Source organism: Xiphophorus couchianus, chromosome 6 (assembly GCF_001444195.1).
Source record: "Xiphophorus couchianus chromosome 6, X_couchianus-1.0, whole genome shotgun sequence".
NCBI classification, from domain to species: Eukaryota; Metazoa; Chordata; class Actinopteri; order Cyprinodontiformes; family Poeciliidae; genus Xiphophorus; species Xiphophorus couchianus.
The window spans coordinates 11,097,985-11,386,342 of record NC_040233.1 but is presented as its reverse complement, the minus strand read 5'-3'; the positions used below and the strand labels follow the sequence as shown (position 1 = coordinate 11,386,342).

General features: G+C 38.5%; 8 protein-coding genes and 2 long non-coding RNA genes across 15 annotated transcripts; 6 read left to right on the top strand and 4 right to left on the bottom strand.

Annotated features, from left to right (window-relative positions):
* Positions 1–28,695: 28,695 nt before the first annotated feature.
* On the top strand, positions 28,696–32,674 carry LOC114147031 (phospholipid hydroperoxide glutathione peroxidase-like). Its single transcript, XM_028021560.1, has 7 exons — positions 28,696–28,839; positions 29,572–29,666; positions 30,846–30,990; positions 31,072–31,223; positions 31,841–31,865; positions 31,960–32,019; positions 32,192–32,674. The coding sequence occupies exons 1-7, from the start codon at positions 28,711–28,713 to the stop codon at positions 32,222–32,224; spliced, it is 639 nt and encodes a 212-aa protein (XP_027877361.1). The 5' UTR covers positions 28,696–28,710; the 3' UTR covers positions 32,225–32,674.
* Positions 32,675–33,509: 835 nt separating this feature from the next.
* On the top strand, positions 33,510–50,957 carry LOC114147080 (phosphatidylinositol 4-phosphate 5-kinase type-1 gamma-like). Of its 3 annotated transcripts, none has more exons than XR_003596019.1 (18): positions 33,510–34,011; positions 37,966–37,994; positions 38,170–38,259; positions 38,354–38,484; positions 38,571–38,688; positions 40,739–40,891; positions 41,907–42,206; positions 42,361–42,569; positions 42,649–42,732; positions 44,022–44,070; positions 44,237–44,321; positions 44,425–44,598; positions 45,501–45,657; positions 45,765–45,833; positions 45,925–46,465; positions 46,642–46,676; positions 48,413–48,496; positions 48,615–50,957. XR_003596019.1 is itself a non-coding variant. In XM_028021621.1 (18 exons), the coding sequence occupies exons 1-18, from the start codon at positions 33,918–33,920 to the stop codon at positions 48,615–48,617; spliced, it is 2,025 nt and encodes a 674-aa protein (XP_027877422.1). In that variant the 5' UTR covers positions 33,526–33,917; the 3' UTR covers positions 48,618–50,957. The 3 variants fall into 3 exon arrangements, 2 of the variants coding, with proteins under 2 accessions (XP_027877419.1, XP_027877422.1); XM_028021621.1 differs by lacking the exon at positions 46,642–46,676 and having other exon boundaries at positions 33,526–34,011; positions 45,925–46,004; positions 46,350–46,465; XM_028021618.1 differs by lacking the exon at positions 46,642–46,676 and having other exon boundaries at positions 33,513–34,011.
* A 9,357-nt stretch (positions 50,958–60,314) lies between these two features.
* LOC114147016 (ephrin type-A receptor 4-A-like) lies at positions 60,315–91,444 on the bottom strand. The gene is made up of 19 exons (XM_028021528.1): positions 90,762–91,444; positions 89,133–89,200; positions 86,966–87,163; positions 86,292–86,402; positions 85,529–85,883; positions 73,140–73,295; positions 72,029–72,541; positions 69,361–69,485; positions 69,049–69,208; positions 68,849–68,960; positions 67,402–67,460; positions 66,437–66,550; positions 66,162–66,347; positions 66,016–66,077; positions 65,687–65,896; positions 64,241–64,417; positions 62,200–62,387; positions 61,863–62,048; positions 60,315–61,291 (listed from the first exon to the last, which is right to left on the bottom strand). Exons 1-19 carry the CDS (start codon positions 90,916–90,918, stop codon positions 61,174–61,176), a joined length of 3,255 nt encoding a protein of 1,084 aa, XP_027877329.1. The 5' UTR covers positions 90,919–91,444; the 3' UTR covers positions 60,315–61,173.
* A 10,282-nt stretch (positions 91,445–101,726) lies between these two features.
* LOC114145884 (C-C motif chemokine 20-like) lies at positions 101,727–103,503 on the top strand. The gene is made up of 4 exons (XM_028019537.1): positions 101,727–101,884; positions 101,998–102,115; positions 102,483–102,560; positions 102,702–103,503. The coding sequence occupies exons 1-4, from the start codon at positions 101,806–101,808 to the stop codon at positions 102,748–102,750; spliced, it is 324 nt and encodes a 107-aa protein (XP_027875338.1). The 5' UTR covers positions 101,727–101,805; the 3' UTR covers positions 102,751–103,503.
* A 10,919-nt stretch (positions 103,504–114,422) lies between these two features.
* LOC114146840 (C-C motif chemokine 2-like) lies at positions 114,423–115,976 on the top strand. Its single transcript, XM_028021233.1, has 3 exons — positions 114,423–115,152; positions 115,267–115,375; positions 115,541–115,976. The coding sequence occupies exons 1-3, from the start codon at positions 115,002–115,004 to the stop codon at positions 115,683–115,685; spliced, it is 405 nt and encodes a 134-aa protein (XP_027877034.1). The 5' UTR covers positions 114,423–115,001; the 3' UTR covers positions 115,686–115,976.
* Positions 115,977–119,196: 3,220 nt separating this feature from the next.
* Positions 119,197–120,665, top strand: LOC114146034 (C-C motif chemokine 4-like). The gene is made up of 3 exons (XM_028019769.1): positions 119,197–119,336; positions 119,422–119,533; positions 119,643–120,665. The coding sequence occupies exons 1-3, from the start codon at positions 119,273–119,275 to the stop codon at positions 119,773–119,775; spliced, it is 309 nt and encodes a 102-aa protein (XP_027875570.1). The 5' UTR covers positions 119,197–119,272; the 3' UTR covers positions 119,776–120,665.
* Positions 120,666–128,218: 7,553 nt separating this feature from the next.
* Positions 128,219–129,915, bottom strand: LOC114145878 (uncharacterized). The gene is made up of 3 exons (XR_003595784.1): positions 129,406–129,915; positions 129,197–129,314; positions 128,219–128,918 (listed from the first exon to the last, which is right to left on the bottom strand). It is a non-coding gene; the product is annotated as an uncharacterized LOC114145878 (long non-coding RNA).
* Positions 129,916–132,782: 2,867 nt separating this feature from the next.
* On the bottom strand, positions 132,783–134,790 carry LOC114145891 (putative protein TPRXL). 2 transcript variants are annotated; one of them, XM_028019546.1, is made up of 4 exons: positions 134,154–134,790; positions 133,965–134,067; positions 133,404–133,654; positions 132,783–133,346 (listed from the first exon to the last, which is right to left on the bottom strand). In XM_028019546.1, the coding sequence occupies exons 1-4, from the start codon at positions 134,218–134,220 to the stop codon at positions 132,796–132,798; spliced, it is 972 nt and encodes a 323-aa protein (XP_027875347.1). In that variant the 5' UTR covers positions 134,221–134,790; the 3' UTR covers positions 132,783–132,795. The 2 variants fall into 2 exon arrangements, with proteins under 2 accessions (XP_027875347.1, XP_027875346.1); XM_028019545.1 differs by having other exon boundaries at positions 132,783–133,654; positions 134,154–134,601.
* Positions 134,791–156,978: 22,188 nt separating this feature from the next.
* LOC114146535 (ephrin type-A receptor 3-like) lies at positions 156,979–259,730 on the top strand. Of its 3 annotated transcripts, none has more exons than XM_028020688.1 (20): positions 156,979–157,180; positions 166,677–166,751; positions 177,136–177,200; positions 185,646–185,846; positions 186,930–187,037; positions 188,747–189,098; positions 211,351–211,506; positions 214,110–214,445; positions 216,093–216,205; positions 218,105–218,267; positions 220,268–220,376; positions 237,975–238,042; positions 238,691–238,816; positions 239,421–239,606; positions 248,704–248,765; positions 251,429–251,635; positions 254,372–254,521; positions 254,640–254,833; positions 255,757–255,897; positions 256,195–259,730. In XM_028020688.1, exons 1-20 carry the CDS (start codon positions 157,063–157,065, stop codon positions 256,292–256,294), a joined length of 3,030 nt encoding a protein of 1,009 aa, XP_027876489.1. In that variant the 5' UTR covers positions 156,979–157,062; the 3' UTR covers positions 256,295–259,730. The 3 variants fall into 3 exon arrangements, with proteins under 3 accessions (XP_027876489.1, XP_027876488.1, XP_027876490.1); XM_028020687.1 differs by having other exon boundaries at positions 251,426–251,635; XM_028020689.1 differs by lacking the exon at positions 166,677–166,751 and having other exon boundaries at positions 251,426–251,635.
* Positions 257,305–260,332, bottom strand: LOC114146536 (uncharacterized). The gene is made up of 2 exons (XR_003595910.1): positions 259,886–260,332; positions 257,305–258,148 (listed from the first exon to the last, which is right to left on the bottom strand). It is a non-coding gene; the product is annotated as an uncharacterized LOC114146536 (long non-coding RNA).
* Between the last annotated feature and the right edge of the window lie 28,026 nt (positions 260,333–288,358).

Below are 288,358 nucleotides of genomic sequence, written 5' to 3'. Positions count from 1 at the left end.
GTAATTTACAGTCTCACACGGTTTAATAAAAGCACCTTTTGTAAATAGGATTTCTTTTCTTGTGACATGATTTAAAATAGCTTCCTTTTTTTTTTTCCTGTCCATCCAGAAAGAAGAATTGACAAAATAGTTGACAGTGCAAGGGCACAAACAAAGAAAACATAGCTTTAGGTGGTGAATTTTCATTGTCTTCAATCTTCAGGCCAGTTTCTGCTCGGAGCAAGCCGAAAATGCATTCAACCCACAGACTGTTTTGCCAGGTGTTAAACACGGAGGTGGATCTGTCATGGTAGGAGCAGCCATCCTGTAGGAGTAACTTGGACCAGTCACTATTCCACAAAACATTTTAAACATAGCCAAAAAATGTGAAGGCAACCTACAGAACAAGGATTTAATAATTTAGGTCTAAAATCCTCCTGTCCCAAAGGCTGCTGATATGGTTCATCCTTGCTGATTGGATCACAGGAGAAGTGTGTTGTCATTGCTGGTATTACAACGTGCTCCCATATGTGTTTTAAATATGGAGAGGTCATGTTTTGCACGGGGGTTCATTCAACTTAAACTTTTTGTTTTTTTATTTAAATTTGTCATTTTTTAAACTATAAACTTTAATGGATGGGATTGGATTCTATCAGAAAAAAACAACATACAATAGCTAATATCTAAAAGCGTACTCATTTCTTTGTAGAGCCACCTTTTACAACAGTTTAAGCTTCAAGCATTTTGGTATAGGTCTCAGATGGTAACTCGAGTTACAGGATTGGACTCCAGCACCGCTGGGGTGTCGAACTCCAGTCCTCAAGGGCCGATGTCCTGCAACTTTTAGATGTGCCTCTGCTGCACCACACCTGAATAGAATAATTAGGTCATTAAGGCTCTGGAGAACTGATCTACACAAGGAGGAGGTAATTAAGCAATTTCATTCCAGTGTTTTGTACTTGTGGCACATCTAAAAACTGCAGGACAGCGGCCCTCGAGGACTGGAGTTTGACACCTGTGATCTAGAGAAACAGAAACTTCAAACTTGACTCTGACTTGCGCTTTAAAGAGTCAAAACTTGACTCAAACGCGTCTTCTGAGATTCTGTTTTTAACACCATATTTATCTCAAGCAATAAAAGTGAAAGCAAGTCACTTGGCACCGACCACAGCAGACAGGAAAGGCACTGTATGCATGTATTTTCTTTTGAAAGGATGTGTTAGCTTATGAGTCTCGGACGTTCATGAATGAAAATGCATCAACTGATCATAAAAATCTGTTTATGGAATAATATTTACAACAATCACATGGGTATATATCAAGTTAAATATATTAAATTATTTTGGGTCATTTCAGAAAATAGAATTACCTCTGGCATCTTCTTTGCTTACTGTGAAGTTAGCTGCAACACTACACATGTTCTTCAAAATAAAACCATTTTTCCTGACTGTTCATTCAGAAACTTAACATTCCTCATGTCCTCACTACATCACACTTCACTCATTATGTTGTACTTCATAGCGTTCCTTGTGACATGTTGACAGCAGAGGTTTTAGGTGTAGGTTTAGAACATGCTTTCCAATTGGATTTTAAAAAAACTGCCATTCTTATTAAGGAGAAGAAAACCTGTTATAGGACAGCGCAGAAGTTTGCAGTAAAAGTGGCTTTATTAATGGACAGCACAGATTCACCACTGCTTTGTTCACTGATATTGGGGAATTAAAAAAAAATGAACAGGAGGATCTCAGCATTCAAACTTACAAATCTGTACTTTTGAGGAGTTTTTATCTCAAGACAGACAGAGCGAGAAGGCATACTTTCTGGAAATCCTTGTGCTCTTGTTGCACCAAAAAGTGAATTTCTGCATTAGATTTGCTGGCAGAATGCATCCCAAAAAATGTGCACAAGATGCAGTTTAACACGTTATTGCTGATTTTCAATTTCAGACCTATGTAAGACATTTTGCAGAGGAAGAAGATTAAAGTTTTTGTGTCAACAATGAAATTCCCAGAAACATTTAATTAAAATGTGATTCATACAAACAACTGTGGAGTTAAATAATATTTAAAAACTTAGAAATGTGCAATCTGTGCAAGATCTAAAACAATAAAAGGAGAGGACATTATAAAATGGTGTAAAAATGGTTAAAAATATTTAAACACAATATTGTGTGGGTGTGTGTGCGGGAAGCTGAGAGATTAAATCATGTTTATCAGTCTTATGGCCTGTGGGAAGAAAGTGTTGCACATTTTTTGTGTCTTTGCTCTAACGGAGCGATGTTTCTTGCCAGATGGCAGAAGATCAAACAATCCAGGATCTTGATGCAGTCCATGAGCAAAGGCAAGTTAATAATTTTATGCTTCGTTTGGTGCTGTTTAATTAGTTGTAGTTCAAAGTCATTGTTTATTTAGCAACTACAGGTCACATGTTTTTAAGCTCTGCTAAGTTCAGCTTCAAAGGTTTCTTCATAAAATGACATGAAAGTTGAAAGAGGTAATCATTTCCAAAGCAGGGCTACAAGTGAATGAGTAATGACAACTGGATGGATTGGACCTAAAGTCAATTGTCTTCTGGGTTTCCATTAAGATCTGTGCAATGTTGTTGTTGTTAAATCACCTGACCAGCAGCTTCACAGCTGTATGCATTTTACATATTTAATATATTCTTCTATTATCAAAGCACAACACAGAGAAAAAGTAGTGAGCTAAGCACACAGCCTTGGGAGGTACGTGTACCCCTGGGGGTACGTGGAGGTACTGCAGGGGGTATGTGAAGCTTTTCAAAATATCTTTAAAAAATCAGTAGGCTCCTCATAATAAGTCTTGGAGCAGCTGCTACCCTTTGCATCCACGTATTTATGTGAGGCCTCCTTCTCAGCAATGATGCTGATCAAAACAAAGCAAAGAAACAGACTGTGCCTGGAGAAGAGCTTGATCACTGCAGTTGCCTCCCTGCCACCAAGAATGACAAAGATCCTCAGAAAGATGCAAGCCCATATTTCTCACTAAAATGTACTGAGTAATTTTTTTCCTGTTCATAAATCACTGCCTGTTACATACTGTTCAAATCAAATCAAATGTTCAATGCAAAGTGATTAAAGTGCAATCTTCTATTTTTTGATCCTTAAAGAGGTAACGTCTATTTCTTTTGTGAGCAAAGCTTTATTTATTAAGTTAATTTATTTTGTAAACAAAATATAATTTATTTATAATTAAGTTATAGATTTATTTCTGTGAGCACATTTTAGTTATTTATGTATATATTTAATTTTGTACCATTACAGAGACCAATATAAATTAGCAGCGTTTTGCATATTTCAGTTTTGACTGGTTTTATACCTTCCTGGTGGTCACCGTCTTCTGTTTTTCTTTTTTGTTTAACCATGCAATGTTTGCAATATGGATGTATTTGTCAGGTTCACTGATATAAGTTGTTTGGCTTTAATAAATCAGACAGTGATTTTACAGCACTGTACCTCTTTTCTATTCCAAAAATGTTTTGCCCGTGTCAGGGGGTACTTGACTAAAAATATATTTTTAAGGGGGTACATCACTGAAAAAAGTTTGAGAGCCACTGCGATAGACGATAGAATTAATTATGTTTTTGCACCATTGTGTGAGATGAAGGTTTTCTGTTCAGTTCGATGGAAATTGTGTTTGCCATCAAATGTGTAATCTCTGGTGGCGGGAGAAATTTCAATTTTGGTTTTACGTTTGTAATTTATTTAGGAAGTGGTCAAAATATTATGTCTGCGAGTCGATGCTTTCACGATCTAATTGTTTATTTTCTCAGTTTAAGAAGATTTTCAAACAATAATATTTTACTTGAGGACATATTACAATTTCCGCTTGTGCAAATAAAAGTAACATAACAAAAGTAAATAAAAACACGATGTGATCGAAAGGTGATGAAATCATAAGAAATATGACACTAAATCTATGATTTGCCAAATTACTTTCAGTCACAGAAGAAATATAACCCACATTTAGTGTGGCAAAAGGATAAAAATGTGCCAAAAGAGAATTAAAAAGACATTTTGAAAATAAATACTTGGTGAAATAATAATTATCTAGACCTGGGAAATAAATATCGTGGGAAGATTTTCACAAGTAAAATTAAGGAATATCTATGCAAAACAGGCCAATTTAATCTGCCTTTCTAAAAGTAGAATGCAGTCAATTAGTTATATTAGTTACAAGCCATTAGCATTGTTTATTATGATGATTTGGCCACTTACAAGCCATTACACTTTCATCATTTATTCATAATTTTTCCCCCTCTCTTTCTCTCCACTCATCAATCTTAAGGTTTCTCATTAAGCTTACTGTGATAATGGAGAAAGAGTCGCCAGGATCAAATTATTAGTTACAAAAAATATATATATTTTCTCCTTACAAAAATGATTCCAACATATGATGGAATGCTTTCTTTTCCGATTCTAAAAAACATTAAAAAAATAGAAAAATATTCTCCACAGCTTATGCTGTAAACGTATGAATATGTGTTCATATGCTGGATGGTGTGGCTGCCAGCTTTAATTGGACCCCAAATAATGAGGCTGTGCACACTTATCTGATTCTTCTGGACCTCTCCACCACAGCCCTGTGGATGGAAGAAGCCATTTTCTTGCTCCAATTAGGTGCCTGCCGTAGGCACCAGTAACTAGCCACATTGACACAAAATGTGTCACATATCACTTTGACTCACAGTCGCCTGATCCATAATATCACCAATAATATCACCAGACATAAGGTGTTTAACAATGTAATGGAGCTTTCTCTTCTGTAGAAGTTGCCTCAGGGGTTCTTATAAGTTGTCTTTAGCCCCGTGACCAACTTAAATTGTCATTCTTTTAGCAGTAAAAGCTGATTTATATGGTGAATGTGTTCATAGTTCTAATTTGTAGACTTGTTGACATGCAAAACTGGTTTTGATGCATTGTCTTTTAACGTCCTTTTGATGTATTTAGGTTACTCTGGGCAAATCTGTCAGTTGTTCAAATGATCACAGTTGTGTTAGAACGTTTTAGTAGTGCTGGCATTATGTTTTGTTGACAGGAGCCAAGCAGTGAGTGTAAATGGCTACTAAATGGTAAAATTAAATTTCTTGTTCATTGGTCCAACAGTGACACCTAGTGGTTAATTTATGCCTTTATTTTGAAGAACGGTAGATTTCTTCTTCGTGTGTTTTGTGATTTGCGGCACTTCCTGTTCTTACCAAGCACGATGAGTCAGCGTTAGATCCTGAAGGAAACCAAAGAAAATCGTTAAAATAGCGCCCTTGGAAAGCAGAATGAGGTATGAATATGCGCAATTGTGATAAGAAATGTTATTTGTTTATTTAAGAAGCAGTAGAACGTCATTGGTTTATTGTTTAAAAACAAAACTGTGCATGTTGACGAGCTAAGGACACAACGTATTCTCTTTTTTGTATATGTGAACATTAATATGCTAATTTCATACAAGAGTTAAGCATGTCCAACAATTCTGTATCCTTTTATTTCATGCTACAGTTTTCACGGTGTCTACGACAAGAAAAGTCAAGATTAAACTGCACCCAGCGTCTGGCTGTTTATTCCAAGAGGCCGCTACAGTGAGAGCCAATGGAGGTTTGAAGTTTTTAGTTAAAAAAATTAAAAGAAATCCACAAGCCACGTGACAGGAAAAAATGCATTGGAACCAGTAGGAGATAACAGTGGAATTTGGCAGTAGGTGAAAGAAAATGAAGAGTTTAAATACTAAGGGGCTTGATTGCTGGATGGAGAACAGGTGGCTGATTGGAATGGGATGCAGCTGGGAGGGAAGACCAGGCAGGCACAGGAAGGGGAGAGAGTTAGCAGGAGAGCAGGGAAGAAAGTAAACAAGTAACCCAACAAAAGTATTTGTTAAATAAATGAAAGACTAAAAGCATGACTAACCAAAAGTAATTAAACAATATTTTGGGAAGACTGATCTAAAATAAAGTGAGAGTGACAGAAATAGAATAGCTAATAATTAGAGCAGGGCAGAAATAAATCAAAATGGAAATAAAAAACTCAAACTATCCAGAATCCTGACAAATAGTAGTAGTTTTTAACATTTAAAAACTACTGAGCATTCTAATGTGTTTTCTACATTATATTACAATTGCTGTTGACTATAAAGTTTTAGCTTCAGAATATGTCTTAATGAAATTCTGAACTAACTAGGAAGAAAAGGTAAAAGGAAAAAAAACAATCTGGGATTATATCCAGCATCGTTTTAAGGCAGAAATAAGTCATTTATAATACAATTTGGACAACCATTAGAGTTGTATGCAAAACAAGATGTTTTACTGCTGGAAATACAAAACAAACAACAATGTAATTGCAAAATATCAGTCGGCGCAGGTTGTACTAAGCATTAATCATTTCTACGGTTTCTTTCGAGGGTTGATTAATAAAGTTAACAAATTTGACAGTCGGTCTTCATTAAGTTATGTCTGGTTAAATTACAGCTTGTAGCTCAAATGCATAACCCACTCGGTAGTCTGACTTGTGTTTTTATGAGCTCTTAGCACAACAGGTGTTGTATGTAAGTGTAGGTCTGTATCGTGACAGCTTGCAGGATATAATGACTCCGTCCATCTGTCATTCTCATGCTACAACATGGATAGATATTAAGTTTAATCAATCAAACTTAATTGCATAGCACATTTAAGCAACAAGGCAGTTCAAAGTGCTTTACGTCATAAAAACACTAAAATAAAAAGTCATAAAAACAACATATAGTCACCAATTGAGACACCAGCAACAAACATTGTATACATGTTGTCAAGTGCCATCACTACAACGATGTAAAAGACCAATTTAACGAGTTGGTGGCAAGATAAACAGACAAACCAAACCTTTTTGAAGATTGCAAACATCCACACAGGATGGAATGAGAGCATGACTTCCGGACCAACATGCTGAAGTGTTATCAAATTGTCAGAGTTTTCTTTTCATAATATCTCTTTACCACATTGCTGAGTCAAAAGCCAGCTTTAAAGTCAGGTTGATTTAAGAAACTGATAATAAGACCTGGTTAGAGAAAACATTTGTAAAAATAAATAAATAAATAAATGATCTGATGTAGCGCACACAAAATATGAAACTTGTTTACAAAACTTTGAAACATGATGCCAATTATTGCTGCACAACAACTCTGTGGTGACTGAATGTCCATGTACAATAAACAATGACTCTGCTTTCAATAAACATTAGAACATTACTCTGCATGGCAAAGAGCTGATAACTGAGAATTTGTTGACATACTTAAAAAATATTGTATGCAACAATAAAAGAAAATCGACATTGCTTCAAATATATATGAACTAGACAAATAATTAATAATTACCATGGTCAGTCTATTGACAAGTCTTAAGTCATTTTCACTGGTTAAACATCTTGGGCAGCTTGTTAGCAGCTTATTAGCTGCATGAATTTTCATAACTTGTCACCTGTTGCATATCAAAAGGCAATAATTGTCCACATAGACTAGGCTCTGGATTTTATTATTGCAAGAGTTTCCAGTTGTTATTTGTTTTGGCATCAAAATGTATTTCCCATTTATCTTTTGAGATCATTCACTAACAAAATACAAAAACTAGATAGGAAAGAAAATTCTATATTCTATTTTATGCTATTGTAGAGCAAAGTCTGTTTAAAAGCAGGACACAGGGCACAGCAGCTGAAATTAAGAGTCCGCCTACGCTTTTCAGAAGCATCGCCTTCATCATGTTGTATTCACCGCTGGATGTTATTTGGCTGTCACTATTATTGGCCTGATAAGCAACAATTGGACCCACATCACAAAGAAAATAGCTGCGATTTTTTTTTTCTTTTTTGTGGGTGTGTGCGTGGGTGTATGTGAGTGTGTGCCAGAGAGAAAGAACCTATTGATTTCAGTTTTCATTACTTACATAGTCAGTGAAGGAAGTTGAAATCTCCTCCAGGAAACAGTACTGAAAACTTTAAATAAAAGTCAGAGTAAATGTCAAAAGACTGTCAGCCTCCACACTTCTGTTCTTCTGTAAGGATTTTTGGAGCACATTCATTCTTCTACTTTAGCAACGGAGTCACGTAACCCCAAACCAGTCGGGTTGAGTTGACTTAGACGGCGTAACATGACTCGAGTAAAATACATGAAAAAGAAAAAAAATAATAAAACACATTGCGCAATCATGAAGCATGAGGTAAACTGTTTACTCCTCCCGTAGGATGGGGGTTACAAAGGATTAAATCTGTAGTAATGATGCTCACTGTGATTATTTATACAGTATTTCATCAGATCAGACTGGTTCATTTCAAAAGATAAAGTTGTCTAAGACAATGGTACCAAAATCTTTTATTTCCGTCAAGGAAAACCTGCTTATAGTTCACATCCTTTAAGTGCAAATATGTGAAATTTATACCAACCAGAAAGAAAGAAACAAAGTAATTCTGTTCTTTAACACATTTTCCAATTTAACTGATTCTCTCATCCCCTGCTTGATAATTGGATGGATTAAGGTTGTCTGATTAGATTGGAAAATAAAATAAATTCCTTCCTCTTTTTATTCTCTAAAGAAATTCTGATTACTAGTGAAATAATTGGGCCCATGCCATGAATATATCAGCAGTGCTCTAACAGAACTAATAAGAATCGTGTTTCAATGCACCGATTGCTAACTGTTATTATAAATGAAATATATATTTATTATTATTATTATTATTATTTATTATTGCTGTTTAAAGAAAGCACAAAATACAATGATCCATAATAAAGACAAAAGCTTTCAGTGTGAGTCACGGCCATGCTGAGATGAGAGGATGGTAGTGAGTTGAGTCACGCGGTTAAGTTTGGATCCAATAGTCTTACTGTTGCAATTTTTAGCACATTTTTTGCACATCATCCCACCTCAGCATGCCATACCATCATTTAATAAAACCTTTTAAAATTAAGATTGTTGAATATTTACACATTCTATCAATGACATAATAAAGAAAAAAAATGGCAATGTGAAATCACAACATGCTGTTCATGTAGAAATTCTCACTTATACTCACAACTATTACTACTCTTGAAGTAAACTGAGAACAAACACTTGGAAAACAATGTGGGCTTTTGCAAGGCTGATTCCAATTCTGTACTGTTTTCTACATGCAGGCTAACCGTTAGATTGAATCAAATAGTCACATCAAGAGCAAAGAAAGGTTTGCAAAAGGGATGCCCCTGTCCCGCGTGCACAACCACCAGAAGCGTGTGAATTAAAAAGGGCATTCAGATAATGCAGCATTTTCTTACTTGAGTCACGCGCCATTCGCTTGAAATGAAGCTTGTCTCCATGTTCTCTTAAAATGCATTGCACAAGGCAGTTATGTGTGGCACCTCACACGATGTCCCACAATATCTTGCAGTTCAAATGAGCACCACATCTGTATCCTGCTGTGCACCTCCTCTTGTGCCTGTTTTCTGCCTCACTCGGCAGAGTGGAAAAATAGAATTGGAAAATACAGTATAAGGGAAGAATAAAGTACAGCTTGCAGCTGTGATTTGGTTCTCATTTATTAAAGAGACTCTTATAAGATTAAGATTATTTTTGATTTTCATGACTCCAAAGAAAACCGAACTTCAAAAATATTCTTGCATAAACGCCAAAACAAGCCTCTGGTATCCGACTCTTCTTCATTCCAATTCTTTTACTGACAGGCTCCAATAGGACAGTCCCTCTGCTGACCACTGGACTCACAAGATTGAGTATTCACGTGAGAGTACGCACTGGAAATCCCACCATAATAAATATGAGCCAGTCAAGCCAGGCTCGCAGTTTCACTTTTTAAATATTTTTTCTCACCTTCCGGGTTTCTACAACGGGTATTTACCCTACTTTTTTTTTTTTTTTTTACGAGTGAAAGATTTTAGTTTGTATTTTTGCGGACATGTTTTACTTTGCCACCGTATATCACTTCCTGTCTCAATCATGTCGTTCCCATCGAATTTCTGCGTAGCTCCAACCAATCACTAACTGTGTGTAAGGCTCTATTTATTTTAACTTGTTCTATTTTCTGCATATATAATCAGACCCAAAATGCCAAAACAGATCCAGTGTGTCTTTGTCTCATCTCTTCTATAATATCACTAGATGGTGTCATTACTGGTCTCAAACCTGGATAAAGAGGAACTGTGACATTAAGAACAACAATCATCAAAGCAAGGGCAAATCCTTAGTTTGCCAGAAGGTGGAGTGCCCTGGAGCCAAATGCAAATGAAGGAACAGGTGAGTTCACACTCGACTATAGCAGTAAATGGGTCTTGTTCTGCCTTTTTTTCCGGTTTGAAAGGTAAACACGAGTTCAGACAGTAGGTATACGTTGAGTGTTGCTGCAGGTCGGCAGGCAAACACATATGAAGTTCAGTTGGCAGTCAGAATCTGAGGTGCAGGATAACACGGCAAGACGGTTTCAAAGACACGAGGAGCAAAATCTTTCTTCAAGCACGGATTTGATTCGAGTGTGATTTGACAGGTGAAAACAACAACCTGTCAGAAATCTGATAAAAAAAAAGAAAAATATTACAAAAAAAACTGGTGACTCTGTGATAAATCTAATAAAGACCATGTGTCAGGTAGATTGCAGTAGATCTAGAAGCCACAGCAGCAGAAGCAAAGATGTGAGGAACAATGGACACAAACACACACACACAGGGAACGACATGAGTAGCAGCAGAGGAGGAAAAAAGGGGAAGACAACCCCATCAACCAGTCCTAATCATTACCCGCTGGTTTTATGTGTGCTTTGCATCCGATAACCATTATCATTCATGAATCCAAGGCGCCAGATTTCTGATAAAACACTCCAACTACAATCTTTAACTTGACAACAATATGCATATTTACAGAATCACAAAAACAACACGGCTGTTGTAAAGAATCAGCAAATTTTCAGACTGTATGAAATTATGCAGACATCAGAAGAAATTATTTTCCTTTAACTAATCTCCAAATGTGTGATTATAGCGCATACTAAGGATTTTCTCAGATACAGGTGGATAGATATATGAAGTCGCACAAAGTTGAATCAATTTCAAGGGCAGCAAAGACGCGCATGGTAATATTGGCATGCTGCAAATCTTTCAAAGGAAGGAAAAGATCTGAAGTAATTAGTTTTTTTAGGTTACATAGGTATTTGTTTGAGCAGAAACTTGACAAATAAAGATGCTGTTAAGGGAAACATAAAAAGAGCAGGTTTATTCTGAGAGAGATGGAGCAAAGAGGTGATTCTCACCTTTGTTTAGTTTGTCATTTGATAAAAGATTTGTTGAAACTGTAAACTGATTTCACTCGGTAAGCCACTAATCTGTGCTTCGTCACGCAGCCCCTGGGGCTTAGCCTGTATGTTAAACAAACAGCAAGCAAAGAAAGCGAAAGACAGACAGAGAGGGTTCTGGGGTGCTTAGTGGCAGTCTTCGATGGCGGTGATAAATTTGTTGTAGGATTAACTCATCTACAGTACAACAGACCACAAGCCATGTGTGTACATGGAACAAATAAACACAGCAGAGGAGACAGATGGAGAGGGGGTGAAGGCGGTACAAGAAGAAGCATGTAAAAAGTGAAGAGTGGACCAAGACCATCTGTAAAACAGTTGGGAGAAAGAGTCTAGAGAAGACAGAACATGAGCAACAACAAACACCAAAGTGCATAAGTCATTCAGCTTTATTTAGTCTGGTTTAAAGACCAAGAAAACGATAATGACACATAAAGCTGCCTAAGCAGTAATGAAGACAAACTAATCAGTTTAAAATCACAGAAATGATCTAATGTCTTAGAAAAAAAGTACAGTGAAAAGTATATGCCCCATCGTGCGTTTCTTCTATTTTTATTTTTTTTAGTGGAATCACAAAAAGACTGCAAAAGAGCCTGTCTGACAACACGAAGTAGACACAAAGACCGCAAAAACAACACACTAGTCCTTTGTTTAAACAAAAGATCACAAACAGGTGACAGATAAAGTCACTGATAATATTTAGTCTGGGTTATAATTGAGAAAGTATTGCACAGAGCTGTTTACTAATCATACGTGTTTTTGACCTATATTGAATATAATATATATCTACTGTATATACATATATACGTTTAGACAGTGGCGGCTGGTGGTGATATTTGAAGGGTGGGCTAGTATATACACTGTAGGCCTATATACATATGTATATGTAAAATTCCTGAGCGCTATCACGTTGTAACGAGATACGTATCTTATTTAAACGTGATAGTTATCTTGTTATCTCGTTTTAAGATCACTACCACGTTTAAACAAGATATGTATCACGTTATATTGTGATAGTGCTCGGAATTTTTTTTTTCTTGCGTGATAGCAATGTGCTTCCGTACAATCACACTGATAAAATGAAACAAGATGCAATATGTTTTTAATGAGGCCTACCTTGTTTAAAGAGAAGCTCACTCTGACGACTTTTCTGGGACGCGAAAACTCTAAATAATCCACCTCATTTATGCTGATATTGCTCGCCATCGCATCTACTCAGTCTACGGCAAACCACGCCCACACACACTCGAGCTCGAGGAAAGTCCATCCTGTAGCCCCAATGAGCCGCAAGCCGAGGGGGCGTGGCTAGACACCTGTCAATCATTCTGAGCCGTGACAGAACTAACTAACTAACGAAGTTAGTTAGTTAGTTAGTTAGCCCTTCGGAAAGACCCCGGGATTTTCCCAAGGCAGTTTGACACCAGGGTTGTTGAAAATTTAACAAAATGTGATACATTATTTCTAAAATGTATTTATTTTTAGGTATTTAATTTTATTTTAACAACTTTATTGTAAATGTCAGGGAGGGCTTAGCCCTACTAGCCCACTTATACCAGCCGTCCCTGCGTTTAGACTGAGTTGCTGAGTACAGTAAAAAATACTCAGCAAAACTAAGCACAGCTGCTTCAGCCTTACATTAAAATATGTTGAATCTCCTGCCTCTTAACATTAGAGAGGAAGCACTACCTTTTAACAAATATCTCCAGCAGAACCAGGTTGAGTATAAGCAGCCATCTGTTATGAATAGCAAAAATAGACAAACAGAGATGTCAAGAGGTCAAGACGGAGACTTGAAAGAAGACAGTGAATATGTAAGCTAATACACATGGATGCACTCCTTCTGACATGTTATTTACTAACCTTGACCTGGGAATCTAATATTACCATCTGGTTTAAAAAAGTAAAGAAATAGGGCCTATAAAAATAGTCTTTTGAATATTTTTATAGCCTGGAATCTTTCAGTCATTTTAGCATGATTAAATTATTTTTTTCGCTTCAAGAAATACCACCCGTGGCGCTGACACCACGGAAAGTACTACTTCATCAGCATATATGATCAAGACAGTGTCTTGATTATTTTTGATAATTCTGTTGGACAGAAGACACACAGGTTTTTAGTTGGACTATATTTAAAAACAAATTCCCAAAAAGTTGGTAACAAGGATTTAACTATCTTGAACTCAGCATGTTTTTACTTTGCCAAAAAAAAAAAAAAACTATACGTTTTAAGTGAATAACAGCTACCCCTCTGGGTCTCCACTGCTACTTTGCTGTTGTCTAGTACATTTAATAAATGTCAAAAAAGATTTCTACTTGATCGAAAGCATCTGTCCTTAAAGAAGTTGTGCTTAAATGACAGCATGAAATCTTCAGTAACTTGGCCACTTCAGATCTCCTCCCCCCACTTACACAGGGGTGTGCCTGCGTGTGTGCCAGTGTTCTCTCCATCCTTTGTGACAGCTTGGCATTTGACGAGTGTGTGACAGCTAAGTCTGTGACAACAACAGCATGATGAATCCTTACACAATATGCTGGAAACGAAAAGTGTCTCTCAAAACAGGAGGAGAGAAAAGAAGGAAGGACCAAATGGTACATGGCGATAAACACACGACAGCCTGGGTTTATCACCAATACAAATAAATCGATGAATGAATCATGACAGACGCTTATAGGCTCAGGGACAAGAGACTCTTGATTAGTTCCACGTTCAACAGATGTCAATAGCGTACATCTTGAAATTACAGCATGCCCGTTCTGATCTTTTCATTCTGGAGACATATTATCCGTTTGAAAAGCAAAATAGCTTACATAGGTTTAGCTGTTCAATCCACAAAACACAAAAGGTAAATTGTGAGGGTGTGAAACGACCAGGATGCAGATCAACTCCAATCACAAGGGAAATGCTGACTTCTCCCTGTGGATGAGGAGGATAAGGATCTACCATACAAGTTCAAATGTCTTGGTGTCTTGTTTACATGTTTTGGTAGCGTAGTAGTGGATGGACAGATTTGGGCTTTGCCTACAGCATGATGCTTCTTTGTGAAGAAAGACCTGCACCAAATGCAAATCTTAGCCTACTGATTCATTTATGCATTAACCCTCACCAATGGTCTTGAGATGTGGATAAAGACCCAAAAACACAAGATCCAGGACACAAAAGGCTGCCATAGCCATTCCCCACAGGGTGGTGGGAATCAGCATAAGAGATACTAGAAGAACTCTGTCATTAAGGTGTACAAAATGTCTGTGACTCTGCATCAAAATGACTAATTTGAGATGGCATTTGATCAGGATGGTTTCTGGATTCCTCCCTTTGGAGAAAAATCAGAACTCAGAACCCTTGTGGTGTGTAAATAGATTTGGATCTTCCAGAATGAGCAAGAGCTGATCGATGGAGAAATGGAAGTCTGGGTTTCCCTCCTAGACATGTAACCCCAACAAAGATAAAGAAAGTTTTTTTTTTGTATTTTTCAGTTTATTAGATGATGGTTCTGACAATGCATTGTCAAAGCCAATGACAATGCATTGGTTCTAACAAGGGGCCTAGGTGTTTTATCTTGTTTGGGTGTTTTTCCATGTGTATGTTTGGGCTTTATCCAGATACTAAGACTTAACTGAGTTCAAAACAGCCACTCTTGGCTATTTGGAGATTTTGAATTGACCTTTGAGCGTTTTTCACTGCCAGTCTTGTAATCAATTGAGAGTCCTTTCATGGAGAACTCAAGCTGCCATTCTAATTATGTCTAGTCCTCCTCCCTGCCCCCAGAACCCTGAGTCATATCCAGTAGGTATAGAAAAAAATATGAATGAAAGCTGCCTATTTTTAATTTACAGTCTGCTGCAGAAAAAAAGCCTCTCAATAACACCTTGACGACCAGAGGTGGAAAAAAGGAAGTGCTGGAGTGAAGTGCTATAGAAAAAAAACAAAAACAATTAAATGACTCACACATCCTTTATGATTCTTGTGACTGTATCGCATTTGATGGCTTAGGTGCTGTCTGAACAGTGCTTTTCATAGGTTTAGTAGAAGGATGATTCACTGCCCTTCTTCACAAGTTAAAGGTGAGTACTCTTGATCATGTGAAGAGTAATGGGCGACTGACCTTGGTCAGGAAACGGGGTACAACATGGACAGAGTGCTGATTCATTCTTGTTCATGAGATTCAAAAAATTGCAAACATCTTAGAGTTATTTGCATGTGTATCACCATATAACATTTTTTTATTGATTTTATTTTATAGGTCATTATTCCAATTTTCTATGAAAATTAAGATGCATAATGTAAGTGGTGATAATTTTGTTATCCCTTCAGTTTTTGTTGGATTCAAAGCCACTATTTCCATAAACAAACTTGTGTTGGATTACTTTCATTATATGGCAAAGGCTGTTGAAACAAATTTTAAACCAAGAAGTTTCTATAGACATTAGGAATAAAATTACAGTCAACCAAAACCAAGAAGAAGCAGGGCAAGCCACATGAAAAAGTATATAAATCAAAGTCAGCAGATCAGTAATTCATCATCAGCCTGATTGGTGCATCTTTAGTTTCAGCCATTCGATCCTCGTCTACATTGGCTTTGAGAACATGGACAGAACTTAAAAGAAAATCATGGCAGACTTTAGCAGACTCGGATACCCGTTGAACATCACATCCACTTTCATTTGATACAGACGAGCCGACATGCTAAAAAATCTTTTGGATCATCTTTATTGACAGGCCTTGTATAAACACGAAGAACTCATCTTGGCACAGTGTGTGTGATGTAACTATGAGAAATGTGACATATGCCATGCTTTATGAAACCCTTGAAGAAGTAAAAGACGAAAAGGGAATTAATAATAAGAAAAACATGCGCATGTCTCAATAAAACTGTCCATATTTGATTGTAAGATTATTTTCAACGCTCTGTCTTTTTCAACAAACTTGGTGCTGTGAAAAAAAATTATTGTCTTCCTGAAGTTGGACAATTAAAAGATCTCAACACACTATTTCTGGAGAAATTTTAAAATCAGATGAGAGCCAAAGTTAACAATATTATAATTCTGAAAATGCTTACAAAAAAACATTAGTGAGTGGATTAATCTACAAATAGGGAAAACATGAAATAGCGATTAACGTTCCATCTACTGAAATTGCGTGAAAACTGCCTTACTAAAATCACTCATGTGTACAGAAAATATTTCTTTGCAAGCTGTATATTATGTTGCATTCTGGGGTTAAATTAATTCAGCATTTTATACAAAGAGCACCATTCTGACAATGGCGAATCAACTTTCTTCTCCATCGAGAGCCAGGTTGATATCAATAGTCTTTTTCTTTAATAAATTAGACGGTCATGTGAAAAGTGGCATTTTATATTCACCGATTGCATCTTTATATTATATTAAAATTTGTTGAATGACCTAAAACACATAAATGTGACCAAAAAAGTGAGAAGGTTTTTTTTTCTCAACGCTGCAAAATATATTCAAGTCATGATGAAAATGGCCTTCTGTTACTATGTAAGCATTTTAACCTCCTCTCTGCATTTGTTTGTCATGAAGATGTTCACACTGGCAGCTGAGCGGTGAGGGTGTTTGAAATGGAGGAGGTCCCACTTTAAAGTGGTGAGACAATAACAGGCCACACTTAGCACAAAGCCTGGTCTATTTTTATTGGTCACACTCCTACGGAGTACAGTTGGAGACTTCTCAGTCTCAAGCAAAACGCATACAGGTGCCAAAGAACTTGGATGCCATCGTTATGACTGTTATGAATTGAAAGGACTATGTTTGAAGTGCTACTCTGCCAATGGGAAAACATACACATTGAGTACTTTTTTTCACATTTCTTAATGTGAAATGGTATGAAATTACACTGACTCTTTTTTGAAAGCTTGAAAGCACCCACTTTAATAAAGAAGCACAATTGGAGTGTTCAGATATGGCATTTCTTTGCACACATTGATTAACTAGCCATTAAAGGATGTTTATAATTGGTGACAGTCATCCACACAGCTCCCTCAATAGTTAAACAACACATATGTCGAAGCATAATTGCACTGCATATTGTTAAATTGGCTTTTCACACATCCGTTTAACTGGAGTGAAAGAGGGAGAATTTATCGGGATATGTATTCCTGAGAAGAAAGGTAGAAGACCCTTTCTTTCTGTTGCTAAAGCAACAGGGAAATGCCATGCCTATATACAGCCTACTGATGTGAAACAGAAGAAGGAAAAAAAAACCCTTCAAAGATAACATTTCCCACAACTGCAGCTGGCTTGCCTGCCCTGCCCAATCAGACAGCTCCACTTGTCAAAGACCATGCGATCCTTCGTTTAATGTGAGCTGCGGACGTTTACAGAGAAGGAAGAGCGGCGTAAAATCCCAGCGCATTCGATTAACAAGGCGCAGACTTTTCCAAGCCTGACAGTCCATCACAGAGCTTGTTTTATTGCCTTTGTTTATCTCAAAATAATTATTCCTTCAATCAAATTATATTTATAGCGAGGTAAATGTATGCCTCATCTGCTGGTTATGCTTCAAAACCACAGGAGAGTGTAATTACTAATGCCCGTGGTTATGTGGCTCTCACATCCTCTGCAGAACTCCTTCGTTTATTTCAACCCACCCAACACCAAACATGATTGTCTTCATACATGACCAGACAGAACAGAAGCAATAGGTGGTTAACAAAATCTTTTTTCTTGTGACTTTGTTTTAGGTGCTCATAAAGGAGAAGTGCCATAATTTTGATAAAGGTGACCATATGTGTTTTATTGGCAAAGTAGTCAAACATCTAGGTTTTTTTCACGCTTCATCATGTTACAAGCCAAATGTTGTAGGAATCCTATGTGACAGACCAGCAAATGGAATGAAAATTATGCCTCATGTTTATTTTTTTCAATAATAAAATATCTGATAAGAGTAGCCTGCATTTGCACATTTGCTTGTACCTCATCAAAACTATTTAATCATACCCCTGACTGTAAGTTGGATCAGTGTCCTACTGGAAAGTGAATCTCCACCCCAGTCTCGAGTCTTTTTCAGCCTCTAACAGGTTTTCTTCCAGGATTCCCTTGTTTCCAGGTCCGTCCATCAATTATGACATGCTATGAAATCACATGCAATATGGGTTTTTATACAGTGTACTTCTATGGTACATCTGATCTATGCACCTGGCAAAATGTTATCACAAAACCTGCTGTACTTCTTTAGGTCGGATAATTTCATTTTATTTAAATATTCTTAAAAGAAATGTAATGTTTTTAATCTGGGCACGTATTGAAAAAAAAAATTATTAATTTAAGCAAAACTGGTTTATTTGTTTGTAACTTCACTCTTTTTATACTCGCTTTTTCTGTGTTAATCACATTACATTCTGAAGAAAATTGTTGTGAACAAAGAGCATGACTCTAAACCACAGGAGGCTAAAATGTAGGCTGTAGGAGTCTTTTGTATTTATATTTACTAATTTAGTGCTTTTATATAAAACTGAAGAGGTTGGATTAAAGGTTGAGTTGAGGAGTGATTTACACATATTACTCTCCCCCAATACTTCACCACTTTCTTTCATCTGTTTTCAGTTTGTATGCAAATTAGGGCGAGCAGAAGAGTCTTGCTTGGTCGCAACGCTGTAATGCTGATGTGTTGTTTTATAATGCATGAGTGCAGCCTCATTTCAAACCTAAAACGGTGAGAATGTACTGATACTGTTTCAGAACCTGAAACATATTTTCATCACATTTATTCAGATTTAAAGCCGATGGAAAAACACAGCAGCCGAGTCTCTAAGCACGCATTCTGCACCTCCTATGCGCAGCTTCTGTGCAGCTGAGGAGACGCTATTACGCTGAAAACAATCAGCTACTTTGCTTGAGGGATCGTTTGGAAACACAGCAGGCTGGGAACGTGGAGCAGAAACTGTTGGAAGGCAGATGGAGTGACACAGGGAAAGGTGAATGCAAACAACAGTGTAGAAACGGGAATCAAACTGAAGGAGAAATTATAACAAATGGACATAAAAGAGCACTAACCTATTGAAAAACACCAGGTATGCCTTGCTGCGTGGCAGCAGGTGAACGCCGAGCTGTTGCTTATCATTTATTCCCTGTTAGAAAGTTCCTCCAGAGGTTTGGTGCCGTGATTGGTGGCAACACGTGGTTCTTTTTAGCAATCTAAAATAACATAAACTTAACAAGAAAACTCCAACTGTGGCAGTTTCATGTTATCTTAAATGACTCATTCTGTTTCTCCCTTTTAATTAGGTTTTTTTTATGCTTTTTTTCTTAATACAACACAGCAGACTACAAAACCTTCCCTGAGTAACTATATTCATCATTAACTTTCAGCAAACAGATGCAGCCACGGCTCCTCGAAGTCAATTTCCTTTAACAAGCTGCGGCGAAACATCTGTTCTGCTGCTGGTCGCTCCAGACGTGCTGGTGTCATTCTGTGAGCCCAAAGAGGCGGGGGTGGGGGGTAGAGCGGTAGCATAGGGATCTGTAAATCAGGTGGGATCCAAAATTAGTGTCAAGCCTGCTGTCAACTTTGCAGAAAGGTATTAGGAATCAAAGCCAGAATTTAGTTATTTTTTTCTTCACATGAAGGAGATTGAAGCTTTGAATTGCCAGCAATTGTGTCGAGGCAGTACAATTGTGAGGAGAAACCTATTATGTGGGGTAAAAAAGAGGAGCTCTTTGGTCAAATCTTTATACAGTTCATTTTAAGTAACCTGCTTTATACAGTGGCGGTTTTCTACATTTTGTCACATTACATCCAACAAAGTGTAATGAATAATGATTAGATTTTATGTGATATATGAACACAAAGGAAAGTGTGTGCTTGTCAAGTGGAAGAAAAACGGGGCTTTAATTAAGACTAACTTTCTAACATAATGTTTGCATTAAAATAACTATTACAATTAACTGCATTAAAAATTTGTGTGTGCTAAATCTATGCAATTAATAAATCAAAATTAATGCATTAGAGTCGCAGCAAAAAAAAATCCTTTGTTTTGAAAGTTTTTTTTCCGTCTTTCATGTTATTACTATAAGTATATTGATGCCAGATTGCTGCTTTGAAAATTTCACTTTAGCTTTGCATAAAAGTGTTCTTCTGGAAAAATTTATTTTCCAACCTAGTGAACTTGTTATTTCTTCATTGTTTTGTTGTTTGTTTGCATATGTGCATGGATGATCAGAAATTAGAAATTGCCTTTTTGTGTTTTATATTTTGTATCAGTATTTAGTTTTTGTCAGTTGGGAGCGGCATCACACAAAGACTTAATCTACATCCAAATATTTTAGGTCACAAATGCAGTGCCAAATGTTTAGGATTATTTATCTATCTAATTTAACATCAAATAGCAGAATAGTATTTCAACAGCAATGCAAAGTTTCATTTAATAAAGATCATAAGTTTACATACATAATTATTCACAAATGCCAATAGAATTAGGGACTTAGAGGGTTTTGGGATGAGCATATTACACAACGTAGAACTCCTCAGGAGTAATTTTTTAAATTTCTACTGGCAAGTTGCTCCTTTTATCACATCCTTTTTGCAGCTATCAATAGTTTTCTATTCAAAATTCTGGTTGGATAATTGACCACTACTTTTTTTTTTAATCAGAAATGGTAATAATTTCATTCTTATTAGGTATTGAGATCCATTTCAGAGATTTAATGTTGGTCTGTTTTATCCATTACTAAACTAATTTGATGTGTTTCATATTATTTTCATGTGCTTCTACCAGGCTGCATTCAACTTTAAGCAAACTAATTTGTTTTATTAGTTTTGAAGATGATTTAAAGAATTGTCCTATTTTATATTTTTTACATGTCTATATATGCATTTTATTTTCTGAACATAACCTTTGGATCAGACAAAAACCCTAAAATAAATTAATATTAAATGGAATATATATTTGTATGTATTTAAAAAAACACAGAAGTTTCATGCCATAATACTATTACTTCACCAGAAATGTAAAACAGCCCATACAAACTTCTGACCTGCGTCGTATGTCTTAGAATTGCATTGAGTATGGAGAATGCTTCTTAGCTTGTCTACAAATAAATATTTGAAAAGTGAGGTGTGAATTTGCACTCCACCAACTTGTTCTTCAGTTTATCTGTCCAATATTCTCTGAATGTGCAATGTTTAATGAGAAGAGACTTCTGACATCAATAAGTTGGACAAAGTTTTCTAACTAAGCCCCTAGTACTTGGCCAATTTCAAACTTAAATAATCACTTAAAGCTGATTCGGTTGCTGCTAAACCTGCAGATAAAGATCAGTGGCATGGATTTGAGAGCCATTGATGAAGGATAAAGTGAACTGGCAGCAAATTGCCTGTCAGAGTAACAACGAACCTTTTCAATACTTGCAACACCTGCCCGGTCTTACTCGTGTCCCCTCAAGGAAGATGGAGGGATAAGGAGGCTGATCTGGACTATTGAGATGCAGACATGGAAAACAGACCGTAGCATCTGTTGCCTTGCCAACCAACCCTTCAGAGTGTGAGGGTTAAATATAAAAGATGCTCTGCCAATGCAAATATAGGTTGCCATCTGTTTTCATTATGTTGCCTTTGTTACATATTCCAAAACGGTAAAACTTTGCCTCTGTAGGTGTTCAGATCAGTGGTTCCTTACGACATGATCCTAATTAGATTTTTTTTCTCTGTCACCCTAAAATGTATACTTGGATAGCAACTGCAAAATCATCCCATGCCTATGAAATCACAAGAAGCATATGTCAGTTCCTCCTGTTGCACATCTTTAAATGTCATCCATGCAGCTGTTGTGGCTAAAATGTGTAACAAATTCATAGACATGATCTTGCTTTTCTTTTTGTCTAGTAAATAGCTGAATATTTCATTTGAAATTATGGGCTCAGCATTTCTCACCACATGCTTTTACACTATCCAGCAGAAGATTGACTGATTAAATCATTTGTCCTGGTGTAGAAAAAGAGATGGTTTTACAACCAGTAATTCATTCTCTTCAGTTTCCTATTTTGCTGTTATAGTGATAGCAGGTCTTTTGTTGTCCTTCCTCCAACAAAAAGCAGACTTCTGAAAAATTGCTAAAGTTTTGTGGTTAGCTTAATTTCTGTCCCTGACTATTAAATCTCCAGCGGAGCCATCTGAGATATAGTGAAGGCTTAGAAAACGGCAAACTTGTTGCTTAGGAACAGCGAGAAATAACCCTAACTTTTCTTGAAGCATCTGATCTAGTCTCCTATGGTGCTCATAGCTCTAAATGTGTGTGTGCGTGTGTAGGCGCGTGTGCGTGGGGGAGTCTGTGTGTGTGTGTGTTGTGAGGTGGGGTGGAAGGTGGGGGACGTCGTAGTGAGGTTTAGCTGAGGTTGTTCCTAAGCAACTGCTTTTTTTTTTTCTTTTTAATTTGAAACTTGTTTGTTTTGCTGTGTTTTCTGTTGTTTTCTATTCATTATCTGAGTATATGAGTTCCCATCATTAGTGTTTGGTTGACTGGTTCTGTAGAGCAAGAGCCAACTTAATTTTGAGAAAAAGACACAAGAAAAAGTAACATTGACTGTTCTGCTCTACCTCAAAATGATTCCTCTGTGATGTTGTTGTCGATACCTTTTTTTTTGCTAATATATAGAGTGAAACACGGGTCGGTTTTCTTTTGCTTTAAAAATTTGTTTAAGCCGAGCACTAATTGCTTATCTTCAGTATAATTTTTGCTCAGATGTATGCCTCGAGCACAGATGCCAGCAGTGGGATTGAACTGAACATTTGACCTATAACAATTGCTGGCTGCCTGCCGATTCTGCCTCAGATGTGATCAGTTCATTATATTGCAGCCTGAGCTGTGGTAAAGTAAACAACCAAACAGATGAACCCTTTCTCCATCAGGCCCTTTAGAAATCAGAAGCCTGTTGGACAGCTGTTGGGATGCCTGTTTCATGTGCCACTTTGAAATGTCACCTTGTGACATTATTGTTCACGGTGCTTTAATTAAACCTGCATGCATACAGTTGATACCAGCGTATTTACATACACTCTACAAAAGGACTTTTTCTTTCAATAGGTGGCTTAAACTTTTTCACTAAGTTAAGATTGCCAACATTATTTGTCCTCATTAAAAACCAGAATAGTGAGGGAAATATTTTTCTAGCTAATATATTTTATCGAATAATTTAAGATTTCAACGCCTTTAGACAGTTTTAAAAGGTCTGTATGTTGATGTCAATGTTTTTTTGTTGGTTTTTTTTAAGCTTCTACAAAATCAACTGACAACTTTTGAGTTAAATGTAGGAACAGCATGTAAAAATGAATAGAAATTCAAAAAGGTATCAGGAAGAGAATTGTGAATTCCCATTTAATTCTTGGGTATGATTTTCAGATGTGGATAATCAGGAAAGTACTACATTATTTTGTTCAGTTTTGTTTATATTTGAACTAACATCCATGTATGATCAGAATAAGTATGTTATTAACATACCAGTCAGGGCTGGATAGCTCCGGTCTCCATTCCAGTGAGTCCCATATAGACATGGGCTGAAATGCCACTTGGAGAGGAAGAATCCATTTCTCCATAACCAACATAAAAAGCCAGGTGGATGTTTAACAGTGCACTCAGAAACATAGATCTTCTGTTTGTAGGCCTGTAAAAAAAAAAAATAAATACAGATTCTGTCATAATGATCATCATATCTGAGGAAAAAACTGGAAGCTAACAAGTTTGAGAACATCATCCCCACTGTGAGCCAAAATATTTGGAGTATTGTAGATGCGTTTTACTGCACTTCACAAAACAGATGACTTTGTAAAAATAGAACGTTATGTTGAACTATTGTTGCAACATCGCAACACAAAGAACAAATAAGATAAAGCAGTTATCATAAAGCACTGATCTTAGTCTCAAAACATCTGCTGGCAGATCAAGACCAATAGAAATTTATTATGCCAATTTTGTCAGGAGGAATGGGCCAAAGATTCCAGCAAACTAATTTCCTGTGCTTCAAATTGTAGAAGAATCTCCAAAATGTTTGGCTCACATCATACAATTTAAAGTGCATGCTATCAAATGTTAAGAAAATGTCTGAATAAAAAAAAAAAAATCATTATTCTTTAAAAATTGTATTGTTTAACGATAATAAGAAAAACAATCACTTATATTAATATACATATCAATTGTAAAACTAATATATATATATATATATATATATATATATATATATATATATATATATATATGTAAATTGTACAATTTATATATATATATATATATATATATAATTGAAAGAGCAGTGTCATTAAACACACGAGTTAATAATACCCCAATACTGTTAAGTGCATAAAGGTCTGCGCCAAAGAGAAAAAAACACCCCCAAAAAACTGTATTTTTGTTACAGTGCGGTCGGACCAGCAGCTAATTGAAGCGTCTGACCTCCACACCTCTGTTCATACTCACTCTGCAATGATTGTACTGATGTCTTTCTGCCGAGGAACCCCTTTGATCTGTGTTTTAATTGGCTGCGTGTGAAGCTTTTAATCATAGTCTTCAGACTAAATGTTCAGGTAGAAACCTGTGGTAGAGTCTGTGTTTGTTATACCCTAATTAAAATTTTCTTCCTAAGAAGTCATGATCACCCACATGCACTCTGCGTGCACGGTAATATGCATACCATGGGATTCTGCATGCACATTCCTTGTAACTATCTCATGTATTTCTTTATCAGTTTTGTCTGCCTATGCTACACGAAACTGGACTTTTTATGATTTTTGTTTCTACCTATAAAAGCAAATACAGTACATTCAAAACAAATTTAAATGACTCTGTTTCTGGTATATGAAGTAGGGATTATTGAAATGTCTATTAAAAGATCAGACAGTGCCTGACAAAAGCAGTCCTTAAACTTGTTCACATCTTATCATCATACAACAGCAATAATTAATATACTTTTGGGAGGTTCAATAAACATAAAGCAGCGCATAAATATGAGGTAAAAGCAAAGTGTTTGCAAATTGACTTTTTTTTTTTACAAAGCAAAATCTTAAATGTGTCAATTTGTATTCAGCCCCTTTTACTCTGATACCTCTAAATGTGTCTAGGTGTTTAGTGAAGGCCTCAAAGGTTTGCATTGTGAACGCTGAGTAACACAGAAGACTGGTCAGAGATAAATCAGATGATAATTTTAATCTTAAAGCACTGTTAAGATCAAAACAATATCCCACGAAGTTCACATCTCACAAATGAGAGTCACCAAGACATGAATGTCAACCTAAGCTGAGAGACTAGACAAAGATTAATTATTTGTGTACGCTACACAGTTTTGAAAAGAAGTCCCATTTATGATCACAGGCCATGTCAGGGACAGAGCAATTAAAATGGAACTTTCTGGACTGCATGCTAAAGTTTAAAAACTAAAACTTACACAATGTGAGACATGAAGGTGGCCGAATTATACTGTGGGCATTACAAAGGGAATGGGAAATGAAAGCTGGCCAAAGCTGATGGGTAGATGGAGCTAAATGAGCTGTCAATTGCAGCAGAATTTGGTTCTATAAAGTATTGACTCACTGGGGTTAAACACAAATCCACACCTCACTTTTCAAATATTTATTTGTAAACAAATTTTAAAAATATATATATTAATTATTTTTACTTCACATTACTTAGTGTTGGTTCATTATTTCAAAGGTTGTGAATACTTTTGAAAGGATCTATATTTCATCCAATAAATGTTTACATTTACAGCTGATTTCTTTGCGTGTATTTTACCCCTATTACATTATCCAGTCCCAGTTGGGAATAGATCTAATTAAACAAAGGCAAGTGCATGCTTTAATGCCAGGTTTAATTGCAGCACTTGGCTGATGTCAAACTAGTGTAGCCAGTATTTTTTAGCAAGGGAAAAAGAAACAAGTCACCGACTGGATCAATACAACAACAAAAGGAGAAAAGAGAAAAGAACTCTGTGTACAAATTTGGAATTCACTCAAACTGTAAGACTTCAAACTATTTTATTTATGCTGACACTTTACGAATAACGATTGGCTTTGTATCTACAAAATATCACTGCAGTCTTGAAATCTCATTGAATTTTCAAACTCTTTTTCTTCTAGCTTTACTTTAGCTATTAACATAGTTAATTTAATGCATTCGCCACCTTCTTTTTTTAAAGCAGTGCTATCATGCCCTCTTTTGGAAGAGGATGGTAACTGCACATTTTGATGATGACATAAAAAATATTTTTCAGCCGCAAAAAAAGTTTTAGCATGACGCTCTCAATTGAAAAATTAAAACTAATTACACCATTTCATATATTTGATGCGTACTTGTAATTACTAAAGAGTTGGACTCTCTTTAGTAATAAGATGACTTCTCAGCATAATGGGTTGCGTTGAATTTTATTTAGTATTGACAGGACAAAAGGGGTTGAATGAAATTTCAGTTGTTGGTTTAAAACAGATTTGAAACCCATGCATGGATCATTTCCTTCTGCTTCACAATGATGCAGGACTTTTTGTTGATCCCATGAAAAAGATTCCAATGGCTACATGAATAAATGTCAAAAAGTTCACAAGGTATGAATATGAAAATCAATCTGCAGGTTGTTCAATGGACTCACAACCTCCAGTGTTAGATGCTTAAACATAACAGAATTATGTTTATATACATGTATGGATTCTGCTGATATATTATCTTAAAGTCCAATGTAGATATTTGTATTTCATACAAATACTTGTCTATTTTTGTCATCATTGAATATTTCTTTTGTTTTCCATATTTCCCTTGATATCTAAATGTTTGTGATATGTTCATAAAAATACAATATGCTTAACTGAAGTAAGTATAACAAACATAATTTCCTCTGAGTATTATAGCTGAGCTGATTTTAATTCAGATTCTGCTTTTTAGTCATTCTGTTGTAGAGTTCATGATATGCTTGAGAGCATTGTTATCAAAACAAAAAAGCCAAGTCCAAACCATCACTCCTCCTCTGCCGCTATCTTTGACAGCTATTGTGCAGAGTTTGTGTTGATATGCTGTTTGGTTGTTAGAAAACATGAAGCTATTCTTTATGGCCAAATCTTAGCTGTTTTTCTTCATTTTTGTTATTCCAAATTTGAACTTGAGCTGAATCTGGTCTGTTTAGCCTGACATGTAAAGTAACAATGTTTATTTTTTGTTGGTGTGGGCTGATTGCAAAGTTTGACCTTAGCGTACTTCGTTGGCACATCCACTCCTGGGAGTTTTCCAATTTCAGGTTTTAGCTGAAGGTGTGTGGAGAACATGACTGCGCCTTCCTATTTACTCAGTTTTTCTGTGGAAGCTGTGAGGGTACAAATTCCCAAGCTCTTTCTTCATTTCAACATCCACTGTTTATGCAATGACTACTCACGTGTTGTTGAACAGTAGGAGTATTTATTTTGTCGTATTCCACATAATGCAGCATAGCTTGTTTACATGTTGAAACATGGAGTCCTCTATTTCTATATATTTATGTCTGTCATTTTTCTTTGGAACTAACAGAACAAACCCTACTTCATCAAACTTCAACGACAAGAGAGTTTGTGAAATGTTTTCACTATTATTTTTTGGTTTGTGGTTATACAACTTTCTTGTGTAGAAGTACTGTAGTTACTTGGTTGTGCAACAACCCATTATGTTCTCGGTTTTCAATCCTTAATTTATGAATTGGGTTTTTGGATTTGACCTTTAGCTCAGCTATTCTACGTTTAATTAGAATATAAAAGATTTTTTTTGCAGGACTTGAAATGCTTTTTTTCTTCCATTGTAAAGAGGACTGAGACTTTATGACTTATCCTATCTGTTCAACAGACAAAACATCCTCTCCTACACATTTGTAGTTCATCTCAATAAACGAGAAGTTATTCAAAAATGACTTTAAGTCAGTTTGAGGGCAGTTAAAATGGGAAGAAAAGAATACATGCACTCTATTTACAATTAATATTTGTTCAGTTCCCCTGTTGCTCAAAACAGTGGCATGGAGATTCTTAAATAGACATTCCTTCATAATCCTGGGCATTCTTGGTGTTAAGACTGTTTAGCTCAGGGGTCTCAAAATCCAGTCCTCGAGGGCCGCAGTCCTGCAACTTTTAGATGTGCCTCTGCTGCTCCACACCTGAATAGAATAATTAGGTCATTAGCAAGGCTCTGGAGAACTGATCTACACAAGGAGGAGGTGATGAAGCCATTTCATTCCAGCGTTTTGTACCTGTGGCACATCCAAAAGCTGCAGGACAGTGGCCCTCGAGGACTGGAGTTTGAGACACCTGGTTTAGAAAAACACTCACAAAGTACAAAAGAGAAGTAGAAAATAGAGAAAAAACAGAGTGGATCTGGTGGTTTATTTATTATTAAATGGCAACCTTATTTTTTATATTCCTCGAGGCTGAATTAAGCCATTTTACTTACAGAAAATATGTGGTTTGCTGTGATAACATGGGCGGAGCTAAGAGAATTATTAATGGGAGGAGACAAGGACGTCATGTGATAAGAGCGGCCTGGATGTGGCTGAGACCGACAGTTTTGCTAGGTGTAGTGGGGAGCAGGGGACTAGTCAGAGCTATGGTAAGTATATAATTCTATCTAAAATACTTATCCTGAATCTTTTAATTTCGGCAGGAAGTGACACTAAAACCTTTAGCCGCCTGAATGTTAGACCGCATGTAGGTCACATTCAGGGCTTTTCTGTTTTTTGGTCCGGTGCAGCACTCAAATGAGTCCGATGCTGTTACGTTTGTTATCTTTAGCTTGAAGCTGCAGCAAAGACAAAGCACTCTCTGTTATAAATTGGGCATATTTCAAGTTGTGAGTTAGAATATTTTGGACATTTCTTCTGTATGAAATACGTTTCCAGTGAGCCATTTAAGGTTTTCGTATTTCGGCATTGCGACTGTGTTTTGTTGCTTTGTAGAGATCTTAAATATTCCGTTGTACCTGCTTTTATCCGTGGTGTAAAACAGCAAAGCACTTCCGCTTATGCATAATCCTGTTATTTTCCTCTTTGTTGTTCAATGAGATTATGAGCCACTGGAGATTTTCGGTTTGCACCGAGGATCAAATCTTTGCGCTTTTTCACGCCCTTCTCGGTGATATCTTGCTCGGACGCATTGGAGGAGTGGAGAGACTGGATGATGACAAAAATGGGCCATAGTGCGCAGAAAATATGATTCATCTTCTTACTTACTGTTACTCATGCCCTTTAGTCCGTGCTAAAGGGCAGGAGTAAGATCCAACCCTTTTCTTCGGCTATTGCATAATCATGTTCTCTCACATGTGTAATATCTCTTCATATTTCAGTGTGCTCAGGTAGATAACTGGAAAACCGCCAAGTCTATCTACGAGTTCTCTGCCACAGACATCGACGGGAACGAGGTGTCTCTGGAGAATTACAAGTAAAATATATTTGCTGCACTTGGAAGTTCAGCTGTACCTTTAAGTTCCAATTTCTGATGTTATTTGGGCAGTATGTAGTGTATTTGTACATGTAAATTGATTTAAGACCAGGTTTTAAAGTACATGTGTCCGATCCACTTTTGGGGGGATTTTGGAGAACAAAAACAACTTGTCCTCAGGGAAACTAAACAAACATTTTTTTGACAAAACGTTTACCAATACGCCACGCTGATGACAGTAAAGGGGAATAAATTATTAACAAATTATAGTCTCTGTATGTATACTTTATCATACTTAAAATTTTTAAGCAATTTTATATTGCTTAAAAATGTTTCTCTTTATTTCAAAGTGAAACTTAGGAGTTGTATTTAGGTTACATTAAGCTTTAAATTTATATCAAAGTTTTAACATTTCATTTCATACTATCCTAACTTCTTATGACCTATTTTTAATAAAGGGCACAGAGCAGCATAACCCCGTTCCACAGTCTCACCTTGTTTAACTTCCAGTTATCTAGTTAAAAGATAACTGGAAGTTATCCTTTGATTTTCTTCATTTACACGGAAGACAAATCTGCCTGTCCTGACATAATTTGTTACTCAAATAAGACAGTCACTGCATGGAACCCACCCTCCACTGTTAGTGATAGTTGGAGCTAAAGATGCCAACCTGCAAGCAACATCGATTAAGTAACCAAATGCTCACCACACTTGCAGATATCGTAACTGATTAACCCTCTAATATAATGAGCATATTTATTTGAACATCTAATAAATTGAGCCAGTATTTATTCTTTAGTTTTGCTCATGTCCATGTATGATTAAAACGTACAAGCTAAAAATCAGAAGCAACATGAATAGTTGTTGTTTGCCTGTTCTTAAATAATAGCAGTTTATATTATGTTAGTTTAAGATGATTGTGGAGCTACATGATAACATGTATTTTTACCCAGGGTTATCATATCTTGATACTCCTACCAATAAATGTTTTAGTTTTAGTTGTGACGACCGTTTTCAAACTGCTTTCTTTCCCATGTAGTTAAGGAAAACAAATAACTCTTTACTTTCTTCAGGAACTGTGACTACTAATATTTGGGTTTAAGGCAGCCAGCAATGTCAAATTATACCTGCAGTGATGCATTTGTTCCAACACTTTTGCCTTTTCTTTTTTTCTGCCAGGGGTCATGTTTGCATCATTGTAAATGTGGCCTCTAAATGAGGAAAGACGAAGGTAAACTACACTCAGCTTGCGAAAATGCACGCTACGCACGCTGAGAAAGGTTTACGCATCCTGGGCTTCCCATGTAACCAGTTCGGAGGGCAGGTAACGCATCATAAAACTGATGCTGGCACCATTTTTCTAAATACTTTCATGCTTTATCATTTTGTTTTCTTTGTAACATAGGAACCGGGGACAGATGCCGAGATTAAGGAGTTTGCTAAAGGTTACAACGCAGAGTTCGATCTCTTTAGTAAGATTGAGGTAAACGGTGACAATGCTCACCCTCTGTGGAAGTGGATGAAGGCACAGCCCAAAGGAAAGGGATTGTTTGGAAAGTAAGTCAGTTTTCTACTTTTTTTTTCTTTGTGGTCATAGTCTAAAGCAGGTTCAAGCCGCTACTTGACCTTTGATTGTCACTTTTTCCCTTAACCTAATCCTCAAGACAATGCATCTCTGCTAAATCGCTCTTGTAACAGATGAGTGAATTACGCAAACCAGAGTTAAACAACCTCTGATGAGTTGTAGCCATTATAAATCATGTGTTCAAGCAAGAGAAGGCCTTAAATATGATGTTGTGAAACACAAAAGGGCTTTTAAATGTGCGCTGTATGAATGAATTCAGTTTTTGTCAGTATATGAGGTATTAAATGTTTCACATGGTCGTTTTGCGTAACCCCTTTTTATGATCTAATGAACCATTAAAACTACCACAGTATCTCTATCTGGTTGCCCCAGAATGACTTCTAAGAAAATGTGAAAGTTTTTCCAGGGCCCTCCTACTTCCACTTGTGCTTTTAAAAATACCCATTAAAAACTTTCTTTAAATTCAAAAGTAAACTGATATTTTAGCAGACATCCTAATGCTATATTTTAAAGTACTATTATTTAAAACACTCCTGTGCATAACTATAAAGGTTTGGTTGTAATTCATATTTATTTCTTCTACCAACAGTAACATCAAGTGGAACTTCACAAAGGTAAATTGGAAATGGCTTTTTTGATGACAAAAACTGTCTTCAACCAAGTGCGTTAACTTTGATTTTTTTATTAATGTTTTTTTTTCCTCTGCAGTTCCTGATAAACAAGGATGGGGAGGTGGTGAAGAGATACGGTCCAACTGACGATCCAGAGGTAATCCATTGCAGCTGTGTTTACATATTTCTGTGCATGGCATCATTCACATGACGCTAGAGCACATGGTTTTACATTTTATCAAATCTCAACCCTCAAAACCTTTTTCTTGATGAAATCTTAGAACCAATAAACACAATTCTTTGAAACTCAAACACGTTTCTCTGTGCAGGTGGTGGAAAAGGACCTGCCCCCATACATGTAACACTGTTTTGCGTTCCTCTATTGCCTGACCTCTCACGTGAACTTCAGGGTATTTGTGCGTGTGTATCTGGACCAGTGACGGACCTGTCTGTAAACCCAACCTTGGGGAGGGCAGGGCCTGATGACCCCCAGCGTGCAACTTATTTCCAGAAACCGCTCGCTTCAAACCTTGTAAAGACCACTTGAGAGGACAGTTGTTAGCCAACATAGAGGGTTTGTATCATGCATTTCACTATAAACAGCCATTCCTTTTTTCAGTCCAAATACCATCCTGATTTATTTGTTTGGTAATGAGTTTGCTTACATTTTGTTTTGTAAGAACAAATGCCACAAATAACTTGGCTCTCTGTATATCTAGTTTACCTTGCACTTGTCAAAACTCTTATTGTTGGAACGTACACTGGTAACTTATGGAATAAAATGAAAAAATAAAATGCTGTCTTAAACATTCTTTTGTCGTTATGGTAATTTATTTACCTATATCTGAATTTTGTCTTGCAGCAGAAATTAGACAATTGCATCTGACAGTTTTTTTTTCAATACCAATCCTTAAAATCAAAAATGTCTCAAATTACATTTGATAACATGACTTTTTTTTTTTTTTTTTTTTTGTCTGAAAGGATGTTTTTTAAACTTATATTATGAGGGGCTTCAAATCTAAGGGGGATAAATATAATTGTTATATGACATGTCATTAGCCAAATTCCCGTTTGATAGATATTGCAAATTTCTAAAGTCAGGTTTCAACTACTGAACAAGAAACTCATTCAAGCTGTAGTAAAAAGTTTTGAAAATAATGCAACTCTGCTTTCTGTTCAGTGTGGACTAAAATGAAGAGATTACTTTCATATAAACCAAAACATTTGTTTAAAGTAGTTTTAGAGGTGAAAAATGTTAACTGTTTAGAAAAAGTTCCAACTGAAGTGACAAACTATAGCTAACAAATTTCTCTTGAAATCAAATTAATTTTAAAACAAAGTTTTAAAATTTAGTTTTTGCATTTTAGTCATTTCTGATCAAGTTGAAATATTTTTACATTTATTGTAGGTAAAGGTCAGATTGAGTCACTGCCGTGAAATGTTTTTGTTTCTTTGGTGAGCTGGGAGAAATTTCCGTTGTCTGCTGACATCTCTTGGGAAGATTTATATTTGCTCCATCTCTCTATAATAACCCTGAACGTGGTTTGCTGGACTTCCAAATCAATGTCAGTTTGAAGATTTATGATCTGTTTTGAGGTATTCCTACTTGTCAGAGATAATTGTTCACTGACAAGTGGGCTATAAGTTAAGATGCCGTGGGCTACACTTGCAGTCAGAGGCTAAAAACATTTTAGGCCTCTATTAGCTTCGGAAGGAACCTTTATTTAAGACACTGTATTGCCTCCGAATGCATAATGAAAAACGTGCAGTCGACTGCACATTTAGTTCAGGCTGATGCAGCCGCTGCGTGAAGAGGATGACGCACAACAGCATCGGAGATGATCAGCACCGCTGACTCTGAGGATGACAGCGTCGCCGCAAAAACATCCAGCGACAAAAACACATTGAGCGGAGAGTGATGCCGTCGTCTGCAGCTGAACCGGGAAACGCAGAGTAAGATGAGATGCCCGGCCGTTTAGCGGCGAGTATCGCTGCACCTCATTCCGTTTTGAGGCAGACAAGGGTTGCGCATCGTCACAAGGAGCCGTGCGGGACATGGACCCAGCGGCTGCGGGAATCGGGAGTGATGGAAGCCCGACAGAGGCAGCGGCCGCCGGATCCAGTCTGCAACTTGACTTTGGGGACACCGGTAGGTATCGTAGCCTAAATGTGTTCAATCCAATGTCAAAATCTCATAGGAGCATTTTGGTAGAATTCTTTATTGTATTTTATTTTTAAATTATTTGTAGGTGTGAAATAAGCAGCTTAGAAAAGTACAACACTTTAAAAAGCATTATTTGTTCAAATAGATGGCTTGACTTGATAGCTGTGTAGAATTATCTGCAGCAGCAGCTGTCAGTAGCTCCATGCACGCCGTGTCCTGTGTATGTTTGGGAATGTGTGGCTGTTATGAGAGGAGGCAGAATATATCTATTTGAATATGGATCCATTCTACCTATGAAAACAGAAATAAACAAAATAAAAAATAGAAGCTATATCTTTCTATGACATGTTGTGCTGCTATCATTGCGATTCTTATCTCATGTCAATCTGAATGATGCCTTTATTGATTTAGGATTCTAACATAAATCATACTTCAGTTTCTTGCAGATATGGATGAATAGGCATACATTTGTTGTTTCGTCTATGCTGATGGTGCTCCGTGCTTGTTAATTTAATGAAACATTAAATTCACCTTCAGAGAGCAAGGGAATCAAAATCTACCTATGTTCAGAGTTACATTACTGTCATAGCTACAGACCCGCCATTTTCTCAGCTGATAAGAGGCAGATTTAATCCTCTTAACTATGACACACACACGCACTCACACGCCCACATAGGCCCTCAAGACACATTTGAGAGCTCCCAAAATATGTTATTACTCTGTCATCATTTTGAGATGTCTCTATTTCCTTTTTGTTTTAGTGCATAAACTTTGAAACTGAGAGTACAACTGGCGGGCCATTATGCTCAGCTGGAACATGACAGGGATGTTGTAGTGTTTGTTGCTTGCTGCTCACTGACACATTTATTCTGCTCTGACCCTAATCCCACCGAGAATGTTTGTGTTCATGTCCTACACTCACTGTTCCAGCATTAATCTGCAGGTTACAGGTGTGGGCACTCTGGTGGAAAAAAGAGGCGCTTTGTGGCACGGCCGCTGAAAGGAGGCTACAAAAACCACACAAATCAATCAAATGACTATGATTCACCTCATTGGATTTAAAATAACCACATTGATTTTAGATTCTCAAATAGTTTTATGCAACTTGTCCAGCTTTGATTTCTAATTGTGTACGCAAAGTCAATGTATTAGTTGGAGTTTTCCTTTGAAATTTGTATTATTTAGTCATTTTAATGATCTTTTTGTGTTTTGTCAACAAATCTGTTCATTTTAAAAGTTGCTGTAATCCTCTGCTATATCTTCTGTTGCCACAACAGGATACACAGAGTCTATGAGTTCATGGTAATATGCTAGGGCACGTTTGAGACGCTCCTGAAAAACTGAGTTTTGTTCAAGGAAAGACTGAAGACCAGTTTTCAGAGAATATCCATATCCTGGCACTAACCATGTACTCCCCTCTGTCTCTACACTACATTTCTTAAAGGTCACCTCTAATATCTCTGATAGAACCTGACTACTACCTTTTAATAGTCAGGTAATAGTCAGGTTAAGTTATTGTTAGCTTTGTTTTTGACTTTATTGTGAGTAAAGTCTTTGTTTTAAAGTGTCTGCCAAATGCATAAACACACATGGTGGATTACTGTGAGATTTAGTAGATACTTTCCTGGTCTGAACTGTTGGCTGTCTTATTCATTTTGTGAAAAGCACTAGAAACAGTGCATATAAGACAATGTTAATGAGAGTCTTTTTTTTCTCTCAAAATTTATGATATTTCCAAAGAATATCATAAAAATAGATTTAAGTAGGTTCATGCACCGCAAGCCTCTGGAGGATCCTCCACCTTGAGGTTCCAGAGGCACGGTAATGCTTCAGTTTTTGTTAAATATCTAATGTTTTCATACCTTGTCCTATGGCACTACACTATCTGATGATTTTCGTCAGCAGAGAAATCCTTTCTCTTTCCCATATTGCTTGAAACCTGTGGCCTGCTTAATAATGTGGAACATCCTTCTTAAGTAGACTTCTTATAATTGAGATCACGAGACAAACTAATCAACCCAGCTCTCTGAAATTAATTATAGTGATTCAAAGAGCCCTGACACACAATATCATTTATAAATTTAATAGCACAACAAAAAATGTAATCTTTATTACACTTAAATCCAATTTGCATAATAATTTGGAACACGGTGTATTCATCTGCATCCATCTTCTTATCTGCCCAGCTTACCTGCCTCTAGTGGGTGATGCCACACAAAGTTTTGCATGTAGGTCTCAGCTCACCAGTCCTCCACATGTTTGCTGTGTTCCTTACATGGCTTATAGCAATTTAAAATGGGATTTATTGTAACTATCTTTCAATGATCCTTGTTGCCACAGTTCCTTCAAGACCAGATTTGTGACTGTTTAGCCCTATAGTTGTCCTATTGACCGATTCCTTGATCTGAGCTGTTGATTTTTGCACCTCCTTAAAAGTTAACATGAGCATCATTGCTGCTTATGTGAGAAATGCTCACGTAAGCAGTTCTTACTAGGATGGTCTTGGTAGGACCATCATGTCTTGGTAGGATTGCATTTGTTCCATACTTTTTCCATTTTCAGATGATGAACAGTACTCCATGATCTTACTTTAAAACAAAACACTGTTTTTGGTTTTCTCTATAACTTTATCTCTTATAGATTACTGTGTTTCTTGGTCCTCATGCTGTTTGTTCCCTAATCACAGAACACCTGGATTTACAATGAGACTAAATTACACACTGGCAGATACTATTTATTAGTTAGCTGACTCTGATGGACATTAGTACACAGAACTGTATTTCTGTGTACAATCTGGTACCTGAATGGAGTGGCTGATACTCCACTCTGATGCACAAATGCACTGAACATTCTTCACATTTTCACTTATAAAACCATGTATCATGTGTCTTCCACTTCACAATCAGTATTTATTTATACAATTCAGCTATTGATTCCAAGAAGTCTTCAGACCATATAAATAAGTTGCATCTCAGTGAATTTATTTATTTTTTGCTAATATTTGATTTATATAATGATATAATAAATGTATTTGCATTCGCTAACTCAAGCAAAGAAGTTATTTTTTCATCGTATCATTTATTGCACATTGCCTCCAGTAGTGGCAGCACCATCTGCTACTACGGTCTCTTCTGTGTTCATTTCTCATGGTTTAAAGATTCATCAACTCAGCTCCATTAGCAACCTTAATCTCCTCCTTATAACCTCACACACCATAAAAAATAGCACATAAGACATAAAACATACAGTACTTTGATATACAATGTGCTGTCTTTCTGATTAACTTCCTCTTCCTGTCTAATGGTCCCACATACACACAGACAGCATCTAGATTGGTCTCTCTTCTCGGGTGGAAAGTCTTGTTTAATCCTTGACTGTGATTGGTCGCTGATGTGATCTGCAGCACCCAGCCAATGACTGCTCTCAGATTAGGCAGGAAGTCAATCCAATAGAGTTTTTACCTTGCCTGTACAAATCTACAAATCTTACTGATCCAGAAATAGAAAACAGAAGACGTCGAGGCTGAGAAGAGATTTTTCTTTCGGCTCAATTTCTCTCTAGTTTTTCTGTCTTTTTTTTGCCCGGATCTTCAAAAAACTTGCAACTTATAGGTGGTAAACTCTTCTTCTGGTGAGTTAAATCACCAATTTACTTGGAGCAAGGGTAACAAAAGATGTTAAGTTAGCGCTTTTGAAGTTAAGGTATTATTAAGAGCTTTAGTTGTATGCATCTTTCAGTAAATATCACTTGTGGTGTTAAATGTTTGTCCATCCTGGGAAGCCTCTTGTTCTGCTTTGTGCTTATTTAATTCGCTTGGATGATTTTCACCAACACCACAAGCTTGAATTTAGACCTGCTATACCTCGATAAATAACAAATAATATTTAATAATGCATTGATGTAGGCACATCTTGATCCTTCTTTCCTCTGTGTCTACAGATTCAACCGAGAAGGCTCAAATAACAGAGGTGAGAGGCTACTTCACATGATACACCTGACCGTCTCATCTGTCCTTAGGACTTATTCTAGCTTCTGTTTTACATTCTTTCATAATTCAACTCAACCTTTTTGGGGTATTAGAAGTCGTTTGTGCTATCTTTGTCACAATCACAATGGCTTTGTTTGCTTTGTGTCTGGTTTTAGATGCCTTCCCTGTTTGGAACAGAACAAAGTCGTGAGAAGAAGATCGGTCACAGGAGAGTAGATGCCCATGGAGAGACAACATATAAAAAAGTGAACTTTTATTTTGTTTGTTTAAAACTGTCTTGGCCCTCTTAATTCTCCTCTTAGCTACTTTTCACCTTCACTCTCCGCTCTCTGTCTTCAGACCACCTCTTCTGCCTTGAAAGGGGCAATCCAGTTGGGGATCGGATATACCGTTGGCAACCTCAGCTCCAAGCCTGAGAGAGATGTCCTCATGCAGGATTTCTACGTGGTGGAAAGCATCTTCTTCCCTAGGTGGGTGAAGATCGGGGTCATATTTATTGGTGCTTATTATAATTTTCATTTATATTAAATTTAGTGGTCCTAACCGTCCCTTACAGTGAAGGCAGTAACCTCACTCCAGCTCATCACTACCCAGACTTCAGGTTCAAAACCTACGCCCCCGTGGCCTTCCGCTACTTCAGAGAGCTGTTTGGGATCCGGCCAGATGACTACCTGGTGAGGCCTTTTCCTTCCATAAGCCATATTATACACTGGCTTACATGTATTTGCTACACAAAGTGATGTGAAGCAGTATTACAATCCATTCTGGAATTATTCATACTCCTTATTTCATTTTTTTAAATGGAACAATCTAAAAGTTCAACATAATTGATCAGGATTTTACGTGAAGGATTTTGACCATTTTTTTTATAAATAAAAATCTAAAAATTGTGCCATGCACTTTTATTCCAGCCTCTCTACTTAAAACAACATTCAACGCTTTGAACACCTTGCAATCAAATATCTACAGATTGAAATAGTATAGCATGTAGCTGTATACCTACCAAGGTTATGCTTTTAAACTGACAGGCTGAACAAAGAGAGCATGAACTAGAGAAGGAGCCATGATATCAATGACAGCTCTAGAGGAGCTGCTAAGATGCACAGCTCAGCTGGGAACATCTGTTGGGGAAAAAAAGTTCAGGCTGCAGAAATAAAAAGCTGAAGGGGACAAATGTCAAGACTTTGTAGTGACAGAATACTTGCACTGTATTTGTCATTCTGTTTGGTGGTTGAGATTAAACCAGGTAAATGGCCAAAAAAAACTCTGCTCTTTAGTAGCACAAAAATTCACATTTGCATGCAAACGTGCCATGAAAACCTTCAGAGCCATATTATTGCACAAGCCTATGAGGATCATGCATGTCACGGTGCACCTGTGGCCCCACAGTGACAGCAACACATTTAAGCAGCTGGTGTGTGCCAAATAGGGATTAGAAGAGAAAAGCTTTCCTTTTAAATTCCAAGTTGTGACAGCAGATGGTCCAGATACTGTTATTTGTTTGTCTTCTTGTTGTTACTGTGCCCATTGAGGAGGAGTATTATCTCATGTTTACTGATAAATACACACTGAATTAATTTGGCAAACTACATGTAAAGTTACCCTGAGTTCAAGTTGCATTTCTGTTACCAAACAATCCATGTATAATAAGAAATTCAGAGTAAATGCAGGTGGTTTTTCATCATATATATGTTTGCTAACGTGGTTTGATCATTCCAAAAGCCTAATGTTACCCTGCTTTATCCAGACCTGATGGGTGACTCTCATACTGGAACACTCAATAGTGTTGAATTTTAATCACCTGACCCAGGCTATCACCCTGAAATAAAAGAAAGTTGGTAAGCACAATCAGGAACTCTCCAGAAACCTCCAAGACTCTAATCTTGGAAGTTGAAGTTGCTGGAACTGTAGCGCTAATATCCACACTGAAGCAATCTTAACATCATCATGGTTTGAGACAGTGCCATCCAAGAAAGAAGACACTTCTTCAAAATGTGTGCTCTCACCGACAAACCAAATGCCTTCCGAAGCAAAATTCAGAAGTCAGAGTAGGCAAATATTGAGTTATGAAGACAAAACTGTATGTTTGGAGAAGTCAAGTTGATGTTTTCATCAAGCACAGTGTGAAAAAACAGTGTGCTCCAGATGACTTTTCTGTTTTTTAATCAAATATTAGTAATGATGTAATGTACCTATTTTGACCACCTATAAAGATTACTTATGCACCCAGTTCTTGTTTTTAAAATTGATTGAACACACGGCTTTCTTCAATATTCCACGCATTAAAAAGAAGAAAAAACACACCTAAAATGAATGAATGGCATGAGTGTATGTTCTCAGTACAACTGTAATACCTTAAAATGAGCGATACAGTGTTATTGGTACTTACATTTCTTTCAACAAAACTTCCTGTATGTCCTGATTATGTTACATAAATGACTTTGTTGCGTTTTACTGATTTACTGAATTATATTGAAATAGTACATTTATCATGTACTATTGATAAATGCACTATTCGTATGACAAGCCAGACAAATTAGTTGTCTGGCTTGTCATAAAATTCAAAAGGATAATCACTCATTAAAAGCAGGTGAGACAGTTACATATAAAAACACCCAATATTAATCTGTGGCATGTCTGTATTATTACTTTCAGACGATGAGTCTAAGCGGCAGGCTTGGCAGGTCGAATTTTAATCTGTTTGTCCTCCATCTCTCCGTCTAGTACTCGCTGTGTAATGAGCCACTGATTGAGTTGAGCAATCCGGGAGCAAGCGGCTCCATATTCTATGTGACCAGTGATGACGAGTTTATCATCAAAACCGTCCTGCACAAGGAGGCAGAGTTTCTGCAGAAATTGCTCCCTGGATATTACATGGTGAGAAAAAAGGATTTTTTAATACTTCCAATATTAGATTTTTATGATTCACATATCAAAGAAATGTTAATATTAGAAAGATATATCTGAGTAAATACAAAGATCAGTTTGTAGTGTAATTGACACTATTAATTAATTTATTAAGGGGAAAAATAACTATATAACCTCCCTTACCCAGTATATTTATAAATTAACTGATTAGCCACATTTTTGGCAGCTAATCATTTGGCAAAACATATTTTGATGATCCCCAAGAAAAAAACAAAATTCATTGAGAGACAAAAGGTGAATCTTTTGGAAGGTGTGCATCCCATTACATCCACAGTAAAACTAACAAAGCATTTCAGAAAAATAACATGATGGTACCAGTGGAGCATGGAACCATAATGTGGTAGTGTGACAGTCGGGCTGCGTTTCTGCCGCAGTACCTGGAAAACTTACCATGAAAATGGCACATTTGGTGGGCAGCTACCCTTTCATAAAGAACCAGAATGGTTTGCACACTTTGTCCTCTTAATAAATGAGTTCACCATTTGTAAACTGCATTTTGCTTTCACTCTGGTTATCTTTCTCTGATATTGATATTTGTCATTCAAGTGTGACAAGCAAGCAAAAACAGAAGAAATCTGTAAGAAGGGAGATAGTTTTTCAAAACACACAATTAAATCTATTAAATCTCTGAGAGCAATAGGGATAGTGAGCTGTTTGTGTACATGGCCTCTTACTTAAGAGGAGCCGTGCAACAGAATCTTCTAGTCATGTTTATCCTCTTTATCCACCGCTGATGCTGGCTCTCTGTCAGCTGTGACATCAGTAGGTGACTTTGGGATGGGTCAAAGCTCACAGACATGCTCAGTTCTCAGTGAGGAGTTAAGTGTGTGCACAGGCTTGCGCTGTGGCCCGATGAGGTCATGCTGTCTGGCAGGTGCAAACCCCAATGGAACATAAGCCCATTTACCACTAATATGCTTTGCTTCCTTTTTCCTCTGCCTTTGTCCTTCAACCCGTCGACCAGAACTTGAACCAGAACCCCCGCACTTTGCTGCCCAAGTTTTTTGGCCTTTACTGCGTCCAGAGTGGTGGCAAGAACATTCGAATAATTGTGATGAACAATATATTGCCACGCTCGGTTCGCATGCACCTCAAATTCGACCTCAAGGGCTCGACGTACAAGAGGCAAGCATCCAAGAAAGAAAGGGAGAAGTCCAAGCCCACGTTTAAAGACCTGGATTTTCTGACTGATGTTCCTGAGGGCCTCACTTTGGATCAGGAAATGTACAACGCTTTGGTCAAAACACTGCAACGGGACTGCCTGGTGAGAAAGATAGCAAAGAGGGGGAGTGCATTATGGATTGATAGACAAAGTAAAAAAACAGGTTTTGCAACAAAAACATTTTGTTTAAATTCCCTTGAAACATTTTCATTATGTTGTAAGAGAACATCTCAAAACTCACTTCGTTTCTTTGTAGGTCCTGGAAAGTTTTAAGATCATGGATTACAGTTTGCTGCTTGGCGTTCACAACCAAACCCTGGCAGAGAAAGAAAATCAGTCCCAGGGCTCACCAGCAGAAGGCGGCGATGAGAAGAAGCCTGCAGGACAGAGGGCTCTCTATTCCACCGCTATGGAGTCCATACAGGGCGGGTCCACATGCAGGGATGCAATGGAACATGATGACACGTATGTCCCTATTTCATAATATTAACCATCATCCTCCTACAGCATTTAAACCTAATGGCAAATTATTTTTCTTATCTAGTATGGGAGGTATCCCAGCAATGGGAAGTAAAGGAGAGCGCCTCCTGCTGTTCATTGGGATTATTGACATTCTGCAGTCCTACAGGTAGAAAATTAGCTTATTTGTTGCATTTTAATTACCATGACACTCAGGGAAGGAGACTAAAAATCTACCAACTTGAACCATACAAGTTTTTTGTGTTCTACAACACAGAAAATTATGTAGATTTAAAAAGCGCAAAATAATTATTTAGTTTATCTAAAATCAGTCCTCAAATGCTGCTGTCCTGAATTCAGCACAAATCCAGTAATTAATTCATTTGCAGAACTTGAATTTAAAATATGCATGATACCCCTGATGTAATGTTCAACCTTCTTCCTTTGGAAGAGTAACATTCAGTTTTAAGTGTGGGCTTGAAGACTTTTATCTCATCTGCATAAATGGTTCAACAGATGTCAAACAATTATGAAATAAATTTAAATATTGAAACAAATCTAAACATAAATTACAAAATTCACATTTGTGTATGAGTATTGATACTAACAGGAGCAGTACCTGAGGCATGACATATTTGAAAAATGGAAGAAAGTAAAAAAAGAAGCTATGATTAACTCTGATACCCTGAATAAAATTCAATGTAACCTTGGATGCTTTTAGAGAAAATGTATGAAAAGAAAGAGCATTATTAAGAGCTAGGAACACAGCAGACAGGTCAGAAATAAAGGTGTAAGAGGTGAAAGAACATGTTGACTGGACACCTAGTAGGTCTTTATGTGTGGCAGGACAAAATGCTTAAAAGATTATAGAAAGAAAACCATAAAAATTAATATTTGCAGTTTGCCACAAACCATGAGGTTTTTGCACCCATTTGTAACAAGGTGACCTGGTGAGATAGAGTTGAACATTTTAGCTGTAGACATTCAGCCAAAGCTACAATGGAATAACTTAGATCAAAGCATAGTCAAAGTCCAGATTTTCATCATGTTGAGAAATTGATGAAAGAGATTCTCTTTATCCAATCGGAGTGAGCTATTTTGCAAAGAAGAATGAGCAAAAGATTTGAGGCTCTAGATGTGCAAAGCTAATAGAAACAAACCCCAAAGACCTGCAGCTGTAACTGCAGCAGCAGGAGGTTCTGTAACATACAAATGCATGCCACATTTATAGGGCTTTATTTGCTAAAAAATCCCAACTAGCAGCTGTGTATCATTCCGGTTGATATGTGACAACATGATATGACCGGTATAGGTTTGCAATTCACTTTAAATAGCAATGCGATATTGTAAGAAGATGCCAGGGAACAAATGATAGACCATTCTTTTAAATATAATTTAAAATACACATCATTGCCCTTTTGGAAGTCTGTAATTAAATTTAATTGTCTTGTCTGACAGGCTGATTAAAAAACTGGAACACTCCTGGAAGTCTCTCATCCATGATGGAGTAAGTTGCTTTCATGTGGCTTTTAATTTTCTTTATTTAAGTGTACCAATCCACATTAAGCTGTCTATTTATGCAAGCTAGTTAACTATGCTAAGTCTTTCCATAGTCGTTGTTTTTGGAGAGCAAGACTTAATTATGAACACTGCTGTCTTCCGTTGAATCACAGGACACGGTGTCGGTCCACAGACCTAGTTTCTATGCAGAGAGGTTCTTCAAGTTCTGCAGCACAGTTGTCTTCAGGAAAAGCTGCTGTGAGTTGAACATTTCACCACATGTATTTTTCATTTTGATTACTGATATGAACATCTAACGTTCTGTAAGAGGTTTCAAGGTAAATCATGTTTTTCCTTCCAGCATTACGACCATCTCCATCTAAGAAAGGTCGAGGGGCCCTCTCAGGATCCAAGTACGGTGCTGGAGGCGGATTGGCCGTACAGCGCCCCTCACTGACTGATGAAAGACAGGAAAACCTGGAGAACTTGGAGAACCTCAGAGGAGCCCACAGCTTTTCTATTCTGGAAGAGAATGGTGCGCTATGCTGGAAACATTCATAGTAATAACACAAAAATGAAGTTAATGCCTTTTTCTTTTACTGCGATTTAACTACCTCTACATGTTATGTCTCTTAGCTTTGATGATTTTCATCCTCAGTGGCTTATTTTTTTTTTTTTGCTTAGCTGATATAAAGAGAGACTCTAAAGATATATGTAAGGAACAAAGGCAATGTAGAAATTGAAGCTGTAGAAACCAGGGAAACAGAAAATTAAGTTCCAGACAGAAGTGTCTCTGCAATTTATGTTGGGATCATTGTCCTGTCGGAACACCTGGTTGTGTACATCTTTTACCCATTTGAGTCAAGTTGATATATCCAGATGAAAGGAAATTGGATGTTTGGATGTCATTGTCCACTGTGAACCCATTTCAGTCAATCAATCAAATCTTATTTGTATAGCACATTTCAGCAGCAAGGCATTTCAAAGTGCTTTACATCATTACAAACACAACATCATTACAAACACAAGCATTTCAACATCAACATAGAATAAGAAGGTGCTGGTCAAGCATAAAAACCTTGTTCCTGAATTGACACCCTCAAGCTCAAGTTAAGCCAGATGATTTCTGCAGAAAACCTTTATGGTCAGATGAGACATAGATTGAGCTTTTTGGTCATAGTCACTAAAAGTAGGCGAGGCTGTCAAACTAACAGAATTCTGTAACACTGTGTTCTAACTAGCTGGTGAGAAGGCAGTTGGCCATCTTAAAACACGATTTTGATTGAATTAAGTAGACCGACAATACGCTTCCAATCAGAAATGTAAAGCTTCATGTGTAACTTCAGTGGTGGGAATCAAAAACAAAAAGAAATGTGAAGAAATAACCTCTCTTGTCTCGCTCATATGATATTAATATTGTACTTTTGCTTCATTCAGGTAAAGAGCCGCCCTGCACCCCTCCGTCATTTGAAGACGCAACGACAGCATCTATTGCAACCACGCTGTCATCTAACAACTCTTTACCAACCACCCCGTTTGATACTCCAGAACATCCACGCCCTAGAAGACAAATGCATTCACCAAACATAGTCAGGTCAGAAATATTGTCCGTGCTTGCCAGCAGTTGTATTATTATATGAGACCTACTGACTGTAAATGTTCACTCGTACTTTGTGTTTTTTTGTGTCCAAAAAAAAAAAGATCACAAAAAGAGCTGGTTGAGGTTCACGGCGAACGTCAGGAAACTATAACTGTGGAAGTGGAGCTGAGGTATGAACATCAGCAAAAGTGTTATCACAGAGTATCTCACTGAGTTATGTTTGTGGTATTTCATCTGTTTCGTTTGCATTTTCTCAAACAGCAAGATCCCGCAGAGTACGGAGCTGACGCAGAGGACAGAAATCACGTCTTCCAGCCAACAAACACTCAGTCATCAAATTTGTACAGTAGCTTCGTCCGCCCCCAGCTCTACATGTTCATCCTCTGCATATTCCTCCACTACTCTTCCTCCTTCCTTTGCGTCATCCTCCTCTGCTCAATGTGCTGCCCAGTCATCCTCTACGCTTTCTTCATCCATCCGTCCGTCCACCAAACCGCTCACCTCTCCGGGAGCCGCTCAGGCTTTAACTCTCTCCTCTCTGATCTCTGACTCAAATGCAAAATCTGTTCAGCTCACCGGTTTGTCTCCGAACGCCTCCACCCTCACTCCTGCCTCAGCGTTCACCCCCATTCACCCCGCATCCGCTAGCTCCTCTCAGCATTTTCCCTCCACTCCTCTCTCTTCAGCCCCTTCAAGCCCCCACTTGCCTCAGGAAGAACCGCGAACTTCACAAAAGCAGCTTTCGGTGTCCAGCAGCCACAGCTCCTTGGAAGCGGAGGTGCAGGTCTCTGACATTTACTTTGTAAGTTCCTACCCCAAATGTTTCTATATTTATGTCACATATAAACAGAGAACGGGTCAGGAAGTAAAATTAACCAAAATTAGTTGAAAGGTCACAATCATATAAGAGTAAGTTAAGACCAGGCTGTGAGGATAACTTGCTTTCTGTTTCTGTGTGATCTACTGAATCTTCTGCAGTGGTCCAGTCAGGATAGCGTGGTAGAGTTGTGATGGTGAGAAGGTCTCTGTGTGCACGCTATGGGAGCTGCTCTTCCTGCTTTATTTCTAAAGCCTGATGCCTGAAAAGGCGCGTGACATGCTTTTAACTGATATCACCAAAAAAACAACCTGCACAGCATGAAGTCTATCCATCGTTCTGCTTTTATTTGTTCTGTCCTTTTCACTACGTCTGGTTTTGATTTGTTTGGTTGCCACATTCATTTTGCATTTTCCTCTTTTTTTCTGTATAATCTTGTGTAACCCATTTTACATCCCTTGTGTGCTCATCTGTGTGTCCAATCATCAGTATGCAGATGGAAGATACTGGGTGTATTCTCCAATTCTTGGCCGTCGTAAACTTAACTCTAGTTCAAGTTACAATGTAAGTCGCTAGCTAGGAAGCTATAGTAGCCTGAAAGACTGGGAGATGTGGGATATGTGCTGCCAGATATGGTCAAAAATATGGTCAAAACAAAAAACAATTTTCATGGATTGTTTGTTGCTGACGGCTAAAGAAAAAAAATGCATGTGAAAACAGCTGCCTCTTCATTTCCTTCATCAGTAGTAAAAAGTGGTCCATGTAAATTTATGTAACAAATATCCAGTGAATGTGTAGTTAGTAAATTGTAGCTTGACTCAGATCTTAGTGATCCTTTGATGTGTTTGAGTCCCTTTCTTCTGGTTTTGAGAATTGTATAATTAATAAAGATGCACTTTGTATTTCTTCACAGTCCATGGAATTAGTGGTATCAAATATTTAGAAAAAATATGTTGAATTTAGTTCAGGAATTTTTGAGTCAGATTCTGTTGAAAGTGAGTTATTTCCAGTAAATACTGGTTTTGTTGTTTTCAATTTGTGTACATCTTGATTAGCCGGTTCAAGACCAAATCGGATCTTTACCTTCTTAAAACAAGTCCAGACTCAAAAACATCATACAAGTTTATGTTTATTACCGTATGAATCTTTAAACTATCTTTGTGTTTGCTGTCCTACACATAACTTGATCATTATTTAGATAGAAAATGAATGTAAGGAATACTTTGAATGGAAAAGCAATTATGATGACCAGTAAAGTAAACCAGTTTAAAAACAAAAAAATGCTCTTGATTTTTACATCGCCTCAGTTTTATATTAAGTATTTTGACCAGAAATCCCTTCCACTTTTTTTTTCTTAGCAGATTGTAAATATAGGAATATCATTGAGGTTGACTTCTACCTAAATAATCCCCCTAATGAAATTTGACAAATATTAGTAAGGTTTATAATACAGCAATTCCTTAATCCAATGTGAAGTTTTTGAGATTGGAGTTATTTCAGGACAACAGAAGGTCGCTTTGAATGTTGCCCCTGTCAGACTAGCCTCCAGCTTCAGCCTCTGGGGCCAACTAATTTGAATGTGTGTGTGTGAATGGGTCAATTACTGAATATAGTGTGAAGCACTTTGGGATCCTCTGAGCTTGATAAAGCAGTAGACAAGTACAGGCCATTTTATCAGAACCTGACTTCAAAAATCCTGAACTGTTCCTTTAGTACAACCTACTATTCGTAAAGTACCTGAAACTAATTTGAGATGACATATGAACTAAAGGAAGAAAAATCACCAATTTGACTACCTTACCGACATGCACGATGCAACTTTATTCCATTACATGTAGATAAAATGTGTCTTCAAATTCGTTCTTCCCAATAACCCACCTATTTGTTTTTCTTTTTCTGCTGCCCCCTGCTGGTTATTATGTATAACCACAGACTCAGGAGGACCAGAGCTGTGTTTTCTCTCCTTTCCACTGCAGCTCTGAGTCCAGAAGAGACTCAGATGTGGACAGTGAAACAGTAAGTCAACACTCCATCCGTGATTTATGGTAAACTCTAAAAATACCGAATGAATTGATTTATGAATTGACTTTCTCTCGCCCGTATCTGATATTAATCATCTCTAATTCTCCTCCAGTAATTTCAGTCGAAGACAGCGGCAGTGGGTGGAGCCAGAGGCTTTCTCCTTGCACAAAAGCTGGAAGGGTGTAATGATAAAGGCAGCAGGACACTGATGATTTACTGCTGGCTGCTGAAGCTGCATGTAAGAGTCTGCTTTGCTTATAGTAAATCTTATTACCTGGCATTCAGCTGAAAGAATGCAGCTTTGCATTATGCATTTGAACCACTGTACAGAGAGATTTACTGCTAATCTAGTGGGAGTCTGTTATGTACAATTTGTTCATACAGAAGTGGAGAAACGTATGAATCTTACAGTACAATCAGCTTAGTAGCACTGTGAACAATTTTGGTAATTGTGATTAAGCTCTTAATGCTTTTAACAGGATAATCATTGTCAAGATTCAAACGTCGATTTAAATCCCACGACATAAATATTGTGTCAATTAATTTAAATTTAATTTCAGTGCAAACCCCACTGTTATTATTATTCTTTTAAAAGCCAAAAGTCTGTGTATAAGTAACAGCTTGGTTGCAGAGGGAGCAGCCGAAGCGAAGTGAATCAAACATTCCTTTCCCCAGCTCTGCCTATGCAATATGTGTTATCGATTCCTCCTATTGACTCACTTGTAATTAGCCTGGACTTCATTGTGCATTTGTTTTAACTAGAGGGGAATCAGCTCTGTATAATTTGATTTTAGCACTTTAACTATGTCTATGATTGATCTTAGCACACACACTCAGACACAGTGAATACCCTTCGCATACAGTGGTCCTCCAGCGGTGTGTAGTGGCTCAGTCAAAGAAAAAAAAACAAACAAAAAAACGATCTGGAAGCAAGTGGTTTTGTTCAAAATGCCTTATCAACTAACTCAGAAGCTTATTTTTCTGATAAAATTATAAAAATATATGACTTAAGAATTCAAATATGGACAAAAAGAATTGGTAAGTAAATACCAAATATTAGTAGCAGGGTAAAAGTACTATAGGAGAAGAGATAAAACAATAAAATGATAAAATATCTTTTGTAAATCATCAGTTTTCATGTGCTTAAGCACATGCATGTAGGTGTGTACATGTTGTGTTGTGTGCATGTGTTTGCATGTCTACAGTGTTTGATTGAGAGACGCACATGTTGATATTTTTCCAGTGTTCTCTTTTTGTCAAAATGTCAAAAGGTGTTGTAACAAGTCATGAAATACAGGAGCATCTCAATAAATAAAAATAAAGAAATCTGCGTAAAGTCAACTTATTTCAGTAACTTGGCTTGAAAAGTGGAAATCATGAGTAGATTTAGTGCACTCAGAATCATTTATTTTAAACACTTATTCTTATTAACTTTATGAAAGCTAATGAAACCCAAAATATTATATATATATATACAGTATATACAGTATATATATATATTTTTTTTATATAGAAAAGCTGAATTCTACTTGAAAGATGGCTCACACAGTTGTTCATTATTGACCCCTGCTAGGAGGATACACCACAATGTGTCATTATTTAATAAAATGCCTGTATCCAAGTATGTTAACGGAAAGTTGAGTGGAAGGAAAAAGTGTGGAGGAACACAATTTTAGATTTTTATAATCATACCCACTTGTCCACACAAGGCTGCGGGCGTGCTAGTCGCAATCTCAGCTGGTCATTAGATGAGAGGTGTGGGGTGTTTCCTGCAGTCCTGATGGTCTGGTTATCCGTCACATGGATAGGTCGCCACTCCATCATAGAGCAACAGAAAAATAACCTGGCATTTGCATGGACATGCTAAATGGTAATTTAGAGAGAGCATTTATCCTAGGAACGATGAATCTGGTCTGTAAGAGGGAGGCTGGTCCTGACTAGTATGCTCCCAGTCAGGATTTTAGAGAGGCATTTTTCTTGCTGACCACAAGATTAGAAAAAGCTGGCTTTCATAATCATCAAATTCAAAGTAGAACTAGCCCATATTACTCTGTATGTTTGTACAGAAATATGAGTTTCCCTTTTTGAATGGAGTTACTGACATAAAGTATCTTTGCATTCCAATTTACTGAGTTTTACTTTTATTTAATCACCTGCTGTTCATGCTTTAGCTGTCTAAGAAAAATAAAATGCAGTTGACCAATTGTTTAATGAAGCATGATACTTCATAACATATGCAGAAATGAAAACTCTTCAGTTTTCCAGACAGTTTATTTGGCAATACATCTTCCTTGAACTGTGACCTGCTGAAACAACAGGGATCCAAATCCCTGTCTGAGTTTCTTTTTCTACTGTATCATTTGAGGCTGCCGATGTTGACTTGCCTGTTTGTGGGCAACAGTGTTCAACAGTGTTTGTAGATTATCACTGTGAAAAAATAAATAAAATAAAATTATGTTGTCTAAATATTGTTGTTTTTTTCTAATCCATTACCCGAGGCTGTGGCTTTGAAACTTTGAAAATTAAACCATCTGGTTCACTTTTTTCCCATTTGAGTTTAGAGAAATCAGTCCACCAGATGGCACTGCAGTGCCTGAAAAGGGCTCTGTGCTGCTGTATCTTGATTATTATACATCAGCACACTGCTGCTTGTTATCTAAAATTGACCTCTCTTTGTTGCATTTTAAAATTGAATTTCTCAATCTCATACGGTGAATTACAAGCCACCTGTAGGCCACATTTCTCTTTATTGTCTTCTTGATGGACCATAAAAACGAGGCTCATATTTAAAGCCACATTCATTAGCCCTCCGTATAACACTGACGTGTTAATGCACAAAAAATTATATGAAATCTTTATTGCTTTAGTGGGTATGGCTTTTATATTTTATAGCTGCAGGCTGTAGTGCCTACGGATGATGGATAGAAAAAAGATTCAATAATGCTTTCTCATAAGCGGACTCTTTGTGTCTTGTCATACTGTTCATACCAGTTACACTTTTTCACATTTGTTGTGATATATTAATGGAAAGTAGTGTACAATTGTGACATGGAAGAAAAATGACACAGTTTCAAATTAGTCTAAAAATAAGGTATGCATTTAGGACAAAGTGCCATCTGAGTGACTTCTTTGACATGCTTTCTGTGTACTCCTGTGTGGCTCACAGTAAACTGCAGAGAGTTGTTATTGTTGCTGTCTTTCAGCAATTTAACAGTCTAGCTTCTGTTAATGAACAAATTAGTAGTATGTATGAATATTAATTGTTCTGTCAACAGATTCCTTCACCTGAGTTTTTGGTCTCTGCCGCTCCCCCAGAATAACTGTGGATCGCTTGGCTGCTGCTCCAAATTTGAATCTCTTTACCTGACTTGTTTGAGTGAATGGTTGTCTCTTGAGAAGACTGCAGTCATTCCATTTTGGCTGCTGGACTGAATAAGACTCTCCAAAGTATTACTTTGCAATCTAATCAGTAAATCTCTTCACAACTTTTTTCTAGTCTGCTCTTCTCAGTGATCTTCATGATGCTGTTTCTTCACTACTGTTTTCTAACAAACCTCAGAAGCCTTCACACAACATCTGGACTCAGATTGAATTTTTCACAGATGGATCCATTTGCTAATTAATCAAATTTTATAGTCAGTCATTGAACACATTTTTTTATAGTTAGAGAGAAAAGAAGGGAGGGTGGATGATTACAAATGGACAACAAATACTGTTAGTCTTAGTATGGGAAGGTTTTTGTAAAGAATTTAGAAAACTGTAGTTTTTTTTTTTCTGTTTTCTGACATAACGTCCTGCCAAATTACATTGAGGTCTGTGGTTGTAATGCCAAAAGTAGTCCATGGTGTATACATAATTTTAAAGTTTCTGCACATTCAGTAATACAGTTTAAATTCATATTAAGTTACCTTTAAAAATGACTTTTATAAAATACATGCAAATGAGCACATGCTACGTTTAGAGTGCCAGATGTTTCCAGGTGCACATCTACTATGCTGAGGACAGGTGTGCTTTATGTAGAAGCTGGAGTTGTGAATGTCACTCATGGTGACAAGTCAGCCATGGCTGGCCATGATGGAATGTGTGATGGACAAGGATCAGCAGCCATCTGACCAACTGGCCTGGAATGAAATGTTTCTTGTACACACACACGCGCACACACACACACACACAAGTATCCTGAGAAACACATAATCCCTTTTCTCCTTCCTGTGTCTGTTCAATCACCTTTCTCGGGTATCTGTTTGCCAGGGCTTCCTGTTCCACAAGTACAACTGGATCCTGAGCATAGGTAATGTTGCAAAACTGTTCAGTCAGATGACACCACAAATAACCCTGGTTATTTACAATTTGATCTAAAAGAAAGGGTGTTATTCTCAATTTTTCAACAGTAATGTGTTTGGACAATCCAAAATGCTACTTCCTGATGATAAAACGACTGTTTTCAAGATGCCATAACAACACAAATTCATTGCCGCAAAGCCACATTCTCGCTAGATCACAGGAATAGGTGTATTTCTCAAGAGTTTATTCTGTAGAAGGACACTTCATGTTTTCTTGGAGTCTTCATTTAGTATACATTAGAGATAAACAGACGTAAAAGTACAATTCTACAACTTTTAAGCAGCACCAATCTTAGAAACGGCCCAGTAACCTCTTAACACTTTAACTCCCATAACTATCCCTTGAACAAATGCAATTTTCACTTTTTGTTGATGTTTGTGGAAATGTTTTATTACGTAAAACTTGTATCTTCTTCTTCACATAAAAAACCCATTCAGAAACAGCTGTTTACCGTTCATTCAGTACAAAGAGATCAAACCCACAGAGAGGGAGAAAAAAATAAGAATAAAAACAGGGTTGTGAAAAACGCGCGCAGCAAGAGTATCGGACCTTTATGTTGCCTTCACTTGAGGATACTCTGTTTATCTCCAAAACCCAATTTCATGCATGTCAGTTGAACTGCAGACAGGATGAATGCCTTTCTTTGTCAGCTGTCCTTTGCTCCTCCGCTCTGCTGCGTGCTCCCATCCACACATCAGACACCTGTGACTCTGAATGGGAATAATAGGTTTCTGATTATCATGATGTCTTCACCGAAACCTTAGTGGCAAAAAATCTAATAACAAACCTTCTAATTTTAAATAAATAGATAAATAAATAAATAGATAAATAAATAAATAAATTGGAGTGGCAGCACCTGTACCAAAGGTGAATGGGTCATCTCAAAGCTGGGCTTTCATCTCTAGGGAGCATAGACAAATGCCTTTGTTCTTTCAAAGAGGAGTGGGGCGAAAGCCACAACAAACAGGGTGTGTGTGCACCCTGTGTGTGTGTGTGTGTTTCTGCATGTGAAAAGGAAGGAAAGCGAAGTTGATGGAGAGAGAGAGAGAGAGAAAAATGCAGAGACAGATCAAAGCAGGGTTTATGTTTTTGAAACCCTGTGTGGGAGGTGAAGCCTCACCTACCCAGAATGCCTTGCCTCACTCCTTCCAGCCCACTCAGGTTTTTAGGAGCATCACTTTTCCTTTTCAGCCTTTGCAGTGCGTTGCGCCACCTCTTCATCAGTCATCTCAAGCTATTCTCAGAGAGTCTTGAACAGGCGATTTGATACGAACCGGCAATCAATCTCTGATCTGAGCTCTACAAACTGGATTGCACACAAACACTTTTGCAATGCACTTTTGCTTGCTTTAAATGCATTTTATCCATAATGCAGAAAATAAAGCCCACGGAACATCAATTCTTGGTGTCTTGGTGAAAGATCTCTGTCTAAACACCTTCTAGACTTGATCATAGCCCATCCCCCATTTTTTTCCCCCAGTATCATGGATGGATCGAAACATCTCTTTTTAAGTCAGCGTGAGAAGCACCAACCAGATGTGTATCTGTCCACATAGGGGATGTCATGCCCTCTCTGCAGCATGAAAAGCTGTAAAAGATTCTTTGTTGCGTTGTCAGTGTCTTAAGGCAGTGTTTATCTTTGGCAGACCGAAGAAAACAAAGTCATCGATTTCTAATCCTAATCCCCTTCCACTGCTTCTCCCCTATTGATCATCTATCCTTCTTTAATTAGATGGAGGATAGAAGGAAACTGAGATGTAGGGCTGATGAAGGACGAAACTTTCCTTGACAGAGTGGTGCTGTCTCTTTACCTTCCTCCATCGTTTTTACTCTGTCTCTCTCAATCAGGAAGCTATCACTAAGTTGATGGTGGACTGGAAGATAAATGCAGCCACTCGGGTACTTTTCAAATCAAAGGTCTGCAAAGATGTGCTGAAGATAGGAATTACACAGATCCTGAAATGCAACCACGTTGACAAACACACTCTGAAATGTGTACTTAAGCAGATTGAGGGTTGAATTTCAGGCTAAACACCACTAAGTGCATTTCTGCCTCCTTTGTGCCGTCCATAGACTATCTTAAAAATAGAGAAAGTGGGTGTAATGCTACCTTTTAGTTAATGAACGACTCCTCTAAAAGGTTAATGCCGCTGTTCGAAAAAGTTGAAACTCGTCCTCTGTTTGGTGAGAGGGAAGTCAAATCTGATGGAGCTGACAGGAAACCTAATGGAGACTAGTTGAGGTACATCCATTTGGTAACATCCTTGGTAATTAAAATAATTGTGTTCTTTGGAGTCAAGGAAAGTTTTTCAAACCTAAGAACTGTCGATTCTCTCAATTCTTCACTATAGATCCACAGCTAAACTTGGATACAAATGAGTAAAGTAATATTGACGTTGTCTGGATCAGAAAAATCCCGCTATAAAACACTTTCTGCACCCAATTCTTGTTAAGAAATATAAGCAAATTGTCTCTCTACCTTGAAAAATAACTGTTCAAATGCAACATTAAAACCCCAAAATTAGCATGACATTTTTGAAATTATTTGCACATTTAAACCTAACTGTGCATGTCGCTCTAATTGGACTTCTATAGGGCAGTAACTTGTCCAAACCCACAGCTGTATTCCACCTAGCAGTGTTTTATCAACCTGTCTGATGACTGCTTCTTTACCACTGAAGTCTTTAGAGACTTATTTGATTTTAGAACAAAACGTAGAAGGATCAGTAAGGCAGTGCCTGGCTGTCCTACATGGGCTTTTGACTCTTCATGGAAAACTTGTATCCAAGTTTTCCTAATGAATGAGGAAAATAATGAACATTATTGTTCATTATTGTTGGAACTATAATCATTATTGTACGAACAATAATGATTGTTGGAACAATAATCATTATTGTACCCGCTTACTACATTTAACAACACATGAAATAATTATGGATTGGCTCAAAGCAGAAGTGTATAGTACATTGAATTACAATGTCAGTGTACAACCACAAAGACATGCTTGAATGCAATATTTATAAGGCTTTTGGGTTTCAAATACATCTTCTCCATATCTATAAGACTTTCATTTAAATCGTTGAAATTTTGTTGCAAATTGTGAGATGTAAAGTGTTTGTGAATATTGTGCTGAATGATAAAAAACAGCCTTGTTGACCTTGAGCCATCATTTGTAAACACTTTGACTTTTCACTTTTTCTGCATCTTGGCCAGGGATACGCTTGTGAAAAGAGGTTTTTAATCTCAACGGGACCTTCCTTGATTAGTAAAATTTAAATAAAAAACAAAACAAAATTGAGTCACTGTTGAAGCAAAAACATACAGCCTGCTTGTAAAGCATTCAGCTTTTAAACCATTATAAATGAGTTGGGCAATGAAATGAAACGCAAAACTACTGGAAGAAACAGAATGAAAGAACTGGGACCCCTTAACTCTGAAGCAATGTTGGTAGTTTGAAAACAGTTTGTATGCTAAGACATCTCAGGTCAAATACCATTAAATGTCCTTATACAATCTGGAGCCGTTACAAAAAGAAAGTCTTGTCTACAAAATAAAATGACAATAATGTCGTACTTTTAATGTGAAACATGACATTTTCCATAGCTAAAGAATGTTTCCGTGTAAGTATTTGATAATGGTCTCCATAAAAGCCATGAATAGCAGCCTAATGTGAGTCAGATGCTACCTGTCCAGCAGAAGCAGCAGAGGCAGCAGGACAGGAAACAGAGCCAGGACACGAGTGAGTGACCAGCATAATGAGGGGAGCATGGCCTGCCAGGGAGGGCAGCTGCTTCTCTAGTGGCACTGGAGTGGTGTGGGTGTGTGCACGTGTGTGTGAAAGAGAGAGATTCTGAGTGTGTTTGAGGTCCAAATATTATCTGGTTGCAGGAACCCAAATCTGTTTAGGCAGCCACATTATTTGCATGTTTTGTTTTGGTTTTTGTGTGAAAAGACAAAAGTAAACTCTGAATTTTCAAATAAACAAAAAATAAATAAATGAAGGGAAATATTCTTCTGGAGCTATGACCAGTTAAATGTCTTCTCTGAAGAAAAGTATTGTAACTTAATGCATACATAACTATGGGCACATCTGTTTAAAAAAATGCAAACAGATTTGTCTCTTGTCACTGGCCTGAGCTTCTTTTCTACCTCCATGTCTCATCAGGAGCAGCTGAAAATACCTACACACACACACACACACACACACGCGCACACAAACTCAGCACTTATAGCTATCAAACAGACATCCTCATCATGCTTACCGTGGGAATGCCTGAAGCATTATATCAGTCATTGAGGTGATGCTTTTAATCCTGAAACAAACCTAGACTTTGTGCAGCGCGCCTCTGTCTGTGCGAGTGAACGTGCTCCGATATAAAGCCTAATCTCGCAGCCTTTAGATTACGGCTGGCCGCACAGTAAAGACACCCTGCTGCCACTCCCACATGGAAACGCTGGCAGGATTAACCGGTTCCATACCCGCCCTAATCTGGGAACAAAACCCCACAATCGCCTCCCACTGAGAGACGAAGACAGAAAGGTTCAATTTGATCTGGCCTTTCTCAATATGACGAGAGTTGCTTTTAGGGTTAAATGGACTACTGCTCACTCTACCATCAGTCAGTGTGGCTTTTCTGTCCTTTCATCTCAACAATTAATACTCTTTATGACAATGTGGAACTCCTTCAGATAAGCTTTTGGCAAAAATAACTGTATTTAGATACACTGAATTGGCAGCTACATCATTTGGCCTCTAAAGCAAATTACTTTAGTAGGAAATTTTCTTGTGTACACATTTATCATATACTGTTACTCTAAGGACTATGACTTAATGCTAATGAAAACCCAAATATTCTATTTTCTAAAATTTGAGGGTGATTTATGAATAATAGAAATAAGTTTTAACACAGAATTGTGACATTATGGCTTTCACAATTTGTGATATAGACTGCTGGCTTGAGAGTTGTTAAGCAGTTCACACACAAACATGTCTAAGACAACTTTTGCACCCCTTGCATTACATTTAACACCTCGGCAGCCTAAGATCACACTGGTTGTCTGTGCCACCTTACACTGATTCTGTAATTCATACAAAATCAGTCACAGCTAATTGTCTAGTGAACAGGTTTTACTGAAATGTGAATTTCCCTCTGGGATTAATAAAGTATATTCATCAATAGTATACGGACATTTGATTGGGCCTACATTTCTGCGTTAAAATCAAAGCAGTATATGTATTGTGGCAGCTTTCCATTTCTAGTTAACTTCTGCGGTTTGTTTTCAACATCCTTTTTGTGTTTTATTATAGGTGCCTGTTCAATTGGAGCTGAATTGCAACCCTAACCTGCTGCAGAAAGGACATTAGCTTGTAAAAGAGCACCAGTCATTAGCCTGATCACTGAACGCCTCAATTAGAAGTTCTAATTATTTTTCAAACTTGGAACTTGGAAAAGGCTAGGTTGGGTTTATGTCAACTTAACTTCCAACTTCAGCCATTAATGGAACTCCAGGAGTAGCTACCAGCATTTCCTCCATTCACTCTCATCCACTATGTCACATTCAGTTTGTTCCTATTAGTATTAACCAAGCAAGTATGAAAAGTAAGGCTTAAAGTAACTAAAATCTGACTGAACTGGTCTCATGAGTGAAAATGGCTTCAGCCTCCACTCGATGCATTTGTGTAGCTCGACTTTAGTTCATCTTCTTTACAATTTCCTCTTTTTAAAATGCTAGAAATAAAGGAGCTAATACCAGTGACCTAATAGCAGCAGCCATATCCTCGTGATGCTAGCTTGGACTTAAAAGAAGTTAGAAGCAGCCGATGGGGATAACTTGCTCTACACTTACAGCTACTTCCTGTCTGTAAAGGTGCCATTGTGCATATTTTCAACCATGGTTCAGTGTGTCGTATCACCACATTCAGCTACCTGCATAATGTGGTGTCAGTATCTCATTAAGTGACAGAAGCTTTCTGTTTCATTGCCTTGAGGCAAGGCTTCATCCTTCCATCTCTCTTCCTGTGTCTCTTACTCAGAGGCTTCTGCCTCATTAACCACCATCAGCATTTCGTTTGCAGCGTGTTATTTGGATGTAAGAGGGAGGCAGGGGTCTGAAAGTGTGTGAGGGTATGCGTGTGCATTCACTTGTGTGGAAGCTAGCAACTCTCATTAGGCTGAAAAAACATTGACAATGTTGCCAGAAACCAGATCATATCCTCTCGCTCTTTAAATATCAAAGGCTTCCTCCAATCAACTCCCTGGAGTCTCTCTCTCTGTGTGTGTGTGTGTAAGATACATTTATATGTATGCTGTGAATATATCTGTGTGTGGTTGGTGGTGGGAGACAGATGTTTGCTGATTCGACAGCTTTGCACTGCAGACTCAGCCCGATTTAGCTGACAAAAAATGTGATGCCACACACAGATGACATCTCACTCTCTCGTTTTTGTTTCTTACCCCCTTTCCGTTCAAGCCCGTCTTTTTTCTCGCTCTTTTGCCTCCTCTTTTTTACTTTCTCTCTCTTTTCTCTTTGTGTTTGTTCTCTCCTCCTCAAACACCAACCCAACTCTGTGTGTCATTACACCAGCAGCACTTCAGCAGGGTGTCCTTCCAGGGTTGTTTTCCTCGTTGCAGGAACCTCTTACTCAGTCTCGGCTTTCACAGAGGACACTTATATTGCCAAGACTAAAAACGGAAAGCACCTCAAATTACTACATAAACAATGCATAGCGCCTGCCACATTTGTTGGCACAAAGTGACAATGTGTAAAAAGACTTAAAATAAATGGATCTTTTATGGCCACAGCACACTCTCATACACACACATATATATAAATAGATTTATAAATACATCTTTTGTTTTGAGTTTATTTATGGAGTGGGGGGGGAAAAATCCCTCCTTTTACTCTGCAAAATCACTGGTGGCACAATCACTGATACTCCTAACAAAGATAAACAGCTCATATTGAAAATTGTGAAAAAGGGTCAACGCTTTTTAAATGTGTTAAATACAAAGTTCATACTTAAAGTCCACCTTATTCCCTTACAATCTCAGTTCCCAAGCCAGAACTATACCGAAAATATGCCTTATCTAAAGAAAAGATGGAATAAGTAAAGATCCACGATTCTGGATGATCCTGAGAGAATTTGTAAAGAGGAATGGTTAAAGATCCCTCATTCTGATTGCCACAGGAAAAGATCAAAGTGCAGTCCAATCGCCAAAAATGATTAAAGTCATTAAAAGCATCAACCTTGGAGTACCACCGATTGTTCCACCACGGTTTTTGGTAAACAGTTATTTCTCTATGTGGTATTTTTTTCCTCCACAAATTAAGTGTACTTAAGCCAATAAATCGAATCATTCTAAAACTTTTCAGGTTGAGGATCAGCTTTTGTGATAAAGGATTAATTTATGTGAAGGCTTTTTTGTTGTTGTTCTGCACTGCTGTTCAAAGACAATTGAGCATGACATACACCAATGAGTTTGGCATTTATTGCAACGCAATATGGCACTCATTACATCTCCTCAGCGTTTCTATTTTACAATGTACAAACTTGATAAAAAAAGGACCATAAATAGACAAAATGCTTCAAGTAGCTAATCCTCAGCATCAAAGAGTGTGTGTATATATAGACACAGATGAATGACATTCTAATCTAACTGTCTCTAAATCAACAAAAGCAATAGTTTGTTCAATCTGAAAAAAAAAAGATTAAGAAAAACAATCAAATCAGATTTTGATCAGAACAATCCACTGGTGTGAAATCAGTAAGAGCTCAAAGTGATACATTCTGTCTGAGTCCTCCTGCTATCTCTTAAACTTTGCATATTAAGATTACATGAAGACAGCCGACTCATCTTAACAAGGAGAGTTCATGTTGAATGGTTTCATGCTACACAGTGTATACACACACACACACACGCGCGCACACGTTCATCAGATAAAACAAACAAACAAAAAAAATACATTTAATTCAAGTGAAGCGCAACCCCCCCCAAAAAAACCCTGGAAGCCATTCTGCTTATGCACATGTCAGCCTTCACCAAACAGATAAGAAAAAAAAAGAAAAGAGGCGAAATCAGAGCTAGAAAAACAGGATGAGGCATCAGACTAAGCTCTCAGAAGCTAAGTGCTGTCTGTGCCCACGTCCAGATCAGGGTTTGTAGAAAGCTCCACATGATGGAAGTTCACAAAAGTGCTCCTCGTTATAGTTTTCTTTTTATTTGCCTTCACTTCTTGTACTTCCACTGGTGAACAGTTCCTCTAAAGTGCACAGATGAGGTAAATAAAATTCTTCTCAAAAAACAGGTTTGTAACTGCTCACCAGTTCAGACCGGGACCATAGAGTGTTGCATGTGTTGCATTTGGGACAACATTTCCTGCTGCACACTCGCAATTAGTATGTCCTGATGTGACGGTGTGATTATTCCAAGTCTGTCCATCTCCCTGTGGGGAAACAAACACACATATGGTTCAGATGTCTGGTATGTATTTTGCCTCGAAGCACGTGTAGCAAAATGTGCTCTAATTGAACAAATTGAACTTTCTGGCCAAAATGCAAAACACTGTGTGATGTAGCATGACGATGCCACCAGCATGACACATGTGGTGACAGCATCATGCTATGGTGATGCTTTTCTTCAGCAGAATCAGGAAATCTGATAGAATATCATGAGAAAGATAGGCAGAGCTTTCAGAAGTACGATGACACTAAACATACAGCCAAAATGCAAGAGCACGGCACACTTGTAATAATTAAAAATATATATATTTTTGCTTTTACTTGCAAATCAGCAATATTTTTTGTTGATCTTACTACATTAAGCCCAACACAACACATCAAAGTTATGCTTGTACCATGACACAATGTGCTCATAGGTGAAGTCATAGAAATGCTTTTGCAGTAGACTGTTCCTACAAGCTGCATCAGGTCATTTTGGTTATGTAGCAGAATCAGCATCAACGCTATATCTCTGTGTAATGCAGAAAAAGCACATTTAAAATAAGCTGCACTCACTGGTGTGTGAGAGCCAGGAGGCTTTCAAGGCTGGAGTATCCTGCAGCTGCAAGGACGTCTCTGTATCTCTCCAACCCAATGGACTGCAGCCATTCATACATCGACCACGGTGGCACACACACCTCTGGTACAACAGACACACACACCTCTGATCCCACCCTGGACTCCAGCATGGTCCCCGGAGGTCTGTAGGAAAATAGAGTTATTCTTATTTTGCGGGAGACCGTTACTTGCAATAGTGATAAATTGGATATGGGAGTTCATGCATAGATATGCAAGTATTTGCCTTGGCGCACATGTTTATTTTTATCTGTGTGCATTGACATGCACTATGTACCTGTCCCCTCCTGTGCGCCGCAGGGTGCCAGGGTTGCGTATAAGTTTATCCAACATGTTGAGGATCTGGCTGAAGGAGGGTCTGTCTCCTCGCTCTCTCTCCCAACAGTCCAGCATGAGTTGATGGAGCACCACAGGGCAGTCCATGGGAGCAGGCAGCCTGTATCCTTCTTCTATCGCTTTAATCACCTTTATAAAAGGGCAGGGATTAAGGATGATCTTTGAACTGTTACGTCTGTCCGATAATTTTTTTTAAACTTAAGCCATCTTTAAAATGATTGAACAAGCACAAGTACTTTTGGAAGAGATGCCAGCAGCAGTTTGACGCAGCTGCGCTTTGGGCTAAATGTTATGCAAAGACCTGCCAAATGGCAATCAAAACATGCAGACGTTCAGCATGTTCAATATGTTCATCTTTGCTTTGAATGATAAACTAATTGCACAAATTACCAGTTGCTTTGACCTTTAACTACCACCTGAATACTTGACAGAAATGTCACAAAATATAGGAGATTAAAGTGAGTAGCACAGGCTACACATTCTGGGATAAAAAGTATTACTATTAAAGCACAAACACATAATATTCTAAGATTCCCATGAATTTCAGTGCATTTCAAATTTAGTGATATTTATGTATCTTGTAACTATTGTTGACCTACCAGGTCATAATCCTGCAGCACATACAGTCATGATAATACAACACCCAGAAAACCTTTTACTAATGTTTGTTATAACATCAACCAACGAAAGTGATTCAAAAAATACTTTACAAAAAATAAAATACATAATTTAAATACTGAAAAGAAAGAAACGATCAAATAAAATATGAAAAAACAGAAACTAAGATAACATTTAAAAAGAGTAATATAAGTAAATTCAATAAGAATCCAAAATAAAACAAAATGCAAAGCTATTAAGACAAAAGCTAAATGAATTGCTTTACAATTAAATAAAATAAAAAAAATTAAAAAAGGTGATTTAGTTCCCTTTGCTAGTAAGAAAAATGTATACTCTGGTGCAAGCCTCAGGGCTTTTCCCCATAAAGGCACTCATCATTATATCTGCTTTAGTCGTGAACAATGAGCCAAACAAACTCCTCTGTGGCTTCCCAGGGTGTGATTTCAGACAGTGTGCTCAAGTTCTCAGATCGGAGACTGATGAGGCATGACAAGTCGATATAATGAGTACCTCTGCCGCAGACTCACTTAAGACAAGTGTGAAGGGAATAAAAAATAATCCCAAAAGACAACAGCAGACTAAAAGGTGTGAATATGATTTATATAAAACCACTTAAGATTTTTCTTCAACCAGATTGACTTTCTCTTTTCTAAGCTGAAAACGTGATGGTACACACTAAGAAGAATAAAAAAAATGCTAGATTATATCACATCTAAATTTAAATTTAGTTGCAGCTTGGCTGCAGAATGAAAATAAACTATATATAAAAAAACACTTTACAGCTTTAACAAATATCCTAAGAATAATTAGATTGGTGCACAAAAGCAATCTAAACTTGGCCTCAGCAGTGTTTGGAGACAATTTGAAAGTCATTTCTAAATAAGTGCGGTGTTCAAAGACAGCGGCTAGAATGCAGTGGATAGGGTGCAAGTTATTTGGCCCTCCAATATGCTAAAAAAGCAGCATCTGTTTAATTTATTTTGCTATTTAAATTGGCTCAGGCTAAATCCCTTTTGGTGAGCGAGGAGAGGTAAAAGTTTAATTGGACTGCCATACAAAGTTACAGGACTTAAATCATGTTTAGAAAATTGTTCATTTCAACATTAATCCTCAAGTGCCCAACGAAGGAGCAATTAACAGTTGCTGAAAAGCGGGAACTGATGGGCTGTTTTTCCCCCAAACCAGCACTATATTTGTACATTCCTCTAACCTCAAATATGGGTTAATTGTTTTTTGCACGAGGTCGAGTCCCCATGTGCTATCAAAACGCATCATATAAAACTTTATGTGAGGATAAAAGTGAAGTTGAGACATGGTAAACGTAAGGAAAGCCAGTTCATTATCCTGCCACTTCGTTTACTCACATCCTGGTTGTTCATGTCCCAGTATGGCCTCTCTCCATATGAAACCACCTCCCACATGACTATCCCATAACTCCACACGTCACTGGCCGTGGTGAACTTCCTGTAGCTGATAGCCTCTGGAGCTGTCCATCTGATGGGGATCTTCCCTCCGGGGGACAGATAGGACCCAGTTGCCTCCTAAAATAGCAGCATAATTGATTCACTGAATGATGGAATACCTTTGTTTTCTAATTTATTGTGTATGACTCACTCGTTCATTTCATCTCACTAGAGGAGAAGAAGGGCTTTTCAAATGAAATAATTTTATTCTTGCACAGATGTCCATGCGTTTGCCAAAGTAGGTGTTTCAGTTAGTCAGACAGCTTCGGCAGCATTCAAGTACGTGCGATTTTGCGAGTGAAAATGTGATAAAACAGCCAGTAAATATTTACTCAATAAACAATAGAGGATATAAAACTGGTTTATCATCAATTTCGAAAGAGCCTTTCAAAAGTACTCCTTCCCCTTAAAACCTTTTTACATTTTATCATTTAAACCAAAAACCACAAACTTGATTGTATTTTTTGCGATTTTATGTAACAGACCAGAGGTCTGCAACCTAAGTTGATCGTTGGACCTTTCACAATGACTCTTCCGAACTATGGTTGAGATGATAAAAAAAACAACTAATATTTAAAAGTAGATGTAACAATTACATGCACATTTTGCATTTGTTAAAATAAATAGAAAACCAAAATGCTTTGCCAAAGAATAATTTCACATTTGCAGAAAGTGATGTAAAAAAGAAAAATAATAAATAATACAAATAAATGTTGATTCTTTCAAAATTACTGTAGAAAATACAGTAGATATACACAAGAAATGAGAGGATGTCTTCCTTTCAAAAGGTTGTGTAACTTCTGTGGCTCTAAACAATTTTTTTTATCTCTACAAAGGATAAAAATGTCTCTTTGGACTGTAAAGGTTGCAGACCTAAGTGATAGACCAAGGAGTTAAGCATAATTGCAAAGATGAGGGGAAAGAATTTGTTGCCTCCATACTTTTAAATAAGAAATAGTCTTAATGCTAAAAAACCCCCCAAAAAACATCTAGTGCAACCATTTGTTTTATTTCACTTTTACATCACTCTGAATAGAGAAATCCTATGGTGAAAAAGGGTCGTGGCATCATAATGTGAATAAGTAAACCTGAATAAGGTCTTCCTTAGTCTTTACAGATGACACAGTTTCAGATTTGTAGGGGTGAAAATGTTTGAAAACCTTGTAATAATTTCTATGTGCACCACTTTGTGTTGGTTTATCACACTGAAATCACAAAAACGTTAATGTAGGACATCAGCTGTTTGTGGTTGTAACGTAGAAAAATGGAAAAGGGGCTGTGAATACTTTTGCAAGGCACTGTATGTTTTCTTCATACTCCATCAAGCTTTGCCTTAGCAAGTCTTACCCTCGTAGTGTAGGCGGCCTCGGGGTCATCCTCCAGAACTCGGCTCAGGCCGAAGTCGGACACCTTACACACCAGGTTGCTGTTGACCAGGATGTTTCGAGCCGCCAGGTCTCTGTGAACGTAGCTCATGTCTGACAGGTACTTCATACCCGAGGCAACGCCGCGCAGCATACCAACCAGCTGGATCACTGTGAACTGGCCGTCGTGTTTCTGAACCATTAATATCACAGGAAAAATGGGGTCTGATTAACTCAGCACATGAAGAGATTTCATCAACCACTTAAAACTATGTTTATATTCATTTTATAGAAGAAAACAGATCAACATACACGTAAAAAGGCATCCAGAGATCCATTTTCCATGTATTCTGTAATTATCATCAGAGGCTTGCCTAATGAGGGGAAAAAGTTTGCAATATTCCAGTTAAACCGTGCTTCACACTTTCAAACAAAACCAGAACAATAGCACCACTTACACCTCGTGACGACACCTTCCAGTCTGATGATGTTCGGGTGGTCAAATTGACCCATGATGGACGCCTCGGACAGGAAGTCCCTCCTCTGTTTGTCCGAGTATCCTGCCTTCAGGCTTTTGATGGCCACATAGATCTCCCTTTTCCCCTGCGAACGCAGCCGACCGCTGCACACCTCCCCAAACTCTCCTACATGTGCACAGCAAACAACAATGTCAGTGCCAAGCCAGCATGTGTGTGTGGGTTTGTGTGTGCTTGCGCGCCAAAGCGAGACTTACCTATGCCAATAACCCTCTCGATATGAATATTGCTAACATCTATTTCCTTTGCAAACTCGTGGATGGCCTGATCTGGGTCCTCGTACGTAAACGGGTCCACATAGATTTTGACTCCTACCACGGAAGGGAGGCGGAAGTGGACAAGAAACGAGGGAGGAGATGGATGAATGAAGAGGAAGGCGAGAAAAACGAGTTGTATAACTGCATGTTATGTAAGAGTGTTTAGGAAAGTGTGCACAACAAACAGACTCTGAGCGACAATAAAGAGAAGGAGGATTTCTAAAACTTTGTACAATTTTCTCCTCTTACAACCGCACACTTTAGTGCATTTTGTTCTGATTTTATGTGGTAGATAAAAAGAAAGTACTCCATAAATATGGAGAGCAGGTAAATGGATACAATGGTTTAGAATTGTTTTAGCAAAATTGAAAACTTGATAAAAGTTGTGAAACTCCTAAAAAAAATCAGAAATAGAACAATGTAGTCAAAAATTGCTATATGAAGAGAAAATAACCTCCATGTTGCCATGCCCACACTATCGCATCATGAAACTTGGAGCTAAAAACACATGGAAATAGATATAGGGAGATTGTAGGAACTGTTAGAGGCTCCAAATGATTTTAATCTTGAGTGGAGTTTTACAATCCAACAGGACAACAAACCAGTCATAGTTTACAGTCAGAACTACAATAGAAATTTTCAGGTTAAAGGAAATAATCTAGTCAAAGCCATGACCTAAATCCAATTTGGAATTGGTGTCAAGACTTGAAAATTGATGCTCCCAGATACTCTCCGTTGAATGTGAGCCGGTTTAAGAGAAAGAATGGAGGAAACATTCACTTTACAGAAATGCAAATGGAGAGCAAAAGGTATGTGGTTGTAAAGAGACTCATCAAGAAAACATTAAAGGAGCAGGAATATTTTCGCAAAGCACTGTATTGGCTTCTTGTGTGCATGTTCAGTACCTGGGTTCAGATGTTTCTCCTCTTCCGCATCCTGCTTGGTTTTGCTGTACTTGCTCCTCCTGAAGAGTCAAAAACAACGCATTCTTCACACAAAGACCAGCAACAAACACTAAAAGTTTGATTACTTCCCAAGAGTCTCGTGCGAGTTTTGCAGCGATGTCACCTGACAAAAGCAAACACGTCCTACATTTGTTCTTAATATTTTTGTCATTTCTCAGAGCTGCTCTTAAGTTGAGTTTTTCTTTTAAGGATTTGCAGCAAAGAGAATGCGACAACAATGAGAGGAGAGAGCGACGGCCTGCAGGGAAGCACCAGATGAAAGCATTACAGCCACAGAGGGAGGAGGGGCGACGCCTCAGGTAGCGGCAGATAAAAAGGTGTTTTCTATTAAACAAAGAAACTGTCAAAACCACCGCTTCTTCTGAACAGGTGTTTAGTGTGTGTGTGTCAGTGACTTTGGTTGTGGACGCCGGAGCGCGTTTGTGGGCGCGCACGTTGGCTAACACATAAACTGCGCAGCTGAACACATTAACAGCAAGCCTGGGACAAAGGGATAATCACTGTCTCCACTCTAATCCCCTTTAAAAAAACCTGCAGGTAACGCACGTTATTTAATCTCACTGTTGAAGGAGAACCCGGAGACTTGTGTGTGCGTTGCTGAGCATTGGTTGTAAAAAAAAAAAAAAAACACGTTGATGTCAGAGATGCTTCCAGAAATCAATACTAATTTATTTTTTATGTGATAGTCCTGTTTAAAGCAGAGCATTCTAAGTAAATTTAAGCTATTTTTGCCAACTTAAATTAAAACATTTCCAACCAGTGCGAACAGTTTCTACTGCTGCACCTCGTTGCCTTTGTGTCATCCCCTTGTTTACTTTCTCAGTGGAATATTGTCTGTGTTTCAGCATGTAATTGCGTGCATTGATCCTGTTGGGTGTATTCTCTTGGTAATCTGCAGTGATTAGCTGTTCCAACAGTCTAATCCTAAAAGAAGGTTACATTTATTGATTGTTAAAGAGTAGAAACATTGTTGTTTTTTTTTCCGGGGGAATAGGAGGAGGACAGCTTTATGAGCCAGAACATAAACAGAAAGAACAGTTGGAACAACAACGGGCAAATTTAGAAAGCGAAGAAGGAAGGAAGGAGGGGAGGAAAGGAAAGAGTTTTAGTTTAACAATATATCAATCAAATCCATGTTTTTTTCCAGACCTTTCCAGATGGTGCATTAAGCCCTGTTAACAATGATCTCTTGCAAAAGTAAAGTGCTTTTAGATAATGGAAATTTGCTTCGTAATTGGGACTCCTCTGTTACTCTTCTGGAATGTCCCCCTGAATAACACTTAGACTAACATAAAATAGTAAGACACTAATTGCAACTACTCTAAGTAACATAAAATGACAAAGACGACTGTTTTTGGCTAAAGCAGGACCTTGTGTGTTTCCATACCTGCGACTTATGATGAAGACAGCCGCCGATATGAACAGTAAGACTCCCACCCCACTGACAGACAGCAGCAGGAAGGCAGAGTTCACACCTTCTCCGATCAATGGAAAGGGATCTAACAGAAAGAGATAAACATTTCGTAAAAATTAACACTACCGATTAAGCATGTTGTCCTAAGCTACAGATCATTCCTGGATTAGCACCTGAATTGGTGGAGAACTCAAACGGAGCGCTGTACTCGCCGTATCCCGCAGCTGTGCGAGCGCGAACATGAAACACGTACACAGTGAGCGGGTTGAGGCCCGCCACATCCACACTCCGTAGGAAGGTCCTCATTATGCGGTACGACCTCTCCCTCTGATCCTGATTAGACGAGACAAAAAAACCAAAAACAAAACAGTCTCTTTCAAATGTCTGACAGCAACGTCCATCCACACCAGGAGTGAAACACAAACAGCGTCCCAACGTTTTGACATTCAGCTGTCCGGGCCGCGTTAACCTATGGGGCCGCTCACCTTTTCGTAGAACTTGACCTCGTACTCCAGGATGACCCCATTTGGTCGGTCGGGCTGTTGCCATGCCAACGACAAGCTGTGCCTTGTTACGTCGGTGAGTTGGATGGATGAAACTGGAGAGGGAGCTGAGAGGTAGCGAAAGATGAGTAGAGATTAAACATTGGCACAGCATTTTTTTTTTTTTTTTTTTTCTGAAGCGTGTCTACTGAAATTGTAAAAATGATACTTTCACTGTTCTGGATGCGGCTAATAGCGCATTCACTGAGCTTTTTAATCAAAGTCTCTTGGAGCCAGTGCACCTCATTACTTTCTATTCCCTCGACACCTGCCTCATTTTACTCTTACGACTCTCCATTTCTCCATCATTTTATCCGCATTCGTCCTTTTTATTTTGTGCCTGATCGCATGATATCGAACCATATGGCAGAGCAGGTTGGACTTGACACATCCCAGGCACACACTCGTGCTGTGCAGACACAGCAACTTATTTCCCCAAGGCACCTGGAACTAAGCAGGTGTGCTGGTATCTAAATGCCACCGTAAAGACTTGAAGCAACGACGCTTCAGATGTAGCAGCATGCAAAAACAAAGTGAATAAAAAAAAGGGGAAAGGCTTGCACTAAAAACTAATAAAGAACATGTGCAAGGGAGACGCCACACATGAGCTGACTCCTTCACAAGTAAAATGAAACACTTCATAAAATGCGGGTAATTTTTCTAAGGCTTCTTTGGATCCGTGCTGAGGGTAAGAAAAGCTTCAGCTCTGCTTGTACCAGCGCTGTTGTTCAGTTATTTCCTGACCGTCATGATTTGCTTTTTTCCCCCTGTCGTCAACTTTTTTTCATTTGTATTGAAGTCAGTGATTTCCTGAATACTTTTGACACCATCTCAAGAGCCCCCCCTGTAATTAATTCAGTTGTTTGGTGTGGGAGGACAAAGTAATAACTATGAACGATATAATGGTGATACTAGGAACAACAGTTTCCAGTGGAGGCAAAAGTGAAAATCCAAATCCACTGTGCAGTTGATATGAATGCTAAACGCATTCCGCTTTCAGCCACAACGCCATGCATGTTCATTTAACGAGCTAACTATGAGTAAGATTTACTTTTATACAGGTGTGATGAAAAATAAAGCACACCCCATTGAAATTTTACACTTTAATGTCGTTTGTCTACATCCCATGTGTTTGGATGTACTTACTTTTTCACACATGAGCAGAACCAGAGAAGGTAGAAAAACAGGCTTTAAGTCTTTTTCTTAAAGATGTTTGCAATTTTTAAGACTTTATAGTTGGTGTTCAGGTATTAATCTTCCAATATAATTACATAATTATCAAGTGATATTTTCAAATTTCCTGTCAACTTTAAACATTTTTTAACTCAAAAACACAACGGACCGCTGGATGAATGACTGCCCTATAGCGTTCAACCACCGGGCTTAGCAAGTTGGGGAAAACCTCGAAACTACTTGTTACTTCTTAAAAAAACCTAATTGAAATGTTTTGGTTTTTTTTACTATTAGTGCAAATATCATCATGGATAAATGGTCTGTGTTGAACAGGAGTAGAAATATATATATAAACTTAACTTTGTGCATGAACCAGGCTGTACTTTGTTAGATCTTAGTAAAGTTTGTCTGTTGTGGAGGAGTTTCATAATTTCTACCTCTGTTTTAGCTTTAAGGTTGACAACTTATAAAAAATAAAGACTCGTTTACATCCATGTTTCTTTTTTTTTATTAATGTAATGTTCTATTTTAGGGGGAAGTACACAATTTGATTTCAATTTTCATACAATTAACACTTTTAAAACAAGATTAGATGTAAGAGGACCTTTCAAAGCTATATGCGTTTATGATGTCGTTTACCCTTTTCAATGCAAATGTGTGACAGTTATAAACCACAAGCGTTTACCTGCTAATGGAAACAAAGGTCTAAATGCTTAATGTTGCCGGCACACCAATAATGCATTTATGTTTATTTCAGTTACATGGCTGAAGCTCTTCTTGGTGGAACTAAACAGGGCCTGCACCTGCAGATGCTCCATTAAAACAGTGAGCAACCTACGCCTACACTGGCGCTCTGATTTTCTCACCGGGTTACAAATGTTGGACACCCACCTATCTAGCAAATGTTTAGGTTTTAAAAAACAACAACAGGATCAGTAAGATAAAGTACTCAAAGTAAAGAAGGCTTCTGTGCCAGTATCTGTGGAGTTAATCAACACTATCATTCTATTTTAATTTTGGCCCCAAACAATCACAGAGGCAACAAAAATTACAAATACTACTACTAAAATCAGTTGAAATCCTGGAGTAGGCCTAGAGTCAGCAAAGTCATTTCAAGAAGACATAATCAAAAATAAACCTAAACCTTAAAATATACGTAATTATAGCATACAATTTTTTTTATGTTTCTCAAACATATTTACCACAACTAGATAAAAAGAAAAACACTGACACTGTTTTTTTGAAAGGTTTGCTCATTTCATGCTTCCACAATTTTGACCATTACTCCTGAGATCTTGCCTCCCTCTGGGCATGCAGCAAACAGCAGTTTGTGCTCAGCTGACCCACTTATGGAGCACATCTTTATAAGCAGATTTCTTGTTATTACTGGAGTCAACAATCTGACACATTTATCACACGCAGCACTTCTTCCCCTCACCTGCTTGGTTGGTGGTGAGGCTGACCGATGCACTCTGTGATGCCCCTGCACCGCTGACCAGGGAAACCCCGTTGCGGGCATAGACAATGAAGGTGTAGTGTGTGTGGGCCCGGAGCCTGCTCACCACCATCCTGGTGGTCTGAAGGCCAGTCTGGTCCGGAGAGAAGAGCACGTCTGAGCCACAGGGGAGACAAAGCTGGGTGCTGGAGGCAGACTCTGATCCGGGCCATGGGTATTCACCGGGCCTGCTCTGGAAAACCCCTCTGCCAAGCTGAACCTCAGGTCCTACAATCCCTTGGTCTGACTGCATTCCCATGCTGCTGCGCTGTACCTCAGGCTGGGAAACCGTGTGATTTCTTGGAGGCTGACCATGGCTTCCGGTTTGACATATGAGACACTCCAGACTATAGCTGATGTCGCTTCTGCCTCCCAGCCGCCGAGGGGGTGCCCACTCCAAGACCACAGATGTTTCATTCACTACAGAGATGAGCTGCTGTGGTGCTGAGGGAGGCTCTGGAGATAAACATAAAACCAAAACCAACTATATTTACATCTACATCACATAAGGAAGGAGGAACAATAAGAAAGCAGAGAGGTATTTCAGAGGGCAGTCCTTGGTTTAACATGAAGACATCTGGTATTACGCTGAAAACCATATGGTTCTGGGATGCTTTTGATGGTTTGGTTGTTTTCTTTTTTGGCATCTAATGTTATGTGTGTGTGTATGAGAAACTTGCGTACAAGTGTGTATTCATTTTTCCCAGGCGAAGGAAACCATGTGCTGTATATAGGCATAATTAGGTTTAAGACACACAGAGCAGCGTCTTCAAATCTCTCGCACAGACTCAGAGAAAGAGTAGGTGCATTTATTCAGTCCTCAATGTCTGGTAGTTATCATTACCAGACAGGATGTAGATGGTGCCTTAGTCATAAGCAATGGGATTATAAAACAGGGGTGGCATTCACATATGTTTGTTTAGCCTTCTGTTGGGAGGAGATAGAGAGTTTGGGAAACAATGCATGTTCTTCCCTTTTTATTTGGGAGAATGGCACGCACCCATCATTAGTGTTTTCACTTCCATTTTAACTGTTTGTGTGTCTGTGCTCTTACGGGTACAGGCCATGGAGGGTGGGTCGAAATCTGCACGGAAGAATCCTGTGTGGCAATCACAAACGTTAGCACCGTCCCGCAGTGAGCGGCTGTGAGGAGGGCACTTGGAGCAGCCAGGATCTGAAGACTTGGACTTGTAGAAACCAGCAGAACATGCTGCAGAGAGATGACAGAAAACACCAAATTACTTCTTTAAAATAATGTAGAAAAAAAGAACATCAAAGAGGTCCGTAAGCTGCAGTGGTAACAATTTACCTCCACAATAGCTCAGATTTAAATTTACATTGTTGCTTTTGAGCTTTTGCAACTGGTTCTATCTGAAAGAATATTTGTAGGAACCAACATAAAGAGAGTCTGTGGTTTCTTCTTTAAAGAGGCAGTATTATGTATTTTCCAGCTGTATAGTATCGTTTTATACCACAATCAAGTAGCTGTTAACTTCAGTTGTTATGAAAATTGTCTATATACCAAAACAAGAAATTTGACTTCACATCATAGCCCTATGCGTCGCTTTGAAAATAGCCTCTCTCTAAGAAGCTCCTATCCTTTCTGACACTTCAACACATCTCCACGCGTGGCAAGGAGAACATTGCTTCTCCGTGCCATTCATCGATCCCGTTTACAACCATTCTTAGGACTGTTTGTGTGATTAGCTCAGTAGATGCACAGTTTCACAAGATTTTTGCTGATTTCTGCTACTACCAAGCCAGATGGAGGTGTGGAGGGGAGGTGTGAGGGAGGGCCGCTCTGTGTTGCGGGAGCTCGGCAGGGGACTCCAAGCTGGATCTATGGGTAAATGGGCAGTGCGTTGTATGTGCAGGCTGCATTGGGAGATTTAAGGAATTTTCACACAAAAAATGCACGAATGATTCAAAGGAGCACTCCAGATGTGTTTGATGAGGGAATAACATTATAACATGACATAAATCTCAAAAACGTTGATCTTGTGAAAAATCCCCTCTTTAATTTACTTTTTTTCCCTCCGATTTACCTGTTTACATTTCTCCGATGACTGACCTCTAACTGCAAAGACAAGAATCCCACTTGGTACTGATAGAGTCCTGCTAGCATACTACTGCTGTACTACTTCCGAACAACTACTACGTATGAGGGGTGGGGTTTAAACATATCCAGTGTCGACTGATTCTTTTCTAATTATTCTAGATAAGATCTCGTTTAGGTTTAGATCTGGACTCCAGTTTGCCATGTGAAGGTTCTCTGGTGTAGATTCTTCAATTCTGTCCTTAATATTTAGAGCAACTTACTCTCTGACACGGACATCTTTGATCCACACTCACATTGTTACTGGGGTCTTTTTTTACATCGGTTTTTTGAGTCTGTTGGTACACACCATCCCGCAAAAGGTTTACCCACAGAAGGAATTTCCAACCAGGTGTTTAGCAAATTCAGAGAAAATTTTGAGAACATTTCCAAAAAGATTTTTTTTTTTTCCTTCGGACGAAAGAGGCTTTTAGATGCCAGCTACTGAAAGTTCTTACTCAACGAGTGTCAGTCAAATGTGGGACGGTAAAGTTACAATATGCCTCATGACAAAAGCAAAATGTTCCACAGAAAAGAAAACTTTGAAAATTATAATTGTTTTTTTGGGGGGGGGGGGTGAATTTTTGTTATCAGCTCTGATGCAGGCTATGTGCAGACAGTCATTCCTGACATGGGTTCAAATGCAAGTTAATCCTTGATCCTTATTTTTGACATCCTGGTCAATATGTTAACCAGCCACTGCAGTTTTAGGGCTCAAGGACAAACAACTGTAGAGGAAGATCTTAGCAAAGAAAAAGATACAGTGCGAGGGGGAGGGGCACTTTGACTTCCATTATCTTGACTTTTGATGAGTGAAGAAAGAAGCACCTAAAAGAACATTAACTGATCGGCTCCCACTCACACGTGGAGAACAGAAACAGTGGAAGTGAATACATCAAAACTGCACAGTCCCATCGGCCCACACAAACACAACTGACATTTAAATACATGAAAGAGGAGAAACAGAGAAGAAAGAGAGAGGGTGACAGAGAGATGAGGAGGGGTAGTGGAGGGAGGGAAATCTTCTTTCCATATACCAAGGAGTTCATGCATTGACAGAGCCACAATGCAATAAATGAGTGCATAATTATACTGCTTGACATCTACTGCTGAAGCAGAAGACATTGCAAAGCGTGGTGGGTTCAAGCAATTTTTATTTGCATGTTTAATTTCACAAGGAAAACCTTTGCTCGTTGCTGCTGAAATCCTTTTCAGCACCTCCTTTTTCATCATCAGTTCCTATTCATCCTTCTATCTGGGTCTCACCGGCTTCCCCAGTTCCATCCTTTGTTTTACAACCCTTTCACATTTCCAAGGCGCTCGAAGACATCCCAGTGGGAGTGGATAGGAATGCGGGAATGATGTGTGTGCTCAGATGTGTCAGTGTGCTTTATGACGCTCGCATCACTAAATGAGAGGGAGGAAGTCTTCCCTGTAATCTTCTCTGACCAACTATCCTGCCCCATCTGCGCTCGGCTCTACAGATTTGCTCTTTCACACAGTCTTCTGCCCACCCTTTTCACATTTCACATTCTCCCCCATTTTCTCCCTCTTCACTTCCTCTTCGACCTCCAACTCATTGGCGTTCTACTCTCTGATAACTCTCACTTGCTGGACGTGTCTTCGTCAAGCTCCATTTGAGGCATCTTTCACGTGCTCCACAGCGATACCAGTTGAAACAAGACCGCACGTAAACACACCCGAAACCTGTAAATTCATAAACAGGTTTACAGCTGATAACAGGGGCTTTCATCTTGTGAATGATTCATCCTGTCGCATCAGGTGATATAAACAACTGAGAGATAAAATGCAGCGTAGTCATAATTCGCCTGTTGCACACATCCCTTTGTTTGCAGCTGTCGATATATGTAAAAGTCCATTGTTGGGAATGAAAGGCGAATTAAATGGTAAAAAAAGACTTAGGGAAGCATTTAAACTGTTGAGGACCTCGAGGTTGATTACAGGACTCATCGGGAATGCCAGGAGAACACTCTGCTTTTGTCTCTGTCCTCTCCAGTTCTTACTGCCTGGATGAAAAGAAAGGGAGGTATTTGAAGTCATAAACTTCTGTCAGCACCCTCTCATGTCTCTATTCTTTCTGTTTTCTGTAGCTCTTTGTGTCTTCCTTAGCACTGGTTTTGACAGGAGGGGGTGAGTGCTGGTGACCTGGAATAAGAGCTCATGAGGGTGTCATTAACCCGACATTAACCCTGCGCTACCAAGGGCTGAGGAAGTGCCTGAGTTGGACGATAAAGTGGGAGCAATGGGGACAAATACACAGGTCCCGGTAATACAAGGTGAAAACTTGAGTGGAATTGTCTGACTGTGGACACATTATTATACCGCCTGTTAGAAAAGGACAATAATTACACTGAAATCAGCTGTTAGGAAATTGTAAGGGATGGGGAAAGAGTTGTGGAAAAGACAACACAAGGGGGAAAAATGACAGACGTGGCGCGAGAGATAAAGAGGTGAGAAGAAAAAGACAAAACGAGGAGGAGGAGAGAGGGACTCGGAGGGGAAGGTGCCCTTTGATTACTATCAGCATTGTCGGCATTTGCATACGCATTCTTCTGCTACCTAAAATGCAAATGCGGCTCATTGCGAATCCGAGCAAGAGCCTGGTCGGCACACTGTATGCTGCACATGTGTGGTGGTGTGTGTGGGGATTCTCCTTGACCCGTTGTTATCTGTCATCATCCCTTGTTCCTTCGTAGCAGAGGGGTGGAGATGGAGGAAGTACCCCTTACTGCTCTGGTCTGACACCTGTCTGTGTGATGGATGGAGGCAGGGATGGATTGATGGATGAAAGGGCCGATACACTGCCACAAAAGAAAGAAAAACACTTTGACTGCCAGGGGTCATGCCCCTTTTAATTAAAGCCTGTAGAAATGCAGATGATCATTTCCTTGTGTACAAACATGGCGAAGGAGCTGACAACTTTTTACTTGGTGAAATGGGGTCAGATTTAAGGAACTCTGGAGTTCAGATTAGTATAAACACATAACCTATGCAGTTAGCAACAAAAAGTGGCCAAATTCAACTGCTGACCAGGAAGTATCAACCTCTCTTTGTCATAGAACATGTTGGGTTTGGATATAATAGCAGTCTTTGGGATATTCTAGGATCCAGGTAAGGACCTAAATTCTCTAGGGGTGGAATCAGTACTGCGTTGAGGGTTTAAATGAACAAGGATGGGGGAACTGAGACCTCTTTTCAGAAGTCAAGCTAAACAAATTATTGACAGTGCACATTTTGCTATAAATGTCTGAAGGAATTGTTTTAAAGACATATAATAACATTTAGGCTCCAATGTTTATTTGACATCACAGGTCTATTTTACCTCTATGTTTTTGTAGGTTAAGAAGTTGAAATATTTGGGAACAACTGTTCTATGCATGACTGTACTATACAAAGGGCTTACCAGGGCAGTAGCCCAGGCCCCTAAGGCAATGGGAGCCCCATTTAAAAAAGAACTGTTGTTTTGCAAACACATTTTTTAAGTTTCTGAAGTTTCCATCCCTGCGAGATGCTTTAATTGGTTGTGTTTCCAAGTGGATATCCAATACATGAATAATGTCAACTCCCCAATCACTTTGCCTTCGTTCTAAAATGGTAAAACCCTGTTTTACAAGAAGTGCTCCCTCACACATATGGTGGGACATCGCCTCTACTCCAGTATAAATATTCAATGGAAATCCACAGAAGGAAAGCTAGAAATATTTTCTGGATGCTAATCTTACATCTTCACGCATTAGAGTTAAGAGAAAACCAGCATCTAAATTTCAAATCAGCCTCAACATTTTGGTCGGTACATCTGTGATTTCAGACCGTCTGTCTGAAACCTTTAGAGTTCCCACCATGAGGGTGGCTGCTTTCCAGCTCATTGAAATAAAAATAAAAATCACAAATCTGGCTTAAAATTTCTGAGGTTTAAAGAGAAATGTGTAAAGACTGGTGAGTGTGTGTATGCCTACCCAAATCCAAGGGTGAATACATTAGCATTTGAAAAGCGGTCTACAACAATATCCCCTCCTCCCTATCAGACACACATCTACCCCACCACCAGCGGCAGCAAACCCCCTACTCCTGACTGAAAATCTCAGAGAAGAGTTCAGGAAGAGAAAGGAGGGATAATGAGACCAAGACAGAGAGAAACTGAAAAAACGTTGGAGCCGATGCCAGAGAGCTATAGACAGCCTGGTGGAACTGGCAAAGCTCCTCTACATTAAGACCAACCTGGGAGATGGAGACAATAGCACACAAACACATGCATGCAGTCTGATTCTGGTTGGAGGATTGCAAACCACTCCCCCCAACCTGAGTTTGGCTCATTTCAGACAATTACTCGTGGCTCTCTAGCGTCTTTCCTCAGACTGTCACCTGCTGTGCACAAACACACCCCTGCACACACACACACACACTTTCTTCTCCGTTTGCCCCTCAGCACTGCTCTCCAGGCATTCCTGGGCATTCCTCCAAACAGCAAGTACATTTGAGGGAAGGCTTTGTTGGGCAGAAAATCAGAGATACGATGCACAGGCGCACACCCGATTATACGCACACACACTGTATATTAGCAATCCAACATGTCCTGAGTCCAGAAACGCCGTGCAATAATTAGAGGGGCTGAATGCAGCGATTACGCACTCATTCCATCATCTGCTTGGTTCTTCTTTCTATCATCTCTCTTTCACTGCGGCTGCCTTTCTGCTCAAATGCTTTCTGCTGTTTACAAGACAGTGCAGGTGCGTTGGAGGGAAGCACAAGCATGAAATCTCTCTGGATGGAAGTGAGCACACAGGCAAAAATGCTCAGACACACAGAAACATTCCAATCCTCCCGGGCTGCAAGTTGAGGAGAATCAGACGACAAAGACGAGAGGAGGACGGCAGAGAGGAGCAGAGACAAAAAGCAGAAGGCTCCTCTTTCATTCCGCCTCCCCAATCGTTCACATTTCAGATTCTCTCTGTGGTCTCTCCTTCCTCGTTTCCGATCATCCCAGACGGATCACAGCTGTCAAACTTTTGACGTCTTCATCTGCCTCGGTCATGACCCCGCACTCTGCAGCTAAGCTGCCAGTGTATATGTGTGCGTGTGAGCGGCTGTCACTCAGGGTTTTTGACGTCTTCATCGGGCTCAGTCATGACCTCGATCTTAACCAGGGCTATAGAAATGATGAGGGAGGTCCCTCTTTCTTGTGTTTTCTGTGTTCGTCCCCTTTGCTCCCAGTGATGGACCCCTCCACCACTGTGGGAGGAGCAGCCCATGTATTGATGCCTTCTGCTGTCGGTGGCCTTCTTTCACCCCCTTTTTTCCCCATTCAACATCTAATCCCTTCTTCCTCTCCAGAGCTTCTCTTCTCCATCCTCATTACCCTGCGTCAACACTCCAGATGAACTTTTCACATCACCACTTTGTCTGAATCTGCTCTGATTTCGGCTCATTTTAGCAGCAAGTTTTTGGATGTGCTAAGATTTCTTGCAGGAGTAACCGATTACACTTTGTCAATATAAACACTGACTTGCTAACTTTTCACTCCCCCTTGAACCTTTAGGCATTTTGTCATGCCACCTCCACATTCTTCAGTATGTGATCGATCAAGAAATATGATTGTTGGTTTCAAATATTCCTCGTAAGGTAAAATCTAAAAATGTAGTCTATTTGTATTTAGTCCACTTCACACACATGCCAATAACAACAGTTGCCTTTAGAAGTCGACATGCGTGAAAGCATCAGAGGTTTGGTAGAGAATCAGTAAGCAGCATCAGGAAGACCAAGAGGCACACCAGAAAGGTTAGTGACAAAGTTACGATAGCTTAGAGCAGAGTTTGGTGAGAAAAATAAAATCAGAAAGAAATGTTCACTCCATAATCTGAAATGGAAGAAGTTTGTTAAAACTGTATTGAGAGCAGTTGTCACTTAAGGGGAGCATTAATTAGTAAATCAGCCATTAGCCCCATGGTAACTTTGAAGGAGCTGCCGAGATCCACAGCTGCTGTCTAGGAATCTGTACACAGTTTGGTCAGCACTCCAATAATCTGATCTTTATGCAACACTATGAAAAGGAAACCATAAAAGTCATAAAATGTTATGCCTAAAGCTTGTCAGAAGCAGTTTAAGGTAGATGGCAAAAGAAGAAGGAGCTCTGGACAGATTAGATCAAATCAAAGCTGATTTTTTTGTTTTTTTTTGGCCAGAAAGCAAAACTATCTGCCAGAAACCAACACTGTACATCATCCTACACACCCCATCCCAAAACATAGCAATGGAAGTACAGGGTATCATGCATTGAGGATACTTTTCTTCAACAGGACCCAGGAATACAAAGCTGACAATGGAAACTGTGTCTATGAAGTATTTACTCAGGGAGGCTCAATACAAATGCATAACATTTCTTACCACTTATGAATTATTTATTGCTTTGTGCTAAACTTACAAATCAGCATTACTTGCATGACAGCACCTTTGATTTAACATCTTTAAAGTTTTACTGCAGAGTCTGTTCTGTTTTATTTTTTTTTAAGCATCCAAAATTAAATTAAATACAGAGGCTAACATTTCGTAAATATGTATATTCCGTTTCTAGGTGGGTATGCTGTTATGGCTTTCATACATGTCTTACAAATCCAACTGTAGCTAGACAAAGATTACTGTAGCTTAATAGGAAGAATGAAAACAGGAGGAAAGACCCACCCTGTGTCCATTCAAAGGTAACAGAATCTGCCTACCAGCATGTGAAACTCTTCCTCCCTGGAGGCTCTTGTGCTCGGCCTGGCTGTGTTTCATATAAAAACACAAGCATGGTGCATCCACTTAGGAGGCTGCTTATTGCTATGAGCTTAATGGATGCAGCGATTGTAATTTTTTAATTTTTTTATTTTCTTGTGGTAATAAATATTGCGGACCCACGGCAGAGATTTTTGGAACATGAGCAGCGCTGGCAGTCATCTACTTGCTGAACAAGACTTTTATTAACTCTGATTTACAGTTTTGATGAAGCTGAAGCAGTTTTTCACATCTTACCCTGGAAATAAGAACAGGGGCTCTTAAGTGAGCACATGTGTCTCTACTTTGGTCTTAGATGTGTGGAGCTATTGCTGACTGAATTTGGGGATATTTATCCAATTGAAGCCTTTTAAATGTTAAACCTGCATGCCTTCATCTTCCTAAGAACCTCTGCAGCAGAATGTCAAAATCTAAGTTGAAACAATTTTGTGTTCTCTATTACTGGGAGTTTTTATTTTAAGAAAGTGATTTCCTTGGTGCAGATAAATGTGGCTGACCAACACGGAGAGACCACATGGGCTAACATTTCCCACTGCTCAGTCTAGAACGTGGAATGGACAAGATCAGGTTACAACACAAGGAGAATGTGAAGCTGATAAAAACCAAATCACTCTCATATACAGTTCCTTCTAAAAGTCTTCATAACACTTAAATATTAAAACTGGAGAGAATACGATGGAACTTCAAACCAAGCAGGACATGACCGTCTAACTAAACGGACTGGCTGGGAGAGGAGAGCATTAACCAGAGAAGAAGCAGCCAAGATTCTGCTATGATTTACTGCCCAGTTGGAAGGATCTGTCAAGGACAACTTAGTTGTGTACTACAAAAATCTGGCTCTTATGGAAGCGTGACAAGAATCAAGCCATTGTTGAAAGGAAGCCTTAAGAAGTCTCTTTTCACTGAATACAGCAACCATGAAAAAAGGTGATTTGTTTAATTAACAAAAAATGTCCAGCTAAGAAACTAACACTGCACATTAATGTATATAAAAAAAACACCTAGAATGGTGGTGGTAGCATCATGCTGTAAGAAATCTTATCTTCAGCAGAGATAGCAAAGTTGGTCTTTGTAAGTTGGAAGACTAATGGAGCTAAATGAACCTAACCCTAACATACTGGAAGAAATCCAGGTTTATTGTAGTTGCAAAAGACTACAAGAGTTGGAGTTAACCCCCTCGCAGGACAATTACTCAGAATGTGGTTTAAGTATGTGGTTGGAAAGCAACTTAAAGGGTGCTCTTTCAGACACTCCCCTTGCAGATCTTCATCACGACAATGCTTCTCATTTACAACCGTTGGACTGACAAGTAGTTTGTACGATAAACTGGTGGGAGCAATGGGGACAAATACACTGATAATAGTAGTTCCACCTGGTGTTTGCCAATTGCTGCCACTAGTCTGGGGGAGCAGAGTGGCAGGAAGGGGAGAAGTTGGAGGATGAGTGCTGGGTAATTAGGTAATGAACCGAATCCCACAACATGACTGCCATGGGAGATTCAAGACTTTCATCCATAACAGAACAACAGCCATCCAGGTCTGTTTTTGATGAGGGAATAACATTATATATTGAATCTACATAACACCCCCTTTAAATACATAGTGATTTGAAATGGTCTTGCGTCAACCTTTAATTTATTTTTGCAGTTTGCATCTATTAAATCAGACTTTCTGACTGTCTATTAAACAGGTCTTAATAGATCTTCCAGTTCTCCTAGCGGTCTGTCTTTTTATTTTTGAATGTGAAATTTGCCTTCTCTGTCAGTAATTTTTAGTTTAGTTTTGTTTCTTTGACCACATTTACCGGTACTTATACCAGCCTATATATTAGATAGAAAGGTATGTAAGCTACAGTTTTTTTTAACCAGTCTGCCAAAAAGCTTTTGTTTTCTTTTTACTACAGTGAGGTGAAATATAAAATAACAACACGTTATCATTTAGTTTTTAGCAGCAAAACTGGGATATCTTGTTATGACGCAATGTTTCATTGAAAGGGGATAACAAAAGAGAAAGTGCCACACCTAAAGCAAGATGAATGAACATTATGAACATAATGCAGAAGGGAAATCCTTGATAAACAAAGAAGAAATCGAGAATAGACATCATGACAGAAAACTAGAGAGATGCATCATCATCATTTGATCAATTCATGTGTGCCAAGTTTTCAGCGAACAGGTTTTTGGCAATTCCCTTGGTTGTGCTAAAATAATATTTTCTGTCTGCTCAATTCTGTGATCTTTGATAGTTTTAATAGATTCCACTTACAATATTGGAATAAAATACTAGCAACATTTAGTAAAAGAGCCAAACGATCCAGAGGGAAAGCCTGGTTCAACTCTTGAGTTATCTTATGCTTGAGTGATTCATAAATTAGAGCTAAGTGGCTTAATATGTACAAATAATAAAAAAATAAATCTCTGAAAATTAAATATGTGTTTGCCTTGCTACTAGAACTTGTTTGTCTATGGGAAGAATATTCTCGAACTTTATAACCTCGGCAACATGAGAAGACTAAGAACGTTCTCTATCAATTATCCCTCCATCCCAATCTGCCTTCCCTTTCCCCTTTTTTCCACAGCTTTTTAACGGAAACAATTAGAAACGTTCGGGTCTCTATCTCCGGCTGCTGAGACAAGAGATTCTCCGGATCAGCGCTGCGAATTCATCCGGACTTTGATGGATTTCCCCTGACGCAGCTGCTCCAAGCCAACAACCTGACAGGCAGTGAGAGCAGGAGACGGGAGAAGAGAGCTGCAGATAGATAGATGACACTTCACATCTGCTGGACGTTCAGCGGAGTCAAGGGGGATCTCCTAAATCTCAGAACATATTTCAGACCTCAAGGACGACCCCGCAGCCCTCCTCCTCCTTTCAGGGGGAACAAACGGGGCAGGCAGGATGGAGGTTTCAGAGAGCGTTTGTCTCACATAGAGAGAGGTTTGGTGGAGTTGTTCCCACTGCATAGAATGAAATGTGAACTTTTTCCGCCTCTCTTTTTATTGCCAACTGGCACAGAGTTGCATCCCGCTCCAAGAGTCTCCTCTATTCTCTTTGAGTTATGGTTCTGTTTGTTATACAATTAGCTCGCCAGGATGGGCATCATAAATAAAGCCAAGGGTGTAGATCAGCAAGTTGTTCTCTCCCTCCTCCCGCCCCTTTCACTCTGTTGGTCCCGGTCCATCTGCGTATGTATGTGTCTGAGCTGACATGTTGTGTGTCTGTTTCATGTGCTGAATAGAGGGAGTCAAATCTTGTCGTAAAAAAGCGTCTCTGCTCTGTCCGTTGTCTCTGTGCTCCTCACATTGAGACAAAAAGCACACACGTTTTAACATCTGGACCATCAAAACGTTTCAGATGACCTGTTCCACAAGAACATGAACCAATGTCGCTGGCCAGATGGTCAAACGTGCAACTTAAGCTCACACTTACACGAAAGAGCTTCCAAAGTGAAAGCATGTAGCTTGCTTACTAACAGTAGAGAAGCTCTGAGAGGAACATGCTAACAAGTTCCAACTCATTTGATGAATTTGTTCTGCAACTGAACTGCGAGTCACACATTATTTCTTGACTGGGCACAATCCGACTGTGGAAGCATCTCGTCGCTGTGACTTTGCCAAGTAAGCACCAGTGCAAACTTATCAATGTGATGCATTAATTAGTTTAAAGCAAAGATGCCTCAAAGCAGATTTTATGGCTTTCAAACAGACGAAAAAAAATTTATTATGGCCGTTTAACAACTTTATACTTGGCAGAGCATCCTATATAATCACAGGTAATAGAGATGGGGGAATGGTCTTCACATTTTATCGCTGTATTTTGAGGTATTTTTGGGGGTGAGATTAAAGCAACCACAAAATTATTCTAAAGTTCAGCCCAATATTTTAAGCAATATACGTATCATTGCATACAGTTAGAGCTTTATAAAATCAAATGCTAGCTGGAGTGCAACTCTACTGAACAACTGTACACACTAATTTTAGTCAATAATTTGGAAATTCTAATTCAGCATTGTGCCTTTTGTTCATCTACTGTAACAGAAGTAGTATTTTGAACATTCAAGTCACAAAACATGCAAGTCATACACACTGCTTATTTTGTTTGTAAATGACAATTTTAACTCTTTCAAATGAGTAATGATTATTGTTCTTTTTTCCTTTTTTTTTAAAGAATGAGAAAATTTTTCCTTACAATTTTTGAGTTAAGAAAATACCCAAGAATCACAGCAACATTTGGATTTAGATTAGTGTTTAAGTGTGAGTTTACACAGCACCATTACTGTGTTAACAAGACCTATAATGGTCACAATTGATTCTAAATGTAATTTTAAATTTATTTGAAATGTACAGTGATTATGTAAAATCAACAGACTTCATTTGATAAATCCCAATGTTTTCCATCACTCCTCTGTAGACTAATGGACTGAGTGCTAAAAATTGTCATTAATGCTGTTGTGGGAATTCCAAATGCTGGCATAAAATAATCTAATGTCTATAGTTGACAGGCATTCAGTCAAAAGAAGCTGCCTAGAAGGAATCGCTGCACCCAGCAGCAGTTACCTACCTTTACATGCGCCACCCTGCTCTTCATATCCCGGTTTGCAGAAACATCCGCCGATAGGAACCAACCACTCTCCATCTGCTCCACAATACATTTTCGGCTCCTCTCGCTCCTCTGATTGGTTGACGCACGACCCCCTGACCTCAACCAGGGAAGACGTGTCAGCACCGGTGACCGTGTCGGGAAAGGTCGCCAAGTTCCGGACAGTGAGAGGGCAGGTTTTGTAGAAAACCCGGACAGAAACCAAAGCGATGCAGGCGCCCACGTCCTGAAAGGCCAGGTAGAAGCCTTTCCTTGTCGTGACCTTCACATCTCGAATTTCTGTGTTCAGCTTCATGATGCGGTCCCCAACATCCACCTGGAAGCGAAGGGGATGGAATAATCTTAATGAACGCGCCGTAAAGCATCTCAGTCCGGTTCACTTGTTCAACCTGAATGTGAGAGTTTCAGCTGAACTATTGCTGATGTTTCCATTTTTAGCACTTGGCTCTCATTCAGGTGAACTTTTATCGATTTCACAGGTAAAGTAACCTTTAATGCTCGCAACACTTAAATCAGCAGACATTTTAGGAGCGGCTAAGCAAAAGCACACTGCCAATTTTTAGAGGACAGAAAAACAGACATCCAAGATCGAAGTGCTTGTAAACCAAGTCAGAAAATTACAGCTAAGTGCCAGAAGGTTTTATTTTCCACATGGCAGCAAATTAAAGTGAGATGAGGTGGGTGGATAAACAACTGAAAGCCTGACTCAGTTGCTTGGTGCTACCTGGGTGAAACTCTCGTCTGCTGCCACCGTGTCCACCTTAATGAAGCTGCTCTCTTTGATGTAGCTCTCTCTGTCTTCATTTGACTCGTGGTAGTATAGATTGAACGTCTCCTGCAAGATACGAAATGGGTTTAAGAAAAGCAGTGGCTGGGAATAACATCAATATAATTCTATTTTGGCTCAAAGATAATAGGTCAAATTCAGGTTTGGGCTAAGCTAATTAGCAAATAACGCAATGCCTTGCCTTCTGTTACATGCATTTTAAAACCTGCAACATTGTGACCAAAAGGTTCTTTGATTGGGCCATTTTAGCACATTAGGACTTGTTAATCTTAACCAGTCTATTGTAGCCCTGCTGGAAAGCGAACCCCCACCAAGTCTCAAATCTTTTGCAGCCTTCTAAAACCATATATCTTTTTCTTTCCATGCGCTCACAACTATGGATTGCCTTTTGTTGGTCTAGCACATAAAAATATATACAAAAGGCATTAAAGCTTGTGGTTTTAGTTAAAACAAATATAAAACAATTAAGGGTTTTGTATAAGAAAGTTATCTTAGGAAAAGTCTGTGGTCATGGTGAAAGTTAGCCTGAGAAATAGAGTTAAATCTTAATTAAAAATGCCTATTGTCCTGTAGTTCCCCTCTGCTTTCACATCATGCAGAATGTTCTCTACCTTGCAGGTGCCGGTGACTCCTGGCAGGCTGTTGCAGTCTCTCAAAGTAAACTTGACTTCGACGTAAACCCGCTGAGCACCGGACCGTGGGATCCAGTCTGTTCTCAGCCAGTTGTTCTGACTGGGCTCCAGAACATTACACACCTGGTACGTCCTGATGGGGATGTTCTTCTCATCCATAATGCTCACTTCCTCCCACTTCAAACACACGCACGCCCACGCACACACACACAATTCTGTTACTCCACAGGAGAAATTTAAGTTTTACATTTTTTAGGAATAAAGGAAATTGTGTATAATTACAGCTCACTGAGTTAGTGAAGATGCCATCTTTTAACTGCTTCCTTGCTTTGCAGGAAACTGCTAGACTTTACCCATACAAACACTAACACACTGGCTAACAAGACAAACTTTTAATAAGCAGATGCTTGTTCAGTGTGATCATTCTCAGTGGCTATACTGTATGGAGCAACAGAGAGGGATCCCTGCTGCCAGCTGCAGCTAATTTTGTAATTTTGTCAGGAAGCCATCTAGACAGGCATTGTTTTTCAGAAAATGACTCAGTGTTTGGTGGGTTTTTGCATAATCTGCCCTCATAAACTGAAAGCGGTCACTTCATTGGGACCTCTTTGTCCCAATGGAGGCTATAGACTAGGTCCAAAACCATTTCCAATGCTGCGTCCTCTAGTTCACAGCAGTGATTTAAAGCTTCGCCATCCAACATTCACTCCGGCATCAATATTCTGCAGCGGCCAGCGGTTCCGATCTGTTGAGAGTCCAAGGCTTTCTGCAGGCGCATTTCCATACAAGCGAGGCGGGCTCAACCTTCGCCGCACCATCCATCTCAATAGGGCCGATTATTTGCCTTGTACTGTGACCCTTCAAATGACCGCTGAGCCTCCCAGCTCCAAATTGGCTTTTTATTGCTACTGAATAATAATCTTGCTCTCTCCATACCACTGAGGGCTGTATACACGCTAAATTTACCGTGTCCGGTGAAAGAAAAAGAGAGGGCGAACTGGAGAGTGATGGGGTGTGTGCATGTGTTGGCGTGTGCGTATTAGGGTGAGTGTGTAAAGAGTTTTCTTAAACTGATCAATATGTCATCAGTGGCGCGTGCAGGGTTACAGCAGAAACGCTGATAAATTACTGGTGATGTAAATTTTAGTAGATGTGCAAAAAGAACCCGCAGTGCAGCAAACATGTGACACACTCTCACCTTCAGTTTGCAATAAAACTTAATTCTTTCATCATTTTTCATTTCCGGGGCAATTAAAATACTGAAAACACAGTGGGTAAGCGTCATATCTGACAGCTAAGTTTTATGGTGATTCAATGACTCATACACCTTATCTGAGTTTTATTGTCCTGAAATACTAGTCTGCTTTTGTTTTAACTGTATGCTGCTTCCTGCTCTGTGTAAAAGTAGACACAGAAACCCTTTTGGTGTGACCTCTTTTAAGGCAGACAGAGATCACAGCTGTCAGAGGAAAGAGTGTCTTTGTCCCAACCAAAAAGAAGCTGAGTTTTTCTATCTGTGTGTGTGTGTAGGGGTGAGTGTGTGTGTGTGTGTGTGTGTGTGGGTGTGTGTGTGTGTGTGTGTGTGTGTGTGTGTGTGTTTCTGAAAGATGGGGATGATGGGGGGTGCCTCTAATCTAAAGCTCAGTACGTGAAGAGCAGGACCCTGTCAATCAAGCCGCATGCGATAGAATAAGAGCACGGTAACCCCGAAGAAATAGAAGTCAAGTTCGCCAATAACTTTTATGTTACGATTTTACATCACAGTGACAACAAAAAGTACCAAAAAACAAATAAAAAAAAAACTGATAAGTTAAAATATAAAACAGATATTTCCAGGATTTATTCTGGCAATTGCTTGGTAGTACAAATCCCTAAAAAAAAATGACACCCACCATCAAGCTGGTTTGTGCCTTTGCCTGTGCCAAATTAAACGCCAGCAATCTCATATTAGCACTTAGTCTTGGTGAACAACAGCACATTGCAAAATCTGTGGGAAGATTATTTACAGCTTTCCAGACCAAGTGTGCACAAGTGTGTGTGAATGTGCATGTGCTTAAGATAGAGATTGTGTTTTCAGAGGAGAGAGCAGGTTGTAAACAGTGTATCTGTAAAGAGAGAGAGAGAGAGAGAAAAGTCTCCCACTCACCCCTCCCTCTGCAGGATTGGCTGCCCATTTCAGTTCTCCTGGCACTGTCCTGGTATCCAGAAGGGTCACTGGAATCGCAGATACACACACACATGTAAATAGTTTAAGAACAAACAGTGTACAGTGCACAACAACGTTATTAAGCCATGAAACTTAAGCTGGATAAGTTAGAAAACCCTGTTCTGGCTACAATATGTGTTGGCTGAGTTTGTGACAACTGTAGAATAAGCAAAGGCCTAACCTTTCATCAACTTTACCACATTTTTATACAATAACCCTGCTGAAAAATGTAAAATATTTGGAATAATACCACATATACAAATGGTGTATTAGTGTGTATTTGTTTCCACATTAATAAGTTCCAAACACTGGGCATCTGTGGATATTCTCTTTTCTTTTTTGACCAATTTATATCTTTTTTTAACCTAGAACACATACTATCCTGTTTAAATTTAGCTTAAACTAAAAGTCAGGCTTCGCTAGTCCATTTCATCAACACTCTTGGCTTTTATTAGACTTTTTTTTTCCGAATAACCAGATTACGTCTTCCTTCCAATTGAGGGAAAAGCACAGAGGCCTCCTTTCAGCCAGCTGACAGGCAGTGCCCATAAACAGGCATAGGGTTTGCACTGCAGTATGCTAAACTGTAGAATTCTCTAAATGTATTTTTATTTTAAGTTTCTGGCATTTCATAAAAAGTGAGCAGAAACGGCATGATATCCAATATCCTTGATATACATTGTTGCTGATACTGGTCCTTCCTAAATGACAAAATACAGGGTCATGTCCAGAAGGTTTTATAAGATGGAGACAACTTTTAATCCGCTAGAGTACCATTTCCCATGTTGCTGCAGCACAACAGCCTAGTAGTGCGCAAATTCATGTTTTCAAGCATGTTAAAACATGCTTTATTTTAGCCACTACACCAGCCACGATTTGAAAACTACTGTAATTCTCACAAGATTTTGCAATGAATATGTAAAAATTGTATAATTTGAAGGCGGAGCTATAACTGAGTGGCATGCATTTAAAAAGAGGCACTATGAAGGACAAAAAGGAAAGCATATTAATGAAAATCAATAAGTCAATCACTCGTTCAATTAATCAGTCATTCAATGAATAGACATTAGAGCTGGCCATTGCTCATTTACCGCTTGAAAACAAAAAATAAATAGCGAGGTTTGTGTCACTTTATTTTAGTTTGTAAGTTGCAATAGCAGCATTCCTTTCGTGTTGCACTGGGTTACGATAAGATTTCAATCAATTGCTTCACAAGTGTTAACGCTCTATCTTAATCAAAAGAGATTATCGAAGCGTGAAAGCTATGAATTTAAGTTCAAAGGTTTTACATGCAGTAAAAGCTATAATGGCCATTTTTTTGTCACCCCAATCCATAACAAAAGGGTTTTTGTTTTTCTTTTACAGAGCACACTCGCTAAATTATGCAGCTAAGCTCAAATGGGGAAATCAACCATAAATCATTACAGGAATTATAAGGTGACAAACATTTAACTTTTTCTCTAATAGTTCATGATCCGCGCAGCTCAGCTCTCCTCTCTCCAGTCCTCGGATGCGCCCTGAGCGCACGCAGCGCCTCTTCCAGCGGTTAACCCCGGTGCGCACACTCACCTTCATTGGGGAGATAGATCCTCGTCCTAGCGCAAGAAACCAGCGTTATTATCCAGACGGATGATAAAAATGTTCGCAACAGATTCCCAGCCATGTGTGCCGTGCGGAAGCCTGCGAGCTCTCCGTGGGCTGTGCGCGCTGGCTGAAGCGGCTCCATCCCGGTGGGAAAACTCCGTGTGAATGAAACCAAGTGTGAAAGCGAGTTGGGATGGATGCAGCAGCAGGAGCGGCGGCGGATTCAGGGGCGGTCTCCCACTCAGAAGCTTCCCTTGATGGTAAATGACATGAAGTTAATGCAAAACAGCGCTGAGGCTCTTATTAGCGTCAGTCACTCAAATAATATTTGTTAGTGCCTTTTAGCACATCTTAGGGAGAAAGTTGCTGATAAAATAAATTAGACTTATTAGGAAACTGGGTGACAGAAGATGATCGTTAGCTTTCAAAATGAAATGACATAGAATAAAGGAAACTTTAAATTTGAGAAAACCCCCACCAAGCTTCACCTGCTTCATCTGTAATATCCTCTTATCTAAAGGGACATGAAGCAACCAAGCGTCTGCCTAAATAAATAGAGGTAATCTAAAGGAGGCCGGAGGTAAACGTTACAAGAGCTACACTTTAAAAAAGAAAAACCGCACTGTGCTGCATAATTTCAAAAACATGAACGTTTCACAAGTTCCCCACAACTGGTTGGGCTGTATGAATGTGGCTGGAATTATCGGAGGCTCTTTGTCCGCATGAGCAGACAACACAATGCTGCAGAGTGTGACTACAGCGCCACCTGTTGATAGATGGGAACATCAGTGAGTGATCGGGGGCTTTTAGGTAGTGTGCTAATGACATGAGGATAAGGAGACATCTGTCAGCTGCTAATATATTAAATTCCATATGTAATAAAGGAAATAAAATAAGCTGACTCATTTCATTAAAGCTCTTACGCTAGCTTTTCTGTAAAAATAGTCAAAGTCACTTTACCACTTGAGCTATTTTTTAAAAAATCCGACTGTCACTGGTCTTCAAAAAAGAGGTATAGGGAAAAACTAATTTTTTTTCTGATGCGTATTTTTATTTATAGTCATGGGTTTTCCTCTCTAGGACAATATCTCATTCTTAGGTTTTCTATTTGCTTTGTAACATTGTGATTTGTTATTTGATTAAAATAAATACCGTCTTCCCAAAAACAACCCCTGCCGTGAGCACATGCAGGGTGATGAGGCTTAACACAGCTGATTTGTCATTTTGAGTGTTTAGTTTGTTCATTTACATTTTTTTTTACAATTATAGATATACCCTTAAAAGTATTTGTTGTGAACAGCATGCAGTAAAGTGACTCAAGTACACCCGAGAGAAATGCATGTGAACTGGGGCAGGAAAAACTGGAAAGGTCAAATTTCATTGTTACTTTACCCTTCAGTCTAAACATCTTATTGAGATCAAAATACATTTTTCTATGTGACTAACAAAGTAGTAGGAACACAACAAGTTAAAAGAAGAAAAATTCTAAAAATAAATAAATAAATAATAAAAACCACAAAGTAACCACAACTAATACTGCAAGTAACTAGGTTTCAATTAGGGTTGGAGGTAAGCACATTTTTACAGTGTAAAAGCATTTTGGCATTTTATATATTATTGTACATAATACAGAGAGGGAGGAGCAGGAGCGAGATGGATACTGTGATTATCAATTGTGCCCACAAATCTTATAAAAATGTCTATGGTTTGGTGATGATGACGTCTCAGTGATGTTTCCTGCAAAACTGATGCATCACAACAGCTGCTACTTCTGCCAAATATGATCACCAGATAGACTAATAATCCTATCAGTTAGCCCCAGCATGCATGCATCTCCAGTACATCCTATGGCATTACTATTCCAGTCAACACCAAGTGGAGGAGATAAGAAAGAAATACCTTCTCTCTGCAGTCTTCAAGTTGTTGGGGTAAGCTAAAGTGCATGCATTGCCTTTGCGCTGGCAAATCATGTAACTATTTAGTGTGACACCAGCTGAAAATGAAACTGACCGTTTTTGAGTGGTGAATATGCATTTCGAAGTAATGGAAAAATACAAACAGGAACATTACCTATTAAAGTTCTGCATACAACCATTATACTCCTTACTGTTTGCTTAAGCTTAAACATCTACAGCACACATAACAACTCAAAGGAGATTTGGAAAGCTTTAGAAATTTTGTTGATGTCAATCAGAAGTGAAAAAAATCCCTTCACCATTGAGTATACTAATGTCAGTTGATTAGCGTGAATATTGTCTCATGTAATTTTGATTACAATAGCAAACATAGTACTCATAAAATGCATCATTTTATGTGGTGTGCCTTTCAAAAATGTTTTAATTTACAAGACACACACAGAAAAATATTTATTTATTTATTGGGGAAAAAAATTGCCACTTGACAACATCTTTAATATAGCGTCAGTGATAAGCAAATGTACGCTGAGCAATAGTTGTGTGTAAAAGCATGAGGGGACAAACAAAGACAAGGCACATGACGCGTCCTCCTACACTCTCCTTTGAAACAGAGACTTGCTGAACATCTATAAATGTTAGTTTTTTATAACCTCTGTTGAAAATCACCAGCGTATAGCACTACATAGTTGCCCGATTTTGTGGGGAGTTGTGTGAGCAAGCAAGTGTATTTGTGAGAGCAAGTGTGTACACGCCGGGAGTTTCTGTGTGTCGATCCCTGTTGGTTTCCATCTTGTGTTTTGTCTTCACAGTTGCTACGCTGAAACCATCTCAGTCCCCTGTAAGGCACCATAATGGACCCAGGAAGAGCATCTGGCACTTTGAAACGGCAAAAAAAAAAACATCTCCCTGCTTCGATCTGCCAATCTTTCCCCCAACCACTATAATACCATTTTCACGTTTCATTCTCCTTCCACGCCACGATAGACTGCGCAATCACAAAAGCCCAATTAGCCAAGAGAGGAACGCCGACTTTGCTTGGGGACCGAACAGCCAATGGCATCAGGCGGCATCCGACGAGGACCTATGGGGCCGCAGGCGCAGGTGGGTGGGACATGGTGACACGGTGACATGGATGGAGAACGCGCCATTTGTTTCTGGTCATTTATGTCAACCAAAGTTTTGATTGATGATACTCGGGGATGTTTTTCCCACTCTCCCTTGAGATTCCCACCTCTCAGGAGGGGGGTGGTTCCTTGGACCCTTAAGTTTGGCCCTTCGCCCTGTGCCACACAAACACATATCTTGCACAGACTTTTTGTTTCATTTTAGGGTCCCCAGATGGCTGCTACCCACACATCTGTATTGAAAGAAAAATCTCTAAATATAGGCTGCGTTTGTTACCCCTGCCCATGCATTACGATACCATTTGCACCAATTCTCTTTGTGCTTGATGAAGGTAAGGTGAGTGGAAAAGGACAACGGAAAATTCCCCAAAAGTAAAAACAAAGTAGACAAATGAAAATTTGTGCATGTGAGTGAGAGTGTAAAGAGAAAAGCCCGAGGGACGGTAGGTGTGTGGGCGTCTGAGAGAGGAGAACAATAGAAGCAAGGAAGGAGAGATGAGGAGCAGCACGTTGCCAGTGAGGATTTGATTGGGTGGGAGGATGGTTAGTGGTGGCGTGGAGTGGGGTGTTGGAAAAAAAAGGATGATCCCTCAAAGGCTCTATGAGATATTCCTGGAGCGAGCAAGGGTTTCATTTGGCTTGCAGTCCTAAACAGAGAGCTTAAACTGTTTAATATTCATACAGCCAGACTGGTATTCTCCTGGATATATTGCAGATAATAGAGTTTCTAAATGTGCGCTGTGGAAGTTTGTGCGGTCGAACTCGTCGGGTCGACAAAGCGTCATTAGCATGTCAGAGGCGTTCTGTTGGGTACCCAGTTCCCTCCGTAGCAGCTGCTAGCCTGGCAAATTACTCAGTTCATGTGTGCATCGGATTGAACGTGCATCCGTGTTGAGAATGCACAAAGGATGAGGCAGAGGGAAGGTTACATCAAAAACACCCCTCCTCACACGGTGTGTGTGCCTGTATGTGTCTAAGCTTTGATGACTGGAGAAATCTCCATCAGCACCTTGCTTTGGGAGCGTACAGTATTTGTGTGTGCACATGTTGGGAGTGTTTGTGTGCGATTGCATAAACATGGTGTCAGAGTGATGAGATGTTCTCTCTATCCATCTGTTCTGCTGGCATTTACATCTTAGGGAGCACTACAATGGAGGAGAGACAGACCGAGAAGGATAAACAGAGCTGTGGAGAAATTCAACAACGTTGTCAGGTTTGTCTGTCAGTCCCTGAAGTCAAGGTATGTCTGGGTTCCCTTTGGAGCTCTAAGGCTTTGCTGGCCATTGCTCCCCTTTGCCATTTTATTTCTTTTGTAGTTTCAGTCATTGTACTTAAGTCCCTTGTAGGGCACAAAACTGAACTGATGAGGAGCATCTGGCAGTTTGTGAAGGCAAAAAAGAAACATCTCTCAGCTTCAATCTGCCACTCCTTACCACCTCCTCCACACCATTACAGTTTTCACATTTCATTCTCCCCCCCTATAGATCACAAAAGCCCAATTAGTCAAGAGAGCAACATCAACTTCGCTGAGGGACCAACTAACTACCTGCATCAGACAGCACCTGGTGAGGGCCTGTCGGGCAGCATCGCAGCTGGGTGGGACGTGGTTGTGGGTTCGAGGTGACATGGTTTCAAGAAGGGAGAATTGTCCTTTTTTTGGCTGTTTGTGTCACCGTAGTTAGTTCTGCTGAAGCGTTCAAGAGAATTGGGTACTTTGCAGGAGCAGAACAAAATCTCCCCAATCGCTTCTCATCCGTTAATAATGCATTTATTACATTGGTTGTTTTGCACGTAATTTTTTTGAGTATGGAGTGGCGCCGTCTATCACAGATTGCGTTTAAATAAGCTTGCATAATTTTTGTTTTACGTTCAAGGAAATATAGGAACTTGCTTTGACTATTGAGAATTTTTACTCAGTATTTTGTAAAGGAATGTGGTTATGGCACCAATAGTAATACTGAGTGTCATCTATGTTATTAAATTAAATAAAAATAAAAATATATAAAAATATCTAAACGTGCCCTCTTAAATATAAAAAAATCCTATTATGCTTAATTGAGATTAATTTATTTACCCTCAATATACCCATAAAAAATTCTTAAATCATATATGTAGTCTAATTTGTATTGTTTTTTTAAAAACAGCTTTTTTTTTTACATTCTATTTCAAGTAAATTTCTATTGGATCCCCCATTTGAGCCAATTTACTATAATGAGTTTTATGAGATTATAACTCTTGAACAAATTAAAATAACTCTAAGTGACCTACTGTTGGCATATTCTACTTGTTCTTACAGTAGATAGAAAAAAATATGCATCTTAAACTGTTGGTTGTATGAAACAACCAAATTTACAAGTGTACAAAATGATTTTTGATGACTGGTTGCATACGTTTTGCTTGTTTAACTCATGCAAAAGCACTGTCATGTACAAAAGGTGCCCTGTCACTACATTTTGATCGACTAATAATTCATGGAAATGCTTAGCTAGAAAAAAAAAAATCGATCTGAAATGAAGTGGAAAATAATGAAATGAAATCAAGTGCGTAGACAATGCTTTGTTTGGGTAAGAAACAGAAGGAGAACTTTCCAAAATAGCAATGCACAAGTAGAGATCAGCTATAGGTGATTTGATCTGACTTTGACTCTTCTCTCATGTAAACCTTTACATCAGATCAGGACTTTTAAGTGTCTTCGGGAGGATTTGAGAGCGAAGCTGCAATGCGTTTGTCTTTGGATGCGGAGTATATTTTGTTGTGTGTGCCTGTGCCGTTGTGGACACATATGAGTGTACGTATGAGAAACTCAGAGAGAAAAATTATTGTTCTGTTCCTTCTTATCTGCTGTCTCGGCGGAGTTCCTGTGCTGTTTCCCCCCTCAGCGATGTGACCCGACTGTGATACGGCGCAGCCTCCTCTCCGCAGATAACATAGCACCCTAAAAATACTCCTCTTTCTACCACTCCAGTCCCCTCTGTTCTCCTCACCTCCTCTGGCTCAACGTATCTTCTGAGATCTCCCTCTCTGCTGTGAGTTAGCGCTGCCAGACTGAAACACCTCTGGGCGCCTCCTGGTGTCACAGGGGTCTTTTAACTCGGTATCTTCTCCTCTATTCGTCATCTGATGCTCACTCTGTCAAAGGCCGTGGATGTTGCAGTGTTGCTTTGAACAACAAGCGTGTTAGTAAGGCTGTTACATCACAAGTTTGCTTATAATCTTCCACAATAACTCCTTCAGCTACTTCAGTCACCCACAGTCTGGACACACAGGGCAGATGGCATGTAGGAGGAAACAGTGAGGACGAATCTGCTGGGCTCACATAATTATATATCAAGTAGTTTACCATGATTCCTCAATAAAGCACAGATGAGGCCATTACTTTTGGTGCCACGCTGCTCTGGAAGTGGGGAACAATGCTTATTATGATAAACAAAGGGATCTTTTAGAAAGATCATGCCACAGCAAACTGCTTTTAGATATTTTTTTTATCACTCTGTTGCCTGAACTCTCTTCTGTTGTAAAAGTGCTTTTAAGAAAACAGACAAAAACCCCTTTATGTGGGCTCGAGGAAGTTTGCTAATTAAAAATGCTTTTATTCTACGCTGCTCTGCCACGTTTGACATTTAGGGTTAGGAAGCTGCCGGTTTTGTTGCTGTGGTTTGTGCCTATGTGCACCAGCATACGTGTGCATCCTCGCCTTTTCTCTTGGCCTACACCCACGCAGGTGACCAGAGTGGGGCATTGTGTGGGTGGACAACTCAATGGTGACCCCCCCCCTCTCTTCTTACTCTTACTCACCCTCTTTCGTTCCCCTCCCCACATCTCTTTTCTTGTCCTGCATCCAGCAGTGTGAGCTTGCAAATGAGAATAGGGACCGAAGCGAAGTCTTCCTCACCCTCTTCCTCAAGTAAATGATTCCTAAAAGAACCAAAGTATAATTGTATTAGTACTAAGTTGTATGCATGTATTTTAATTTCAGCGGAAGCGATTTTAAGGAAGACACCTGAAGTCAATTTATTTATTTTTTTTATGAGAAAAAAACTGAAGTAACCCAAATCAGTGTCCTTTATATTAAGAAAGAAAAGAAAAGATGTGTAATGAAAGCTGTTACTCTTAGCGATAAACTCACAACTGATTCCCCTCGACCGTGCCAAGCTTTTTAAGTGTCTTTTTGGCGTCATGGTGGTTTTACCGCCTGTAGCACTACTATTTCGGTGCACTCTCACGGCTCACGGCAGTGTTGTTTCCACTTAAAGAAATCAAATTCTTTTAATTTTTTCTTTATCAAGGGAATTTTTCACAGACATGCTCTGCAATACTTTTGATGGGGCAGCAACATTTGATAAAAATAAATAAATAAATAAGAATAAAAATAATCATCAGGTAAGATTGAAATGTAAGGAAGGAAAAAACTCCAAAAAGCATGAGGACAGGGCCTACAGATATAGGTGACACTAAGTAAATGGATAATGTATATTTTTTATAGAATGTGTCATTTTAAATAATAGTTTTGGTTAAAATGATAAATCACCGTTTTTAAATGGAAATAATACCAAATTGAGTTTTTTTTTTTGGTTTTCTTTTTAATGCCAACAAATCTTCATGACACAAAATGACACTAATATACATAAATTTATCGTTATTATCTTTACTTAATAGTGGAAACAATGTGCTTTCTTTAGATTACTTACCACAAATATCAGCATCCCATAAATGAAAATGTCTTCATATCTATTTTGCAAAAGGGTTTGTTTTTCTTAATTTCAAAAAACCCAAACAGAAAAATAAAATGGTGATTACTCAAAACTGAAAGCAGGTGTTTATTAAAAATTACAAATTGTCTTTTTCCAAACTGGCCATGTAAAAGTGGCGACAAGTTTTATTTAGCTGGGCGGAGAGCACAATGGCTCTTTGGACCTTTGAATGGACAGGTTGGGTCACTGTCCTCTGTCCCACTCAAACACAAACTTAGACATTTACAAATTGCTTTACACAGTTTTATGTTAAGATAAACAGTGCTTGTTTTATTACTTTAAAGTGAAAAGGGAGAAATACTTGAAGCAGAGTAACAAGATATATGCTCTTAAATAACTGTTCCCAAAACCCATCTGGAATATGTAAAAGTGCCTTCTGGTGGAGAGAAATGTCATTTTAAGTAGTGCTCAATTTATGTGACATTTGGGATAAAAATAATGGAATGAGCCAATTTTACTCACTGTGTAAAGTGCTAGGGTGAAGCACATACAGCTGGTAAGACTAACTGGGCGTTCATTGTGAAGATTATCTGACTCCTGTTTCCGCTCTGCTGTTTGAAATATTGTTTTTGGTGAAGCACTGACAGAAGATTAGAGCTTTCTTCTTTAACAAGTTAATGCATGTTGGGGCAGCAGATGAGGGAAGAACTGAAGAAATTCCTGCAAGTGCAAAATGTCTGTGGCTGTGCAACAAAAATGAATAGATTACAGCCTCTTAAATATTATTGGAGTTGTAATACTGATGAAATGTTGTGTTATTTTACTGCATCTTATAGCAACCGAGTTGACAAGCATGTACATTGCATTGGTCTTGTGATGTCTGATGTATTGAATTGGGTTTCAGCAGCAAAAAATATTTCATTCTTAGGTTTTTAAGAAAATCCATCTCTATTTTTTGTGATTAACTTGATATAAAATGATCTAAAACATAAAACTGACAGTTAACAAACCTGAAGTAAGCAATAGTAAAACTGAAACTGTCACCTCCCAGAAAATGGGTGTTGGTTTGTCTTTCTGTGAAAGACGGTAAGATAAGAGGTTGTGTTTCATAAGGGATTAACAAGGATTAGTCTCTCAAACAAGACAATTATCCCTTTTATCACATCACATTTGTCTTTATCCTTGTGTGCAGCAGGCCACACAGATACACACAGGTTTACACAGGAGTGAAACAAAAAGCAAGATTTTAAAACCAGGTTGTAGTCTTGTAATGTTAACACGTTCTGCACATTGCTGATATCAGCTATTTAACTTGATATTTAGGTGTTTCTTATTTCTTTGATTTTGTGACAGTCAGTGAAACTGTTTATAAAGCATTCAGATTCACATTTTTTAAAATCACTACTGTATTTTTTTTTTTTGGCCTTTAGCAATACTGCCCCCATATGGGAAAAGGGAGTAAAAAAATAACCTGCATTACACTGTCTACAGCCTATGTTTGCATATTATTTCCCTTTTGATGTAATTTCTCTACATCTCAGTGGGTTAAACGATGTAAAAAATAAAAAAACAAACATATAAGAGATATATAAATTATGCCCAGCACCACAACTACTTAGGCCAAACTATTATGTTCCAAATAACTTCAAATGCATGTTACTGAACTTAAGAGGAAACTGAAGTATATCCCCCACATATATCTACAAACTCTATACAGAACCCAACCTTCCTTTTGTGAGGCAGCAGCACAAACGAAACAGACTGAGTTCACACAGTCTGTTGCAAAAATGTGTATGAGCCTGAACCGAGATGACATGATTTGAAGTGTTTTAAATAACAGACTTAAAAGTTTGTTGCTTACGTGTTTTTATGATGGAACAACTTCTGACTGCCTGAACTAAAGGTGGCCTATTAATCCAGAGAAGACTATATCTGATGGTTATCATCAAATTAATCTTTACAGTCGGCTCCAGACACAAATATTTGCAGTGTTAAACCCCTGTTTGAAACACTCTCAGTGGTGAGACTTAAACAAATGATGGCAGTTTTACTCTCCAGCTGGTCCCTCAATGCAAACATCTGTGTTTGCAAAGGAAAGGGCAAACAGCAGCAGAGCAAAAATTATTTAGCAACAGGGAGTAATGTGCAATTACATCTCCGTTTTTGCCCTCTGTGATGTTTTGGAACATAAAGTCGTACGTCACACAGCTTATTAGCTTTTTAAAAAAAGGAAAGCAGCAACTGGCTAGTCCATCTCTAAATGGTTGAAAAGGGTTGATATCTTTTGACTGGTCTAGTCACAGACTGGAATTGAACTGCGTCAGAAAGCTGTGGTAGCTGCAAGTACCTTCTTCATACTCAGAATCTCCCCTGATCCCCCTCACTTTCCTTGAAAGTGCGGCTGAACTGAATGTAATTCTGCCCACCCTGAAGGGTTCTTTTACGTCACAAACTCTTGATAATCCTCACTAGATTTAGGGTTGGCTTTTTGTATGTACTTAGGTTAACTTTCCCTGACATTAAAATCAGTTTGACCACCTGAAACATTAAGAGTGACAAAAATGAAAAAAACCAAGAAAGCTGAAAGGAAACAAAACACTTTTCACATTGCTGTGCACAATTTCTGATGAGAACAGGATGTGCTTGCATCGTAAGAAAGTTTTGTCTTTCTAGGTCAGAGACGGTAGTGGGAGATTCATCAGCCTTTTGAAGATCAAATAGGTCAACTTAACTAGCGAAGAGATTTTCACGCAACATAGTCTGCTTGCTCAACACAATGCAATCTTAAGATTACAGATGCTGCAAACAACGAAATATTTCTCTTTCTACTGAAGCTTTTAGGTCAGGTTGTGGTAGTGGCTAGCAAATTAGCACATTTCTTAGAATCAGATTTGGCTAAAAGAAAAACTCGCCACATGTAATAATTTAAAGGGCTAAGGAAACACAAGTGTAACCCTATTAAATGACAACCAAAAGAACAGAGAATGTTGAATGAATTGTACAAATTTAGAAGGAACAAAATTAACCAGGAAGTTAGTTTTAGAGAAAGGAACCCAAGAATGTTCTGTGTATTATTGTGCAATGAGAAACGGTGAAAGAACAGGATGCATGATCAAATGCCACGTCTTGATGTTGTGGTATTCAGATAAAATGTGCTATCGAAAAGATCTTGAGCTTTGGCTTCCGTGATGCATTGCTGGGTTTCCTGTCCTCAATGTGGGACCTATAAAGGTAGACGTCTGACCAAACTTATACAAATACAGTAAGCGGTTGGTTGTTATCTGCTGGATCCCTCATCATGACTCCCAGAAGCATCATCATGATCGCCATTCCCCTCTTCATCATAGTGGGAATATTGATCCCAGCTCCAGCTGCCGGTGAGTTTATTCTATTACTTATTCAATTCGATCAAGAACATCAAATATATTGAAGTTTGAATATTTTATTCAAGCGGTGAGTCAGCCTTTGTGTGTGACTTTTCCGTCTGAAGGTTTCCGAACCAGCAAACCCTGCTGTACAAGGTACAGTAAGAAGCCAGTTCCCTTCCAAAATATCAGAGGCTACAGAGAGCAATTACCTACAGAACACTGCCGCATCAGTTCAATCATGTAAGACTCCCCCTACCACAAATCTTTACACTTTATGCATCCTTTCAATTGCTTTCAAGGAAGAGTGCTAATTTGCCATTGTTGCAAGAATTTGATAAGATTTTAACATATTTGTGATGGAAAAAGCATCACAAATATGTTAAAAAAGTTCACAATGTCCCAATCATCTTCCAAATGGTTCTCTAAAAATGTATTTTTTTTATTCTCCAGAATGAGTTGCTACAGCGGTATTTTCTCAGAATAAATGATCAAAAAACATCCATGTTTTCTTTAGAAAATAGTTTTATTTTGTTACTCCAACAAGTGACTCATGTGTAATAAATTCAGATGCTGTTTATGTGTCTTATTATATTTCTTTTTATCACAGTTTTTACACCATCAATAGCCAGGAAATCTGTGCAAGTCCAAATGATGACTGGGTGAAGGAAGCTCTCAACTTACTGAGGTAGACTCACTAAGTCAGACTTAGTTGACTTAGTTTTTACAGTAGTATCTGATTTGAGTTTAGATCCAGACTTTCTCATTATGAAGCAGAAACACGCTATTACATAAAGGGTTTGATTTAAACCTTCTTTTTTTTCTTCAGCTCAAAACTGAAGACGATGTCCCAGAACACCGACGGTAAAAAAATGTGAAGCCTGCAAACTCCTCCGTTCATGGTGCAAGTGGATTTCCCAACAGTTTATAATTCTTCACAAGTTATAAATCACTTACTGATTTAAAACAAGAAAAAAGGGTTTTATGTAATCATCTAGACCAATAAAGTTTAGAGATGTTATTCTTCTGCAATCAAGCCTTTATGAGAATATAACCTCTTTTAGTATTGATTTTAATGCGTTCATGTTCAATAAGTTAGAATATTAGGAAATAACACTTATTTATTCTGGGAACTCAATTTACTTTTATAAAAATTAATTACACACTCTGAGGCTTTCAAGCCTTCATTTCTGATAATTATAATAAGCTTTGACTAACAGCTCATGAAAACACATTTAAGATAAAAATATTACATCAGAGCAAATATATATATGTTTATTGGAAAAATAGGGGCTTAATGAACTTATGTTTAATAACTGCTTAAGGGTTTTTATTTTCAAAACAAACAAATGAGTGTTGTTGTAACCCATATTCTATTTTATTGGATGTGAGTATACTTGCTTTTTACTGGTGCTGGCTTAATAATGTTCATTTATTTCAGAGGTAAACTGATAAAGCAAAAAAAAAAAAAAAACAGCTAATAGATCAATTATTTACATTTCTCTCATAATTTTGAAAATATTATTATATATCTGTCTTTTTCTTAATGCTTTTTGATTCTCGTAATAAACAATTGCTTAAGTAAACATGCTAATAATGAAACAGAAATAAAAGATTTATAAAAGCTTTAATGCTGTTGTGTTTTTTTGAACCAGGGTTCAAATTCTAAAAATGTAATTTCTACTTATATCAAACTACGGTAATTTAATTTAGCAACTTTTATTGATTTGTTGAGTTTTGCGTTTTCAGCAATTAGCCTTTATAACAAGTTAAATATATTTTTTCATGTTCAGCTGATCCTCTCTAACTTTAACTTTGAAAAAAAGTTAATTTCTAGATTAATTTCACTTTAACAAGTTAATGTATGTTGTCGGGCTTCATGCAAACAACGGATGACAAATGATTGCACCAAGGAAATTGGGTAATAAAGAAGTCAAGATTTTCCTCAGTAAATGTTTCCTTAGTAAATAGTTTTTTAAAAAAATAACTACACTACCACAAAATCCACAAAAAATGTCAGTAACCACCCAAGAAATCCAAATATACAAAGAAATTTAAACACATTTTCCATAAGTTATGTTATGGAGCCTTGGCGAAAATTCAAACTGGGAGACTCGACCAGCTTCACCACATCATCTAATCACTACGCCCGACCGCAGCCAATCCGGACCGGAGCTTCACGCCGCTCCAGCCAATCGTCGTCCAAAGACACCTTCAAAAGTCCAAGCTACCCTGGGGTCTTCCTGCTCGTCAGCTGTGCTTCGACCCACCTCCTCCCCTTCTCCACCTTCACCATGAGGGTCGTCCTCCAGGATCCCTTGTGCTCTTCCTCTCCAAGCTCCGCTCCACCACCAGTTTCGGTCCCGGGGGGGAAGACTATCCCGAGCTCGCCGAGCAGACCGCCTGCTCACGGCGATCCTCGGCTCACGGTCTTCTGCCGGGTCCGAGCGCCAAAGAAATTGTACCATTAAATCTTTTTAACTGCTATTTTCTTCTCTGTGTGAGTCTCTCCAGATTGAAATATGGTAACACACTGAAGAGTCAGACAATAATTATTTCAATAGCCTTAATGAAATGTGTATATTATTCAGTAAAACGTTTCATGGTGACAAAGTCAACATGTCTCATGAATGAAGAAATTAGTAACCTGCATTACTGTGAATTCAGCCCATTCTGTCTCAAAACTCTGTTTTCAGTTTCAAAGTTCTGAAATCCTCTTCTATGCCGTTTGAACATTTTTCAGACACTGATTTGAAACTGATTAGATTCACATTTGGGAGCTGACTGGGCTATTCTAGCAGCTTTATTTCCCTTCTCTTTGACCAATAGAGAGTGTCCATGGCTGTTTTTCGGTTCAATGTTTTGCTGAAACATCTTGAGAAACTGAGAAATTTTTGAAATCTTCCAGTTCCTAACAGGCTGAAAAACAAACCCTCACCATGATATTCCCACCACTAATCTCCCATTTTTGTGTTTTTGAGGAGATATCCAGTAGCATTCCTCCTTCAGACATGATGCTTGCAGTGATAGCCAACTATTTCGAATTTCATCTCATCTCACTGCACTGTATTCTGTCACTATTTCATTGACTTGTTCAAGAAGTCTTCAGCCAAATTCAAGCAAAGTTTCAACATGTTTAGTTTTTTCTTCTGAAGTGGAGTCTTGTGCAGTGTCCTTGCCATTGTGGTTAAGTAGATTACTTAATCTTGGAAATACCCTATATACTTTTTATTCCAGGTATTTCGTACACTTTTTACAAATTCCTATTGGCTCTTGGACATTTCTTCTGGTAACGCTTTTGCCTGCTTTGACTGAAATCTTGGGTGTCTGTAACTCTTGGTCGTGGATGGATTACGATAAATTAATGACCTTTACACTGCCAGACTATGGTTAACGCTGTGGTTTACACTGTAACATCTAAGTTTAGAAATGTGTCAGTATCTGTAGTATGACAGTTCTTTTGCAACGCTCTGATTGCTCTGAAATGATCATTTCTACTGATAAGGTAACAGGTTGCTGTTGAAACACAGACAGATTTCCAGAGCAGCGAGACAGTGTCATGGTGGGTTCACGTTTTTTGACCCACATACAGAACACAAACAGGAGACTATGAAATCAGATAAATGAAGTTTATTTTGAAACAAAGACGAATTGTGAAATGTGTTGTTCTTGTCCTGTGGGTGGGAAGCCGGGGTCGACGTTATGGTACTCGCAGGCAAACACTCCGGCGTTGAAGTACTGGCAGCCAGCTCCTCATGTACTACAAGCTGACAAAGTAGGTTGATCACAGGTGTGCTGAATCCAGACAGCCGGAAAGCCCTCCAGCTAAGAGCAGCCTCTTGGCTCCATCTAATGGAGGATGAAGGAAGCAGCAGACAACGGAGACTTCCCACAAAGACCCAAAATCCCCAGTTCCCAACAGACAGGGGGACAGGTAAGGAGAGCAGGGTTGCCTTTTTATATCGTTTTTCTTTTTTTGCCTCATCCTCTTTATCCTCATCCTCTGTGTTACTATTTAATTATTTCCTGTGTCATTTCAATTTATTACTCATACTAGAGTTCATAGAGTTATTAGTTTTGATTTTTTACTTTGGTTTTAATTGACATGAAGGGGAATTTATTTTTAATAGCCCCATTATATTTATAGAAAATTACCTGAATGTGAAGCTAAAATAACATTAAAAAATCTTTTAAACAATAATATTAATGCAGTAGTTTGTGTACAAGGCCTTTCTTCTGTTTTTCAAAAGAATTAACAGCATTAGTGAAAGGTTTCTGTGTCATCTGAAATACAGAACCTGCTGCTGCTCCAGGTGGTTAATATTTTAAAGGCATCATGACTGTCTGGGTTACCTAAAAGAGAAAGCTGCCAGCATGTCTGCTGAAGGTGTCTGTAAACTTCTCAGTGACGCGTTCTGACCTCTGAGCTGCTGCAAATGCATGACAGGACTGAGAAGAAGGTAGTTTCTATTTCAGCTCAACACCCAAAGGGGTTGGAGTCCCAGACTGACAAGGTGACACTGCAAAGATGTTCTGGTAGTCTGTGTTGAGTAGCCACTAGATGGCAGACGAATTCTTTAACACAATATGCTGCCAATTCATCAGTCACAAGATTATTATTATAATTTTTTTTGACTGCCTTCATAGTTATAATCATTTGGAAATTAGGAATGAAAAAGAAATCCATGCTTAAGGGCAAATTTACTTTGATAGATGGTTCAGTTGGTCAGAATTTGGTAATTAAAGTATTTTAAATGATGAAACACATCACACACGAAACCATGACACATGGACAAATATAGTGAAAATTTGAGTAACAGAAAATAATGAAGACTGGATGTTTGAACTGTTCTCATTCAGTTTACCATGCAAAAAAGGCACGGGAACTACGTTATAAGCTACAACATCTCAAATGACACAGGGATGCTATAACCCAATAACTGCTAATCAGTCTAACCAGGAAACACTAAGTGTGTGAATAAAGCTTACTGAGAGTCTGATTACTTTTACTAAAGCAAGCAAAGTAAAACACACAAACTCTAAAGTTCTACGCAAGTTATTAAACCTATCTTGATTACTGTGGTAGTCAGAGAGAAAATGACTGTGAACTAAACGAATCTTGGCCCAGATAATATAATAAGATCAGAGACGCAATCTGTACGATTGCTGTCATCCGTGATAACAGGAATCTAAAAAGGGTCTAAAAATGTCTTTGATTAAATTTCTCTTTTTATTCTTTGTATGAGACTTTAAACAGAAACAAGCTCACAGCTGACTTAATTGTGGATATGACATATCTTTCCACTTATTTACCCATTGTTTTGAGCCAAACGGAGATGGAACTTCTTCTTAGTCCCATTTGACTGAAACAAAGAGTCTTAGTATCCCATTCTTGTACAGAATTTATAAATTTTTTTCTGTCATCCCTCTCAAACAGCTGGTTGGTATGTCGATAGCATCTCTTGAATTTTATGGAGACTTTGTGACCTCTAGATGGAGCTCTTTGCTGCAGTTCTTTTAACTGTGAACAATCAATTTTTTTTTCAAAATCTCCCTTATGTTCATCTTTTCAGTGCATGATGGCAAGACAAGCTTGGTTCAGTATCAGCATTGTTTGTCACACTTTCAGTTGTTTTAAATGATTAACTTATTGATCTGACTGTAAATATGGGGAGGCTTAGTATCTTGCAGCAGTCTCTTGACTTTTAAAGTTCAACACATATCCATCTTGCTCCAATGACGCACTCTCTTGTCCTTGCTACTTTTAGGTGGAGCTTGAAAATGTTGGTACCGTTGTCAAATTTTACTAATGACTCAGATCAGCTTGAGAAAAATGCAGGAAAACAACAGAACTTGACAGAGTCAAGATACTGTCTCCTACATGAATATGCAAAATATTTGAAATGTTATCTACAAAAGATGACAAGCTTGGATGGATGACAAGTGTTTCTTTTATTTCTTCTTGTAAACTAAACAGCACCACATTGTGTTTTACTCTGTACTGCACATAACAGGTGGATTTAGTGAATACAGGCAGCAGAGATAAAACTGAAGAATAAATACAGCTGGTAATAAATATTAAATATTAAAAAATACACCCTGGAATTTTTAATTATCTTAAATTAATGAAGTTAGACTACAGGCTTCTAGGACTTAGTGGTGCTCATGGTGCTGCTGGTGGTGGTAGTGGCAGGAGTTGTCTTTTTTGCTCTGCGAATCTGCCTGAGAAACACACAATCAACAGACGATTGTTAAAATACCAGACTGTGCAGCATACCGTAAAGTCATTTGCAAAAGGTGTAAATGGAAAAAGTGACAGAGAAAATGAGGGTCTACTCACTCTAGCTCCTTGATCTTCTCAAACACCCAGTCCTGTTTCCAGTGGCTGCAGACTTCTCCTTCTGATGTCTCAAATCTATTAGGAAAATGTAATTCAATTAAAATACAAAAAAAAACTCTCCTGTACAACACCTTGAATAAAATACAGATTTTGACCATAGTTCCCCTAGAGCCTATGAAATTCCTATTTTTAAAAGTAAACTGAAATCGTCTGCATTGTTTTATAACTGGAATCGAATTGGAAAGTTTCTATTAGTCTTTCAACCTGTCTATGTGATTAGATTGAATGTGACCTTCTATTTATGTGTATTGATTGGATGGTTATTTTATGTCAGTAGTTTTGATCTTGGAGATTTTCCACAGTATGAAAAAAACTAACTAAAATTAATTGAACAGAAACGATTTCTTACATGACTGCACGAACACAGGGCAAGTTCTTCCTCTGCATCCTGTAGCCAATGATGGGAGCAGTGATGCTCTTCTCACTCATCTCAGTACAGCACGTTGTAACCTTGATTTCTGTTTCACATAACAAAATGAGACAAAATACTTCATAAATTACCATTTACATATATTTTTCAAAGTGCGTGGCATTTATATTATGCATATTGTTTACACATAGAAGGGAAATTTTTTGATGGAAATCTTACCTGAAGCAGATCCTACCAGTATCACTCCGGCCAGAAAGGCCAGACAAGTCAGTCCTCTGATGCACATCTGCATGGTCGCTGTGTGAGGGGCTCCGGAGATTCTTTGCAGTCACTGAAATTTGGACTTGAGGTTTGTTGTTGAATCCTAACGACCAGTCTCTGGGTTTTATTGCACAAAAAGGGGAAATGGAACCAAACTGAACGGATGAAGAGTAAGAGCATCACAAGGGCGCGTCCGGGTGGAGGAAGTGATGCGCCAGATTCTCCTGAAGACATCCATTTCCCTTTTTTATGGTTTGGTAATGAAGTTGACCCAGTTTGACTCTATCATGTGTTTTATCTTGTTGAACTTCTAAACTATTCAAAATACAGGTATTGATACAGATAGATAACTCCAACATTACACATCCCCCTGACAGATTTTGCATTCAATTTCGTTCTCTAGGTATAGATATGACATAGATAGATAGATAGATAGATAGATAGATAGATAGATAGATAGATAGATAGATAGATAGATAGATAGATAGATAGATAGACATCCTTATATATAAAATAATCATTTGTTTTTAGATTCAATGCTATTGTGGTGGAAAAGTTATTATAAGTTAACATCTGCTGATCATGTTATATTAAATTCTTGTGAATACTCACCAAAAGAACTTGTTTATGCTGCACTAACAAGGTTGGAAGTTTTTCTCCTGCACCTGCATGGGAACCAGACTGTTTCCCATGTTTTGGATCCCTTATCCTTGGTATAAAACTAATGGTAGAGCTTTTCATTCGGAACTTCTTCATTATTGTTTGTCTTACAAGCTGTCTGTATTGTGCACAATATACAAATAAACCTGATTGAGTGATTTCATCTAACAGTGCTTGGAAATATATATTTTTTTTCCACAACACTATATTAATGACTCTATTCATGTCTTTGTTTTCAACAATCTCATCAGGACGGCAGCCAGGTCTGTACCCAGGTGGTCTTTTCCATCAGCTATATCATGCCATACAAAATGTTAATTATTTCTGATTTCATCAATACTTTATGGGAAACACCACATGTTGGTCACTGTATTACTTCTCTATTCTGTCACTGAAAGTCGTGGTCATCACAAGAGGAAAATAAGGGGGAAGGAAGACCTCTGACCACAAACCACAGCTTTCCGAGCATCATTCGTCCATATTTGGTCATTTGTTCCTGCATAATTCAACAGTCAGCTTTTTCGGCTCTCTGGAATTGAACAAATCAAGACCTTGGTTTCTAATGCAACCATCCATGCATCTTTCTTCTTTTTAACCTTAAATGTTTTTAGAAATCTTTGTTTTAAAAAGATCTGTTTTAACAGAGGAATACACAATGTACAATAAAAACTTAATCTGAGCAAACTTGCTTATGTCTGGTCTGGCCTTCCATCCTTTTGATCATTGAGAAATATATTTATGGGTTTTGTGGAGTGAATTCTAGGAAACTACTTACCACAGAAGTTTCATCTTAACTTTATACGATACTCACTCTAAATTTTGGTGAACTAATGAAACTATAGGATGTACCTTTACAAATGAATAGATTCCATTTTAGCTATTCAGTAGTAATTTACCTACAGATTTTTGTTTACTTTTTATAATGTGGAGATTCTTTGTAATAAAAGGAAATTCATTAAAATTTTTGCTTAAAAAAGATGTGACAACAGAAAATTTCCCACTTTCACTTCCAGTCACTCAACCTTATTTTATCTTGTCTGTCGATTTCTTGGAAGCCGCTGGTATGGTTCCGGAATGTTTTCACAGAAAAAGCAAAAGTTTATTTTTAGCATATTACAATTTCTGTTTTTTTTCAGTTTCTGAATGGAGAGGTGGCTAATTGATGTGCTTCACAATATTCCCCTAGCCCAGACATAGCCCATGCTCCAAATCCAAAGCTGACATATGGATTGACCAGCGGATGGATTTTATTTAATATAAGATTCTAGTGTCAGAAATTTAGATCTAGAATACTGTATTAATGTTGTAGTTGTGATTGCAGAAATAACTCAAACATTTTATTGAGCTGTTTTCTCTTTTTATTATTTAACAAAACACCAGCTTTTCCACCAAAGTTACAGGCTATGGGAAAAACGTTCTCAGGGAGTAACAAAATGTTATAACTTTATTTAAAACCAACCAACCAAACATCCATCCATCCATCCATCCATCCATCCATCCATCATCTTTACATGGTTATTGCTTTGGAGGTCACCAGGGGTGCTGGTGCCTATCTCCATTGGTCAACAGCCGAGAGGTGGAGTCACCCTGGACAGGTCGGCAGTACATCGCAGGGAAATTATAGGCTTTCAGTGGTACACCAACAATGTCCAGATCTACCTTCCCAATCACAGCATGGTTTATTTGACTGATTGAATAGGATCACTAAGACTGAAATAATTGTATTTGCGCATAAAAAGCTGGGGTGTCTTTCTCTTCTTCTGGGCCCTCGTTGAACTTTCTCTACTTATCTATGAAAAACTTAGATCTGACCTTAAAAGGACTGAAAATATGTTTGTTTTTAAATGTTGTACTGTGCTGGCACGACTTTGTCTTACTGAAAAGTTACCCTTTAACATCCCAGAATGGACGCTTCTGGCTAACCAGATTCTTCTGTTGCTTCTGTAAGTTCTCCATAAATTTATTTTGACTTATGGCAAAATGCATTTGGAGAAGATTACCCATATTACTAAACCATATATATTAGTATAAACATTTTTAACAAAACTGCATTATGAACAGAAACTAATGTTAAAAAAGGGAAGTGAGGAAAGAGTACATGACACCAGCTTACGCGAATGCAATGCTCAGCAGTTACTGTATGAAAGCGGAATCACTGACTAACAGTGTATTTTAGCGGATATGAAGTTCTTGAAGGAGGAAAGGAGAAAATGACTTAATGAAATGACTTAAATGAAGTGATAAGTTCAAAATAAAAGTACCAAAATAAAAATAAATTTAGAAAAAATATATACTGCTCCCTCATATTTACTATGGATATGAAATACAGTTGTTTTTAAAACTCCTAGACCAAGACAAACAAAGGGCATTTCATGATGGGTTGCCAAATTTACAAATTCAGACAGATTGCTGTCGACTAATGACTTCTTTCTTATCATTATCTTTATCCGATCCAACTTTCTGCCAAATGGGATAAAAATTTACTCCAGTATGAGGCAATCTTAAAGTGAATAATTGCACTGCAGTCCTCAGCACTTTGTGGCAAGAAAAAAGAGCGTCTGTTGTTATTACTAAGTCATGCATTAATAACAAACTGTCATTGAGGAGGGAAAGGACAAAATCAATTAAATGTAATGGACCCAGACAAAGATTCCCACTTGCAATGTTATTTAAAAGCCAGGAAATGACAGCAGCAGACATTTTCACGGACGAAGAGATAACTCCAACAGAAGCTTTGCAGACTTAATGTCATCTTAGACTTTAAGCAGAACTATTTTTTTTATTTCTGCCTATGCAGGAGGGAAAGATAAAATTGTCTCATATATTCCCTGTGGCGATGTGTCATGTGCACTGCAGCCAGCAATTATCTATGCATCGAGCAATCTGAAACAAAAAAATTACAGATTCTTTTTGTCTAAGTAATGTCTAAGTAATTTGTTTATATGATTAGCTCTGTAATTGGTTAGATTTACTTTCGCTTTCTGGTCTGGGATTTTGGTCCTTGACTACATCCTGATTCTTGAGGATTAAAATAAAGTGGATTATAATTGCTGAAAGAATCCTTACGTTGACCCAGTGATCACAAACTGAAGGCACTTTTATGTCATGATCCCAGGATAATTCAAAAATCATTAACTACTTACATGGAGCATTTTGTGATTCACATCATACAAAACAATCCAGCATAACTGCAGAGCTGCTTGAATCAAAGTGGTGTTTTGTTTAACTCAGTAGCATGAATTTGAGTTCACATGTAAACAATGTACATGGGACATTTCAACAATAATGTCAAATATCATTTGGCTGAGCACCTGCATTTCCAAATCCCTTCCTGGTTGTTCAAATACATTCAGCGCGACACTGGATTCTGTTGATCAACATAATTCTCAGATTAGACACAAGAGGACAAATTATCTTCTTGCGACACCAGACTCAAGGGCAGTTCCTGTCTTTTCTTGAGATTATAGTACGGGGTCACAGTGTAAAATGTTCAGCAATTGTGGATTACTGTTTCATGCCATGTTTTGATGCGACTGTGAGGTGAACAGAAACAAACCAGCTGACTCTTAAAAACATAAATATGCATACTATATTGAGGTGTGCTGAACATGTAGGTTTATAGTATGATTAAAAAAGCTACATAGCTAACTGTTTAAGAGTAGGTAGGGAGTGCGTTGGTGTTTTCTACTAAATCTGTCACAGTGCTAAATGCTGGTGAGAGCACTCCCAAACGACTGCCACGCAAGACTAAATGATTCCTCAGAATAAAAGCAACACTCCAGGTATGTTTTTGATGAGCGAATCACATCATAATATTATATAAGGCCAAAACACTTTACATAATAACCTCCCTTTAAAAATGTTGTACTGATAATCTTGAACCAAGCTGTTTTCTGTGGGTGATTGTCTATATCTGTCAGGGGGTAATTAAATTTTTATAATGTTCAAGAAATAGGCAGATCAGCTTTATAACTATTAGCAACACATGATTACCTACAAATGAATTGAAACACATTACAAATCAAATTATCATTTACTCGCAACTGAAGTGGGCAGGATGGATTCATGATTTTATGTTGCTTACAACATGGAATTGTGAACAAACTATTTAAATTTAGCAGATGTAACCAAGACACATGAAACCACAAAAGGTTTTGTCAATCTGTCATTCAACATTGGTAAGCCTTTGTGAACTGTAGCCTCAATTTCCTGTACTTAGCTGACAGAAGTATGTGGTATGTTTTCTGCTGCTTTATCCCAAGTTCAAACCAGTATGACCATTCTCCTTTGGCTTCAACAAGACATTTTTGTCCACCACTCCTTTTCAGACTATTCTCCTTAAACCCAAAGTTTACAGATAGTTGAGTGTGAAAATTTCAGCAAGTTTAGATGTTTTTATAAGTACTTATAAATACTAAGATCAGTCTGTATGGAACCAGCAATCATTCGCATTCAAGGTCATCTAAATGCCCTTTCTTCTGAGCAGATGCTCAGTTTGAACTTTAGCAAGCCGTCTTCACTACATCTTAATACCAACATCCATTAATTAAATTGTTGCCATGAGATTGATTGATTTTCTATGTATTTTCACCAGCGATAGGTGTATTGAACAAAGTGGTCAAATCCTTCTTGTTCGTAAGTTCAAAGGTTCATGATTGTCATGATTGCACACACAAAAGGAATGATGACCAAAACCACGTGGGTTTCAGTGGAACAGAGTAGCTGTTTGAGCATAGTTTTTGAACGCCCCATGTGCCTGTAAATGCCATGAGATCAAAAGGGAAAGGCAAGTTTGTTCTGCCTGCATGTGTGTGGTTGCAGAAGTGAGTAGAGCAGCAGCAGCAGTAGCACAAGAGAACAGTTACCTCAAAACCGAACAGGAAGCTTCCATGTTAGAAAGTGAAAAACTCAGTAGAGTAGTATAAGTCAATGAACCTTTTCATTTCTATTTGATTTTGAATGTCTACCTATAAGCTATAAGCTACAAGCTTTTTCAGACTCTAGTTTTAAAACAGATTTCCAGAGTGCTTTCTTTGAGATCAGCTAAAATCAACTTACAGTCACAATAACAACAGAGACAATGCTAAAACGAAAAACAAGCTGTTACTGTAAAATGTCACCTTACATGCTTAGTAAAGTAAATCCTGTAAATATTTGGTAACTGCTGTAAGATGTTAGTTTAAATATATAAATAGCATCATTTATATACATTTCTAGTATAGGTGTACTTTTCATAAAATAACCTGACTTAAAAATAGAGTAAGCAAAGTTGTCCAACGGTGGAAAACGTCTCCACACCTTCAGACCATCGGTGAGGAGAGTAGAGGGGCGAGGACGGCGCTGGTGAGCTTTTGTGGGAGGAAGCGTTACTTGTACTTTCCATCTGTGTGTGTGTGTCTGTGGGTGCGGAAACCTTGCACTGCAAGAGGTTTGAATGAATGCAAATGAAGTGGTGGTCTTTAAAATGGCTCCAGGCACAGGCTTCATATCACATCACACCAATCTGTCCTGGAGAGAACACCATGACGAGTATCCCCCTCATCTCGCTTGTATTGGTAGCCGTGATGGTGCCGACAGCCTCAGCACAAGGTAAGCAAAATACAGACTTCAAGCAAATTTCATTGCTTTCAATCTGTATTTTGTGTATTTTTAATGATTTATGGCAATCGTCGTTTACTCTTGTCTGTTTTTGCCTTTCTTAAGGTGGCATCTCAACCTGCTGTACGAAATTAAATGGCACAAAAGTTCATCGAGAAATGCTGAGGAGCTACTACCAAGAAGATAAATCATCATGCAGTCTACGAGCAGTTGTGTAAGTCAGAAAAATCTACTCTTGGGTTGGATTATTTTACATATGTTTTGTTTTTTGCTTTTTTTCAGTGATATTCATTATTATTTCTACTACACATATCTTTATGGATGGAGGGTTTATGTCTTCTGATTCTTATATGGTCTCTGTTTTTTTCTCCCCCAACAGATTCACAACAGTCATGGGTAAAAGAATCTGTGCCAGCCCCTTCAATATGTGGACAAAAACTAGCATGGCCTTTCTGGACGGCAAGAACTTTGCACAAAGACAGTCGGGCTTAAACAAGCAGCCCAACAGAAAGGGACGTCACTGACACTGATGATCCTATTGAGACACAAGCACTCGATCTATCATCTTAAGCTGTTTAAGTTTAATCAAATTTAAACTTTAGAACATACCTCAGTCTTATAAAATTACAACTCTGTTGCATGTGACTTTTGTTTGAGTTTATTTAATATTTTTAAAGCTAATGTAAAAATGTAAATAAATATTATTTTTCTAACTGACTCAAGCTTGTTATAATATCAAAAAGTATAACTTTGTGATCTTAAGATTCAAATCTGAATAAAACTGGTGCCTACTCTTTCTCAGCACCCACTCTTCATCTTTTCTTGTCTTCATTGTTACTCAACTATCTCATACCTCAACGTGTTAAGTAATTACACTGACATGAGATAAGAGCAGCAGCAGTAGCTCAGATTTTTGAGTCAGGGAAGAGATTTTCTGATAGCTATCAGATCTTAATGGTGGTGGATGACCTGCTTTCACTAAAGTAGAAAGTAAAGTGCTTGAAGTCAGAACTTCAGAAGGCATTTGAGATAATGGCACTGAGGTAAGGTGAGCAAGTTTGAAAAACAACTGTTCATCAAAGTAAAAGTTTGGCTTATATTGCAAAAATCATTTTATGTTGTTGAATTTCTTAGATAATTTTGCCTGTATGAGGAAGGGAACACTTGAAAATATGGAGTTAATTTAGGAAGTATATTTCATCCATTTAAGCTTTTAATATGAAGTCCAACATGTCGTCAATAAATTAAAAAAATTACTGTTACTAAAGTGGCATTTAGGTCATAGTCACTGAATTATGTTACTGAAACTGTCATCTATTTAACATCTATTTGTGTGGAGGAGGTGGGTTTAATAGACCTATTTCTCTAGAAAACAAGCTGGAAAGGAAATAAGCCATGCATACACACACACACACACACACTCCTAAGGAGTATTTAGAGGGCAATTGAGGTGTTTTTGGACCTCTAGTCCAAAAATGTAATGTTTTTCAACCAATGCCCATTCTTTGTAAAATAGTCTGGATTCTGTCAGGCTGGATGGAGATCCTCAGTGACCCTCAGATTCCAAGTATTGAATCAAATTCCAATTTAATTTAGAGGTCAACTTTAAATATGCTTCTATTTAAAAAAAAAATCCACTATAGACCACATATTTTTTATTTCCCTTAAGCCATCTTTCCTTCAACTTTGACCAGCTCCCCTGTCCTTGCTGAAGAAAGGACCCTCACAGTAAAATACTGCCCCCAAGAGGCAGGTGCTGTGTTTGTGGTGATGAGCAGTGTTTTCCACCACACTCAGGGAACCTTCCTGTACATCTTGCTGTGTTCCCTACATGGCTTGTGGCAAACAGCAGATGGGACTTATTGCGGTTTCTTCTTGCCACTCGTCCATAAAATTATATTTTCTTTCTTTGTGACATTGAAAGCAAATTTCTTGCACTGGATTTTATTCCAAGAGACAGAATCAAAGTGTGTGTAAAATAGCCACGCATATTTATTTATTTATTTATTTTTATTTAAAAGACAGAACCTTCATCAAAGCAAATTCCTCTACATAATTAAAGTTTGTGGTTGTCATGTAACAAAACTGCAGTTGACCAGGCAATGCTATTTTGAGATGTGTTGCTATGACAGTTTGTATTTTATTGTAATTTTTTTTATTGGAAAATGATTGATCTAAGAAATAGCTTAGGAAATTAAAATAACAAGTTATTTTAATTTACTTATGTTTTCATTGTTGCTCAAAGTAATATATAAGTAAGTCATTGCATCAGAAAACTGTGAACACTGAGAATAATTCTGAAACTTTTTCACTTACACAAACGTATGCAACCACAAACCATGTGACAGAACAACAACTGTGGTGTGTACTCACTTAGCCATTCTATTTAAAAACTTAAGTAAACAATATTTTTGAAGGCCATTGGACTTAGCATTATGACTGCAAAGTCCAGTCATAATGCTGTGGACCAACTTAATAGGGTTAGGGCTTTGGAAAATTAGGGGTTCGATTTAGGATTAGCCTTACAAAATCCTAATGTGGGTAGCAATACACACTTTTATATGTGTGTATTTTTATAAAAAGTCTGTCTGCTTGTGACAATTATGTAAGTAACAGGGACTTTTTATTCAATAGCATCTCTTGTAAACCAAACACTTAAAAAAAACTAAAAACCTTTCAAGTAAAACTAGTATACTGTCTCAGTATACTCTTTAATATTTGCACAAACTGTATGTTTGCACCTTATTCTACCACCAACTCCAAAAAGGAAAATGGAAATGTAATCTTGAACATCCACCCTTCTATAAACAAATTCCGGTGGCATGAAAACAAGCACCAATCATTCTTTCTCTATTAAAAACAACTTTTTTTTCTTTCTGCATATGCCGGGATTCAACAATAAGTTGTTGCTAGAGGACAAGATCAATGTTGAACCTTATTTGGAGGATCAAGGTCTTTCGCTTATGGAAGGAACTGAAAGAAAAACTGCGTAGGCGACGACCAAATGGCCATGAGAATGTTTACGATAACTGGTACGTCAGGAGATGGACTGGAATAAATCTCATTTTCTTGTTTTGGTATAAACTGATAGGAGTCATGTAAAACTGTAAGACACTGCTAAGTCATGTTAATATCACTTTGTTTATGTAGCAGTGAAATAAAAATGCATCAATGTTTGATTGCAAATCTATGTTTAGTTAGTGTATTATCACTATTTTGGTCCCATTATTAGATTTTTGGACTCAATCTTGTATAAATGTCAAGAACAATTATTCGGCTATAATCTACAATAATGTTGCAAACTGTTTTCTCCACATCATACATGTACCTCATACCAAAGTCTCATGAGAATATTTGAAAAACATGTTTACTAGAGAAAAGATTTATAGTTTTAAGGTTTTGTTGTTTTTTTTACTAATAACAACCTCAAGCGTTTATTATTTGCCCATTCTTTTTGCAAAAGAGATCAATCTGACAGATGGACAGTTTGTCTAACCACAGATTCCCCATTGGAGTGTCGTCTGGATTTTGACTGGACCATTCTAATTTTCCTGTGATCTAAATCGTTATATTTTATCCCTTGCTTTATTTATAGAAGGGCTGTCCTGCTTGAAGGTGAACCTCTACCCTACTTTGGCAGCTTTTAATGGGGTTTATTCCTGTTGTAACCTCAATATGTCTCCATCAGTCTTCCCATTCACTGGAATAATAAGTGTGTTGGATAATGGATGGATGGATATGTGCTGTTCTCTAACAAAGTTTTGAGGCCTTAATCTCAGAGGTTTGAACATGTATATCTACACTGACAATACATTAAAGTCTCTAGTTAAAGCGTGAAATTTTTTTTTACAAAAGTGTAAGGTATACCTCTCAAATAGTATTTTAAATATCTCAACAGTATTTGTCATTAGGCTTAAATTATTTTGGGGGAAACGGAAAGTGGTGGGAGGAGGACCTGGCTGTAAAGCTTTGACAAGAGGTGGCTTCACGCTTCCTCTTTCCAACAATATATTTGTGGTGCAAAAACTTTCAATTGCATACTATATGGATACAATTAAGCTGAGTTGGTCAACTTAAACAGTGCTCAAGTCCTTGGACATCTTTACTCTCCATGATGAGTCTCACCATCCTGTTCTTACTGGTAACTTTGATGTTACCAACTTTTTCAGCTCAAGGTAAGATCAACATTTCCATCTTAAATAAAAATAACTCAGATTTTAATTTTGTTTAATATAAAATTCCTCTATTTCAATTTTCCAGGAGGCACCTCTAAATGCTGTCTGAAAATCGACAAAGCTAAGGTTCATCGAACATTCCTGAGGAGTTACTACGAGAAAAATGATCCAAAATTATGTTCTGTACCTTCAGTGGTGTAAGTTAAAAAATTACTGATCTTAGTTTGTCATACTTTTAACATTGCACTTTATTTAAACAAGTAAATAATACAACGTGCTGAATATTTTGTCTTTTACTTTTAAAAGATTTACCACAATGACAGGGAAAAAACTCTGTGCTGACCCCAGCAAGATATGGACAAAGACCAGCATGGCCTATCTGGATGGAAAGAACTGGCGGAAAAGACAAACTACTTTCAAAAAGAATCTGAAAAATTGATCAAACTAATCCCACTATTGAAACAATAATGGTATCCCATTTAATTCCCTGCTGTTTTAGTTTAACTACCCATCAGCTTTGCAGTGTTCCACATTTTGGTAAAATTGTATAATCTATTGCAGTGCATTTGACTTTTGACAAGTTTTGTTGCCGATGAAAATTGATACTTTAACTGCAAAATGATCAACCTAAGGACAGTCACAGTGTAATGGTTGCAGTTCCCTAATCATGAGTTTTAAATCAGGGTAAATTATAGATTCACAAAGCTACAATCGCTTTTGCGTCACCTAATGTTGATGCTGTTACGTGTTTAATTTATGTAATATCACAAGCTCTCACACTCGTGGGACATAAGAGTGAGAAAACCTCAACTAATTGAAAACTAAAGAGTATACCCTAATAGCACCATTTTTTAAATGTAAAACATTGTGCTATTTTTTGTATTAAAAAAATAGCACCCAATTTATCTCAAATTCCAAACCCAACTCATCAGCGGTCTGGCAATATGATGAATTTTTGCCCACAACAATGACCATTGCTTTCCACTTCCCCTCACAGGACGGTTTGACACGTTAGACTAAGGGCTAACCAGATGGAGGCTTGCAGTCAGTGTATTTCCATTGGTGTTCTAACACTATGATGTGTGAAGTTCTAAAGAAAGAAAAAAAAAGGTTTGCTCTCAGTAGGCTGAGAGAGAAAGTACAGCTGTGTGTCAGTGTGGTGCAGTTGGGGGATGTTTAAGGGGCTGAGAATGGAGAGCATTTGAGGTTGTTGCAATGTTTGCTAAAACCAAACTCTAATGGGTTTTTCCCACCCCCTGTATAAATTATAAGCCCACCCTTTTTATTATGTGTATGATGGAGAATCTGAATGCAAAAGGTGAATTACCTCATGAGTTATAAATAAATATCATTTTAATTAAGTTGTGTTTGCTATTTATTTGCAATAAAATCTATTGCTATAGTACTCAACAAAGCTTGCTGTATACAGAAATGATCCGTGTTCTTGTATGATTAGCAATTGAAAGATCTTACCAAGATTTTAAGTTGTTTTTTACTTTAGTGGTGGCTATGTACTGTGGTAGAAAGATAATGACAAAGAACCCATTTTTAAATCAAAATTCACTTAGGTAATTTAAATGGCTTGTAACACTCCTTATACTGTCCATATATTTAGAACTTGTTTTTTGGAGTAGTCCTATCTCTCCTTCCCCAGGACACTTGTAGGAAAATCAGCTGAGAAAATGTTCCAGAAAACACCACAAAACGTCTGACCATCAGCTGGATTCAAACCCATCAAAGGTAATGACTGGTGGTTGGAAGGGGAGCGGGCTAAAGTGGGCAGTTATGAGTAGGTTTTTCACTGAAGAGATGTGATATGTTATCTTTCTCAGAAATTGTTTTGCCATCTGCTTACTTACTTTAATGTTATTTTCAATGGTTGTTTGCAACAACATGTCTGCTAACTTCCTGTGTGCCATTGTGGAAAACCCATGGACAAGGGTGTTAAACCAGATAACCTATCTGTGGGAACCAGAGTTAAAGAGATGAGATGAAAAGACATCGGTCATTTAACAGTCTCAATCGTTGATTGATAAATTCTAGAAAATTCTAAAGAATATTTTTAATATTCCAAAGGATACTAAAAAAGTACAGATAAAATAACAAATTCAGACATAAAGACACATTTCCAATATGTTTTTTTCACAAGATAAAGCTTGTGAAATTCATCCTTACAGTCGATAATGTATATATGTTCCACCATAAAATAACTTAGATCTAATTTGCCTTGAGAGGTCCGTATGTGTACAGGGAAGTACACATGCGGACCTATGTTTACATTTACTTTGCTGTATCTTATTCATCCTACAAAGAGGTTCTATCAAAGAGAGTTCTACAAATATCTTTTGTACTGGTAGATGCTGCTTGTATTCTTAATGTTGACATCCTTATGATTCTCTCAACACTGGCATCCATTATTGTTTAGTTGAAATGCTTGAGCAAGGACAAACAACAAGAACATTAGAACAGATTACATAGCACAGTTTTCATTTATTATTCCACCTCAATACTCTATTATATGTTATAATAATTCTTTCATCAAACACAGGTTAGTCTTGCAGAGCATTTGTTGGAAAAAATGAGAAAATGATGCAAAGGATGTGGTACGCATCTCTTTGCAAGACCAGGGCAACTTAGATTCAGTGGCAGCTTGAATAGATAAGAAGCCATGTAAAGATTAAACTGGCTGAGATGACACTCTGGTACGCTTAGCTCTGTAGGTTATTCTAGTTTTACACACTGTGGTTTGACGTTAAAATGGTAAACTGTGGCTTCTTCCCTGAGAAGCAGAAGTAAAAGTTATGTCTCATAAAGAGTCTTTACAGCGATGACCTCAGTGCTCAATAGACTTACAATACCAGAGATGATTTTTAAACAATATATAAAGTCCTGATGAAAAAAACCAAACAATATTTAGCATAAATATTGGGTTAACATTAAATTGCACTGAATTTGTAGTTACATGAGACTGACCTACTAATAAAGAGGAACATCCTGCACTTAATATTAGATGTTCTGCTGACATAGTTGTTGCTTCTTTTGCAGTTGTCACTCTTGGCTTTATTAGCTATTGGTTTCCTTTTGTGCATCTTTATTTCCATCCACATATAGACACAGAGTACTACTGATTCAAATAAAAATGTTGTTTGCTTCCAACAGAAAGGTGCTTTATGGTGTCACAGGGGGATCTAATATGCCTCAAACTATTAGGAAAGTTCAACCTTTTCCATCTCTGTTCAAATATATATTTTAAGGGATTATGGATCTATAGCGGTTTTACCCTTGGAAATCTTCCATACAATCCAACTTTGTCCAATATCTGTAATGTTTAGACTATGAACACTAACCTTAGCAGAGTCTAAACCAGCAGTGCATTAAGTCCTTTTCTGCAGTCTTTTGTGACTTTCTGGATTAGTCACCAATTGGAGCACCTTGAAAAAATTTGGTAGACCACTCTCATCCTCACCTTTAGTATGTCATCTCCATTTACATATAACGGCTCTTAGAATGGTTAACCAGAGTACGGTACTTTGAAATCAGTTTGTAACCCTTTGTGGATGGACAGGCGTCAATGATTTTGATTCCTATAAGTTATTATAGGAGATGTTTAACATTGGGTTTGATGTTTTACTATTCAATAATTAGCCTGTTGTGAGACAAGTTATATTGAATTGATCTGTTGAATGTACTTCAGGTTATCTATCTAAAAAGTGTGATCAATTAACGTTAATTAATGATTTTAAAAAGAGGCAGTCATACACAGGACCAGGTGGGTTTGAATAGTTTTTTCCCCTTAGTAAATCTAATCATGGATTTTGTTGTCATAACTTCCCTGTTTCCTGCATCTACTGCTCATAGCTTTTTCCATACCTGCTGATTAGCTCATTGATCTCACCTGTGCCTCTGCTCTTCCTGCTCCTGCTGGCTGCTGATTGATGATGGCTCTCAACTGTGCTACTGCCACCAACATAAGCCCATGCTCTGCACTCAGTCAGTCCTGAGATCATCAGGTCCTCCTGAAGCAGAAAAAGCAGTTGCAGAAGAATAAGTGGAGAGAAAGTGAGCTCTTTTGACTCCTTAAAATGTTTTATTGTTTAACTTAATGTATTACTACAAATAATGTAGGATAAGTTTTACTAATACAAAACATATATACAATTAATGGTACAAGTGTTAAATTTTAAAGTACAGAAACTGTTTATTTGTACGGGTTGTTTGTTGAACTTGTTTAATGGGAGATTTTAACATCGGACATTTTGCTTTCCGCCTTTAAATTAACTGAAATGCATAGTATTTTTGTTCTGGTTTTTTTCTTTTTCGCCGTCACCTCACATGTACAGCAAAATGACTCTTCTCTTGTTTTTTTCCCTCTCTCTTTCTCACCCCTTACTCTCAGCTGCTCTGGTATTTCTTGCCTCCCCTCCCCTTCCTGCTCCTTGCAGACACACTACCACAGCTCAAATGCAGCTTCACCAAATAAAATAGTGGGGAAAATAAACATTTTTCCTCATAACCAACACATCACTGCAGACCACCACACTATAATCATCATGTTTATCAGTATGCTGTTCCTTTTCTGAAATATTGCTAGCTTTACACAGGATATAGTAGGATACACACATCCAACAAAGAATATTTGTCCAAAAATAAACTAAAGCAGGGGTCTCAAACTCCAGTCCTCGAGGACCGCTGTCCTGCAGTATTTAGATGTGCCACAAGTACAAAACACTGGAATGAAATGGCTTCATCACCTCCTTGTGTAGATAAGTTCTCCGAGCCCTGCTAATGACCTAATTATTCTATTCAGGTGTGGTGCAGCAAAGGCACATCTAAAAGTTGCAGGACAGCGGCCCTTGAGGATTGGAGTTTGAGACCCCTGAACTAAAGAGAGGCAAGCGTGACTTGTGATCTTCTGGATTGGTTACCACAGGGGAATTTTGGTAGGACGCCCTCTCCTGGGAAGGTTGAGTACTGTTCCATGTCTTCTCCATTTATGGATAATGGCTCTCATGGTGCTTAACAGGAGTTCCAAAGTATTTCTGGAGGGATAGTTGTTACTGACCTGATCTGTTCTTAACCATTTTTATAAACATTGGGATGATGTGCTGCTATTTGAGATCCTTTAGCCAACGTAAGGTTGTCAGGTATGTGAAATTCAAGTAATGTTTTGAAACTATAAGCCTGGCAGTTGCTAATACAACAGAGATTAGCATTCTAAAATATGTCCCAATTTGATTAAATTAACTTCTGATATAAAAAAGGGCAACAATATCTTCAATATCTTCACGGAGGGCCAAGTTGGTTTGAATACCTTTTCTTCCTGAAATATAGTGGGTTATATTTGTTTGATATAAAAATGAATTTGATGATCTGATAGATTTACTTGGGGGGAAAAAAAAGTAAAAACAAGACATCTAGAAGGTGGCAAACACTTTTTCACAAATGAGAAAATTGTTTTGGAAGATGGAATCTAAATGCAGATTTTATGAAAGTGGAATGCCTGCTATGAAAGAGGCTATGCTATGATTAGCCTGTCAACTAAAGCATGAAAATATGTGAAAAATGAGCTACACTTGAAATTGGGTCAAATCAAAATAAGCAAGTGAGAATTAAACAGACATAACTTAGGAAAGCCAAGTCCGCATAAACTGCATAACATAATATAAACTCTAACTAGCAAATGTTGTGGCCTGTATAGGTTCTTTTTTAACTATGCAGTGAATGTAGTGAAATATGGATAGAATTTCATTTAGTTCTAACTCATGTGAACTGAACTGAGCATGTTTGAGTGAACTTGCACAACATTGATTTCTCCTGAATGAATATCTTTCTACTTCACATCATGTTCAGTCGAAGTGCAGCGTTTGAATGACCTATTTGCCCAGCTGCTGTATGAGTCAGAGATATTTCTTTCCACAAGTTGTCTGAAACCAAATGTTGAATGTAAGATAGCAAATGGCATTTTGATTCAGCTGGAACATTGCTTTGTACCGTAATGTAGTGATAGGCAGAAATGTATTTAGACATTGAAATGATTTTATTTTCCCTTTAAAATTCTGAATATAGAATTAAACTATGTTTTTCATTTTCTTTTGTCTAGATATTTAGACCATTTTTACTGTTGCAGAATTTTGTCTGAGCTGGTTTCCTTCATACACATGCAAACACAACGAGATACAATCCAAAACACAGGAACCAGTGATTAAGCTTCCAGGTAAATAATGTTGAGAACATTGAATTAGTTTCCAGAAAGACTATTCATTATCAGTAATATTACGTTTAACATTTTGTCAAAAAGGGATTTAATTTTAAGATAGATTTCTAAGAAGACCTACATTTGTGTTTGACACAAGCATTTATTAAATGAAATCGAAGAGTTCTTAATTCTTGAATGTTTTAAAGCTATATTGTGTGCCTTCACAATTTCTTATTTTGTAGCATTGAAGCAGAGATCTATACTCAGCTAGAAATGGGAGAATAAGTTCATTATATGGCTACATGTTGAATTTGTACAAAAGCGAGAGTTGTGTCTGTATTCTCAGCACAATGTTGGGCCTGTTCTGCAGGGCGTGTTGGACTCTGCCAGGGATTTCCTTTGTCACCAATCTTGTTTGTGGACAGGATCTCAGGACCTTGGACCGCTGTGTGTAGTCTGTTTCTCTCTCTCCCTGTGGTTCTAATTCTTTGATTGTGTGGACAGTCCTGCTGCTGTCCTCTCCAAGCTCATCAGCACATCGAGTCTTCTGCATAAAAGGAACTGGAAGAGTTCGGCTCATGTTTCTAGTGAAAAACCATAGCTCATTTTCGGTTCTTGTTGAGTAATGCCCAGAGCTTTGTTTCTGTTCCTTGTTTCAATAACCAAGGCTCAATATGCTCTCCTGCCTCCACTGGCACAGTTATTACCCCTTTCTCCTTAGAGCAATACTACCACCAGTTGTGGTTTTTCAAATGGGTGACATGGTTTTCTGCCCAGGAGTCAGACCACAATACAAATGAAAAGTCATATATTTGCCCCTCCCCAAAACAAAAAAATAACATAGGCACTTCTGTCTGGTGTGCCCAATATTATTGTATTGCAATACATTTTAAAAAGGGGAAAAAAACAGGGGAAAAAGACAATTTTCTACCTATATTAATACAACATGTTCCTCTAAAACTTGCTTGCATATTGTCAGGTTGTACTTACAACAGCTCCAAAACAAGTTTTTAAAAGCGCCACCTCTGCTCTACATGTTGAGTGTTGCCTATTAGCTAAGCAGGTTTTCTGAAATGTTTTGTATAATTCTTAGAAGAGAGGAAACAGCCACTCTTATACTATTCTTCTAAATCAGACCCCCAGAAGCACATGCAGGTTTGTACACATTTGGTCAACTCAGCATGCAGGATGTGGTAATTGGTGTGGTAGCATAAGTCCACCATCTCAAAAATAAACTCCCCTGAAAGACAAAATATAATAATTCAAAATATAGAGTATATTGATGATACAATCTTAAAACAGCCAAGCTACACATATTTTTAATGGTAGAATTTGAGCCAACTATCTGTCTTAATGCATGCTTTTATACTTTAATCAGCAACCACAAGGTTTGATTTTGTGGTATTTTGTTTGCGTCACAGTAAACAGGAAAACAGACGTTGCGATGCAACTGGTAGGATGGTAATAAGCATCCTATCAGTTAGCAAGATAAAGCGCTGCCAAAAAACAACAGCGTTGCCCTACTTACATCTATGTGTAGTACATTAAATCAGCAACCTGCACCCAGAAAAGATAAAAAAAAAAACATGACAATGCATTTGAGTTCTTACTCTAAGTGCAGAAGACCACTATATGCCAAATTAGACATAAAACAGCCATAGTTTGTGTGTCCATAAAATATATAGATGGCTGTCCTATTCGTGACATGAATGTTTGTTGATGTGTTGTATGCAGAGTTTTTGTGCAATACTGAATTTTTCAAGAAAGATCTTGGGTTTGTGGGTTAAGCAAGTTTCCTGAGTACATCACGCAAGCTGACAATACCTGTTGTTTTCTGACTGATCCCAGCTGCTGATAGTAGCTGGTGACCCTAAAAAGTCTGCTCTGACTTAAATGTTGTGTCTTGAGCCAAGTCATGATGATGAATTGTCTATTGCCGTTTGCATAGCAAAAGGCTTGCAGGACAAAATAAATGTTACTTTCTAAGACTAACGTTTGACCAAATCTAAAATAACAAGCTACCGTTGGATCCCTGGTGGAACTAGAGGCACGGGATCTCATAATATTGAATTTTCGCAATATCTCATGATTTTATTATTTTTCTAGGCAGCATGATAATCACTGTCATTCTTGTCTTAAAGTAGGAACCATTTCATAGTACATGAGTGACACAGTGAGCTGAGCATCAGGACGTGATCCATTCACGTCCTGATTTTCACAACACGAGTCGCAAGATTAATGGGGGTCTGTCGGCCGATGTTGGAACTTGGCCCTTTAATTGTCCTAAATTCCCCCCCCCCATACAGTGTTCCTGGCTGTAAGTCACCAAGATCCAATTAGGCATGTATGAGTCCTGTTCATGTCATCCAAGGTTTAGTTTCTGCTGTGTGTTAAATCTTGGGAAATCCTCTGTATTTTCCTAAGCTTTGGCCTCATAGCTCACTACGTATGAACATCACTGTCTATCTAATAGGGTGACTTGTTTGGATTAAAATTTGGTTGTACAGTGGTTTGTTGACTACTTTTTAATTGTGTTGGTTTTTAAAACGATGTTGTGTTTTTAATATAACAGTCAAACTGTTCTAATCCCGAAAGGCTCTGTGTTGTTACCTTTTTTCCGTTATTATATCCAGATGGATTTCACTTTGCAGTGATGTCTTGTACTGACAGAATAAACACACATTTCTTCAATAAATTATTTATTTGCACACCAAATTAATAGCTAACAGTAATACATTATCAGCACTACCAAGCTTTATTAGATATATTGCAGATTTACCATATATGGTTTTGATTATTGTGCTTCTTTCATCATTGAAGGAATGACTTGCAACCCAATCACTTGGACGCCAAGTGGGAATTGAATAAGAGGTTTTATAACATATCAAATACTGAAGAGACAAATGTTTTGTGCTCAACATTATTTGTTTATTTTCGAATTTAATTTGAAGTGGCATTGTTTTCAGTGTCTTCTGATTATCAAAGAATTACTATATGCATCTGAGTAGCAAGAGCCTGGACCAATCATCCAATTATTCAGTTAGGCTCATGATTTGAACAGGCTGAAAAGCACTGCATTAAAATATTAAATATCCAAATAAATAGAATAGAATAGACTGGTAAAAGACACTTTGATTACATCATGGTTTTACTCCTTGATTACTCTTCTAGCCTTGCTTTATTTGCTATCGTTTTCAGGTTTGTGTGCTGTTGTGATGGTTCTCCACAACTTCATGGATGCCGATGGTGTAGTCCCACTGTTTTGGACATTTTGTTATTGGCTGAAGTGTTGAATTGTTGTCTTTGCCTCCAACCTCCGGATAATATACTTTGCCCACTTGCTGTTGGGGTCGGCACAAATTATCCTTCCACCCACTGTCCGAAACCTGCAAATGTTTGTAAGCATAAATGACACTGGAATTCAGTTTAACCTTATTTGATCATATATACATATCGAAATCTTCTAACTTTTGGGATGACCGGGAGATCACATAAAACATTCTGTATTCACTAAAATGTGTAAAAGGTTAAAAACAAACCATTTCACAAACACTATAAATACATATCTGAACAATGATTAATTTGGACACATGAAGAGAGATGTTACTATGACATCAGATGTACCTGATATGTTCAAGAGAGTGAAAAAGCATAGATTACTTACACAACTAGATTAAAGGGACAGACAGGTTCCTTCTGAATGGTGTATTCCTTAATCTTAGTACGAGGGATATTTCTACTGGACACCGAAACACATGGACAGTCATTTATAGATTCACTGTCTACAAAGATAACACACAGAGGCAAATTATTTAAGTATTAACACACTCAGACCACTCAATCAATGACATTTTGATATTTCCTTGTACTTACTTGCTTGGACCAAGTTCATCCATGCAACGAAAAAAAAAAGAGCACTTAAAATCAATCTGAATTGCATCTTCAGAGTCAAACCTCGCCTTCAGTTGGCAAGTATCAAGCGTATCGATCACTCTGAGATCGTAGGATCACATTAATTTCATTTTTGAGCCCTTCTTCTGTGTTATTATAAGCCCCTCTCTCCTCCCTCAACCTTATCCGGTCCCCATAGAAGTCTGTCACCGTGGTTACAGAGCGGGGAGAGGAAATAGTGAGGGTTTTTTTTTTACCTCTCAAAAGTCAAAGATGATAATCAGTCCATTAACCATACAACCAGTGAGAGTGAAACAAACACAAGACTAAACATTCCTACTCCTGAATACAGAGAGAGTCATCATTTTCCACCACACTTACCGAGAAGACCCCCGTCCACTTTAATAAATCATATGCAAAATGTCAGGTTTAAACACCTATTGAGACAGATTAAACAAACACAAGAAAGACAAGAGAGTTAGATTCTTTTGTACTCACGAGGAGAACAGCCAGAGATGTTTTCAGTCACACATCTCTTCCGTTCTGAAAACATATGTGTCCGTTCTCCCTTTTTATTGCTGTTAGGATCCCTGTTACAGAGAGAGTCTCAAAGGGGTGGGGAAAACACTTCAATCACATAATTGCAACGCAAATGCTAGTCACTAACAAAACACATGGTATCTACACACTAGATTATTCTGTTCCAGACACAGGATACCACAGAGCAAGTTGTACGTCTTTATGTCAACAGTTTTATAACTATCTAACAGGTCAAGGATGCAGAGGTTTCTGCTGAACGATAACCCTGTTGAAAACAGTTTCTCTGCTCTTCTTCAGAGGCCTTCTGAGAAAGGAATCAAAGTAATTCAACAACACAGAAACTTTCTTTATGCTAAGATGAAACAAATAAAGGCATATAAGACAAGAACATTATAAAGGCGCATGAAACAACAAATATATGATAATAATATATACAATTTACCTAACACAAACCATGCAGTCCATGCAGTCATCTTCTTCAATCAAGACAAAAATGTAAAACCCAATAAATAAATACATACATTTGGCCATTTCCTCCTGTCAAGACTATGGAAAGTTTCTGGGGTGTTGAGTAATTTTACTCAGAAAATCTAAAAGGTTTTCTACCCATTATCACAACTGATCTATTTACAAAGCTATGGTAGATTTGTTAATTTCAAAATTGATTGGTTATGTAGGATGCAGTTCCATATTGATAACATGTAATCATCACTTTAGACAGTCATCTTCTTGTTTTTTTACACTCATCAGGAAAGTAACCTTATGAATCAGCATTTTATTCCACATTGATGTGCTACTGATTAACTTTTTTAATCTCTGAAAAATTTAGCTACTATGCACCACTTTAAAGAATCTGTTTTTCATTTTCAAATAGTTGGCATTTATCTGGCAGTTGTGGGTGGCTTAGTTGATTACACGTTAGGTGCTTTTGAAAAACCATTTGGGATCAGTTATCTGAGGAATTACACAGACTCCTTATCTCCATTTAATAAAGTTTGCGTAGTCAGAAAGTTTTAAATCGTCATTACCTGCAGTGCTAATTTCTGCAATTAAAGTGCTTGTGAAAATACTTTATGGTGCAATGCAAGAAAATCCCAGAAAGAGACTAAAGACGTCTTAAGGAACTCCTTGTGGAAACAGAAACCACCTCATCTCTGACATGAGGATTAGAGTAAAATGTGTTTACATAGTTTTTTGTTTGTTTGTTTGTAAATGAGTGCTGATAAGTTTTTTATTCCTCAGATTTGTCATTATAAAACCTGATCTCTTTAAAAAAGAATAATTCATCTGTTTTAATCAAAGGCACAGCTGCTAAGATATAAAAACCTCCAGAAAGAAATGGAAATATGTTGAATTACTTACAATTACTAATTATTTACAATGCAAAAGTGAAAACAGGATGACAATGTGTGGAAAATAGCAACATTTTATCTTATTAAAGATAAATCATAGTAACATCAGAGTTAAAAAGCTTAGGGACAGGGATCACTGCAGATTGTCTCAGAGGCTTGATTTAGCACATATGGGCTTTCCAGGCCCTATTGTCAATAGTAGAATTTAACATTAATACTTTACTTTTGTAAAGTAATAAAAGTACTACTTTACTTTTGCTTAGCTGTTTTGTAATTACTCTATATTTGCAAGAAATTTGTTGAATTTTTATGTTTGTCTGAATGGCTGGCTGACCCATTGAGGAAATTTTGTCATGTGTAGCAACCTCACCGTCCAGGTCTACCATACATTTATTCCTTTTCATTTCCTCTCACCATCACTTCCTCTTTTTCATCAGCCCTTTCTATACAACTGATCTGCTTTGTTTCTTTTCACACTACATTTCAGTTCCATTCATCCCTTCTTATTCTCCTGTATAACCCACATTGCATTAAACTTTTTCAACATGCCTCTTTATGAGGTAAATGCATAATCAGTTGATCTTGGTTTGTCTACCACTTAAACTATGGTCCTAATCCATGCACTAGCTCATGCTCTCTCCTTTAATCAAACCAGTGAACTCACATTGTTGTCATGGTCTCTGTGAACATGACAATATAAAACAACTAACTAGACAAACGCAGTTACCAAAAAAAATAATGATTGTGAGGATAAACTGTTTTAGCTTCATTATGTTTTAGTATATAATATTTCTTTTTTTTCTGACCAGTGCTGTTTGAAGTTTGTTTCCGTCTTATTTCTTAACTGCTCACGCAATCTGCATTTTCGACGTTGGCATTTAACTACACCGGTACTGCTGTCTGTCTTATCAGCTGTATGTCTGAGCTGGTTTCCTGCCTGCTTATGCAAGGGCACTGACACAGAATCTGATGCACAAAAATCAGAAATTAAACTCATTGTGTTCATAAGCAATTCTAACAAATAATGAGGAACTGAGGTCCTATTAAGATTTCAAATGTATTCACAGCAAAAACACATTTGTTGAATTATGATTTTAATTTTAAGTAAGAATACTTACAGTTTATTTGCATTACATACAAATTATAAATAGTCATTCATCTTCACATGCACACAGTAGAGAAATCAAGCATAACTTTAAAATTATTAAAGCTTTGATCCACAGGAGGTGTTACAAGACAATCTTTTGGCGTTGAATAAATGAGGAATAAAAATTACAAACAAGAAACATAGAAATATCAAACACACATATATTGCAACCCTTCATTCTGAATTTATTTTATGTGTTCATGAGGTGCAATGCGTTGAAAGCCACTGTATTTAAATATTGCATGCCACACGTCTTTGAAGTAACTTTGCTGACAGCGGCCACTTAGATTTCTATGTACATCTTCTCTGCCAGTTCTTCATTTCCTTGTTTTGTCATTTCCTTAGTGTTAAATGTCTTTGAGTTGATGCTCTTCTTGTTGTCAAGGACGTTGCTAGAATATGGTGGAGTGCTGACCTGGAACCAGAAGTGGTGTTTGGTGCTGATGTTGGATTTGGAGTGGATTTTGCAGATATTGGGTTTAAAGTTGTTGATGATGGTGCTTTTGAAGAGGTTGATGTTTTGGTTGATGATGCTGATGTTAGTTCTGATGTTGGTTCTGATCCTGATAATGTTGCTGGGCCTGATGGTGTTGCTGATCGTGTTGATGGTGGTTCTGATCCTAGTTCTGTTGATGGTGCTGATGGCACTGTTGCTGGTTCTGATGCTGGTGAAGTTGCTGGTGTTGATGGTGGTTCTGATTCTGGTGAAGCTAATGGTGTTGATGGTGATTCTGATTCCAGTGCTGATGCTGGTGCTGATGTTGGATTTGATGCTGGTGACATTGATGACATTGATGGTACTAATGCTGATATTGGTACTGTTGTTTGTTCTGATCCTGGTGATATTGCTGGTGTTGATGGTGGTTCTGATTCTGGTGCTATTGATGGTGTTGATGGTGGCTCTGATTCCAGTACTAATGCTGGTGCTGATGCTGGTGCTGTTTGTTCTGATCTTGGTGACATTGATGGTACTAATGCTGGTGCAGATGGTAGCTCTGATCCTGGTGCTAATGCTGGTGTTTCTGTTTGTTCTGATCCTTGTGCTGATGATGGGGCTGATGGTGATTCTGATCCTGATGATGAGTCTGTTGTTATTTTTTGATTCTGTCTTTTCTTCAGCTGCAGAATAACACGGTTTGCCCAGTCATCTTTGGGGTTGGAGCAAATGGTCTTTCTGCTCACTGTCTGAAACCTGAAAATGATTTTTAGTTAAAATCATTATTATTCAGTTGTATCATTGTTTCTCATTATTAATGCAAGGTTACTCTGATAATAATAGATCTTTTAGCCTGATTTGCAAAATTTTTGTTACTGCAATGAATGTGAGATTAAATAAAAAGTACTGTAGTGCATCAAGAACCAAAGAAAGGTAAAAATAAATCTCCTGCACACCAGAAATAAAAATTTGAGAAAGGAGTGATTTGCACAAATGAACAGAGCTGTTGCAATGAGATCAGATGTAACTGACAGTGAAGAACAGTGAAAAAATATAGACTACTCACACAATTGCACTAAAGAGACAGTTGCCGTCCTCCTGAATGGTGTATTCCTTAATTTTAGAAAGATGGACTCTCATGTTGGAGACCGTGGTACAAGGACAGTCGACTAAAAATGTAAACCACAGAGACGTATTGTAAGTATCAATATTCAAACCACTTAATCAATGACTTTTAGATATCTTTTGTACTCACTTGCTGGGACCATGCTCATCCGTGTTGTGAAACATAAAAGAGAGGTTAAAATCAAGCTGAACTGCATCCTCAGGATAAATCTTTGCCCTTAAATGTGTAGCTGTCGAGTCTTTCGACTCAGTTTATCAATAAACAATCTCCCCGCCGAAATGTATACAAGGGCAGATGATCCAATAAGTCTTGTTCAAACGACAGACACGTGGTGTTCGTCTTTCAAGCAGCAGCGTGCTTTCACTCTTCTGAAACATTGAGTTTTGATGTCGGCTCTTCTTATACGACAAGCCCCTCTCCCTCCTACGTAAATGTTTTGTTTCCCCCACGATCAGAAAGAATTGCTACAGCAGCCGCACGGCGGGGGAGAGGAAACAGCGAGTTCACCTTGATGTGAATCATTCCATTTACCACCGTCCTGCCCACACTGCACTAAATTTGAGCCTAAACATTTCTATATATACACACATTATATACACAAATTATCATAATTTTCCACCACACTCACTCTGAAAATTTTGATTTGCTTCATATTTTTAATTCACACACTTTTTGAATCATCCTGTTTCCCTTATGCACAAAACCATCTAGCCTTTATTTACTCCATGTCACATTTTTTTTAGGTCTTTTTCTTTTACATTCTTTTACTAAAAATGTACATTCTATCTTCTCACCAGGCAAAGAGAGCTCACCTGAACTCATACAGTAAACTTTCTCAGTTAATAAAGTACATGTGTTCATGTAATTTAAGTCTGTCAGTCAAAATACAATTGACCCAGATATGGGTTGTTCGATCAGTTCTTTGTCAGGGTTTTTGCAAACTATACTACATCAAAATAGAAGGTTCTCTTACACTGTGTTTTATGATGTAAGCAGTTTACAAAATTATATCCAAATGTTATGAAATATTATTCCAACAAAAAGTTTTTTATGTTTGTTTTCCCTTTATAAAAAGTGAGAATCTCTGGAGTTTTTTTTGTTTTTCTGTTGTCACCCATCATTTTGGCCCCTTCCACTCATCCTCCTTGACCCTGCTGTGTAGTCATTTAGCTAAATTGTTTGACTTGAACAATTTTTGGTATACTTATTGTCAACTGGAGTACACTCTACATAAAACCATGACCTACAAAACTCCCTTTCTGAAGCTAAGTCAACATGGAGATGAAAGCGCAAAATTTGCGAAACGATAAGAAAAATTGTGTGTCCTGAAACACAGGATGCAGCATCGCATTTGTCGTCTCATATGTAAACACCGAAACATAAAGCTGCCGTTTTAACATTTTTCCAGGGCCCATTAAAATTTTTTTAACATCTTTGTCACAGTCTGTTCATTTGCATGTACCTTACAAAAAATATGGTTCTAATTGATACATTAGGTCATCTTCTCTTTTTTATGATTAAACAAGTGAGCTCACATTGTTGTTGTCATGGTCCTTTTGTGAACAAAACAGGAGAGATGACATTGATGGCATGGATCACAAAATGGATGACGGTGGGCATTCACTTATTTAAACTGCTGTTATAATTTTGTATACTACAGACATTTTTCTAACCAAAGTTATTCAAGGTTGTGCTCCATCTTTCTTCTTTAGTCTTCACAAAATCTGCATTTCTTACATTGGCATTTATTTACAACCTTACTGCTGTCTTTCTTATCAGCTGTATATCTGACCTGCTTTTGTTTCTGCACATGCAAACACACCAAGACACAATCTGGAAAATCAAAACTACTATTTAAACTGATTGTGTTCATAAGAAAATAATAAAGAAATCTTATTAAATTAATTATTATTAGGATCATGTATTCACAGCAACAATGTGCTTGTTCAATTATCTATTTATAAATTAGAACAATTAAAATATATATTTTATTTTTGCTTTACATATAAAATTACATAAAAAAATAATCATCTTTACCTGCATGTAGTACAGATATAATTGTACAATATAATCACAATTATTTTGTTGTGCTACATTAACGATTTGATATTCAAGCTGGTCAGGACACTGGAGGAGTTGAAAGACAATCTTTAGATGTTAGATAGTTGTGAAGGAAAAAAATGCTAACAAAATATGCACATAGGAAATATTAAATATGCAAATATAGCCACTGTTCATCCTCAGTTTGTTGTACGCGTTCATGAGTTGCAAAGCACTGAAAGCCACAATATTTAAGTATTGCATGTTATATTTCTTAAAAGAATCTTTGCTGACAGCAGTCACTTTGATTTCCTTGTATATTTTCTCTGCCATTTCTTCATATTTCTCCGTTTTGGTTGTTTCTTGGTTCTTTGATGTCTTCGTCTGGATGCTTTTCTTGTTTTCACGGATGTTGATGGTATACGATCGTTTGCTGAGGTGGTACCAGAGGTACCAGCAATGGTGTTTGATAATGATGTTGATGCTGATCTTGGATTTGGAGTTGACTGGGTAGATACTGAAGTTAAAGTTGTTGATGATGGTATTGAGGTTGGTGCTGTTGAGGAGGTTGATGTTTTGGTTGATGGTGCTAATGTTAGCTCTGATGTTGGTTCGGATCCTAATAATGATGCGGGGCTTGATGTTGACGTTGGTCCTGACAATGGTGGGGATGTGGAGGTTGATCCCCACCTCCCCACAGTCGACATCCTTGTCGACTGTGGTGGTTTTCCTCGTGTTGATATTTTTTCATTCCGTCTTTTCTCCAGCTGCCGGATGACATGTTTTGCCCATTCATCATTGGGATTGGAGCAAATTGTCTTTCCTTTCACCATACGAAACCTGAAATGTATTGTCAGTTGTTTAAGTTATTATTATTCTGCTTTATTATTGTTTTTCTTTTTCAGTGCAGGGCTACATATGACTATTTTATAATATTTTTGTTACAATTGTTACTGCTAGGTTTTTTTAATAATTGGGAGATCTAATGAAATGCTGTAGTGCATTAAAACAAATTGCAAAGATAAAAAACTACATTCTCTGAAAAACCTTATGTAATAATAATAAATTGCAATGATATCAGATGTAATTGATCAAGATGCAGTAAGAATATAGACTACTTACGCAACTGCACTATAGAGACAGGTGCCTGCCGTCTGATTGGCGTAATTCTCAATATTAGAATGATGGATTCTTATTTTGGAGACCGCAGTACATGGACAATCATTAGGAGATCCATTGACTAAAAACATACAAAAAAAGAAAGAAAGAGAGAGACAGATAATTTAACTATTACTATATTCAAACCACTTAATCAATATCTGTTTTGATATTTTTTGTACTTACTTGCTTGAACCAAGTTTATCCATGTTGTGAAACAGAAAAAAGAGGTTAAGATCAAGCTGGACTGCATCTTCAGGATAACTCTTTGCCCTTAAATGAGTCGATCTCAAGCCTTTCAGTGAGCACCGTTTCTAATAAACAATCTCCCCATATACCGAAATGTATACAAGAGCGAAGAATCTGGCAAGTCTTGGTCAGGCAGCAGACAAGAAGCAGCGTGCTTTCACTCTTCTGAAACTTTGAGTTTTGATCTCAGCCCTTTATGTACTGTACTACAAGCCCCTCTCCCTCCCACCTAAACTGTTCCCCCGCTACTAAAGAGGATTGTCACAGCAGCCACATGGTGGGTAGAGGAAACAACGAGTTGACCTTTCACACGTCAAAGATGTGAATCAGTCCATTTACCACCGTACTGCCCACACTACACCAAACACAACCCACACTTTGAAATATTTTGTTGCTCTTTTGCCTAATAAATAATCTAGTTTTTATTTGCTTAACTTCAATATTAGCCTGTTATTTTTAAAATACCTTACTATCAGTAAGATCCTGTTTTATCTTTTCACTAGACAAAGAGATGGCCTCATCTGAACTCACACAGTGGACTTCCTCACCTAGACAAAATAGATGTGTACATATTTTATTCTGTCAGAAAAGTAAAATTGGCCCAGCTATGTTTAGTTCTAGTAGTCATTTTAGCTCATCTTTTTTTTTTTTTTATAGTTCTGCATATTGTACTGAAGAGCAAAGTTTTCTGAGACTGATGATTTCAGTTGTTGACAGAATTATATCGAAATATTCTGAAGTTTTATTTCAACATAAAAAGTTTTCAGTTCCTTTCAGCTCAATTCAATTTATTTACATCATCTCAAGGGACTTTACAAAAAAGAAAGAAGTTAATTCACTCCAAGCACAAATATATTCACACCTATCCTAGTTATCACCCAACGCAATCAAATTTAGTTTACTTGCGAAATTGCTTCAAAAAGTTTGAAAAGTCCAAGAAAACCAAATAGATTGTTTCAAGTGCCTGACTTGCAGAATTCACTCCTCCCAGTATGCACTGACGGTGGACAATCACTTGCATTGTGACGTTTTATGGTTCACTTTCATAAAAAGTGAAATCATTGGATTTGTGCATGGCCTTTCAGAAATTGAAGATGTATTTTTAGGAGAGCACAAGGACAAGACAGAAAGTTGTTAAAAAGCATTTGCAGACACAGTAGAGAGAATATGTATGTAGTATTGAAAGTGAATGTGCATGCAAGCCGGAAACGACAGACTGCAGATGTTTAGATAAAAATAAGCCAAAACACTTTAACCAAATGGTCAATGGGTATTCGTAAAAACTGAAGTTGGACATTATTATTTTACCCATCACAAATGGGAACAATTCTCAAAAAGGAAATTATGGGGGGTCATGGAGGAGGGTCTTTAAAGACCTTCAGTTGCTCTGTTAAAACCCACCGCAAACCTACTTTCTGTGAATCAGAAAGGAAAACTTGAGTCAACCTGAAACTATGGTTGGTCATGAATTACCTCAAAGTTCCCCCATAATAAAAACTATTCACAACGAAACCGGTTTGTATAGTGAGGTTTATCATTACAAGTTCGCTTTGCAATGTTTTTCTTCTAAGATTGCACATTTATGCAGTTAATGTGTTAATTTAGGCTCCGGAGAAAGACTATTGACATTAATCATTTGGCAAACTTACTTATAACTGATACAAACTTAATTTAACTATTTTATTTTCGGACACGTCTTGAGCAATACTCTATATGCAATACTACATTTGACATCTCATTAAGTTAAGTTTGTAAATTGGACCAATATGCTTTTTCCTGTTTTACTTTAGATTATATTGTTTGCTCTAACCTGCTTCATGTTTCAGGCTGATGACGTGCAGGTATGTATTGTTTAAAACCAGTAAGATTTTGGACATCTTGTCATCTCAGCCATTAACCTCATCAATCTTTTTGAACCCTGTTTATCCATCTTTGCTGATTTTTACAACCACTTTCATCCCACTCATCCGCCTCATTTTTCTTTGTGGCCTGCTCTTTAATCCATCCTCTCCTTGGCAGAGCACATAATTCTTTGTAACAACTGTATATCTTGGGACCCCACTTGGGAATGGAGCATAATTTCTAGTTAGCATCTATCATACACTGAGGGATGCTAAATATGGGAAAATATGTATATGCTGTCTGGACGTACTCTGAAAAGAGGTTGTGTTCAAAGATCAGGAGGGATTCTTCTACATTTGACTTGGGATTGCACCAGATCAGTGCACAGGTCTGCACTTTTTGATTTTGGCCAAGTCAAGTCCATGTCAACATCGTCTTTTCCTGGCAATTTCTCACCCAAAATGCACACATAAAGATACATCCAAAGATGCAAGTCAAAAGATATTTGAACAGGTATCTACATTAAAACATGAAGAGCATCTAAAGCATGCACAGGAACTGCAATCCACCAAATGTCAGCATCCCTCCGGCAACCTATTTGTTGCAGGAGGAATGCCAGGTCGAGTATTCCTTCTTCTTTTATTCATTAGCTGTTGTCAAGGATTGAAGCCAAGGCCGCTGGTTGGCTGACAGCATAGGAGATAGGAATTAGTCTCCTTAAAAACCAAGAGAGTGGAACGCAGCATTGCAGGAAATTACAATCAATGCACACTCTCATACCCTCATGCTACATCAACCACAAATGGAAATGAGACGCACATTGTCAAGCCCAGCAAACACGCAAGGGCAGACTCAACAGCATGATTCGCACACTGACTTTCACAGAAAACCATTATGTGTTAGTTTTGACACAGAACACCTCCTTATCACCTTTCATAGAGTCTCGCTTTTCGCTTCAAACCACAACACCATGACGCTTTACACATTTCTACTTGAACATGAGTCACTAAGTCAAATTTAGGCTTGGTCTTCAGTGTGGCTATGTGGTTGAGCCAGTTCATTAGAATAGGTTTCTAATTAGTTTCTAATGTCAAACTGTAGCAGAGAGGTGGCACCATATTGTAAAACGGTTTCTACTGTACTGAACAAATAACACAAACCATACAGTGGAGATGCATTGTGAGAGGCATGTTGTAAAAGTCAGAAGTAATTAAAGTACTACTGATCAGTTGAACATATTTGGCTGACTATTTCTGCACACTCTGCTCGTTAAAGAATCATGTCCACCCAAATCAATGTTTAATTTTATCCTGTGTCCAACATTCTGGAAAATGATTGATTCATCCTTACTTGAAATTATTTGGATCAGACATCTGTCTTCACAAAATCTTTCCAAGAGGCCAGATGTGAGCAAGGTATATGTCAGGGTTTAGGTTCGGATGACGATGGCGTCTCAGTGTGACAAGGAGAATGTCTGGTTTTGCAAAGAGCAGAACAAAGCGGTTCAGTGTCAGAGCTGGAGAAGTGTTGGGGGGGGTGCAGTGCAGCCATGCACACCAATCAATACACCGACCTTTCCCAAAGTTATTGCATGATGTTCTTCTCTGCTCTCAGCACCAACACATAAGACACTGTTGTTGTTCTCCAGTACAAATGTGTGTATGACCATGTCTCATTCTGACTTTTACAATGCCGTGAAAAGTTCTCGCACCCATAAAACATTTTCACCACAGATTTTGATGTTTTACCAAGATTTTAAGTGAAAGTTGACACAATGTACGTGGTATGTTGAAGGAAAAGAATAAATAACATAGCCTTTTGTTTACCAAAGTGTGGAATGACATGTGTTAAGCCCCTTTAATTCTAATGTTACCAAACAAAACTCATTGCCACCGACTGACTTCAGAACTCATGCAGAGTTGTTTTGCAAAGGCTTGAGTGAAGACCACAGCAGACAGATCAGGGATCAAGATAGGAAGAATGTGAAACCAGGATTAGGTTCTGGCAGTTTCCAACCTTTACACGTATCAGAGCAATTTTCATCTGTCATCTGAAATGGAAAGATTGTTGAACAAATGTATATCAGCCACCTAAACCGGCATATCTAGCAAGAGACAAATAATCTGGGTTGCAGCTTTGAGGTCCAAACTGACTTTGGAGGACCTGCAAAGATGCTCAACTGGGAGTTGACAGGACATGTATCAATCATATACTCCAGAAATCTGGTCTTTAAGGAAGAGTGGCAAGAAGAGTCATGAGAAATGTAATTTGCTTTCTGCCACAAGCTGTGTGGGTGGGGTAAAAATGTCCTGGTCATATGTTAGAATGGCATATTCAAAGTAAGAACGCAAATCCAATTCAAAATTAGAGGCAAGATATGAAATTTTATGCTGACAGATGCACTCTATCTAATTTGAAAAGAAAAAATTGCAGCCCCTTCATATTACAGTTAGAGTTTGTTGTTGAACAAACATGGACTATTACACACTACTTTGTGTTGGTCTGGCACAAAAAAATCCCTGTGAAAACATTTAAGTCTGTCTGTGTAAAGCGTAAAGATACTGTCAGGTTCAAAGCAGTGTATCTTTGTGTGGAATTTACCATAAATACTGTTCTTTTAGACTATACGTCACACACATACACACCAGCTGTTAAAATGTTGAGTGGATGGTTCTCAACAGATAAAGGCCTTTGACCTTTTCTCCCAGGCCCCTCATGTGTGGCTTTTGTCTGTTCTTGTGCAATATCAATGGATAAACTCAAATCCCACATGGAGTTGAGAATTATCATTTACTTTCCAATTAATATTTCAATTAGGTAAGTAATGCCCAATTCATTACCTGAAACTGGTGGAGTTCAAATGAAGCTGACCTCATGCCCCAGTATCAATCTCATATTGACACTTTTCTATGAAGCTTGAATTGTGGATCAACCGTCCATTTAGGGAAGGCGTCAATAATCGACTTAAACTGGGGACAGGAGGGAAACATTACCATACGCATTAGCATAGACATTGCTCTCTCGGCTCTGAGGTGATTTGAATGTCTGTGAGAGTGACCGACTCACGGTTCAGGGGACGCAGGAGCGCACAAAGTTTAATCAATAAGCACTTTAATTATAGCGGCCCACGGCATGCGGCTCTTCACGGTTGGGAGACGCACGGTAGCACAGCTGATCCAGCATGATCATTTCAGATGGAGTGACTTTTTCATCGCTTCAGTAACCTGTCTCTGGCCAACACCATTATAGACAGCAAATTGTCCACTCCTCTCTATGGATTTGGTAAAATGGGCCCATTAGTAGTAAGGTGGCAGTTGTTTTTGTGTGTGAATGTATGTGTGTGTGTGTGTGTGTGTGTGTGTGAGGGTGTGTGTGTGTGTGCGTGTGTGTGTGGGTGTGTGGGTGGGTGGGTGGGTGTGTGTGTGTTGCTGTTGTTGCCTGCGAAATGAAATTCATACTTTCTTCTTATGGCCTCTCCTTATCATAAGAATCAGATTGGAGTTGTCAAAACTGTGACAAAATATCTGCTGAGTCACAGTTTTTGTCCTAATGGTGAATTGTTAGTACTCACTGTAGCATATTAAAACTATGTTTGAAAATATGGTTTAGTATTTTCAAATATGGGTTTCATAGATTGTTTTTATTGTTCCAGCTTATAGTTTGTTGTTCTCCAGTAACAACTGTTATCAGAGAGCATCTCACATGTCTAATGTTTTAGGAGTTTTGTCAGTACACTGAATTTAATATTATGCATAGGCAAATAATCAAACACTACTGTGCATGCACACTATCAATAGATACGTCTCCATTATTTATTTGAAATTTTGAGGATGTTTAAATTTTTGTAGCTTACTGAGAAAGAATAGGTTTTTCCAACTTGGCAACAAGTCCATTCTCTTCCTGAAAATGAAGTTAAATATTACGATCTGACATGTATTGCAAAGTTTTGCCTTAAAGCTATTACAGATATGAAAAAATATCATCTGCTGCCACACATTTTTCAGTGCAGTTCTTTATGCGTTATGCATTTCTTCTAAACGTTCTACTGTAGCTCATATTTCCATGTTTTTCTTTTCTGTTTTGGGAAATCTGATTATCATGTGATCATGAAGCATCTGCAATTTGTTTCTTAGAAAAGACCTCCTTTTGATACAGACTGAACTAAAGCATGTCCTCATCATGCTTTAATTCTTTCATTGTGAGGCACACAGTGAGTGGCACCTCATTCCTTCATGGAGTTTAATGTAGGAGCACTAGATGGCGCACTTCTCCTACAGTGAGTAAAGGAGGGCTGGCACTGTGACAGAGAGAAAGTCAACCAGATTTAACCCAACAGCTAAAAGGAGATAAAATGCAACGACTGGAACCCTGAGGTTACAGCTGACATTATTCTGTGCTTCATAGCAATAAAATATCAATTGGTCTTCCATTTTAGAAAGACTCTCCTAAATTGTTGACTTCTAGTTTGAAGCTGTGCTTCAAAATTTGTTGAAACGTTGATGACTTGACTGATTTGTCTGCTTGTCGGCCATTTGTCTCCTTTTGGCAGAGATGCATCAAATGAGGCTGTGCTTTAAAAACCTTATTAAAGGGAGATCAAACAGCCTCCTTAGACCACAAAAGCCCATTCATATTTTAATGCAGGTCCTCCTGTTGCTTCATGGCGTTCCTTTTTGTCTGGCTTAAATATTGCGTCCACTCAGTTCATATTTGACATAGTTTTTATCTTTTTAACAAAAAGAGCTATGCAGTACATGTGGTAAGTCTATGTAGCCTCGATGTTGAGCTAGATCTACATATTTCATCTAATTTTAAATGCATGTTGCATTTGAGCAAAACTGCCTGGTCTAAAAGTGGTCTCGATAAATTAGATCTGTATATCATGCTAACAGAAAAGTGAATAACTTTCACCTTTTTTTCATCGTTTAAAATGGATAATAGCATAATAAAATAATGCATATGTCTTCACTTATCAGCTAAAAATGAGGATAATTGCAAATATGAAAAGATATTTACACACAGACCCATTTAATAAATCAGAATATTACTAAATAGTTCATTCCTGTAACTCAGTTCACAAAGTGAAACACAGTTATATAGATTAAATACACATAAAGGAATGTTTCTAGGCTTTCTTTCTGTTGACTATGTTGATTTTCAACCTAGTTAATGAAAACATGACATTTAAGATTAGAATACTACATCAGATCAATAAAAACAATGTAAAAGAGGAACATAGGCCTAATGAAAAGTGTGCTTAACACCTGGTTAAAGGTTATTTTCAAAAGGTACTCCTGCTCCAACAAATGAGTCTCGTGGAAATTCTAACTTTACTAACGTTTACTGAATGTGGCTGTTTGTAAGGAAGTAGAGGACAGAAACAACATGCATTATAAGTTTTGTTGAATCTTCTAAGCTGTACAGGTTGTGTTTTTTCCTAAGAAAATTATATCAAAAATTATTATTCTCACTCAAAATTAATAATTGATACATTTCTTTCTCCCTCAGTGTGTATCACTCGACCAACCATTCACACATTGGTTTAAATGTATTTTCTACTAAAAACTGATCACCAGACTGTTTTTCATCCTCGTCCCTCCAACCACCGTCACTTTGTTGTCTTTTTGCCCACAATGACCCCGTTAGCCGTTAAAAAAAAAAAATTCTTTCAACCTTCGCTTCCCTCTGTGAGATTTTGCCATTGGCTCCTGGGTTAAGCAGGTCATATAATCCCTAAATGTGTGTCCGTGTGTGTTTGTGTGCATGAGAAAGAGTTGTCCCTCCTGCTTTGGCGAGATTATTCCAAGTTCCTGACCTCCGGGAAGTAAGAGGGGCCCATGTTTGGAAACACAGTCGACTGTCTTTGTCTTGTGAATCCGAATGGGGGGGACCTCGGCCATTGGGCCTCCGTCTCTCTGAGAGCCCACAGACACACTCGACCTGGCCCAGAGCTGCCGTGTGTCGACTAATTCTTGCCACCTCCATTGTAATGTGAATATGCCTTGATTAAGCAACCAGCTGGAGAAGCAGCCTGAACACTCCCTCGACACACACTTTAGCACACAAGAAAACAACAGGATGAGTTTGGCTTGCAAGCAAAAACATTGATCCACAGTCCCCTCACTGTGAGTCAATCTGGCCCCAATAGCCATTCAAGTGTATCTGCTTGATCTGATGTTTCCCGATAAGAGAAATTCCTCCTGGGGTCTGTGTGTGAATAAGAGATATTGATTGCCAAGTGTCATGGCGGTATAGATCTCGAGCAGCTGTAAAGGGGTTTAAATGAGGCCCGTGGCATATAATTAAAATGGTGTGATAATGTCAAAGTAGATGCAAGAGAAGAATTAGGGCTTTTTCTAGGTTTGACTACAAAAATACTAATACGCTGTTCAGGGCTGCACTCGTCCTCACCTTGCTTTCATAATGTGAATATCTCAGATCAAGTAAAACAGCCCTGCTGATTGCTGTCAGAATACTCTGGCAATATATTATGTCATTTCATGCTCTTAAAGATTTTCATGCACACTCACAAAGAAAAAAGCTTCATTCTGCATCTCTGAACTTATGAATTTATGTTGATTCATAGTATCTTGTCTAGGTTGATCAACATATGTTTCCTAATTTTTTCCAGGACAGAAAGGACTGAAGGCTTTTTTATTGCCCAAATAGTCTGTCAGCAGGATTACACCATAAGTCCAATTTGAATTTCATGTACCTTGGTAGTGAGATGGAACTTGGCCAAAAGAAAAATCTATTATCGTACATTTCGCTGCAGATACAGATCACTGTATCTTCAAAAGAGGGAGATAACGCAGTGGCCTTGGCAAAGGATGCACGCTGAGTGCAATTTTTTTGTGTTTTTGTCTGTCACCAAGATTACATGAAAAAACTACTACTCATCAACGTCAGATGTGGACAATTCTTTTATGAAGAGAGCACTGGCCTTGGTTTAAAAAAAAAAAACTTTAACAGAGCTTCTAGATCATCTTGTGTCTTTATTTATTAACCATTTTTTTAACACTTCTCCAACAGGTAAAAACACCATTCTACTCATTGCAGTGGCTGCTTTTCAAAGTAAACGAGTGATGTTTTTAACAGGAAATTTAATCAAATTAAAGTGTATAAGTATATAAAACATTCATCAGTGCAGCCCCAAATTCTTAAAATTTCATAAAAATATATCCTTTGTCATCTGCTTTGCAGTATATATTCAGAGTTCTCACTATCACATGAGAAGTTGTGTTGAGCTGTATTATGTAGTGCTTTGTAAATATGCAAATATATCAAGTCACACACTTTTCTATGCTTTCATACTAATGTCAAAACACAAACTAATACATATTTATGGAATCTTTAGCAGTTTTGCATTGCCTTACTGGATGTTCAACCTCTTTGACAGCCTCTAACAAGTTTCCTTCCCTTATTATCCTGATTTTATCTCCAACCATTCTCAGCTCGAACCAAAATCCACATCCAATCCCAATAAAACCACCTCTACACCATGATGCTACCAGACCAGACATGTGGAGTAAACAACTGCTAGTTGTCAGTTTCTTCAACCTTTAAGAATCTGTGGATCCTCCAGAGTTGTCATGGGACTTCTGACTGTTTTCTTTAATCACATGATGCTGTTTTTTTCATTAATGTTCTCCAGCAAATCTATTAGGCCCCTGCAGAACAGCTGGAGTTTCAGATCAATACATTATTGATGATCTTATTTTATGGATCATATATTGAATCTGTGCTGACCTTTTCGCTCCTCTGCTGGTTTTGCAACCTCAACATCAGGTTAAAAAAAAATGCACTACGCAGAGTAATACATGTACGTAATAGGATTCTGGGAGTTGAACAATGCACACTTGCAGAACTGTTCAATAGAAAGGTAATCAGTAAAACTAGTGCCATTCTTGCTGACAGTTCTCATCCATTACACACAGAGTTCCAGTTTCTGCCCGCCGGCCTCCAACTCAGGCTTCTCTGTATGAAACGTAAGACATACAATCACTCTTTCATCCCTACAGCAATTTCCCTTTTTAATACAGGACAAGACAAGAGGAGTTAAATTTGATTGGTTGATTGATTAGCTGATATCTATTTTATTTGCTTCACATATGTTACTGATGTTGGTCGTAATTATTGGCTGATGACAATATACACTGTTGGTAATCTCCCTGTCATATGGACTGCTATTGATGTTGTTTTTGTACACTGTATTGCCCCTCGGTTTTAGAACTTTGATAGTATGTCTTGTTTTGTATTGCTTGAATAAGCCTGACCCTGAGCCCTATATTGAATATCTAATGAAAGCTATTGGTTGTGTGGGATTTCATTTAGAAGTATTGGAGTTAAGGGTCTGAACATAAGAGCACACACTGCTCCAATTTTTGTTTGTCCAAATTTTGTATGACCTGCATGGTTATTTTTTTTCCTCTTTTCCACACTAACAACAAGACAACCAAAATTATGCAGCAAAATACATTAAAATTGGTGGGTGTGATCTGACAAAATGTGGAAAAAGTTCATAAGGTATGAACACTTTTGAAATACGCTGTACATCATAACAGGAGAATTTTCAGCATTCATAGCAATTCATACTATATATTGTTTCTTAACTTTATTGGACAACTGTGGACATGTTGGTCTGAATCAGTATTCTAGTCTTGTGGATGAGCCCAAATGAAAATAAATGACAAAAGTCACACTAGAATATGTTAATGTCTTGATTCCACTGGTTGGCATTTTCTCACACACATAAATTATTTTTATGCCAAGAAAGAAAATCCCTATTTATCTGTGTTAATATTAGCCTCTGATGGCAAAATTTAAAACCAATCAAGACTAAATGGGAACAGTTTGCACTGCGGGGTTTAATTGCTATGTGGTCTGAGCTACATCTCTGCAGTTATCCAGCATGTTGTCAACAAAAAGCATCAACCTTCACCTTCACACAACTCCATGTGACTGTAGTAATCTCTTAGAAAGCAGTCAAGGCCACTACAGCGTGTATCCACGCACTTTAACCATTCAGAACACATTTTTATTTACAACCTTGCGTGTCTGAATGGAGGAGCTTACGCAAACTCACTTTCCAGATGGCAGAGGTGTAAGTCGTGTTAGCACAGGTAATGCGATCAGAATAATGTGTTTACATCATCAAGGGTGAAAGAGGATGAGCAGAAGGATGGGGCAAGCAGCAGAGTAGAAGTATTTAAAGCAGTGAATGTGCAGAGGTGAGAGGTTGTGAAGGAAGGGCTTGGGAGGAAGAAGGGATAATAAGAAAAGGATGCAATGGATGATAAACGATGAGAAAAAGGGGAAAAGACAGAGACGAGGAGGGAGTCTCCTTGTCAATCAGATTATGAACCAATCATTTGACAGAGAATTGCTTTGACCTGAAACCGTGCAGATCACATTCGCTCCCACACGTACGTACACATCAACAGATGCACTCACAGTCATTTCCACACAGCTGTATGGAGATAAATGTGTCTCACTCGCATCCAGTCTGGTGTTAAGTGCACGTATTAGGCCGTATCAGCATTCATGTATGGTCTTCGTTTGGGTGTGTGTGAGTCTGGCTGTAAGTAAGTGAATCAGTAATGAGTGAGTGATGGATGGACGATAATGCACATTTGGCCCCTCTCACAAGCGCTGGGAGAGCTTGAATGTCTGGCCAGGCTCACACATTACTCTCGAAGAATTGTGTCAGATAAGACGGCTTTCTAACTTCTTCACCGAAAAACTGTAAGGAACACGTCTCTCTTCCCTGCTCCTCTGTCTTTCCACGTTTACCTTTCACTACATTTATCTGCTTCTCTAGCTCTTCTCAAAGTCCCCCTTCTGTTTCTGACTCCATCTCACTCTAGCTGTCTGCTTCTTAGTAATGGAGCTAATTTGTTTAGCTGGCAAAGAGTGTCTGTCCATTAGGACAGAGGCTGTTCGTGCCAAGGGAAATGGTGACAAATCAAGCCAACGTGAGTATCTGATCTGTGCACATTATTGTGAATTTTTTTGTATAAAGTAAGAGAAAATAGGCGTTGAAAGGAAAAGTGTCTGCTATTAGAAAATCATTTATTTCTAACTCTCAATCAGCATACCTATAGCTTACATCTACCTAGAGATCAGCTTTAATGTTTCAAAGAGTTGAAGTGATTTTTGCAGGTTGGAACTCTCTTGTCTGTTACTCCACTTTATTGAGTTAAGTTAAAACAGCAGGAAAATTGATGGCTTGGATAATAATATTATGTAGCCCTGTACTTTTGGAGAAGGGTAGCTGAAAGGAGCTCAGAAGCTGAAAGACGCCATGCAGTTCAACCTTCACTGTTAAAATTTATTTCCAAAGAGCCAGTGCCAATACATTTTAAAACCAGAAACCTTAAAAGCGAGAAACATGCTTCACTCACAATGAGCCTTTTTTTCTTTTTTTTCCCAAAGCAGAGATGATTTCAAAATACATATTTTGACTCAAAAAGAGTCTTTCATGCCACAACTCATTAAAATGGAAAATCTGCTACTGTATAAGAATTGTCAGTTGCAAACAGCAACAGACTGTTTTAAGAAAAACTGAAGTTAAACACAAAATTTAAAATAAGCATTATTTTACTTAAAAAAGTTTGTTTTATTTACTTTTTGGCAAAAATGTATTTTTGAAGTTACATATACCATTACCATTAATGCAACAATCATTATTGACTTTGCAGACATCAAACTCTTTGTCAAACTTTGCATGTTTTCACTGGTATTTTGATGTTTACAGTATCAGTGACAGTATCATGCTTTAGGAACTACAGTAGTGCTCCACAAAACATACATGTCATCCTGAAAAACATATTCTGAATATTGAAGCAACATCTCACTGTAGGTCAAAACTTGGGCCAAAATTCTAGTAAACTATTTTGGATGCTTGATGAAATTATTTGATCCAGTGCATACAGCTAAGGAGGAAAATTGATCAAATTATAAGAAAATATATGTAGAGAGAAAAAAGAAAGTTAAAGACGTAAAACAGAAAATGCTGACTTGAAAAATCTCAATGAGGAAAAAAAGGTAATTCCTTCTATATACAGTTTGTGTAAATATCTTTTTTACAATTGCATATTTAAAAGTAAGTCTGACCCCTGCTTTATCTTCTACTTGATCTCAGCCACTGCCTCGACACAAAGGACTCACAGAGTGATAGATTTCCAAGCCGGGCATCTCTCCTAACTCTCTCTGCCAACAGACTGACAGGGCTTGGGCATGCTCCAACTCATCCTGATGACTACATTCTTTTTTTTGTAATCCACCCTTTTCTGTCTCCTCTAACACCTTTTAAATGATGTGACACTGGCTGAAGAACGTGAGAAGATAAGAGCAGTGCCCCTACTTGCTTCTATGTCATTACTGTTGTGTTCAGAAAATATTCTTTGTGTGGAACATACAGAACAGGTAGATTCAGCAGGAAGAATGTTTTCCTCTTGACCTCATTCTACTTAGCACAAACATTTTTTGCCTCTTCCCAGCTGGTAAATCTACATGTTTTCTAGTTTTCTCATCATTGGATAATAGGTCAAGTCCAGAGGGAATGTGATACAAGAAGGCAAGGTTGGCTTTCATTGATTGCTAAATCATTTTTTCTCTTTGAGAAGGGAAGACACTGGCTGCTCCTCCACAATAGACTTACGATAAATATGCTTCCATTGCTGTATATGACGGACAATATCCACTGTGCTCTCAAGTCAGCATTTTCTGAATCTATACCCGGTGCTGGTGGGTTTGCACTTAAGTATACAACCCCAACGATTTAGCAGGTCAATGAGCAGCACTAAAAGAGAGGATGCTTGGAATGGTGTAAATGTCTTCCTCTCTCACCCTTTGTCAGTTTGTCTGTCTGCCCTGTTTGTTTGCCTCCCTGTCTACAAAGCTGGCTTCAGTCTCAAGGAGAGGCTCCTTCTCTTTCCAGTGCCCCGTATTTATGCGGGCAGAGCTGGCAGATACCAGCAGATTTTCCTCCCTGAATGGCCTTTTTTTTTTATCTCTTTTTCACTCCCTCTACCCAACATTCTCCTCCTCTCTTCCTGTGTGAAAGACAGTCTCTATTGAGGTTTAGGCATCTTTTTGTTTTGAGTGCTGAAAAGCTCTGATGTTAATATATTGCCACTCTCAGAATTTCTTTAAAGAATTTGGAAGTAAAACAACCACTCCATCCCGGAGTGTAAATATAGAAATATATCTAGGTTTGGGAAGATTGATTGTGTTTTTGCAGACAGGGGCCACGTCTGGCCCTGGTTGGGGGATGCTGAACGGGTTCCTGACTCGCGTATGCAATCGAGACGATGAGACAGATGGGGGCAGGCAGGGCTTTGTGCACCCGCCCTTTCCCACACTCCTTTTCACCTTTTGTTGTGAGGAAAGACCAGGGCTCTCTGACATGACGAATCGCTCTGCCTGCTTAACTGAGTCAACAGCAACTGGAAAATAAGTGGAATTTAAAGATGAATATTAGGGTGTCTTGCAAAAAAAAAAAAGCTGAACATCCATTTTGTCTCTTACAAACACAAACTCCAGTGTATTCTGTTGAGAGTAATAGGCCAACATAAAGTTGTGAATAATTGTGAAGTGGAAGGAAAGTGTTATGTGCAGTTTTTGTTTTTTACAAATAAATACCGTATATAAAAGTATGAAATGCATTTCCATTAACTCCCTTTACAATGATGCCCATAAATAAAATCCAGCAAAAAGAAGAAACAGACAAGACCACTGACCACCCACTCAATCAGTAAATAGATTCCACCTGTAATAGACATTAATGAAGTCCAAAGAACACAGCAAACCTGTCAGACAGTTAGCTAATAATAAAATTCAGTGATGGTGTCGGGCTTCACTGCACCTCTACTTGAAAACCCCATCGCCTCTTCAAAACATGGTGGTGGTAGCATCATACTGTGGGGAGACACTTCTACAAATGCTAGAAGTGATAACAGACTTGAGACTAGGACAGACTTTCAACTTCCACCAGGACAAGGATCATTAATATGCAATCAAATCTATAGATCAAAGCTTAGCCATGGGTTGGAATAGCCCAGTCAAAGTTCAGACCACATGAGAATTTGTGGCAAGACAAACGATTTATTGAAGTTGCTACCCAAACAATCCAACTCAGCTCAAACTATTCTGCAACTAATGAGCCACACAAATATGTGTCAGGAAAAAAAGGAAGAGACAAACTGCATATTCTTTTGTAAAAAAAAAATAAATAACCAGACCATTTTTCCCACTGTACAGTCATACACTACATTTAGTGCTGTTTTAACTCGTGAAAATGAAGAAAAAAAACACTTTTAAGTGAAAAGGTTAATGGTGTATGAATACTTTTTCAAGATCTGCCACTTATTTGAAACTGCAACTTTTCACATTTGTCTCTGCTACAAGTCTTGGTAGCACCCTGGAGCAGTAAACTAATGGTCTCAACAAGTCAAGCTCTAAATGTGCAGATTTCACAGTGGGAGAGTCAGTCGCAGGCTCAAAAACTAACACACATGCTCATATGCACACCTAGGCCTCTGCCTAAATGCCAGCACCAAGCTGTTGCCCATAAAGTGTTTGAGTTGTCACAATAGAGACATTACCACATGAGTGAGTGGCTCTGAATGGGGCTCGGGGTGTGTGTGTATACAGAGTGTTGTGGCTATGGGGGAGCTCATGGCAAGGCAGACGACCCTGTCATCACCTCTGCCCCATGTCAAACTACCGATCGGCATCAATGGTGCATGCATCGGGCGCACACATTTACACAAACTCCTGCCGCACGGCCTGTTGCACCTAAACAAGTTTGTAACCGTCTTTCTTTTCCCCCGCCAGAGTGAGGCTCTCTACATTTACACAGTAGCATGTGATCAACTTACAAAAGATAAACTGGTTAGATGGTTAGTGAATGGTTGACCCAACCAGGCCAAGCAGGGTGAGGGGTTAGACTGAGAGGTCAATAGAAAAGAAACTGTGCATTTTCAAAATAATTGAAAGGCTGGGGACACTTCAGCAACAACTGGATATGAATTCCTTCTTGTTAGAGAACGCTGATGGCGCAAAATAAGCATACATGCATGAGGAAACACCCACGTCTGAAATGTTTATCAGGGAGCTATCGCTCAATTCTGTCAGCACTCTGTCACTGTAGATGCATGCGTGTGTATGTCGCCTAAAAAAAGTCATTATGCACAATCAGACTCTTGAACAAGCCATGCAGAAGGGGTGTGTGAGCGTGTGCGATAGAGGGAACGACATGGGTTTTAGGGGCCGTGTCACACACGTCTCTGGAGGAATGCATGACAGCAGTGTTTTGTCACTGCATGGACGAGCGCAGCATCACGGTAGGAGAGGAAGATGAAGAAAAAGAAGGAGAAAGGCATGAGCTTAAGGGGAGGGGAAAAAAGAAAAATATGTTGGTTTTTTTTCTTCAACATGTGCTTGGTGAGGAAATTAGGTCATCCTAAGTGAAGCAATTGCTGGGAACAAATCATCATCATAATTGGATCCTTAAAAGTGTGTAAAGGTGGCCGTTTCACACGCACAAACACCCCGACCAAAACACACTTCAGCAGCAAAAACACAAGAGGCTGGGAGGGGTTAAGATAGGATTTTGGCATAAATCAGAAAATGTTTGACAGGTTTATTGCTCTTTCAGGAGCCCCATTTGGGACAGAAGCGTGATAGAAGAACGTTACTCGTGGCAAATATAATTGTGGTCACGATCTTACTATAAATCATGGCGTGGATGCATCACATTTGCCTGGTGGCAGCATGAGGGGAAAAGATTCCAATGCATCAGCTGACCTGTGGGATGTCAGTCCACATTCTTTCATCCCACCATCTCACCACCCCCAGGATATTCACAAGCAAGAAACATGCCAAATTGAATATGAAAGTGTATTTTAAATGCATCTGTTTTTTTTTGTTGTTTTTTTTTATTTTACCTTAATCATGTCGGTAAATCTCACTGAGACATGAAGTCTCATTTTCAGGAGACACCTGTTTTACATATCCACACTCAAAAAAGAGCATAATAAAACATGCAAAGTCATTCAGATCCTTCTAATTATCTTGACCAGCTAGAACTAGAATGAAAAATATGCAATCAATAAAACATTAAGAGTTTCTTTCACTGACCTTAAGATATGTTTAATATCCTTTACTTAAATTAATCTGCATGGTTTCAAGTAATTTATTTCAATTATGGGGAGCATTATAAGAAAATACCACTTTTCCAAATTCTGTGCAAACTGAAGGAACAGCTAAAGTAATACAATATTGTGATCAGTAGCTGTTTTATTAATGAACATATCCTATTTTTCAAAAAAAGAAAAATATTATCAATATGACTTGAAAGATTGAAAATGCCTAGATATTTGCTACCAGATGCAAATTGCATGTGTGTACCTTTTTTTTTTTTTACCTATCTGTAATACCTATCAGTAATAAGTAGTAATAGTTTGGTCTGCACAGCCAATATCACAAAGTCTGTGACATAACAGGTTATGATCCACAGTGTCAAATACTTTGGACAAATCTACAAAAAGCGTACCTTGGTTTTGGCATCCAAAACTTCTACTAAATCATTTAAAACTTAATTTAAAGTATTCCATAAGTAATTGTTGTAAAGTTGCATCAAAAATGAAACATACCATTATGTTTATTTTGCTACTAAACCTAAGATTTAACCATAGCTGTGGTAAAGATTGCACACCCAACCTCAGTTTTTCCTCCAACATTTCCCAAGACAACTTCCACCCATTATTTTTTTCCCTTTTTAAAAGACAGCTACATTCACTAAAGCATTGCACATGCAGACATGCAGGCTCTCCCATACATATAACATGGGTTGAATAAATTTCCATAAAGCATCTGCATTCTCTGATACTGCTGGTATCCAGTGGAACAGCATCAACAGCTGGGCAAAGGCCCGGAGAAGAACGAGGCAGGCCAAGCAGTAATTGCCATGAGCCGTGTCACTTATCAAAATAATTGACAGCGTTTTCAAAAAATGTGAGAAGGGACTGTTTATCCAGGTGATCCCAACCCAGAGGATTGGTAATGAGAGGTCTGGTTTTGTCACGGTTTGTTCTGGCAAGCGATGTTCTGGTTCTGTGAGTGCGATTTTATTTTTAGTGAACCGAACATTTTTTATAAAACAACAACAAATGCTGTAATTTTTGAAGCTCTTTTGCTAAATTATTCATTCAATAATTTCATGTAATTTGTCAAAAACGTTGCCTTTGAAAAGAAATCATACCCCTTGAGCTTTTTCACATTCCGTCACATTGCATAATCTTCAATTAATAGTTTTTCTTTATTTGTTTGCTTGTTATGGGACAGACCAACAGAGCAGGAAAAAAGATGAATGGTTTTAAAAAAAAAACAGTTTGTTGTATCGATTTGTACTCACGACCCTTAGCTCTGATACTAAACAATAGCTATTGCACCAGCTGATGCATAAGAATTTGGTGATTGGATAACTGTCAGTCATACATTCCTTTATTAAGAGTGATAAGACAAAACACACTATTGAAGGAAAGAAAGACAAAGTCCTATTTGCTGTGAGCCATGCACAGCAAACATGTGGAAATGTGCTCTGGTCAGGTGATGCCAAAATGTGGCTCTCTAGCAACATGCAAAACATTATAGTTCTTGGAAAACGATATGCTACACATCCCACTGAACACACAGCACCTATTGTAGACATGGTGGTAGCCACATATGGTGGCCGTATGTAGGTCTGATCTGCTCAGGGAGCCAATTACACTTGATGGGAAAATGGATATGTCTAAATACAGGACGATTTTGGATGAAAATGCTACTAAAGACAGTAGATTGGAGCAGATATTCACCTTCAAGCAAAGCAATCCTAAACATACAATAGGGGCAACAATGGATCAAAGCATGCTTTTTGTTGCAATGACCCAGTCAAATCACATGGCTAACTGCAATACAGAGTCTCACCAACTCTTAAAAACTGGTGTTACAGATACTGTCCATCCAGTCTGACTGAGGCTGCGAAGAATGGGCAGATATTTATGTTGATGTAGAAAACTAAGAGATATTACTAAAAAAGACCTGCTGCTGTAACTGCAGCAGATGTTGGTCCCACGGAAATTTAATTGAATGCGAATGTGTCCCCCATAGTTTCCAGATAATTATTTGTAGACAATTTTTCAAACCATTATTTTCCATCCTATTCACAACCAGACACCACTCCATGTTGGTCTACCACATAAAGTCGACTCTCCCGCCTCCCGGTGTTAGCAGTGCCAACTCAAATGTGAGCCAAAAGGGTAACAAAATGTTTTCAAGGGACTATCTTTTGGTGAAATAATAACTCCTTGGGAGATATGCTGACGTTTGCCTTTTAAATGTCTCTTTTATAACAGTTCTTATTCCCTTTTTTTATCGTTTAATGTTCTTTTTTTTAACTTGTTCTGCTAAGAAATTGTGAAGCTTATCCCTAATTGTTGTTATTTTCATCAACTATAAAATATAACTTTATAACTTACATGATAATCAAATATCATTAGTTAGAGTGTAAAACTGTCAAGTCCCCACAGGCCTCTGGATCACACCACAGTCAGACTGATTGACAGGACTTTGCTGATTGTGGACCCTCCTTCCCAGCTTCTCCTCCTCTCTCTCCTCTCCTTTTCCTACTCAATCGCGAGGCTGCGCTCAACGACTCGACACCGCCAACAGGGATGCAGCGAGGGCGCAGCGCAGCCTGAAAATGGCACCACCACGCGTCCCGTGGATCTATCCATCCCTTCCCCTGCTGTCCTCCCTTCTCCTCGTTTTCCACGCGTCTCCGCCGAGCACGGCCTTACGGAATTACCCGGAGAATGAAGGTGGGTGTGCGAGCCTTCAGGAAGGAGTTGAGTGGGATGACTTGGGTGTTCGCGCGCCGTGTCGGCGGCGGATGGGAAGCCCCATAATCCCGGCGGTCCCTCTTTCCGGGGAAGGAGCGGAGCGCTGCGCTGCGCGGCGGCACAAACTCCCGTTAAGTGCTCGTCTCGGTTATAAATCATGCATTGAGAGAAGCGGGGAGTGTTCGTCACGTTTCTCATTCCCGAGCATGCTGGCATTAAATTTGTATTGTATGTACACTGAGAGACAGCTAGAGATGACTGGAGACATTTCACTTTCTGACACCGAGAAAGGTTTTTTTTTCTCTTTTTTTAACGTTACAAATCTTCCCCTGACTTAACTTAATCATGATTATTCCAAACAACATTGACATATCTGCCAAAACATTTCTTGATTATTGATATCTTCATTTTTAAATACAGATAAATGATGATTTTCTTTTTTCTTTTTCTTTTTTTTTGCTTCTCTTGCCTCAGTCTGCAAATGAGGAGCAGCAATTACATTAAATTTGTCACACGCTGCTGCCGAGCCTCTCCGGGTTATTGTATTAACATCGATGCTCAGCTTGAAATTAGCCAATACATTAGCCAATACTCTAACTACTCTTGACTGCTTGTTGGAATGAAACATGGGAGCTGGGCTGCCTTCACGGGAACCCGAACTAAATCCAGAAGTTATTTTCCTCCCCCCAAAAACGTGACCCAAGTCTGTCAGTGAAGCTGCTTTCTTTCTTTTTTTTCTGGGTGACTTGATGGAAACTGGAAGAGACAGTCTGACTGAAGATGATACAGCTGTGAGTTGTCACTCTGTGAATCTTTTCATTTGATATTCTCTGAAATCTCCAGTTACTCTTGATCTGATTGCTCAACAAAGCGCTCCATCCCTGTGATACTTTCTTTTCTCAACCACACAGAAAACATAAACTCCAGGCTCACTCGCTGATAGATGTCACAGTCAAGTGACTCACATGGCACAGCGGAAGGTGTAATGGGACCTCCTGTCTCTGCCTGAGTTAACTGTATAAGATGTTTGTACATAAGTTGTGCTGAACATATGTCACAGCCCGGAGCTGTGCACACAGAACAAAGACTCAGGAGGATGTGTAGGTACGGAGGAGGAGGAGTGGTTGAGGAGGATGATACACGTGAAGGAGACTCTAAAACACTGCTGAAATATTAATTGAGACCAGCATGTATGATGAAACCAACTGGAAGCCAAAGGAAACTCCTGTTGATTTAGATAACAGGATTTAGCCATGTGTTTTGGTCTATGTAGGCGAGCGCTTATTATAGGTGACAGTGTTTGAAAATTCAGTTTCAGAATTGCCCATTTTTTTTTCCTGTCCAAATGTTTAAATGGTTATAGTTTTCTCAGGTTTAATGGAGTGTAGGGTAATGGAGCATGGGTCCTTGTGGCGAAACACGGTGGTGGCAGCGTCATGCAGTGGAGGAGGCTTTTCCTTTAGCAAAACTAAAAATGATACAGAAAAGTTCATTCTTCTGGCTAGATATATCAACGATATACGGAGCATATATCGTTGATAGCATCGATATATAGCATCTTAACAAAAACTGCATACAAACATTATGTGATCATGCCTTGCGATTGAGATAATTTGCACACCCTGATATTTCAGTGATGACTGGAATTCAATATATTGTGCAGGTCTAGTTGTCAAGTTATGAGAATCAAGAGACAGTTAGGCAGTGGACAGTTGGCTGGCTACTAGAACAGGAAGCCCTACTAATTAACAATCTAATATAGGTTCATAGCATTTGGTGTTGCTCTGTGAAGACCAGAATGGCCAAAAGATATAAGTTTCTGCACTTCAACTAGGGGTAAAATTAGTGGATTTTTATTTAAGGGGCAGTATTATGTATTTTCCAATCACGTACGCTGCGTATATCAAATACAACTTAGAAATTTGACGCGTTAAAAGTGGCCTCTGCCTCTTTAAGAAATTTCTATTTCTTCCGACATTATGGCTTCAGCACGTCTTCACAACAGTGCTTCTCATTATGCCATTTACACCCATTATTAAGAGCGTTGGACTGAGAAGTAGTTCTATGCTGAGTTCAGCAGATGCGCAGTTCAAACCTGGTGTTTGCTAATTGCTGCTGCCACTTGTCTGGAGGAGGAGAGTGGGGGAGGTGCGGGTGAGGGGTGATCTGTGAGGCAGAGGCTCCAAGGAGGAGCTGCGTGGAAATAGGCGGCGCTTTGGGTGAGCAGAAGTTTAGGCACTCCTGACTGGTTGCCACAGGAGATTCAATGATTTCTCAAACATCCCTGAATTAATCAAAGCAACATTCCAGGTCTGCTTTTGATGAGAGAATAACATAATATGATATGAAGCTAAAAAAGATGATTTTCCATAATACCACACTTTGAATTATTTGTGTTTAAAGGCTACGTATCAGTATCAAAATAACGTTAAATGAATATTATACATAATAATAAATATGTTATATCAGTATAAGTCTGCACTTCAGCTTTTCTGGTTTAAATGAAAACGGTTAGTGCCAGACATTTTCTGCTAAAGGTTTTATGTTGATGCAATTTAACATTAGTGTTTTTTTACCCAGGAGTATCATACAGTGTGAAACCCAGCCCCTGATTTGGTCTGTGCGCGGTTCATGTTCAGAATGATACATTTTCAGGTCACTTACAGGTTAAAGTTGCTTCACATTTTTTAAACATTTATCAAATGATGCAAGCTGGAGTATATATATCAGTGTTTATCTGTTTCTGGTGTATTTGGTCAGCTCACGAGCTAAATTGCACCTTAAATCCCATAGCTCTTCTTGTGTTTGCAGAAGTGCTAGTGAAGCGAGCATTCATTTGGTCCAGCGGGAGAATAATTCAATAAAGCACATTTTGGCTTCACCGTCTGGCCTCCCAGTTATTGCTGTGGCCACACCTTTATACCTTCTACATCTCTCTGTGTGTGTGTGTTTCACACTCATTCCTCTCAGTGTTCGTTGTATTCCAGCGAATCCTCCTTTTGAGTTCCAGTACTGGCAAAATGGGGTTGTAAGAAATGAGAAAGAAAGACATACCCCCTTTGACTGAGCTGATAGCAGGAACACTATTAGAAAACTGTAGGGGTTTTAAAAGCTTCCTTTAGTACCAGACATTGATCTGGTCCAAAACTGTTGACATTTACAAGGAAGTTTAAAGCTGAAGGTGGATTTGTTGCGACAGAATTGTTCCCGTGTAGGTACCATGGCACACGGGAATGGATTTCTTCAGACATTAAGAGAGGGAGTGATTTACAGACGGTCTTAGTTATGAATGTTAAAAAGAAGAGGACATGATGACCTGTGGCGCACCAGCAGAGGGAGCCCTAAACACCCTCCATCTGGACCCTGAGGGCTTACTGATGTAATTGGAGGGAGGATGCTCACAGGTTTTCCTTTTTTCTAGGAGTGTCCTCATCTCTGGGTCCTCTTTACCTCAGCCTATAGCGCATTATCTGGCAATATTTTTGCTTTTGTGCAGAATCATGTTCTTTTTGCTTAATTTAACTGCTAAGCCCTAGACTCTAAGAAGGAGTTTGATTTCCTCTCGTGCAACTGAGCAGTGATGACTGTACACTAATTAAAAGCAAATGAATAATTTAATTGCTTATTTTGGATGTGCAAACATGAAACTGAATTAAAGAAAAGGAGGCTGGAGAAAAACAGCACAACACTAAAAAAAATGTTACTCAGTCGCAGTTTGGAAAATACAGCTTTTCATTGAACTGGCCTCAGGGTGTGCAGGGAAATTGCTTTATTGCCTCACAGGGTCAACATGAGGGTGAGCAGTTTTAGTGCAAAGGCAAGCATGTTTTATGTTAAGCCTCCCCTCGATTTTAGTCACACACACGTACACACACTTGCTGCGATTCACACAAGTTCCTGACTTAGGTATAATGTTGGGTCAAAGGTCTCATCTGCTTTAATTGCTTCAATCTATAATGGTTGCTTGTAGTTATCGGCAGAGCCATACCTCAGTGCGCGTGTGTGCGACTGTGTGAGTGAGGCAGAGAGATTGCTCTGCTCCCATGTAACAGCCGTGACCTTGGACCAAACAGGATATAGATCTCCCCTCTCATCAGAGAGCAGCAGACTGGAGCAGCAAGCATGAGCATCCTCTCCTTTTTTTTATAACTTCTGCTCCAATTTCTCTCTAATCCCCTTTTTTTATAACTGCTCTTCTCTGTTTTCTGTTTTCAGCCCTCCCTCGTGCCCTCCATTTCTTACCTTCTAGTTGCTTTTATTCTCTTTGGTTGTCTTGCTACATTTATTGTGACTTTGCATGAGCAGTTGGGCAGAGCCGACACATAGCTTCTGTAATGAGACTGATTGGTGAACTTAGAGATACACCATTCAATATTATAGCCAGATTCTGATTGCTCTTTTTTGTACCTGTGTGTTCTGGATAATGTAGATAAAGTTATCTTAACTCTTAGAATCTTTCTGTACCATTAGTAAGGAAAATAGCTATTGGCTATCTTTAAAGTGTCTAGAAGTTGCAAAATAATATTGCCGCTTATTTGTATAATTGGTCATTGGTCATTTCACACTAACGGGAAGGTGTATAAGAGTGCACAGTCCTGTTGTTGCTAACACTGTTGCCTTCAATCAACAACATCTTTGGAAAAATTCCAGCCTGAAACATTTTTGCATGAAGTTTGCATGTTCTTCCCTTGCACACATATTCTCTCTCTGGATACTCCTACATTCTCTTCAAGTTAATTAGTCTCTCTAAGCTTTCCCAAGAATAAGTGTATGCTTTCTCTCTTTGTTGCCTCGTGATGGTCCTTGTGATGGAAAAGTTCTACATTTGTGGAAGTTGCTTTCTTGAAAAATAGTTGTTGGAAGTTTAAATGCTTCCTCAAAGTTTTCCAATATGATTCTCAATCTTTCTTGCTTTTTCTGAACCTAAACGAGCTGCAGATGCTTTGACCTGCAGTTTCCTTTTAAATAGCTGCTTGCATCTTGGTGCATTTTTCATCTCTTAATTTATTTTTAAGCATCCCACTCAAACTGAAATCTACCAGCTCCAAGTGTTCGCTACTTAGCAATAGCATCCATACTAAAGAGTGTTGTTTTGGATGACCTGGCAATAGTTTGGAATAGTGCTTTAGCTGATGAGCTATTGATGTTACTCTTGAGTTTCTCATTGTTCAACTGATCCTAGGCAACTATTGAAACCATTTTGCTTGTCTGCACAAACACATCTAAAAACACATCCAAATGGATGCCTGTTCATAGGACACACATAATGTCAGCATGGTGCGTTTGAGACCCAAGCACCACCTTGTATTCATGAGAATGGAGGATGTGCAACAAATACATTTTATTACCTGAGATAAAACAGGATGCACCGACGTGTGTAGGTTAAGACGAGTCCAAAGCAGAACAACGCAAAAACAAAAGTGAGTCTGACATTTAAAGGACCAACACACAGACTGACAAGAATCTAAAGGACAAAGTAACCATGGGAAGCTTGCCAATACGTAAATTCAATCCTGGTGTGCAGGAAGCAGCGAGCTAGACCAACTGGAAAACACAGACTCTGGAAGTCAAGCAAGGACACAAACAAAGAACCGTAAAACCAAAACTAATGAAAAACAAAACACAGACAAGACAAGTAAATGAAAACAAGACACGAAGAAGATAAAAATCAAAAACAAACCCCCACAAACCACAGAATCAAGGCACACATCCATAACTCCACCCACTCATCCTGTTTTAATGTATGGTTGGGGGGCAGTTAGGTGGTCAGAGAATAGTGTCACATAGTCCGGGGGCTGACTGATAGATAGGGTTATAAATATGAGCCAGTGACAGAAAATGATTCTACCGCGAGGGCTTCGCCTCATCATGGATTCATTGTGCGTTTGGGAGTGTGTGTGTGTGTGTGTGCTTCTGGGCGGTACAGTGTGGAGCTGAGGGGACACAAATCAAACGAGAGAAGGACATGAAGAACAAAGACTGACAGGTAGCAAAAGATAAAATAAACAGCTCAGCTTCTATCCTGAGCCTTTGTGTTGTCTTGCTGGGCACAAGTTTTGTCACTGCAGCGGTTTGAATGTGAAGATGTGCAAGCATTCGTAGTGGCATTCTTGGTAAACATTGCCTGGTAATGCTTTATATGACATCACCGTCAAATATTAATCCAGACAGCAAAGCACAAAACATAATCAACTCATTGAATTAACACATCAAATAGCTCCTTGTGGTTTTATGTGCAGTTTATGGTGTTCAAGCTCATTGTTGCTGTGAAATAACAGCACTGAATTTGGTTCGGCAGATAAAACAGTCCCCATAAAATTTATATTGTGAAGATGCAACAAGTCATGCTCATTAGGACCAAATGAAGTGGCAGAGTAGCAGTTGAACTTTCTTTTAATGTTAATGAAGGGGGTAGTACCAGATTTCCTTTCAGGTACCGGTATATAGCAACCAACTTTACTGGTTCATGTTTCCGTTAAAACAACAAACAAGCTGTTAAATGTCTTCTCCATGTTTGTTCAGGCATTAGCTACTATTCAGAGCCTTTTGGGTCGTTCAAAATGGAGATCAAAAGGTGAATGGCTCAGAATTTTTATTTGTCTGGTCATTTACCATATATGAGCTGTTTTTTGCTTTGCCACTTTTCTGAGATAGATGAATTTTTCCAGATTAAGATGAAATGTGTACTAAACCTTTGTTCCTAACCTGAATAGTAAATCTCTCTTGGGTTCCTTGTTAAGTAAAATAAAAAGCATGAAATGTGACGTAGTGAATAAGTGAACATTTAGAATTTAGCAACTATCTTACAAACATAGGAATAGAAAGTTTCCATTACTGTGACTACAGTCATAAGAAAAGTGCACCCAGTCACTCAGTAGTCAGTAACCGCCTTCATCTTGATGTTGTTATTTTCCGTATAACTTCATCAGTTTCTTACAGTGTTGTGATGGGCATTTTACCCACATTTCATTACAGAATTGCTTTACTTCCTTGAGGTTTGTGGGTATTTGTTTATGCATAGCTATCATAAGGTCCCAACCACACCATTTTAATAGGCTGAGGTCTGGCCCGACCCAGTTGGCTTTTTTTCTTTTGCTTTTCATTTCATTGTAGATTTACATTTGTGTTTTTGTTCTTTTCCATGACTCACAATCTAGGTGCTGTAAAATAAGCAAACATCATCACTCCTTCCTCACCATGCTTCACAGTTGGTATGAGGTGTTTGTACTGATATACCATACATGCTTGGTTTTGGCTATGTGTGGAGAGGTGCATTATGGCGAAGCATCTCCACTTTAGTAATATGCCTAAAGGACCCTGTTCCAAAAACCTTTGGTTCATTTTGCATCAAAATGAACCATTAAAATGATGCACCTAAATGATGCCGTCATTATCTTTGTAGAGAGAAGACAAGAGAATCTCATATTTCTCCTGTCATGACCTTTGACATTTGGACCTTTACATGAATTTGCTGGGATTTCAAAAATGAACAACTATCCTCAGTATTTTCAACTTGTATATTATTTTTCTTTGTGACAAAAAATAATTATTGTTTATTTACTAATTTAAATTGTTTACAAGTAACTTAAATCCTCTCCCAGATTGATGGGGATAAACTATTGCTTCTGTAAGGTAATTGCAGTATCTTTCCTCCCTGGCACTGTGGTGATATATAACTTTGTTCTCCAGGCCAACAAAATGTATAGTTAATTTATTTATGGAAGAGATCATGCCTACTGGTGATCAAACACCATATGTGGCAGATATGTTTATCGTTAGATCCCAGCTCAGTCCTTCCTTTTAAATCCAAAGCAGCAATGGCATATCTATTTTTTATAGTAATATCCCTTTCCCATAGCTATACCTGCAGCACAACTCTTTGATTCGCCATAGTTTTGAGTTTTCATTAGCAAATTAAGAGGTAGTGACCACAGTGCCATTTGTAATGTGTTTTTCTGCCATTTTTATGTCACCAATGTTTCAGAGACTGTCTTTACTTCAAATCTGTGTTCTTAATCATTTTCTGTGTGAAATGTGTGCTGCTGGAACACACCTGGTCAGAATAACCTTTTCATGTAAAAAAAAAAGAAAAAGCAATTTCATTGAACTAAACGGTGAATCGTTTTAGCTTTGACTTAAAGTACCACTTGAGTTCTCACAGTAAGGGGGCTCGTGTAATTCTTGACAGCTCGTAAGGTTGAATGATTCCTGTAGGATGCAGAGTTCATTAATGTCAGAGAAACCCTTCTGTCATTTTCTGGTATCTGATGGCTGTGCTGAGGTTTGGGTGTAAGTGGGCTCCCACCTCTTCACCATCAGCACGTTTACTGACCCCTCCCCCCTCTCTGAACAAGCCCTTAACTGCTACTCCAATCACTGATCAGTGGGCCTTGACCACTGTCAAGCTTGTCCTCTTCTCTTTCTTTTTCCCTTGCTCCCTCTCCACCTAGTCCTGAACATTTTTGCTTGAATCAAATGTTGTTTACTTCCTTCTTTCCATCCTTCTGTTATTCTCATGTTTGTTCTACAGGCTTGTTTTGTGCTGCGCCTGTGAATGATAGAGTAGCGTTCAGCTTCGTTTTTAGGTTATGGGTATAGTCTGTCTGCTGGCAAATCTAGTCTTTTCTCAAGCAGTGAGAAAAGACTAGATTTCATCACTTAATTCCAAATGAAAATGGTTTGTGATCTTAAAACGTCATTTATTTGCATTTAATTTATTAATAGTTTTAGCAAACACCATATAATCACTCATGTTTATTATCTTGTTTCTATTTAAGTTGGTCACAATTTTAGCAATATTATATTACATATATTTAGTATTTTATTTCTATTCATTGTGTTACACATGCATGTTCTGCATGAGAAAATATCTCCACAAAACATTTTGATTGATGGAACAATTGACTGATTCAAAATGCACATCCACAATTAATGTATTGAGTAAACGGAGTTTCAAAATAAAACCTCTCACATGTCCTGCCTGTTAATATTATGGAGATATTTATTGTATGCTAATCTTTACTATAAAGAGCAACACAGTTTAAATGTAAAAGTCCAAATCATTTTGTCCCTTGTATTTCCATGACTGCTCTTTCACACACAGGCAGTGAGAAGTCGCTTCTGCTTGTAATATGTATAATATCACATTCATTAACTATTCAGAAAGAGTAGAAAACATTATTTTGTATGTTGTTTAATAAAGTTCTTTAAGCGAAATCGTAATCTGCTGAAATTATTTTCGGAAGGTCTTCCTATTTATCCACAAACCTTTGATCGGTACCTCTTAAAATTATAAATGTTACGTGTTATATTTGCATGTGCAAAACCAATACTTTTCTATAATTTCTGCTTTTGAGATGCAGGTGCAGGTCACAAAGTCTCATCATTCTGAACTGATGTGAGCATCCACAACAGAAGCCGGCCTGAGCACACTTTTATGTGTCATGTGATTTCTTCTTTGCCTCTAACACTACAGCCAACTCCAGAGACTCCAGGCCAATTTACCGTCCTGTGACCAACCACTGTGTGACAGCTCTCTGTGCCGGTGTGGGTGAGTGTGAGTGTGTATGCTCTTTCTGTCAGATGGAATGTCTCAAGACAGAGAACAAAAAAGGTCAAGAAGAGCAGAAAAGAAATGCACATTTGAAGTAAACGACATTAGAGACATTCCTAAACCATTGGCCCTGAATTACCTACCTTACCTCTTATTCTCTGCTCTCGACTCTCAATAGCTGTTTAATTCAGCTGAGCAGAGCGTGCCACAATATCTGCATGCGTCTCTGGTTTGTACAGCAACTTATTTCTGAATTCTCAAGGTTTCTTTGTGCGTTCTCGTGGGCTTTGTTTTGTGTGTTTGTTACTCTGCTCCCTTGATGAGTCGTGGACATACCGAGAGAAGAAGCTTATTAAAGAAAAAACAAGTGTCTGAATCTGACTGGGTGTCAGAGTTCAACATTGTAAGCATTCAACAAGCATGCACAGGCGTACCGAAGACCCAATCCCCCCCCCTCCACATACTCCGGAGCCTCTTCAAGCGACAAACTAGTGCAGTGCTCCTGTCATTGTCTGTAAGAATATCCTCCTTTCAGTCCCTGCTAGCGCTGTCAGCAGCACAGGCTAATATGCCTTCTGCTGCAGTGGAGCTCCAATGGTGCAAGCTTTTCATGTGAGAAATATTCAGAGTTTTTACTTTTGCAGATCTAAAATGAATAAATTGAAGGTTGGCAAAAATGTAGACAGCCACATCCCTGTTAATTTTACTGTACCCTTACCTCTTTCAAGCCAGCTGTCTAAAGTACTTTTACATCATTTCATGATGTTAAAACAAATGTGATTTGGGCAAAGACAGGAGCATATAAACAGGGTGGGTGGATGAGGGAGTTCTTTGTGGATGTGGTTTGGCCCAGGGCCTCCCACAGATGTTTAGTCAGATTAGGATCTGTAATGTTTAGAACTGAGTTAATGCCTGAAGATCTATTTCGTGTTCCCAAGAAGTTTGTTTTTTTGTTTGTTTTCTTTTTGGGTGGCGGTACATTTTCCTGGTGATGTTCTTTTGCAATTTGATGAGAGGTGTCTGTCAGAGTAGCATTCTTTGAAAGTAAGGATATTTAATGTGCTCCAGATAATAACATTTTTAAAAGATTGCTATCAGTCAGTCGCGTCCTTGACTAAACCTGCTTGTGATCTCTGTTGGTTTACTGTCTATCATTTAAAGTCAGTCACACTACAAAAAAGACATGTGTCTAGACTTAGCAATTTTCAAAAATCAGGGTGTATTGTTTGAAAAACTGTTGCCATAGACGCATTACAATGCTGTAAATGCGTTTTTGGTGACCTGCCTGATTAACCCTGTGCTGAGGCACTATACTAAATCTATCTTTCAGAATCTTTTGTTTATTAAATGGATATTGGAACACAATCATAATACTTATGTTCGTTATGTTATACCGATGGAGTGTATACTGTCACTGTACTGTCCACTTAATTATTGAGTTCATGGGCATATACATTGTGCTGATTGTATTTACTTTGAAGCGGTATTGGTTTGGTGGTTTCCATGACCTTATGACTCAGAATATTAGGGAACCTAAACTCTTGAGTGAGTAAAGCCTTGTTGAAAGTGCTGAATGCTTCTCTGTACAATATTGCAAATGGCACAGCTTGACTAGTGCTATTTTTACCTGCTAGCTGGCTCGCACTGTTTTAAGGCATATAACATGTCCCATTCATTTAACTTTATATGTAGTTGAAATATTCTCAAAGCTAATGTCTCTCTGTTTGCATCCATTTGTTTTTTTTACCCCATTAATAACAGTCAATAAGCAGTTGTCAGAGACATGAATGCATTTTTTTTTAAATTTTATTTACCTGGAAGAAATTTTTTTTATTCAGTCTAATGATGTAATCTACCATCTGGTGTGTAGTAATTTATCTCAAAAAAGGAGCCAATTGTTGAACCAGATGTTTGCAAGTGTAATTTTGCTATTTCAGGGAAAAATTAAAGGTGATATTCTGTCTAAACAGCTTTTATCTTCTGCTCTGATGCTGTAAGTCAGCCAACTATGATTCAGAAACCATCATTTATGCATGCAAGGTAAAACCTAATTGGATTTTCCTCAGCAGAATCCGCTGCTATGTTATGCAAATAGACGTAAAATCCAGTGATATTTCCCTACATGATTCTTATTATAATTGATTTTAATTTTCCTAATTTAGTCCAGGCCAAACTGAAATGAATTTAACTTTTTTCTTTATAAAGATTTACAAAATCATAGAGAATAGATAGTGGGGTAGCTATGAAAAATGTGGTGAATCAAAGCAGGAGCAGGATTAGACTTTAATTTTTGCCAATTAAATTATTCATATATAGAATTAGTTTGCAAAAGGCAATAAGGCTCAAATAATGTTTTTTTTCTCTGAAATCAATCTGGATTCTGTTTTCTTCCAAAAGAAACAGTTTGGAAATTAAATGAGTATCATTACTGCAAAAAAGAAAACTTCCCACACAGTTAAAAAGCCAATTAGAATTTCAATGAAAAATATTGGATATATAAAAATTCACTTAGTGAAATATGAAGAAAATAAATGTCTTGAAAACATCTTTTTTTTAAAATGGAAACTAAAATGCTTGATGAAGACTGAAATGGTAAGGATTTTGCTGGCAAATATCTATTTGCAGCTGCTTTCTCTGCATTTTATTTTACTGTAACACATTTCCAACATGCTGGGATTTTATAAAACTTACTCAAAAATGTTCATTTCTTTGTCAAAGGGTGGAAAAAGTGGTTTATGTTGACAAAAACATCACATATAGTAAAAGTCATCTTGGAGGGATATGCTGCGGTAGCCGGCTTCAATAAGACTAGATGAAGAAAAGATCAGAGTGTGCACAGTGAAAGAGCTCAAGGACTGATTGAGAGCCTCTGGTGGTTTGTGGATGAGTGGAGAGCAGTCTGATGAAAAGACAGCAAGTGTAGCTGTCTTGGTAGGATGCCCATTTATTCTTAAAGTTCAGAGCTCAAGTCCTCCCACTCCTTCATCCTGCTCTCCATCCGCTCATTTGTTGCCCTGACAACACTAGCGCCTGTTGAACTGCACTCTCACTGGAGAGGAGGAAGGGGGAAAGGTTTGCGTGTGTGTCGTGGGAATATTCAGAGATATTAAAAGTGTATGTGTCCGTCTACTGGTGCTGTTACTCAGCAGAGTTTAGGTGCTGAAGAGGTTTGGTATCGTGTTTTAAGGTGGCAGAAATGGTGCAAATAAGATTAAAAAAAATAATTCTGGGATTCAGAAAAAACCCCAAAAACTTTAAAGTGGCTAAAGTCTATGAAAGCAGACAAAGACAAAGTGATTTTGAAGTGTTTTATTACCTGATATCAAATCAGGATTTCAAATCATTGAGCAACAGTTGCATAAGAGATTTGTCCGTCGATAAAGACTTCCTGGAGATTGCTCCACAGGTTGACATTAATTGGTGTTATTATTGCCAATCATGGTGTTAGTTCCAGTGACTGGCTAATTATTAGATTTTCAACGTGTGTGCGTGTGTGTCTGTGGATATATATACACCACAAACAATACCAGTCCATCTGGCATGTTTCAAGCTTTTAATATCACTAGCTTCCCCAATTTGACAACAAAACAATCTACTGGTTTTGTTAAGTTTAGGACATAAAGTATTATATATGGGAATCAGTGTTTGTCAGAAGAAATCTAGATTCTTTAATAATATGAAAATAGCAACAGATTCTATGACTAACTAATATTATAGAAGAAGCAAAACGTGGCAAAAATATTTTATGTTAATAGCTTTGTTGTCTTGGATTGTGTTCATTTGCAGTGAACTTTAAACTTTATATATAAATTGAACAGCTGCATGTCAAATTATTACCAAAGCACAACTTTTGTGTTTCTAACATACAAATGTGAGACTCTGTGAAAGTGAAATTTTTTTTGTTATTTTTTATTTGGAAAAAAACCCAGCATAAATATGAATATCAGGCTCCATACTAATGGAAATAATTACACTCATAGTATTTGCAAAACACCCACTACTGTGTTGCAGTTTATCTCAAAATGAATGATCAGCAACTCGTTTACATTTCCTTTTAAATTTTTCTGTTTGCAGAAGATTTTCACTGCTGGACCTTGATTACTCAGAGCTCTGATTAGCATTTTCTTGAAGAAAAAAACAAGTTTTATTAAAGAAGGAGAAACTCAATCAAAGAAAAAAAAACTTTGCATAATGAAGATAGTGGAACTGATTTAAACTCTTGCACTTCTACATTTTTTCTTTCTGGTGTAAATGTCTTTGTTGCACCCCTTATTAATTAGTAGCTGGACAGAAAGAAGGGCAGAGAGAGAAGGGGAAGAAATGCAGTAAATGGTCCAGAGATGGGAATCGAACCGAAGTTAACTCTACCACTGAGCCACCTGGTGGCCCACATCTACCTGCTTTACGTTAACTGTCATGGATTTAAGCTGAAAAGATCTAATGAACTCATTATGTAGTCACTTATTGTCCTCACTGCCGAGGCTGTGTGGTGGTCTTATTGAGCGGTCTTTGTCTTTGTGGCCCTGGCATCGTCTTAAGGTGTGTGTTTGTCTTGTTTTGTGGGTGTGCGTTTGTGTGTGCGTGTGGCTGATTGTGTGTAAGCGTCCTGGCTCTTATGTGTGCCAGTCTGGCTGTTGGCAGCTTTGTTTGATTTCTGGCGTGTGGATTGCAGCTTCTCGCCGCCCAGCTGAAGCCATGGATGGCGTCCAACGAGAGAGAGGCGGAGAGACATTGAGCGGAGAGAAAGAGGGAACAAGAAAAATAAAACACGGGAAACACAGACACCCCAGAGAGAGGAAACGGCATTGAGGAAAAAAAAGAAATAGACGCATAGGGAGATGAGGAGACAAAAAAAATGACACTTGCATGTTGAGGTTTCAGAATTTTAGAGTGTCGTTTGTAGAGGAATTTGTGATTTAAAGGTTCACACCGTCCACCCCCACTTTCTCCTCATCTTTCACTTCCAGAATGTAAACCTCACAGTTTGATGCTGAAAATCGATGAGACAGCTTGTCTCTCTGTAACCAAACAGCCTTCGCAGTAATCAGGTCACATGTGTATATCCACGGAGCTGAGCATTTAGTTCCACTGGTAAGAGCCTGGGAAAGAGAAGGTAATGTTTGTCCATGACTCACATTTTTACTCTTAAGCCATCTCAGAGAAGCAGCGTTTGAAAGAAGCTGCAGCGTGGGCGTAATAAGTCATATTTGGCTGTTAATCAAGCTGGGGATTTGATTTCATAAAACATGTCTTAGAGTGAGTGATTATGTTTTAGATTATTAAAAGAGAACCATGAATTAGTTTTGTTGCAGATTTATGAGGTATATGCTGCTAAATCTTTAGCTCGCTAAGCTAACTAGACATTTAGGCTCATTGTCCGCCAAAGTCTCGCCTCTCACAGCATGCAAACATTTGCCCATTTTTTTCATAAGTAGCTTCTTACATCACCGTTCTTCCTCTGATTTCATTTCTTCACACCTCCCTGTCAGAGATGACAACGCAGCTTTGTAGTACTTGCTTAATATTTTTAAAAAGGAGAAAAAAATAGATTTTTGAGTGTCTAATTGCTGAAAATTGTTTGATTCCGATATCTGTCTTATCTCTAGTGATTTTCAATGTAGTCTTCCACTTCTGCCCAGGTTTATAGTTCCTATTAAACCAATTCCCTATAGAACACAGGGAGCAAAGGTGAAGTAATCTGATCACATGGCAACAGACAACGAGATTTATGATTGTCAGACTTAAACACAATACAGGCTTTACATTTTTCTCTCATCTTTTGAACACACACATGCATGCAGGACACACAGGCTATTTGCGTACTGGCTGTGTCAGCAGACTGGAAACCATAGGTTATACATTATTGATGAGTCCAGTCATTGATTGCAACTAATAAGTGCTATTGACAATAAGTGTGAAGAGTGGAGAAAAAGTGTTTATGTGTAGCTTTATGTCGGCTACAGTTTCGCAAAGGCTGCAAAATGGCTTTTGAATATGTAACGACATTAGTAGCACTTTAGATTAACTAGTGGCTCTAAGCTCTTTTTGGAAGCTTTGCATTTTGGTCGAAGGTGCAGATCATCTGGATTTTATTTCCAAAAGGTTTGTTTATTATGTCCACAAACCAGTATGGTGAGTAGGGGTCGCATGTCTTCATATTCTAAGTCAAGGTCAACAGGTCAAGTTGACTTCAGCTAGTCACTGTGACATCATTGAAGTGCAGGAGAGACGGCTCCAAAGCAACTTACAGGTTTTATTGTCTATTTACAGCAAACATTAAAGAATGACATCTTACACTCGAGTCCATTATGAAGTATAAAAAGAGCAAAAACCAGAACATTATCTTCTGCCACCATGGAACGAAAAGTTGCACAGTCAAGTCTGACTTTTTTTTCTCAAACATCGACTGGTAGTGGTCGAGTATGTGGTTGTTTTGAACAACTGCTCCAAGGATTAAAACTAGTCACATGTGATTAGTTAAATTGAGTGCATCCATCTGCTGCTGTTTGCAAATCTTGTCAGTGTTTTTATAAGAGTGTAAAGCTGCCACTTTATCGTGCGGCACAATATTTCGATAGCATTTGCCAGGGTTTGCAGTTCCTGTCTTGTAATTTACACCACCTAGTTCCTCATTTTTCATCTTGGAAAAATCTGTTTTGTCACGTGATTGCAACTCGTCTACATGAACTGTAAAAAGTTGGTGCAGAGCAAAATATCAACTAGCCTAAAAATTGAGAAGGTGATGCTACCCCTGTTGGTGTATTATAACAAATCTGTAATATGTTAAAGTTATACATTAACAACATGCTTTGGAAAGAGGTGAGTGTTTCTAGTATGATCACAACACGCTGCTATTCAGAAGATTTAAGCTAAAAACTAAATGGTTGTTGTAGCAAGTGTTAAACTACACGGTATATATAAAATCACTTTGTGGATTTAAACCAACTCAACAACCAGTCAGGTTTTTTTAAAATCCTGCTTTAGCTTGCAGAAGTCATGTTGCCAAAGACTCATCAGATTTGTGACAGCAAGTTAGTACCAGTGAGTGGTTGTCTTTTGAAATTTTCTCATTTTGAATAATTAAATGGGTCTGTAAGTGTGAATGCATAGTTCTTTTCTAAGTGTCCATCTGTGCTGCATAATTTAGCTGGAGCACCATCTTCTAAGACAAAAAAGTTTGATTCACGGGATAGTAAAGCAGGCCAGTTCGGTTCTCTAAAGTCCAGGTAGCTGCCTTCCAGTAGTTTTTGTAAATAACTTTGTTGCCTATTAAGCATGTAAAGTATTTCATCTGATTTGCACCGTTTAACCCGACACATTGAATGGAGACATGAGAAAATAATGCATTTGTTTATTTTAACCAGCCCAAATATCGAAAAGAACAACATATTTACCAGCAGAGCCAGACAACTGCAGAGAGTTGATGAATGAAAGATTTAAACAGTCTCCATTGCTTATCAAAACAGTTGTCAAAACAATGACTCTAGTTCAGGGGTGGGCAATCCTGGTCCTCGAGGGCCGGTGTCCTGCAACTCTTGACTGTCTCCCTGGTCCAACACACTTGAATCCAATAGTTGAATCACCTCCTAAGTGCAGTCAAGTTCTCCAGAGTCCTGCTAATGACCTCATTATTTGACTCAGGTGTGTTGAAGTAGAGATACATCTAAAAGTTGCAGGAGACCGGCCCTCGAGGACCAGGATTGCCCACCCCTGCTCTAGTTCATGTAAGTAGACTCGACACATTTAGTCTACAACAATTTTTTTAATGTAATGTGATACATCAGATCCTGTTTTACATCAGAACAACAAGATGCACTTTGGCTGCAATGAGGAAAACTAGAATATATTATAAATCAGTTGAAGTAAATGTAAATAAAAAAAAGTTAGTGTTAAACTACCTAGTGTTAACATTCTTTGTTTCAAGAATGTTGTAATCTGTGAAAGCATTAAAACAGCATTATCACACCACACTGACAAGCCTGTATCTCTTTTCTGTCAATCCCTGATAGATGATTATACTGGGGAGTATGTAGCTCACCACTCGCTTAAAATCATATATGATTACACTATTATGTCCTGTTTCAGCATGGGACTCAAAAGCCCCGAAACCCTAGGAAAACACTCTAAAGAGTCTTTAGCTGCTCTAAATACACGCGCAGGCTGGAGGTCTACTCTGACCTTTCGCCGCACAGCACCTCTCCTCTGCTCTGTCGGTCTCATCCCTCTCATTTAATCTATCAGCTCAGCTCCGCTGGGCAACGTCTCTGTCTGCTTCATTATACAATGCGTAAGATTATATTGCTTGCCTGCGATTTGCGAGCGCACACAGACACAAGCAGAAAGACCAGGTGAACTATCGCACGCACAAAATTCACATACGCCAACATCTCCACTGCATGGCAGCCCACCCTGCTGTCATGGGGTGTTGGGTTGGAAAAAAAAGCTGTCTGATGAACAGCATGAAAACCAGAAGCAGAGAGAGACAGAAAGTAGTAAAAAAAAAAAAAAAGCAAGTTAGTTACATACATCAGCAGTACAAGCCCTTTTAATTCTCCAAGAGCACTTAGTCACATTTGCAAAAGTGTAATGCATTTAGATTATTGCTTCTCATAAAAAAACATTTTACTTTTAAATGTTTACTACTTTAAACTGTGCTAAATCTTTGCTCACGAATTTGATCAGTGTTCTGGGGACTGAAGGTATTAACCTTAAGATTTTTAATAGAGAACATATAAGCTGGCAGAAAACACGTTGTGTTTGACAGAGAAAAACTGAAGGTAGAGACGCGGCGGTCTCTGCAGATGGATGCTGATTAAATATTGATGGTCAGAGGTGCTGATTAAGACCTGAGTGAGTTAGTCCTGAATAAATCCCCTCACTTAAACAGGTAATAACTAGTTGCATGTACTGGCCTTGAACTTTCCTCGACAATTTGTCTATATTTTTATTGCGCCTCCTGCGGGTCTTTGTGGTGCTTTGTTGACTCATTTTTTTCACCTAATACACTGTGCATTCATTACTCTATTGAGCCTAGTTGCAGAGGATTTAACTGTGTTCAAAATAAATTTTAGATGAAAAAAGTTTCTACGTGAGTTAAATGATTTACTTTGCCTTGAAAAACAATTTTGTTAATATGAGTTAATAAAAAATGCAGAGTTCACAGGAATAAATCTTTATTTTAAAACTTTATTTGTGCTTGGTCTTGCTGCTTATGAGTTTCATTTTTTCTATGTCTAAAGTGAGAAATATGGAATAAAAGGAGTACAAGGTAGCTTAGGGCTTTATCAATACATAACGCAATGGAAACTTGTGGTAGGACTCCAGCTCCTTAAGAAACCTTGCTGCAAGGGTGAATAGATGCAGCAGAAAATCTCACTTTCATACACAAAATCATGTCAGATTTTACATGTGAAGGTTTCACTTCTCACTGAAATGTTATTCCAAAGCCACCATATGTAATAATAGCTAAACTACTGTAGTTAAGCTGTAACAAGATCTACTTTCGCCCCAAAAGTCACATCATATTAATGTTACACTTGTAGAAGTTAAGAGTGAAGCCAATAGACTGATGATCAAAAAGCAGTCATCTGCTCTCTCCTTCATTTGACTTGCTGAAAAATGAAAACAGTCACAGCTGCTCCTAATTATCTTACCTGCAAGAAGAAGGAACTTTTGGAGTCAGTGTATATTGATTTGATAGGATACTTGGCAGACATTATGTGCTGACAAAGGGAAAATAAAAAGTAATGTCTGTGGCAATTAGTGCAGTTTTTTTTTTTTTTACGTACTAAACTTTATGCTCACAAACGACTGCTGGACTAATTTGGATGCTAGCTCTGGTGGAGTTGGCCTTCATAGGGTTTCTCACCCTCTTGGAGCTACTAATTTGAGTATTTTCATATCCATAGGGATCATCAATACATGGTAGTAATTTTGTAGAAATCCAAAGACTCTCAGAAAATGCATTTTAAAATAATTAATATGCTTTGAAAATTAATTGAAAGTCAATTTGTGATTTATGTTTTACACTTTGAAGATTTGCATCTTTTCTGGCTCTAAGATATAACATTACCTTTTTAAGTGAAAAACTGTGTTTTGTTTTTGTGATGCTTTGTCCTAGACTATATTTGTTTCCCATTACATCTTTATTTTGAAGTTAAAATTACAAACCAAACCTGGTAGTGATTCCAGTGTTAAAACACTCAAAAGCAACACATGACACATTGCATGACTCATGAAAACATTTTGAGAGCATTTAGGTGGTTGTTTTTAGTTGAACATAATGTTTGAAAGAAACTCAAAATATCTACGGTACTTGTTTTTTTCTTGAACATTAACGGCTAATGTTTTTGCTTCTTTTCCCCCTCTTCTGTTGTTGCAGTTACTTTATTAGACTCCATGTCGGCACTGGCTGACCTCGGCTGGGAGGCTTACCCTAATGAAGGGGTGAGTATCTGCTCTACACACACACACCGCTGCAAGCCCACATGCACGCACACAGACAAACTATTTTTATGCTGGAGCTGCCACCAAAAGTATGAGTGATTAAATCAAGCAGGTTGTGCTCTCCTTCTTGGGAAACAGGCATGACATTAACAGTTCAACTGGGGAGTATTTCAAAAAGCAAAGGGATCTTAGGCACCTGATGCTAAATTTGAGTGGTGGGGGGAATTTACGGATTATTTCTGCTGTGCTGAAAACACGTTCGCATTGAAGCATCAATTACTGGTGGTGCTGTAACTTTTGGGGTGAGTTGAAGGGACCACTGTAAGGGTGTAAGTATTCTTACGTAAGAAAAGATGGTGTGTACAGATTTCTGGTGCTCAAGTGCAACATGCAGGGGGAAGAGTGGTGGGGATTGTTGCATAACTGGCCTTTTTCAGGTACAGGAACCAGGGGAGCCTACAGCGCAGTCACCGTGATTCAGAAAATGACAAGAAGAGGAGAGGGAAAAGAGTAAGAACGCAGCGGGGAAAGCATAAGGGCACATTCAATAGCCTGAGATCTGTTTGTCACTGTAGCTTGCTGATTGGCTCAGAATTAATTCTATTTCCTCTCATCCTTCGCTTCCCCATTCAGCATTGGTGTGTTAAATTGCAGGATGCCACATGCGGTTTCATGGTTTTGTGCAGCTGAGAAACAACTAAAGTGAGCAAAGCCAAGCAATGTTGTTTTCCCAAGCAATCAAGTGTGTAAAGTTCTCCTAAGTGGAATGCTCCATTTGTTGGGTCATATTGTGGATGTTGGTGTGTGCATTCGTTCAGAGTCTCTATTGAAGCTGATTGGGACTCTGCTTCGATAGGGATAAGCGGTTCAGTTCAGTTTAGAATATGTATTGGATTCAGGTGAGTGTGGACTGACAGTTTCCAAACAACTCTGAAAAATGAACTAACCGACTTAATTCTGAGTATGTTTTCAACATTAGGGTCAATTTCTTCTTTAGAAACGCAATTTTCAGTGAGGAAATGTTTTCCCTAAAACAAATTCTGAAAAGTAAAATTTATGTTTAAATTTACCACTAACAAAAATACTTCAACACAAACAATTGAAGTGGTCGAGGCTTTTTCAGTGCCCTTTTGTCCAAGTTATCTTAAACAGTTTGACAAGCCGTTTTTCGTGCACTCTAGGCACAAACAAGGACAACATTTCTTCCCTCAGATTCTGGGTTACAGTTTTTAGTACTCACTTTCTGAAGCTGATTCACAACAGCTGATTTGTACAGTCAAATTCACATGCTGACAGCATCTACATAGCTACTTACATGACAAGCTTCACTTTGATTAGAACTGCTGTGGTGTTTGACTTTATTAAAATACCTTTGTCAAAGTATCTTCTTATTTTACCTTCTGTTTAAACATTTTTACATGATGGATTCTGATAAACTTAGTTTTTAAAGCTTACACCTGATTTCCCAAAAATAAAGCTGCCATGAAAAGCAGGACCCAACTGAAGAGAGGACACATGTTTGAAAAAAAAAAAAAGCAACACTTTAAAAGAATCAAGTCAAGAGAAACACACACAAAGGCCACAGGGATCAGAAACCACGATGGAGGCAACAAGATGAGCTGACCAGCTGAGGGATATTTAAACTGGAGAGTTGATTACTGGACAAGGAGCAGGTAGTTGATTAGAATCTGGGTGCAGCTGTGAGGGAAAGCGAGTAACTGAAGTTGAACCAAAGAAACCAGCCGAATCTAAATACCAAAATAAAGCAAAAGGCAACATTAGATTTCCAAATATAATGACAAAACTGACAGATAACTTATTAAAGCTATGTTCAGACGACTGGGAAACCTAGGATATCTTTCATTTATCCAAGACTATTATTTTCTCCCAAACATCCCCCTGAAGAATCCATCTGAGGTGTTGCATCTCTGTGCCAAACACTGCAATTGAGCCATTTAGACATCAGAATACTTTGTAGAACAGACCTCAAGTGTGTCAGGGACCATTTATGAAGATTTTAATAGTTAACCAGGTTATGGGAACATCTGCACACATTCCTGCTGTCTTGCAGTCTGGTCTGCTGTGCTAAAAGGATTCCTGTGTCTGTTATCGTTTGCTGTTTTGTGCCTTTATGGGTGCATGCACGCCTTTGTCCACTTTAATCCCATAGAGATTAGCCATTAACATCTTCCCCGAGTGGGAAAAAAAACAGCGAAACAAAACGGATATGTATTGGCTACAGGGTTTGTAAGTTATGAGTCTAGTTGCAGAAATCCATCTTGTATCCTCAACATTCACCCTAAAACAATCATTTTGGCACAAATAAGGCAACTCTTTGAAGCCAAGAAGATGATGAGAGGGAACTGCAGTACTTGTAGGTCTTGTAAATTTACTTTACTCCTAAATTGACAGGCCTTGGCAAAGAGAAAACCATATTTCTTGCTTAAAGTATTCTTCAAGCTATGTAGGGGATACGACAAGCATGTGGAAAAAGATTTTCTTTTTAGATTGATTTTTACTGAATGTGTTTTTATTATGATAATGTATATTAGTACTGTCTGTAAACAGTGTGAGTTGCAGTTCATTTTTTTTATGTACAGACTTGCAAGACTTGCTAAGCCCAGCACACATTATGCAGCTTAAAAAATTGTACATTACTTGACTCACATCAACCTGTACGAGGTCAACTTTATAGTTACTCTGCATAATAGAAGAAAGACTGCATGACCTGTTGCTCACAACCAGAGAGGTTTCACAACCAGACAATTTCATGGCAGACGATTTCGAACACAGCTTTAGAGACCAGAGTAGAGGCCATAGCTACAGTGGAATTGATTCAAATGGTAATTTGTTAGAATGGCCCAGTCAAAGTACATACTTAAATTCAATTTATATTCAATTTAAAACAGCTACATTTGGGAAAGTTGCTGTTCTCAAAAGATACCAGTCCAGTTTGACAAAGGTTGGGCTTGCACTGTTTTCAGACTTTTCTTAGTATAACTTAAAAGCCATATACTGTAGCTTTTTCACTTTATTTTTATGCACTACTTTCCTATGGTCTATCACATGGAGTCCCCAACAAAAAATACACACTGAAATTAGTTGTTGTAGCGTGACTTAATGTGAAATAGTTCAAAAAGTTTGAAAACTTCCGCAAGGTACCGTAAGTGCAAATAAATGGCTTCCAGGTTTGCTTACGGAGAGAGCGATTCAAAATGATAGAAGAGATGCCAGGTTTGTGAGAAGCTTCTGTGTTTCATATCAGAGGATTATCTAGTTGACCTTTGAACCATAATCCTGAGGATTATTCCCAGTGAGAGCCAATTCCCACTAATATGTGACCAGTGTCTACCTGAATTAGCCCAAAAGGACACTTGACCCTCACAGGTCATCGTTAATCCAGGTCGCGTAGGGCCGGATATGGCCGAGACTAAGCAGAGCGACCCACTTCTGTCACCGTTTGGCGGGGGTTGTTCCTCTCGAGAGACATAAAACAGAGACGTCCTAATGATGTTTGAAAAGAGGAGCCCCCACAGCCTCTCAACTCCCCAAGAGCCTTTTTTTTTTCCTTCCCAGGCTCTATGTCTGTTTTTCCCAAACTCCTCATTCTGTTAAGCCAAGGCTTGTAGGCCAATTATGTCCTCGTAGGTGTAGCCATCAGATGGTTGAAGAAGAACAGATATTAGTTTAAGCTGGTGAATGGTTGAACTTCAACCCCAATCTGACATCTTTGCTTCACTTCAAAGCAATCAGATGAGCTTCAGGCGGATGGACCAAGCAGACGTTTTTTAAAAAAATCATTCTCAACTTTAATTGACTTTTGAACAAAATGAACACTGAATGATCTGAAGATTGCATGTACGGTATACGTTTGTGGACATGGGACGTGAAGAACAAAAGGAGAGTTAACTCCCCACACTTTTCCCAGTTGTACTTTCAGCTTTTAGGCCAGGGGTGGGGAACTCCAGGCCTCCAGGGCCGGTCTCCTGCAACTTTTAGATGTATCTCCACTTCAACACTCCTGAGTCAAATAATGAGGTTCTTAACAGGACTCTGGAAAACTTGACTGCACTTTTGAGGTGATTCAGCTGTTGGATTCAAGTGTGTTGGACCAGGGAGATATGTAAGAGTTGCAGGACACCGGCTCTCGAGGACCAGGATTGCACACCCCTGTTTTAGGCTTTTGTATCAGTGGCCGATATTGGTGGCAACAAAGCTGCTCCACACACACCTGTCCTTCACACCAGAAAAAAAGTGATGATGAACAGACTCTCCAACTAGGGAAATAAGTCGCTCACCAGGAAATGGAAGTAATCCAGCCACTCCAAACTCTGCTTACAAAGAAATAAACAAAGACATTATTATAAAGCCCTCTTTATCCCTCAATGACTATTCCCATAAATGCTTTAATCACCAATCCCTTGGGGCTCAGCTCTTTGCGTTTGTGTGGGTGGATGTGTGTGACCGTCCTGTGATGTCCGACTGCTCTCAGCTCCGCACAGATGGGTCTATTTAGCTGCCAGGCGCCTGTAATTTACCAACACTTATTTCCCCCTCCCCTCCGTCAATCCCTTTTTCTTCCTATTTTTTGTGTTGCATTCTTTTAATTGAATGGAGTGTTGCGTGTCACAATGGCTATCAAAGTTGTTCGTGCAGAGTGGTTCAGGCTTTATAATTTGTGTTTTCTTTAAATATTTAAGTTGCTGCTTGACTTTGGTGTCTGTCTTTTACTTCTTCTTCTTTAGACTGTTGGGTTTCTGGTGGGAAGCAGTTGGATCAAGAAGGAGCCGGTTTTGTTTGAGCTCCAACTCATACGCAGTGGATTAAAAGCATCTGAATGTTTTGAGCTCGAAATGTGTGTGTGGTTGTGTTTTAGTGCTAAGGACTCAGAAGGAAAATGCATCAAATTTTTGATGTGATGGTGAGCACTCACATCAGATTAACTTCAGACATTTAATCTCAGCTCAGACTCTGGTCGTCGGATGGTTGCTTTGAAGCAGCCTTGCTGTTTTATTCACTTTAGACTGAGATTGTCTTTATTATAAGAATTTTTGATTTGTTTTATCTAACATTGAACTTGTCCAGTCTGACCCTCGTCTCCCATTTCCTGTTGTTACAACGAACTCCGAATTTTGATTGCACCCGTTTTTTTTATTGGAAGAAATAGCAGAGGTTTTCTAACAGGTTGAAAGCAGCCAATATCCTACCTGTCAGAGATTAACTTTCATATCATTTCCATTCTCTATAAGTCCATATTAATTGTACCCAGAGGTTAAAGCTCCCTTCTTTGTCAGGTTCATCTGAAAAGGGTGAAGAACAATGTGGACTTATGCTGCCTTAAAACAAATGAGTTTTCAAATGTTTTAGAAACTTTGAAACCAACACAGCATTTCCTTATGCTTCCTTTCGCTTAAAAATATATATTTTCATGGATTTCATATACTATGCGATTAGTTAGTTAACTTGCAGCAAGTATTAGTGTGCATTTTTAAAGGCAATAACTAAATAATCCAAAACATATAAAAATTAGACAATATAACAGCTGTTGAGAAATTAAAATTTTGAACAAAGAAATTACTTTTATTCCTAAGTTTATTAGCATGGATGCTAGCCTTTTGTACAAACAAGTAGGTGTTTGTAGGTGTGAGTGGAAGACCTCAAACACCTACTTGCACAATCACAAAGTTCACCCCATTCATCCTCCTGCTACATTATTAAAAAAACGGTTGTAAACTCCAAAATGTTCAATTTGACTGACCTAAAAACTATTTGTATTGTTACCGTGTTAGCTTTTTGTTTTTATCTCTTTAGAGTTAGTCATCAAAAGTACATTGTAGTTTTTTCATATTTTGGCTTTGTAAGTAGCCAGTTCCTCTTCTCCTTCCTCCGCCTTCGTCTCCTGATTGTGGGGACTTTTATTCGGATCCATTGGAGTACACATAGTATAAAAAAGACACAGAACAAAGGCAATAATCTAATGTCTTGGGATTCTGCTCAATTTTCTATTGGTTGGGAGAGAGATTGATTTGTGTATACTTAAGCTCCTGCAGGTGCATGCATATGTGCATGCGCATAATAGATTTAAGAGATTTGCCAGCTGTAGGTGGAAGTGTGCCCATCGCTTTGGAGGTCAAAGCCTCAGTCTTATGACAATGACAGGAGCTCAGAACAAAGATGGTGGTCCTCTCTCTTTTCTCCACCGCAGACCAGAACTCGTCCAGATGGTGTCCGAGAGGTTCTGTGTGTGCAGAAGAAAATTCATTTATCCTGCACTTGTATGGATCGTATAGCTAAAGTCACTGAAACCACATTGGTTTATTTTCTCTTTTCTCTTCTTTATGGAGCAGAAATGTTCTCTTTGTGTGTGTGCGGATAGAAATGTTTTTCTGTTCATGCAAGAAGTGTTCTCAATTACAGCCTTAGTCAGAAGTGGAAACAGATGGTAGCAGATGACAGGAGACAAAGTAGCTCTGTCCTACCTACCTCTTCGCCTCTCTCTCCCTTCTTCTCCAGGTTTCTCTCATTGTGTCTCAGTCGTTCAACTGCTTCTGCTTCTAAAGTTCTTAATCAGCGTTCTAGAAAGACGCGCCTTCTAGAAAAACTCGCTAGGTCTGAGCGAATGTGGAGCATGGTCATAACATTCCTTCAGCTATCCTGACTCAGATAATCGCACATATTCAGGCAGACATGAAAACAGAACATACGGCCTGAGTGTTGGTTTACTCTAAACCACAGTTCAAGGAGCTTGGGCCAAGTTTTCCCTGCAGCAGCGACTGAATTACATTGTCTCTGTGTATTGAGCAATGATAAACAAGATTACAGCTGAGTAGTGCTGTTGTCAGGCGAGTTGTGAGTGGCTGAATGTACGTCTGCTGGGCTTCAGCTGCATCGACTTTGATTAGAGATTTATATTTTAGTTAAAGAGATTTCACTTCAGCACATATTTTTCTCTGCATCGCTCCCATTTGTGCTCTTCCTCTCTCCGTCCCCTCATCACTTGCACATTTGCTGAGTCTTCCAAACCACCTTTCATCATACTTTTCCTTCTTATTTTCAATCCTCACTTTTTTGTCCCTCATTTTTAATATTTTAATTCCCCTCTCAGGAAACTGGGATGTCATCAAAAAGTAAATTTATTGATTTTAATTAAAGTGAAACTTATGTAATTACTTATTGTATGTCGTGATACTTTTAAGCATTTGTTTCTTTATTTATTTTTTTTTATCAAAATAGCATACAGCTGATTAAAGCTCAAAATCCAATCTCTCTGAAAGGTTGTAAATTAAATGAAAATTTTTATATAGTTTTATTATAGAAATGTTAACCTGCTCTGCACTGTTTGTTCTATTTTAGTTCAGTTAATACAGTGCTAAGTCATGTTAGAAGAAGAAATTATCATCTTTATAAACCTTAAAAAATGTACAGGTTTATATTTGTTTCAATTTTAAACCAACGTGGCTAAATGGATTTTGCTTCACAAGGCTATACTTACTCCTGTTGCTAGTTTACCTTTTTTCCCCAATTTTTTTTTCACTCAACTTTCTATTCAGGTGCTTGCAGGTTTTCTGTGAGTAGTCCGATTTTTTCGCAGCCACTTGACTTGATACCAGCAAATAATATGCCAAACAATATCATCATCAACCCTGGAAACATCACTCCTCAAACATCTGGGACTCTGTGCCTCTCCTGTTCCTCCGGACTCTGGAACCAAATCAAACGTTCAAGCAAGACATTTCAGACATTGTAATATTTTCACTAGTAGATGACTTCAAACATTGCAACAGTTGTAGCCCAGTCTGTATGGCGACTTTCAAGCACTGAGGCCAGCTGCAGTTTGGACCTGGTGAATCACCAAAACTTTTAAATGCGTTTGGCTTCACAACCCTTTCAAGGCTCTGATTACCCCTACTGCATGTTTGTTTCTCACTTTTTCCTTCCACTTAACCTTTCATTAATATGCACTCTGTGAATAACCAGCTTTTTCAGCAATAACTTTTTATGTCTTGTGCTCCTTGTGGAAGGTGTGATTGACTGTCTGTTGGACAACTGTCAAGTCGGCAGTGTTTTTCATGATAGTCTAAGCCAAAACTAGGACATAAAATAACATTTCTGTATTAAATAAATGTTTTCATTTGTTCTTAGGTTACTTGCAAGAAACCCAGATTTCCCAAAAAACTGAATTTTGGGTTTTAATTAACTGTAAGCCTCGGTCATCAAAATTAACAACGTATCACTCAGAGAGTAATGTATCAATTGTACATATAATGTAAGTTTCACCTATTGAATATAGTTGTTAAAAGAAAATGTTTTTAATGGATATTGTGGTGTATTTAGAAACACCTGTACATACAAAGCAATAATCTCATAGTGTCCTAAAACCTTAAGCCAGCTTTGAAATGTAATTGAAAGAGTAAGATAACACATCCCTCTCTTTATCATTCTCAGTGGGAGGAGATCAGTGTGATGGATGAGAGGAACACCCCGATGAGGACTTACCAGGTGTGCAGTGTAATGGAGGCCAATCAAAACAACTGGCTGCGGACGCGGCACATCAGCCGGGAGGGAGCGCAGCGAGTCTACATCGAAATCAAATTCACCCTGAGAGACTGCAACAGCCTGCCTGGGGTTTCTGGCACCTGTAAAGAGGTCTGGATCATTTTGCAGACAGGCAATAAAAGGGATACTATTCGAGCTTGAGATATAAGAAACGTCTGTGTCCTGATCTTCTCTTTTTGTTGCTTTTTGTTCCCCCTGAACACATGGAAATTGTCCAGCAATGCTGCTGCTGTTTTGTGACTGCTCGCTGTGAAGACCGTTTGAACAAACACAGCTTTTTTTGTCTTTTATAAAGGCAGAATCAATATCACAGTCAGATTTGAAACAAAGTTATATAACATTTGTAAATCTGCCTCTTTGGGCTACTTGAATCAGAGGGGGTTTTTTGGGGGGGGAGGGGTTTCATAGTAATCTGACTTACTTTTGACATTTTAAATATGGGGAAACATTCTATATTTATGATTGAAACATTTATAAATTGGGAATAAATAATCCCTAAGCACATGCAGTGGAAGTTTCAGAGACAAAAGATTAGTGTTTTTATGATGGGAACTGAATGGAGTCCCTCAACGGTAAATAAACATTTAATTAATTATGCTGGATAATTTTACAACATTTTGCATTCTTAATTTGTTCGTAGGCAGCACATTAACATATTTATTCATGTCAGGCTTATGGAGAGTTGACTTGAAATGTTTATAATTTAATTATCACTTGGATGAAATTAGTGCTTCTCTTGAGCGTAACACATTATGCTGCAGAGCAGCAAAAGAGCATTGTTTCATTTTGTCTGCCTTTTATCTTGAATAAGCACTAAAAACAAACACATACAAGCTGAAGTGCACTTTGACAGATATTGAATAGATGAAGAATTATGAGACAAGAAAAAAAATAAAGGATGAAACAAGATATTCCTAAAATTCTACATGTATTTGAATGTTTTTCTACAACTTTTTTTTTTCTTTTGTCCATGTGGTTACTGAGGTGAGAATTTGAAGTAACACACCCACACAGCTACATGTGCATTGCAGTGAAAACACTCCCAAACATTCAGACAACTGGCAGGAATTTTAACGAATGAACAAATACTAGTTTATCACTGGTTAAAGTTTAAAAGTCTGCCTGCTTGACATTTATCCAGCCTGAATATTGACAGAGGTTTTTGTTTTGCAGACTTTCAACATGTACTACTATGAGTCCAACAATGCCAACCTGTGGTTCATCAAGGAAAGCCAATATGTCAAGATTGACACTATCGCTGCAGATGAGAGCTTTACACAGGTATGGGCACACAATGACCTACCTGGAATGAAATAGCTCATGTCCTGCATTTATGAATCAGTTCTAGTGTTATGGTCAACAAACTATAATTTTAACACTTCTGTTACAAAAGTTGGTCATCTTATTACTGATATCCCAGATAATACTTCTCATATTCAATGTAATGCAAACAAATATACGAGAGCCGTTATGCCCAGCAACATAAACATCTACAACGATTCTTACTTTTAAACTGAACAGATTTTTTAAAATTATATTTGCAAATTTGACGATATATTTCATAAAAGGGAATGGTTGCATAATGAAACTTGATAAGATAGGCTTTTGAACAATAAACATTTCTTGAGTAATAAATAAAATTGAACTTTAAACTTGGGTATCCTGCTCTATTTAGCTGGGAAATTATTAGTACTCGGTAGAGATGAGCTGTTTTTTGTTGAGGTGTCATCTGACAACTCCTGTTTTGGCAACTGAAGTTAGTATGATTTCATCAATTAATTGAAAATTCACAGATCAAGACATTTTGTAGACAGTTTCAAGGTACTAACTTTGTTGACTTCCAACTTCCTTATACTCATCCTTAAAAACTACATATCTTACATAACTTGAAACATTTCCATTTTACAAAATGTTTCAAGTAAAATAAAAGACTGCTTGCTGCTTTATTACATTATCCTCAAATTATTTGACAGAGCAATTCATCAAAATAAGAACCCAGCTAAAATGAATTACATTATATTACTCCTTTACAAGACAATGCGAAGCTCTTTTTTGCACCTCAATATCTAGAAGGGTGCAAAACTACAATTTGTTACATTTTTTGATGACAAACCACTTCAACAAAAATCTGTCTCCTTCTTAACATTTGTGTGAAAAAAAAATTACTCTTTTTGCTTTCATGGGTTAGTTTATTATTAATCTTTTGTCATGACTGATTACTTATTTATTTGGGACTGAAGGTAACAGTTCACTGAATATATGCAGGAAAGAATTAAATATTACATATTTCAGAATTAAAACAAAAATGATTTAAAGTTTGATATTTTAATATATATTTTGTTTCTTACTTTAGTATTTAAAATGATTAATAGGATTAGTGGCATCAGCGTTGCTCCCTGCAAGCAGCAGCCTCACCTTAATTGTGAAATTTCCAAGACTGCCAACATTTCCGTATCGAGCATCACCCATGGTAGAATTTGTCTCAAAAGGATAAGACGGTGCATATTTGCTGCAATATTTTCAGCTTCATTTTATTTGCTGGAGATCATTCTTGTTTAAAGTAGCTGCCTGAATGAACTGGAAATACACTTTCCCTTTAAATTCTTATATGTTTCGATTTTTAAACACCTCAATAATACAGAAAAAAGCTGAACACAACTTTTCTCAGGTAAAACGCCTACACCTAGGAGTGTGGATTTTACATAGCCTGTTAGAGTCATAACTGATGGTAAAAAAAAAATTAATAAGATTTTTTAGCTTGCAAACCTCCAGTCACTGATCGCAGCCAGGAAAGTCACCAATTTTCAGTCACCAGTTGATTTTGTGGTGCATCAGTGAAGGTAAATGTTGCAAATGCTGATCATAAATGGAAAAACAGTCAACTTTGTTAAGTAGCCAGTTGATTGTTGCTTGTTTATCTAGGTGTGGCTATGCACTAACCTCAGATGTCTTTCAAAGAAACTAACAGAAAATGCATTGTTCATTCACAGGTGGACGTTGGTGACCGTGTCTTGAAGCTGAACACAGAAGTGCGAGACATCAGCAACTTGAGTAAAAAGGGTTTCTACCTGGCCTTCCAAGACCTGGGTGCTTGTATCGCTTTGGTCTCAGTCAGGGTCTTCTACAAGAAGTGTCCTCTGACTGTGCGCAACTTGGCCCAGTTCCCCGACACAATAACAGGAGGAGAAACGGCGCTGGTGGAGGTCCATGGAGTTTGTGTAAATGCCTCTGAGGAGTTTGAGCCGCCCAAGATGTACTGCAGCGCAGACGGAGGCTGGCTGGTCCCCATAGGGAGATGCGTGTGCAAACCAGGCTTTGAGGAGAACAAGGACATCTGCCAACGTGAGTCGGGTGGGGACGACAAGGCTTGAGCGGAATGGAAATAGATGACATATATTTGTGTCTCAGAAAAAAAGTGACATAAATTAAACAATGCAGACACAACAGATATGTTTCATTGCTGGAAAGTCACATCTTTTGTCAAAGTAAGTTTGCCGTTTATGCTCTCTGTGGTGGTTTAAGCAAAGGAATCCTTATAAACATGTCAAGGTGTCACCAAGTCAGTCAAAGTTAAGGAAATATTTAAGAGTAGATCCACCAATTAGATTTGTGGGCGAATTCTGATCTCAAGAGTTTTGAAGAGCAAATAAAGTTTTTAGCTTATTGCAGTTTTTCCTTAAGAACTATAATACACAAACATATAACAACAGTATTGAACTCTTCCTATCATCCTTTACAGGAGCATTTTATGCCTTTTAAAGGAAGATAAAATGGTAACTGATTAGCGTGGCTAGCAAATCAATGATTACATGTATCAAGGATTAATAGTGTGTGTTGCATGGAGAGAATGTAGATTCTTTTCAAAAGGTTGCCAACATTTATAAATCCAACATGTTTCATAACAGACAAAAGTTAAAGTCCGAAAGGGGGAGAAAAAAAACCCTCTGCCTTCTAAGTTAAACAATTAACCCAGAATGAAGAGGATGATACTTTGTGTGTCATCACTCCTAACAAAGCACAGACAGCAAATAGAGAGGAACAGGTAGGAATTTCTTTAAAGCATAAAGTATTTTTTGTGTGTTGTTTATCAAAGGGGAATATCTAATGTTCATGGAGAAAAGTCGTGTGTCTGCTTGTGTGTTTTGGCATTTCTCACCCTGTAAGGCCCAGTTTTTGCAATAGTTGCTTATGTTGTGACAACCCAGTGCTCGTTGGGGGGCGCACAGCCTGGGCTCCATAAGATGAAGTGCTGCTTTAGGGTTAGGGGTTGGGTTTAGGACTACAGTGTGAACTGAGTTTAGGGTTCGACATGTTCTGTTGATGGTTAGGTTTAGAGTAAGGGTCAGGGTTAGGTTACAGACATGAATGAAAAGTGAATGGAAATCAATGCCGAGTCCTTGTAAATATAAAAAGACACATGTGTGCATGTGTGTGTGTGTGAGAGAGAGAGAGAGAATAAGGCAGTGTTCATTGATGTGTGCTGTGGAGGGAAAAGTGGAGGAAGATTATTGAGTTGTAAAACTCTCTCAAATGGTGTGTGTGGTGCATGAGTGCGAGCTAGCATGTGTGTGTGTGCATGCAAGCATACTGTGCATGCATGCATTTTGAATTATGCTCATGCTGTCACCTATCCCCAAGGACTCACTTCCTTGGGAAAATTGGAGCACAGATATTCATCTCAACAAAGTAGAAATGGGTGCACACGATGCAATTTCACTTGTTTTGGAGAAACAGCCGCCAAGACACTCAGAAACTTGGCAGTTGGTCCTTAGAGACAAGTGAATAAGAACAAAATGTGCTCTGCAGTTTGCAGACTGGTAATGCGCACAGATCGTGGCAGAATGCTGGCTGCATCTCAATCATGAGGCACAGACTGCTGAGTTGTCTTGCCTGTCCTGCCTGTCTGTCTGCTGTGGTTATATCAGGTGATCTCCCTGACAGCTTTTCAAATGATTTCACTCTCCTCACTGTGAGGGTCTATGTCACTTTCTACATTTTGGGACCAAGATACAACTTTATGGTGTGAAACAGTTGACCTTCATGAATTCATCACTTGGGCCCTTTAGCGTTATCACTCCAAAGAGAATAGACCAGGATTTAACAAGCTTGCTTTTTAACCCAGTGGCAAATGACTAGTTTATATTTCTGTGCTTGATTGATTTGAAATGATATAGTCTTATTGACATTGAGGTCAGAGGTCAGAAAATATATGTGGCCCTTGTCTACTGAGTTACGGAAAGACTGACACATGGGCGTGAAGGTCCTTCGAGACAAGCAAAGTGCTCTTGTCCATCGTTATGAGTAAAGAGCTAAGCTAAAAAACAAAGCTCTCAATTTACTAGAAATATTATTTTCAAACTGTCACCAATGGTTGTAAAACGTGGAAAATCTGGATACAAGCAGCTGAAAAAGGGGGCCGAGCTAAGACTTGGAGATAAGATGAGAAATTCTGCCATCATTCTGTTGCTCTATTTCATCTGAAAATAGTAATTGATCCTATTTAGATGCCTCCTGGGCAAGTATTGAAATATATATCACTTATGGCCTGCAACACTCTGGGAAACCCTGCAATGAGTTGGATAATGTTGCTTGGGAATTCCAAATTCCTTACTTTGATGACCAAATGCCTTATCCCAGTGGTTCCCAAAGATTTTCTGGGCCCCCCTATGGATTACAACAAAATCCCCCCAACAAAAAGAAAACAAAATCTACTGGGCACACACATCGTTCAACCAGACATAAACCTATACACATATTTTGTTTTCAAACTCCGCTGAAGTTTATTTCACACTTCAGGTTGCAACAAAACAAACTATAAACCATCTTTACAGTGAAACCCTTTTGTGTAACTTTTTTTTTTCATCCATACTGCTTTCCGTGCCCCTCCTCCTGCAACGGCAATGCGCCCCTAATAGGGAACCACTGCCTTATCCTAAACTTAACACCTTACTTTGAGATCTTTGCATATAGATTATATATTGTTTGTTATTCTGTGAACCATCCTGAACTGGAAGAGTGGGCTTACCTTTCCACATGCACCCACCAAACATAATGTTGGGTGTGAACCAGAAGGGGTTTTGTATCGTGCCACCTTAGAGTGGATTTAGGCCTGAGAAAGGTGTTGGGATTTGGCTGCTGTGCACTGTTGAAGTATTTGTTTTTTATTTATTGGAGAACATTTCCATAGAACTGCAGTTTCACCACCACAAAGCAAAAGAATTTCGTACCCCGCATATGTCAGCAAATCAAATCCCATGGGTTTTTGCTGCTCATAAAATAATGCGACACAATTTCTTTTATCCTGAATAACAATGGTGCTTGTGCTGGGGTTTTTTTCAAACCATACAAATGTTTCTATTTTTGTGTTTTTTCCCCCCCTCTTTTTCTTGTCAAAACTCACTTAGCCAGCTAATGTAACTGCATCCATAATCAGCCGTCTTTTTACAAGAGGATTCATAAAAGACATAAGAGGGTGCAGAGCAGTAAGGCAGCTTGGTGCGTTGCGCTTTAATGTGTCCCTGTGAGAACGAAGCCTGCACTTCTAAAGAGCTCCTCTCAGCGCTCTGCACCGGCTCTGAACAAAAGGTTCCTGCCCCGACACAATCTGGAGGTCTACCATGGGGACGACACGCGCCACTAATGCATTCAAATGATCCTCTCTAGTTTGCTTTCACACAAAGGGGTGAGTGTGGGAGAGAGAAACACAGAAAGGCCTGGAGTTTCATTTGTATAATCAACGTGGAGGTGAGCAAGCCACTTAATGGAGGGCCCGAGTTTTCTCCCTCTTGTTCTTTTTTGTGGGTCCAGGTTTCCTTCCTCTATCACTTCCCTACTCCAATACTCAACATTGTCTTCAAATGTTCTTAGTGAATCTTGATCTCTTAGCATGCCTCTCATTCACACCCCGTCCCTTCCACTCTTTCCGTCTCTCCTTCTGTTTCTCTGTCTTGGTCTGAAGCACTAATGGAATCATTACTGGCCTTACTGTGTTAGACAAACACCAGACACCTCCTATTACGGCCCTTTTCCCCCCCAAATCTCCTGCTCTTTCCCCTTTCTGTCTGTTGCTTTCTGGCTATGCTCTGATGTCTGCTTCTATAATTAGACCATTTTCCACTTCTTGCTCTCTACCAGCCACCCATTTTGCTTCTCACTCATCTTCTCTGGCACTGTCTTCCTTTTTCACCTCACCATTCCTCTCTCTGTCCCTGTTCTCCTTCTTCAAGCATGCCTTATCTTCACCGCCTGCTCTCGTTAAACATTTATATATCATGGGTTCATCTTTCTCCTTTTGTCTTTTCCAACCCAATGTTTCATAATCCCTTTAAGGGAAGTGTGCATAAATGAGTGTGTGTTGATGGGATGAATGGTTGCATGGACAAAGATGAAAACCCCACAAACTGGCTCTTTCTTTGTCGTGTAAACAGATGAAGAATCATCAGACTGTGAAACGGGCTGCAGCAGAGTTTGTTGAAAGTGCTGTCCTAATTAAAGACTGCAGTAAAAATTGTCATTTTTATCATCATATAATAAAAAAAAATCACTGTTTAGGGCAATAATGGTTGTAAAGTGGTGTTTTTGTCACACTTGCATGGTTTTTATCAAAATGTTATCACTGGAAAGCAATAAATTATAAAGTAACTAGTCTGAACAGCTACAACATGCAATTTAAAAATGATGATTTCAAAATTGAGGAGAAAAAGCTATCCAAATAATCTGGAACTATATGCTACAAAGTAATTTCCCCTTACTCCTAATAATACTTGTGCCAACCATGTTGGCAACAATAGCTGTCAAGCATTTGCAAAAACTGTAAATGAATCTTTTACATCACTGTTGATTAATTTAGGTCCACTCCTCTTTGCAGAATTGTTTTAGTTCAGTCACACTGATGGGTTTTTCAAGCATCAATGTCCTGCCACAATATCACAATTGGATTAAATCCTATTGTCTTGTTAATGTTAGCCATTCAAAGATGGGCCTGTCAGTGACCTTTGAATCATTGTCTTGGTGCCTTACCCAAGTACGCTGGAGCGTAAGGTCACAAATAAATGACTTGATCTTATCTTTCAGGATTTCTGGTGGAGAGCAGTAGTCATGGTTCCACTCCAGATTGTCTATTTCCTTAAATAGAAAGGCACCCCGATGCAATCACAATGCCATCACCATGTTTGACTGTTAGCACGGTGTACTATTTCTAAAAACGCTGTCTTAGTTTGGCACCAAATATAACGTGTCTCACAAACCTCCTAGAAAGTTTCACTTTTCTCTCTGCAATGCAGATAATGTTTTCTAGAAAAACATGTTTTTTGGCTTACATTGGATGTTTTTTATGTTCTTTTATTTTAGATTCCGGAATAGATTTGCCGTTGAACTCTCCCGCGTATACAATTTTTTATCTTGTCTGTGTATTTTTGCTGAATCATCAACAATGATTCTATCTGAAGCAGTCTTCACTGCTTGATGGTGAGCCGTCATGGCCTTCAGGCCATTCAGAAAAGACTTTAACTTGTTACAGAAGCAAAAACTAATAACACACAAATACTAATAAATTTAATAATCTTTTGAAACAACTTGTTTAAAATAAATCAAAATGAATAATTCTCTATAAAATAAAATGACCTCGATTACAAGTTTTCTATCTGAGATCTGCAGCTTGAAGTACTTTTGTCAAATTGTCTGGTGTTTTCTGAGGTATTTCAGAGAGGATCCATTAGTAGGCTGGCTATGTGTTTGGGTTCAGCTCAATTAAATACAAACTAAATGGTTAACTAATGAAATCTAATTACCTCAGTTGGAGCTTAACAAGTCCTATGTTAAGCTGTGTTCACCTATGGTGATATTGGAACCTCCCCATGGTTGGGGTTATGAGATTTAATGTATCGGCAGGGTATAGAACGCTTGACTATGTGAAGTACAGTTCAACACTCCAGGATGACTAATCAATGTTTTTTAAAGGGGAGGTGGTATGTAAAAGTGACTTTTTAAATCTTTATATCATGCTATAAGACCTGATGGAACTGAGTGTTTGCAGAGCTTTTCATATGAACTGCTTCTCAGTCCAATGATCCTACCAACTGTTGTTAACGGCGTCATGAAAATCATTGTTACAATGACATGCTGAAGGCTGTGCCAGAAAAGCGTCATATCACGCAGTCATTTTTCTTTTAAGTCATGTTTGATATATGCAGCATTTTTATAGCAACTGAAGATGACATAGCTACTTGATTTTTCTATAAAATGGCACAATGTGTCTGGGAAATACATATTACTGCCCCTTGAAGGCCTTATTGATAGATATGGATTTACTTACAATTGCCATTTTCAGTTTCCAGGTTTTTCTGAGGCTGCTGTTTCTCGAGCAAAAAGGGGATTCTGAAAATGTTAACGTGCAGACAGTGCAAGGAGGGAACAAGGCTGCTGGAAATAAGCAGCCAGTTGGCAGGCTTAAAGCAGTGGTTGACATTTGCTGAGCCAGTGTAGCGGCATTCACACAAAAGGACATTTTGTAAAGACTAATTTAACAAGAAATGATGACATAATCGGTGCTTTAAAAAAACAAAAAAAGCAACAATTTTTAAATGAGTTTCATTCCGAATGCACTGTTACTCAGAGGTCATAGCTTCTCTGCTCTGTTGAAATCACACTGCTCTGCTTTGTTTGCTGCCTCTGGAGCTGTTTAATTTATTTCTTCCTCTCACTCTAAATCAAAGACATCCCTTTCCTCTTCACATTCACACACTTGTCACTTCTCCTCCATCTCTCCCCGCCCCCTGTGCTGGAGTAGCCCTCTGCCTCTTTCTCTCTCTTGCTTTCTTTTCCCTCCGTGTGTGTCTCTTGTGCATTCTGTTCCTGTTTGCCCTCTCGGTGTCTGTCTGCCACTCTTTCCTCCAGCACCTCCGTTTCCACTTGGTACTCCCCTGCCCTCTCCTGCTGTCTCTGTCTCTTACAGCTGGTAGGGAATGTAGTGAATGCTTCTGTAGAACCTCTCTGTCTTTAAACCTCTAGGGACTCATGCTGAAGGGTTGGAGTGTGTGTGTCAAATATACGCCTTTATCCAGGTGTATGTTTGTGTGTTTGGTGTGCCTGACAGCCCCAATTACTTCATCAGATGCCAGAGAGATGGAGGAGAGCACTTAAAGGACAGGCACTCGTCACCTTAACACAAGTTTTCCTTCTTTCATCTCCTCTTTTTCCAAAGCAGGCAAATGCAATGTGGGTCAGCATGACACGTCTATCTGTACTTGTTCCTGCTAGCTACAGCTGTCTAATGGGTTCCCTTCTCTCGTTTTGTTCTTACTCGTTTGTCTGTTTGATGCTGTCAGCATGAAGCAAGAGCTTAGTTTACCTGAGGACCCTTTCAGAGTTTTCTGTCATTGATTCCACTTAGCGCTCCCACTGTTCTTTTCACTGTACAAAGTTCAAACCACTCAGGAATGAGTCCAGTGTGCATTTTGGTTTTGTGTGAATCACCTGTTCAGCCATGGACTTAATTTGAATGAAGTCAGGCAGATTCAGGGAGTTGGAACTCTTTATTTTTTAGCTTTTGGGAAAATAATATTCTTGCAGTTTGGTGACAGAACCTCTAGGTTTGGTGTTTGTGACCATTTTACAATAGATTTGATCTGATTTGGAGAGGATTACTATCAACAATGAGAACTAAGGAATACATCAGAATTGATACCAATGCTATACAAGGACAACATGAAAGCAACAACATATTAAGACCGAGGATTGTTTCTGGATTTACACCTATAAAAGTTTGTCTCTTGGTTTTTCTCTACCAAATCTTGGGTGACCTTACCGAATAAAATCATTTTATAGTAGACAGTCATTTTCTTTATCTAATCATGAAATTAAATATTTGTTGTTGAGTCTTGGCATCTGAAATTCTCTGACTCTGATCTTTTCTTTTAACTCCCTAAACATTTTCTCCACTGTGATCAAAATATAAAATTGGGTTCTCATCTGGTGTCAGAGTTTAGTGCTCTAAATGTAGATATGAACAAGTTTAGTGTCCATTTTTATGGTATCACGACAGTAAGCACACATTTGACTTTCTTGAAGGGTGTGTTCTCTTATTTTTCCAGTTTTGAAGAATGGCTTAAAGAAACGTGCTCACATTTAGGCAACCACATATTAAATCTTCTTAAGCATTGTGATCAACTTAAAATGTAACACAATTCAGTTGCCACCTAGCTTGACTTTATTTGAATTGTAGGGAGGGACATTGATTGTGGCATCGACGATTTTGTAATAAATGTTCTTACAATAAACATTTAAAAGAAAATTCACTGTTTTTCATGGAGTGAAATAAGTTTTTATCCTGAGACTTTTTTCCTTATTTCTGCCTTTCAATAATGTCAGAAGGCACTGTACTTTTTCAAAGCTCTCCTAAACCAGTCAGTACTTCATGTGGTTCTGCTTAACAAACCAAGGGAGTTAAATTACCTATTAACTTCAGGTTTGCGCTATATCCTTGAACTTGTGTATAAACTGTATGGTAACACATGCTATTGCATTTCAAGTGGTTATGTGTGCATTTTTTTTATTTTCTTGGACGGTAGCAGAAATCAAAACCAAATGATGTGCTCAGTGGCTCCATTTGGAAAACTCCAGTCAAAGCTGCACAGGAGTTCTTGCATGAGGAAACAGTTGTGAGTCATAATAAAAAGCCCAGTGTTAAAATTGTGCTTTAAGGGATGGAGATGAAAAAAAAAAAAAGAAAAACTGTCAAGAAGTACATAACATGAAGCAATCAAAGGCCCACTGCTCAGCTGCTCAGTCAATCAGACCAAGGTCTGACGGCAGCCCAGCAGGGAAGAAGTTAGAGTTAAAACTTTTGTTGTCTGGGAGAAAAGTTTCACTTTGTGCAGAGAAAACTCAAAGTTTTATGAGGAATACTATGGACATAAAGGAGGGTATTATGTAAAATTGACTTTTTTTTAGCTTTATATTATGATTTTATTTCATCATCAAAATATATATCTGGAGTGTTGCTTTGGTTCTTTCATGCATGCAGACTACTTCTCAGTCCCACACTCCTCAGAACAGCTATAAACGGCAAATGGAAAGGCCTTGTTGTGATGACATGAAACATCTGAGTGTTGCTGCTGAAATCCAGACTCATTGGACCAGGTAAAAGTTTCACAATCTGTAAATGTTTGAAATTTGGTGAGGATGTATGAAGATAACCTCAGTTTCCTGACAGGAATCGTGACTGTTTTGGTTGTCTGTTGCTGTAGCTCACCTTCTTCGAGGTTCTGCAGGTTGTTCATTTAGATAGAATTTCGCTTCCGTTGGCTGAAGGAAGTGGTTAATTTATCTACTCCTCCTCCAAATAACCATGACAAAAGCAGTTTGGTCTACTTTTCTCTTTTCCACCAGTCGCTCTAACCCTGAGAGATGGCTGTTCTGGAAAATCCTCACAGTTCCTAAAGTATTCGAATTAACATTAACAGATTTGAACAAGTATGCCATGTTCAAATCTGTATAAATTGCCTCTCTTTTGCATTTTAATTCTTTGTATCAACTTCAGCAATTCATCTTTACCTCGTCTAGCCACAGAATGAAAGCTGAATGCAAGCAGACCTAATAAAGTGGCCGATGAGTGTATTTCATTCTCTACTTTTGCAAACAACAAATGTATTTGTAGCTGTGGCTGCATTGATCCGCCTGTGTGCCCCTCAGTATGTAGATCAGATGCAAAAAGCTGCCCTCCAGTAGCCTCTTCTCATGCACAAAGACAGACACGCTTTTTTCTCTTTTCGACAGCTTGGAAACTTGAGAACTCAGAGGTTTGTGTAGGAAGGTGGTGGGCAGCTAACAGAAGGATTTAAAAAGCTTGCTAGGGGATTTTTTATTTTATTTTATTTATTTTTTTGCTGTATACAATCTGTGGAGTGTGTGAATGTGTGTGTATGCGTGTACACCCTGCAGGCTTTGGGGCATTAAGCTGTTGAGGTGTCAGGCAGCAGGGTGTTATTACAAGCCAGATGTACTTAAAGGACAAACAGATATATGGTCCATGTAAAGGCCAGTCATCTGTCCTCCACCTGCCTGTGTGAGCCTTGCTGCTGCTCTGCTTGTCCAGGTTCATTTATTTGGTTAATCACAACCACCTTTTTCTTCCTAATTTCTCTTTTATTCCCTGTTATCTCCTCTCTTTCACATGTCCCTCCTCAACTCCATCCCTTTCCCCATTTTTCGGTCTCATCTTCTCTCTTTTGTGTTTGAATAAATGACAAAAAAAAAAGCCACAAAAAGGCTTAGGCTCTCACTGTATCCTCCCTACGCTTGTAGTCCCAGTCTACGTACCCACATTGCACTGACCCAGATAATGTCAATTCACACCGACTCTCCACAAGCACAAGTCCCTCTTACTCCATGGCCGATTGCTCGCCGCGCATACGGTGAGCTGAGGTTGCCCCCTTAGCACCATGGTGGGGGGAGAGGGGGTGTCTGCTTCATTGAGATGTTAGCCTAAGCCAAACCTGAGGACAAAAAGGTTGGCTTTGGAGGAAAGTGGATACTGTGAAGCTGGGCTGGGTCTGGCGCAGTGGTTTGAGCTGTGCAAGCAACCCCCAGGAGAGAAGCAGAAAAAGCAGGCCAAGGACTGGAGAACTGTTCATGCATGTTTCAGCTCTGCACATCCTTATATAGCTCTACTCCCTATAGGGAGACACGGTACAAAAGGAGAGAGGTGTAGAGGGGAGAGCGTGTTGCCTTTGGGTACACTTCTCATTAATTGGTTGTCTTCCATATGCTACTGAGCTCCAGTTAGGGATAAATATCTACGTACTCATGGGGAAGTTAACAATTTTCACATTTCCATAGTGTTAAATCCGTGTTAATTCAGATAGCAGAGGAGACGTTCAGGCTGCCAGTGGGTTTGCTGGGCAGGAAATAGAGGGACAGGAAGGCAGCTATTGACCCTTCCCCCCGACTCCCCTCCCTCACTCTTTCTCTAGTTCATGGATGGCTTCCAGATGTACGATTGGATCGGCGCTAAACAGGCTGGGGGTTTTTTTGTTGTTTTTTTTTTTTATATACAAACAGATGTGACTGTGTTTGAAATCCAATTTGTTTCTGTGTTTGAGTATGTTACAGCTGCTCCTTTGTTCTGCATCCAAAAGAAACCACTAATTAATTGAAACAAAGAAATTGTTGAAACAAACGTAACACAAAGACTGCTGAAAGATGGAACAATTTCATTGTCACTATTAATAACAGTCTGTTGAGTCCAGTGGCCTCTAAAATGCAAATATTTAGAGGTACATTTAACTTGGGTTTGAGTTTTGCTTTGTGTGTTTACTGCTTAGTTTTTGTCAGTGTGAAGTGTGTAAAGTGTAAAGAAAGCTACCAGGTGTCTGGGATGGCCAGCTTATTTGTTTTTTTGTAATTTCTTACTAAAATACTCATACTTTTTTGCATGAAAACCAAACTTCAATGTATGGTTTTGAGATTTTATGTGATTGACCAGCCCAAACTAGTCCATACTAAAAATCAAAGTGATGTATGATTTTTTAAAAATGCTTTTACATGCAAATCTAAACAATGTGGCTTAAATTTCTGCTATGCCCAATTAACTATAATACCACAAAATAAAGTGCAGCTCAATTAGTTTCCTTCATTTGTCACTTTTGCCGTAAGAAATCCTGTTTGCAAGTTGATAAAAACCATGAATAGGACACAGCAGACACATACAGATCAGATGAGAACATTTAATGTTTTTCCCTTCATCCAAAATGTTACATATATTGACAACTAGCAGTGCACACAACTAAGCATAACTTTAGTTACAGGATTTTACTTGTAAAATATAATTTCTTTACAATTCATAAATATGCACCATTTTTGTTTTGTTACGTAAAACACTTTTAAAATGTTTTAAAGTTTGCTAGATTGTTGGTAACATCCCTCAGTAAATTTAAATTAACAGCTGTGAAAACAACTAGAATTTAACGGTATAACATTTTAGTCATATTCCGGAGTAATCAGTAAGCATGCAAAAAATATATTTCTTGAACATCTCAGAATTACATGTGTCTAAGTACATTGTTGTTTATACTTAACAGTTCATGAATAAAAGGTGGTGTGAAATACTACAGTAGATTCTCAAAACCAAGAACCAAGAAAGAAACATTTTTAGACAGGAATGGGATTTACACTTTGTTGAATTCATCTTATACATACATAGATTAGCTTGATGATTCTAAATGAAACAGGAGCATTATTCATGAGAGTAATGTCTACCACCACCATAGTCTCTTTTTATGACTTGCTTTCACGCCGGTGCCTTGCTGTGTGAAAGGAGCTGCATCAAGCTCGATGGGTTCTTGTACCTTTCAAGGTGGCATTATCGACAGAATTATCTTGATAAGACTTACTCAGATGGAAAGCCTTTGCTGGACTTTGTTTAGCACAAAAAACTACCTGCAGTGGCAATTTTCCTCTTTTGTATGCGACACCCTTGACTTGGAGCAGGCTGAATGGATTCACAGGGGCATGCATCTCAAATATGCGTGTAGAAAGTTTTTTTATGGGATGCTTTATTCGTTGACAGACAGCTCTGCACTAGGAGGGTTATGATAATATTTGAAGCCTATAGAGTCATTCATATTGATCTAGAGTAATATCCAGGTGGATAATTTCCCTTGATCTGTCACTAATGTAGCTGTCTGACAGAGTGACTTTCTTCTGCAGCCTCAGTGTTAGTTACCTCTGCCAGGGAGGTCATGTTTTCATTATCTATTTGTTTGCACTCTGTGCTGTCAGATTTTCCAATATTGGATTTTCAGCCCCACTGGATTTCATGAAAAAAAAAAAAATTCTTCTCCAGGCCTCGTTCTTTATTTTTCTTTAATCTTCACCAACATTGGCTCAAAACTTTACACCAAGCCTCCCAAGAGCAGCCACACGAAACCTTGCTTTTCAAAAGCCTTTGTCCACCACCACTAAATTAAGCCCTGTTACTATACAGGAAGTGAGATCATTCCTAAGCGCTGCTTTGATCACAAGGTTTGGTGAGCATATGTTGGACTGCATTTTAGAGGGAGCGCAAACAAATTTACAGCACGTCATCACTTGGGAGTGCAGCAAGAAGCACGCTTTGACTAATGATGGCTGAAGTCTTTCTGCTCCGATTTACTCAGGAGGTCTCAAGGCCAAGACCTCAACATTTTAAGGTCAAGAGCTAGCATTTTTTCTTTTTTTTTTACCAAATGTCTGGTTATTACTCATTATAGACTCAATCAAATTTAGTCACTGTCAATCCTGATTAGAAAGTGCCTTGGTAAAATAAGTTTTCCACCTTTTCTCTCCTCAAATTTAACTAGCAGAAACTTTTACTTGCCATTTAGTCATTAGACCAGGGGTGGAAATTAGCAACCATCACTGGCCAAATGCGGGTAAAAGTATGAAGTGACGTGTAAATTGGAGCAACGCACCCGCCACTGTGGCGGGTTGACAATTTGAACAGAAAAAAAAAAAAAAAGCGTCCAGGGGAGGACTGACCATCTGGAGTCCAGACTGATGTACATAATGTCCAGATCTGGCGGCCCTACACTGTCATGATTTAACAAAAAGAAAATATTAAATCAAATTTTCATCGACCGCGACAGCCCATTGGTTGATTTTATTGACAGACATTGGGCTTATCCAATAAAATTCCTGAGTCCTCCTTGGACCGCCCCTCCCCTCTAAGTTTATAAATACATCCATTCCAGCTAACCGGAGTCCAAGAAAATGAGCGGATACATAATTCTGAGATTAAAGTCAGAATTCTGACTCTAAAGTCAGAATGTCAGAATTCTGACTTTAATCTCAGAATTGTCAGAATTCTGACTTTGATCTCAGAATTCTGTCTGACTTTGATTTCAGAATTCTGACTTTCTGACTTTAATCTCAGAATTCTGACTTTAAAGTCAGAATTGTCAGAATTCTGCGATTAAAGTCAGAATTCTGACAATTCTGACTTTATAGTCAGAATTCTGAGATTAAAGTCAGAAAGTCAGAATTCTGAAATCAAAGTCAGAATTCTGACAATTCTGAGATTAAAGTCAGAATTCTGACTCTAAAATCAGAATGTCAGAATTCTGACTTTAATCTCAGAATTCTTTTTTTTTTTTTTTTTGGTGGCCCTAATCCTCTTCCTTAGATACAAGACGGGGCAGGTCAGGAAAAATTACAACAAAAGCTAAAAAGTGCATAAACCCATTCAGAAAAATGTGTCAAACTAACCGATATGTTAATTAAAACACTGACTTTGACCGTTGGAGGAGATTCACTAGAAGAAGAGGGAATTAGCAATTCAGGGGCTTCAATATTGATGGAGGAGGATGGTGAGAAAGACGTGACCAGGGACAAGATGGAAGAAGAGTTCAGGTTAGCAGCTGCTGCCTGGTAAGAAAGAGTGAAAATGTTCATAAAGAAAAAGTTTCATGTAGGCAGGAAGGCATTTGTGTGTGAGGGGGAAGCTAACACTAAGCTCCAGGTAACCAGAAAAACTCTGGAGTAATACAAGAATGATGATGATGATGGCCCGTGGAATTAATAATGATCACGTTCTGAGATATTTTAGTAATAATTGTTGATTTCAATAGAAAACGTAATAAGTAAGGGAAAACAAATAAAACAGTTAGAAAACAGCTATTGATACAATTTTAAAATATTTTTAAAAATTCTAGACACATCTTTAATAAATGCTATTAGGGAGAGTCGTTGCCAAAATTTGGAAATGTTCAACATATGATTGCAAGAATGTTAGGGTTGTGTAGTTAAAATTTGCCGTTAGTAATTACTTCAAATTAACTTATTGCATTACAACCCTGGTAAAGTGTACATGCTTTATGTTAAATTATTCGGTATGTGTACATCTGTACGGTAAACTTATTGTCAGTAAATTGGTTTTCATAGAGTTAAGAATAAATCATACATTTTCTATAATTTGCTTGTACTTGCAGGATTTGTAATAAAAAAAATTAAAAAAAACAGTAGCTGGTGAAATGTCTGAGTGGCCGGTAAAAGATTTTCAAAAATTTTTAATTTCCACTCCTGCACTGACCAACAAAAAGTTGCACCTAATTGTGGAATGTCAGAGAAAATTGAAAGAATATAGTAATATCCTTTCAAAACTTAGCAAACAAGGTGCTCTGGTCAGATGAGACTATAATTGAACCTTATGACCAAAAAATGTCAAAAATTATGTCCAATTTCTTCCCTCCTCACAGCTACACATTACTAAGTGTCGGCCTATCACATAAAATCACAATAACATCATTAAAAGATTTCAGATGGAGTGTAAAAAAAGTCTGAAAAGTTCAAGGAGCTGGAAAGCTTCTTCCAGGAACTGTAACTCTATGAAGCATTTATTGAATAAGAGGAAACAAATCATGGACTGTATTTTGCTTCAATCGGCTACAATTTTAGCTTGAGGACACAGAGAATATGGCTTTGTAGCTACCTCTGACACTGTGTGTGGGCATGCGCGTGTGTGAGAGAGAAAGTGACAGAGAAAAGAACCATGGAGCTCTCCGTTCCCTCTCTACCCGAGAGGATGAATTATTGAGAGTGATGAACTGAAAATAACGTGGGTGAGGAAAAGAGGTGCACCGCTCCTCGTGCACTCCAGTGGTCACGGGGCTGGCTGATGTCGGCACGTTTACTGCAACGGTTTGCGTGAGGGAACGGTGTGACCATAGCATACATGTGCATTTGACTGGATTTGGAGATCTTGAAGCAATGAAAGTTCCTTAAAGAGACAAGTTATCCTTTCATTCTGCTGGCCTTTTAACCTGATAGCCTCACAAACAGAAGAATAAGTTATTCAGACTGTGGAGCTAACTCCCAGCAGACCACTATAGGCCTGTCATGTTTTCTCCCTCCTTTTCTTCGTCTCTCCTTCACCATCCACCTCTCGTCCATGACCCTTTTCACGCAGACTCTCACAAACACATGCACCTGGTATCAATTTAATCTGTTTTTAGACTGCAAGATAATCACCCGGGCTCAAAATTAGTGTGCCATCAGCTTGGGTTACTGCTAAAAAAGTGTTTGTCTGTGTGGATGTGTGCGACACGTAATTGCAATGAAATTGAGCTTTCTCTATTTTCCTGTAATTTTTTTTTTTTCCTCAGAGGGGTTTATGTATGTGTGTGTGTCTGTCAGCAAGAGAGTAAATATTTGTGCAGGAGCTCTAGAGAAGGTCAGGGTCAAAGTATGACAGACAGCCCAGTGGGAAATAAAGACACACATTCAAAGGCAGACTCACAGACACATGACTCAACTAAAGATGCAGAGAAAGTATGTAACACAGGGAAGGCACAGACAAAGACCAAACATGAATTGACAAACATTGAGGAAAGTGGAGTGATAAGGAAAAAACAGAGGCAGACAAAAGATGGAGAACAGACAGATACGCAGAGAGTTCGTAGGCAGGAATCCTCTAAGTTCCTCTTGGTCGCTCTCAGTAATTGGCTGGTATCCAGAAGACAGAGTGGATCAGAAAGCAGCCGGCGTGTACTCATGTGGTTCATGTAGTGGTCATCATAAAGCATTTCATATCTGGTCTGACCCTGTGTGCACGCATGCGTGTGCATCAGTGTGTTTGTGAAGCGAAGTGGGACTCAAAAGATTCCATAGGAAACGTTACAATCAGTTCTGAAATGTCAATCATGGAGCACTGTAGTGTCCATCTGGTCATTGCCCGTGTCCAATTTTCACACGTGGAGCTAACCTGTCTTTCTCTAGTAGTGGCCTCTTGAAGGCAGACGTAATTTCTGTGGTACATCTTGTGCCCGTAAGCTGCTGTCACAATGTTTTCCAATCTGCATGATATGTGCATGACATGAGGGTGCAAACGTGCGGAAAGGAAGGGGATTTCGTAAGACATCAAGTCCGCATACACACACACACATATATATATATATGTATATATATATATGTATATATATATATGTATATATATATATATATATATATAGGAAGGTGGATCATGGGTTGAGCTGCAGTTTACAGCTAGTTTCAAGCGTCCAGCATGCTGATGTACAGGTGAATTTAGCAAATGCTTTTTGCAGCTCTAGGTCAGTGTTGCTGCTGCATCATTGTCAGCAGTACAATATTTGTGTTGTAGTTATATATTCTTTTGCTACGTTAAGCCAAAATTATTCATAACCCATTCCTAAGTAATCCTTAATTTCTTTTATCACAATGCTTCTTCTGACAGTGAGTAATGTTAATACTTTGGAGTGGTTCCATAGAGAATCTGTGGAGGGAGCTAAAGATTGGGGTGATGGCAAGGAGGCCTTTTAAACCCAAAGAACTGAACCTCATTGCTAACAAAAAACTGTCAAAATAACAGAAAAATCATCCAAAATAGCAGCAAATTTAACAGGATATTTGACTGATTTTTTTCCAGTTGATTCAGGACAATTGTATATCAATTTTCCTATCAGAAACTAAATTACATATACATGACGCAAAATCTAAAAATCCCACTTTGCTGAGCAAACACCAGCTTAGGGAGTTTGTTTATGCTGTTAATGACAAGTTGAATGGTTCACCTGCATGTTTATTTTTACCCATAAGGTGCAGTACAACTTTCATTAGCATCTGTGCAAAGTTCATTCAGTGCAATGTCAATTCGATCCGAGACATTTTTCACGGGCATGTACACATGGGCACAAACACACATAAACACACGCGGAGACGCGACCTCGGTGGCCGCGAAGGACGTCACACTCAATCTTGTTAGATCTCTCCACTGACGCTTGATGTATCAATTTTTAAATAGCTTGCCTCAACTAACGCCTGTATACACACACACATGCGCGCTCATGCAAGCACACAGACTGCTCTGTGCTCCAGGAGCTGTGCCACTCGAGGGGTACTCGAAGGGTTCTATCTTGAAAGCCTGTTGCCATAGTGACCATTATGGAGCTCATCCCCCGTGGGCCAGCAAGCTTTACACAACTTCACTCGCTGAACACACATACATACACATAAACAACCTAACTATACCCCCCACCTATTTACAAACACACATAGACATCCTCTTTCTGCCCTTTATGTTAAAGCTGGGACCGGGCCAATGTTTGACTTGAACCAAGTGCCACGAAAAGCAGGAAAACAGATCAATCAGAGCCTAAACTAGGAGTAACACTTGAATGAAATGGAGGATAAAACTTTGTTGTAGACCTAAGCTGGTATTTTGATCAGGCATATGTGCAAAACACACAAAACAGATGTTTTTTTTTTTCAATACAGTTCAGTACAGTTGAGAATAATGACTTTGAAACACAAACCTGGTATGTATTGATAGGAGACATGATGATTATGGAAAAGCTCAGAACCTCAGTTGCAGTATATTATAAAATTTTCTGGTTTCCTATTTAATTTTAGTTTATGGTCTGTCCATAAACTAAAACTCACCATAATATTGATATTACTTTGTTATTTTAAGTCATATGGCAAATAAGAAAAAAATATCTCAAAACATTCTTTTTGTTTTATCTTAAGACAGATATTATGGATTTCTGTAGCGCTTGGTGGTTAAAATTTTCCACATATCAGAATGACTGCAGTGCAACTTGATAAATGAAATAAAATAAAAGTTCTTAAACTGATAAAATTGCAATAAATTGTAGTTAACTATTTTGTAAAAGTCAAAAACATCCATCCATCCATTTTCTGTACTGGGGTGCTGGTCTCTATCTCCAGCGAGACATTTCGGGCGAGAGGTGGGGTACACCCTGGACAGGTCGCCAGTCTGTCGCAGAGTCAAAACATTGATTGGGATGACTTTTAAACTGTTTTACGCTACATTAGTGAATGCATCACAGATGGTGGATTGAGAAGAGCTCTGTGAGTTCTTCAAAACTGAGAATTTGTTTTCATACCTAACCCTGTTTCAAAGTTGTCCACAACTTTCCCCCTGACCTGCCTGCTGACCATATAAAGACCATTGAAACCTTTAGTGAACAGTGGTATTAGGTTTATCAAAATTAAAGATGCTAAGTTAAGCAAAAAAGATTATTTGAAACTACATTATTCTCTTTCCTTCCTCTTCACAATTATGGATATATGTATAAAATCTGTTTATATATTTATGTATGAAACAAATTTTATCAGTGGAACTGGTAGGATAACAGTAAATGACCCAATCTTATGGGACAGCGTTTCCATTTTCTGATGTTCCTTGAAAGGTTAATGAAACTATTTTCAGACTTATAAAGAGTAGAATAGGTTAGAAATTGAATCAACAGACTCCAATCAGTTTGTTTTCCCGAGGGAAGAAGTTGTCCTTTTCCCATCTCAATCAGAGCGTGGTGACTGAGGGTGTGTCTTCAACAACAGCACTATATCATATCTAAGAGCTATCGATTGGCATGAATACACTTACTCTCTCTGGTGACCACATGAATAACCCTGCATCTGAGGCCAGTTTTTATCAGGACTGTAGGAAAATAATTTATTGAGCGCATTTCAAATATAGCCTGAATGACAGGAAATTTGATTCCAGTAATTTCCATGTCGAACAGAAAAAAAAGAGGGTATGGAAAAATATTATTTTCAAACATTATTCTCTTATCCCTTTGTTTGATTGTTGTATAGTTCATCTGTTTGTCTATCCATCCTAACCATCCATTATTCCATCCCTCCATTGAGAAGATGTCTGTCCATCCATCCCATCAGTTCATTTTTATTTATACCTAAAAAATGGGCTAATAGAGTCAGAGAGCTCTGGAAATTTGTGCTAGAAATATAAGGAATTTTGAAATAAAATACTGCGAGAAACGGTTCACATACAGGTGTAACGGCTTGCAAACCCAGCTTTCGTGTGCAGTGGTGTAAAATTAAAAGTCTAAGATGTCCTTAGACGTTTAATAAAAACTGTAATGAGAGTCAGGTGGAACACCAGAGCAGCAAGCGGGCTCCACATATAGCCAGGCCGCCATTCTTGCAAAAAGTTTTAGATCAGGCGGTTGTACGGTCGCCAGGCCTGGCATGTGTTGCCAGGTCTGTCCTTTAGCAGTAGGATCCTTTGTGCCTCTCTGGCTGGACAGCCAGGACTCTCCGGATGCACGGCCTCTAGAGAAAAGCTGCTTTTTCCACCGCGCTCCTACAGCCCAGCCAACAGGAACACAAACACGGTCACCAGCACAGCACACAGGCACCCCTATACCTTAGAACCCGACAGGATGGAGGAAAGAGTTGAAAGCCCCTGAGAATTATCACTCCTGTCCCTTTCTTCCTACTCCTTTACTTTCTATTTCCTCCACACACACACACACACACACACACACACGCCGACATGCACACACCGACACACATATCCTTTTTTTCGGTGTTCTTTTGGGTCTCTTGGGGTTTGCACCAGTGGACTAGGCTCCTGTATGATGAATGATTTGCCTAAAAATACTGTCTGTATGCAAGAGAGTACATCATCCAGGTGGAAGAAGTTCCAGCCATAGGGACATTTCACATTACTTTTAGGCCCCTGTTTCCATTCTGCTGCCCCTCGGTTTACAGAAACATCGAGCAAATTTATGTGTGTGTGTGTTGGTGTGTGTGGGCGTGTAGGGGTGGGTGGGTGTTTGTACTTATGTGAGAATCTACAGCTTTCCTGCGAGAAGTGACGTGTCGCTTGATTAAATCCATGACCTTCACCAGCGGTACAAGCAATCAGCTGGTGCATTCACACACCTGCTGCGTACTTAACACCTTCTTGGCACACAAACATGTAATCAGCACCTGGTGGAATGCGCCGCATTATTGATCCATACACACAAGCAAACCTGCAGTATATGTAAATACATACACAATGTTTGGAGACACCATCATTTCATGCCGCAATAGTGTTTTAGTACAGCTGTAAGAAAAGCTTACCTGGACGGGACTGCCAGGCCTGTAGATGTGTAAATAAATACATGTGTAATCTGGAGTCATGGTGCTAGAAAGGAAAGCCAGGAATTCCTTCTCCCTCCCTAGGATGCAAGAGGGAAATCATTCAAGTCCCCGGGCTGCTTCCATTGAGCTATATCAGGGTTTTCCCTCCTCACTTTTATGACTGCGCATAATGACTAATATGCAACCACGGAAACACCAAGAGCAACAGTCGTGCTACGTTATTGCGATTATTATTGTGACCGAGGCCGTGTACTGTTGTTCTCCTGGTTTTGTCAAAATCTAATTCTTACATAGGAGGAAAGGCGGCTGATCTTTCTGTTGCGTCGGGTTATTGTAGTGTAACGGCCTGCAGTTCTGCAAGCCTTTAGCCTGATGAGAAAGGATCTCTTGTGGAACTCATGTCACAATAAATTAAATCCAACATTGTTTGCTTTCTCTTTGCCATGGGTGCTGAACGGCCTGGCAGATTGTTTTTTTCTTCTTCTTTTTTAACCTGTGGACATATTCTTTCTTCTTCCAGTTTAAAATGTTATTTGTTTAATGCAAACAAAACTGAGCTTTTATTTGTCCGATTTAGATAATCACTGCTCTGACTTTATTTTTTTAATGTATTAATTGCATTTTATATCTTTGCCAATGACTGACACAGATACAGTGCCTTTGTTACCAGCAGCATTGATAAAATTTTAGTCGTTCTTCTTAAATTGTTAGTACAAAATCTTTTTTCAATGTGGTTCTGTTGAAAGATGATGAGCATTTCTTACTTGCAGTAGAAAACTCTCATGGCATCTTTATTTTGTCTAAATCAATTAGTAACATGTGAACAGTAAAACTAATTTCTAGTCCTAAAGGGGCAAATTATAAAATCACCTCATACCATCTTGGAACAATTCAAATCTCAAGAACATCATAACCCTTCATGTGAATAATTAAGCGGCTTTAAAAAAATTTAAATTTGCCAATGTGATGATGATCTGAATGGTCATTGCATAAACTACATCTACAGACTTTAATTGTTTAGAGATGCTAGAAGTTCAATTTCGTCTTGCAATAAGACTTCTTAAAGGTCACATGTTAAAGATAACATGTTAACTCATTATAACTTTTTAACAGAACCAAATTTCGAAAACCCTAACCTGTTATTTAAGGCAACACTTTTTATTTTTTTTTTTATTTTTCTGGGATATCAATTTAATCATATTATAGATATAAACCTTTTATTTTTTAATGCTAGTGAACTCTAATTTATGAATCATTAAAAATGAAAAGCTCCCACTTTTAAAAGATAACTCATAACATTCAACTGAGCCAAAAAGGCTTTTTTTATGTTTTGGATTTCTACAGAGACTGCTGTAATTGCTTCGGTGGGAGAAACATTTTAATAATGCAGAATTATTCAGGTCATTATTGAGATTAAAAAGATACAAATTATTTCAGGGCATTTTTGGCCAAGAGGGGCATCACTGCACCTGCAGCACAAACAAGGCCTATAATATTTACTGAAGAAGGGATAACTTTATTCTAAAACTAATGCATTGAACCTCATATACACGGTGGGCATTATAATTAAAATAAAGTTATAAAATAAATAAAGTTATTGGGGTGCTAGGCTTTTAATTCTTCAGCAGCTATTGCTTGGCTAATATTTAAAGTCCATATAATTTAATTCTTTATTTCTATTCTCCAGCATGCAGACCTGGAACGTACAAAGCTTCAGCCACAGATGCCTACTGCACCAAATGTCCTCCTCACAGCTCGTCTCCACATGAACAGGCCATGGAGTGCATTTGTGAGAAAGGGTTCTACCGTGCTGAAACCGACCCGCGCTCAATGGCTTGCACACGTGAGTAATACAAACACTGGAAAAGAAAAAACTTTGCTACATTGAACATGTCATTTACACAAACAGCCCTAAAGCTCTTTGTTTACTGTGCTGATTTGTATATTTTAATGTTATGGAAATATTTCATTTCACCTTTTTCAATAGGTTGATAAACTTTTACAAGACTTAAATGGCTGCTTTGCCATTTTAAATGTATACACTTCCCAGCGGGCACACTTACAGTGCAAAACACATGCACCCAACGAGTATAGTTTTGTGATTGCAGTCAATAAGTTTTCATTCTTTGTTTTCAACTCCAACCATCCTAAGGGTAATATAAACTGCCTTCGCAACACGACTGAGCTATTTTGTAACAAAGAAAGCGAAGACTGGACAGAAATTTCTCTAGATATGGAAAGTGGATAGAGACATGTCCCAAAAATCTGCAGGTATAATTGCACCTTAGCTAGGTTCTTTTCATCCTTCCACTAAATTATTATTTCTTGTACTAATTAAATACACTGACATTTGTGTCTATAGCATGACAAAATGTAAAAAGTTCAAGAAATATGAACAATCTTGTTACGTTATGTTTTGTACATTCTCTCAAAACACGCAGGGGAAGTAAACAATAACACTTGGATTTACGACAATGGCATGTTGGACATGTTGGAGAGAAAAAGGAAGTGTGGAGGAATACACACGTGCAGACATTCGACACACCCGCACACACCCCAACATGGACAGATATACCCAAACCCATTATCGGGTTATGGTAGATTACACTCATTAATCGTTGTAGCAGGTGAGATATGACTGATGTTATCAGCTGGAAATGAGTAACGGTTTTCTTCAAATATATACGGCCACAGACATACACACACACACATGTGCTCTGCTGAGTGGTTAGCAGCACCATTTTCAGGTTTGAGAGTGAAAAATGAGAAAAGAAGGAGAAAAGGTGAAAGAATTATTCATAGACATGGATAATGACACTTGAGACCCAGGAAAAGAATAGAACAGTGGGAGGAAATAGGAGTCTATAAAAGTCATATAATCTAAGTGTCATAAAAGTGTCAAAAAAGGCTGATCAGTAGTAATGGTGATAACAGACTCGAGTATCACTCAATGAAGTTGGGGGATGGTGAAAAGACCATGGCAGGATTAGCAGCTCAGTAACATTTACCCACCCGTCCTCTACCACGAAGAGGCGCTCACTATCGGGGAAACCAATCAGACAAAGTCCCAGACCCCGCTGATCCCCCCAACCCCCTGAGGCTCGCTGCTCAGTTGGGACCTGATGAGATGTCATGAGAAATTGGCATCTGTGTCCAGCAAAATCTTCATATGGCTGAGATCCCTGCACCACGCTGGGCTGTAAGCAGCCAAAATCAGAGGCTTCCTCTCAAGTGGTTTCCATGGAAAATGAATGGCATTGAATGAGCTCAGTGTTCATTGTTGATGTGCTGGAATCTTCTCAAAGCCAGACCAAGACAGCCATGGAATAGCTCTAGAACTGTCCTATAAATAAACACACAAGAAAATCTTTTTGAGTTGAATAGGAATTGACATTACCTCTACTTAGTTGTTGGTGTAAATACCATAGTGAATAACTTCCTGAAGGGTTTTTTAAAATGAGCATCATTTAAGCAGACGCAGGGGTTCTCAACTATCAAAACCTCTATCAGAAATACAAGCTGTAAGGTATAAAGAAGATCTCTGTATCAATACATTTATATATTTTGTATAAATGTATTTAAACTGGAGGTGAAATGTTTTGAAAAAAAACATTGAATTACCTTGAAACTTGTTGTGCAGCAGTACACAAATATGGATAAAATTTTTTTGGGACAGTCTTTTTAATTTGGGAGGCACAAGTAATATACAAATATATTACAAATATATTATAATATACATTGTTTTGAATCTGAATATGCAGAATGCAGAGACTCCTCTGTCACAAAACATTAGGATAGCTACAAAGCCGTTTGTTTAAGTAATTTACAAAAGGCTGATATTGGAGTCATACATTTGTAAGTAACTGCTAATAACTCAGGGGACGTGTAACTTAGTGTAAGACAAAACAACAAATTGTGACATTGTACCAAATGTAAGTGAATTTATACACTTTAGTAGTGGACACACTGTCATCTGGTTAGATGTACGACAAGAAGAGGCTGTGTTTTAGCTTCAGCAGTAAAGACCACAATTGACTTATCAAGAAGTAAACACTTATCTTCAAATGGAAATGCAATATGTTGCTATTTAAACTGGGGTTACAAAGGGAGAGCGCTTCCAGTGCCTCTGTAGCTCACCATTCATCTCTGCTTTAGGGTAGAAGCTAAAAGCTACATCAGATTTCACAGGCAGTGTTTGGTGGAGGTGATTCCATTAGAATTTCGCTGTGGGCACTTCTGCTCCTCTGATTTTAAAATTTTGTTTTCAAGCATTTTTTGGTTATTGATAGAGTTAAAAAAGGATGCATAAGGAAATAGCTGAGGAGTAGGCATCAAGGATAATAGGGGGAAGAAAAAGCAAGGATCAACTTTCTTCTTTTGCCAATTACAAATTGAATGAAGTTTTTCCATGTGCAGAAACATACATCCTCCATTCTCTTCCATCAGGTCCTCCATCTGCTCCAGAGAACCCTATCTCCTCTGTGAATGAGACCTGCGTGACCTTGGAGTGGTCGCCGCCCCGCGACACAGGAGGCAGAGGGGACATTACCTACAGCCTCCATTGCAGAAAGTGCTCCGGCGAAGGCAAAAAGTGCGCACCGTGCGGCAGCAGCGTCCATTTTGTCCCGAGACAGTTCGGGCTCTCGTCAGCCAGCGTGCTGATCACTGACCTCCAGCCGGATTCTAACTACACTTTTACGATCGAGAGCCAGAACGGAGTTTCAGATCTGAGTCCGACCCTGAGAGGCACTGTGGTAATAAATGTTACAACATCGCAGACAGGTGAGAACGTGCACATTTACTGGAGTAATGGTTTTAAACATGACTGTTAATAAAACACAAAAAGCAACATTTAACCTGAACTCTGTCGGATTATGTTTCCTGAGCAAAGAAAGTAAGTTTTAATGTGTAACAATAAGATTTTATTTTTCTTGTGAACAAAAGAGCCTTTCAAAAGTGTATATTACATGTTATTGATAAATAAAATGCAAATCAGAAAAGCTGTAAGGAAGTTCATGGTTTCTCTGGAGAAGCTGCAAAGAGCCAGAACTTTACAACGATTAGTTGTGCTCTCTTCTAGCTGGCCTTAATGAAACAGTGATGAGAAGAAAGAACGCTACAAACGTCCCATTTTTAGTTTCCCACAGGCCAAACTAGGCAAACATGCTGAAAATGAAACTCTGGCACTTTTTGGTATACATGCTGAATCGGATGTATGGCTCACATCACCCTGAACACAGTGTACTCATGGTGTAGCTAAAACAAGGCATTCCTAGAGGAACACTTTTCAGAAGACCTCACTCCAAAATGACTCAACGTCCAGATCTAAAGGCAATCAAAAATCTAAAGTGGTAACACTTAAAAGTGCATTTTTGCTGAAGCTCTACCACTAATCTAACTCAACTAGGAGATCAAATTAATCTCTATATGTGCAAAGATAGTACAGAAAAAATGCTAAGACGTGCACTTTTCAAGGCAAGGAAATATGGTTCTGCAAAGAATTCTCTGTGAAGCCAAATACAAATCAAAATTTGTCACACTTTCCAAATTTTAATTTACAAATCTTTAAGCATCAAGGTTTATTTTTTTCTGTCCACTTCAAACTTACATTAAACTTTATGTTGGTCTATTACACAGAATCACATTAAAACACATTTAAATTTGAGGTTGCATAGTGAGAAAATGTTAAAACGTGTAAAATTATTTAGAATGCTTTTGCAAGGCACTGTACCGTCCAAAAAAAAAAAAAAGTGACAATCTTAATTTGCTGCAATGGGGAATTTCACTGATATCACAAAATGACCCTGACGTGTCTATGCTTACACGTGTAGGCATAATAGTATGTGCAGCTGTCATTTGGTGGGACTGAAATTTGTGTAAAAGATAGGTGTTCATGACAAGGTGCTGATGAGTAATAGGCCTCCTACTATACGCGTGGATGTGTGTGTAGTGGAAAGTGAAAAGGGGTGGAGGAGGTTGTTAACCACATTACAAGCTGCACATGCTATTCACAGCTATAAGCCCGAGTTTCACACATTTACACAAATACAGGCGCAAGCGAGTAAACCCACACCGTCATCCCACCAGAGCAGGTGTCCCAGTGTGGAAACACTGCACAGGAAATCACACAGTTTTAGTGGTTTCACGTTGATAATGGTTAGATCACATAATGTTCCTATGAGCAGCATAAATGTGCGCTTCATTAAATGCTGCTGACACACGTGTACTGTACATAACATGTCGTGGGCTGTGTGATTACCAAAATGTATGACTGACACACTGCAATATGGCTTTGTGCAATAAAGCGTCGTAGGCATTCTTTTTCTGATGTCTTTGTTTGGCCAAACCATTTGCTTTTTTGTTCCTCTTTTGTAATCATTTTAACTTATCTTTCTCCTTGCTGCTCATGCTTTCTTCTTGTCATTTTAGTGAGTGTTGTGTTAAAGGAAAGGCGAAGCAAGGACAGTGTAACATTGGCCTGGCAGGGTCCGGAGAGACCTAATGGGGCGATCGTGGAGTATGAGGTCATCTACTACGAGAAGGTGAGGGAGGCACTGAAAAGCACTGTTCTCTGCTGATAGAGATAAAGTAATTCGATTTTTCTGTTATAGAACAAAAAAAAGTGTTATGATATAAAAATGTCCCCTCTTTCTGTGGAAGCTCAAAACATTTGTATCAAAATATTTCTTAAAGATTCTAAAGTAGAGTTTTACTGAGACTTTACATTGTTGTTTTTATGCACGTTTCACCTGCCAATAATAATATTGGAACACCTCCAAAATTTGGCTTTAGCATCTTTCATTAACATGGTTAAAAATGATTGAGACCACAGTTTATATGTGTGTTCCCTAGAGAATGAAGAACGCTGAAAAGTCTAAAAGGTTGCCAAAATGTTCAATTCCTGCATTGAACAGTGACAGAGGTTAAGCACTCAAAGGATACAACAAAACAACTTTCCTATACTCCATTGAGGGTATATATTATGCTGAGAGTCTGCTAAAAAAGATCATGCCATATGATACCCTATATCCATCTATTCTTTATTTACACCTGCGTATCCAACATATATGTTTTTTGGATTGTGGAGGCAAGCCATGACTCAGGGATCTTCTTGATGCAAGGCAGCGCTACTTTGTGTAGTCATTTTACTTTAGATCAGAACAAAAGTACAGAATATCTGCTATCAAATAAATGTTTTTATTGTTGCTGCAAAATCTGAAAATGTTTTTGCAGTGTTGCTTTTTATCGAAAAAAAATCAAGTGCACCAAGTTAATATGAGTAGATTTTTAGTAGGAGTCTCTGGTTTGGTTAGCCTGATTTCAGCCAGCTGACCAAAAGTGTGCAGCAACAGCTCAGGGAAGAGGAGTGCTACATTGCTGTATGCTCTGAGAAATTAGTGGTTGCTTCAGCATCTTTTGTGGCATCTCATTCAAATTATTTTTTCTCAAATTTTTCATATTTGCATATAAATTTATCATTTTTTTATACTGTAGTTCTTTAAAAAGATTACACCAGAAGATTTGAATTATCTTAGCACATGTAGACATTAAATGTGGTTAGGGATGTTATTAATCCTAAAAGACGTCTTGACAATAACAGGTAGCATGCAAGTAATCTAAATTTGTTCATTGTTTCTATTTTTTTTCTAAATTAACTATTTCTAAATTACTGCAGCAAACCTTTTTCAGATTTAATACAGTACATTCATTCCTGTTTTACTTGTGCTCCTCCTACATGTTGGCAGGATATGGGTTTAGCCTAAGGCCACGTCTCTAATGACTTGTTCATCACAAACATGCCGCTATCGCTCTGGTTCCTCTGCCTTTTTTTTTCTCATATCCCCTCCACTGCTCACATCAAGGTAATTAACCACACATCTGTCCAACAAACCTTGTAAAACATAGCCAAGGTGATGAAATTAGACCTGTGTGTCTGCGTGTGCTGGCATGTATTAACAGTAAAGTCCCGTTAATCCGTATTGTAGAAGGTCTTCTCTCAGCAGGGAATCAGCTTACTGGCGGACAAACTTGTTCTCTCATCATCCCTCTGCATACACACACACACACACGCCCGCACACCCCCGCACACACACATCTAAGTAGGGGTGGACGCACCTGAAAGGTAATAGAGGAACAAAGTGAAGCAGCTTTGACCAAATATTGCCCCAGAGTTAAGAGAAGATAAGATTTGGGATTTGACAGATGCTCAAATATAAATGTGGCCAAATCGACCAGTGCTGAAAATGATGTGAAGTGCATTAGATTCCGAGAGACTGCTAAATTCAACAATTTAAGATGTTCTATTAGATTTAAACATTTCTATTTATTCTGCCTTTCTTGATACCACAGCCCAGAGCACCAGATCAAAACCGTTTTCATTTTTATGTCTTCCTTGTTTTGAGTATTTATTTTGTTTCCTGTTGTTTAATCCTCCTCTTCAGAACCAGCGGGAACAGAACTACACGGTTTTAAAGACTCGATCCAACATGATGACAGTGGACGGCCTGAAGCCTGGGACCACCTACGTGTTCAGAGTCAGGGCTCGAACTGATGGGGGATACGGGACGTACGGTGGGGAGATTGAACTGGAAACCAGCCATGAGGGTAAAAAAAAAATTGCATCTCATTTTTATTGACTTTTTTGTTTTCCTTCCATTGTCTTTTCTGCTCAAAACTCAGTTTTTTCTAGGATTTTGGGGAAGCAACACAGAATGTCTCCTTATTAAATGTTCTAATAGCTGGATAGTCTTTATATCCAGATATAATTATTTGAACTGTCTTACATCTTATTGTTTTCTGATATTTTGCGATTAGAGATTTTTTTGGTTGGCAATGTTGGAAAACATAAGTCTGATGTAATGTCAGACTTTGAGAAGATGAAGATCATAAGTTTTGTTACAGCGTGTATTTTTATAAATATTTCTTATAGCAGACAGCACCGACAGAAAATCATTCACTCCTTTCCAGACACACTCCACTTTACGGTGAAGTCTGACATGGTGTTTTGATATTGCGAGATCTCATGCCACGAGATATTTACACGTGTATGCTGCCATGATGATTATCAGATGAGTCATTCCTTCCAATTCACTAAATGAATTCACTTTGTGGTTTTAAAGTTCCCTGCTTTTCACCCCAGCTCCTTCCTCGGTTTGGCTGTTAGGCAGAGACGCCTTGGCAGTCTCGCATGTTGTCATGCACGCATTTGAGTCAGTGGCTTCAAAGTGTGCTGAAATACTTTTTCCGGTAAAAGAAAGAGAAATCAATTTGACAAGAAAGAGAAATATGTGAATAGGGGATTGTTTTGGAGATCTTGATTCAAACAGACTTTTGGAGCAAAGTGAAAGGCCTGAACAGGTTGGCTCCAACTAAAGTCAGGACAAATTCATAGAAAAAGGATTTACGTATCTTTTTACATCCAACCTCCCCTATCACAGAGCTGGCTGTCCCAAACCCTGTTATTTCAGACCAGATAAGCCTCATACTATGCATACTATGTGGAATCCCTATGATATAGTTGTCAAACTCCCTGTCACGTATCCATTTCGCCACCTTTAATATTGCTTCATCATGAGCTCTTTGGGGGTTTTTTTTTACTCTCTTTAATGTGGCTTTCAAAGCGATCATTGATTCCTAGACAGGCGGGGAGAGTGGAGTGAATCAGTAAATGTGTAGCGCTTCAAAGTACATTGACTGTGCAGTACAGAAAAGGCATGCATTAGCCTATAAATCATTCAGTTGTCAATAAAAGTATTTCAGAGCCTTATTTCTTCTCCGGCGCTCCAACAACTATCATTAATTTGATGCCTCAACATGCTGCATGGGTCTCTGTGGTCTACAGCCTCCTCACACAACAGGTTCACATCAAAGTAAGGCATCATAAAATGTAAATTGGCTGATCTTGTACCAATCACATGCAGTTATCTAATTAGATCAGCTGCATTGATCATGAACGATGCGTGTATGTGTGAGCCTCCAACTGTAACAGGAGATCAATACCTGGATTATTATGACTTCTCAAGATGCCCAGCCGTATTATGCATATGTGCGCCACACACACTTGCAGACGTGGATGTCTGCTCATGCTCAGCTAAGCCAGATAAATGGGGGTATTTGTTTTGAGTAATGGCTCGATTGGTGTGGCGTAAAAATCGATGCGTCTTTGCAGAAAGTTCTTGGCGTTAGCCTTGTTATGTGCAATGTTAACATATCCATTTGGACAGCGCGGCCGAATAGGAATGGCTTTCATGTCTCCTCTTGTACCCTCACAGGCGATACAGAGAGGGAGAAAGCTTTTCATCAAGAGCCTTACTTACTATTCCATCCACCTCCCTTTCCTCTCTTGTGCCTCTGTTTGCTGCTCTCTCTCTCTCTCTCCCTCCCTTCTGCCTCTGTCTTTTATGTCTTTTCTAATACTATAATTTTTCATGCTCTCTCTATCCCTCGCCACGTCCGTGGTATCATTTTCTGTCTTTTCATTTCTAGCCTGCCTTAATCTTACCTTACCTCCAACAGAAAATGCCGTGGGCTTCATTCGTTTCTCGCCAAGACCTGCTTTAGTAAACTTTTATAACGTTCACTTTCTTTTCCCCCTGGTTCTGCAGACGTCTTGGCCATTGGGGACCCAAACCAGTCCACCATTCTGGTTGTGTCCATTGCAGGAGGGATTGTTCTCCTCATCTTCTTGGTGACCTGCTTCGTTGTTAGTGGAAGGTAAGGGAAAGACATGGGCACCCAAAAACCCAAACTTTTATATGAAAGTACAATTTAACAGTACAGCAAGTAAAATGAGACACAAGTAATGTGTATTCATTCTGTTTTATGGAACTAAAATCTGAAAAGTGTGGAGGTGTTTTATAGTTGACCTTGGTGAGATACATTTTAGAACCACCTTTTGCTGCGATTACATCATCAAATCTCTTGGTTTATGTCTTTAACTTTAAAATAAAATATATATATATTTTTTTTTACTTTAAGTAGTAGTTTTTACGCCACAGATTTGCAATTGCGATGGGATTCAGCTCTGAACTTTGACAATGCCACACAAACACATGAATATGCCTTGATCTCAGCAATTGCATTGTAGCTTTGGCTGTATATTTAGGGTCTTTGTCATGTCTCAAGTGTTTTACAGTCTCTAACTGGTTTACTTCCAATATGTTCCTGTTTAGCTTCATTGCTCACACTGACACATCATGATGCTGCCAAACAATATCATGAAGACTGAGAATCACCAAATAGGTCAAGGATTGAACAGTGGAGAAGTTAAAGCATGTTTTGAGAGCTGTTTGTTCCACCATTTGAAACTGGGAACATTAAGGGACAACTACAAAGACATTCTGCAGAAGGGACAATTATTAGTCATGAACTCCACAAATCTGGTCTTCAAAGTAGAGTGACAAGAAGAAAGTCATTGTAAAAAGAAAGCCATAAAAACTCCTGTTTGTAGTTTGCTAAAGCCCTTGAAGAAAAGGCATCAAACATGAAATGGGGTTTTATGGTGGTAGGAGATCAAAATTGTGTTTTATTTTTACTTGCATGCAAATTGCTGTGTGGGAGAAAACTCACACTGCATATAACCCTGAACAAACCATCCCCACAGTAAAACAAAATTTAAAAAATGGTGACATCAGCACCGACTTCTTTTCACTAAATATATTGCAGCTTTAATTTAACTGTAAAGTATGGAGTATTGCTTCAGCTTCGTAATAATGGACTATTATTGTTTGTTGACCTGGCAAATAAAATCCAAATTAATTGCGTAACTCAATGTAGAAATGTTCAAGAGGAGTGAACACTTTTGTGACACATTTTCACAGGAAGCTTTTTGAGGATCACTTCATTTTACTGCTAAGAGCAATCAGATGCCATGCTTGGCAATCTAAAGCTGCATTTACCTATTTATAATCTGATTTTCCCTCATATCCCTCTCAACATCAGTCTGTGGAGAGATTACACATAGGTGTGAAAAAGGAGGGCGTCCATCACTGACATTTACCAAAAAGTCTGATTAAAGGTTGGGCTCCGCTGAATGTGACAAACGTGGACTTCTTTGGTCACTCACTTTGAAGGTTAGACGGTTTGTTAATGCTCAGCCTCAATGGAGGCCAGAGAGGAGACATAGATGAGATGGAAAGAATGGAGAAGGGAAGGGGGGGGGGTAAAAAGAGCTCCGATCTCTAAGAGGTGACATGATGAAAGCATCAGGTGTTAGGTGAAAAAGCTCTTTGGAGAGGAAGTAACGGACCAGAGGGGACCTGTAACCACAACACCTGTAACCAAATGTTTATCCACCTTGCGCTCCGACTAGATTACCCGCATTTCAGGAATGACACACGGTTAAACACGCGCATGCTTATGTACACACACTAAAAACATTAGTATTGATTCATGTGATTGCTTATCAGGCTGAGTGCTCTATTCACTATTGACTCGAAGGGATGTAATCAGCAGAGACTGTTGAGGGTGCTGTGGAACACACACCCCTACACACACAGCACTTAGGGCACGCAAACGGGAACCCATCAACGTGTTTTTAATCAGACAGGGATTACAGGCTTGTTCACCCCCCAGCCCCCCCAAAAAACCAAAAAAAAAAAAAAAAATCAACCTGTGAAACATTTTGTGTTATGAACACATGTGATGACACAAACACACACTCATCTAATCAGATTTCACAGGCTGGGGAGGTGTTAACTAGGTTTTACGGACAGGTCGATGCCGTACCATCAATTTCAGGCCTTTCTCCTCCTCCTTCTTCTCCTCCCCTCTGTCTCTATCTTCCGTCCGATGAGAGGTTTGGACGCTCAGGAGGAAGATGCGGTGATGGCTGCTTTCTATTAAAGCACATCTGTCGAAATGTGTGCGCTCACAGGTGGGAGCGTGTGCCTTGTTTGTGACTTGAGTATAAAGATCAAAGCCGAATCGCGAGAGAGCCGACGAGTGCGTGTGCGAGAGTGTGTGCGCTTAAAGAAATTTGGTCAGGATGGACAGAAGGAAGCGAAAGGAAGAGACACAAGTGGAGAATAAACATATTAGAAAGCTGCTAGGATTGACGGATTGCAGCCGAGGGGGAAGGAGAGGTACATCTGAAGCATAATGGTGCCGCTGGAGAGCCACATTTTCAGATGATGTGAAAGATAGAGAGAAGGAGGTGGAGGCCTGGAGGAAATTGATGGAGGAAAGCGAAGAGCCAGGGGAAAGAAAGCGGAGGTGCAAGGAGCAGAAGATGAAAAGGCAGATTGCAAGTGTGTTTGAAACAGGGAGAGAAAAGGGTAAGAGGAGATGATGGGTGGGCGATTGTGCTGTTAGGTGCAATAGGACTGTCATCCTTGAAGCTGGTAGGAATTGGGGGTGGAGGGGAAAATATCTAAAACTAATCTCCTCTTGTGTCGTCTATTCCTCCCCGTTTTTTATCACTTCCCTCTTATCTGTCATTCAAATTCTCTCCACCCTCTCTGACATGCTTCCCCTTCTTCTCTTATTCCGACTCTCCAGCTTTCATTTCCTGTTTTGTTCTTGGAATTTGCATTTGGATGAATCTATCGACAATCACATGTACTCGCTGTGACCGGCTCAATATGAACAATGATTGGGCTGAAATTGACATTGAGAGGCAGCCAGGTTTTAATTGATTTTTCTACTAGGCGTTCGAAAGACCCCCGTCTCTTCCAAAATGCCAGCTGTTTCAATAATCATTAAACTGAATAAAAGTGCTGAGGGTTTTTTCTTTGTTCTTCTGGAGCAATAATTATGTATTTGATGGATACAGTTTATTACAAGAAATTCAAAATGCATTCAAATGTGAATTCATTCCAATAATGTTTCAAAGAAGGGACAAAGATTACACTGGAAGTGATATATTTCAAATGTGTATTTCTCAGAATTTTAATTATTAGAAAATCTAACTAATACAGATCAAAATTAAAGTTTGTTTGGAAAAGTGAATGTCATGAACAAAGACAAATTTAAAAGGGTTTTTTTTAGCAAAGAAATGTTAGGGTATGATGTGTTATACACAACCATGTAGAAGACCTCTACCTCCACAGTTGTCCAAACACCATTGACAAGGAAGATACGTTTTCTAAAGGTGCAGTGTCCAAGCATTTTAATGGAAAGTTAAGTAGAAAAAACAAGTGGAGTAAACGTTAAATAGTAAAATAGTGCCACAACACTCACTCCTTACCTGTGCTAAGGAGAAAAAGGTGTTTTACTGTTGCTAAGTGGTCCCAAATCCTTTTTTAGATTAAAGTAAATTTCCATTTTATTTGAAATGTTAGCCCTACGGTCTGAAGGAAAAGTGGAAAAGAATCCCAACAAATCCATGTTGTTTGAGGAACAGTGTGAGAAATCTCAGGGACACCATATCCAATGCAGACACATTGAAGACTGTCATTAAAGCAATCTGGGTTTCCTCAGCATTGACAAAAGCTGATCAGCTCCATGCCACACCGCATTGATGCAGTGATTTGTGCAGGAGTCCTTATCAAGTAAAAAATCTTCATAGTGTGGGTATGGACATGCTTTCAGTGAGCCGACACTTCTGTATTAAATGTCTTTTTTTATTGATCTTTCATTAGCTGCAAAACAAAATACTCAAAATTTACACCAAAAATATGTCACTCTTTTTGGAAAAAAAATTAGTTTAACTTTTCGAATTGTTACTGTCATTTCCTGTCCCATGTTCACCTTCAAACACTTTCACCATCGCTGCAGCGATGGTGCTGCAGCCTTCGCCGGCAGCATACTGAACAACTCTGCCACATAAACAAGCTGATTTGCAGGCGATTCTGTTCTCTCCTGTTCTCATTTAATAAAGTGCTGTTATGCTATTGTTACAGCGGGAGGGAAAACATGAAAAAACACCCAAAGCTACTCAGACGCAGCACGCTGCTGACAAATCACACCAGTTATTGCTGTGTGCATGCCATTATTGCTCAGCTCGGCGAGTCTGCGTTTGCAAGCATGTTTGGCTTGCATGTGAAGTTTTCTCTTTTGTCCTCCTGAGGTTGGCTTGGCAGGCTGGCAGGTGCAAACGATGGGGAGCGACTAGGAAACTGGCACTGCCATGGATTTAGCAGACGGCCTTTCACTCAAGAAGCATTCTCCCCCTTTGGTCTTCACTTTCTCCCACTCCTTGTTGAACATCTTACAGCTTCTGCCTCTGAGTGTCTTTGTCTGTGTGTCTCAGCATGTACAGGTTTGGGGCGTAGGTTTGTTTGGAATCTAATGATCCTACGGCCGATCAGACATCTCCTTTTCTGATTTGCTGTGGGCTTCGGTTACGCGCCAGATTCCTGTGTGTTTTTCTGCCTGTATCTTTTTAATGTGGGAGTTTTGGAGAAAAGTCAGCATAAATTTGTTCCGCCTTGACCGACGCACATTTTTTAAATTTTTTATCTACTTTGTTCCCTAAATTCTTTAGCTGGGGGATAGCTTTTGATTGAGCTGCAGATTATTCGGCAGGGTCAAGAACTGAAAAACACTGCAAAAGAAAAATTGCCCAAAATCTGATTCATGTTATTAGTTTTTTCAGACAAATTGATTTATAGTTGTGGTCAAAGGTTTACATACACTTGTAAAAAACATAATGTCATGGCTGTCTTGAGTTTCCAATAAGTTCTACAACTCTTATTTTTCTGTGATAGAGTGATCGGAACACATACCTGTGTGTCACAAAAAACAGTCATAAAGTTTGGTTCTTTCATAAATTTATTATGGGTCTGCTGAAAATGTCACCAAATCTGCTGGGTCAAAAATATACATACAGCAACATTAGTATTTGGTTGCATGTCCCTTGGCCATTTTCACGGCAACTTTTGGTAGCCATCCACAAGCTCCTGGCAAGCTTCAGGTCGAATGTTTGACCACTCTTCTTGACAGAATTGGTGCAGTTCAGCTAAATGTGATGGTTTTCTTGCATGAACCTGTTTCTTTAGCACTGTCCACATGTTCTCAATGGGGTTTAGGTCAGGACTTTGGGAAGGCCATTCTAAAACCTTAATTCTAGCCTGGTTTAGCCATTCCTTTACCACTTTTGATGTGTGTTTTGGGTCATTGTCCTGTTGGAACACCCAACTGCGCCCAAGACCCAACCTTTGGGCTGATGGTTTTAAGTTTTCCTGCAGAATTTGGAGGTAATCCTCCTTCTTCATTATCCCATTTACTTTCTGCAAAGAACCAGTTCCACTGGCAGCAAAACAGCCCCAGAGCATAATACTACCACCACCATGCTTGACAGTAGGCATGGTGTTCCTGGGATTAAAGGCCTCACCTTTTCTCCTCCAAACATATTGCTGGGTGTTGTGGCCAAACAGCTCAATTTTTGTTTCGTCTGACCACAGAACTTTCCTCCAGAAGGTTTTATCTTTGTCCATGTGATCAGCAGCAAACTTCAGCCGAGTCTTAAGGTGCCTTTTCTGTAGCAAGGGTTTCTTTCTTGCACGGCAGCCTCTCAGTCCATGGCGATGTAAAACATGCTTGACTGTGGAGACTGACACCTGTGTTCCATCAGCTTCCAAATCCTTGCAGACCTGCTTTTTGGTGATTCTTGGTTGACTCTTGACCATCCTGACCAATCTCCTCTCGGCAGCATGTGATAGCTTGCGTTTTCTTCCTGATCGTGGCAGTGACACAACTGTTCCATGCACTTTATACTTGCGAATAATTGTCTGCACAGTTGCTCTTGGGACCTGTAGCTGCTTTGAAATGCCTCCAAGTGACTTCCCTGACTTGTTCAAGTCAATAATTCGCTTTTTCAGATCCACACTGAGTTCCTTTGACTTTCCCATTGTAGCTTTTGTGGCTGAGTCTAATCACTGGGTCAAATGAGCCCTATTTAAATGGGCTCATGAGAAGTCAACAGCTGTAGTCAATCAGAATCACTTACAAGAAGTGAAGAGGCCATGACATGAAGCTAATTTGATTGACACAACTCTCTACATCACCAAAATTGACAATTTATGTTGCTATATGTATATTTTTGACCCAGCAGATTTGGTGACATTTTCAGCAGACCCATAATAAATTTATGAAAGAACCAAACTTTATGACTGTTTTTTGTGACAAACAGGTATGTGTTCCGATCACTCTATCACAGAAAAATAAGAGTTGTAGAACTTATTGGAAACTCAAGACAGCCATGACATTATGTTTTTTACAAGTGTATGTAAACTTTTGACCACAACTGTACATGTTGTACTATTTTTAAAAGAATAACATCCTTGAACTTTTCCAAAGGTTTCGTTTAATAACAAACTGCAAAAGTATTTCATTGGGATTTTATGTGATACATCCAAACAGTGTAACACAAAATTGTGAAGTAGAAGCAAAAGCACAGAGGATTTTTCTTGCAAATAAAAATTTGGACATTTAATTCAAAGGACACATCCAGAAGTTGCAGGACTGGAGAAATGCAATTTGAGACCAGCATTCTAGCCACCTAGGGCTCTGCTCTGGGGTTAGGTTGGGGGGAACCCTGCTTTCAGCAGGCAGTAGAGTCTTGCATACCCCAGCCACAGTCCCAGTTATAAAGCACTTTAGACAAACACTTCTGAATCTTTTCTAATTCTTCACATTGCCACAATTACACAAGCAAACACTGTGGGACGGAGGGAGGGGGTTGGAGGGGCTTGTCGTGGTCCTCTTTTGCTCGTGCCCCAAGAGGTGTGGGGACGACCTGGGGGCCTCTGACGGCAGCATTGGAGTGTCTGGGGTCTGTTGTAGGACGCTGCTTGTGTAAAGTAATCATTTCTGCCATACACTCTGACCACCCACCCACACACACAGATCCACATGCAAGTGTGTTAGAGTTATGCAATTAGAATACCGTCTTCATGTCTTTGTAGAACAAGTCTACAAAGACACGTAGGCAACACGTAGGCAACCATCCTCTCTATATGGTATGCCTGAAATGCCAAAGAGAGGATGCATAAAAAAAAGCTTCAGTGGAGAGTCTAAACATGACATCTGACTTCAGAGGTTTTCCCCTGCTGTACTACATAAAAATACATCAAAGTTGTGGTTGCAGGCCACTGTATCTATTATATAAAAACTTATTGAGACGTCCTTTCATTGGAGAACATGAAAACGGCTGAGGGAAAAACATACAAAGCAAAGTAAGTCATTCAAAGGCTGATTATAATAATGTCAGGCTTCTCAGTCTCTCTAATAGAGAGTGTCAACTGCTCTAGTTTCTCTACACATTAACAAGTCTTGTTCACGAACTTGTATGTTTGAGTGTCTAAGCTCTTTTACCTCAGCAGCAGCAGCTGCCATACAGCCCAGGGTTATTATTAAAAACTTCATGACACAAACAAGGAAAGGCAGACTGAAAAAGGGGAAGCTTGCTAATGAAAACATGCCTTTAAGAAGAGAGAGAGAGACATAGAGAGAGAGATATTCATTAGGAGGTGAAGGTAAAAATTTACCAATATATTTTGTTCCCTCTAGGTGGTGTTTGCTTGATAATAGCACTAATAATGACTTGGCAGCTAAAAAGATCCCATGTTTACAAATTCAGAAACAAAACAGGCCAGTGTTTAGAGTTGTGTGTGTGTGTGTGCACATTTACTTAATGATGGCAAGGTGCGTGTAATGTCATTAGCCAGATTTTGTGTGTGCTTGCTTGAACGATGGTGTTTTCAATTAATGCGGCTAAGCTGCAGGGTGTAGCTAAATACAGCTTTGTCTGCAGAATGCCTTGAAAGTAGCTAAGGAACAGCGCAATAATAGCAGGTGCAGAACTTTTTTCTCCACACATGCTCTATGCAAATGAGCAGCTGCTGCAGAAAAATGGATCAAATGTCCGGCAAACGTCACAGAAAAAATGAAAGTAATTTGTCTGCTTCTTGTAAACGCATTCAGAGACACACCAACGAGCGCAGATGGACTTGTTACTTGACCTAATCAAGAGCTTGTAGTAGCTTTAGAATCATTAGGTAAATTAGTTTCACACTGACTCCCATGCACAGATCAAATATAAAGATACACTTCAATTAATGATACAGATCGCATGTTCCTCCTTGCTTCCTTCTGTCTTCTGCCATTTGACCTTTCAACCAGGTTGTTAAAACTTCTACTACGCTACACCAATTACCGCAACGTAGCTCCTTTCTCTGGCCCCAGTCCTCTTCCTCCTTTCTTAGCTCTACCACTCTCTTTAATGAGCGGTTTCCAAATGAAATGTTTCCAAACAGGGTGTTAATGAAACATGGACAGATTTATTAGTCATAAGTCTCCAGCTAATCATTTCCCCTTCCTGATAATTAGGCTGAGCTGAGTAAATCTTTTTACACTGTGGTCAGAGAGTGCTGAACCGGAGCCAGGATGGAGCTGGAGAAGGCCGGGAAAAGAAAGCTCACTCACTTCTGATCGGCTCACTTGCATCACCCTGACTTTTTGTCACTTTTCCATTTTAATTTTCTTATGTGTAATTCTCCTCGGCTTCCACGTTCTGCCTTTTAGCACCCGAGCAGCAAACGTGCTTAGTTTTTTCAGGTGATGAAGGAGGCTTAATTTTTCCATGGAATAATGAGAATGTATTAAAGCCATTGATTTCATTCCTTGTAATTATTTTTGATTCAATGGCTTGATATTAAATGGAATAACCATTTTCATGAGTAATGATGAGAGCAGATACCCCCAGCAGGGCACAGGCTTGTTTGTGTGAGAAAGAGCGAGGCGAGAGCGATGGAGAAAGTAGGGTAGATGTGTCAGTTTATTGTGTCGTACTGGAGGGGTGACTAATGATTAACTGATTTAATTTTTTTTTTCAGTTATTTTGATTAGCAGCAAGAAAATAACGTAGACAGACAGGAAATGAAAGAGGGGGGCAGATTTTTAGAGGTGGGAAGAAAAGAGGGGAGGAAAGGAGAAGGTGAGGGCAGAAGGCAGAAAGAGGACAACAAAGGAGTTCTGATTTTAATAATCACAGGATTTGCCAGCCAACACAAGTCAGAGCTGGGGCGTGTTGTGTCTATCAGGTTAGACAAGAGACAAGTTGAGAGGGAAGCAAAATCAGCCTCAGAGCCCGAGGTCAACTGATGTTGAAATGAAAAATACAAGCAAAAGAGAAAAACAGCCAGCTATCTTTTGTGCTTCTTTAGCCATGCAGACTGAAGAATGAAATATATTAAACATTTTTTAAAATCCAATTCAATTTTGTATTTTAAATTGGCAGCAGGTTTCTGTTCTCTTTAGTAAAAATATTTAATACAAATACCATAGAGTTCCTGCCAAAGGTATTCAGATACAATATACTATTTCATACTACAACCACAAACCTCAGTGTGTTTTATTGTGGTTTTAAAGAACCAACAGAAACTCTATTCTCAATTAGTTTTAGGTTGGGACTTTAACTACGCCATTCCAGCACACAAATATGCTCAAGCAGTCTATTGTAGCTCTGGCAAAGCAGATTCACTTGCCCTGTTTTTTTTTTTGGTGTTTTTTTTTCCCAAATAGCTTGCCACCATCAGTGTTTGAATGTATGTGTGAATGTGTGAAAAACTGAATGTAGTGCGAAGCGCATCTGGGTCCTCTGGACTTGATAAAGCGCTATATAAGTACAGACCATGATAGGGTGGTGAGTTCTGGGCAATTTGCAGTGTTATCTTTCAGTCACACAAAAAGGCAGAAGGTTAATTTATGCAGATCTGATGAAACAATAATGCCAGATGACAGATTAGATGTGTTTCTACTGAAATAGCATCATGCACAGATTGAATGATCACTAGCTGCCTTGTCAAGATGACTGGTTGTACAAAGTTTTATTGAAGAGTATCAAAGGCAAGGGAGTTTAATACAAATGTGCACCACACTTTTCACTTTTTATGCATAAGCTGTCTATCATTTTCATTCACTTCACCTCAAACTCTATACTGTCTTAATTTTCACATATGCAAGAGCTAACAATATTGCTGGACCTTCATGGAGCTATCACTTGACTCTATCACTTGACAACGGAAACAGAAGTTCATTATCTACCCCGTGTTCACAAGGTTGACCTCACTGGGTCGAGATTTCTTCCCAGTGTCAAGTTAACTGAATAATCTCAATTGTGCTGTTGAGTAAATCTGGTGCTCGTCTTATGATGGACTGGCAAACTGCCCGGCATGTTTTCATGATTTCTGTGTAGTGCTCACTGGGACGAGATCCAGCAGCTTCCTGTTATCTTAAGCTGGAGTAAGTGGGAAGGAACATGGACTGAGAGGTGCAGTTTTATGAGGTGGAGTTAATGAAGGTGTAATTTTAAATGCTTGTTCAGTGGCTTGTTTCATCCTCCACAGTTTCTTGCAACAGTGACTGTAAAGGCACTGTACCTTCAATGCTCTAGAAATGTAATAGTGTCCTTCAGTTTTTGTTCCTAAACATTGAAATATTTTTACTTGAAAGCCACCCAGAAAGTAGAGCAGACTTGTAAAGAGAAAGGAAAAGGCTATGTCTTTTTTGTAATTTTACAAAGTCAAATAAAAAATGTATGGTGTTCATTTGTATTCATCCCTTTTACTCTGATACCCCTAAATAAAATCCACCGCAACAACTTGCCATCAGACATCACCTGTTTATATGAAAGCCCAAGAGGTTTGTTAGGAAATATTAGAGAATAAACAACATAATGAAAACCAAGGATCATGGATGAAGTTATGAAACAGTATCAAAAGCTTTAAACATAAAGCAACAGAGTAACTGACAATTTGTAGTATTGAATGTTTATTAAATATCAGAACGAGGAGACTTACAAAAATACCAGGAGGGGAAACGAGCACAGAGCAGTCACTGGGAAGAAATAAGGTAGGCGACAGTAGGATCCAACAGAGAACGACTGAGAGAGAGAGGGGCTTAGTACAGGCAAACCTGTTTACTGGATGAGAAACAGATGACTAATTGTAACTGGTTGCAGGTGTGAAGTAAGAGCAGGGAGCAAACAGGCAGGCTGAGGGTCGTTCTCTGCTAATGAACTTTAATGGAAGCTGAGGAGAAAGTATACATTGAATGGAAAGGGCTTCATACTAATACACTCAAAAGTACACCAAGAATACAAGAAACGTATGAATGAACAAACTACTGAGGCAAGAGTTAAGCTGAAATAAATCAACAAGGAAATATTCAAAGTACAGACAGACAAAAACCAAAGCAAATCATGACAAGTATGGTACAACTGCAAAGCAAACAAGACCTGGGGTGACTAAAGTGTGGCCTGGGAGTCATTTCTGTGAAATTGATAATGAATGTTCTTTTATTCTTTCCCTCCAGTCTAACTGAGCTTAACAAAAATAGCAAATAGCTGCAACAAAGATTGTATCAGGAAACTCAATTTAAGTGCTCCCACTTTACAGTCAATCATTCAGTACCCCAAGTTGGTGCATCACATGAACACATAATAAAATTTAGAGAGGCTTGTTGTTATATTGAGACAAAATGTTAAACAGTTTCAAGAACATAAATAGCTTTTAAAAAAACATAGTAGATGCAGGAAGTGTTTCTCAGAGAACCGATTCTTTACCATACTTTTTCTTCCTTCATTTATTCTTTCTCTTTTCGCTTTCCCTTTCCATGTCTGAGTTATGTACTGATTATGTTGTACTTGCCCTCTGTCCTTGTTAATACTCGATTTACACAGCTCGTATTTGACTTCTACATCCTTCTTTGTCTCACCCGTCCCTATTATTAAGATTTAACATTCCTGGTTTGTTTCTCTTCCTATTGTGCTATATTCCCTCTCGCACTTTTTCCCCCCTCTTCCTTTAAACTTGCAGCTCTTGTTGTCGCAGCACAAACACCGCCTTGCCTCACTTTCTGCCTGCATCTCTTATGGTACCCTTGGAGTTTCTATTCCTATAGCTGCCTCTCCACCTCTCCTTGCTCCTCCCTCCATCTGATTGCTTGTTAGTTGGTATACAGCCTCGAACCCCCATTGCGCGTTCCTTGCCTGTCATCACTCTCTTCCTCCATCTCCCTCTCTCCTCATCCCTTTTCCCAACCACTCATGTCCACTCTTTATAACAAATAGGAGGAAAAACAGTCGCACAGCTGCAAAAGGGCAGCAGATACAGCCTCTTTAAAGAGGATAAACAAATTGCAGCAAACATAAAAGGAGAATAGACTTGTTTTTGGGTGAGGGAATACTTTGCTTAAAGGGGAAACTTAAGAGAGATAAAGAGCAGTGAGACAGGATGGAAAAGAAAAGGAAAATGGAGGAGGGGCAACAGTAACGATAATATATGGATGGGGGCTTGCTAGTGGAATGACAAATGGGTCTCAAGTGACAGAGTATTATATTAAAAAGTAAATTGATATGCAAATGTGCAGTGTGTGGCTTTTGGAGGACAGGGATAGCCTGTTGTCCTCGCTGAAGTAGAACAGAGGCAGAGAGAAAGGTGAGAGCTGGGGTTCTGATAGCGATACAGCACTCCATTAATGTGTGTGTTTTTGTCTCATTGGTGCAAGAGTGTGTACTTTATATCAGGGTTGGATGTATAGCAAGTGTGGTGGGGGTGGGAGTTGTGAGTGTACTTGCAATGCAAAGCATGCTAAGTTTAGTGAAGCTGGGTGATGACTAAGTGGGGGCAATAATTTTTCCCCCTATTGTTGGTGGTGTTCATACCACACAACAGGAGAAAGATGGGTAGAAATAGAGGAAATTCAAGACTGTATGTATGCCGACACTGAAATTACTTTTCTGAATGGTGGTTTTGGTCTGTTTTGGAAGCAGTTGTGGATTCCTTCACCAATCAATACCCACAATTAACAATTAGCTGTGAGTATTACAACAAATGCTTAATGTTTATTAAGATTTCTATTAAGTAAAAGTTAAAATTCTCAAGACAAAATGAATCTTCAACGTGTAATACTTTATGACCAGTTATATGGTCAAAGCTTGAATGGTAAGCATAGCTAAATATTTAGCAGCTCAAAGGGTAACGTTAGCAGCAGTGAAAAAAACACACAGTGACACACAATCAGTACAACTCTTTCACATGATTTTACCAACTTTGTTTCATATTTAATTCTGTGGAAGAGGTTCAGTGAAGTTTGATCATGTTGTTATAGCCTAAAGTTCAAACTGGTAGTTGATAACGTTTGAGTCCTTCTCTAATCTAACTAACTGCTTGTTCTGTTTTCTACATTTCATAAAGATACTGAACCTATTTCTGACAAAACAGGACTGTGTAATTGAAATAAAAATTTTACTTCAGGCACATTTCAATCAGTGACGTGCGGTTAGGTGAAGCAAGTGAGGCACAGCCTCACCTGTCATAATGGAACATATAATGATAAAATAATTTATATTGCTATTGTCACCCCGTGGTTTATAATGCAAAATTTTTATTTTTTATTTAGCTTAACCAATTTTGATTATTTTTCTTCAAAATCGCTGTGTTTTCACATTTTCCCATTGAAATGCTCGGAAGTGCAACAGGGGAGGCAGCAGTGAGCCGAGCCTCACCTGGGATTGATCAACCTCTCAATAACTGCACTGGCTGCCATTGTATGAGAGCATGTTCCTCCTGTCTGTACGTCGCCAATAAAATGGTTAAAAAATATTTAATATATGAACTGATTTTCCATAATTTAGCTTATGTATATAATGTACAGTGTTTTTTGTCACCAACTGTGTGTGTAACGTGTTTCCTGTGCTGATGAGCGATCATAAACGGCAGAGAACAGATTCGAGGTGAGGCAGGCAGTTCTCTTGCCTCATGGCAGGGGGCGCTCATGATCCCAGACATTGTGACTCCACAGAGTAAGAGACAGTAACAGCGAGCTAGCCATGGAGCTAGCCATACAGTCAAGTGCAGCGATATATTTAAAGTTTTCTCCTCTTACCACAGCAATCACTTATTAATAATTGCAAAATAAACATTAAGCCTAAAACCATACCACTGCAACAGACAGAATGTTCTGCTCTTTATGTGGGAAATATTTCAGTGTTTTGTAGGGGCGTTGTTGTCAGTTGCTCTGGCAACAAGTCTGTGTGTAGCCTGGCCAATGCACAGAGCGAGAAAGACGTGGTTTTGAGTTGTACTTCAACGGTTTTTCCTAGCACAAAATTAATAATACCTACATTTCCAAGTTTGATTGAGTTAACGTAATTATTCTACCGCGACAGCGCGACTGTTCATGGCATGTAAAAGAATTGTCTCTTTGCCCTCCAGCGTTGTCCGCATGCACGAAATTTCCTAATGTAAACAATAACATGCAGGTGGTCTACATTTGTATGTCTGATTATGATTAAGTCAGTGCCTCGCCAGCATTGCGCCTCACCGCATGCCACTGATTTCAACAGCTGGGTAAAATCTGCTTTAATAACCATCATGAGGCTGTATGTATACTGTAAGACGACACTGAATTGAAAGACTCATATGCCAAAGTCAAAACATCAACGTAAGTTAACAAAGTGATTTTTAACTAGCTTAAGGTACTAAATAAGCTAAATAAATCTAATAAGGCTAATAATTAAACTTATTGGACTGATTTTTAGTAAGTCTCAAAACTCTTAAATGTAAATTGGAATGGGCTTACGAGAGTAGGACACGGTTTTAATTTTGATGTTCTGAAACTTGCTGAAACCTTGTGCGCAAGTAAGGAATAGAAATAGGAAAATAAGTACGTATGTTGGCAGAAAATGATCGCCATATTGTCCTCCTGAGTCCAATTCTAGTGTGTTTAACAGATGAACCAAAGATCAGTTAAAAGTATTAAATAGCTATTTGGAACGTATACACCCAGACGCAGCTGTCGAGGGAAACAAAAAAGCATGTCCGTGTCAGATTTTGCGCCATGTTTAAGACTGCTGCGTTAATGAGTCATGACACTTCTAACTGGAGAGGAGGAATGAGCCGCTCTCTAATTACTATGGAAATGTGTTCATTTCCCATCAGACACACATATACATATGCAGCCATGCACTCAGTGAGTCACGCACACACATTAACACACCCAGCAGTGGCGGAGGTAGAGGTGGGGGCTGTTTCCGACAGGTTTTGCAGAACATGTGCATGCATACGAGTGTGTGTGTGTCTTTGTGTATGACTTTGCCTCCCTTGGGGGTTCTCACAATCGGAGCAGAGGTGTCACCCATGTCCCCATTCCCCATATGTTTTAACACACATGGTCCAGAGCACTGAGTATATGAGAGTGGAAGTCAAGGGGGTAATGATAGTCCCTTAGTGTTCGGCTAGCTTGATCTCAGCTGATAACCAGGTGGGACCAAATGAGCCCTTCTTAAGAACATTATCCCCCCCCCGCCTCTTTATCCTCAGACACCAACCAGCAGTCTCCACCATTATGCACATGTGTCTGCGTGCGTGTGTGGGTGTGTGTATTCCCAATGCAGCTTATTGATGTTAGGGCTACAGCAGGCCTTCAGCTGTGTAAAGTAAACAGAAGAACTAAACATTAAATGAGTGAGTGCTGCTGAGCGTAGTAAGATCCCAGATTTTCCCTGTTTCTGCTCCACTATCTCATTTTCAGTCAGAGCAGGCTCCTCTGTCTCCTCCGTTTTCTTCTGTCCATCTTCATCTCATTTCTCCGCTCCTTTTCCTTATCAAATCTTTGTTCTCTGTCTCGTTCAGTCTCAGTTTTCGCTTCTGTCGTTTTCTCTGCTGATTTCTTAAATCACATACTGTGTGTGCCATAGATCCCCAGTTACCCCTGGTCCTGAGCCCAATTCACTTTATCTTCTTGAAGGACAGGTATACTGACTAGATGCTTTTCTCCCTGTAGCAGGAGACCTGCAACTTTAAACCATCTGTCTGCTGATACGTAAAACAAAATGACCTTTAAGAAATAAAGAATAAACCACCAAGTAAGCACTAATGGCAAACAAGCATCTTTCACGTCTACTCAGTTTATTTAAATAGTAACAATTCACAATACACTTGATCACAAAATAAGTCAATTCAATCCAATCATGCAGACAGATTCAAAGTCCAGTAAATACTTTTCAAATGCATTCTACTTATCAAACAATACTAAGTTTCGCTTATCATTCACATTAGTTAAAGAGTTTTCTATCCAAGGAAAATCAACAGATTTCATTGAATCACTGACTTGCAGCATTAACTCCGCCTGGATCATATAGCGATAGACAATTGTTTGTCTTGTGTCGTTGACTTGAGTGCAATTTGAGTCCAAACTTGAGTCATTATCCTTCTAATCTTGTTGCTCTTTTGTCATATTGTTAGTTTAAACAGTTTTCTGTTCCCTAAATAAAAAGAAGACAAGCAGCAGTAAACTAGTGCATGTTTTACATTCATGCTTTCTTCAGAATTAAAGCAGATCCCTAAATCTTTTTATTATTTTGCTAGCTGATTATGCCTCTTAGCAGTGTTTGACAGAGAAGCTGCAAAAAAGCCTAGAAAAAACACAACACACATCCTGGCAATGGATCCCCACTGCGAGGTCTGCAGAACAGTCTAAGTTAAACACATCCTCACAGATGCACTGCAGGATTTAGTTGATCAATTTGTCAGTATTTCTGTATTGATCTTTTGATTGACCCATGCCCAAAGGCGTGCACAAGTGTGCTGAAGCAGGTGTGTAACACACATTAGTGGGTGTATCTGATGATCGTGGTTAGACTGGTAAAACAAAAGATGTTTTTTTCAATACACAAATTTGTGGCACAAACATTCCTTCTTTTTAACCAAACATCACGAGTGCTAGGTCAGGGAAAGTTTTAACCAATGATTCAAGGAATGTATTACTTTATTTTTGTACTTTAAATCATTAAAAGTCATAAAAAGTCCCTTTTTTCATTTTTAACCAAAACAGCTAAAAACAAATAGCTTGAAGCCTTTTCTGCACTAATTCACACTGAAAGTGTCACGTAGGAAAAGAAAACCAGCAAAAATTTTAATCTTCATCCAGAATCCGTCAGTCAGCTTGCACTTTAATCATTACTTTACCATCCTTTGTAAAAATGTTTTTATTAGCTTTTAACTCATTAAGGAGTATTCTTTGATTTAGCTGCAATATGACCTCAACTGAAACCCAACTCAAATTGGCATCGATCATAAATTACTTTCCTGTCTTGAAGTCTTATTTCAGTTTTAAAACCTGAATAGAACAAGGACGTATGTACAACATGAAAATACTGATGTATGAAAAATATTTGTAGATTCTTGTTGGAAGCTTTATTCGTTAGTCTTTTGATCTATAGTTTGGGAAAATTATACATAAAACATGATGTAGTATTGCATCATCTGCAAACATTTAAGTGGATTTTCAATCTTATCAAACTGCTTTTGGCTGCAGAACTGTCATTACTTTCTAGGTTGAAAATGCAACCACGCATTTCTGTTTCAGACACTGTGGCTACATAAAGGCAAAGCAGGACCCCGATGAAGAAAAGATGCAATTCCAACATGGGCGAGGTAAAGACACAAATGCGTTCACACTCTCATGAATAAATGAAGGATTTGTTCCTTGGTGACATTCATCTTAAAACCAGACTTTACACCTACTTGAGATGAATCAGTTCCGTGCTGCATGTGGAGCTGGAAGTATCTGACCGAGGGAGGAAAAGCTTAATGTGAAAACGCTGGGTAACACAACTTGACTCTGTTTGTTTATTTGCATACAAGAGCACTACTTTCTTTGCTTGTCTTGTAGCTGATCATCATTGAGTTACAGAACGAGGCCCGGATCTCTGAGTGCGCAGACTTTGCAGCTCAATCAAAGTCATTGTTTTTCACAGAATCTTATATAAATGTCTTCTGGCAGAGTGCTGCTCCATATGGGCTCCTATTAAAATTATGACTCATTTTAGCACCATTGCTGATGAATTGTCTAATTGTGTTATTATGTGTTACATCATATGGAGAGCATCCACAATAAAGCTCCAGTTTCAACAAAATGGGATGACCTTGTTTGAAAAACACAGAATTCATGATTTGCAGTAGCAAAAAGCTTTTTCCTACGTGTGTAACATCAATCAGAAGTTTTATAAACCATGCTTTGGATGATTTTTATCTGGGAAGTAAGTAATGTCTATGTTTTTCTCTCGTTTTCCTCCAATGCAGTGAAGCTTCCAGGCAGCAGAACGTACATTCATCCTCACACCTACGAAGACCCAAACCAAGCTGTCCGAGACTTTGCCAAAGAGATAGATGCTTCCAACATTCGCATAGAAAGAGTCATTGGAGCTGGTGAGTTGGAACGGAAGAATTACTCAGAAATCTGTTCAACATTACAATCAATATGTACATGCTTTTTTACTTTGTGAGCACATACAGTCCCTTTCAGAACTGTCCACTGCCCAGACCTAAATTCAACTGAGAATTTGATGCAGGACTTTAGAGTTGCTGTATACACACACTTTCTATCCAATCTGACTGAATTTGAGTTGCTTTACAAAGAAAAATGGTCAAAGATTTCACCCTTTACATGCGTAAAACAAGTTGGGGCAAACCCTAATAGATTTTGATATCTTTCACTGTTATTGCAGTATTGTATTAGGGGGGCTGAATACCAGTTCACCTAGCAGTTTAAGCATTGTGTCTTATGAAGTATTTTTAAAACCATGGGCCATTACCATTACCTCTACAATTAGGCATTACTATGTGTAATTTTTTATTTTATTTTTTATTTTTTTGCCTGAAATGTCAATAAACAAATATTAGATTGTGGTTGTTATACGACAACCACAAACTAAAATGTTCTTTCATAAGTAATAATTTAAGGACTTTATGCATATGTACAATATTAAACAATTCATTTGAGATTTGATCTTTCTTTTGTGTGTTTGTGCAGGAGAGTTTGGGGAGGTGTGCAGCGGTCGCCTGCGTGTTCAGGGGAAGAGGGAGATCTACGTGGCCATCAAGAGCCTGAAGGCCGGATACTCTGACAAACAGAGGAGGGACTTTCTTTCTGAGGCATCCATCATGGGACAGTTCGACCATCCGAACATCATCAGACTGGAGGGTGTCGTCACAAAATGTGAGTGGACATGTTAAAAAAAAATCCCTTTGTCTTCAATATGCTTTCCTTTTTAATCAGATTTTGGTCGAATCATGCAAAGCTCTTAATTAATTCTTCTCCATATGAGTGGGTGTGGAAGTCTGTCTGTCACATACCTGTTTGAAACACAGCAGATGTGGCATTGATGTGAATAGGAGCTGACCCTGGATCAGATAAAAGCCCCATTACCATGGCAACACAGCGGTGACGCATGGCATGGCAGCGTGCACGTGATGTAACTGTCCACCACTCAAATGGCCACTTGTTTACTTCACATGATTGTGTTTGAGCAATTAGAGTGAGTGTGTGTGTTGCTGATGCAGGTGAGACAGACGCAGGCCTGGTTCAACAAGATAGCTGATTTGTTATCGCTGCTCTCTCCAGCCATCCTGCTTTCATGCCGCTATCTCGTACTCCTGCTTTCTCTCCCAGTCAGTGTCCATCTAATCGTCTCATTCAGTCTCTCATTTTCTCTCTGTGTCTCTTTCCGTCTAATTTTTCCGTTCTCACTTTATCGTTCTGTTTCTTCTGCAATTTCAAATCTAGACATGCTAACATATGAATGTCTTTGTCCTGTTTTGCATAATACTCAATATTGGCTCTACATCTCGCCCAGTTACAAGAAAACACTAAAAAAATGGATTTATAAATTGGTATTTCTGCCAACTGAAATCAGAAACAGCAAAAATTAAAGTTTCGTGTGATTCTTAGCAAGAAAAAGCAGCAAGTAATGAGAGATCTGAAATTATAGCCGTCATTTTGTGGCCCCCATTACACCCACCCCACATGATAGTCTTTGCAAAAAGCAAGCATGGGAGTTAAAATGAGAAATGTATTGTGTAGTAAATCTAAAAAGACAGCACCACTTTGTGTTCAGGCTTGGAATGCAACGAAGAACATTTCCTGAAGTACAACTTTAAAGGACCAGAGTTTAAAAAATCCTGCTATATAATTTTATTTTTCTTCCTCACTTCAAACCACAGAGTCATTCTTTCCATTCCAAGGCCTTTGAACACACAGCTACAATTACTACTTATTTTTTTATGAGAAATGCTTCTGGAGAGCTTTGTAAAAATGTCAAAGAAAGTTTCCACATTTTGACTGACATCACTAGCTAATGCTAATTTTAGCCATACACGTGTTCCAATGATGAAACATGCAGCACCCTCCACACTTTCCTGTACCAACCGACAATGGCCTATAATGCAAAACCAGACAATATTTTAATCTGATTTTTCCATCAGTAAATAATATGTTAACAATAAAAAAAACATGTTATATTATTATTACATTTGTGTAATATTTGTGTAATATTTAAAAATAAAACATTAAAATAACTTCCAAAAGAAATTCCATTTTGCTAATAAACCTCGGTGTATTTAATCGCATAAGGTCATATAAGATTGCTGAAGGAATGAACTTTGCTGCTGAATGTGAATAACATTTAACTTTAAATAACTTTATTTTTGAAGAAGGATTGTTTTGTAACTACAGTACAACAAGTGCACTATGAAAAGTCTGTCAACAAATGTACCTATCTGCCTCCAGTGATTAAACAAGATATTAAGGGGTGTTATACATCTTTACTTTATTATGATGCAATTCTCCTTTAAAACATCCCCAAACTATGCAGAAATAAGTACCACTTGTGTGAGCACATTCGGTCTCTTTAGATTAATGATCTAAAGTACAGTACATTCTCTGTATCCCTGTGCTCTTCCTGTTACTCAGTATGCACCGCTCCATCACTCTTCTGATCTGACATCTTGTTATGCAGATGTTTGCGAGAGGATCTAGACGCAAACAAAGAAAGCGGGATGGAGAGAGGCGGTACAAAGAAGCAGGATTTTTGAACATGCAGGCAGACAAACAAAGCTCCGCTTTTGCCCCCCGTCACCCAACCCCACTGCCACACACGCTCAGATCTTCAGTCCTTCACGCAGAAGTGCTCTACAGCACCCGGGCCAAACAACAAAAGAGCAAACGGATATATGCCTGCATCGACCATGAATATTTATATTCGGGGAAAGTTAATTGGCTGTGTTTTTAGCCTCATGAATATTCAGCAGCATGTGTATTATGAATGACACCATACTGAGCTTCTTATTAATTCCTTCCTATTGTTTCACTCCCTTTCTTCCTCTTCGTGGAGATATTAGAGAGGCACGCAACACGTAGACATGTAATTATGGCAAAGTCGCTTGAATAACTCACAAGTCTAATTTGAAACACCAAAATAAATCCAATAATTACTGCGAAGTGCTTGAAGATTTTTGACAGCAATGACATGGTTGACAGCAGAAACAGCTAAATAACTGAAAAATGACTTGGCAAGCAATTTATTTCAGCATAATAAAGTTCTCTGTAGTGTTCTCTGAATGCGATTATTTTTGTTTGTGCGTCTCCGTTGCTTCTCCATACGTAATGAGTGCTTGTCTCCTCTCCACATGCGTCTCTTTGTGTCCCTTCTCACCTGCCTTCACGGCACATTGACGAGCTGATAAAGCCCTGCAGAAACAAATCTCACTAGCAGTGCAGTAATTTCACAGGTCACAGCTCAGGGTGTGCATGTGCGAGCAAAAGGGGGTGAGAGTTGAGATGGGTCAATAATTCCTTCAGGCCCCCTTTTCTCTGGCCCCAGCTGGTCCTCTCACACTGCCCTCACTCTAATCAGACAGGCCGACCTGATTGCTCTGGACTCAGGTGTGCTGGACTGGTTTGTGTAGGTGTGAGTAGAAGTAGACGCCGTAGTAGTATTGGTTTAAGTTGGACTGGGAGTAATTGCTTTTCTGCTGTGGTGGGAGTAGGAGCTACGTTGAAGCTAGTTCAGCAAAAGCTGTAAAACAAAAAACAAAAAAACGCTGAAGTAGCCCTGATATGATATCAGGCAGGAGGAGCTAGTAGACTTTTGATCTCACTAGCAGAGATTAAAGTTAAGTAAAAAGAAAAAAAACTAAAAAGCTTTGTTGTTAATACAATAAAACTGTAAGTAGGGCTTAGTCTGATATGATTATTATGAAGCATCATACCTCGTAAGGCTAATTAAAGTATGAAACATATTTATAAATATTTACAGTTTAATAAAAATGGCATGTCAAAAAATGTATCTTTCTTGGTAATTAGTGGAAAATACTCTATTGGCATGAGAACAGTCAGATCTTTCTTATAACTGCTGACTAGCTTTTTACATGTTGCCACTTTAATTTTGACAATTTATCTTTGGTGAGCTAAAAGTCTTTGAGTTTGGAAAGCTTTCTTACTCACCAGCTCACTACAATGATTCCCTTTAGTATTTAAAAGCTTCCAGTTAGAAGAAACATTTTGGTAAATTTAAAAGTTTACTTTAAATCTAAAAATGCCAGGGGTATAATTCAGGGCATAACCATAAGCGGACTAATCCAACCTGGACAAAAATATTCCACTTTGATTAAATGCAGTTTGCAACCTGTGTAGCCTTAATTATGTTTATGAAAACATAAAAAACCTTCCCTACTTTTTTCCAAAAGTATTGTTCTCATAAAACCTCTTGAGCTGGATGTATGGCCACTTACCTAATCAGTATACTAAATAAGAAATTTTGTTAATGGTAGTGCAAAATGTATCTTTTTTTTATTATTTAGATTTTATTGTATTAATAGCAGCTTTAAAATTACATGCAGCCCTTTCAATCTTTTTTGCCTGTGTTAAAAGGATTGAAATAACCAAGTTGTAGTAGTTATTGGAGCAATAGTTTTGGTGATTGTGCTAGGATTGTGTATATGCATGAGTCTCTTTCTTAACTGAATTTTCCACTTCCAGCTGCTCTGCTTGTCTGCGTGCATGTGGGTGGGTGAATGTTTTCTGCTTAAAACCTCATAAGCCCCCAGCCGCTGCCATGTGCAGCTCTAATAACCTACTCCGCTGTCTGTCACCTGATTGTTGCCATTCTTATGCTAATTAGACCACTGCATGCAGAAAAAGTCCCTCTTTTCTTTATCGGGCTTTTTACACATAACGAAAGTGCAGCAATCTGCCCTCATCCGCTCATCCCTGCCCCCCAAACCCTCTCCCCTCACTCTTCTTATCTTCCCTTTATCTCCCCAGTACCTCATTTCATCCATCCGTCCTTTATGTGTCGCACAATCACTGCAACAATCGGCTCATTTGGAAAACCCTCAATTACAGGACTCAGTCTCATCTGACACACACACACGCACGCCTGCACGCAGTCATTACAGGGCTGGTCTACAAAGGTGCTATTAAAACTGGCAAAGTCATGTTTTCCAGGCGTCTTCTGTTTGAAGAAACTAGTGATTGGATTTAACTGCGTGTCTTTGTCCGCCGAACAATAAGAGTCTCAGTGTTTCCTGTCAGAGTGTTTTAAAGTATTCATGCTTTGAATACACATGGAGATTTGAAGATTGCAAAGCACGGGCAGGAAACGGGACGGAGGAAAAGGTGACGACGGGTGCGGGACGGTGGGAAGAACGGGGGCATGGATGGATGAGATAACGTACGAGAGTGAGGAATTGAGAGAAGATGAGGCTTGAGTTTAAATGACGGTGGCATGGAAAGAGGGGAGATGCAGAGGAGACAAACATGAGGAAATGAGCGGAGAAGAGAAGTAGGAGGAGAGGTGAAGAGAGGAGAGAAGATAAGGTTATTGAGTTTCTGTCTATCCGTGTTCTCCACAGCCCCCACAGCCTTACATGGCGCTTCCCAGAACAGAGATCTGCCCTGTGTTAAAAGCTTTGTATCATTTAGTCCAGGCCCTTAACATTAATCAATGCAGAAGTTATTTCATTTTCTCATTTGTACCTTGGGCCGCCTCATTCAATAAAGCAGTAATGTGGCCTCGTGGCACACACAGAGATATCTACTCGTAATGTAATTGTCCGGATGTATACAGACTCTATCGCTTTCGTTTACACTCACACCAACGCAAAGTAAAACTGCCTCTCATAATGTAATTTACTGGACTGCATGCTTAGTCTGCAGGCTGATAAACACATTTACACATAGGTGCCACTCCTAAATAATTAGACCATTATCAAAGGACGGCAGCCTTCTCCTCGACCACCATCATAAAGGACTGCGACATACTGAAAGCTTCTTTCATGACTACTGCATATCAAGCTAATAGGTAAAACATCAAAACTAGAAATCCACTAAACAGAAATTTGGGGCCCATTCCAAATCAAATTTTTTTTTGTAGAGCATTGACTTACCTTTTATTAAAGTTTTTAAAAAAATCACATTTACTCTACAAGAAAACAGCATTCAAAATACTGCTTGACTTACTGCTATGAAAAGTTTTGAGATATTTAGATTAGAAGCAGAGAGAATTGTTTTAGGAATGCTTTATTTCCAAAGCAGATGAAAGGTAATAGCTATACGATGAATATCAGTGTGATCAGTTAATTATGTTGTAGCTCCATGACATCCTTAAGTGGGAAAAGTTCTGTTTGTGTGTGTGACTTTGGGGAATAAAGCCTTTTCTTTGAAGGCTTTATTTCCCAATAAAGCCTTCAAAGCCTTCAAAGGCTTTATTGGTACGGATTGACTATGTTCTCAAAACGTCTGCATTAGTGTGATTTTGCAGTCACCACACAGAAAAGACAAAACAAGCTAATGTAAGCCCTCAGATATCTGCTGCTCCTTCTACCTTTTAAGGGTGTTGTGCCAAGTCCAGATGCCAGATTATTGTTATAGACAGCGTGTGTGAGAGAACACACCCAAATCATGTAGCTGTCTAAGACTGGACAGCAGGATGAATGTGTTTCATTGTCCTTCTCTCTTGACCATATCTAACACCTTGGACCCAAAGGCAATATCCAACGTCACCTGCATGTGTGGTCCCCAACACACAGTCACACACATAATTGGTTTTTAAGGTATGTTTTATCGTCCCTTTTTCCATTTCATGGGTGTTAACTTTGTACGGTGTAACGTGTATGCAGTACAAAACACATGTATTCACATTTACTGAACGCCAACAAGCACTGATACACACCTGCACATACCAACAGGAAAGCAGTGAGGAGTCGGCTGTCCTTTCAGTCGGCATTAGACCCATCTACTGCTCCATTTGCATACTGAACACACAAATGTTCTCCCTCTCTAAACAGAGCTCAAATCAGCCTGTCATTATAGCACCATCCGTCTCATGCCATGGCCTGAAACCAGCTCTCTTTCTCCTATATACACACACACACGCGCGCGCACCCGCCTACGCACACACACAGAGGCTCTGTGTGGAGATAAATGTGACCAGCAGTCCTCACCCCCAGCAGAAGAAAATCCAATTCTCTTTCACTTTTATCCCTGAGACTAATGTTACTGTCAAAGAAGACACCACCACTAGAGACCAGGCGACTCTGTTTGTGTGTGTGGTGTGTGTGTGTCTGTTTTCTGCAGTAAGATAGTGAATTCATTTAAAGTGATGTATTGCTGTCTTTACCTACAATCTTACTGTAGGCCTTGGTGGTGTTGTTGCTGCCCGTCTATGACAGGCGTGTGACCAGCCTCCTCCCTCAAGTCCATCTGCTCTCCTCTCTCCCTTCTTGCCACTTCTTGTTTTGTTTTTGTCATTGTTCTCTTTTTTCATGTTACTTCATATGTCTTTACTGCCACCTTCTTTCATGTATTTAATTTCTCATTTGTTTTATGTGTTTTATTACATTTTCACTTATATAGTAGTCATAACTTTCTATCACTTTTGATTCAAACAAAGACATACAGCGTGTGCATAAATGTGTGTGTGATTTGTAGATACAGTAAAGCATTTGTCAGATTCCATCCTGTGTCTTGCAACTTTTAGAAGTGTGACTGTTTTTAACATACCATTGGTTAATTGGTCACTTTCATTAAATGGTCATTATGACAAGAAAACCCCCCATACAAATTCAGTCAATTTACCCGTTACTGTGTGGACATTAGAAGCCCAGTTGAATTTTGAAATATCCACGTTGGTAAAACGGTATGAATTCACTCAAAATGGGTGACATTTAGACTTACTAGTGCAGAAAGCACTAATGGTATGGAAAAATATGGCATTTGCTTTGACCATGCCCCATGTCAGGATTACATTGAAAAAAAAAACAAGTATGGAAAATGTTTGATTTTCCTCACTTGTCTTTCACAAGTATTTTTTTTTTCATTAAATTAGATCACCCCAATCTTGATTTAAAACCATTTATAAGTCCAAGAGTTGTAGATTTTGAAATGGAGCAGATTTATTTTAGTCCCGAAGTCACCAAAGTGTAAATATCCCAGTACCTCACTTTGAAAATCAGAGCATTCCTTTTAGGAGAGTCAAGTCAAGTTATGTTTATTTGTATGGCACATTTCACCAACAAGGAAGTTGAAAGTGCTTTAAATTATATATAGAAATCATAACACAATAACCAGTTGTGAAACAAGCGACAAACATTACATTTTGCCAAATGCCATCATCAAAATCATCAGGAATAAACATCATCAAATATACATTGACTGTATTAATCAATGCTTCAGATCTTTTAATCAAAGGCACTCCTAAACAGGTAGATTTTTAGCTGTGTTTTAAAGGAACTCAGTGTTTCAGCTGTTTTGCAATTTTCTGACATTTTCTCCAGAAAATTGGAACAAGCTTCTAAGGTGAATGCATAGTTCTGATCCTGGGAATGCTGGGTCAACTAGACCTAGAGGACCTGAGAGTTGTGGAAGGTTGACACAATGATAACAAGTCTGTAATGTATTTAGGTGCTCAGCTATTCAGTGATTTATAAACTACAGAAATATTTTAAAGTCTGTTTTCTTTGTTACAGAGAGATTTCTTTCACATTGGGAAAAATATAATAAGATCCATTTACTATAAAACCATTTCAAGGTTCATCTTATGTAAATATCCAGAAGATTCTAAAACTTCAAGAACCCTGGAGGAACCTTGACTGTAACAATCTCATCTACATGAGTACGACCCTAATTTTCAATAACTGCTCTCCCAGACACACAGTGTGATACTCCCTCTACTTCTAATCTAAATAATCATAAAGACCACTCACAGCTGGAATGCTGGAAAAGAATAATGTTGCTGTTTCACACAGTATCTAAAGAAATTTACTGAAAAGTATACCAGCATGTAAGAGCTGTACAAAAACCAGAGTCCAAAAGTTGGCCACAAATGTTAAAAAATGGCATTTGGAGGTTCCATTACATATTTTTTTTAGGTCCATTTATTGTCAAATTATTTTTAGCTCTGCTCATCCTTTGTCTTAGTTTAGACCCATTTACAACAGCACTCCCTGTCTAGACATCTCTTTCCTTTCCTTCTCCTTATGTTAGGTTTTCTCCCCCAGGATTTTTTTTCCCCTCACATCATAGAGGTCTGATTTGGGAAATGCGAACTATTCATTATCGGTGACATAGCCTGTGTGTTTACAAGCCATGCTCCGTCATTTGTAGCTGCATGCAGAGTGTTTGTTTGGTGATTGGCAATGCCTGACTGCAGGGGGGGTCTGGGTGGAGGTACGGTGGTGGAGTGCGGGAGGAGGGTGATAGCTGTAAACCAGGGACAACTGCTGTTTTGGGTGCGCTTGCGTGTGTGTGTGCATACTTGTGATTGCAGGTACTTTGTTAATCATTTGTAAGCCTCACCAGATGCCAAGCTGAGGATCATAGGGTGCCTGGTCTGTCACTCAGGCTCCCCTTCATCACCCGCAAAGTTGCACACAAACACACACTCGTGCAGGTGCATAGCGATCAAACCGCAATGCCCCCACTACCCCCCCACTTCCCTCGAGGCTGATTAGTATTCATGAGATCTCAGGAGGCTCCCATGCACACACACACACTCACACATGCACATATATATTGTGGTGGATTGGTCTATTCTAATTATCTCCTGGCGTTTATGGAGAGGGCTGATTAGAAGCTGTCAGTGTGACTGATGACGACATACCCTGTTATCCCCCTGAGAGAGGCACAGAGACGAAAAGAGAGGATGGTCACAGCTGTGGACTCTGATTCTTTTCCGTCCTCGTCTTTTTATAGTTTGTGCGTTTCTCCCTTGTAACTGTGGCTTATTAACGACTGCCCTATATTGTTCCTCTTTTAGGTAAGCCCGTGATGATCATAACAGAGTTCATGGAAAATGGGTCTCTGGACACTTTTCTGAAGGTGAGTCTTGTATCAGCAGGACAGAGCGCCACACTTTCATTTTCTCTTACACAACATTTTACTCTGAGATCGTTTTTCAGGCTGTTATTGAATGTAACTTGAAGTGTTAAAATGAAAAAGGAAAAAAAGCCTAAATGAAAGCAACATAACAAAACAATACAAACAGAATAAATGATTGTTTTCCTTATTTTAGTTTTGTTTTTCTGTGAACTTGAACAAATGATTTATTTCCGTGGAGGAATAAATTCATGTTTATTCCCACTTAAAATGTATACGCAATTATTTCACATGTGGGGCATATGACTGAAACAGTGTTACTGTGTATTTTGAACACGGTTTCCTCTGTTTAAACCTCAGATATTTAGTTATGTGTGCTCCTGAATGTGTAAGAGTAGACACCATGTTGAGATCCTAGCCTTCAGAAAGAAGATTGTTGACGCTTACAAATCTTATAAGAGATTTGCAGAAGTTTTAAAATCAGCCATTCCACTTTATAAAAAATGCTTTACAATGGAGGGACGTTAAAAACAACTACCAACATGCTTAGATCAGGCTTTCCAAGATAATTCACCCTTAAAGTAGACTTTATTATGCTAAAAGAAGTCTCCAAAAACTCTTAAAACATCAGACAAAACTTACTGAAGACTCTCTGAGAACATACATGATCGTAATATGAGAAAGACACTACACAAACTTCCATGAGAAGTGTTTAAGGAGGAAACGTTTGCTCTCTGTATTTCAAGATAGAGAATGTAGGAATAGACCAGGAACTTTGAAATATTGAATATGTCACAACTGCTTCCTACTCAAATGAAATAATACGTTTACTACTAATTAGAAGTGTTTAGAAACACTTATTAACTTAAAAAACAAAGGATAAATAAAAAAGCCAGAATTGGTCACTTTTAATACAGGGATTTACATAATACAGGGTATTATGCTTTAATAACTTTAATTTCTTTCCACTCAGTGAATAAATGTACTCAAATTAAAGGTTGGAATCTTCAAATGTATTTAGTATGAGAATATGCAGCTGTAATAAAAAAAAAATCTATTTACTTTCAGGCTTTTTATGCATTGTTATTAGGAGTGTTAATAAATATGTTCAGCTCTCTGCAGTGTTTGAACATTCAAAATATGTTTTCAGCTATGATCATCAAAGATGCTGCATTGATTTAACTGGGGAACGTTGAAACACATTTTTGCATCAGCCCAGAGAAATGGCACACAGTTCCTGGTGCGCCTCATGTTCGACATTCCCCTGATTCATATTCAGCCTTGTTTGTCAGCCAGTAAAATCACTGCACTGCTGCTAAGTCATTAAAGCTGTGATGATGGGCCTGTTTCTAAGTAGGTGCAGATCCCATTTGTAGCACTGAAGCACAATGAAGTGACAAGATACAAAACGACTCAAGGATATTGTTCCCAACCGTCCTTACTCGCTCACACACAATAAAAAGATGCCACATGCATGTTTTTGGGGGGCGGGGGCTTCTGTTTTTTTTTGTGCAATACTAGGTGCTGAAAGGAAGGTCATAAAGTGTCTGCAGAGCCTGGCTTTTTATGGTTTTAACAGCTCAGCTGTGGTATCTTTACAGTTGTCTTTAATTATGAGCATTTATTAAGCAGAAATCCCTCTGAAGTAACAAAACCAGCTTCCCTCTTCTTAGTCCAACACAATCTATCATCTCATGAAGTGTTTTTTTGTTTTTTTTGGATATGCATTTTATTAATAAAAAAAAATTTTTTTTTAAAGATGCTTTTTGCCATCTAACCTATCTTTCTCCTTTCTTTCCTGCCATGCCTCCTCCTTTCTGGCAGTACAGTGTGGTGGGCAGATTGATAGAGGAAGTCTGTAGGTTTGTTAGACAGTCCAATCAATCAGCATCTCACAAAACCGCCGGCTAATTAACTTACTCCGCAGCTGCCGAGGGACAAGAGAAAGAAAAAGACAGAAGACAGGCGGGGAGGGGAGGGATGCATGGACACAGAAAGATGAACATAGACAGATAGACGGAGGCTGAATCAAAGTGCAACTGAGTTCTTCCCACTCTCTGCGACAGAGAGCGGGATGAGAAGGAGATGGATGGAGATTACAAAGGGACAGAAGAAGGAGAAATGATATGAAGGAGAGAGGATGACTGATAACATAAATGGCTCTTTAACAGAGATCATTGGCCCAGGGCAGGAATAATTGGCAGAGGAAGGTGAGCTGGACCATCATCGATCAACAGGCTGCAACGTCTTTGCCAACCACAGCTCAAAATCTGAAATCCAAGCAGAGCTGGGCCGACACAAGCTTAGTGCTAAAGAGGAAAGTCTTGTCTGTTGTGTCAGGTTCAATCCTCTGTAAGTGGGACTTTTTTGTTCTCATGATCCCCCCCTTTGATCCTTAGAAGCAGAAATTCATCTTTTTTTTCCGCCCCCCTAGCCTCTCAGTTTGAGGTCAGAGCGCAGGGTTAGCAGGAGCTGAAAGCGATACGATGTCATGCTCTGGAACCTCTGGGGACTCTGAAATACTGCCAGTGCAACTCAAATCCTGGCATAAACCTTCAATTACAGCTGGAGCTGTTGTTGGGGCCCTGCCATGTTACTGGTCGATGTCAGCAGAAATACTGACTTCTGCAAATCATTTCATGTTTATTTCTGCTTTGCTTCAGAAGCACGACGGCCAGTTCACAGTGATCCAGCTGGTTGGTATGCTGCGCGGCGTTGCCTCTGGTATGAAGTACCTGTCAGACATGAGCTACGTTCACAGAGACCTGGCGGCTCGAAACATCCTGGTCAACAGCAACCTGGTGTGTAAGGTGTCCGACTTCGGCCTGAGCCGAGTTCTGGAGGATGACCCCGAGGCCGCCTACACTACGAGGGTAAGACCTACTCGCTGTTTACTACTGACCAAAACACGTTTTCTAAATTACAGTTCAGTCACAAACTAAATCAGACACAAAACATGATTGGCTTTCGTTGTGGCACTTTTACAATATGGTTGTTCCTAAAAGATGTCCATCAAAACCTTGTGACAAAATTTCTGTTGTCACTGTAGTAGTGGTTCTACAGAGTATTAACTTAAATAATAATATCGATGTTGAAGATATACTGTTCACAAAACTAATTAATATACACAGCGCAGACAGAGGCAAAAAACAACCCCCTAACACTTTTGTATTTATGTAGTCAAATCAGTCTTTGGTGACTGCGGCATTGTCTCCCAGCCCTTAGTAAAACTATAGAAACTCAAACATCAATGAGCTAAATCACTGTGGAGTAACTCATCAAAAATGTCCACAAGGAGACGGCATTATTCATATTCATAAGAAAAGTTAGGGAAGTTATTCTTAATGTGGCATTAGCATTGCCCTAGGAGGAGTGGATGAGCCGCTGACAGCTCTATAGCAATCACACACAAACTCCCACTGATGTCAATAGACCTAGATAGTGAGCTGCAGGCACTGATGGAGGAGGGTAGCAAAGGCGGAGATGGGGAAGAGACAGACAGAGGAGCCAGAGACCCAGGGAGGGAGAAAGGGAGAGAGAGGATGCGGGAGGGGAAGAATAGTGATCCAATGAGAGCAGTTAAGAGAAAAAAAAAAGATGATGTTGGGTACGGGTGAGCAAGGGGGTGGGGGAAACTAAAGTACAGTGCTGAGCAACTTGGCAGCTTTGTCTTTCATTTGACTTTCACCGAGCAGAGGTGGGGAATGCTAGGTGGTGCAGAGGCATCTTCCGCATGTTAAAAAGCTGAGACGAGCCTATAGAGGTACGATGCCTGCGTGCGTCAGTGAACCAGGGAGGGTGGGGGTGCCTATACATACAGGGGGCTGTATGGAATCCTTTTGATCTGTGTGTCAACAACAAAGGCAGGGGGAGCTCAGGGAATTTATCCCAAAAACCTGATACACACACTCTTTATCCCGCCACCGCTCTCATTAAATGAGAACAGACTGTAAGAACTGAGGGTTAGCGTTTTCCACACTCAGAACAGCCAGAAGACTACCAATAGTGGAGCGTTGTTTTATTTTTACAATTCTAAACATGGACGAAGCTTTATATTTTAAAACATCGCCACTTCCCCAGGAAACTGTTGTGTTGCTATTATATAAATTTGTGGGGTTTTCACTTTCTGTGTTACCCCTCATGTAATCATGCGCAGTTTTCTTTGTAACACTGACAATCTTTGGTAATAAAACAAGCATAAACTGTTTTTAACACTGCTAGGGATATTGCACTCAGTTGTTATTTGGACTCTTAGACAAATTTAGAAATAGGTGCACGACAAGACTTCACAAGAAATGCCCTTTAAAGTTTGCATTGAGCCTTAAATGAGGCATCATACAAGTACAATGTAGTCTGGTCAGATGTAAATAAAGTTAGGATTTGGGGTGTAAAGTCATTTCCATTATAAAACTTGGTGGTGGCAGCATTATGCAGCGCCTAAGCAGAGATGGGGAAAATGGTCAAAGCTGGTGAGATGATGGAGCTAAAAAAATGATAGACAGATATTTGGTTAACACCACTTATTACGACATTTCAAACATTTTCCTATTATGTGTTTCCCTCTAAATCACCTCTGCATTTATATTGCCTTGATCTTTTTCCAATTTGTCACCTTCCAAACACAAACAATAATGGATTTTTTGGGGTTTTATCTGAACATTATTCAGATTAATAATTATACATTATTTGTGAAGCGGAAGAAAAATTATACATTCCTTTAAAAATTGTCTACAAATAAAAATCTGAAAAGTTTGTGCCCAGTACCTTTCACTTTCATACACCTAAATAAAACAGTGAAAGACTGTAAAGGATTACAAAATGGCGTGGATGTCCACCATCCTGCTGGACATGGTCACAAACATAAAGCCAGCGTTACAGTGAAAAGGTGTAAATTAAAAATATCCAGATTTTGCAGTGGCTCGGGGAAAGACCGACATCCAGTTTAGACTCTCTGACAAGACTGTAAAGTTTCTGTTTATAGACACTCTCCATCCAGGAAGAAAGAATGATGGAAGCTGAAAAGGAAGTGAAAATGTGAACGGTATAAAGTTTTGACATAGTGGTTAATTTCAAAGACAAGCCACACTTTCAAATTTGACAACAAAAATGTAAGCTATTTATTAGTGTCCTTTCTGTTCCTTCTCACCTTAAAATCTCAAAATAAATTAAAGTTTGTGGTTAAAAAATAAAAAAAGGGCTATGAATACTTTGTGTAATGTGTTGTACTTGTGAATACAAAAAAAAAAGAAAACATTCTTACAAACTAAGTTCCCAGGATATAAGTTGGATCTTTTTAGGTGATGTGCGAACTAGTCAGTATTTCAAAACATTATAATTTTAGCAGTACTAGACTGATTATTAGAGGATATTGCTTCTTAAGATTCAACTGCACTTCACTACAGCACAGGACTGAACTGTTTCATGAATCTGTGTACTGACAGTACCTCCACTCTCAGAGGGCAAGAACATGTCATCCATTTAATGCTGACATGTTCGCAGCTTCATGTTGAATTTTGACTAGTCAGAACAAACAGGAAAAAGCATTTAGACTCTCGTCTTTCGTCTGACAATTTAAGTGAAAGTACATTGTCTATGCGGTGTGTTTACAGGGAGGAAAAATCCCCATCAGATGGACGGCACCAGAGGCCATCGCCTACAGGAAGTTCACCTCAGCCAGCGATGTGTGGAGCTACGGCATTGTCATGTGGGAGGTGATTTCATATGGAGAGAGACCGTACTGGGAGATGTCAAACCAGGATGTGAGTCCCAAACACAAGCAGACATTTTGCACTTTTTCAGACATATCTAAACAATAAAAATGATTACTAATCTCAATCAATGCAAGATCAATAGATTTGCATTTCTCTCCCTGTGAAGGTGATCAAAGCAATAGATGAGGGTTATCGTCTTCCTGCTCCTATGGACTGCCCGGTGGTGTTGCACCAGCTCATGTTGGACTGCTGGGAGAAGGGGCGCAGTGACCGGCCAAAGTTTGGACAGATTGTCACAATCCTGGACAAGCTCATCAGAAACCCGGCCAGTCTCAGAGAGCTGGCCAACAGCTCAGCGTGGTCAGTGAAAACAAAGGATTTCACCGATGTACAGTCGGATGAGAATAGTGACAGTCTGAAGGTTTAACGTGTGAAAAAAAATATGAGACTGCTTTTGAAATCCGTAAGCCGGAAATGTTATTTTTCAAATATATTCTATTCTTTAAAGCTGTTTTCCAACATAATAACTAGTTCTGAAAGTAGAAAATGAAAGAATATAAGTTTGGGGGCTGGTGTATCTTCCCTCTCCTTGTTCAATTTAGAGTTTCCGAATCCCCAGCTGAATTGCCCGCACCCAGAGAATATCATTATTTTTACATTTACATTTTACACCTCAGGCGCTTAGTTGATGTTCAGAATCAGTGCAGCATACAATGAATTTTTTTTTTCAGAGACAAACGCTCTAAACAGAAAGTGGGGAGAAAAAAAACAAGGCTCAACACAAACCAACAGACAGTAGAAGCTCAAAATTACTTCAGTTATACCCCCAGAGAGTTTAGAAGAGCCTGAATAAACCACAGGACCAGAAACACGTCTTACATTATCATCGATGGAAGGAATTCAGGGCAGATATGATAAAAAAAAAATAAAATACTAACTGTAATTTAAAAACTTTACTGTTTATGATCCGGTCTATGCCGGGTTTTAAAATCATATAAATTGAACCTCATGCTTAAAACTTTTGCAAACCACAGATGTCTGCATGGCGTTGTGGAGAGCGTCAGTGACTCTGCTACACAGCTTTCAAGTTCTAGCCTAAAAGTTTGCTTTTATTTATTATGATTCAAATTTTATTTATTATAAGTCTTATTATGATTTTTTCTGAGAAATTGAAATGTGGGTGTTTATTAAGTTTGTTTTCTCTAACTTGACTTGCATATTTTTTGGCATGAATTCTGAGCAGCTACAACTACCATTGGATTGAAATGTGCTTTCCATTTCAGCAGGGAGGACCCACCCACCCCAGAGTTCAGTGTGAGCACTGTGGATGATTGGTTGGACACCATCAAGATGGGCCAGTACAAGGAGAACTTTTCCAGTGCCGGATATGTCAGCTTGGACTCCATCCTCTATATCAGTGTCAGGTACAGACACAAGGAGCCTTATCCTGCTCAAATAAGCACCTCTCGTTCTGGGCCTCAATGTTGCCAGTGGTTTTGTGTAGGATGTACAATATAGCGATCATAACAGTGTATTTGTTGACCTCAACTTTAGCTCTACGTAAAAACCCCTCAAATTAAAACTAATTGAGCTCAAACAAAACTCCAACTCAATCAGAGAAGAAAAAAAAACAAAAACAAAAACAATGCACGCCAATATGCATCCTTTACAATTTACAGCATTATAATATCTTTGTTTGTTTTCCTAAATCTTTCATCTAGTGAACTGGCTAAGATGGGAGTGACGCTGGCCGGCCACCAGAAGAAGATTTTGTCCAGTGTGCAGAGCCTACAAACCCAGGGGACACACGTCCAAGTATAACAGTTTCCACAGAAACGCACAGAGAGACATAGTTGAATTGGACGCTCCTGTGGACAGTCTCCCCCCCACTCAAATGGAGCTGTAATGGATACTTTGTGCTTGGGTCTCCAATGATTTTTATTTTTATTTTTTTTGAGGCACACTAAGATGGAGACAACGTTGACTCTTGACTCCTTCACCCTCCCATAATCCCCATCCTGGACGTGCCCTTGGGCACTCGGAATCTGTCCAACACCGTTCACCATGTCAGGGCAGCACAGAGACATCAAATCCGCACGCAGAGACCATTTCACATCATGTAAACATAAATGAAGAAAAAGCAAAAAAAAAAAAAAAATTAACATAATGACTAAAAAACTGAATATAATGCTTGTCACTGTTTGTCAGGTGTACAGTTGGCTTTACCGTCATTTTGTTTGTTTTCTGTTTTTATGATGAAGGTTTTCAAAAAGGGTCATAAGACGTGTATATGTGTAGATATATGTTTATATGGGCGGTGTATGCCACAAGCATAGAGATGGACCTAACGTTTGTATCTGTGGTTGCACAGCGCTAACAGCAAATGTTGTAAATGTATGAACTCTTCCACTGGTATCTGCTCAAAGAAAGCTAAGAGATTATGGATGACATGAATGTGAGGGGAGTGAGGAGATAAATAAATGGACCTGTAGACATATAAGGGGGATGTAGATTTTGCTAGCTTGTGTAGGATGGAAGTATGTTTTAATAAGTTTATTTGGCCAGGAAAAGGGCTTCCTTAGAGACTGCTCTCAGACACACTTCCATAGAAAGTAGATCCAATACACGTATGCCTGTTTACGTGCACTTACTGTATGATGTTACAGATTGCAAAGAAATAACAGAACGTGATGAAATGTTACTCTTCCAATATCTTTGACAAAATAAGTATAGTTTACAGAGCCTTGCAAAAGGATTCGTACCTCAAGTTTTTTCACATTAAGCACAGCGTAGTGTCTTGCATTGGGATTTTTGCAAAGTTATGCATAATAGTGAAGTGTAAGGAAAACAATACAAGGTTTTCACTTTTTTCAAAACAAAAAATGAAAAGTTTTGTTTAGATTTGTGTTCAACCCCACTGAGTATGTACTCAGTGGAATCAGCTCTTGCTAAAATTATATCTGCGACTCATCTTCAGTAGGTCTCTTTTAGTCTTACACTATAAGGTATTCCCCATTTGGTTTCAGAATAAATTGGACAAAAAAATGGAAAATGCGGTGTTCAGGTTGATTAGCGGCGTTGGGATTTCCACCACACAAAGCGTTTTGCATGTAGGCTAAAAAGCAAAAATTTGGTCTCATTTTTCGTGAACACCTTGTTCCACGTCTGCTGTTTCCTGTACATGCCTTGTGGCAATCTAAAAACTTCTTTCAGCTTTCTTCTTCCACTCTTTCATAAATGCCAGATTTGTGGAGTGAATGATTTGTAGTTGTCCTGTAGAAAGATTCTTGTGGATCTCTACGAGTCCTCCAGAGGTATTATAAGCCTATTCTGCTTTCTCAACAACGTTTTTCTAAATATCTCTTATGTATTGTTTTCTTTAGGCTTTTTGTTCTCGGCTTAATTCATACTGAGAATACAGTGCAGAGACATGAACTGGATTTTTACTTTGAGCTGCCAGAATACAAAGCAGGCTATATACAATTGTCCACAATACTTTTCATATTCTATTTGTGAAAATGAAAATTTAAATCCATAATTCTTTTTCTTTACACTTTGTGCTGATCCCAATGAAAATAATTACAGTTTGTGGTTGTAATGTGACACAATGTGAAAAAATTCAAAGGGTGTTAGTCCTTTTGAAAGGCGTGCAAAGAATATTTGTTTTACAACATACTTTAAGGAATAACTCATCTTAAGATGAAGCCTTCCAGTGTTTCAGGTGTGTTTAGACAGTCAAAGTGTTTGTGCAGAGCAAAGGCGATGCAAGCCAGTGACACTGTTGAGGACGTCTAACTTGATTTTACGGGTTTGTGCCATGTACAGAAATATGAAAAAGTTAATCTCGACGACATACCTTAATTCTAGCTGTGCACTTTCATTTCCTCTGTCCTTATGCCTGGATGGCTACACAGTACTCTCACCATGATTACAGAGTTGTGTTTTCCAACGTCATTTGTTGATAGAATTGTCCCTTTATTGACAAGGTGAAGTGTTGAATTTCAGATGTGCCACAAGAGGGTAAATCTTGCATAAAAAAACTTCTTTTTTTTTGTCTGCTGTGTATTTTCTTATTTGCTGGTTACAGAGCTGTTTATATCATCCTTATTTTCAGTCACCACCCATTGCTTACAAATTTACAATACAATGTTTACAAGAATGAGCCAATACGTCTGTCGATATTTTTGCTCATGACGATAATTACACAATTAGATTCAAAGGGACCCGTTTCATGTTAATTGTGTTAATAGCACTGAGCCTGGACATAATGTTTTCCAAAGCTCAGTTTTAATACATGTGGTAATCCATAGGACCAAGAGTGACATGAAGTATAGTATTTGATTGTACCATAGTGTAAAATATGTACAGTGCTAATTTCCAATATTAGAATGTTTGTAATGACAACAATGACAATGACTTTGATGTGCTTTTAATATGAAAAAGAGATTTCGAGGTTTACGTTCAGGGGCGGCTCGTACAGGTGAAAAGTGAAGGCGAATCATTAGATTGAACACGGAATGTAGCAAGGAGAAAAGCGTCAGCTTTGAAAGACAGGAGACAGTGACTGCAGTTTTTATGACGGCATTAGGAAGAGTAGAATGGACTTTCAAGCTTGGTTTATTTGCATGTCCACTTTAAACTTTAAGCATTTTCTGTTTATCATTAAATTACTGCACAAAACACCACTTTTGAAAATGGATGGGGATTAAAAAGGAAAAAGAAAACTTCAAATTAAATTTATTGCTGAAGCAACCCGCATACAACGGGTAATAAACTTTACATTTAAAACATAGAAAAGCCTTGTAAACAAACCTAAAATATATAGAGTAGAAAATTTAATCTTATTTTTGAGAAAATAGCACAGAAGAACATGTTTGTTTTCTACAATTTGACTAATTATTAGAATCCTGCTAACTGCACAACAGTATGCTACATCAAGTATATAGTATATAAAGTATATTAATTGCTAAAATATTATAGGAGCTGTAACTTCATTGATTATATTGAAACCAGAACAATTAAATGCAGCTTCCTGTATAAATAACAAAATCATATACAGATTTCCAAGTTAATGTTAACTGGCGACGAAAAAGGCAGAGTATTCAAACTAGATTTGTCCCATGGATGGGATGCCGCCAGTTAAGGGGTTAACTTAAAGAAAAAAATAGGACATTTCAAGTAAGTTCAGCGTGTTAGTTTGAAATTAAAGGCTTATTCTGTCTTCCTTATGATGGAAATTAGGAACTCACTTTTTTTTAAAAAACCTGTCAGCTGTATCCTAAAAACTAAGCGTGTAATGTGATGGAGGATTCAAGGGCAGTGAACTGACCATTTTTTCTGCTCATAAAAATGTTCTACCATAAAAGAAAAGAATTTTAAATTTATTTTTCTGTCCTTTCAAACAATTTTCACATTTCTTTAAAGTCCTAGAAAATGGGATTAAGTAAAACTGTTCATTCTACGCTTCCTAACTCTATAATTACACTCTAGCGGCCTATCTGGGACTGCTGGCCTTTTAGATGCCTTATTTACTGAGTTATATACTTTCCATGGTCATATAGAGGTGATATTAAGAGTAAAGTGTATATAAAGGTTGTATTTATTTGCATTACTTAAGGTGACCTCACATTAGCACCCTTCTTGTGTAACATTGCAGAAACCTCCACATAGCCACCCCTTGGATTCCTTTAAGCAGAGAACAGCAGTTGTTTTCTAAAATAATGTTAGAGAATCTTCAAGCTCCCAACCTGAAAAGCAAATGAAAGAAGTAGGAAGTGGTTTTTCTTTTCATATCTCAAATAAACAAAAAAAAAACATTTTTATTTTTTAAAAAAAGTCTTCATTACATAATTGTTTTAAAATGAAAAACTCTGGGGCGTGCTGTGGTGGCGCAGGGGGTTAGCACGCCCCACGTTTGGAGGCCTTAGTCCTCGACGCGGACGTCGCGGGTTCGACTCCCGGTCCCGACGACCTTTGCCGCATGTCTTCCCCCCTCTCCTCACCCTCCTTCCTGTCTGCCTACTGTCGAAAAAATACGTGCCACTAGCGCCGCAAAAACTCTTCGGAGAGAAAAAAATGAAAAACTCTACAAGGAACGTGTGTTCAATTAATCCCTCAAAAAATGAAGGAAATCATTGGTGTGCTTTTTGTATTCTTATTCAGCACTTCCAATCCATACCCACGTCCTTTTCTTAAATCCCACATCACTGTCAATCTGTACCTTGCCAATTAAAGCTATGTGGGCTGGTTCTCTTGATCTGAAATGCTGTGTTTGTTTCTGTTTCTCACCAGGTACGTATGTTAAGTGTTCATCAGATTCTTAGTTGATGTTTTCAGTCAAATCTCTCTCTCTCTCCTCCCTTGGTCATCTCTCTTCTCTCTTTTGTTGCCCACCAATAAAGGTTATTTGTTCCTATGCCAGTTTGCTCTGCATTGCTTGTTGTAAAGAGTGTAGGCATTCTTGTGTCTTCATGTTGCTGTAATAAATATGCTAATATTTCTAATTTCTCACCTGCAGCCTGCACTGTCTTTTTCTTTTACACATTCTTTGCTCATCTATTTTTTTTTTTCTGTCTCTCTTAGAAACACTTACTCAGAACAGCTATTGGAACAGTAATTTAAATGTCAGATATAAAACTCAAATGTCTCTTCAAATGAGAGGGGCATAAGAGCTCTTGGAGAACTTTTTTTTTTCATTGAGCATCTGCAAACTCCTACACAAAAATTTGAGTTTATACATCATTATGACTGCGGTTTGAATAGGTGTCCGTCCTACTTTATCTGCTGTAACAGTCGGGACTCGTCTGGATATAAACTACATTGGGCCATAAAGCTCTGAAATGGATTCTGGCACCAAGATGTTAGCAGCAGATCCTTTCAGACCTATAAGATGAAAGTATGGGGCCTCCATTTATCTGACTTGTTTGTTCAGCACATCTCACACATCCTTGGAGGGATTGATATCAGAGAAGATATCTGAGGTTTAGCATCAATCAATAGAGAAAAACAGTGCTGAGTTGACTAAAGTGTTTCGTTTTTTAAAAACACAGATATAAACGTACTTACTTACAACTTCATTTGATAACTCTGAACTCTGAATTAGCTTCACAAGCTTGGTCAAACATGTAAAAACAAGAAACTGCAACAAACCTTTCAAATGGATCAGAAGGTGCAATTAGGAATTCTAAATATGATGTAAAATGAAGCATGACGTTGCTCAGCCCACAGAGCACAGAGGTAGAGTGGATAGATCTGCCCTTAAAGATCGGGCACATTGTCACCGATAATCAATCTCGAATTTTTTTCAACATTGGACCGATATTAATATCGAATCATTGCATCTCTGGTAAACACCTCAAGCTTCTTGTGCTTCTCAAAGCATTTCTTTTTTTATTTATTTTTTTGCTTTAGTGGCCTTTATTTGAAAGTGCTAAGACAGGAAAGTAGGGTAATGAGAGAGAGGGAAAATATGCAGCAAAGATCACCAGGCCGGGAATCGAACCTGCAGCGGCCACGTTAAGGACTAAGGCCTCCTTATTGTGGGTTGTGCTTCACCCCTGCACCACCACAGCACCTGACAGGGAGCAATGTCCTGTTATAAGAGAAATGACTGTTTCCATGAAATGGTATGCATAATTTGCAACACTGTTGCTCAGGTGAGATATGTCAAAGTAACAGTCACATGAGTGGCACTAGACATTGTTCAAAATGTGGTTCATAACAGCAGGCCACCTTTTTCCACTGCTTTGTGGTCCAGTTCTTAGGATTAGCCATTTATGTTGAGCTTGCCTGATTTGTTTAATGCAAACATCTGCAAGTTCACCAGCAAAACTTATTTTAAGTTTGAATAATTTTAAGTGCAACTGTTCATTAAAACAATGACTACTTCATAATTGTTCAGTCCTTCCTTCTATTGTCACGGGTTTTCTTGATCAATAGCTTTAGCAAGGATGAAAATAGCATAGTAGTCTTGATTGATAAAATATAGTGGTCTGGCAACCACATCTTCATTATCAGTGTGTGTATGGCGTGTGTGCCTGCGTGTGTCATACTGAAAGATAATTCGGTCTCAGAGGAGGAGGGAGGTCATTGACTCCTGGCCTTGGTTAACCCATTAATGCACTGGCTCAGTTGCTGTCACTCTATGTTACCGCCATTCCACCTCATTTAGCCCATCATATTAGGCTTCATATTCCCCTATTGCTCACTCCTAGGCTCCTCGGCAAACACACACGCACGCACACACACAGCTTGACGTGCAAAAAAATCCAGGCCCTGTTCTCCATTTCCACAGTATCTATCTCATCCCCTTGCCCTCCTCTTTATCTTTCCCCTGGCTGCGTTCTGTTCCATTTTTCCTCCCCTTTCCTATCCATCCTGTGCAGACAGACAGTAAGGTTGCAGAGTCTTCTCTGACCTTGACTACCTCATTAGCTCATTTACCTCTCTTTATACTCAATATACAGTTCTAGCGCTTTACATTGAGTTATACATCCAAAGGTTTTCCTCTACGAGGATTACTACATGGTTCAGTCTCCTCGCCGCCACCACTTCAGTCCTTTTCTCCATTAAAAGCCGATCCATTACCTCCGGCTTTTGTCTGCCGGTGTCGCAACAGGCAGAATGTCATCTCACATGTTTACTTTGGATAACAGGGGCTTCCAGGAGCCACAGGCTTAGGCGATTGATTCATCATGCAGCTGCTATTGACATCAAGTGAAAAGGTCAGATGTCCCCACAGAAAACACTTTAAAAGGCCATTGGTGACTGATGAGCCTGTCGTGTTTCTGCCGCATACATGCACAAGCAGTGTGCCTCTCATTTTCTACCTTCACTTTTCTATCTGTTCCTCCGCTCTGCTCTTTCTCCATGTGTGACACACACTCTCTCTGGGGAAAGGTAATTGGGCCCCTCTGTCATGCTGTCAGGTGTATTTTTGAGTGTCCCCCTCATGTGCAGTCATTATAATAACACAAGAGACCAAACAGCCATAGATCAACCAGAACTTCTGTCATAGAGTCGGGCATATATGTGCACATCTGCGAGACGCGTGATAGTTACATCGGTGTGCTTGTGATGCTTGGGTTTCTGAAACTATTGCATGTGTTAGAGCGGGTATGATTCAGGATCTGAATCATACCCATCACCAGTTCCAATTTACTGGGCCAGAACGTATCGTCTGCGAGCCAGTTAAATTACAGATATGTTTTCAACAGAACGTTTTACTTCCTAAACTGAAGTGTGTAAGGATGCACTTTAAAAAAAAAAGTACAAGAAAGTGCAAGGCTAAAAATGTAAGTGTAAAGAATGGCTTGTTTTTGCAGAAGATTTGGCAATCAGGAGCTAGTTTGAGTAAAAAACAATAATTCACTTTTCACAGTGAAATCAACTAAACAAAAGCAGTATCAGGCTACCAAGTGTCTGCTTTTAGCTTTACAGGAGTTAATGAATGCATAAGCCGTTTCGACGTCCATCATGACAGAGTGGGACACTTTCTGAAGATAGGTGTCATCACATACAAACCGTTAATAACTGCCTTTATATAAGACATTAACTTTCCGACGTTCACATAATTAATTAACAGTCTCACTGTTAAATAAATATCAGCCATGACAGCAATGAATCTTAACAGTGGCTAGAAATGTTTTTTTTTAAGTAAAATAATAATAATAAAGATAGAGAACTTTAGTACATTTCAGAATACAACATGTAAAACTGTCCCTTTGTCAGGTACCAAATTCAAATCAAATGTCACATAATGGGTTCATCTTTATTAACTAAATTGCTGTGGACTGACGAGTCTCAAATGTTTCGCTATTTATTTTCACTCTCACTCATTGCAGTTATCTGCTTCACGCAGTAGCAATAGTGTACAAACAGCCCTACAGCAGTTCATTCACAAACATGGCATCTTTTATTTACATTTTACCAACGCAGAAATTTGAAATCCATAGATTTTATCTGAAAACTGCTTTACTGGTGCACAGGCATCAGTAGAACAGCGTCAGTGAATCAGCTTGAATCATTTTTCTCGCATTTTTTCATTTCCTCTGATACTTGCCGAGGGTTTGTGTTGGGGAGAAAGACGCATGGGTCGGCTCGGTGTTGCTGAAAACTCTTAGACGGAAGAAAAACTGTACAAAGGAAGCTTTCTTGCTCTCAATGAGTACAAGCTGAACAAAAGATTAAAACAGGAAAAGATGTTTCCCATGTGAAAAACTACAAGATGCTGTGTGTGGCAGAAAAGTTCACATCAACTACCCCATACCAGCTGGTAGTGGCAGCGTCATGGTGTGGGGATGTTTTTCCTCAACAGGGACAGAAAAGTTCATCAGAACTGATGGAGGCATCGTTTATGTATCTATATACAAAAATAGAAACATCAGTTTGTATTGGATTTATATTCAGATATCTTGTCTCAGTTTGGCTTTGTGTCTACCAACACCCTGATCTGAAGCAGAGGAGAGATTTCATCAGTTATTGGCTAGATTTTCAGGATTTCCTGCTTTGTCAATTATGATTACATTGCGTGTGTTCCCCCTAATCAAATTTGGTCAGGTTCTGATGGGCTCAGTGTTTGTTTGGCTGTGCACACTTGCACACATCGGTACTCTTGTGTCTCGTGAGGTTTTCGTTTGCTATCAAAGCGATTTCCTGTCTCAAATTTTCATCAGTAATCAAAGTTCCTGATTGAATTTGAAAAGTGAGCCGAGCTCCATAAATCACATTATATGCCTCACTCCCATCATGCCGGCTCTCATCAGCCGCAGGAATGAGACGCCACCCTGGGTGCATGTCTGAAGCGCGGTCGCTGTGTGTCCTCTTGAGGATGCGGAGGATCGGGAAAATGGATGCTGACAGGGTTGAGATTTGATTCATGCGAGTTTTTTTTCCCTCTTTGTTGGGGCAGAAAAGTCAGACAGTGGTGAAGAATGTTCAAATAGCATCAGAGATAATACACCTGGGTCCGACCGTGTGTGGAATCAATTTCTGGCATTTGTTTTAATGTCAAATCGATAGCAGATTGGTTGAGTTTAGTGGAGTCGTGTATAGTTAAAAAGCCAAAAAACACAGAAATCTTGAGAGAGCAGATTGTGAAACTTGATGGAACAATGGCCGAGAAGAGGTTTTCTGTGTCTAACAGGATTCAACATATTGCAGAAGGTTGCATAAAATGAAATACAGAGGGAAAATTTTAATTATTGGAAATTAAAACCATTTTTTCTTGATTTGCATAATTAAAAAAGAGGTTTAATATAAAGATTTTTTTAACACAGCTTTAATTACAAAGTATCATTCAGGACCACTAACAGAAAAAATATGACTGAACAAATTTTAATTCAACCAACAGCTTGAATATTCTCTCAATCCTGACCAAGATCAATTAGATTTGAGAAAGCAATTAACTGATGTTATGGAGCTGAATAAATCCTATTTATAGGGAACCACTGAGTCAATCAAGAACGAATCAAAATGCATTTTGAATATTATTTATTCAATGGCCAATCAAAGAAAATGAGACTCCCTGGCCAGTTGTAGAGTGTTAAGAAATGATAAAGTGCATCACTTTTAATATTCGTACGTAAACATGGGACTTCCCATCAGCTTATCAAAGGAAGCACAGTTTCCTCACAACTCAGGCTGCAGCTGTGTCCTTGGACAAAGCAGTACAAAGAAGAGCAATAACAATTTCTTGGAAAACTTCTGTTAATCAGGTTCCATTTTCCCAGTGAATAAGCTAAAGTTTTATATCGTCATAACACTGAATAAGCAAAGGACTGGCAGGAATCTGGCAGAGACTCAATAATAGATAAAATGAACGTGTGGAATAAAACAGTAAGTACAAAAAGTAATGAAGTAAGAGAAGTGGTCAGAATGTTAGTTATGATCCTCACAACTTGCTGACTTAATATTATCAAGTGTTTCAAAAGTCTAAAATTGCTACGGTAGTTTTTCTGGGTTTCAAGTTCTAATCCCTGTTCTGGGTTGCAAAGTGTAAGTAAGTAAGTATCCTCTGGACTTCTGAGATGCTAGATAAGTAATAACCCACATGAGTTCACCATGAAAACAGGCTGCAAAAAATGTCTCCAAAAACCCTAAAATTTCATCACAGTATCCTGAGTGAGCTCCTAAAAGAGCAGGCCTCTGATAAGTAGACAATGGATGGTCTGGATGTTTCAAATACTGTGTTTTTAGTTATTTGTGCAAAGTAGAGAACAGAACAGGATATCATCAGCATTTCACATAACGGTAAACAACTGTCTTGTGAAAGCCTCAGAGGCCAGTTAGAGAAAATTACTGGACAGCATCAATAGAAGCAAAGAAAAGAAGCACACTGCTATGTGGTGTAAAGCTAATATGGTACCTCACCACATCCACGGTGAAAGATTTGGTGGTAGCAGTATCATGCTTTGGATAGCACAATAGGATAATCACTAAATATAAGCCTCTCATAAAGAAAATCCATTGCAGCAGAAGCATGAGATTAACATGCAGCCACAAGTACAATGGTCAGGTTTAGAACTGCAACATCTATAACATGACTTTGCAATGTTTTGTTTGTTTGGCTTATCTTTTTTCAATTGTATATGCAATAAAAACAATAAGTGTTTTTTTAAAGTGTAGCTTGACTGTTTCATATTTTTGTTCCTGTTTCAGTCATCTTAACTTCTTTTGTTTGTCATTTGCAGAGAATAAGAAGTAAAGACGCCATATTCATGCACTCTCCAGCAGTAGAACACTGATGAACTGCTGATGGCTTCCCAATGTTCCCGCCACGTATTACACCCGTACATTTGTGAAAATATTAAAAACAAATAGGAAAAACACAGAAATTGTGTTTGCAACAGAAGTCAATATCCAAACTCTCTGTGCATTCTGTGTTAAAAATGCTAACTAAATAAAGGCAGAAAGAGGAAATTCCAGTTATCTTTGAGGAATCCAATTCCCACTGGAATGATGACTTTAAGAAGCTTGGGTGCTACTTTGTTTTATATTCCTCTAATATATAGACTGCAGTGGTGTCTGGCTCTTCCATTTCTCTCCTTGCAATTGTGAGTGCAAGTAGAACCTTCACAGAGTTAGAAAAACAGCCACTTTTGGTTAGGATTAGAAATGCCTCAACATAAAGACATCAGTGGTATTATTCAGAATGTGTCTGTAGCCTAAATCAATGAAAAGCTAAGAGGATATTTATGACAACTGTTCTGATTCCCACTGGAGGATAAGCATATAATAATTTAATTTCCTTCTATATAAAATGTAAATTCCTCAAAAGCAGACTGCTGTTTTTTGCCCAGTGCAAATCCGTCCACGTTTGAAGATCTCTGCCCTCATTTGCAAATTTAGCTGTTCACAGTGCTACGCAAAGGAAAACAAATTTTATCTAATCTGGAATTTGTTCAATTACAAGCACAAACTTCCCCGAGTTAAAAATAATTGTGAATCTAAAAGAAGGTACTTAGTTTTTGACAATTTGCTAAATAAAAGCCTGAAAAGTGTGGCATGCGTTTTACTCACATTTAGTCTGACAGCCCTAAAGTGAAATCACAGTTTTCAGGAGTCATCTAGTTGTCAATTAGTCTGCCTGAGTGTTATTTAATCTCTGTATATTCACAGCTGTTTTGTGAAGACTTTAGAGTTGCGTCAGTACATTTCAGTCCTGGACCTCACAATCCACTGTTCTGCATGCTTTACGAGTTTCCCTGCCTTCACAAACCTGACCTAAATAAATGGCTGATTACCAGGCTTTTGAAGCACTTAATGGCATGCTGAGGAGGTAATGTATTCATTTGATTCAGGTGTACTGCAGCAGTTAAACATCTAGAACATGAAGGTCAATGGGTCTGGAGATTGAAAACCACTGGGTTAGAGAACAATTACAAAGACCAAGAAAAACAATAGTCAGCGGTGCAGTTCTGGAGAAGTTTAAATCACGGTTATGTGTGGTAATCAAGGCCAGTCTTAGTTTTATGACCAATCTTGTGAGCACTTTAAAAATTTTGGTTTTGACTATAGTTTTACTTGATTTTGTCTCAGGATATTTTTTCAAAGGCTAGTAGAAATAATTGTTTATTTTGTTTTGTTTGTTTTTTACTGCAAATTAGTGTGAAACTCCTAGCTACATTTAAATATTTAATCATTTCCAGTATTAACTATAATATTATGAAAAAGGCAATTGTTTTTACAATGATTCTGCTTCTCTCAACAGAAATGGTCTCAGCCGTCTTATTTACTAACTGTACTTGGCTTACACCTAGGCACTCGCTACCATCTACTTACAACAAATATTAAATGTCAGCAAAAGAATTTTAAGAATGTAAGATAGACAAGTTTTCCTTGAACAGAGTTGCTTCCAAAAATAAGTTATCTTAACATTGTGCTATTTATTGTAAGGCCCAGCACTTTAATGGCCAGAAAGGAACACGACAAGTGAAGACAAATACTGTAAAGAAAAAGTATCCGAAAGTACCTAACGACAAATGAATTCATCAAAAGCGCATCATATTGTTATTGGAGGAGATATCTGAAGAGCCTCTGTAAAAGCACAGATTGCTCTTGAAAGGAATTTCAGCAAAATTGTTGGTCAACCATCATCAGATCATCCTCCAAACCCACCTACCCAATGTTAAAGGAGGAATGTGAAATTCCCACCAACCACTGTGACGCCACTTCCTCCTCCAGCTTTAACTACCACCCGCATAATGACTGCCACTGACCAGTGGGTGTTGCTTATTGACATTGGCTGGCTGAGGCCTAAGAAAATTTTGCAGTTTCTTTGTTATTTTGTATGGCAAAAAAACAAGAGTTCATGAGTGGGTCGTGTTACCTGTATATTTATGTGCAACTTTTTATATTCCATTTCTTCTGACGTTCCCAAATTTTTATAACCAAATTACTCAGTTCTTGGTCCTCGTAACTAGTAAATGTATATTCTGTACACTAATTGAACTCGGTTGAGAAAAATAAAGGCTAATCATGAGAGGTATGGAAAGTAAGCGCAGCTGATCTGTTTGCTTGCAAGCTAGAGGCAAAAAAAGGTTCCCATGTTTTCCATTCTTACTTGGTTTTAAAATGTTGCTGCAAACTGACTTTAGCTCCGGTGGTTTAGCAACATATGTCCTTGCTGACATGCACAGAAGAACCATGTCCAATGAGCGTAGCTGATGTTTGACCACACAAGATGCATTTTAAAAGGACTGTGCAACCCCTCTTGTGGTCTATCTGCAAATAATAAAACCCATTTAAGCTTTTCTGTTTGACTGCATCTATATGCTGCACTCAGTGGGATGTGAATAAATGTTTATTGTTTATTTTACCACAAACTGGGCATCGGCTGGCGCATGTGTGTGGTGTGCAGGTCATACACATGTACAGCACAAATTCAAAAATAAGGGTGGAGGCCGAGCCTCTAAATCAAGCCCGTGCTTACTAACAGAGGTTTGACCCAAATAACAGTGTAATTTATGAGGGCTTTTAGGCTTCCAGGCAGCCATGGAAATAGAACAGAGAATAATGTGAGTCTGACCGGAGCTGCATCACTTCAGTTTATGTCCCAGTCTTTTACTAGGACACTTGTCTGTGCTTCTTAATGATACAGAGGCAGTAAACACAATGTTAATGGACAGTGGGTTAACACAGATATGCCCAACCGCGAATACAAAGTAGCACGCGCGATTATAAGCAACACGTGTTCACAAACAAAAATAATGAGCAGGTGCAAGTGCTGACGGGCGGGATTATAAATACATGCAATCAGAAGGAAACGTAGTAAACCGAGGGAGAGGGTGCAGTATAAATGAGATAGATAAACAGCAATAAAGGCAGTGGAAGAAACTGTGAGAGATGAATGGAAGAGCGAACAAGACAGAAAGAAGAAGAGAGATCATTAGTGCTCCTCTGTAAGGTGTTGGCCCAAAACAGGCAGGGTTAGTGGCCAGAGCAGACTGTTAGCAGCTGCTTAAAAACATGACATCTCAAGCGGACCCAAAGGAGGCGCAGAGACATCCCAAGCCCTCACAGGCTGCAGCTTTGTGTGCCGTCGTGTGTGCATGCATATGATGGCTCGGCTCGCGCTGTTCTGGTGCGGTATCGGGTCATTTGGCTTGGCACTTGAAGTGGAGAAGCAGCTCTGAGGATCGGGATCCTGTCACCGCGCCACTGATCAGAGTGCCGAGCAACAGAAAGCCATGAGAAGAAAGGTCAAAAACAGGCAAATGGGATGACAAAAGACCTTTCCCACTTCCTTTTCATATCATTTTTCTTTCCTAGTTTATTCATTTGACTTGATTCTCCATGAAAATAGTTTGTCTGATGCGTCTCTGTGTGACCCTGTGACAAATCGGCGACTTATTCAGGACAATTTGAGATAGACACTGCAATAAAGGATTCATGCATTAAAGTTGAGTAATCTAATTAATCTGTACATACATGGAGACATGATACAAAATAGAAGTTATATATATGCATCTTAACTTATGTACAGGTTAGATAGAACTTCTATGTATTCAAATTTGTAAGTCATACTACAGATTCTTAACTGGATTTTGTTCTAAACTTTAACTAGACAATTCAAACACATGAACAAGCTCTGATCAAACTATTACATCCATGATCTAGCTGAATTCTTACAGTTTTGGTCCACAGTTTTGACCCACTAGCAGGCAGAATTGGAACAAGTTCAAATAATTGCAATGACCTGTGGCAAACTACAAGCAAAATTTCTCTTTTTTTTTTTTTTTATTAAAGAGGCAGTATTATTTCCCAGGCACATAATCTCGTCACATAGCGCTATAAAATAACTATTTACCCTCAGTTGTTATAAAAAAAAAAGCTAAATATTTGATTCAAGCTTCTCACAGTCTCCAAAGCCTCCAGAGAACAGTTGTATTTATGGCAATGTGAATTAAATGCATAGTTAGTTTTACCAGTTTGTAGAATACTGGCAGCAATTAAATCAAAAATATTTAGTGGAATCCTTCTAAACGTGGCTGAATAGAAACATGCTACACTTTTTTAATGGTTATTTGGGGGCTGGGGGAGAAAACATTGTATTTTCTTCCACTTCACAACTATGCATTACTTTGTTATAGGTCCATCATGTACAATTTGACTTAAGTACAAGTGACTGTACCATGACAAAATGTGAGAAAAATCAAGGACAATTCATAGATTTGCAATGCACTGTTATATAATTAATCAGCAAGAGAACAGAGGTAATAAAAAGTTCCACATGACTTTTTTCTGACCTTCTCAGATGCAAAAAAAATGTTGTTTTTTGCCCACAGATGTAACACTCAGTGTTGCTTATAGGCTAAATATTTGCCTCTCTACATGAGATCTGCTCTTTTGCATTACTGTCCACTGAGAGCTTTGAGACATTAGAAGCCAGTAGAAAGGATGCACTGATATTCCTGTTATTATTTTTGTTTCATAGACAAAGATAATTTAATTAATGCTGTCTGTTTACTCATGACAGACCCAACGATGAGGATGAAAAGAAAAGCCAAAGGGAAATAATAACGAAAACAGCCAAAAGGGGATGTAGTGAGGGAGGACAAAAAGATGGCCGGTTTCTGCCTTCACATATTTTTCACTGACTTATCATTGCACAAATTAGGTGCTGCTTTCTGCTGATAAGGTCAGCTGTCAGTCTACACTTGTTTAAGGGGATGAATATGCACAAACAGACACATGCACGGCTTAATGCGAAGCCTCATAGTGTAGCTGATTTTGCAAGATTACAGCAGACATGAGCACAAATACAGGGAAGTGTGCTCGTGTCAAACCGGAGGGGGGAAAAGGGAAAGGGGAGTGTTTCCACTGAACATAATGCCAGCACACTCCCACTCTCTGTATTACACAGAAACAGTGTTACTGCATTGTGCTCATTCTCTTTAGATTTATTTCATGTCTGTGTGTTCTAAAATCTTTCCTCGTGCAATTTACAACTCACAAGGCCATGAGTCATAAACTGCAAATTAAACTGCAAGTTGCAATGCGTCCCTGTGGAATTGCTCATCTGCAGTGCTCAGTGGAACAATGACGCTTACAGACAAGTGTCTTTCTGAGGAGAAATGTTCCCATATTCAGGTGCCAGGACTTGTCATTCTGACATATTCATTCTGTGTCTATAGAGGAGCGGGAATATAAAAGGTATTGCCAAAAGCTGAGCGTTTGTTAAATGAAGATGAATGAGATGGATTGGACTGAAGGTGATATTTTATTTAGGATCAGACGTTCTCTGTTTGGTAATGCAACAGCCATTTGTGCAACGACATGACAGCTCGAGGGAATGGATATTGATTAGAAAAGGTTGAGGCTTTTTTTCTCCCCTCTCCTTCCCCCTCCTCTCCCTCGTTTTTTCCCCTTTATACCTCCCATCCTCCCTGCATTCCTCTTCATGATTTTCTTTTTTATTACTCTCCCGCCCTTCACAGCTGAGAAAGAATTTCCGCCATATCTGCATATTTTTCTGCTGTGAGCCTGGAAGGTGTGATGTGCTGTTTAGCTTGATGAATGGTGAGCGCTGATGTCAGAGCCACACAACAGGAACTGAGGATGACATTAGATCTCTCACAGCAGAATGCAGGGATTTAAGAGCTTTAAAAAATGGTGTTTGTAGGTAAGACTGTAGACTGTACTGGAAATTCAATCTGGAGCGACTCAGATGGAGAAAGACAGCGATTAAAAAGGTTTATTGACATGCGTGAATTAAAGTTCTTTGGCGCTCGGGCCCCGGCCGAGGACATCGAGCTGTGAATTGCAATAAGCTTGGATGAGCATTCCTGATGCTGATTAGGAATGTCATTAGGGCCCGTTCACTGGTGGTGGAGGTCGGAGAAGGATGGATGCCCGAAGAGCCAGGAGAGTGGAGGTGGAGAAGGGGCAGAGGTGGGTTGAGCGCAGCTGGAAAGCGGAAGATGCCATGGATAATGGCCCTTATCAACTGGGGCTTGGTCGGTGATTGGCCATGATGTGGCTTGGTCCAGCGTTGATAGGTCGACGACAATGAGCGAGACGCGCCGATTGATTGATGCAGGTGGGGCTAGAGAGTCTTCCAGTTTGAATTTACGCCTAGGCTTCATAGTATTTACACCCCTTGAACTGTTTTCACTCCCCCCCCCAAATTAAAACAGCAAAAGACTATGATGTTGAACTCTAAGAGGATGACTGGCATTCCTTCTGTGCTCCACATCCAGCTCCAGAAAATTAGAGAGACTTCAGCTAGAAAACGTTTCTTTATCACCTCTCATATTAAACTTGAGTATACAACAACAGAGCTGAAGGTAATTGTGTAGCTATGTTCAAACTTTTACAGGATTACAATATATTTGAGTCAAAGCCTGGAGATATTGTTCATAGAGGCGAAAAAAAAACAGCCGAAATCTATTTAATGAAAGAAACATTTTTTAGAAAGGAACAATTCACACTACTGCATCTTTAGTTAATTTGTTTCAGAGTAATTTAACTTATTAAAGTGATAACTATTTGATGCACTGCCAATTTTTCATGTTTTCTCATGTGAAAAGAATGGAGAGATTTATAATTTTCATTGCTGGTGCAAAATCTAAAAAGAAAAAAAAATCACATTGTGTGATATTTTAACAGTTAATTTGCATTTTATTACATGAAATAGGTATTTGATACAATAAAAACATTTATTTAATATTTGGTTTAGAAAGCTTTGTTCACAGTTGACACTGTAGCAGGAAATTTGGTCTGACTGATTGAATGTGTGGAAAGGTGTCTTTCATACAGGTAATGAGTTGAAATAGCTGCTATTCATAAAGATAATGAATGGATGATAGGAAGGCTTTTTTAAAATAAAATAAAAAAGCTGGTCTTTGAGTGCTGGAATTCATGCTTGGTATGGGATCCAATACTTACTTCATCCAATAAAATTTAAATTACTAATTTAAAAATCATATCATGTAATTTTCCTGGATTTTTCTTTTTATTCTGTCTATGTGGGCATCTCCTTCCTTTGTAGGAGGGAAACTTGAAAAAAATCAAACACTTACTTTGATCTAACAGATAAGACTCACAACAAAAGCAATTCCTCAGCCTAAATTTGGCCATGGATTTGGTCCATGTGCTGTACTCATTCATAACTAAGAACAACTGAAAAGAAAATCAATTTACATTTATTTTCATGTGTTTATTGTCTGTGCTCATGTTCCTTTCCATGTCTCCACCCCAGTGGAGGCTGTGCATGAGTGAAGAGGCAATAATACAACAGGCCATATATCCTCCTAGTCAATATTTTATCTGGTCAGCACATGTAAGAATTTTCTCTCAATATTCAGATGTTTTTGTTTTGACACATGGAAAGATGCATTTATTTTCTCATATCCTAAACTTTAGCAATTGAAGTCCAACCTGCAGGAAATGACACAGTGGATTTCAGCTTCTGCAAGCTTTGTAGACCTTGAACTGCCACATTTATCCTAAGACGCGTCATCAGAGAACAAGCCACTCTCGTGTCTAAAAGGTGTCGTCTACGGATTCAGAGGTTCCTTCAAAAGCCACGTGTTGCATCTCCCATGCAATTTGAGAAAGATTTGATATTTGTTCACTTTCCTTCTCTTTAGTTAGCATCCATCCATCCTAGCCACTAAAAAGCATCTGAAAAAATATATTTACTTCATATTTTGCGGTGTGTCCTTTTAAACACTCCATAGCATACTAAAACCCCACTGCTATACATTTCCTTTTTTTTCAGTTACTCTCTTTGGTCAAATCAACACCTTGTAATTAGAAAATGCTTCCATTTAACAATTAATGAGGCCACAGGACTCTAGGGAGCACTCAGAGCTCTAAAAATGGTTTTATACTCATGCAGTGATTCATGATCCACCACAGTTTTATCTGCCTTTAGGGAAGTCTTTCTACTTCGTGATTCTTTTTTTTTTTTATGTCTGAGCCTAATCAATTCAGTTTGACATTGGTGAGATCCAATAAAGATCTGGGCACATCTTAGGGATGATTAATGCAAATGCACCTGGAAGTAGCTGACAAATAATGTAATTACAAAGTTTAAATAAACAAAAATGCAATTCTACTTTTGAGGATATTAGAAATAAGTTGTAAATATATTCTTTACAGTTTTTTATTATCCATCTATCTGTTTATTCTCCCTCTCTCTCTTTGTTTTTTTTTCCTTTCTTTCTTTCCTTCCTTCCTTCTTTTCCTCTCTTTTTCTTTCTTTGTCTTACATAATCTGGGTTCATTTCGTAGGGGCTGCAGCTTAAGCATAGGAGACCAGACTTCCCTCTTCCCAGTCACTTGAGCCAGTTCCTCCAGGGGAATCCCAGGGCGATCCCAGGGCAGCTACATAAGCCAACCCTCCAGCATGTCCTGGGTCTTTCTTTGTGTCTCCTCAGCCTTAATATACTGCAGATTTGCCTCAAAATGTCTTGAAAAATACATCTACATTTCAAATAGCTTGCCTAGCTTGACTTCAGTTTTAAACGCTTTACTAATACTGAAAATACCCAAGTCCAAGTCTTCTTTACTCAGCAATAGCTATCACTCTGAAGAGTGTTTTTACAGTAAGACCTGTAAGCACTGGCCTATCGTGTCTATATGACTGGATTTATATTTAATTTTTGCATTTTCCCGACCAGAATCAACATCAGTAACAGTCAAGACAAAATCTGGTTTCCAGAAAAGTCTCCATTAATCTCTAATAATAGTAATAAGTTTTGATCCATAGTGCTCCACTATTGTCAATGGTTGTATCATAATAATACTTAATGAAAACTTTCTAGATTGCCTAAAAACAACTTCCTACATGGAAAATTATATGTATATTCAAGGAAATAATTACAAGTTCAGGCATATGTTGACTTCAGGGCCTTTTCTGTCAGTCCATTTTGTTGGGGGTTCACCTTGCGGTGCCCATCTTCTTGTTTACAAGTCTGAAAATACTTCTGCACAGAGCAATTAGTCAAAATGCCCGCATGGGGTGAAAATACAAGATCTGTTGTTGTTGTGAATAAAGGTTTTCTCCATTGTTTGTGGTGTCACCATTAAAATTCCAGACAACCTAACCTGCTACACGCACACACCCGAAAGGACAACACAACAGCTGTGCACACAGAGCCTGTGGTTTTATCTCCTGCGTCCATTCACTCTCATTACTATTCCATGCTGATAGCTGATGATAACCTCTCTTGTTCAAATGTGGCCACGTGGTGACCAGGATTATGGCTTTTGATAAGTCCAATTAACAGAAAACTAACAACAGTGATCAACGCCATTGATGAAACATGGCAAGAAAATTCATAATTGCAGGCAGGTGAAAGGTTAAATGACTTATATAAAATCTTAATACACCATTAAACCCTGATAGCGCAGTCCCCTTTGGTCCCCTTTTTCTTTATGTTCACCGTTCAAAGGATAATTGACCTCAATTCAACCAACCAGCAATTCCCAGTTTTTTTATGTTTTTACAGTGGTAATTTCACAGGAGCTTCAATCATAGGAGAGAAATCAATAAAAAGTGATTGCCTAATAGATTGATGAAGTAAGAGGGAACATCAAGTATTGACTACCTGGAGTAACAACACGATATAAAACAGGAGCACTGATTATTTGTGTTTGGTGTGTCTTTGCCCTGGTAATTTTATAAATAATTTTGTCAGTATTGGATTGGATTGGGTGAAAAGTTCTCAACGCATCAGTAAACAATTTATGAAGATAAATTCAGACATAAGGGGAGTGAATGCAGGACAGTGTGAGTAGCAAAGCTCTTCAAAATCTGCATACACTAGAGGATGAATTGTACCTAGCTTGCAAATGGTAACAGCTCTAAAATCGACATCCATGCACATTCTGTCATGTTGAAGAGTTTGTATTTTTACAAAATAATTTGAACCTGTCATTTTTAATTACAACTTAGACGTATATATGACAGTTGGACGGACAGTTCACCATAAGAGAAAATGATTAAAAAGTGAAAGCTCCTACTGTCTGCGGTTGGGTGTTTAAGGGTGAAATATAAGCATTCATGAAACTATTCAGTATATCAGCCTTATTATGGGATTTTTCAGTTTTTGTTTAGTAGTATACTAAATGTTTACAAGGATCTATTGCAGAAATTTGGCCATCAGGATTCTTTATCCTCAATACTCGTCATTTCAGAATTTGCCCGAAGTTTTCCAATCCTACATTAAAATCAATGGCATGTGCTTCCGCATGTGCAGCTTTAAAGTACAGAAAATAACACCTTACATTTTATCAAGATTACCATGGTCCAAATGGAAGTTTTAACAACCACTTTAATGTCTCTAATACTAAAACAGAAGCTGATTGATTTAAAAGCAACGCTGAATTTTTAAGTGAGGGCAATATGTTGCATACCTGACTTATTTTTGTTTGCACTTACCAAATAAAACATCACAAAATTGGTCTCACTGCCATTTGATCTGTTTGATCATGGGATTATGAAGAGCATGCAACCTTATACATTAGAAAACGCATGACAAAAATGGAAGAAGTAAGTGCCATTACTGCAATGTGTCTGGTTGCAGTATTAGAAAAAAAAAAAAAACTGCTCTGACATTCTACTGCAACATGAAACATCTGACACTTAACATTTTTTATTCACTGATCTCAAAATCAAACTCCAATCACCTATCAGTGTAAAAGCCCTGCCCAAGTGCTTTTCTGTGTGAATGCTGTGGTATAAACGGACCTTGTTGCACTGCTTTGCCAAAGGCAGATGGGTTTTCTCCCTCATGGTAGAGCAAAGTGAGAGACTATCGACAAAGGTCCCTAATAGAGAGGGATGACGTGACTAATTACTCCACAACACACACTTGAACTCTCTTCAAACTCCCTCTGTCCACTGAAACAGTCTGCTCTGCAAAATGCTGCACAATAAAGGGTAAAAGACAAGTTGCTATCCCTAATATGGTAGATATTTTTGCCATTTTAGACCTTGCCAAATTATAACTGAAAAAATAAAAAAGTTCTTCAAGTCATAGTTTCTGCTGTTCATTTACATGCGTTTAAAATGCCCTGTGTCATATTTTCCAGCCAAAAAAACAGTCTCCTCGTGCTCTTCCATGCTTTCCTAACTCACTGCAGCTGATGTCTTAATCTTCTGACTAGTTTTCCCTACAGTCTACCTCATCCTTTGTACTTCGCCCTGAGCAGCAGCCTTACTAAGAGACAAACAAGATGGAAGGCAAATCCAGGCTACTTTAGCAGGGCCATTCTGCCCAGCAGCCAGTCTTTGATCTGCTCCCTGGATAAAACATGTATCTTCAGCTTGTAGGAGACGTCAGAGTACAAGGCCATGCGCTCGATAACATTAGTAATACTTCTTGATAAATCCAACTTCATATTTTTTAAAAACTGATATTTCTTTAGACACGTCATATTTAAAAAATGCTTTCAGTAAGTTTTGTTTTTTCACAGAAGTATTATATGTGCAAAAAGCTAAAATAGGTTCTCTAAAAAGGCATGGATTTGTTTTGTTATTTTAGAGTATTTTTAGGTGATTCTTCTCTGTTCCTATTTGGGCCTCTTCATAAACGTAACACTTCCTAATATAAGGATTTGTAATGCCTTTCTGAAGCTGTTATGGTTGCCTCCATTATTATTGCCATGCAACTTAAAAAGTGTCATTTTCATTTGTGGGTGTTATAAAGCTCTGAGTCTTTCAAGCCTCATAACTAAAAAATAAAACTATATTTGGAAAATAGACAAATCTGCGTCCTCTGATGCTTTTTTCTCTCTAATTTTTTGCCACCTTCCTAAAATAATGACCTGTCATTTTTTTTGCCTAAACGGAATTATTTATTTATTTTTGCACAAAAGAGGTGGTGATTTTGTTCTTTCTTTGCCAAAATTAAGTTTGGCAAAAAATTCTTTCATTCATTTTTAGAGAAAAACTGTGTTAATTGCATGACTTTGTTAATCTTTCCTTGAGTGACTCAAGGCTCTTAGAAAAATTTTTAGATTACGTGATAAACCAGTTGAACACTAGTTTATGTGTGAATAAAATCCATTAGAAATAAGAATGTTTGCACATAACTTTCTCCACTGTATGCAATGTGACAGTCAATGCTTTTTCATGTTCCTTATAAAATGTGACACTTTGATGACATGAAAACAAACTTGTGATAAAAATAGATTTTGATTAACGTCGCCATAGTGAATAAAATATATTGCCTGTTGAAACCCACACATTCAGCTGAGTCTAATACGAAGAAAAAAAATAATAAGAAGAAGAATCGTGCTGAATTATATGGATTACTGCTCAGTGGAGAGTTTGCAATATATTTACACAGTGGAAAAGTCAAAAGCTGCACTGGTTTTATCCAACTCTGTCATCTATCAGGATAATCTTTGTACCTTGGAGGCTGCCTTCTTTGTCTGCACACACTTTTGTTTTGTGTGTGTTTGGGGGGAGGAGGTCACCATGTACCCAGATCACCATGGTTCCTTGTCAGAGAAAGGGCAGAGAGGCTCCCGGAGGTGTTACAAGGAGCGGCGGGGAACACAAAGAGGTGACACAGAGAGAGGACTTTGGTGACATTTGCACAGTCAGAACCATTGGTCACAGCATTTTACTAATGAAAAAACAAAAGCAGGGTGTGAGCAGAGTCTGCCAGATATGGGGATGAAATCTCAGTCTGCGACAGAAATTTGACAAATTAAAATGAATCATTACTTAAAGCAAGAGACAAAGAAAAATGTGTGAGCATAACTGTGTATTTATGCAAAGCTTTCCACACATATTCCCAGCCAAATTTTAAAAATCTCATCGACGAAGACTGGTGTAGTATTCTCTGCCTATTGACACAGTTTTGACCACAGGCTATTGTAACTCATTCAAGCTCAAGCTTTGTCCCGGTCTGGTATGCCTATTGGCAGTCTTGCCGACTCTCAATAACAGATGTCCCTGAGCTTTCAATTATTTATTGTAGATGGTCAGGAATATTAAAACTGTGTGTCAGAAGCAATATGCTTCACACAATGATCATCTTACTCTTTAAATAACTGATGAAAAGGTTAAGAAATACCTTGGAAGAGAAAAATATAAGATGAAAACATTCCAATTCGTGTACGTACGTGTATGTAAGTCTATGTTGCAACCGATCCATCCATCCGTCCGTCCATCCATTCATTCGTCCGTCCGTCCATCCATCCATCCATCCGGAAGGGTTGGTAGCTATCTTTTGCTGTCAAGAAGCAGTAGAAATTAAAATAGAAGTACAAATATTGGCCAAAAAAACAGCAATTTTTCACAATAGCTCTTCTAGAGTCTGACTTTCTGTGGTTTGGCTGGTTTTTACTGGTGCTGACTGGTTCTACCTGGTTTTTACTGGTTCTGACTGGTTTTTACTGGTTGTAACTGGTTCTGTCAGGTTTTTACTGGTTTATACAACCCTAAATAGCCATTAAAACCACATCCATGTCTGCCCAGTGGAGGAGCTGAAAAACACCCTAAATCAACACACTGATTAACCTACTAGTGCTATTTCAGTGATTCTAATATTACATGCTAAAGCCTAATTGTATTTAGTTAGATATTAAATGTAGATAGCATGTTTATTGGTCATCTCACTGGTAAAACTTAGCATACTACCAGTTTCCAGGGTTTGCGAAGATAATCTATTTGAGTTGCAGTTGCACAATACTTGACATATTCACTTTTATTATTTTACTATACAGTTTAGAAATAAATCAGTTTAAAGTAAAAAGGACTGACAGAGTAAATCTAAAGCAGGTCTGTAAATGGCAGGTGTATTTAAGTGTACACAATCTTTACATGTGTCTGTAAGATTGGAATGATGGCTGCTTTATTAGGAAAATGGACAACCAAGTATCAGTTGAGCAAAGGTTTTTCAGATGTAGACTGAGCCAGGGAGCTGAGAGATAAAGAGACTGTTTGACTAGGTTTCAAGTCCCGCAAGAGACAAACAGGCACACATTCAAGAGGAGCCAGTGGCTAAAGGCTGTACAGGACAGGGGCCAGAGAGAGATGAGCTGGGTATTGATCTGCAGAGTTTGAGTTTCTTTGTGAAACAGGATCTGAGGACAGAAGTGAGAGCCTTATTTAAGACTCCCTATTCACATCCATATCTATTGATCCATGTGCAATTTTATCCAGTTTTAAGTAACTTCTTTGCTGCGTTTTTTCTTACATCTACATTTTTCCTCTCTTTTCTCGTCATTCTCTTTTAGATTGTCAGGCTCAAGGAGCTTTTTCTTCTTATTATTTCTTTTCCTTTCATTATTTTCTCCGGTTTCCGTTTAGGAAGATATCTCTTAATCATGTATCCATGCAATTCATCTCGGAGTGAAACCACTTCTTTTATGGATGTTTATTTTCTTAATGTGCTTCCAATAAAAGTCTTCTCATCCTCAAGATCCTATCACCGACAGCAATAAATCGAGCAGATAGACTTATTGTACCACAATCACATTTAGCAATGACAAGCGAATTTCAATGCACACACACATATGCACCCGCGCACACACGCACACAAAAAAAGATTATAAATAGCATCTTTGTTCTGTGGTTGATTCGATTCTTGCTGTTCGTTGGCAGGCGTAATAGATGGCTGTCATTACTGTGTGCTGTCATAACTTGCCTTGTAAATCTCTGAGATGAAGAGGAAGAAAAAAGAGTTAGGGACCATCTTCAGAATGTACTCTCTCTTTTTTTTTTACTAGGGACGTAAAGAAAACTTGTGGCGATGCAATGCCTGAATAATTCTCATCAAAGATTAAATGTGTTTAAAATACCTTTAACATGGAAGGCATATTACAGGTATTTAGCTAAAAGAGGAAATATTTTTGGCGAGTCACAAATCTTTGAGAGTCTTGGGCATCACATAGGAATAAGTAAATGGCTTATTTCAGATTGCCTTTAGCCCATTGTTTGGAGTTAATTGCAAAGACTGTAATTGATTAATCACAATTAATTTAATTTTAATCAAAAAAATCATATTTAAAGAAAATAAGCAATATAAGCAAATCAAAAATCCTGTTTGCTGCTAAATTATTGAATAAAAATAGACATGTTATCTCAACAACAAACACATTTATTGTATTTAATCTGTTATTCAGATTACCCGACCATCAGATTGGTGCAAAGTGTCATACCTATGGAGCTTTGAAGTGTTTTATTAATTCGTGATTATTCATGTAACTTCTTTGAAAAAATACCTCTTTAGTATTGTGGACTGTGGATGCTGACAATATTGTTGGGGAGGTCGGCGCTTGCTGCAATATATTTTGCAATGAAATGATATTTTAGACTTGAATAGCTTCAGTGATAGACTAACTCCATTTTGTAAAACTTGCACACATAAATAACCGTACCCATCAGACTGGTTTATTAAACACCTGTGTCTTGTGTGTTTGAGCAGGTCGCTTGTGTGTCAGATTTATGGCCGTATCAGAAACACTGAAATACAAAAGTTCTGGCTGGAACCTTTTTATACAGCCAGAATTTTTATTATTTTTTTAAAGCGTTTAATTTTAAAGTCCTGGCCTTAGTTTAAACCTTTAGTAGCTTTTTCTAAGAACAACCTCTATGCACTAATGACCAAAATAATATACATCCAAATCCAACTAAAAGCAGACCACCACCACTGTCCTTTTTAAAAATTATTTATCTGAATCGATACAAGCCAAAGAAACAAATGCTTCCAAGCTGCATGAACACACGGCTATGGTCCCTTAAGTTGAAAATGAAATAGGAGTTGGACCCAACAGGCACCACTCTCCCTTGTTCTGAGGAGATGCACATGTGAATATGGGCAAATCCTTTGGGTGTTCATCTCATGAAAACTTTTCCCACCTACTCTCCCAAGTTCTTTTCCCTTAGACCTTCTAAGCGTTTCTCCTCAGGATATTTGAGAATTAAAGAAATGTGTGTTATCTTTTAGGATTTTAATATGCTTAGTTTTTACTTTAAAAAGAGCTTAAATTCCACTTTGACTTTCAATCAATCATGGTGTCATGTTTAAATCAGCCTTTGTTTTTATCATTTCCTTTCACTCAGCAAGCTTAGCTTTACCAGTGATAAGAAGACTTTGATTAACATTAGCCCAAGAGGTATTTTCTTCTTTCTGAATGCTGTGTAAAATTCTCACAGAAAAATGTAGGATTCAGCTTCAGACAGCATTATTCTCATTGACAGGTCATGAAACACAAATTAATTTTGATAGCATTAAAGTGATTTAATCTGATAAGTCGCTACATGAGTCAAATTTACATGCTGACTTTCATTCTCACATTATTATTCCCCTGCCCTCAGTCATCGTGTTTTAGTCCATCCTAAAATCTTCTCTGCCTTCACTCTTTCCAATTCAATTTATATTTCTACCCCACAGCCCCCCAACTCCACCACCCCTCCCTCTCTCACTCACTTTTGCCATCTGACTCCTTCCCGGCAGCAGACCTCCACCGCTAAGCGCAGTACAACTGATAACGTCAGCCGTGCTGTCTGTGACTGACAGCTTGGTAAAATGGCTGTGGCAGCACACAGAGGCATGGAGAATCCTTTTCCAGGCTGCACCAGTGTCAGTACCTGCGCCCATCTGTCAGCCAAAAAACATCAGCGCGAACTATCAGTCCCAGCTGACCCCCAGTCGGCCAAGGAAAGGGATCAGGGAGGAGAGAGGCTCAATGCAAGCCAAATAAGCATGAAGATCAACAGATGGCTGTCTGTTAGTCATCCTCTTTCTTTTACTTTAATCTCTCACCATGCCTCTTTTATTTCTACTTAGTCATTTTTAAGTTATTGGTATTCTTATACACTTTATTTCATTTTATTAGTCTCCGTATGCTATACAGCAGGGTGACAAGAAGAAACTTTGGCTTGTCACCCCATGCAACTTAGATTGCCATCATTACACTCAGTCCATGCTATTTCACTCCTACTGTAATTGGTAGTGCGGCGAATGAAAGTAAGGTCCTTGATTTCATACTTTGAAGAGACTGACAGCCAGCAGAGAGCTCGTCAAGCTGAGCCACGTGTCTGCGAGCGGTGTGGAGTCTGAAACGGTAACTGCTACATTAAAGAGAGACTAAAGTAAGCAGACTGCACATGCAAGTGTAGCAGATATCTGGATAATTATGGCAAGAACAGGTTCATTCACAATCATACTCTATGCCTCTCTTTAGCGAGCTACAACAAGGCCTTGACACGGTTTCGCTCCGTGGCATCTCTTCTCTCAGCTCTTAAAGTGCAAAGCATAATGTCTGGCACCTTGTTAATGATTTGCTAGTTAAGCACAAGAGACAAGAGGAAGCAGAAAATCTGCTGCATATGGAAACACTATCATGTTATTTGTGGTAACAGTTAAATTCAGCAAGATGTGAAACCATAATTCACCTGACAAAAAAAAAAAAAAAAAGGACTTCTTGTAATGAGAGAAATAAAAACCTACATGGCAATTTAATTTAGTGTAGAATGAACACTTTTATATATTACTGTACAAGATGCAAATGAGATTTCTCCCCTTGAATAATCATCCATCTAAAAGGATGAACCTCACTGGGAGGTAATTACACTGCTCTCATCATTAAATAACCTCTGCTCTCTTTTACAATCCTGTCTCTCTCTCTCTGCAAGTCCCCCAAAGCCTTTCTCTTATATTCACTGACAATACACCTCCAGGCCAGTTTAATACAAGGTGCAATGGTAACCCTCACAGAACATAAATACACACTCTCCCAACAGCAAGAAAAAAAGATTTTAACCAGCCTTTCTTATATAAATAAATGTCTTTTTTTTTTTTTTACACCTTTCATCCTTAATATGCATTATTGTGTTCCAGTTGATAATAACGAGGCCTGGTGAACCAGCAGAGATGTGAGAATGCTGTGATGAACTTCTTTGTTCTTCACTTAATCTGGCAGTAGGTAGAGATAGGAATATTTTAGACGGTGCCATTTTTATTAAACCAGCTTCATAGTTTCCTTAGTTCAGGGGTGTTTTAAGTGCAGCCTGGTGGCCATTTGTCACCCTTGGACTGATTTTGTGCAAAATGCAATTCAAGAAAGATATAAATTTGTCCCGTCCAGTACCAGGGGTTGATCCAGATGAAAGCTTTTTATTTGGGGTAAGAGTAAAATTATAACCAACATGCTTTTCTTGTAATGGAAAGCACCAACTACAAGACAAAGTATAAGTGTTTTCATAACCAAGCTTTTACTGAAGAGTTGCCTTTTCAGTAAAAGAGACTTTTACTATTTTGAAAATAACCATTTTGAAAGAAAGTAACCCAAAACCTGTATAAAATGTGTTTAGTTCAGCCAAAAAAAATGGGAAAACTGGATGCATTTCTTTCAATTACAGCAAACCTGCCAAATCCTTTTTACATTTTTGGATCTCCAATGAACAACATCTCTTTACTACAAGAAAGGAATACATTTGCTTGATTTTTGTTTTTTATGTTATTTGTTTGGCCCATAAGGACTTCGGACTTGATGATTTCGGACACCACCGCTTTAGTTGGTCTTTTTCATTTGGGACTGCAGCTGCTATCACAGGAATATTCCCACATATGTTGTTTTATCTAGAAACTCGTTTTACATAGGTATAAAAGTGAAGAAGCACATTTTGTGAAACATGAAGTTGTGTACTCCATGTTTCAGAAACGTCATGATGTTTATGATGTAAACATTTTTCATACTGAGCATGTGATGGGATCAAGGAAATTAAATGTACAAGACAAAACAACTCACATTTGCAGAGTTATAGCACTTTTTCCACAGTTAATAATTTCATGATATAATTGGAATTGACTTAAAAAATAAGCTCAACTATTTATCTATTTGTTCGGCCAGAGAACAAAGAAAATAATAAAAACCAATAACCATTGACATCTAAATCAACAAGAATTACAAAACCAAATTTTAAAAAAAGTGTGTGTTGTGTATTCAATACATCAGTGCAATCTGTGGATTTTATTAAAATTATTAAATTATATTCAGGTATTAAGTATCTAATCCAACAATCCTCTCTATTCACTTAAAAATATTAAGGTCAAGACCTCTAAATTTTATCCATGGAAAACCAATAAATTTAAATTGAGAAACCTCTTGGCAATAGTGACATTATCTCCAAAATTCAGTCAACACCAATGTGGCGCTGTGCCATTACAAATTTTGCAGATCGGGCTGTTTCATTACCATTTACTGGTAACCTAAAATAACAATGTTCTCAAATACTTCCTACAGCATGGATGCTTCATGTAATTACAGCGAAGGCGCAAAAATGGCACCGCTGCAGGTGTTTGGCATTGTTTCTAGCATCACTTGTCTCACAGTTTTAACATTCCCAAATCATCGCCAGCTGTCACAAAAAAAAAAGAAAAAACACAATCCTTCACTCAGATCAAAGAATGCAGACTGCTGTTTCAACTGAAGAAGCCCTGAGTTGTTTCAAAGCACATCTGTTAACAAAGAGAGCGACTGGGTTCAGAATAAGTGACAGCACATTTTTATTTTGGCTTAGTTATCGACTTAAAAAGATGGATTCTGAGGTAATACATAGATGAGAGGAAAAGTGGAATGCATTTGTTTGTTTATCGGGCAGATGTGCGCAGCAGATCTAATCAATGGCAAGTTTGAGTTCTCCTACCGAGCTGCTGATATGTCTGTGGTGGATGAACTAGACAGCGAGACTTCCCTGAAAGGAGATGTTTGTCAGGACGTCCGCTTCTCCTTCTACTGATGAGGACAACTGATGGAAAAAGTGGGATATACTGAGAACTACAGAGGAGAACAATAGATGGGTGATATGCAGTTTTATCACAATACCTGTGGTGCGAAAAAAATAAAAGTGGTGATCTTCATTTTCATTCTGTCACTTCATACAGTCAAGACGCTAACAAACACAAGAACTCTTCAAAAAAGAAAACGCATGCATAAAAAAGAATAAATAATAATAAATAATATAATATAAGATAATAATAATATAAGAAATACAGTGCAATTAACTCCCTTCAGAAGTCATTGAATTAGTAAATAGACTAAACTTGTTTGAACTTGAATGGCATAAATAAAGGTATTCTTTCCTATAAAACTATAAAATGCAGGCTTTTTACAATCTCACCTCTAAGAAGGCTGTAAGAGATGGTTATTCACAAGCAGCATAGTATTTGCTTTATTTTAGTCTAAAACTCAGGACACTTGGCATCGTTATGGAGATAACCACAATCCTGAAATCAGTTTTGGAATAAAGTTGGCTGAAAAATGGAGTGGATGAAATAAAACGGCATCACTATTTGGAGACTGCTTGACTTCTATCAACTTGCACATTTTTTTCATAATACAGCTAAAAGATAATCTTCAGATTACTGGTTGTATTAGACAAACTTGGGAGCAGAAGGAAAAGCTGCATGAACATAAATAGACAACAATGGACTGAAGTCCAAGACTCCAGTGTGAGGACTTCAGAGTAATACCTAAAACAGCAACCCTGTTCATTCACAAAAGACAGTGCTATTCCAAAACTCATTATACTAGTTGTCAGAGGAAGGTCAGCAATGTGACATGGTGCTCCAAGCTGCCTGAAGGAATTTAGTATGGATCACCTTCTGCAACATGCAGAGCTCAATTTGGCCTGTCATCAGGCACGAAGAGGCAGAAATGCATTACCAGCCTGCATAATATGCTTTATTATGGAGCTTATATGCCAGATCACGTTGCTTCTGGGCAATATGAGGAGCAATTACAAGGGCAGGAATGACTAGCTGGTGTGTGTGTGTGTGTGCGTGTGCGTGTGTGTGTGTGTGTGTGTGTGTGTGTATACACAAACACACCTGCCAGCCTCTACCTCTCAAAGCCATTAAACTACTAATGTGTTATTTTCAAAGTCGCATCCATTTTTAAAATGTTATCGCCCCT

What these genes read in the sequence shown, in the direction of transcription:
- LOC114147016 (XM_028021528.1), bottom strand. Translation starts at nt 90,918, where the DNA reads ATGGAGCCGCTTCAGCCAGCGCGCACAGCCCACGGAGAGCTCGCAGGC. An exon ending in CCAATCCTGCAGAGGGAGGG is followed by an intron (nt 87,164 to 89,132) that starts GTGAGTGGGAGA and finishes GTGTGTTTGAAG; the next exon opens with TGGGAGGAAGTGAGCATTAT. An exon ending in GGGACATGAACAACCAGGAT is followed by an intron (nt 62,388 to 64,240) that starts GTGAGTAAACGA and finishes CCTTTTATAAAG; the next exon opens with GTGATTAAAGCGATAGAAGA.
- LOC114147080 (XM_028021618.1), top strand. Translation starts at nt 33,918, where the DNA reads ATGGACCCAGCGGCTGCGGGAATCGGGAGTGATGGAAGCCCGACAGAG. An exon ending in ACTTGACTTTGGGGACACCG is followed by an intron (nt 34,012 to 37,965) that starts GTAGGTATCGTA and finishes CTGTGTCTACAG; the next exon opens with ATTCAACCGAGAAGGCTCAA. An exon ending in CACTGCAACGGGACTGCCTG is followed by an intron (nt 42,207 to 42,360) that starts GTGAGAAAGATA and finishes GTTTCTTTGTAG; the next exon opens with GTCCTGGAAAGTTTTAAGAT.
- LOC114145884 (XM_028019537.1), top strand. Translation starts at nt 101,806, where the DNA reads ATGACTCCCAGAAGCATCATCATGATCGCCATTCCCCTCTTCATCATA. An exon ending in GATCCCAGCTCCAGCTGCCG is followed by an intron (nt 101,885 to 101,997) that starts GTGAGTTTATTC and finishes TTCCGTCTGAAG; the next exon opens with GTTTCCGAACCAGCAAACCC. An exon ending in GAAGCTCTCAACTTACTGAG is followed by an intron (nt 102,561 to 102,701) that starts GTAGACTCACTA and finishes TTTTTTCTTCAG; the next exon opens with CTCAAAACTGAAGACGATGT.
- LOC114145891 (XM_028019545.1), bottom strand. Translation starts at nt 134,220, where the DNA reads ATGCAGTTCAGCTTGATTTTAACCTCTCTTTTATGTTTCACAACACGG. An exon ending in GATGAGCATGGTCCCAGCAA is followed by an intron (nt 134,068 to 134,153) that starts GTGAGTACAAAA and finishes TTACATTTTTAG; the next exon opens with TCGACTGTCCTTGTACCACG. An exon ending in TGTCTCTTTAGTGCAATTGT is followed by an intron (nt 133,655 to 133,964) that starts GTGAGTAGTCTA and finishes AATCATTTTCAG; the next exon opens with GTTTCAGACAGTGAGCAGAA.
- LOC114146034 (XM_028019769.1), top strand. Translation starts at nt 119,273, where the DNA reads ATGATGAGTCTCACCATCCTGTTCTTACTGGTAACTTTGATGTTACCA. An exon ending in ACCAACTTTTTCAGCTCAAG is followed by an intron (nt 119,337 to 119,421) that starts GTAAGATCAACA and finishes TCAATTTTCCAG; the next exon opens with GAGGCACCTCTAAATGCTGT. An exon ending in TGTTCTGTACCTTCAGTGGT is followed by an intron (nt 119,534 to 119,642) that starts GTAAGTTAAAAA and finishes TACTTTTAAAAG; the next exon opens with ATTTACCACAATGACAGGGA.
- LOC114146840 (XM_028021233.1), top strand. Translation starts at nt 115,002, where the DNA reads ATGCAAATGAAGTGGTGGTCTTTAAAATGGCTCCAGGCACAGGCTTCA. An exon ending in GCCGACAGCCTCAGCACAAG is followed by an intron (nt 115,153 to 115,266) that starts GTAAGCAAAATA and finishes GCCTTTCTTAAG; the next exon opens with GTGGCATCTCAACCTGCTGT. An exon ending in TGCAGTCTACGAGCAGTTGT is followed by an intron (nt 115,376 to 115,540) that starts GTAAGTCAGAAA and finishes CTCCCCCAACAG; the next exon opens with ATTCACAACAGTCATGGGTA.
- LOC114146535 (XM_028020687.1), top strand. Translation starts at nt 157,063, where the DNA reads ATGGCACCACCACGCGTCCCGTGGATCTATCCATCCCTTCCCCTGCTG. An exon ending in TTTCTGGCACCTGTAAAGAG is followed by an intron (nt 185,847 to 186,929) that starts GTCTGGATCATT and finishes TTTGTTTTGCAG; the next exon opens with ACTTTCAACATGTACTACTA. An exon ending in CTGGCCAACAGCTCAGCGTG is followed by an intron (nt 254,834 to 255,756) that starts GTCAGTGAAAAC and finishes TTTCCATTTCAG; the next exon opens with CAGGGAGGACCCACCCACCC.